The 208,388-nt window shown below is 46.9% G+C and overlaps 5 protein-coding genes across 12 annotated transcripts; all 5 read right to left on the bottom strand.

The window, feature by feature from the left end:
* Positions 1-2,897: 2,897 nt before the first annotated feature.
* Positions 2,898-13,698, bottom strand: LOC116951931 (cysteinyl leukotriene receptor 1-like). Its single transcript, XM_032970799.2, has 2 exons — positions 13,201-13,698; positions 2,898-8,055 (listed from the first exon to the last, which is right to left on the bottom strand). The coding sequence occupies exon 2, from the start codon at positions 8,002-8,004 to the stop codon at positions 6,832-6,834; it is 1,173 nt and encodes a 390-aa protein (XP_032826690.1). The 5' UTR covers positions 8,005-8,055; positions 13,201-13,698; the 3' UTR covers positions 2,898-6,831.
* Positions 13,699-13,808: 110 nt separating this feature from the next.
* On the bottom strand, positions 13,809-19,031 carry LOC116951986 (cysteinyl leukotriene receptor 1-like). Its single transcript, XM_076073999.1, has one exon. It carries the CDS (start codon positions 18,211-18,213, stop codon positions 16,951-16,953), a length of 1,263 nt encoding a protein of 420 aa, XP_075930114.1. The 5' UTR covers positions 18,214-19,031; the 3' UTR covers positions 13,809-16,950.
* A 5,764-nt stretch (positions 19,032-24,795) lies between these two features.
* ACP5 (acid phosphatase 5, tartrate resistant) lies at positions 24,796-41,499 on the bottom strand. Of its 2 annotated transcripts, none has more exons than XM_032970616.2 (7): positions 41,022-41,499; positions 36,076-36,196; positions 31,901-32,106; positions 30,578-30,702; positions 29,095-29,292; positions 28,003-28,150; positions 24,796-26,581 (listed from the first exon to the last, which is right to left on the bottom strand). In XM_032970616.2, exons 2-7 carry the CDS (start codon positions 36,173-36,175, stop codon positions 26,336-26,338), a joined length of 1,023 nt encoding a protein of 340 aa, XP_032826507.1. In that variant the 5' UTR covers positions 36,176-36,196; positions 41,022-41,499; the 3' UTR covers positions 24,796-26,335. The 2 variants fall into 2 exon arrangements, with proteins under 2 accessions (XP_032826507.1, XP_032826509.1); XM_032970618.2 differs by lacking the exon at positions 41,022-41,499 and adding an exon at positions 40,871-41,015.
* Positions 41,500-46,210: 4,711 nt separating this feature from the next.
* Positions 46,211-64,965, bottom strand: GPX4 (glutathione peroxidase 4). Of its 4 annotated transcripts, none has more exons than XM_032970630.2 (7): positions 64,861-64,965; positions 54,311-54,405; positions 51,415-51,562; positions 50,064-50,215; positions 48,679-48,703; positions 48,206-48,265; positions 46,211-47,248 (listed from the first exon to the last, which is right to left on the bottom strand). In XM_032970630.2, the coding sequence occupies exons 1-7, from the start codon at positions 64,861-64,863 to the stop codon at positions 47,216-47,218; spliced, it is 516 nt and encodes a 171-aa protein (XP_032826521.1). In that variant the 5' UTR covers positions 64,864-64,965; the 3' UTR covers positions 46,211-47,215. The 4 variants fall into 4 exon arrangements, with proteins under 4 accessions (XP_032826521.1, XP_032826518.1, XP_032826517.1 ...); XM_032970627.1 differs by lacking the exon at positions 64,861-64,965 and adding an exon at positions 61,955-62,041; XM_032970626.1 differs by lacking the exon at positions 64,861-64,965 and adding an exon at positions 60,225-60,266.
* A 1,358-nt stretch (positions 64,966-66,323) lies between these two features.
* On the bottom strand, positions 66,324-150,950 carry ABCA7 (ATP binding cassette subfamily A member 7). Of its 4 annotated transcripts, none has more exons than XM_032970622.2 (51): positions 150,664-150,950; positions 122,520-122,663; positions 118,059-118,152; positions 117,709-117,850; positions 116,824-116,957; positions 115,624-115,745; positions 114,684-114,878; positions 113,546-113,635; positions 112,339-112,564; positions 111,500-111,639; positions 110,370-110,486; positions 109,951-110,154; positions 109,571-109,776; positions 108,890-109,066; positions 107,669-107,891; positions 106,590-106,811; positions 105,937-106,141; positions 105,000-105,110; positions 103,860-104,040; positions 102,706-102,837; positions 101,551-101,690; positions 100,066-100,203; positions 99,346-99,602; positions 97,434-97,506; positions 96,365-96,567; positions 95,343-95,391; positions 94,639-94,752; positions 93,411-93,440; positions 91,479-91,630; positions 90,659-90,783; positions 89,274-89,372; positions 88,470-88,659; positions 86,733-86,827; positions 85,980-86,012; positions 85,410-85,512; positions 83,932-84,006; positions 83,161-83,330; positions 81,912-82,089; positions 81,065-81,180; positions 80,033-80,180; positions 78,840-78,963; positions 77,721-77,850; positions 77,478-77,598; positions 76,626-76,688; positions 75,387-75,493; positions 73,997-74,138; positions 73,687-73,821; positions 71,932-72,035; positions 71,483-71,575; positions 70,544-70,787; positions 66,324-69,779 (listed from the first exon to the last, which is right to left on the bottom strand). In XM_032970622.2, the coding sequence occupies exons 2-51, from the start codon at positions 122,583-122,585 to the stop codon at positions 69,708-69,710; spliced, it is 6,810 nt and encodes a 2,269-aa protein (XP_032826513.1). In that variant the 5' UTR covers positions 122,586-122,663; positions 150,664-150,950; the 3' UTR covers positions 66,324-69,707. The 4 variants fall into 4 exon arrangements, with proteins under 4 accessions (XP_032826513.1, XP_032826514.1, XP_032826515.1 ...); XM_032970623.2 differs by having other exon boundaries at positions 91,479-91,627; XM_032970624.2 differs by lacking the exon at positions 93,411-93,440.
* Positions 150,951-208,388: the final 57,438 nt, after the last annotated feature.

Here is a 208,388-nt window from a genome sequence, read left to right as displayed (position 1 = left end):
CCACACCAGTTACTCGTTTGAGGCCGAGTCGACATAGGGGAGGCCCAGGACCGGTTAAAATAATCGTCACCGGGTTCGTATCGCAGCGCGCTAACCACTACACCACCGCTCCCCCCACACACACACGCGTCCATAGCTACACACACACGCGCTTGCTGCAGACACACACACAACTTCCAGGGTGCGTACGGCAGTAAACGACTCAAATAATAAAGCAATGCTGCGCGAAGAACGTCTTAGACCTGCAACACATTAGTATGGCACTTTACTCGCGGAGGGTTGGGGGGGATGCGTGACATCAGCAGGCACACTACGTGACGCTTCCGCATGCGGGTGACATGACAGAGTATGACGTCACAGCTCACTTGCCGTGCAAAATATATCTATTATTGCGCCTCCCCCCCCACCCCAAAAGTATATTTTTTATAATGTTTGCATCGTGTACAAAAGTATATTTTTATAATGTTTGCATCGTGTACAGTCTAGAAAGTACTCACATGGCAAATTTCAAGTTTGTTGCATGTCGGGAAGTACGCTAAACATTTTGAACAGACCCACATTCACAAATTTCCTTTTTATATATATAGATGACAGCAATGGCAGCAATACTTGTTCAGAATCAAGAATAAGTTTATTTCCCGAATAAGTCCTATTGAGCTGAGAATATTTCTGTTCAAGGGTGACTCGGGCCGCAGACACCATCAAAGCATTGCACAATTACAGATTTATAAAACAAACTTAACAACCGCATAATTTTGTAAAATTACATTCACACTTAAAAAAACCGGAGTGATTTTAATCGTGTGTTTAAATGAGGACAGAGATGGAATAATTTAGATGCCAAGAGACGAAACGAGGTGGTTACAAAACTACATTAAATGCCGATTTAAAGCTTTCGTGACTGCAAGGATTCATCTTCTTTGGTTCTTTCGGTAAAGTCACGTAGAATGAGAATAAAATAATAAAATAACACAATTAAATTATCACGGCCGCTTGCGTTGTGGCCGAAACGTCGTGAAAATTTTATTGTGTTATTTTATTATTTTATTCTCATTCTACGTGACTGTACCGAAAGAACCAAAGAAGATACATTAAATGCTTTGGATCCAAATTGTGTGTGGTATCTGGGAACTATAAATAGACAATAAGACCCGCGTCGATGATTTTTAGGAACAAGGTTTCTGCATTGGCGAGTTCTGCATTCACGAGCGTTTAAAATAATGTAACCCTCACGGATAGAGAGAGTTTACTGCATTTAGATAATTCCCTAAACATTAAGAGGAAATCTAATTTATGGAAATTGTTTTCCTTCAACAACTTAAGGGGCCGTCCATAAATGACGTCACGCGATTTTGGACGATTTTTGACCCCCCCCCCCTTCGTCACACGGCGTCACAAAAAGTCAGACCCCCCCAAATATGACGTCACAAAGCCCTGCCCTCCCCCCCCACCAAAAAAAACATGCTTCAAATCGCTTTAAACTATTGTCATTGTAGTGCGTATTTATTGTGGCGCTGCACTCTGGTGTTGTAGGAGAAAACATTAAAAAGTCTTATTAAGTATAGGAATAGGTTTTACCCTTTTAACTGGCACAAAAACTGACACCTTTATTCAAGGCATCATGTTTGCAAAAACCACAACACAAGCAGTCAGAATGCTGTTTGCAAAAACCACAACACAGTCAGAATGCAAACAAAAAAGACAACTCTGATAATATGCACTGTCCTTGAATTTGATTGGTCCACACCCGAGACAGCTTTTCTTAGAGCCTAGTCTCCATTGGTGTTGGACCAGAAGACGCCAAAAGGCGTACAACTCAAAAACAGCGCACCATCAGAGTATTGAGGGCTCGGGGTGAGCATTTACATTATGAGACCTCCTTTGCCAGAAACAAGATATAGGAATAGGTTTTACCCTTTTAACTGGCACAAAAACTGACACCTTTATTCAAGGCATCATGTTTGCAAAAACCACAACACAAGCAGTCAGAATGCTGTTTGCAAAAACCACAACACAAGCAGTCAGAATGCAAACAAAAAAGACAACCCTGATAATATGCACTGTCCTTGAATTTGATTGGTCCACACCCGAGACAGCTTTTCTTAGAGCCTAGTCTCCATTGGTGTTGGACCAGAAGACGCCAAAAGGCGTACAACACTGTTCTGGTCCAACACCAATGGAGACTAGGCTCTAAGAAAAGCTGTCTCGGGTGTGGACCAATCAAATTCAAGGACAGTGCATATTATCAGGGTTGTCTTTTTTGTTTGCATTCTGACTGCTTGTGTTGTGGTTTTTGCAAACAGCATTCTGACTGCTTGTGTTGTGGTTTTTGCAAACATGATGCCTTGAATAAAGGTGTCAGTTTTTGTGCCAGTTAAAAGGGTAAAACCTATTCCTATATCTTGTTTCTGGCAAAGGAGGTCTCATAATGTAAATGCTCACCCCGAGCCCTCAATACTCTGATGGTGCGCTGTTTTTGAGTTGTACGCCTTTTGGCGTCTTCTGGTCCAACACCAATGGAGACTAGGCTCTAAGAAAAGCTGTCTCGGGTGTGGACCAATCAAATTCAAGGACAGTGCATATTATCAGAGTTGTCTTTTTTGTTTGCATTCTGACTGCTTGTGTTGTGGTTTTTGCAAACAGCATTCTGACTGCTTGTGTTGTGGTTTTTGCAAACATGATGCCTTGAATAAAGGTGTCAGTTTTTGTGCCAGTTAAAAGGGTAAAACCTATTCCTATATCTTGTTTCTGGCAAAGGAGGTCTCATAATGTAAAGTCTTATTAAATTAAGTAGAACGTATTCTTGGTTCGTTCGGTAAAGTCACGTAGAAGGGAAACAATAAAATAATAAAAATATAAAACAATAAAATTCCCACGACGTTTCGACTGATTGCTTGTGTTGCAGTCGAAACGTCGTGAGAATTTTGTTTTATATTTTTATTATTTTATTGTTTCCCTTCTACGTGACTTTACCAAAATAACCAAGAATATGAATCCCTGCAGTCACGAAAGCTTTAAATCAAAATTTAAGTAGAACGTGTTGTCTATATTTATGTAAAGTTGCGCATTTTGATGTGACGTCACATTTCTCAACCCCCCCCCCCTCGTCACACATCGTCACAAATGTCTGCCCCCCCCTAGGTGCGTGACGTCATTTATGGACGGCCCCTAAGATATTGGACAGACTTTATAGGCTTTGGCAAAAAAAAGATCAAATATTACCCCCGCCTCAATTTTCAGTCCCGAATTTACATTATTTTAGGTTTTTTTCTTTGTTTAGAAGTATAGCCTGGAATATCAATGTGCCAAATTTCAGTTTTATAGCCTTCTAATACAAGTAAAAATCCTATCAGTCAGTCACAACCGTTTATATGAGACCGGATTGGATATTATTAGATACTAGCTTTTTTCCCGTCCAAGGACGGGTGTATATTGCAGTAAATCTGAAATATTCAATAGAAAAATTGTTCAGCTCATGATTATTAATGAGTGGGGGGGGGGGGTTTGCACCATGTGGAGTGACGTCACCCGCTAATGGTTATTGGGGAGGAGTGCGGCATGTGGAGTGACGTCACCCCCTCAAGGTTATTGTGGAGGGGTGCGGCATGTAGAGTGACGTCACCCGCTCATGATTATTAAAGAGGGGAGGGGTGTGGAGTGCGCGACCTTTTTGAGCGTTCGTGTAAATTTCCACGCGTGCATGAATATTAATGAAGGGGGAGGGGGCTCTTTTGCAGTGACGTCACGTACGGATGTTGCAGTGTGCTACAGTAGATTTATTTTTTACCGTCACTTTCTGCCAAGAAACGTCATATCTGAAGCGACTTTGCGTAATAAATTATTTAATTCAGCTCGACCTTCTGCGTTAGTGTGAAAACCCACCCATCATTAATATTAATGAGAGGGGTGGGCTTCATGTGGAGTGACGTCTCGCGGGGGGGGGGGGCTCATGTGGGGTGACGTCCGCTGGGGGCCTTATGTGGAGTGACGTCACGCTGGGAGCCTCATGTGGAGTGCCGTCACGCGCGGGACACATTCTTGGCTCAGCAGTAATGTTCAATGTGCAAGTTTATTTATGGAAACATTTTAATTTGTGTGTTTACGTGTACACATCTTAATTTATTAAATCATGTGTTTACCTTGTCCCACCAATCTTGCCACTTAGGCGCTCCATGTACCGCCCGCTGCTCTTGAGGCCATTGACCCTCAATGTCTCATTTGCCTCCTTTCCCCTGCACCCTCTCTCTATACTTGGCTACCCACCCCTCACTTATATAACCCCCTGGTAATCGCAGCTCTTTTGCCTATTTCAGAAACTGTTTTTTTGCTGTCATTGTTCCCACCTGATGACGGACGCTTGTGTTGCATCCGAAACGTCGTGATTTATTGACATTTATTTGTTTTTTTTATTTTTCACCTACGTGACTTTACCGAAAGAACCAAAGAGGAACAACTGAATGAGCCATGTTCAGAAACTGACCCATGACCCGAGAGTATAAGTTAGTTAATCCTCTTGATCCCCGATGGGATACGAGGTCGCAATGAGTTTCCACTTCTTCCTGTCCTTGCCAACTTGTTTGAGCCTCGCCCCAAGAGAGGTTAATCGCTGCTACCAGCTCGTCCTTCACGGTATTGAATCTCTTCATTCCTCAGAGTATGAACGGTAAAGTCTTTTTTTTTCCCCCATCAGCATTTATTGAATAATTTCAAACAATAAAATAGTCACCACAAATATGCGGGACAAGCATCCCAGTCAATATGGAACGTTGGGCCAACATTGGTCCAATGGTTTCAACTCCGTGCCAGCCTTGGCGCAAGGTTGCATGTTTGCTGGGATTCACTTCAAGAAGGTAAAGCAGTAACCTGGTTTACGTCGAGGGTGCGTTCCTGAAAGGTGCAACAGCGAATATCGAAACGACGTAAATCAAGGCGATTTCTAGGGTAGGTGGAGGGGAAGGCTGAGAGGTGATAGAAACGTCGGACGATGCTGCCAATGATGTGTGGTTTGAGGCTATGCAAATCTGGTAGTGGTATTAATCAAGTTACGACATGTTTACGAAACGACATAAAAAGGAGACGACGTACATCCGGGGTTATTAATGTATTTCTTAACAAAACATCCATCGGAATATTAATTCGATTTTAGGGACTTTAGTATAGACAGTGATGCAAAAACAAATGCATTACCTCTGTTAATGACATAACTGACAATTATGTATGTGCACTAATGGCTTAAGGCAGCATGTTATAATGTATTAAATGTACAATATTTTCAATCAAAAGCAAGAAAAAAACTTTTGACAGGAACAGGATGGAATGCCTTTGGAAAACTCAAGAACGAAAAACAGTGTACCGACGTTCCCAGCGAAGAACATGTCCAGTAGTCGTATACGTACTGTATCAGCTATGACATGGATCACAACTATTTACACTGAAAAAATATATATTGTACTCTACTGTAAAAGTGTGTGATGAAACATTTTGAAATTATTGCTGAGAATATTTGAATTCACACATTATGGTAGAATGGAAATGCTTGAATTATCACCGTTCTAGAGCGCAGAACACCGATTGGCAATCGGCACAAAATGTGTAAAAGTTCCGCAACCGGCAGGCTTGTCATCGTTGTTGTCCGCACGAGAAAGAGAAGTGGAAAAGTTGTGGGTGGCTTAGCACCCACGCGGTTTCGCAAGGGAAACTGAATTGACACACGCAAAAGAGGACCTACAGTCTTATTGCAATCAAGAGGTTACCACAAATACTAGCGCAAAAGAGGCACGTAAGACAGAAGAGGGGAAGAACTTGGTCCAAATTGAATGACACAACGGACAGAACTGGGGCAATGCGATGGACGACAACGGCAGCAAAGGTGGCTGAAAACAGCGACAGAAGTGGATGGAATCCACATCAAACAGCACGCGCGAAAATGCACCTGATGATAACGACTGTAAAGGGCAGTGTTCTTCACTCATTTTCTGAGAGGGGGGGGGGGGTGGTGCACTTTCGCAGTTACAACATCAGGGTGAGGGCTGCCACACCGACTGCAAGCGGTGTGTTGTTGGGGGGACCGCACGTTAGGGGCCCCACTAAAGGCCACCAGGGGCCACCAGTGGGCCGTGGGCCTTGCAATGAAGAACATGGCTGGACTTTGTATGATGGCAACTTGCAATGGAGCACACTGGTATAGGCAGAATCACAAGACAGTATCATAATATTGAAAAACGTTCGCTGTATACATGGAACGTTGGACAAACGCTGGGCCATCGTTGGTTCAGCGGGTTCAACCACATGGCAAAGTTGGCCCAGCGTTGCATGTTTACTAGGTTGCTGTATTGCAGCCATTCGTATGCCATTTGCCATCATACAAAATCCAGCCATGGCCTAGCTATCGTCTGCATTTCAGTGTAATGCATGTTAAAGAGCCACCCGAGCATTGAGATTAGACGCACATAGCAACAGCGTGGGGAGGCCATAATCCAACAGTGCTTTGAAATATGACTGCACATTATTATTTTAGTTTCAGTGATGGTGAAGGAAAAGTTGATTGAGCAAGGTATTGCAGGAATGTAGACGCGACAGTGTTGAAATTACATGGTGGTTGGGAAAAATAGGGGCCAAGATGACTCAAAGGAGACAGCAGAGAAGGTACATGAACAAGGAGTGTTGTCAACCACATTTGTAAGCAGATACAATTGAGATATGGGCATATGGATCCCATGCGTATGGTGCTGTGAGACAAAACTAAAAGATTTTAGACACGAATGAACATTCTTCGGATTGGGCCCTCACGATTGTATCCTAATAATGCATCTTGCGTTGCAGGCAGTTCCTTCAAACATCCTCGGATGTCTTGATATCCATGGATTCTACGGTCACAAAATCCTGTGCAGAGACGTCTGGCATGGTTGCTGTAACATATTTTTGCGGCGGAGGCAGAATAACACTGTTGCAGAACTGGCTATTGAGATATACAGCAGGGTTGTGTTGCAAATGCTCGCGTTTGCTTTTTACTTGGAAGATGGGGACATACACCACGCGGCAGAGGAAACTACGAAAATGCTTGCTGCAGAAGAAGTAAATGACGGGATCGAAGCAGCCATTGGCCGTCGCCATGCAGACTGTCGCGACCACAGTCGGCTGCAAGGCTCTATACTTCTCACAGGCCACTGCGTCGGGAAGCTCGGCCTGCAGTCCAGCATACAAAGAGATGGAACGCACGACGTGATATGGCAGGAACAGAGCCACGAAGAGAAACACCACGGTAATGCTGAGGGCCCAGATCCTTCTCTGGGTCCTCCACATCCTTCGTTGGGCACCACCGGTTCCCCTGCCCTGCATCAAATGCTTGAGCAGCGCTGCGTAGCAGAAAACAATGACGACCAGCGGGACGACGAAGCCAATCGCGAAGGAAACGTTGTTCATGATCCCTCTGTTGGCGGTCTCTCTCGCGGGCTCTAAGCAGCGCACACGGCCGTCGGACTCGTAGGTGCCCGTGAGCACAATGGGAAGGCTGCACAGCGCAGTGAAGGCCCATATGGAGACGCACACCACCCTGGTCCATTTGCCATGGCCTCTCCACTGCTGCATGGGGCGCGCCACAGCCAGGTAGCGGTTGACGCTGATGGCCGTCAGAAAGAAGATGCTGCCGTAGAGGTTCACGTAGAAGGTGTAAATCGTGAGCCGACAAAGGGCGTCGCCGAACGGCCAGTCGCTATTCCGCGAATAGTAGACGATTTGGAGCGGCAGCGTGAGGATGTAGAGGAGGTCGGCGCAAGCCAGGTTGATGCAGTAGCTCCTGGAGGAGTTGTTTTTCTTGTAGTGGCGGGTGAACACGTAGAGGGCGAGCGAGTGTGCGGGCAGCCCCAAAACGGCGATGACGGTGTACACCGCCGTATAGACGTCGTGTTTGAAGGAGTCGTGCAGCTGGCACAGGCTGGGTGGCACGGAGCTAATCGGCTCGTAGTGAAGGGTGGGCGCAGTTGTGTCAGCGGTTTGCAGATCCATTTCACAACGCGGATGGATTTGGAGTCTCGTGTGGCGGCGGTCTTTGCAATTCTCTCAGTATGGAAAGAAAGAAAACGAACAGAAAACTATTACCAAAATTTTGGTCATTCATTGCATTATTCTTGCGCGATTTGAACGTCACGTTTATAATGCTTAAAGACATTCTATAATGCTGTCTGTTCTCCTATAATACGAGAGTTGCATTTCTGAAGAACACCGCGTTATAGAAAATTCCAACTAGTAATTAGTATATAATAACACGTGAGATTGATAGCATCCAGCAGCATCCCGCCTTGTTGTGATGCTACGCCGATGCAGCCGTATAACCGCTTATTCCTACTCGTGCGACGTAGTTCTGTTTAAGAGTGTGCTCCTAATCTCAGCTGGTTACCTGTATAAAAGACACCTGGGAGCCAGAGATGTTTCTGATTGAGAGGTGGTCAAATACTTATTTCCCTCATTAAAATGCAAATCAATTTATAACATTTTTGACGTGCTTTTTTCTGGCTTTTGTTGTTGTTATCCTGTCTCTCATTGTTCAAATAAACCTACCATTAAAATTATAGACTGATCATTTCTTTGTCAGTGGGCAAACGTACAAAATCAGCAGGGGATCAAATACTCTTTTCCCTCACTGTATATCCAAATCGCGTTCTGTAAACTATTAGAGAACAGACTGCATAAGAGTGGACTGCAACCGCATATCTTGCACCCTCAGAACTGCAATACAAAGAATACGTTACAATAAAATGCGGTATTTCCACGGTTTAAAACGCTGTTGAAACAAAACGGAAACCTCAAATGGGCACGCATGTGGAACGTAAGAACTTGCATTGGTGATGGTGCAATAGACCAGGCCAACACACTTACAACTGTTGTCATTAAACTACGGCTTAGAACGCGGGGACGCTTCTTCGGGAACTTAATTGAAGACGCTCCCAGCCTGTAAAGCGAAAACGTAGACATCATACCGAAACATCATCCTTCATAGCAACCCTTCACAGAAGCACCTCCGATTAGCACGGTTGGCTATGTACGATGCGAAAGAAGTTCTACATACATACGTACATACACAGATGCACGACGGTTTGGCTTGCTGATGAAGTGAGGTGTTGTTCGGCCTGACATGCCGTGCACATTCATTCAAAGGGTGCACTAGTGGCACATTGGTTTGCACCCTCCATTATGAGCCCAGGAGTAAGAGTATATAAGTAAATTTTTCCCATTTGAAACGGAATTTGTTTTCCCTTAGGAGCCAATACTAGGGACAGTAGGTTTCCCCTCGTAAAGTTTGTACCCCTTTAGTTTTTGTAACAAGAGTTGATGAGCAATGTATATATCCACGCATTTTGAAGACCACGTTCCAAAATTATTTGCGACACATTTGGTCCATTTGCATTCAGTGAAGTTTTACCTTCTCATTCATCTGTTTAGTCATCACTTTGTCCTAATTAACACAGCGTTTTGTTTACCCTAACCATAACCGGTATATTTTTTTCGATAGGGGCACACACATAGCGCTTCACCCAATATTCACCTACACCACAACCCGATCTTAATTCCCGCCCCTGGCTTAACATGAGTGGGGAGCAGAGGCGGCTTGTGACATTGCTACTAGATGGGGCTGTTGTGAGTGACCTCTGAAAATATTGTGTTCTAATGAAGAAAAACCTTGTCATGCATTTATAAACAATACGAAATAAAACAACAAAGCAAGCAAATGCTGTCCCCAATAACCCTCAAGGCCACACTCCACAATCCCTTTGACACTGCCTCCTAGAGCGTGTAGGCCATGACCTGCTCTATTTGCACTGTGCAACCTCCTCGCGTTGTGACATCGTCTCATTACAGCCATGGGTCACCGCCCAGAATGTGTCTCAAACGGCGTGGCTACAACGTGAAGCTGCTAATCGCAATGAATTAAGGGAAATCTCTCACTCGGACGCCTTCACAGCCGCCCCGATACCTCCCCGAGACACAAATAAGACTGTGGTGTTGCAGCGGTGTCTGATACGAACAACTTAAAAATGGTATCTTCATGACAAAACTGGAGAAAAGTACTTTTATTAGGCAAATAATTTATAATTCCCAGCTGCTTGTTGGGTCGGCGCCCCAACGCCAGAAACAAAATTCATTGAGAAATTAAGCCCCGAGTGTGATAAAACACATTCCTGCGGAGGGAGCTGGTAGGAACGTTGGGTTGCTCGGTCAATGGCCAGGGTCAACGGCGGCACCACGTGGTGTGTTCCGCAAATATCCTTAACTGTGAGGGCGGGCACAAGCCGGCGTGAGTAGGTTAAACGTTGAGTTTTATAAGGGAACCACGGGGTGACCAGCCCCTCCCCACCCAGCCCCACCCCTCCCACCCCCCATCCAGCCCCTCCCTCCCCACCCAGCCACTCCCCACCCAGCCACTCCCCACCCTCCCCACCCAGCCCCTCCCCACCCAGCCCCTCCCCACCCTCCCCTCTCCACCCAGCCCCACCCCTCCCATATTTGGATGCACCACGGACGGACACAATAATCCCCTGTGGGCTGGTGGTGTAACCAGGAGGTTCCTACCAGTAAAAACAAATCCCATGACTAACATGTCATGGGAGAGCCTTCATCTAGCAGTTGATTGACAAAGGGCTGTAAGTTATATTTTCAAACTACTACAATATATTATTGGTTCTTTCAGTAAAGTCACGTAGAAGGGAAAAAGGGGAAAAAAACAAAGCTTTAAATCGAAACTACTACAATTTCATACTCCGGTGGTCAAGCCAGACAACCGCGTCAGTAGTAGCAGAGTAGTGTATCGCTTTTATGTCTCCTTTGTATTTGTGGATCGGGCATTGCATCGCTCCATGCTGTATGGTCTGTTCTGGATGACCACAGTCGCACACTGGAGAGTTTTTAATTTTCCTTTTGCGTATCAGGTTTCCGCATCTTTCATGGTTTGTGCAGTGGATGCGGTTTAGGGTGGACTGTGAGCTTCGTACAACACCGATACATTGGGATTAAGCAGATGACTACACACATATAAGCTACACGTTGATGTTATTGCAATGTGAATTACTCTATCCCAATGTTGCAATACGTACGTTTTTAAAACAACGCATGAGGATTATACTATGTATTATCACAGTGGTTCAACTGTGTGCTTAAATGAAGTGTACCAAAAAAGCATCCACCCATTGCTCTGCGATACTTACATTTGTATTAGCTTCCTTATTGCAGACAATTTGGGTGTATTCTTTCAGGATGCGTGTATATCATTGTCGTATTTTGGTCAAATGCAAAAATCATTCACTGCCTTGAAATATTCTTTGGGTCTTTCGGTAAAATGTCACTCAATTCCTTCTTACGTAACCCCCTCCACTTCCCCAGAAATACAGAATAGCCTTTAAGATCGATTGATATTTTGTATTTAGTCTGTCAAATAATTTACAAACCAACCGATTGCAGTGCTGTAAGTGTGCTAAAGTCACTTCCTTACTCACCAAAGGCACTATGATCACACCAGTCCTCTATATAATGATTTTTACATCTCTCACATTGTCTCAACAAATCATTAATGACCTTACCAGTCCTTAGTTTGTGCTTACATCTGACATTGTGTCTCCATGGAGCGGTGGCGCAGTGGTTATCACACTGCTCTGTAAACCCGGTGACCTGAGATGAATTCCCGGTCACAGCTAACATCAGCGGCACGTGATATCTGAACTGGTCCTGGGCTCCGTCACCTTCCCCCGCCCGGCACTGACCAGCGTGGTGAAGTATGGTTAAATAGCCCATATGACTGAGAGGGCCTTCAGAGGCATTCATCCAGTAGTGGATTGACAAAGGTCTGTACGAACTGTAATATCCTTTCGGCACGTCTTTATGCATGTATGTTGAACTTCTTTCGCACCGTACGTAGCCAACCGTGGTAATCAAATGTGCAATTTCATCACGCACTGACTTGTAAATACCTCCACAGCATGAGGCTACCTGTTAATACTTTGCTTTATAGTTTGATGCGACGCGAGTTGAACGCTGTATTTGTCCACATGAGTGTGGAACACTGCGTTGCTATAATCATGCCGTAGCGTGCAATGCTTCAGCAGAACGCTCACGCACAAGTGCAGCCCTTTCGTCGAAGCACTGCTGGGTGATAAAGCCCCCAACAACGTACATCATGGACAGGTATATGACCGCACTTCAGAGCACAGGTTAGTGTGGATTTGCACTGCCCTCTGTTACCCACAACGTAGCCTCGCAGCAGCAGCAGCCTATAGCAACCTGTTGCGCACAGTGGTCACCTATGTAAGCACTATCCAGACTCACAACCTTGCCTAGATTCTGAGAGCGAATGAGATCTGTCACATCATGGGGGATTTATTGGTAGGGTCAGGGTTAGGCGTGTGCAGTAGTATGCTGGATGTAATTTACTATTCGAACTCCACCGTAGGCTATATTCAGCTCCAGGATTGGATATCATCAGGGTTGCCGATTCCTTATCATGGGAAATTGCCAAACGAACCTCAAAGAGTTACGAGACCAGAGGTCGGCAACCTTCTGCTCCAGAGCCGCATGTGGCTCTTTAAGCACTGCTTCGTCACATTATTTATTAAGGACCACCGTCTCGTATTCTCCACATGCATTGATATATTGATTTTTTTTTGCTACAAAGATAGACCTTGTACAGCCATCAAAAACCATCATCAGACAATGTACCGAGTATGACTGTGTGAACCGATACAGGTTCCTCAATACACACATGGAATCGCTTCTAAATACACGCTTGGCATCCTGTCCTCAGCTCGGCTGCACCTCCGATAAGCACGGTTGGCTACGTACGGTGGAAAGAAGTTCAACATACGTACATCTTGAAAGCCTGCGGAGGCGTTGACAGTATTTTGTCGCTGAAACCCCCTCCCAAATTTTTGTTTCTATATATCTAGCGCAGGGGTCTGCAACCATAAATAACAAAAATAACAAGAGACATTTTTTTTTACAAATTCGCAACACCCCCCCCCCCCCAAGAGCGGCATGCGGCTTCAGAGTTGCAGGTTGCCAGCCCCTGGGCTAGCGCGACGAAACGCGAGATTGGCCACAACCCGGCAGCGTGGTGCATCTTACTGTTGGTGTGAAGCGGAGAGCCCTATCGTCATGAATCAGCCCAGCAAAGTCGATCGTTTATTCTATGCACAGCACAATGAGAGCAGTGCTTACCTTGGTCTCTCACGGGAAAATCATTCTTCGCAGCCTGTAGGTAAGAGGTTAATTGTGAATTTGTTTCTCAGACAGATCAAAAAGCAACTCTTGCTCAGCTCAGCGCGAAGTGAAAGTGGAAAATTCGTCGTTTCTGCATTTTCCACCCAGATCGACCTCCACACGTTTCCTTCCCACTATTAATCAGTCCCAAGTATGCGTGGCACCATGTCCTTTTTGGCTTAACGCAAGCGGTTCGTTTGCAACGTCCACTAGTTTTTATTTATATTATGGTATTATTTAAAAATCCCAAATGACATTCCGAATCTGTCACCATGAAGGCCGTCTTCTTCGTCGTGTTATGAGAAAAAAAGCCAATCTCCTTACAACACTCCCACAACGAGAAGCACAGCATACGGTGCGAAAGAAGTTCAACGTCATACATACATACATAGCAAATCCTCAAGACACGGTGGCCTACACAGTCTGCATATCATGGGCTTTGGTGCAACGAATGAATTGCCCACCCCCCCCAACTCAACCCCGTACAATTTCTCCCCTCTTCGTAGCACGGGGCCAGGCCCCCGCATCCCATGCCCCCCCCACCCCCCCAGTGCAGTTACACCGCCTGCACACTCGACACTTAACTCCGCTGTCAAGATACAGCTCAGTACTTCAATCGGCTTTTTGTATTTAGCGTTGGGACAATAAACCCTTGCACCCTTATAAGGAGCAATTCTCACACGTCATGCTAAAACCAATGGTTTTTAGTTAGTCCTCTGGACAAACAAAAGCCGAATGAGGTTAAAAGTTAAATGCGCATTGGAAGAGAAAGAAATAGGAACACGTGGATTAGAGAACACACACCCAGGTTAAATACTTAATTCAAACTTAACAAAATAAAGTGGGCTCCTGCAGGACACATTCCCAGAAGGGATGCTAGCCGACAGACGAGACTGCTGATGGAATGGCAACCGAGGAACGGTATACGACCACCAAGGAGACGGAGCGATGAAATCGGCTCATCTGCCGGTGCCACGTGGATCGGTTCATCGCAGAACAACTGAGAGGTGGCAACGGCTTTGGTAAGCTTTCATCCAGCAGGGGATTGATCATGGCCTATAATGATAATGGTGACCGGTCTAAGCTCATAAATTATTTTCAATCTAGATTGAAAACTAATTTCTTTAGAATTGCGTTTCGTGTTTAGTTTGTTGTCCTTCCCCCGCACCTCCGGTTGGCTACGTATGGTGCGAAAAAGTTCAACATACATACAATACATAGTACGATTCGCTACACTTGAGAAGCCAATTGAATCACAGGTCTGAATCGTGGATTCAAACCCAGGCACTCAATGATATCAGCACTGTGCTCTGGCACAAACATTAAACATGCGAATCATCCTAGCCCCTACACACGGACTGCTAGACCACAAGACTGTTACTTTATTCCGAGACTTCACTTCTACATTCCTGTGGTGTCTCCCGCAACAAACCTTTCCCTTCACCAGTATTCAAGCTAAAATAATCATTTACGGTCCTGCGTCAATCCACAGACCATAATTCGGCACGCTGGTCAGCGTGAGTTGGTGAAGGGCTGAGGGGGCCCAGGACCAGTTCAGATTTCACTCGCCACTGATGTACTACCCTTTGCCGGGAATGGAATGCAAAGTTGCCGGGTTCGTAAGCCGCATTGCGATGACCACTGTGCCACTGCTCCCACCCTCCATTCAAACTTGCGCATTATAAACACGAGCGTTATTCGCTGGCTACGCGGAGAATCGACGCCCCCTTTGATTACCACCGTGAGAGTATACAATATAAGAATATTAAAATACATGTGTGCGTGATACGTCATTTAATGTGCGGACTCGTGTTGATGGGCAACGTTGCTGGACACAGCGAATCTCGAATTCCTCCATCTTTCCTTGGCGTCATCGTCCAGTGCTCTCACGTAACACACAATAAGATGTAATTACATTCCGGCGCCATGGGAGACACTAACTTAAAACAAAAATGTATATATGTAAATGTAGATTTTTTTGTTGCACTTTTATTTCATCCCGATTGCGCTATTGGTATCGTGCCATAAGACGACATGAACCGTTCGGATCTGTAGCACAACCAGCGCAACCCGTGGTGTTGGAGAACGGCCCATGGGTGCGGATATCTCAGAACTACTTCTGAGATTCCTTTAAATGACCTGGTCCACACAGTGCACACTCGCGGCGAGAGACTGGACTCCTAAGAGTTGCGCGATAACAAGTTAACAAGTGTTCGGACTTACGTACAGTCGAGAGCGGTGCTTTCCCACATGCTCTGCAATGAGGGGTAATGCCTGTTGCGTGACAGTGAAATATTATTGGCAAGATGTTAACTACTTTGTCTGGTATACAGGAGGTCGTGGGTTCGATCCCGACGCCTAAAAATTAGAGTTTGCATGTTCTCCCCGTGGTCGTGTGGATTATTCTCCGGGTCCTCCGGTTTTTCCCTCCACATTTATAAACAAGCATTTAGAGTATTTGGCCACTGTCCATTTCCACACGATAAGCCACCTCGTTGGCCTATTATTTGTGGCCAGGTCGCTTCTGAAACAGAGCTACATAGCTCAGTGGGCTATTTTATCTGGTAAAATAAAAAAGTTTAGTTTAGTTTCAGTTTAGATATTCTTGGAGCTGGAATAGAGCCAAATTACTCGCAGACCGGGCTGACACTGTCAACTAACCACACTTCAGAACCCGGCTTAATCACAAGCAGCTGCCTGGATCCGAAATCCAGGATCTCAGCGGTGTCAGCCCGTCACACTGACCTGAGCCACCTGGCCACCTCGGAAGACACTTGATAGTGCTATTTAATTTATTATTAGGATAATTAGCGTTCATCAAGCACCTTTCACAACGTCTCCAGGCGTCGGGCAGGAAAAAGACAATGATAGTAAAGGAACTTGGTGGCGAAACAAGACCCGGGGAGTAACAGTGCCGGTTAGAGGAAAGCTGTTTTTAAAAATGTCTTCTTAGTGAGGGATTTAAAGACATCGACGCTGTCTAAGATCCAGATCACCAACGGTAGGAAGCTCCACAATTGGGTGGCCACCAAGAGGGTTTTCCATATCCTGGGCAGAGGGGGGGGGTGCTGGGGGGCACCAAAGTAAAATCCCGATCACCCCAAGAATGCAGCTGTGATCGATGTGTACATTAAAGGGCACCACCTTGAAGGGGAATTGATAATTGTTGACCCCACGTGTCACGTGTGCCTTGTCTCGACAGACACCCAGTAGTGTTTACATTCCGAAACAGGGCATTACAGTTATGGGTTTTTCACCGGACGGTATATTTTGGCATTCGTTACTTGCAACATTTTTCCAGCTGAGTGGATCCGCGACAACGATGCATAACAGGTGTTATAGGCTGTTCAGCCACATGGTGGGAAGTACAGAAAGATCCGTTGTGCTGTACTCCTGCACTGCCCTGCCTAATGCTCCTCACTTTGACCAACCCGCAATGAGCGGCGTGCCAAAGTGTGCTGAAATCAACCCACACGGGCGTGCATGGCTTCCGGAGGCCCTCATCCAGCAGTGGATTGACAACAAGGTGACGGGGATCCTCACTGACTGTACGCGTACATTCACATAGGCATAGGAGGATAGGAATGTTCCATTGGAGGCACTTTGGAAAGTTGTTGAACTTGTCTCGGTAACAATGGTTTGTTTGGTCTATCGGTACACAATTACTTAGGCGGGGGGGGGGGGGGGGCTCACTGTCTGCAGACAGCATCATTTTGTCTGCCAGTCCTCAAGCACATCCAAGGAGACCTCCTCGACGTCCCTCGGCCTCGTGGTTGCAGGCTCCTGCACGGACGCCTCGGTCTCCGTATCTTCGACGGGGGCCTTCGCGGAGGTGTCCGTCGAGACAGCGGCAAACATCCGTCGCGGCGGCGGGCGCCTGTCGAGGCAATGCGCTGCCTGGCGCTGCGAGGCCTGGCGCCGCCGCTGCCTCCACCGCCATGGGAAGGGGTCAGGCATCAGGCGGAAGAGGAAGCTGCGGAAGTGCTTGCTGCAGAAGAAGTAGACGACGGGGTCGAAGCAGCCATTGGCGGTCGCCATGCACACCGTGGCCACCACGAACGGCTTCAGCTCGGCGATCTGCTCGCAAGCGACCCGGCTGCCCCGCGACGCCCGCAGCTCGGCGAACAGGTAGGTGGTGCGCACGATGTGGTACGGCAGGAAGAGCACCAGGAAGAGCAGGACGACCGTGAGGCTGAGGGCCCACACCCTGCGGCTGGACCTCCATGCGCCTGCTCGGGCGCCGCCGCGCACCGCCGGCCTCGCGGCGAGCACGCGGACGACGGTGACGTAGCAGAAGACGATGACGGCGAAGGGCGCGACGAAGCCGACCAGCGTCGCCGCCGAGCCTATGACGAACTTGTGGACGGCACCGCTCTCATGGTCCCAGCAGCGCACGCGGCCGCCCTCCTCCGCGTGGGTGCCCGTGATCATGACAGGGAGGCTGCACAGCGCCGTGAAGGCCCATATGGCCACGCACGTCCGCTTGGCCCGCCCGCCTCGGCCGCCCCAGTGCTGCACGGGCCGCGCCACCGACATGTAGCGGCTGACGCTGATGGCCGTCAGGAAAAAGATGCTGCAGTGGACGTTGACGCAGAAGGTGTAGACGCTCAGGCGGCAGAGCGCGTCGCCGAAGGGCCAGTCGCCGTCGCGCAGGTAGTACGCGATCTGCAGCGGCAACGTTAGGATGTAGAGCAGGTCGGAGCACGCCAGGTTGGTGCAGTAGCGCACAGCGGCGCCCCTGCTCCGGATGCGGCGAGTGAACGCGTAGAGGGCGACGGTGTTGCCCGGCAGGCCGAGCGCCACGATGAGGCTGTAGAGCGCCGCGTAGACGGGGTAGGTGTACGAGTCGTCGGTGCGGCACCGCGAGCGGTTGAGCAGCGATGGTGGTGGCGTCGTCGTGGTTCCGTTGAGGTCGACAGCGGTGGCCCCGCCAGATGAAGGTTCCATCGCTTGCAGAAGGTGCTGGCGCATCGACAGCCGGTTTCACCGTCCCCCCACCACCCAACCACAGGTGTTGCGGTTCTGCTCGCGAGGGCGTCTGGGAGTGGCATGAACATTTATTATTTATGGATTTTCAGAATGTAAAAGTTGGATTTATATAGCGTCTGAATGCAAGCAGCCTGTCGTAAAAATCTAAATTGTAACCAAAATATACCGGTAAATATTAGTTGGAGCATGGTGGTAAGTGTACTGCGCTTTGTGGCCTGAGAGCGAATTCTGACCACGGCTAACATCAGTGGCGAGTGATGTTTGAGTTTAGGACTAACGTGCCCACCGCTCTGAGCAACCCATACTGACCACATGGTGTAGTCAGGTGCAGTCAACACAAGCACCGAGATTGACATAGCATGGGGGAGGCCTTCATCTAGCAGTGGATTGAAAAACGGCTTTAGATTATAATTAACAAAGAATTATATAATAATATTATACACTAATATTTTAATACAATTAATGTCTTATTGTAGTATATACTGCCACTGTTAACGATCAAATGGAGTGTTAGTGTGGTGGCTCACAGCTGCAACCAAGCACTTTTGTGACACCAGTCGGTGAGTTTCGCAAAAACTCCCAAACCCGTTTGGGCTATGCCGTGGCCTGGAAATGGCAGTACAGCAAATAGGTTGAGCACCCATCCCCGTGGACCTTCTGGGTTGATGTCCTCTCGAATGCAGCGAGGTTTTCTCTGGCTCCGCTCTGCTTTAAACCCACACCAAAATCACTCGTGACACAATGTCCGGGCGCAAAGCCCGCTTGAAAAATTCACGAGCCTCACCGAGGCTTTTCCGAATCGTTAAGCCACAGAATTATAATTAACACGTAGGCTTTCGCGACCAATATTCATACTCTTTGGTTCTTTCGGTAAAGTCACGTAGGTATCAAATAAAATAAATACAGTTTTTTTTTTACCACGACGTTGCGGGCGCAACACAAGCGTCCGTCATCAGGTGGGAGAACCACAGCAAGCAGCAACTGGGTTAGATCGCGTAAATATAAAGTGTCATAACCCTCCACCACCCGACACAACCAATTAGTAAGGGATTTGTCAGTAAACAAAAGGCCAATTAGTGACTACTTCAGCCCACCGGTGTGTTGGAGCGTAAATTGTGAATGTTGTGGATTTACTCTCCAACACACCGGTGGGCTGAAGTAGTAACTAATTGGCGTTTTGTTTACATGACAAATTCTTTACTAATTGGCTGTGTCGGGTGGTGGAGGGTTACGACACATTTATACTTACACAATCTAACCCAAAAACCTTTATTATGAATAATTACAATCATTGTTGTTTCCCTAAACAGCCTAAAAAGGAAAGTGTGGTGGTATATGCAAGCAAACCAGTGTGCCAAGGTGTAGTTAGTGAATCAATGACACATTAGCAACGTTTATAAGATATATCTTAACAACACAATACACAACCATACTTTTTCTTGTCACGAAAACATATTTAATAGAATTGCTCCATTACCACTTTCTACAAGTTTTTTTTTTTACGCAAAATTATCAGCTTATTTTTTCTATGGTTTAAGTTTAATAAACAAAATCTAATGTAATGTACTTACCCTGGGCGTTTTACCTTGACGAAGAGATCGAAGGAGGATGAAAGTTTGGCACTCTCTGAACCCCAACGACCTTTTCTGCCACGTCCGGCTCGAGCTTTCCAATAGAGAGATTTGTTTAATCGCTGCCAAGTGGCCCTGCGCAACGCAACCTACGCAGGGTGTACGTGGAAACAACTGGGAGATTCGGGACAGCCGACACAAAGCAAACAGCAGTGATGTAAACCTTCACCTGACCTACGGCAAACTCACGACCCCCAACTCCGGAGTTGAGACAGCCGACACAAAGCAACAGCAGTGATGTAAACCTTCACCTGACCTACGGCAACCTCACGACCCCCAACTCCGGAGTTGAGACAGCCGACACAAAGCAACAGCAGTGATGTAAACCTTCACCTGACCTACAGCAAACCCTCAGGAACAACTCCAAACGACCGAGGGTCTAGAAAGCCAGAGAAGGAGCCGTCTGCCTACCCCTGCCTGGCTGGCTGGCCTGGCTAGCGAGCTCGCTAGCTCCTCTCGCTCCACAGCACGCAATCGCCTTCTAAACGGTGTCATTTGGCTTTAGGTTTTAAAAGTGGTTGGGCAGGGGAGGGGGGTAGCGGGGAGAGAGGAGGGGGGGGGGCAGAGCAATGTTCCACTGCTCTCACAATAAATCATTCGGCGTCGTACGTCTGCGACGTGAAGATTTTTCTTCTTTTCTCCATCTCGCATCTGATTTTTTTTGAGGCTGGGATGGGGCTGCTGGAAAGGTGTCCGGGATGTCCGGCGCACGTCACGCGACGCCGCTCGCCATAAACACCTCGGGCTGCATCACAATTGTCAACGGCGCACTCTGCGTGCCCATAAACATTTATTTCTTCATCGTCCGATCAGCATAAACCTCGAATTATTTATAAGCTCCGGGCAAAAAAAATGCTGCTCCCTGAAGTGTGTTTAGCTTTGTTTTTTTAAAGCGCCAGGACATATAAGGGTTTGTATGTATAAAAGAGGCTATTGGGTTTTACAGTGTGCAACGCTAAAAGTTTAGTTTGACAGAATGTTCACGGTTGGGATAAATCGGGACCCGCTCGCGAGCACTGGGTAAGCTGCATACCCAGCCACGATAATTTATTTCACTTTACATTGCTGTTGTTTCCAAAAAAACACGACTAAGAAACTTAAAAAGACAAAGGGCCCTCTCTCGACAAGTATTCACGTGAATTGTCTGCAGATTAAGATGAATTTAGTCTCCACAATGTGTTATTTATAAACTCCTGGCAAATCGTCAGCGGCATGTTGGACCGAGATGGACGGTTTGCAACAAGTTGGTTGCCGACCTACCGGTGTGTGTGTGTGGCTGTGTGTTTGTGTGTGTGGCTGTGTGTTTGTGTGTAACATCTATTTTGAACACGTAGTTCGTGAAGCCTTCAATAGCTGTACCGGGGGAATCTCCATATGGTACAGATATATTGGGAGGCTGATCGATGCCTGGGTGCGGTCAAGGGATGGCTCCCTATTGCTCAACCACGTTATGTATGCTGATGATTTGGTAATAGCTGCTCATTCAGAGGAGTTGGAGACGCTGCTGCTGAGACTGGAGCGTGCCACTAAGAGGTGGGGCCTTACCATCAGCCCCACCAAAACTAAGCACCTGCCTTGGTATTTTGTACCATCGGACACTCCACCCCCACAACTCCCAATCGGTGATGGGGCAGTTGTGGAGCGAGTGGAGAGTTTCCCATACCTGGGCAGTGTGCTTATGACCGGCTCCAGTTTAAGAGCAGAGGTCTCACTCCGAATCAGTCGAGCGGCAATATCTTTTCATCGGTTGCGTAACGCTGTGTGGAAGCTACCTGGTCTGTCGCTCCGCACAAAGCTTCAGGTCTTCTCGGCCACGGTCATTCCCTCCCTTCTCTACGCTTGTGAAACGTGGACCCCCCTAATAAAACATCTTCGCCGGTTAGAAACATTTAGGCTGGCCTGCCTACGATCCATCCTGGGTTTAACCAGACTGGATTGTGTGAGGAGCTCACAAATCCTTGAAAGATCTGGGCAAAGTCCCATCGGTGAGCTCCTCCGGCGGGCAAGGCTGCGATGGTTGGGTCATGTAGCCTGCATGCCCAGCCACCGCATGCTGAAACAGCTTTTGTTCGGCCGGATCGAGGGGGCTAAACGGGCGCAGCACGGGCTAGAGAAGAGATGGAGTGATGTGGTACAGGAGGACGTGGAGCTGAGTGGACTTGCCGATGACTGGTACCAGCGGTGTCAAGATCGGCCTCTGTGGAGGAGGCTCGTGAAGGACGTTACTGGGCAGTTGGAGGTAGTCGCCCTCCAACAATAACGGAGGGCGGAGGAGCGACGCTCACAACAACGAGCGGAGCGCCGGGTGGCTAAAGCACAGCAGGTTGGCACAGTAGGGGGCACAGGTGGTGCATCAGCCAGTCATCTCAGTCAGCCGACCCGTGGCACCTGGGTCTGCCCCGTGACCTCCTGCCAGCGGGCGTTCGACACTTCACGTGGCTTCAAGGTGCACATGGCCTGGCACAAGCGTCGTGGTGACGTCACCGCCACTTAGTGGCGAATGGCGGTTGTTGTTGTGTGTGTGGCTGTGTGTGTGGCTGTGTGTGTGGCTGTGTTTGTGTGTGTGGCTGTGTGTTTGGCTCGGGGAGCGGTAGTGTTGTGGTTAACGCTACGCTGCAAACCTGGCGACCCGGGTTCGATGCCCGCTCACGGCCAACACCCAGTGACGACTATCTGAACCGGTCCTGGGCCTCCCCGAGATCGCCACTAGGGAGACAAAGGCGACCAGGCGTAGTGCTGGCCACCCACCCCCTCGTGGTGTGCCGGCCTTCATCAGTGCTCGCTAACAGCACTTGCCCCAACAGTCTGTTAAGGCTATACGGGGGATCTCTGTCTTTATCTGTGCTGCGTGCGACATCCGTCTATGTTTAACTACATGCAAAATACTCAAGGAAATTGCAGACCATCTCAAAGCAGGAATTTTTCCTATAAATGGCTCGAGACTCCGAGGCTTAAGGCGAAGGAATTGAATTACAGTCGGTCGCATATCTGTCCGTCATATACAGGAGTATTTGCCATGACCAGTTAACCACACGTACCCATTAAAGACGGCGTGATATGGCGTTGCGAGGAGTGCGTTTGCATCTTGTTTGCCGAGGTTTCAATATGATGGGGCAGCCTTGGTAAATACTGCAGCTGTATTAACCGTAAAAGTACATGCCATCTGGTTCGCAGCAGACATTAAAGAGATCCCGTGCCACGGTTCAATTTTGACGGAGTGTATTTGGAGGAAAAAAACTCACAAATTACTTACACAGCAATCGTCACCACCTGTTGCAAAAAATTATCAGAACCTTCTTAAAAACAGTCTTGAGACTCATGGAGGCTTTTCCTTGGCTAAATTATAATCATAAAATAACAACACCCAGTGCAGTATGTGCGTGGTTAAACGGTTATATGTTTTATAGCCGTTCACAAATCTTACACATACAGTAATGTATTCTTAACCTTGCCTATATTGACATCCAGTCCAGCATTCCCCCACGGCTAAAGCGGGTTGTGCTTGGTGTCCTATAAGCGCGTCGGTGCACTTATTTTATAGATTGTCACATATCCGACCGTTTCACATATTCATCATTACCTCTGACTCCCAATGAATTAAAGGTGCAACAGAGCTCATTGCCCATAGCACAGCGGCAAGTGGGCATCTTCACACTGCAACGACTATGAACGTAACATACGAATAAGGTCGCACTCATTGCACACTGCACGACACAGATAAACCACAATACCTTGCCGATTTATTCAAGGAGCATAAATCATCACGCAGTCCGGTTTAATCCGGTCACTCACAGCGGCTTTTGGCGAGCCATTGAACAAAGACGATCACTGCATCGTGTGCTTTCAGGTGCACTTCTGCGATCGTCTGGAACGCTCTTCCTTCCGCTATTAGGAAGCCAGTGGAGCCAGGCAATTTGAAATTTAGATTGAAAGCTCATTCCTTTCTAAATGCTTTGTTTTGTGTGTTGTCCTTTCCCCACACTTCTGATTAGTACGATTGGGTTCCATATGGTTCAAAAGTTCATACATAACGGAAGGGTTAAATCGATTGTTTTTAACCCGCCAGGTACACTTGCGCTGTACCACCAGCATTGTGAAGTGAATGGAGAAACTGCCGTGTAGAATTCTCACCGACAGCGCTGCATCGTGACGTGGAATAAACACAAACAGGATTTTGCCAAACCAAGCAGGACCGTTAACTTCTTGAAAAGGGTCTTGAATAACTCCAAGGTTTTCCCTGGGTGAAAAAATGTATAGCCATAAATATTCGTTGCTCATGCAGACTTGTCAGAAGGTATATTAGGGCCTACTCTTGCAGGATGGCCAGGGTGTCTTGTAACAGGTGGGATAACCCACACTGTAAAAACCTATTAAAATTTTTTTTAACCAGGTAAGGCCCCACTGAGCTCTATAGCTAATTTTCAGAAGCGATCTGGCCACAAATGATCGCTCAACAAAAGTGACTTATCATGTGAAAACGTACAGCAGCCAAATACTCAAAATGCATGTTTCTCAATGTGGAGGGGGAAAACCCAGAGGAACCGGAAAAAAATCCACACAACCACGGGCAGAACATGACAACTCCAAATATATAGGCGTCAGGGTCGGGATGAAAACTACGACCTCCTGTCTACCAGGTGAGGTAGTTAACATCACCACCGTGGCACCCCCATCATACCCTCACTCGACCCAACCCATAATACCATGACCGGCTGCTGATGGACTACTGTGCGCATTTACACTGCCAGGTGGAAGGTGGACAGGCGGGTGGAAAAAAAAAACCTTGTACCATCTTTTCAATTAGCTGTGACGGGAGATTGAGCCGGTGAACCTCTGAATTACAAATTCAGTGCGCCAACCATTGCACTGCAGCATTATCACTGGGTTATGTTTCACAAATACATGAATAAAAACGAACAGCCACACTTTAGGCAACTATTACACTGATTTATTCAATTAAAATGGCTTCGAGTGTGTAAACAGACTTTCTTTCAAAGTTATAATGGCAATCAAAATTATTTGGACATAACTAAATAGGACTAAGAATCAATCAAAATTACTTTCGACTGTTTAAAGAACAATTTAAAAACTATACTAAATAAAAAATGTAATGTTTATTTATTCACTTAAAATTATTGCCGTTTTAAAACATTTCCATAACCACACATTCTATACATTCTGGAGAAAAAAACAATATTTTGCATTGATTAATAAAAACAACCACTAAAGTAATCATCCATTTGTTTGTATTGCATCTGGAATTATTGAGATGCAAGTACAGAAAAATTACTATCTACCAAATACATCATAAAAAGTGTATATGGTCCTCAAAGAAACACGGTATGTTGTTTTACATTCACAAAGTATTGCTGCTTGTGCTAGTGTTCAACAAAAACAGGCTATATAAAGTAATCGTCAGTAAAAAAATCATCAAGTTTTTAGGATCAAAAAATTAAGGCAAATCTGAAAAACACACAATCAGGCCTTTGGCGTAAAAACCACCACACGTCCATACATTCACGGGCACAATGTTAAGATGAGCCTGATAAGAAAAATACCACAAGGCCTCATCCACTCTTGCTTAGCACCACCGAGTTATTACTGCATAAAAAACAAGACATAGTCATGTGTTCGTAGAAAGGAAATGTGTACCATTATTTCCTGCCAAATAGTTAACTCTTTTTCTTCCGGTATGAAAATTTAAAAAGATTTGTCCAATGTTAACTTATTTTTATGCTGGTAGCTCCCTCTAGTGGAGGCCAAGGCGCCCACAGTGGCACTAAAAAGTTGAAGGGCCACATCTTTACCTTCTGACAGCTCTTTCTGCCAACACGTAAATCAATCAATCCTCAAACGTTACTAGGCAGTCGCATGACACGCTCGTTAATCCTCTGCATTATCCTCATCGCCCCTAAAAAACGACTAAACTCAAGAAGCCATAAAGCCATGCAAATTTTAACAAATTTCCATGCAAAAAAACCCCCCGCAATTCTTCACAAGGGCATTTCTATCTTTGCCGTGCCCGAGACAACCCTCTGTTTATACCTCTTTTCCACTGTACATCAGAGCTACACCGAGTCCATGCAAAGCCAAAGCAGCTCAGGACATCTGAAAATGTTTTTCCACCACAGAACCAGAGCCGTACTGCTTGATGTCACAAACAATGAAAGCGTCATTATCTCTGCCTCTGGCCCTACATGACCTTAGGCCAGATTCGGACGTTTTTGTGAAGTCAGCATAAGGTTTTGATTCAGGTTCGGCACGGCTTCGTTTAAACGGTGGAAAAAAAATTGGCTCCTGAACCATGCGGAGCCATTTCAACACGGCCTGCCATGGCTCGGTCGTAGTGGAAACGAGGTATATAAAAACAGGGTCGACGGCCACGTCCAGGTGAGGTAGAAAAACGGCAAACGGTGGAAATCCACCAATCCTGAGAGAGGGCCATGCTGGAAAATGCCCACACGCCCCCCAATTTAAAATTGTTTGCGCTTGGGCAAGGTCGTGCGGTACAGAGACTTTCCCATGCTCTCGATGTATGTAAGGGTCATGGCATCCTTCGTCACCTCCACGTGGACGAAGCCTCCAAGGGACTCAAAGTCAGAGAAGTGGAAGCGCAGGGAGCCCTCGGGCACCGCATCCTTGTGCTGCTGCGACTCGTCGATGAAATTGCCGGCACCGCTCAAGACGTAGCCGATGGGGGAGTCGGTCTCCTGGAGGTACTGCACGTGGAGGGCAGGGGGGGTTAAAAGGTTAAGGTGAAGCCCTGGAACTGCTTGCTAATGGCCACTACGGGATGAAGGGCCTCTGCAGAACCCACCCCCTTCCCCCCCACCAGATTGCATTTGGCCTACTCTTCCATGCTGGCCAGATGTCTTATAAAAAGTCGGAGGTACCCCACACACACACACAATTATACTGCTAGGTGGACAGAGGTGGGAGGATTTAAGAAAAGTTTCCCTTGGTTTAACTGTTGGAAGTTTGAACCAGCGGCCCAAGGATTACGTATCCAGTGAGCTAAGCCTTACACACCATGGCAGCATCACAACAAAACGCGAACACCAATAGCCAGATGTGGCCACCGCTTCGTATCTTGCAGCACATGTGCCATATAGGAGACTTGTCACCCCCCCCCCCAAATAATTTCGTACTTTGCAATTGAGTCTAACTGATGACTCAAATAGTCATATAGCCCAGCTTTAAAGTTGATTGTTGCGATCTCAACAAAACATTTCTAATAATGTAACATGCATAGCATTCGCTCGTTCGACGAGAGAAAACTCGGGAGGCATGGGGAACCACAGACGAGTGGGAAGGCAGCAGCCACGCGGTTATCCGGCACAAACAACCGCTCAAGACATCAGCAATGGATTCAGGTTTTAGACAAGTACAGATAATTCATGTCGGACACTCGCAAAGAGCACGCACAGTACCATTACCGCAGTGTAGCGGCGGCACACACATGTACTTGGAAAGTTGGGGTTAGTGGATCATGCAGCCATTAAGTGCGACAGCAACCCGCAAGGTGATATGGATAGTAGCATACCAGAACAGCAAGCAGGTTGTCGACCTCGGTTTAATCTATTCATCAAGGGATGTACCATGTTATAATACTTATTTACCCAGGTAAACCACACAGTGCAAGGTTTTTTCAGGATCCTGAATTAGAGGAGTTATATGAAGGTGTTATCAGCCAGTTAATGAGTGTTCATACATGGAGGAAATCAGGGCACCAGGAGAAAACCAACGCGAGGGAATAACTCGATCCCATAGGGCCTCCGATTAGCACGGATGATATTAGCCCAGTGCTGCAAGCACCTCCTCCTGGCAAGCCAGGGTACGGCACCTCCCCGACGCCCTCGGGAAGGGAGTTTCGCAGCATCTGTTCAGCTACCCACCAACCCTCGCTGCTGCCTCCACAGCGTTGAATTATTAATTAAGGACATGTGCAGATTAGCCACCACTGCCCGGGATCAAATCACGAAGCCGCCCCCCCCTGCCCGCAGCATGCGGATCGGGTCCACATATCATAAGGGTATATACACCGATGCCTACGATGGCCTCAGCACGTTGGTCGTTGGTACTGTGCGGCTCAACGCAAAGCACATGCAACGTGCAGTACGGTGGTGCCCGTATGGCCCACCTGCAGGTTGTGGTCGTGCCCACAGAAGTAAGCGGTAGCCTGGTATTTCTGCAGCAGCGGGTGGAGATGCTTGACCAGACAGCGGGTGGGACCGTGCTCAGCCACCGACCACACGGGGAAGTGCCCTGCGACCACCACAAACTCCGACCTGGGCGGCAAAAACATCATCCCCCACCATGGGACTTTTAACATTGCAAATGAAACCAGAGCTCGGAAACAAAAATCGTGCACACGTATGGATTACGCAGTGCTTTCCCGCCAGACGTTTGGGTTGGGTAGCCGTAAGAACAAAAAGCATTTGCATTTTTTGCACTGGAAGGTTTCACTACATTTCGAGCAACCTCTTTGCTCAATATGATTACAAAGAGGGTACATTCCTACTATCAACAACTTTACACCCAAGTTTCGTTCATAATGGATGTTTACAAGAGTTAGTGCCCCCCCCCACCCTTCTTAAAGATGCAGTCTTTGGCCAGAACTTCATTGTTGCAACTGTGACCTCGCATTAGTTGGGCAAGGTGGCGCAACTTGTAATTTACCACAGAAGAGGCAAGACATACGTTGTGAAGTCTCAAGAATTATCACCTTCGAGACTCATGGTTTTAAATAATGTTGCGTGTCTCTGCCGTGCTACGGATTCCCACATTTTGTTTACCTTGTTGTAAATAATGCAGTTGGCCCTATGTATTGCAGCGTCTCACCGTGGCTGCTGCTGCCAATGGTTCATGTCTCATGCAAGGGGTCAGCTACACAAGTTTTGTCTTTACGACACAGCCTTTCTACGTAGAAAAACACATGGAAAATGTACAACTCCAAGGTGATTATTATATTTCTCTAATTTAATGGTGTTCACCAAGTGCTGTGCATTAGCCTAGTGCTGCTCCGCAAACTCATTTAGCAACAGCCCCCACTTTAATCAAAAGGTAGGCTCCCCCGTCGCTGCTTGACGGTTATGTCTGCTTCATGCTCTTGATTTTCCCTCAGATCACTGGGTTCCCCTCATAGTGCAATGCGCCAACAATGATGCCACCGCCACACACACACACACACAGACGGGCCGTGGCGTGCAGTTCTATCTAAGCAGCCACTCACTTGGCCGCCTTGAGTTTCTCCTTGAGCCATTGCAACTGCTTGTTGGAAAGCTCGAGGTCTTCGGGACCCTCAGGCTGCCCGTGCCCAAAGTCATCGGTGTTCCCGCACATCGTGATCGTGTCGATCATGAGCAGGGTGAGGCTCGCATTGGAGCCTGGAATGGGCAGCACCACGTCGTAGTAGAAGTCCGGGAAGTGCCTGTGCGACAATGATGACAGTTCAGGGTTTTTTGTGCACTGTGCACAGAATTGCAGTCGTTCAGAATCCCAAAGGAGGGCAACTCTTAGACTTCTTCTTTGGTTCTTTCGGTAAAGTCAGGTAGATGAAGGCTACTTGTGTTGTGGCCGAAACGTCGTGAGAATTTTATTGTCTTATTTTATTTTATTCTCATTCTACGTGACTTTACCGAAAGAACCAAAGAAGATGAATCCTTGCAGTCATGAAAGCTTTAAATCGAAACTCTTAGACTGTGAAACCTCGTCTCAAAAAGGGTACATTAAAAAAACATCAAGGGGGTGGGGGGCGGTATGACAAGAAAAATTTAAACAAGCTTCATAACAAACGTTCAACGCCAAGAATAATTAAGTACTACTGCTTTTGTCTCATCGTGCATTCTGCATTCAGCTCTCCCCCGTTCTTCGCGTCTCTCCCCCTAGCCAATGCTACGGGGCTAGGGGAGAGACACGAAGAACGTTTGAGCGTCGATTTGTGTGGGAAGTAGCTACGGTGGTGAAGCGGCTTTTACTGCCCACGTGTTTCACATTTTAAAAACACCGACTTGAACAACTGAAAATTCCCCTAAGGCACGTGTACCAATTCTCTTAGGTCACATCCACTGTTACCACATCGTCACCACAATCTTCCATCTCCCCCTCGATCTCCCTCTTCCCCCTTTTTCTGCCCTGCACCAGCAGCATCTCCATAGTCCTTCTTAATCCTTTCTGAGACGACTGCACGTTTCAGGACAAGTCCCGTTCACCGCCGAATCTCGGAATGTGTAAAGCCGTTCAGCATGAATTTTATTTTACAGGAGGCATAGTGCTGTTTTAACACCTTGTACTCACCGCAAAGAACTGTAGTGACATGACCGCACTATGAAAGCTGGTGCCAAACCATGCCACAGGCCCTCCCACATGGCTTTGTGCGAGCCTTGGTAACGATAAAATAATTTATTTACTTCTGGTTCTGTTACGCTGATGTACACATTCTTCAGAATGGTAAAGGGGTTGACTTCATCTTCTTGTCCAGCCTCCATCTTTATTCCTCCTCCTCCACCCTCTCTCTCTCTCTAAAGATATTCCCAATGTCCACCTTATCGTTCTCAACTCCCTTCTTTCAAGGGCCCTCTCTTTTCTCTCAAGGCTACATAAATAAAGAGACTGTAGACAAGTGGGAGATACAGGACTGAGTTCTGCTTAAAAGGTGCTCGGCAACAACCCAAGGATTTGTAAACGTGCCTAAGGGACTTGGGGAGCTGCATTACCAGCGAGAGGAGCGATGAGAGTAGGCGATCTGCGCCGACACGTTGCCTTTGTGGTCGTGGTTGCCAGCGATGACGTACCAAGGAATGTGCAACTCTGGCGCAGAGTACACGGACTCAAAGGTTTCCTGGAGGTTGGAAAGTTTTTTTTATGTTAACACCACCGCACCGTCACGATTTATTTGCTGGTGGAAAAAGTTGTTTATCCTGTTTGGGACAAAAATGGACAAATCTGCCTACAATGGAAGCACTAAATTATGGCGGCGAGGCACTTTTTTTACAATGCAATTTTAGGAGAAATTGTTGTCGAAAAAGGCCACATGCATCGTGTTTCCTAGGAGAGCCACTATTGCAATTTGGTATGGCAATGGTCAAAGCAAATTTAACTATAACTAGACTACCCAAGAAGCAACCAATCGGAAGATTTTAACTTTCACCCTTCCAGATATCATCCACCATGCCCCGACTCAACCACCACATTCTCCCCCCAATGAATCCCATACAACCTCGGGTGGGGGGATAGGCAGCAAACAGATTTGGTCCAGATTAGGGCAACTACATATTTATAGCGGGAAAATGGGCCATAAACCATTGCCGGTGATTGTAGCGATAACTGCTATAAGATTATTTTAGCGCTTCACGGTTGCCACACTGTGATGGAGCCATCATTAAAATGGAGACAGTAAAAAGGTTAAGATGCAGCCCTGCAATTTCTTGAGCAAGCAAATGCTGGCAGAAGGGCCTTCATTAGAGGTAGGTCTAGACAGCCCCTATACAGGGTATTTGGCCTAATCTTCCACACTGCAAAAATGTCTTGGAAAAGGTGAGAGTACCCACACTTCACCCCACCACAGATACATGACCTGCCGATCGACTCAGGTGTACCCGTTCATTTACACTGCTGTGTGAACAGGGATGAAGGGGGGTTTAAGAATCTTGCCAAATATTTTAACTGCTTTATCTGTAGCTCGAATTGAACCTGCAGCCAGCGTGCTATACCCATTACACCATGGCAGCACCCCTAACTAGACAGTAAAAGATGGGAAAAAAAATTATGCATTCCCCGAATGGAAAAAGCATTAAAAAATGACTACTTTTCGGGGAATGCACAGCACTAGAAGAGCCATATCCCAAAAACTTTGCCGATTAGATACTTTTTACTTTGAAGGTATTGTTGACAAAAAAGTGTGACACGTTGGAGTGCTATTTCTACTTGCACAGCACTGCCAACGAACACAGTTTCATCACACAAGTAGTTTTATTCTCGAATGCAATCGCAGATCCGAGTCGTGACTCGGCGAATCGTTAGGCACCCGAAGCACTCGCCGAAAAGCGTGGATCATCGACGCTGCGGACGCCGTTGAAGTAGAAGTTGTCTCCGAGCGCCAGCACGAAGTCGGCGCCCATGGTCTGGGCCGCGCGGGTCATCCCCTTCGCCGTGGCCACCTCCAGTGGCGTGACGTAGGGCGGCAGCGGAAGGCCGCCCCAATCCCCAACGGCGATGAAACGCAGCGCCGGCTTAAGCTGATCTCCTGCCGAAGATTGCACACGTTCCGTACAAGTTAGCCCACTACTTCATCGCTGCCATCATCACTGCTTCGGAATAAAGACTGACATTGTCCCCCGCACCTCCGATTAGCACAGTTGGCTGCATATGGTGCGAAAGAAGTTCATACATACATTATAGGGTACTTAAATGCCCCGGCATCTCAAAAGCACATTGCATCACATCTAAAACACTCCAATAACCTGTTGCAATCCAGCAAAGGGGACACCCAGTGGCAGCTGTCCCTGTGCGGCACAAGGCATACACAGCACCAGCCTGCAAATGGCCATGAGTCTGCTTGTAAGAGGCAGTGTTGCCACGTCGCTTCCCAATTAAGTCACTGAAGTAACTTATCAAAATGTGGGTAATTCAATTTTAGGAATATTTTCCAACTTGCTCTCCTTTTTAAAAATGCTTTTTAACGCTTTTCACCTAAGGAAGAAAGCGTTTATACGTTAGCTCTATCAGTCGGTCCACCTGTAACAGGGAAGCACGCTAACTCTCATAAAGATGATGCAAAAATGAACCAAATTGTAGTGTAAAGCGGTGTTGTTGTTTGGGACTCACCCGATTGAAAGCCGGCCACATTCATAAAAGGGTTTGCCAAAACTTGAAGAGACAAACCGGAGAGAAAAAATAATAACTATTTGCAATCCTAACACTATTTATCCAGGGAATACCCATTGAGTCTCAAGGACCTGCTTTGGCAGAGAGCCAATTCATTGTTAATGCAGAGGGAATGTCAAGAGATAATTTAACTCTATGAAAGGATAACTCTAAAATGTCTACATAAGTCACCAACCTGTTTACTGCCATCCAGATTTGTGTTTATCACAATGTGCAATTCGTAAACTCCTGGTCTCCTAAGCACACATTTACAGCTGTGTTCCTCCAAAAATATCAGAAGTCTCTTTTAGACAGACATTCACGTATAAATGTAATCTATAACTCAGAACCTTTTGTTTGGGCAGAATTGAAAGCCTGGACTGGATTCAGCTGTCGGAATCTATCGATAATAAATTTCAGATGCTGTGTGTAATGTACCAGTCTTTCAAAGACAACACATTTTGCGAGATGTTTACAGGGCAAGTGTAAACACCGACGCAGGACGTGCACATGATCTTAAACCAAGAATATATATAATACAAGAATATATACACCACTATCTACACCAAAAGCCTTAGCTTCTGTATGACGTATAAGATTAACATCACATTATAAAATGGGTCCGTTACGGCAAAAGCAAATGTTGGCAGCAGTAACGCAGCAAGAAGGAAATTTACGCCAGAAAATATGGAGAGTCTATGACCTCAGCACCTGGAATGTACTCAATCTCAGAGTCAAGCATGTTTGCACCTGGAAAGTGCTTTGGTGGGCGACCACCAATGCAAAAATCAAGGCGGTCGGGGCTACATGCTGGGCAGAGGGCATTGCAGCAAAACAAACACATTGTGGTATTGGACTTCTCTGCTCCCATGTCTATGCATGCCGCCTTCACCGACCCACACTGCCCAGTGGTGGAGTTATGGTCAAAGTACCATGACTCATCCAGCAGTGGATTGGGCCAGAATTGTGTACACGTGGATAGGTTTCGGGCTCAGGAGACTGTGGGATAAATAGGTTCGGCATTTGTAAAGGTTAGCTTGCATTCAAAATGCAAAATCAGCACGAAAGGGATTTGCAATATAAAGACCGCTTAATCATACAAAAAACACGTAAAATGTGGGTCTCACTGGTTGCGAATGTGGTTTCGTTTTGTGATTGCGTAAAAACGCCTCCGACTGCATAAACAAGCGTGTGGATATAATGTATGGAAACAATGGAGCCGAGACCTGCACTCACAAACACTTAATCTTGTGTGTATATACAGCATAGTAACAGGCAGAATATATTGTTATACACAATCGTAATTAACGGGTCGTGCCTTGTTATTTGCAATGTATTCAGTGATAAGTTAGTGCTTTGGGAAGTGACCTATCTTCTGGGTGGAGGAGCTTGAAAATAGAAAATCAATTTCTGAATCAGTCTGTCATTAGCAAGGCAAAAAGCACACTTTTTTTATCAACAGGCATTCTCTTTGTGAATGCTATCAGTAGTGTTTTCAGAGAGTTTCCACACCACTGACAGTTTATTACAACAGCTACATCGATTACAATGGGGGGGGGGGGGGTGATCGTGCAGTAGTTGGCGCATTGCACAATGTGCCCTCTTATTTCAAACGAAGGCCACCCTATTTATTTTAAAGGTCATATGGAAGCCGAGGACTGTTAAAAACAAGATGGTAATAGCAAGCCAATGGCTGTATTGCCCACCTCCAGTCTTTTATTGCTCATCTCCCGTCGCTTTTATACCACTGCCCCATTTGGTATTGTTATCACTTCTCTGCATATGTAAAGTGCTTTGAGATCCAGTCGCATTAAAGTGCTTGTAACACAAATATAAATAATTTATGTCCTTGTCTCACCTTCGAGACGAAAGTACGCCTTACAGCACAGTTTCAAAGTTAATGCATGCATTTGCAAAGTCTGTTTGCATGTTTTACCACACGTGATTGTAGTTAATGTAGACTTAATGCCTTGTAATGCGTCTATAGGTAGTCCTCTGCTTACGATGGAGATGTCTTACGACGACCCCATCGCAAGTCAAAAATATCGTAAGATGGCCTAGCCGATCCAGGAGTCTTAAAGAATGGTGATAATTTAGCAAAACAGAGCAATTTACAGTACCGTACTGTATACACGATATACTGTATGTATTTATTAATTACAATACTGTATTGCACAGTAAAATGTAAAGTAAAAAAACAAGGTAAATTCTTAGCCTACCTATATGAACTGCAATTTAATAGAAAGTTTTTTTTTAATGTTACAATTTTGTCGTATCGCTATCGCCATCGTAAGGTCAAGATATCGTAAGTCGAACCACCGTAACTCGGGGACTATCAGTATTTGGTATTTGAACATCTTTACACCTGTATTCTTGCCAGAAAAGATAAAGCCTATTCTTTATGTTCATCATCATTTTGATACTGTCAAAACGGGTATCATTGTTAATAATTTACTCATCTCGCCTGAGACCAAATACACCGGAATGGACCCCATCTTGGTCAGATCTCCGGGGCCAAGCCGGTTGAAGCCTGAATCTAGCTTGGATGAGTCACTGGCATTTATACAATCGGTGTTGACTGCTCCAAGACTACATTGTCAGCAGTGGGACTTACCTAGAAAAAAAATGGTTTATAGGTTTAGAGATCAAGTGCAGCCAAAACACTGTCCTGGACTATGCTCCCGATCCAAGACACCCACCTTCACCAACCTGCACTGACCAGCATGGTGAAGTATGGTCACACAATCGTGGTTGACAGTGTGCCGTTGTTGAAACAAACAATGCTATGAGTACCTTAATTCTGGGTATTGTTTTCTCGATCTTAATTTTCTTACAATTTTTTGTATTTTAGAGAGCCAACTTATGTTACAAGAATGTGTTTTTACATGTATTTAATATTGATACATGTGCACAGTATGTCTTACATATATTTCCTGTACAGTGGTTGTCTGCTCAGATTATGTTTTTAATGTCATATTTTGACAAATTATTATTGCCAACCATTACAGGTTTTGGGGGTTAGATCGCTTAAATATGTGTCCTTATGTTGTAACTTTGCTCTCCAACACACCGGTGTGCTGTACTAGTACCGAATTGGCATGTTCTGTTTACGTGACAAACATTACTAATAGTAATAGTCTGTGTCGGGCGGTGGCGGGTTTAACGACAAATTTTTATATTCATGCGATCTAACCCAAAAAATCCTGATTATGGATATTGGACGCGAAAGTCTACGTGTTTAACTGATTGTCAAGTTGGCGAGCCAGATACCACTTACAAAAAACGTACTATTAATTTCTCAACCGGTAAAAAAACACAATGAAAACAAATTAAATGGGGAGGGGCTCACCTGGCTTGAGGCCCCCTGGGTATGAGAAGACGCCACCACATGCCACCAACGTCAGCAAAGTCACGAGGGTGAACATGTCTGCTATGCGTAGGCCACCCATTATGCAGGAATCTGGCAAGGGCTTGAGGTCAGGAGCAAGGGTTAGGGGTCATTAAAAAGGAGAGGGAGAAAAACAGCGACCATGTGAAAAGCAACACCATTACAGAGCCTGTCCCGATGTGTTGTCGGGTTGTAGCTCATGTAGTTAGCCATCATGTGCATGTATAATTTAATTGGCACCGTATGTATCCAACTGTGCTAATTGAAGGTCACTCCACGTGCTGGATAAGTGCTTCTTCGGGAGATGGATTTATTCTTAAGAGTTTTTTTTTTAAATATCCAATTGAATTCAGTTCCTAACGAAGCTCCTGGAATAGAGTGAAGCGGACAATAAACACTGGACCACAGCAAATCCGCGAAAAACTACACGTAGCTGTACGGATCCATGAGGCAGCTGGAATTACCAAGCCCAAGCCATTGTTTCAAACAGCAGGGGATAACCATAGCTTTTAATTTTAATGCAGATTTAGGTTTGTTTACAATCCCGCTGACAAACTAAAACAGAATACTGTATATACAGTAAGATAAAACGATACTACACCCAAGAACTTAGATTAATTCACCCGATTAAAGGTGTGATGTTGTTGTCTGATTGTGTTACTCTACATTGTTTTAAAGCAATAAGCTTGGATTCTTCTTTGTTATTTTGACCATCTGTTCTGATGTTTGTTTACAACAGTCTTCACAATGCTAGATTACAAAACAAAAAGGCCTACGAAATTTACCACAGCTTACCAAGTGGCCCTAAACTGTAGTTTTGGGAAATATTGCCCAATACCGTACCTAGGATATATTTTTTATTAATTAAAGGACATCAGCTCAAACGGACCTTCCATTTTGCTAGTGGACTTCTATGCCATGGTCTATTATTGTTTAGATACAAGTCCTTTGTCACTCCTGGAAGAATGGCAGGAGTGACCATAGTTTCACCACGCTCGTCAAAGTGGGTTGAAGGGCCTAAGCCATATTTCCTTGCATAAAACGAATAATCTATTAGAATTCCATCTTGTTGGGTTTGTTACAAGTTTATTACACGAAAAAAAGGCACCAATTTTTCGATACATTACCATCACTGGACTGTAATGTTTCTTTTGAGATACCTTATACTTAAATGGCTACTCAAAAAATTGCCCTTCCATAAAGTATGTTTACCACACCACGCACAGCACTTATTATCACGTGCCCAGCAGCTTGGCAGACGTTAAACGAATACATTGGCCTGTCATAATCACAAAGCTACCATCATGAACGTTCGGCGACACTTGGGGACTTCCCCATTTAATACGGTTCGTGTACCACGGAGAGAAGCTTAACGCTGTTACTCTCTGGTTCTTTCGGTAAAGTCACGTATATCCTCACCTGTTGCAAACCGAAAAGTCGTGTTTTCTTTTGTTATTTTTTTCTATCTACGGGACTTTACCGAAAGAATCGAAGAGTATGGATTCCTGCAGTCACGAAAGCTTCAAATCGAGACATAACGGTGTCGTTATATCTTTGTAAACAAAAGGTGATCTTGGACTGGAGCTTGGGCACCGTTTTCCTGCCATGTGTATGGCAGTGTACCGCTGTGGTTGGGTCACATCAATGTGATGCAGTACACGGTGTTACACGTGCATGCTGAACTTCTTTCGCACCATACGCAGCCAACTGTGCTAATCGGTAGGTGCGGGGGAAGGTCAAACTAAAACGCATTTCTAAAATCGTTTTTCAATCTATATGATTTAAGAGCGCATAGCTCCAACGGCTTCCGAAAATCAGAAGAGCGTTCCAGACGGCCGCAAAAGCGGCGAATCGCTCACCTTGCAACCAACCTCCACATTGTTTCATGAGTCCACGACCCAAGGTGGACTCGTTACATATCTGGACCACGAAACACGTGGCGCTTTGGGGGGGGGGGGCCTTCATCCATTAGATTGGACAAACTGTAAACTCTTCTTACAAGATCATCTTCGTCATCGCAGTCTTCAAGGAGTTTATTTTGAATGGGTTTGTAACAAAATGGAGGTCTCCTATAACAGAACAAAAGCCCCAATTGTCACACAAAGGTTCAACTGGAATGGACCTTAGGAGTTGTTGGTCCGGTGTGTTAATACGATCCAACTCGCATTAAAACTAGATTCGACGCTTTCGTTACTGCAGTAATTATTATTTGGTTCTTTGGGTAAAGTCTCGTAGAAAGAAAATAATAATGGAATACGACGTTTCGATTGCAACACAAGCAACCATCATCAGGTACAAATTAATGAGAAAACACACTTGGTAAACTTGGAAAAATAATGCAATACAACACAGAGATTCGGCCAACATAAGTCAACACTCCACCTTGTTGATTACGTTCTTCCAAAGATTGCTAAATTTGAGAGAGACAATACACAGACACGGAGACACAGACAGAGAGAGAGACTCACACAGAGACAAACAGAGGCCTTTGTGTATGTCTCTGTGTGAGTCTCTCTCTGTCTGTGTCTCCGTGTCTATGTTGTCTCTCAAATGTAGCAATCTTTGGAAGAACGTAATCAACCAGGTGGGGTGTTGACTGTTGTGTTAGCCGACTCTCTGTGTTGTATTTCATTTTATTTACAAGTTCACTAGGTTTGTTTTCTCATTCATTTGTACCTCATGATGGTTGCTGGTGTTGCAAGCGAAACGTCGTATTCTATTATTTTATTTATTTCTACGTGACTTCACCGAAAGAATCAAAGACTAATCACATTCGTCAAACAACTGCCTTTAGGGAAAAAAAATGACTATAATTAGGCGACCCAAATGGACCTTCTTCATGAGCACACCGTGTGCAATGAAAGAGGGTCATTGCCCAAACCGTCAACTACTACTCTATATACTTTTCGCTTTAAAAAAACGAGTTGTTAAATTGCTTGTTTGTTGGAAGTTTGCGTTTGTTATCAGTGCACCACTGCCAAAACCGAGTACCACCACCAAATAATCCGTGTGTTCGCAGTTTTATTAAGGCCTCGCATGAAGTCCACGTGCATCAAGTCATCACATTTGTACCGATAATCTACCAGCATCGTAGCTAATAAAGTGGTCCATAAGCAGCCCTTTGTAAATGCGAGGTTGTTGGTGGCTCAGCTGATTGGAGAGTATATAGAGTTTATTGATAACATTGAGGTAGCTTATATTTAGTTTGTTTATTGGTTTACTATATGGTATTCATTATATAGTGTAGTGTATACCCAGTTGCTTTGTGATTAATAGCTCAGCTTATTGAAGAATATATTAAGTACATTTATTATATTGATGTAATATAGACTTAGTTTTTTTCACATCGGTTTACTTTAAGATAGTTGGGTAGTTGGAGGCCTTTAGCGTCCATACACTAAATGCCTCTGTTGATATGTAAACTTTGACTTTAACATAGCTATTTCTGTCACAAGCCAATCCCTCGGCTATTTCAATGCTAAATTCTCCTGCTTTGATATGTAAACTCCTTTGTCAAGGCTCTTCACAACTCTCACCCAGCTTAAAAGTCGCTACGAATCTTAACAGCGTTCATTCAAGCTCTGTCGTCCCGACAGTTCTGTTCAAGGCTACTTGTGTTGTGGCCGAAACGTCGTGAGAATTTTATTGTCTTATTGTTATTTTATTCTCATTCTACGTGACTTTACCGAAAGAACCAAAGAAGATGTTTGACCATACTTCACCACGCTGGTCAGTGTCAGAACACGAATTGCTGTGTTCACAATGTAACTCTTCCGAAACCGTACTTACAAGGGCGTTTAAATAAAGGAATACAATACTAAATATAGTATATGTACAATTAACTTCATATTTTAAAGAACACATGCTTATAGTGTTGAAAGTAATTAACAGCGCTTTGTCAATCCACTGCTGGATGAGGAAGGCTCCCCAAAGCCGTAGTGTGTCACGTTTGACCATACTTCACCACGCTGGTCAAATGGGGAATAATCAATAACGCAGTGCGCTAACCACTGCGCCACCGCTCCCAATGTTTAAAATAAGCAGCATTTATCCACTTTAGCTCTAAAACACAAGTCGCTTGTGAATAATTACTCGCTGTTACACAATGTAATGTTAGGCGACCATGGTTGAAGTCTTAACGGACTACAACACATAGATTCGAAGCTTTCGTGACTGCAAGGATTCATATTCTTTGGTTTTATTTGGGTAAAGTCAAAGAATATTGACTACAACACGCTTGATAGTGTCGGCTCCATAAAGTGTAGTACTGTATAAAAGACAGTGGGGGTGACGAGGTAAAAAAAACCTAATCAACGCGTTACGTACAAAAGTACACACCTACGTAAGTTGTCCACTTTCATACAAGTCACAAAACTACGCGGTTGGCTACGTTTCATTGTTGTATTCGTGCACACATTCTCCAAGTATTCGTGCAACCTTTGCCAACAATGTGTAGCCTACGAAAACTAAAACACACGGGGGGTTAGCGGCGAGGTCACACAAACACAGCCCAGTGATGTATCGGAATCGTTAGAGCGTGGATCTTACCGCAGAGTTTAGGGTTTAACGTAAACAAAAGCGTGGGCAAATCGTGCACAACGTTTCGCAAACTAATCCACTTTCGTTTCTTTAACGTTGCAACCACCGCTGCCAAAATTGGCCGCACAATGAACCACGGAAGGGCGATCAGGGCTCGAAACCCGCAAGCACCCACACAACACACACGCAGAACGAGCCATGATATATATAAACACACCTTGTCTGATGATGCACGCTAACGGGCCAGTGGCCGAAACGTCGCCTCCACGTACGAGCTCCTAACAACAAGGGTGGCGATGACTCGAGGCAAGTTGCCGTGGTGTTTGATCACCGATGGCCGTTGTCAGTGGTGTAACGAAACGTTTTACCTTGGCACGGAACTCGATTGGAGAATTCAAGCTTCAATTTTGTGGGTCTTCCTCCTACTAAAGTCAGACGAGAATAGCCCCAACGCAAACCACCACTGCCAACAACAACAACCACAACTACCAAACACCACCAACAAGAAAAGCCTTGGCCCACAGGTTGTCCTTCAAATTCCTCGACACCAACAACCCTCGTGGCGATCACAAACCGTGCCCGCCCGCCCGGATTATAACAAAAAAAAACAACCACGCGCACAATGTCGCCTCCTTCCCTCTCTCCCTCCCCCTCTTTACGGTACGGTTCAACACTTCCGTGAACACAATCGACGTGAAGACCGCAACTTCACTATAACCGTCGAGTCGTCGGCAGGAGGCGCAATTCCGAGCTCTTGCTCATCGTGAGAACGATCGGCGTTCTTCTCGGGGCGGTCCCGTGCGCTCTTTGTCCGTGGTGCAGCGCGCACGTGCAAGTGGTGCCCTCTTGCCGGCCACGTGCGTCTGTGATTGATGCGGAGAGACTGGTGCGGCGTTTTAAATTCCAAGTGAAGGCCACTGACGGTCAGAGATTGGAACTCGGGCCATAGTTTGGCCATGTTTTTGTTTATTGTAGTACGGAGTTAGACTGATGGCCTTAATCTAAGTTTTCTTGTTGTTGTTGTTTGACTTGCATCCCACTGGGACTTTTGCACACAGCGTTGGTGTGCGGTGCTATTTCAGGAATATTTTGATGTTTTTTTCCTGGAATTTCTGTTTGCACAGTCACACAAAGTCACTTTAAGATGTTTTCTTGTTCATGTTTTTGTTTTTTTGTTTGTTGCGGTTGCACCCGATTCAAGAGCCGAATGGCTCACAGGGCTATACCAAATAAATAAAAACTATGAAACTAAACTATGAACGATTTGGGGGAAATATCTAATTGCGAATTTTCTGACATATTGCGATTTGATTTGCGATGACATTTTTAAAGTCAAGCTTCAGTTCAATATTCACTGTGTAATAGATCTAAAACACGTGATGGAGCATTACCACGTGATACCATCAAAATATGAACTGCTCTATATATTCTAATGCAAGGATGATAACTTAAAATATGCTAATTGCTTCCGACATGTATTTGTTAAAATGTTTGAATTGAAATAGAACAATCAAACATAGAACAATGGTTAAGTCAAATAAAGAAAATTGTAGTACAAAATAAAACAATTCCAATAGTAAAGTAATAGGACTTTTCAAATCGCAAAAAATCGCAGCCTTTGGGATTTGCTAATCGCATTGTTTCAAATTGCGATTTGAAATCGATTAATCGTTCAGTCCGGTGTGCACGTACACACCGGGCCATGCCCAGAGCTGTGTGCAGAATATTAAATAGATCCATTAAAATATAATTAAATGTATCCATAATATAGTTGTTTTGGGTTAGATCGCGTAAATATATAAATGTTGTGTCGTTAAAACCCGCCACCACCCGACACAGCCAACGCGTAAGGGTTGTCACGTTAACAGAACGTGCCCATTCGTCGCTAGTACAGCACACCGGTTGTCACCTGATGAAGCTAGTTGTAATTACTGGCGGAACGTCGTACTCAGATTGTAAATGTTGTGGCTTTGCTCACCAACACACCGGTTAGTGCTGTACTAGTGACGAATTGGCCACGTTCTGTTTACGTGACAACCCTTACTAGTTGGCTGTGTCAAGTGGTGGCGGGTTTTAACGACACATTTATATATGTATACGCGATCTAACCCAATAAATCTCTATTATGGATGATATTGGTCGCGAAAGCCTACGTATTAAACTGATCATCAAATGTAACTGTTACATTCATATTACTTGAATGTGAATGGACTGACAGGGGACTCGGTAATGTTAATTGACTATTGATTGAGTTATTGGTAGCGGTGGAGATGTTCACAAGCAACACCATGATATTCAAGTTGATTTAATGTTTCAATATATAAAATATTTGTTTCATTGGGTCTAGAAAATTCACACTGGTGCTCGATGCCATCAACAGGAGGGACTGAGATTGGAACTTTACCACTGGTTATTATTGCACTCTCACAGCAACCAACACGTCCACATCTCTGGTCAACCTGGTGGTGTCAGTAAGGCATTTGTTTCACGTTGTGTATTCCTGTGTTGTGTCGACGAAAAATGCCCACAGCCTCTGCCTTGCCCCCGAAAAGCTTTTGCGCACTTCCCCATGACGGATTTCCCCATGAGTTCATAATCGCGGCCCTAAATGTCAAAAGCGAAATATTGAGGCATACATTACTTGCCTGTTATGAAATGTCCTTCACTTTTTGGGGCAAGTAACCCGTAGGCCACATCCCGTATCTCTGTGAGAACGCTTTCATACTGATCGATAAATGTGGTGTATTTACACCACTACCAAGTCCATTAATTAGTATTGACTTGACATGAAAGACATTCGTTTTGGTAGGGATTTATTTCAGGGTTTACGTGCATTCCCCCCGATTGAGTGAAGAATTCTAACACGTTAGTATGCAGTAAAATGAGGTCAAAGGAGAAATGGTTCTGTGCAGATTAATTATGAGTGTGAGACAAATAAGATATATTCTCTCGCAGAAAGTTGTAGACGTCGTACTCCCTCTATTATTTTCATTCATTCACTTTTCTCTCAAAACATGCAGGCTTTTGTCTGTTGTTCTATCTACCTTGTGTCATCCTCATAAATGAAGTTTGATGCCCATGACAGATGCTTTCCATCGTTTGCGATGTTCAGTGCGTCTCGAGGAGTTCCGTGAAGCTTCTAAAATTGTCCCACATCAATTGTTTTCCTTCGTGTTCGTTTCTACGTTTCTCAAAAATCTGGTATCGTGTTTTGTTTAATCCCCATAATCAGGATTTATGGCGTAATGAAATAGGCTACAGATAAAGTGGGTTTCTATCGTGTCCGTCCAGTGAGGTTGTGTACATGCTTGACGTTTTTTTAATTCAAAAGGAATGTGCCTTCGGGCTTGTTATCTCATCAATATGGAAGCACACAGTGTGGCAAAGGTGGGATTGACTGAGACACGCGACTGCAGCGTGATCAGCGGAATGCCAGCAGACACGTGTCTTGCCTCTGACCCAAATCACCCGGAATGTGCCGAGATGGAGGACTGACACTCGTCTACCCCGTAGTGTGACCTTGTTGAAAATAGTGGCCTATATAAAACTCATGGGGAGTGGTATACAGTACACAAAAATAAAGTGTAAACAAATCTTCAACCGATATCTTTTTGGGTTAGATCGCGTAAATTGCAATGTTGCTAAACCCGCCACAGCCAAATAGTACGTCACGTAAACAAAATATGCCAATTCGTTACTAGTTCAGTAAACCGACAATATTTACAATTCAAGTACTGGAGGTGGGTTTACTCTCTAACACACGAGTGAATTAGTAACGAAATGACATGTTTTGTTCACGTGACAAACCTTACTAATTGGCTGTCGGGTGGTGGCGGGATTTAACGGCACGTTTATATATTTACGCGATCCAACCCAAAAAACCGTATATTATGGATATTGGTCGCGAAAGACTACGTGTTAAACAAACCTTCAACAAAAGTTAAAATATGAAAAGAATGATTAACAATCCCACCTGCTTTTGTATATCATGCATTCACCTGGAGTTATGCCTCTTCTGTGTATGGATAAAGGCCTCAATGCCCATCACTTAATTGTCACTGGTGTTAAATACTGCACCAAAATAGGTCGACTTGAATATAAGTTTCGAAGGGTGGCCGAGCCTTTAACATGGGACTCGGCCACTTCCAGTGCATACCAGCTGATCTGGGCATGACGTTGCAAGATAAGCAGTGGCTAGGAGATGGCAGTACAGCCATGGTTCTCGGGCCACATGGAGTTACTTGGTTTGTGTGCGAAGTGCTAACCCTTATATGCGTGGGTTTCTCCTAAACGTCCCAACGCAGAGCCCTCCTGAAAGTCTCAATTGTTGTGTTTCTAAATCACTTTTTTCCCCATTCTAAGAGCCGTCTATTGAAGAAGCACGATTTGGCCAGGTGCGGTTCAACATACATGCGTACAAAATAATGCGTAATTTAAAAAAAACATGTATTTCACACGCGAAAAGAACGTACACGTAGTCCCTTCGTCAATCAACGGCTGGATGACACCATCTTGGAGGTCGTGGGTGTCATTTGACCATACTTCACCACGCTGGCCAATGCAGGTGGATGAAGGCGATTGCGTGGATGTGGGCTCATTACGGATGTTTTGGCCATCAGAAGGATAAGTGTATGCCATCCAATTTGTGGAAGCTCTTAGGACTCGGCAATAAATTAGTTAAGAGCAGCCATGATGTGCAGTTATCCAGCTCCGTAGCCCTGGTAGACATGGGGGGCTCGCAATTGGAAGGTTAGAGTTCAAATCCCATAATCCCTCCTGGGTCAATAAAATATGAACCACTTTGTTTGAAGTTGGCAACGTTCCCTCCACCCCCCATTCAGACATTCCTCCCATAGCTACGTGAAATTGCAATCACGGCTTCGGGGCCGCCAGTGGAAAGTATTTGCACCCAACAATTTGCTTGCCAAGAGTGGTTGCACGATGGAGACTCGCCGCCTACCACCGTAATATTGAGTTTCTACCACGAGTGGGCCTCCCCACAGTGTGGGGCATACACTTGGCCATACAGTACTTGAACATGCTGGCAAGTGTGGTATGAAGGCAGGTAGCAAACTATAATACACTGGATACGCCTTGGATACTGCACCAAGGTTTTCACACAGTAGTTGCTCCCATTGAACACTATCCAGACTCGACCTTGCTTAGCTTCATAGATCTGACAATGTTAAGTGCCTTCCGAATGATTTGGTTTGATTGGCGATTTAAATTTTTTTTTTACAAACACTGCCGATGCATGTGCTCAACGCTGTGGAAAGCAAGTATCCTGCGTGCCAGCCAGCAACTTTTTTCTAATGCAGTACGATATATAGTATACGACACTCCACACTGTTTAGTGCAGGTTTTCCAAGGCAGAGCACATGAGTATAATACAAAGATGGATTTTACTGCATTGGCCTGTTTCCCACGATGTTGCTCTTGCAAGCTAGATGCTTATGGATGGACACTCATGAAGACAATCAATGTCCAAGCTCTAACAAGATGGAATGCGTTCCTGGTGATATGGTCAGAGGAAACACAAATGACATTGCAACAGAAATGGCCACACTTTTTTCTGATTTTTATTGGTTCTAGCAAACAATTGTTTAAGACTTGTGTGATTTATTACGGTACAGTGAAATTTACAACAAAAAAATGGTACAAGGACCACAGGGCACTGTGGGATCCCAAAGCACGTGACAAAATCCCTGCCAATAGTGTGGTGGAAAAAGCAAACTATTAAAACCGCATACAATGTCTGTCTTAATGACTGATACAACCGCGATCTTGAAAAATCACACAACCTTGGGATAGATAGAAACACCATGTGCAAGTTACTATTTAGCATGAACATCTGTTTTGTCGAATTGAACAAACATGCATAAACATGCATTTTTAATTAAGTTTTATGAAATAACACGCACATTTAAGTAGCCATTTTAAAGTAAAAAAAGCAACTGTACAACCAATAATTTACTCTATTCAAGTTGAAATGATTTGGCAATATGAAGTCACTTGTAATTTCATGGTGTGCACTGGTATCTAACATCGTTAAGGAAACTTAATTGTCGCAACATCTGCGCAAGATAACGCTAAACTACACATGGCAGCCGCTAATAACGGAAGCCCAAAGCTTGTTGAAATCCAATAGTTACCTATTTTACAAAGGGTTTCCTTATTGCCTGCAAATTACAAGAAGCCAATTATCCATCGAGTTTCAAAGAGAGCATAGCAGTTCAATCCTACCATCAGCACAGACAAGCATATCAAAAGCTGAAACAATTTTTTTTGTAAAGAAAGCAACAGAGCCGGTTTTTTGCCGGCCTTCGCGTGACAATGACCACACGCGCTCTGCCGTCGCCCCTGCTGGATCGAGCGGTCTGCACGCCGCTCTCTTTCAGGGCAGCCCTCCCAGGATTCCTGGTTTGTGGGGCCACCCTTCATTGGCTCCAAGCACGTGGGCGAGGCTGGCGAACGAGCAGCCAAAAGTCAAGACGAAGAAGTTTATGCCGGGCTTGGGTAGGAATGTCGGAGGGGAGAATCTGGCAAGGCCTAAAAGAAAAGCCTACAAAATGGGCAGGAAGTCCTTCTCAATCCCCTGCAATACAAGAAGTTTGTGTAGGAACATGCATTAAAATAATGAACCATTTTACACATTCAGCACAGGCACACCTCAACTCAACAATGGTGGCTTCCTTTGTAAGTAGGGGGCTTGTGTTTGTGAATGTTCCATGCAAGCAGGGAGGGCCTTAGTAGCCTCAGTAATTAACATCTCACTACTCATCTAATGAGCAATTGTGGCAGGGGCGTTGTTACACGAGATGAAACATGGCATCTGCCACCTCGTGGAAAAACCTGGAAATATGAGCCCTGGGAGCCACCCGAGACCTAGCGGTGGGCCAACTGGCGTCTCCAGAGCCGCATGTGGCTCAATCGAAGGGGACATAACGTAGAACGTACTATCACAGTAGCAAAGAATAGTTAATGTCTTCTATGCTGTGCGAAAACTGTCAACACATATACTTGGCTGTGCATAACTCATGGTTACTTCTTGGCTTTTGGTCTACCACAGGTTGGCCACCCCTGCGCTAGGCAATGTGTTTTTTTTACCGATATTGCCGACACGTGACAGAAACATTACAACTCTCCTTACGGAAACAACCCTATGGAACCACTAAAGTAAGCAACGAGAAATCAACATTTGTAGCTCCTTTTTAATAACATTTGAATAGCAGTGTAACATATAAGCAAAATTAGATCTTTACTTTGTATATAAAAAAAACTATCAAGAAGCATAACAAATATTATTCGCACTAAACTAAGGAGAGACTAAAAAAAATCTATAAAATAAATGAAAAAAATGAAATCACGTTTCAGAGGAAACACAAACTTCCGTCTTCAGGTGGAAACCGTCACAGCAAAATTGCTTTATCAAGTTTTTTTTTCATTTATTTTATTGATTTTTTACCTACGTGACTTTACCGAAAAAACCCAAAGAGTATGAATCCTTGCAGTCACGAAAACTTCAAATCTAGAATTAAGGAGAGACGCTTACCACGGGATCATCCACTGGGCTGTATCGCTTGACCACCTGTCCCTGCTTATTGATGAGAAACTGGAAGACACGCACACGATACAGAATTTAGCAGTTTATCATCATGGACACCGTTCAACGTACATACAAGCTCAATGTGAACCAATATATTAAAAGTGAATTGATGATTAATCTCTTTTACCAGGAATTGACATTTATTTTTTGAGGACGAATGGAGATGGGGGGAAAAGGCCACCGAACACACGGAACGTAAAATATAAGCCCCAACAACCTCCAATTAATAAACGAGGGTGGTCAAAACATTTTGACAAGCAGAGTTTACAACTCGCACAAATACAGGGTTTGTAAATGCCCATCCGCAGAAAGGGTTGTTTCCAACCTCGCATAACCTTACAACAATACCTTCCATGAATATCAGCAATGTGTCACGCTATATTAGAAATATATGTCAACAAGTATGACCGACAACATACCTTTGTAAAGTTCCACTTGATTGCACTGAGAAGGAATGAAAATCAAATGTAAACTTCATTGTTTACAGAAATAATTACATTACAATGGGCCCTGAGAAATAATTATGGCTATAATCTTAGCAACATTTTTCTCCACCACTGCATAAAGACCACCAATGATCTCAATTAACAACTGTTAAGTTAATGTAAACATTTAAAAATCGTATAGAAACATAGTACACACAGCGCCACCTACTGTCAGTATCGCTGTAATGAATCGCAAAAACAATACAATGTTTTTTGCACAAGCGCAAACTGCTAAGAATTTGGAGAGGGCTACGTTAACAGAAAATCACTCCCGTGTTTTTAAAGCCGGTTTAGGCGCATTGCAGGTGGTTTCTCATCTGTAGGAGCGAAACATTTGGCAGCTACATCATTTCAGAGGCAGATGGGCTGAGTAAATAAAGACTTATGAGAAGGACATTATACAGATTTTAGGAGCAATACCAAGTATGTGTTCAGGATCCTGCATCAAGTTATTACGTTCCATACTCGGTAAAGCATATTGTGGACATGATTGCAGGTATGTACCAATGATTCTGTATCAGCTGACAACATTTAAAATCATGTTTCAAGTCTATTTGTTTAACCAGGTGAGAATCCAGGAGAGACCAGGAGTATAATTTGCAAGAGTGACCTGGGGAATTAGTCTGCCAGCAGAGGCGGTGATTACTATGCAATCCCAAATGAGTAATGTGACAATTGTCAAATTTGTACCCCTGTTTCCCACACACACAAATGTCCTACTTTTGCGAATTACATCAGGCGATTCTTTAGTGTCTCACGCGAAGCGCGTATTATAATTACACCCGCAGTATTAAAAACTAAACTATTTTTATTTTACCAGGTAAGGCCCACTTGGCTATATAACTGTTTCAGAAGCGATTTGGCCACAAATACATCGCTCAAAGTGGCTTATCACGTGTAAATTAATAGCAGCCAAATTCTCGAAACACACGTTGATTCTAAAATGTGGAGGGAAAAACTGGAGGACCTGGATAAAGATCCACACGACCACGGCAAGAGCATGCAAACTCCAAATATACAGCAGGCATCAGGGTCGGGATCGAACCAACGACCTCCTGTATACCAGGTGAGGTAGTTAACATCTTGCCACTGTGGTAACCAGTGTGGTTACTCTATTTGAACTCTGAACCTCTGCAACGAGTGGCGAAATGCACCACCCCTGAACACGCGATACTGCCCATGTAATTTGTCCGGTGGCATTTTTAGAAGATCCACCGAGTGAGTGACTTTTCACGGTTTGCTCATCAACATTTCCGCTTTAAAAAAGCCGTTGGCAACGTTGCAGACAAGCGAGTGAAAGAGCAGCAAGCGAGACGCACTTGTACAGGGTGCCCCGGCCGTTGGGCTGGCTCTTCATCCACTTCCACAGTGGGTGCGCGCTGTCAGAGTTGACGTCGATTTTGGAGAACATGTCGAACTTCACATTGTACTGCTGCACAAACTCCTTTATCTCCGCGTCCGTGCCCGGTTCCTGGTGTCCGTCACGTACACAGAAAGACCTGAAACAAGCCCCCACCCCACCTGTGCAAGAGGAGTGCTCTGGCCTCCGACGTCGAGAACAAGGGTTGGCAACCAAAATAACAAGAAAAGCAGGTTTTTTTAATCGGTCAAAAAACTAAATATTTCAAGAGTCGCAATGCACTGCGGTGGTGAAGTCGAGCCACAGGTTGCCAACCCCTGGTCTATAAAAACAAACGTGTGCATAACAGGCCACACTGCTGATGAGATAAAAAAATACGACTCCAGCCCAGAATTTGCCTGCTTAACTAAATGAGAAGACATTGGCACGTAAGTGCCATGTGTACACGTACAGCCAGTTATCAATCCACTGCTGGATGAGGGCCTCCCCCACACCATGCACGTTGGTGGGAATTGTTTGACCATACTTCACCATGCTGGTCATTGCGGCTTAACATGGATGTTGGAAGCATTGTACAGTACAAAATTGGGAAATTATGGCACTGCCTTCTCCTGTCCATGACGTAGAAATCAGGACGGCAGCGCGTGCAGATCAGTGTCTGCAGCTTTAACAGCCCCATGAGCCACCAGTCGTCATACAGCCACTGTTGGTAGTTCCACCCAATTGAGTGTTTTGACTTGTGACAAAACAAGGGTGGCTTCCACCAGTCGTGGTTTTCCCAGGATTGTTATCCCCATTTTAAAGTAGCTGACGTTCTGGAAAATCAGCAAGTCTTCCCGTAGCCAACTGATTGGCATGGTTGGCTACGTAGGGTGTGAAATAAGTTAAACATACATGCATTAAAAAAGATCCCGTTAAGTCTCAGTTGACCAACCATACACCACTCAAGAACATACATTTATATGCAGTTAACCCCCTCCTTCCAGTACTGCGAGATTCTTCTTGCAATGATACAAAGCCGAGCGGAGGCCACGGCTTGGGCTAGCAATGGAGCTACTATTCTTTAAAATATATATATATATATTTTACCAGGTAAGGCTCACAGAACTAGAAAAAGCACTTTTTCAAAAGGGAGCTGGCCACAAATGATAGCTCAAGGAAGTGGCTTATCATATGGAAACGTACAGCAGCCAAACTCTGAACGCATGTTGGTTCTAAATATGGAGGGAAAACCAGAGGACCCATGCAAATATACAGGCATCTAGGTCAGGATCGAACTCACGACCTCCTGTATACTGGCATACCCCTACCTGCTTGCCAAACTGGTTGCAGGGGAAGGCGAGGATGCAGAGGCCGTGGCTCTCAGCGTACTGCTTGTGCAGAGCAGCGAGCTGATTGTAGTTCACGGCAGTCTTCCCTCATTTCGACGCCACGTTCACCACGATGCAAACGTGGTCTCTGCAAGTGGGGTGGGGGGGGCAGGTGGTAAAAGTAGGTAAAGGAGCAGGTCCTGCAATTTACTTGTTCCCACCATTGCTAGAGGAAAGGCCTTTTTCACTTACAATTTGATTAGGTTGAGGGGGTAATTTGGTCTGCTCTTCCACGCTGGTCAAATGTATTAGGACGTGTGTACCCACACTTTACTCCACCACACATAAACCTGCCAAATCGACTGACATGGTGTACCCATTGGCACTGCTGGGGTGGTCAGAGGCACGAAGGAATTAAGAAGCGTGTCCCATTGTTTAAACTGCCATGGCCAGGCATCGGATTAAACCGGCAAACTCTGGATTGCAAGTCTAGTGCGCCAACCGTTACACCATGGGGAGGCAATGGGAAATAAAAAAATAAATTTGGAACGATAAGATATTTTTCATTCATTCCAAGGGTAATCAAACAAGACTAGGACATAAAACGGACTGGTCGCTGCAAAATTTGGGGCTGTCCATAAACAATTGCCAAATTAACAAATCACTTGAAATCATGACCAATCAACAGATCTCAAGAGGCCAAAATAGGAATAAGCATAGACAGCGCTTGGACGGGCAGCTATGTTGTGGGCAGCTGCAGCAAAATCTGCTCGTGGAATGTACATTATATATTCCCACCTGCTTCAACCAACCCACCCAGTCAAACAACCCCGACAAACTACACGGAGGCCTTAACTCTATAAGCGGATTATAAAATGGCTCTGTACAGGAAATTAAAAACTTCAACAACACTGCCTTAAAAAGAAAAAACAATTACATAAATTGGCAAGGTTTCAGGGCATGGTAGTTCATGACACATTAAGGGCTATTGCCTAAAACGTGGTCGATTATATTTTATAAAGGCTGTTGTTGACGAGTGTCGTGTTTCGTTACTTGTGCCCCACTGGCAACGTGGCATCAAATAATTTGTACACACGCATACAAACAAAGTGTTGGGGGCAACTGCTGTTAGTGAGCAACTATAAAGGCCAACACAGCATGCGAGCAGATGGTGTGGCCAACGCCACAGCTGGCCACATTTGTCTCTCCTTTGCACGCATTTAAGACTCCAAAACAGGTTCAGACACCACCTGCCACTGAAGTCACGCATCGCTGGGAATGGAATCCAGGTCGCCGAGATAGTACACCAGTACCCGAACAAAAGACAGTTTCCCTTAAAGCCCGAATAGACTGTTAGAGCACCTATGAAGGCCAGCAGGTTGTGGCCAGGACCGTGCCTGGCCACCTTTGTCTCATCAGTGTACAAATCTACTCCAGACCTGGAGTCTATTAGAATAACAATCACGGCAGTATTGTCAATTGAACTTACAATGACAATGCGATTATACAAATTACAATTGTAATGGTCTCAGGTCTGGTACACACTGCATCAGTTACTTTATTTAAGCCCGAGTCAAATCCGACAAGGCTGAGGAACAGTTAAGATTATGTTGCCACTGATGTTAGCCGTGGGCCGGGAGTTTAAATCATGGTGCTGGATTTACAGATCACGAGCACAAACCAATGTTTCACGCAGCAGAGGAAGCGCGCACACGCGAGCCACGAAACCAACACACACATATACACCCACAAAGACAAAGATCTTCTGTATAGCCTTAACAGACTGTTGGGTCAAGTGCCGTTAGCGAGCACCTACGAAGGCCAGCACGGCACACAAGGGGGTGGGTGGCCAGCACTAAGCCCGGCCGCCTGCCTCTTCCCAGTGGTGATGTTTACACATTGCATCAGGTACCTCTGAGGCCGAGTCCACCTAGGGGAGGCCCAAGACGGTTCAGATAATAGTCACTGGTGTTGGCCGTGAGCGGGAATCGAACTCAGGCTGTAGGGTTCGTAGCGCAGTGCGCTAACCGCTACACTATCGCTCCCCACGTACACCCACACGAGTCCCAGTTACACATGGTTAACCACCGAAATATGCGTGCACTTCCTTCTTGTGGTTTGTGCTGCTGTTGTTTCTATAGAGAGTACTCATGACAGATACCGAATGAGCACAGGGTGTGCCGTTTGCCTGTAACTGTGTCATGACTCAAAGATGACGAGGGTGACTGCAATTCAACTATGGGGGTTATTTACAGGATAAAGTCTTACAACTGATAATAAAGTCTTGACTTAAAGCTTTCGTGACTGCAGGAATTCATTTTATTTGAATCTATCTACGTGACTTTACTGAAAGACCCAAAGAATGATAGTGGTCAGGTGACTGCGTTCCTGAAAAAAAAAAGGCTACATGTTTAAAATCAATAATGCAAGTCAGCAACTCATGTGACCTTCAGCTATTATTCAATCAAAATTGCCATGGCATTTGTAGGCAAGACCAGACTTAGCCCTCTGCCAGTGTGAGAACATAAACAAATAATTGTGCTGATGAACAGACGATGTAACGCTTTCAAACATGCACGTCTTCGGAAGTATTTAAATAGCGACACCTCCGATTAGCAGTTGGCTACGTACGGTGCGAAAGTAGTTCAACATTTATAAATGGACGCCGATGGGTAGTGTCAGGGCAAAACGCATTTGAAAATAATTATTCCGACTCTTCCAAATGTTTGGCACGCCACTGATCAATGAAGCCCTGTATCAATTAAAATATGTTTTAATTGCAGAAAATGCCCAACAGCAACAAACTGCATGCTCACATGTCATCAACATTGGATTGTCTGAGAATTATTGTGAACGCTGTTTACTGATTGTGTAAAGTATTAAAAAAAGCCCGCACTTGTATTTTTCTAATGACACTTCATTTCCGTCGATGTCCTTCGCCGAGAACTCGTACATGCTCTTCGCATCTTTCCAAGTATCCGCAGATTCGGCCTGAGTGGGGAGACGTAAAAAACAAAAAGGGGGAGGAAGCACAGGGGGAAAAAATCAATAAAGCGTTCCTGTTACAAAAACTGTAAATGCAATTCTCAGCATGCTCCCCCTTCAGCCATTACATTTCCACACCACGGCTACATTTGTCACTGCTGAAGATCACAGAATGCATTACAAACACATTGCTAAGAAGGAGTTTGATGCCAAATGCTCCTCTTTGGCACAACACCTGAGGTGAATGAACCCAGAAAAAAAGGGGCTTGGGAGACAGGGACCGAAGGAGATGGGTAATTAACCCATGTCCCGGCGAGGGAGACTTTCAGGCAGGTGGTGGTGGGGGAAGGTGGACGTACGACGACTGCACTTATGGTTTTACAATTTGAGAGCGACCCCCAGCACCCCCCTCACCCCCTGACTCTTGTTTCCCTTGCGGGCCTGAGACTACCTTCCGTAAGTTGAATGTACCCCCCCCCCCCCCCACCATCTTCCTCACCACCCCTTCCCCCCCCCCCCAGGTAAAAGCATATTGGCTCCCGGATGCGAATCCTTTGTGTGAAAGAGGTGTTAGATGTATAACCTCCTTCCTAAACCCTGGTTACATTCCCCCCCCCCCCCCCCGTCTTGTATAAAGTGGTCACGTCTGATCAGAGGGCCCACGAGTTTATCCCTGTCTGGTTCTTCCATCACCTAAAGCGTTGTTACTGGGCCTATGTTTGTGTTGTTTCATAAAATCCTAATATAAAAACCCACATTTCAAAGCGACGTACATCCAAATTGGTTGGCTTTCCCCATCGTGAGCCATGGTCATTCGATTGCTGGATGAAGGCCTCCTTAAGCCACTGCTATCTTTCACAATGCTGTGACGACGCATGGTTTAAATCTTTTAATAAGGCGCGGTAGTAATTTCTTCACCACATTTATTTATTTATTTAATACCCATTTACCCTTTTGCTCAACCTCCTCGCAAGTGAATTAAGGGCAGTGTCAATTTCACGTCACCGAGTCATGCGACAGTCTTGTAAGAAAAAACTCCCACGGTTAACACTTAAAATAAATATCCACCAACTATTAAAATGAACCAATATTTCTGCAAACAAGAAAGCATCACTCTACATTTAAATACCTATGAGAAAAATCACGCATTACCAAATCATCTGGCATGCAACCACTTTCGGCATCCAAGCGCTGTTGAGCCTGGAGAGTGCTTGAATAGGTGACCAGCGTGAGTAAAGCGGGTTGTTATTGGCTGCTGGAGCTATATTGTGGACAGTGGAGCAAAATTCTTCTTGCATCTGTAGTGTTGACAAAGTAGGCAGAGACTTCTCTTTGTAGGCAACACCGTTAATTTACTCCAACGACAGAGAACGTCCCTAACACAGAGAGGTAACGGCCTCTCCCACCCGATAGCCTAGAGGATGATACGTCCTCACTCTTAGTGTGCCCTCACACTCTACGCCGCTATCGGGAATTCCTCCATCTAAGGGACCTAGGGGAGGCTATGGTCACCCGACCATGCCCGGGTAACGGGTGCCGCCACTGGGCCGTTCGGACCTGGCATTGACAAGGGCAAGGGCACGGAAGTTCCAGGGCACTATCTAGAGGTCTTCGAGTCTTGAGGTGAGTGCGGACTGACTCATGCTGGGAGAGCTGCTGCCCTTTATATCCTTCCTCTCCCAAGCGTCCTCTCGAGAGGGTCTGGGTCCGACCGTTGGCCCCCCAGCCCCCTCCCTCAGTGGGCTCTGGCCCTCTCACCCCTGGTTAACGGTTATTGTAGTCGTGGGTCGTACAACTGTCACTCAACAGCCCCCTACACACTGAGGGCGCCACTAGAGGTGAGTGTACGTGACCCATACAATACTGGTACGCAGGTAAGTACACATGTTGCGCGTAATAATGCCGCTACATCTTGCTGGCCGCCTTCACCAACATGCACAGACCAGTGTGGTGAAGTATGGTCTAATGGACCCCACGACACAGAGGCCCACTCATGCAGCTGTATATGTACTGTACATTGGATTTCTCTTTTAAAATCAAAACAGTGCTCCTCTTAAAAACACACAACATGTATGTGTCATTACTAAACTATTACTTCACCATGACCAATGTAGTAATGCGGTATTCACGAAGTGGCTTGTTTTTAAAAAAGGCACTCAAAAGGCTTAACTGAGCAGCAATGAACCGATGCACAGTGCACTGCAGTGTTGCACAAAACACCCGTGGTGGCGGAACAAATGGGGGGGGGGGGGGGGGGGCTTTACTCCACACGAACCTTTGGAACAGATAACACCATCAAAAACCTCCACGAATGACGATACAAATTTATTGCCATTATATAAACGGCAAAGGACAAAGAGGACTCGGAAGAACCACGATTCGTCCAGAACCTAACGGATGATTGCCCACCAAAGCTCCGCACAAATGCCAAAATTAAAACGATGGCACATTTTATTTAATTTGTATTGTACCGAGGGCGAACAGACCCTCGCCAGCCACTCACTATCGCACACGTCAGACGCGCCTGACACCAAACACGAGACACCCAACACTCACACATCACATGTCTTCCCATGTTCCATTTTGCTTGTAAGAATCTCGTTTACTCAATTATGTCAACTGCAACATTCTGTAAAATTTTAATCAACTGAACATTAGATACTCAAAGTATTTAGTACGATTATAATGCTTTAGCATAAAAATGAGACAAATCTATTAATACAACTGTAATATGCCCACAAATGAAAATCCAACTTTGGTACAAGAATAATAGATTTACACTTTGGCGTATCAAGATGGGCTACTAGGCTAGGGGTGGGGAAACTGTGGGAGGTTAGGTTGTGGCTACTATCACTCTGAAGCTCGGGGCACATCGAATTCTCAAGTCATTAACAGACCCTACCTGTGAATCTTATCCTGCGCAGCAATGGCAAGTCATTGGCTACAAAGTCTGCCAGAAAAAAACACACATGCTAGCAGGATGGCAATGATTGTGCAAGGTTTTCGCCGTTGCCAAAGTTCATTGCAAAACATCACCATGGCCCTGGAGTTAATTTGCAAGCCAAAAAGCAATTTCAAGTAATTTAAAGAATACCACACTAGCAGATGAACGCGTCGAATAAGTATTTATATACGGTCATTATTGTCAGCTATGATCAAGCCATTGCTGGACGAAGGACTCCTCTCCCCTCCACCCACCACCACCACTCATGAACATTTGATACATTCGGTATTTAATAAAGAAAAGCAGCCCCTTCATCGAAACAAAACGCGTACATTTCTTATATTTTTGTATTTCCGTTTGCGCCGCAATGTAGTGTAACACAGCGGTCTCATGGTCACTGCAATCCAAAAATCCATCACAGACCCACACACGAGATTTCATCACTCCACCTCTTTGTGGTGGATGTCCTCTCGCATAAGATACACATGGTACATGGGACGGGCCTATCGACACCGAAAGGCACAACTCAAAGGGCATTTATCAAGGACCCACCCCACATGTTCTCAAAACATAAATCTCCCCGTTTCTCAAGGAGGGCTACTTGCAAAAAATATCCCGCCCCCCCCCCCCCCCATCGACAGATGATCATCGATTATCTGGCTTCCAACATTATCTGGCTTCCAACATTATCCGGTGGTCGCAAAACGATCTGGCGAAACCGCTCCAAAGCCTGAAACCAGTCCGGCGATCGGCACTGTGCGACAAAAAAGTAGTTATGCTTGATTCGGTGTTAAAAAATTATATTTAGTACATTAAATACTACACAATAAAAAATACTGAAGGTATATTCGTCACCCCAAGCAGTCTTGGAGATTGGAGTGTTAAGTATAGTACGGTAAATACAGTAACTGTTTAAAGTAGGATATTTATTTTTGCCCATTTGTGTATTTTTTATGTCAACTTCACATAGTAAAACACATTTTAAACATAAAAAAGTACAACACCTAAAAACATGTCATGTAAGAATGTGCAAAATAAGCTACTTTAAATGATTAGTGATTATCTGGCGTTTTTTGGAAATCCGATGCCCCCATCCCTACCAAAGCCACTAGATAATCGATCTTTTGTCATAAAACGGCAGTTAATTATGAATATGGCGAGTACTGTACTTTAAAAAAGGTAATTTCAGAAATGTAAACTGAAGTGCTGCTTACCAACATGCAGCACAAATTGTAAAAAAATAACCATTTTAACGCTGGAGCGACAAAAACAATTCATTTGTGTCCAATTCACGTCACCGGGTTCCACACTCGGTGTGCGGGGTGTGTGAACAATTATCCTGAGCATTCCTGAGAGAAAGAAACTGTTTGGCAAGTTAACAGATGACCGATTTGCACATCCAGGCTCAATCTTGCCACACATTATTAAATCTACTTGGTTAAGGACAGACAACTGCCGATTACTTTTTTTTTTAAACAATAAATTGGGTCATGGCTGTAAACAGTGAAATGTAATGCTTGAAAATATGTGCAACGTGTCCTGCTTTGGCCTGGCAAAGAGCGGCCATGCACACATGAATGCAGTAAGCTGATTAAAGGGCAATTTGCAAGGGAATTGATTTTGGAAAGAGCACAAAGCACCATACAATATAAATTGCTTCAGCACACCAAACACCACTCTGAAGCAAACTGCTATGAAGGAGTATATTTCTGCAGCAAGGGAGCGTTTGAATTTATGGACCATTTTCAGCCACCCTTGAAATGAGGACTAGGATACCGTCGAAAGATCTGTGGAGTCCGCTAAATTGTATTGCCGGACTGATGGCCATTTTTGTCAGCTGTGCACCAAATGGCACACTCCAGAAGCACCTCACGTGGCAGGTTACTCGAGTTGAGGAAAATGGTTCCGTTCAGATTGCCAATAATATTCAGTTGATAAACAAGCGCGAGCACCGTGCGGAACGAAAAGTTGGCCGTCTCGCCAAAGAGCATGCGGCACATCCAAAATAACGTCGGGCTGCAATATTATTCAGTCCTTTGTCAATCCACTTTTAGATGAACGCCTACCCATGCTGTGGCAGTAATGGGTTGTTTGACCATACATCACCACGTTGGTAAGTTTGAGTTCATCAAGGCAGGAGGGTAGCGTAGAAGTATATTCCAAGAACAGATTTTGATGCAACTGGCCTCTGCTGCCCACGACATACCTCCACAGGCATCTATGACAAACCGTAGTGCCTGGTGGTTGCCCATCCAAGCACGATCCAGGCTCAACACTGCTTCTCTTCCGAGATCTGGTGACATTGCGTCTGTCTAGGCGATTTGATCAGGACCAGTTCAGACACTCACCATCGATGTTACCCGTGCCCAGGAATCAAACTCATCAGGTCTCTAGGTTTATAGCGCAATGCACAAATCACCATCCTGCCACCTCACCATAATAAAAAAATCACACACTTTACTTCATAAACAAGAAACCAAATTATTTAAAAAGTATAATTATACAAACCCATTGGGAACACCAAAGACTATCAAGGATTATCACGTCATGTAACATCTTAAGCACCTTCATTCAACAAGTGTGAGAAATGGCCCATCAGTTATTTATAGTTTTAAATGCTAAAACAAATACACTGAAGACACTGATAATCCACGAAAGAGAATAATCATATATTAATGCTACCTTATTCTTTGGTTATTTCGGTAAAGTCACGTAGGTATCAAATCAATCACAACATTTCGGGCACAACACAAGCGTCCGTCATCAGGTAGGAAAGCATGGCCTGCTGACAGTCACGATAGCTTCAAATCAAGATTTAATGCTACCTTGGTTGCAAATGTTAACATGTGGTTTAATTAAATAGAATATTTTTCTTCCTCACCTGGGTAGACATGCTGCAAGTTGACATGTTGCCGGAATACATTCTAACGGGGCTACAACAGATGGCAACCCCATCAAACAACGTTACCCCCTTTTTTCCCCCCCGCTGGCCCATCAGGGCCACGTCAGCACGGGGCCCTCAGTTACAGCGCCCTCACAGTTACGGGTGGATTTCCCCACCTGTTGGCAGAGCAGAGCCAGAATAAAATCGTGAAAAGGCTAGCTGTCACACATTTGAATATTGCTCGGGGCCAAGCAGAGAGGGAGAAATGCGGTTAATAATTTCTGCCGTGCTGTTGCATCAGTCCTACACTGGAACATGTGCAATGCTGAGGTCACACGACATTAACGTGGTGTGACTAAGAGGCACGGCTCTGAGGGCTATGTGGTGGAAAAAAAACCTACAGGGAACCTCAAGTGTGGCTTTGTTGTGCATGGAAACGGGGTATCCCAGGCGCCAACCAATCAGTAATGGATAAAGAATCGCTGGTGTTGACACTAAATGGAAGTCGCCGTTGCATGATACATCATTATCGCAGTGTTTATAATAAAGGTTTTTGGGTTAGATTGCGTTATTGATAAATGTGTCGTAACCCTCCACCACCCGACACGGCCAATCAGCAAAAAAGTGTCACGTTGACAAAAGACAAATAGTTCACTACTTTAGCCCACCGGTGTGTTGAAGAGTGAATCCACAACATTTACAGTTTGAGTACAACGTTTCGCTGGTAATTACATCCAGCATCATCGGGCAATTCGCCAGAATGGTAAAGCCCTCGCTTGCTCCCAGTCTTAAATAGAGTAGCAGGGTGACGTCATCACTTAACTCATTTCAGGTGCAGTGATTTGAGTCGGAGGGGGGTCTTGTAATTATATAATCGATTGGTAATCAGTCAATGGTTATGATTAGTAATGAGTTGTACATTAGTAATTAGTTGTAATGTGTGTTATTGTGATTATATGCTACGTTAGTAATCCGTTAATTAGTATGTTTCCCCTATAAGGAATTGTAATATGTATTATTTAATAATACGCTTCCAAGCCTGTAGCTGTCAGAGCGATTAAAGTTATTTCTATTCCTCTCAATTTCAATGGATTCTCTAATTAGTCTTTGCAAGTAATAATTAGTTTTACACAACACTTCAACGTTATCAAAATCAATTGAGTGTCCTTGTTGACAAGCATGTTCTGCCACTGCCAACAGTTGTGTTTGAGAAAATTTAATTTCTTTGATGTTCTTTTAGTCTTATGCTGATGTTACGTCCTGTCTGTCCAATATAGCATCTGCCACAAACAATTAATCCGATATACACCTTCTGTTGATAATTTAGGTAATGCGTCTTTAGTGCAAGATACTAGTTTTGAATTTTGTGTACTGTACCAAATCTTAATGTAATGTTTTGCAAAACACGGGCTAATTTGTCAGTTACTCCTGAGCTATATGGAATTTTAATTGTTTTAACAATTTGGTCGCTTTCAGCAGTATTGCTTTGCGATCGTGATTTGGCATTCAGTGCTCTGTTAATTTGAAACCTTTATTATGAATAATATTGGTCGCGAAAGCCTACGTGTTAAACTTATTATCGGAGTGGTTAATATTTAAAAGACTACAAACACTGCATTACTGTTTAACTTTACTCCCATTGTAACATTTATCATGAAATCATCATTTTCAACCAGGCCGCACATAGAATAAATAAAATTGTTTTACAATGGCTAACAAAAACGCACACATATGAGCCACTCGCTTCTCGGTCCTGCACAGGAGCAGATCTGGATGCTCCACGTTTGTGGTGTGGTCATTCTTGAGTTGTCTGGGGGTGCGTTTTCCCCTCTGGCTGCTGCTGCAATTGTCACCAAGATTGCCCATTAAGCCATCACTCCTTCCATAACGTAACCACTTGCACTTTTCTCGACAGGGAATGCACTACTATCATGTTTTTGTACCGTTTGGTTGTAACGTTCTTACCCGGCCCTATTGGACATCTGTGACAAGAGAGCTTTAATCGCTCATCGGATTCCTCCAGTATAAATATTTCGGTTCTGATGCAGGCGTTTTTCCTATTCTATCTGTGTATTTCCCAAGCATGCACCACCTTACCATGCTTCTATGCATTCTTTTCGGATTTTCTTTATCAAGTGGTTCACGTTTCTGATAAAATGGCAAAGCGAATAAATGGCACAACAACTGAACGTTTCTTTAGGCACGTTGTTACGTTGCTTTGCGTTTCTTGCGAAAGATCCAATTTCCAAAAGCACTTTCCATCCATCATGCTCGCCACTTGCATCCGCATATCACTTTGACCCCGATCCACCTTCACCAATTTCCCTTGGTTCAATATTTTTTTCTGCGTTTGCGAAATGTGCTCCTTTAAGAACGCCCTCAAAAGTGCGTCAAGTAACACGCTTTACAATACATAGATATTTAACATAAACTCGAAAAACAATTAATCAAATTGTGCTTTTTTCACACGGAAGTTGAACTTTTCAAATGTAGCAACTAGTAAAGCAACTGATAGAAAGACATGACGGCGTGAGTTATATGACCATTATATTGCACCACGCAGGCCTGGTAAAGACGGAGGTGGTTTGAAGAGCTTTGAGCATGGAGACTGCATTAACCGATATTGCTTCACTGCAATGTAGCTCTGGAGCAGCCTATAACACCTGTTATGCGTGTTGGTTGCCCATCCCCAAGCAATTTTGCGGGGCTCAACTCCTGCTCAACTTCCGAGACATCTGCGAATACGAGTGGACGTCGTCTATGGGGAAGTAGAGCTTTGTAGCTCATCGGATTCCTCCAGTATACATGCGGATTCTGCGATTGTGGGCACATTCCGGGCGATAGTAACACGGGGTTTCAGAAGGTTCATAATGCGATTAAACTTTGAAGCAGTTCACGTCATTAATAAGCGGTGGAACGGTTCGCGCACCGTGCCTCGTGAGCGTGCTGCACGATCAATGAATGAGCTCGACTCCAGGCTGCGGCTACCAGCGACACGGCTAACAGCGACACGGCTACCAGCGACACGGCTAACTTGGGCAGGCATTCGTCATCCAGCAGGGACTTGTTTTTATTTGTTGCAGCACGACAAGGGCTACTGCGGTACTGAAATCGCCGCAACCACACGTCTAGCATTTAAATGACGAGCTAAACATTTTAAATGATTAAACTCGGTAAACGATCTCAAGTCGCCGTAGGGTGGAAGCTCTCTCCGCGATGTCAAATTGTCACGGAGAGCCGCAGGCTTGCCGACTTAGTACTGTACATGTTGTAACGGTAGTAACAACAGTGGTAGCCTGTCTGAGTGTGCACCGTCAGCACCACCACCATCATCATCATCACCACCATCATCATCATCACCAGCATCATCATCATCACCAGCATCATCATCATCACCAGCATCATCATCATCACCAGCATCACCATCATCATCATCACCAGCATCATCATCATCATCATCACCATCATCATCATCAGCATCATCATCATCATCACCAGCATCACCATCATCATCACCAGCATCATCACTAGCATCATCATCATCACCAGCATCATCATCATCACCAGCATCATCATCATCACCAGCATCATCATCATCACCAGCATCATCATCATCAGCATCATCATCATCATCACCAGCATCATCATCATCACCAGCATCATCATCATCACCAGCATCATCATCATCACCAGCATCATCATCATCATCACCAACATCATCATCATCATCACCAGCATCATCATCATCATCACCAGCATCATCATCATCATCACCAGCATCATCATCATCATCACCAGCATCATCATCATCATCACCAGCATCATCATCATCATCACCAGCATCATCATCATCACCAGCATCATCATCATCATCACCAGCATCATCATCATCATCACCAGCATCATCATCATCACCAGCATCATCATCATCACCAGCATCATCATCATCACCAGCATCATCATCATCACCAGCATCATCATCATCAGCATCATCATCATCACCAGCATCATCATCATCACCAGCATCATCATCATCACCAGCATCATCATCATCACCAGCATCATCATCATCACCAGCATCATCATCATCACCAGCATCATCATCATCACCAGCATCATCATCATCACCAGCATCATCATCATCACCAGCATCATCATCACCACCACCACCACCATCATCACCACCATCATCATCACCACCACCGGCATCATCATCATCACCACCGGCATCATCATCACCACCGGCATCATCATCATCACCGGCATCATCATCATCACCGGCATCATCATCATCACCAGCATCATCATCATCACCAGCATCATCATCACCAGCATCATCATCACCAGCATCATCATCATCATCACCATCACCATCATCATCACCAGCATCATCATCATCACCAGCATCATCATCATCACCAGCATCATCATCATCACCAGCATCATCACCAGCATCATCATCATCACCAGCATCATCATCATCATCACCAGCATCATCATCACCAGCATCATCACCAGCATCATCATCATCATCACCAGCATCATCATCATCACCAGCATCATCATCATCATCATCACCAGCATCATCATCATCACCAGCATCATCATCACCACCACCACCAACATTACTCACCATAATGAAAAAGAACGACCGCAGGCCGCAGGCCGCGCGACTTCTCCTTTTATACTCTCACGTCCTGACCACGCCCACAGCCACGCCCACAGAGAGGGGGGCGGGGCGACTGCTGCAGTCAACACAATAGGGTAGCCTCACGTTTTTCCACGAGTACGTGTGGTTTAACGCAGACTCGGATGCCTTGCGAAAGGAACGTCTTAACACAACGCCTGTTTTATTGCCAGAAAGGGTAAAACCTTATTTTTTTTAGTTCCATCATTTTGATAGTACTGTTAAAAAGGCCCCATAAACTAAACGGATTATTGGGGGCAAGTGCTGTTTTAGTGTGTAAAACCTATAAAAGGCCGGCACGGCATACACCGGGCCAACTTTGTCTCCCAAGTGGTGATAGTTTACACACACACACGTGTATTGTACTCATTTGAGTCTGAATCGACCTGGGGGATGCCCAGGACTGGGTTCAGATAATCCGTCACTGGTGGCCACAAGCTGGACTCGAACTCGGGTGGCCGGGTTCGTAGCGGAGTGGCAGTGCTCTTGGTACAATAGCCACGTTTCATGTTTCTGTACATTAATTGTACAATTATCAGCACGGGTATAAAAGTGTGCCCGAGCAGACTAATGCTACGGGCAATTTATTATTTAACGTTGATTTGTTTGTGAGAGTGTTTCGATTTCTCGCGTGACTTGTTTTTGGTCTGACCTTTATTTGCGGCATTGCAGTTTGCGCTGTTTGCTTTTGAGAGTTTGGTGAGCAAGTCCAAACCTTGCAACAGAGACTCATCTTGGACTCTTGTTCTCCCCTGGTTAACTAATGTTAGCTTGAAAGGCTGACCATAGCCTCTATGGATGAATTTCTATAATGTGGGGATGTCTTCATCCAGCATTGGATTGGAAGAGGGCTGAAATAATCTAATTTATTAGAGTATTACTTTTGGCAACATTGGCATAACATTCATCCCTTTATAGTGCAGCAGAATATATTTATGTATGTTTTAAATTATTGAAGAGGGTACGTTTACAATCCTGTTACTTTGGAAAAAAAAAGTGTCGTACTGTATATTTTTCCAGAATAAAAGCTAAAATAAACTCAACACATCCTTCAAAGGAAATACTGTATGTGTATAATAGATAAAACGTGTCGGGCAGGCGCGTTTCATTAAAGCACATGAATAGAGGCCAGAGAGTGGATGTCATGAGTTGTACACTCCACGACTTGTTTAAATCGTCCGGCATTCTGATCATTAAATGTTGAAAACTCTTTCTGATGGCCCACCAATTTCTAAATGGACACCTGAACACAGTGGTTATCTAATATCTATTGAGTAACATGCAAACTCTTCAATAATTTAAAACATACTGCGAAATAAAATACTAAAGCAGGCAGGTCTTCGGGAATTGCAGTCACGTGAAATAGAAACAAATCTGGGAATATTGATAATAAAAACACCGACAACCCATTACATTTAACAAAAACACCAAATTTTATTCACATTACAGTAATTCTACAGTACACAGGAATTAAGAAAAAAAAGAAATCACAAGTCGATAATTACCAAATTGTCACTCGAATAAACTAACATGTTAATTGAAAGCGAAAAGTTAAACATGAGAAATCACCACTCAAAGTGGTTGTCAGTTGTATGTTTTATAAGTGGCGAAAATGACAGTGCAAATGAAAATGACAATATTGACCAATCAATGTACCTGATGGCAAGCCGCTAATACAGTGTGTGTAAAACCGTCACAATACTTCCAAAGCCAACCTCTGGATAACAACTGTGTAAGTCTTATTTCTGTGGCATGAAAACACAGGATAGAATGGTAAACATTGCCATAAATGGCCATCTCTCGCTGTGTATGCATATGCATAGCAGGGTTACAATAGACACCTTGGAAGTTGGGAGTTCCCTAACACGCATGGGTGCTGTGTGCTGACTGTATGACTGTGTGCTGACTCTTAATGTGTGCTGACTCTTAAATGTGTGTGTGCTGACTGTTAATGTGTGTGTGCTGACTTAATGTGTGCGTGCTGACTGTACGAGTGCCGAGTGTGGCGTAACTGTGCTGTTCAGTGCGAGTATGTATACTGTGATGACTGTGTGAATGTGTGTGTTGATCGTGTGTGTGTGAGCGCACTGATCAGTGGCGAACATTTTAGTGGGTGTCTCTTAGCCATATCTAAATAAAGATGAATTTGTCCTGACACCCATGAAACCCAAAATAGCTGTGACCCAGCGTATAGCCAAGTCACTCTCGGTTCGACAGCAGCAATGTGGTTTAACAGTTCCACAGGCTTCATCAGAAGTTGAACCCAAATTTCGTCCAGGATTCAAGTCGATTCAAGTCCTCTGCGCATTAGTGGCTGGTGACTGCAATATGCCATCATATAAAATTGGAGGTTATGAAGGCAATAATTAGTGTAATTATCTTTGCGCAATGGGGTTTGCTTCTTGTTAATTGTATTAATATTGCTCCAACAGAGCAAATATACATAAAAGTGTGAACATTTGAAGAAGGGTGTTCTTTCATTAAGATTTCTAAATTGAATGAGCTGAAATTCGGATGATGTGTGCATTTTCACAAACAAAAATCATCTATGTAACAGGATGACATAACCACGTTGCTGAAATGTAACATATAATACGCTCGGGGGGTGGAGAGGTGAACACAGTGACTGCACTGTGCTATGAATCCGATGACCTGGCCACGATCAGCATCGGTGACAAATGGGATATCCGGACCAGTCCATGGGAACTTCACCAACACGCAGTGGACCAGCATGGTGAGGTATGATCAAACAACCCCTGTGACCGACAGCGTTGGGAGACCTTCATCCTGCACTGGATTGTGTAATGGCCGTACGTTATATGGGACAGATGTTATAAAATGTATAGTATAAGTGCCTTAGACCTGCTGGGACATTTCAGATTCCCTTAATGACTACAGTTTTGAAATTTCAACCACAGGATCTTTGTAAAACAACCTTCAACACTTTCCGGTGGATTTAGAAAATTATAAAGCCTTACATGCATAGGATTCTCTTAACATGTTCCAATGAAATAATTTGACGCAAATACAGCAGCGGGTCCCCGTGATGTTCTTCATCGACGAGTTTATAACTGGTGCATAATTTTTATTTTTTTCTGAATGGCAATCTTTGGAAGTACTTTCTTATCGTTTAGGTTGCATGTAATGGTTAGACTCGTAAAGCTCGTTGCAATTGAGTTAACTTTACAAAACACTCCAGGCATTGTGGCATAAACAATTTGGCCAAACTAGAGAGTGTACTATATTTGAGTGCAGGATGCGTACAAAATCAGTACGTGCATACACCCACATTTATATAAATCAGAACAATTATTTCCTGATTCACCAATCGTAAAAATCCTTAAGAATTGTTAACACAGCGATAAATAATGTTCGGCACTGATAGTGCGCACAGGTATGAAATAATATTCATACGCTTGCTTTCTTGGTTTCGGTTATTTAAAATTAAAACACAGCCAAAAACGTTAAGAGCATACAATTTTCAATTTACCAAAGCACCAAAAAAACCACAGCACAATGAATTTGTTTGTTTAAACAAAAAAACTCCTAACCATGTGAAAAAATTGTCTTTGCATTGATTTTTTTTTCAACGAGCAAAGCAATGCCACAGATAATAAAAAAACAAAAAGGATGCCTCGCACTTGAGTATGTTGCGGAGTTTCCAGTTGTTCGTGATATCCGTCATTTAAAGAATCGTTTTGGGGGTGAATACCAAACAAAAAAAGCCTTCTCAATGACCGTACAACAAATCAAAGAGTTTCTGCAAACATTAAACCAAAATGAAAATGGAAATGTATTAAACGTAGACGTTGCTGTTCTTTCAACGTAGCATCGACAGTGTTTGCTCGGGGTGGAGAGTGTTTTAAAAACAAAAACACTTTGGGTATTTTTTTTATTACAAAGAAGTCCTGATTTCAGTTTTGATCAGATGTCCACATATGACATCATGATTTGCAACCTTGAAGCAGACCAGCTACTGCGTACGTTGCAGGGTGCCCTATTGTGTAAAAAATAAACTAATTCAGGATTTTTCAAGTAAACACCCCCTTAGCGAGACCTCGATCAAGCCGACAACGGGCAATCCACAAAGGAAGCCTCTTGGTTTTGTTTTCGATCTCTTACAGGAAGAACAACGGGAGCCTCGGTCCATAATCACGAGTTGACATCTGCAGTTTTATCAATGGTCCCCAAATTGTGCACAGTAAAATACCAACATGCCCATCACCTTCGAAAGCGTTTAGCAAAATACCTGGAACGACGGACAAATTAAAATAAACCCAACTTTGGGGGTGGTGTCCAACAAAAAGCAAAATGGCGTTTCACACTTTGGTGCCAATACTGAAGCACAGTAATAGTAAGTTAAATGTTGGGGTATTTTTTTACGTATAAAATTTATAATGATAATAATCAAATTGTGTTGTTAAATATGTAATGGAAAAAAAGCCCTCACAATGTATTATTGTGGAAGGCGTAAAGATGCAAGACCCCAGGCATGCGACTATGCTATCCTTTTAAACAACGTGCGTCGCAAACTCGTCAAAAAGTCTTTCTAAAAACTAACAATGTGGCTTTCAAGAAAATCGCGTTAATATACGATGCGTGAACAAGTGCAAACCTACTCTTTTTTTGGAAAATACGTTGCATTAATTGCACAGTTACTCTCAACATACATTGCATTGATTCTGCAGGTTACCAGTTTTTTTTTTAATATATAAACTTTTTTTTTTCAAATTTTTTTCATCTTCATCCAAGACTGAAATTTGAGTTGGCAGTCTCTTTCCACGCGGCGCCGCTCAGACAACGCTCGTCTGGATGATGCTGCTGTGATCCTCGTCACTTTGGTGCTTCGCAAAATTGATGAACACCTGTGACAAACGACAAGCAGCAAGGCAGGGGTCAGGGAACAAAGCCACCAAATTTCTGGCGGGTTCAACCAGAACTCCCCCCCCCACTCTGTAATCCCCCGTCCACATTTACATAACCATAAAGATCCCGCGTATAGCCTTTAACAGACTGTTGGGGCTAGTGGTGTCAGCGAGCAGCAGCTATAAATGTGGGTGGCCAGCACCAAGTTCGGCTGCCTTCATCCCCCCCAGTGCTGATGTTTACACACCGCACACAAGGTACGAGTTGATCTACTCAGGTAGTCTCCACCCGACGCCTGATGGCGAGTCATATCTGAACCGGCTCTGGTTCATCCTCCCCTCACCAGGCAGCACCGATCAGTGCAGCGAAGTATGGTCAAACAATCCCCGTGTACAACATGGTGAGGGGGAGGCCTACATCCAGCTGTGGATTGACAGGGAGCTGAAAGTTCTCGTTTATTATTAGGTCGGGAGGGGATGAGAGAAGTTGGAGGGGGGGAGTAGAGTACAGCAATGGATGCTGCTGCACATCCCCCTCTCTACTGCCCACAATGCCTAACCACTCCTGCTTGGTGGTCACCCATCAAAGCGCTGTCCAGGTTCAATCTCTGCTTGGCTTCCAAAGATCTGAATGCGATTGGGCACATTGCGGGTGATCTGCCCGTAACTTCGCTCAACTGCACCAACCCCGCGTATGGACTCTCCGGGCCCCAACAACCCGGGTGGGCCACCAAACTTAACGTCGCGCCAGCAGACGTCCTGACCTGGTCGAGCGTGGTCTGGGAGACGGAGTAGTCCTCGACGTTGAGCTCCTCCTTGCGCAGCGCCAGCAGGTTGAAGATCTTGGCGAGCGAGGACTCGGCGGAGGGCAGCTGGTACTGCAGCATGTTGTGGTGGCGCTCCTTGAGGAGGCTGCCGGGGAACGCCGAGCCGATGAACTCCTCGACGGGCGGCAGCACCGGCGGGGAGCCGGCCACGCGCAGCGTCACCGTGTAGCCGTCGCCAAACCTGCAGCGGCAACACCACCACCACCACCGCCACCGCGTGACGTTATCAGGGAAGCCAGACGGTGCTGTGAGTGTGTGGTGTTAGCCACCCATTCCCTCGTGTACCGTGCCGGCTTTCATAGGTGCTGCTCGCTAACAGCACTTGCCCCAACAGTCTGTTAAGGCTATATGGGGGATCCATGTCTTTGTGTGTGCGTGTGTGTGAGTCTGCGCGGTGCGGTGGCATGGCGGTAAGTGCGCTCATGGCCAACATGAGTTCGATTCCTGCTCATGGCCAAAACCGGTGACGAATATCTCAACTGGTCCTGGGCCACCCCTAGGTCGACTCTGCCTCAAATGAGTACCTGGTGCACTGTATAAACATCGTCACTTAGAAGACAAAGGCGGCCGGGCGTGGGGCTGGCCACCCACCGCCTTGTGTGCTGTGCCGGCCTTCATAGGTGTATACTAACAGCACCAACAATCTATGAAGGTTATATGGGGGGCCTTTGTGGCCACATGTTGTGTCACGGTGTACCCGTTGTCAAACCTGCAGCGTCACCTCCACCGCCGAGTGCCGTTACCAGGGAAACGGTACTGTGAGTGTTGGTGTGTGTCTTTATCACCGCCGTGGTGACGTCACTACTACTTAGTGGTGAACGGAGGTTGTTGTTGTGTGCGTGTCTCAGCGTGTTGTCACTTGCAGCGCCCACTCACTTGTTCTTGAGATGCTGCACGCTGCCCAGGCATTGGAATCTTCCGTTCACCATGATGGACATGCGCGTGCATAGCGCCTCACACTCCTCCATGCTGCACACGGGCACATGGGTGAGCGAATGGGTGAGCGGGTGGGTGGGTGAGTGAGTGGAAGGGCCATTGGCTGAGTGATTGAATGGGTGAGTAGTTGGGTAAGTGAATGAGTGGGGGGGGGGGGTGGTTGGGTGAGTCAGTGGGTGGTTGTGTGATTAAGTGAATGGGTGGTTGGGTGAGTGATTGAATGGGTGGTTGGGTGAGTGACTGAGTGTGTGAGGAGTGGGTGAGTGGGTAGTTGCCTGAGTTTGTGAGTGAGTGAGTGGTTGGTTGAGTGAACGAGTGGGTGAGTAAGTGAGTGGCTGAGTGAGCGAGTCAACGAGCGGGTATTCACATGCGACATGAGCAGGCTGTACCTGTGCGAGGTGAGCAGCACGCACCGCCCCTCCTTGATGATACTGAGGATGCAGTCCCACAGGAAACGCCGTGCCTTCGGGTCCATCCCGGTGGTCGGCTCGTCCTGCACAGACAGAGCAGCTTACAGTCACCCTCTATTAAACTGAACTATTATTTTTTATTGTACTAGGTAAAAGTCCACTGAGGTACATGGCTCTTTTTCAGAACAGAACTGGCTACCACAAATGATAGCTCAACAAAGTGGCTTATCGTGTGTAATGTATAGCAGCCAAATACTCAAAATGCATGTTTCTCTAATTTGGAGGGAAAAACCGGAGAACCCGGAGAAAGATCCAGGCGACCACGAGGAGACCATGCAAACTCCAAATATACAGGCATCAGGGTCGGGATCGATCCCATGACCTCCTGCATACCAAGCGAGGTAGTTAACATCTAGCCACCGTGGCACCCTGTTGTCTTCATCCAGGCTAAAGTCAGGGGTCAGAGAGATCACTAATACATTTTAAAAGTCACGACCTGGGCTTGGCTTGATTTTTTACCGATTAATTAATTTGTCGGCTCACCGGTAGACTGGAGTGGGCGGTATGTGACTATTGCCCCACAGGTGCACTGGATGTGGTGTCAGTTTAACACGTTAGCTTTCACGAGCATTGAACTGCCCAAGTAATTAAAACAAGTGTGGGAGTAACTGATAAACTAGTCAGATGTTTGGAAAAACAATACATCCGAGTTGGATTTGGCATGGTACATAAAATACAGAAGTTAATATCTGGTACAAAAGATGTATTACCGAAGCTATCAACAGCAGGTGTGTACAGGATTAACTGCACGTATGGCGTTATATTGGGCAAACAGGACGAATTATCAGCACGAGACTAAAATAACATCAGATAAATATTAAATACTCCCAAAACAACTGTCAGCAGTAACAGAACACGCGTGCCAAAAAGGACACTCAATTGATTTGATAATGTTGAAGTTCTGTGCAAAACTAGCTACTACTAATTAGATAATCTATCGAAATTGAAAGAAATACAAATAATTGTAACTGTATGGATAGCGACCGCCTTAGTGTCCTCTGCGCCGCTTGTAACTGGCACCCCCCCTCCCATACTAAATCGTATCCTCCACCTCCCCCGCTAAACCCGCAATCCCGCCCTCTCTCTTTTCTTTCGTTAATAAAAAAGGAAAGAGTCGCTCGTTAGTGGCAAACAGTGTGCGTAATGGATGGGGTGGAAACCTACACGATGTGCGGAGACGTGTTCCGTAAAAAGCGACGTTGACGACGTTTTGAAAAGCTAAAAGTGACGTCGTTTTCCGTCGCGTTTCCACCGCCACCGCTGACTGTCGCGAAAGCCTACGTTGTTAAACTGTAAATGTTGTGGCTTGGCTCTCCAACACACCGGTGTGCTGTACTAGTGATGAATTGGCCACGTTCTGTTTACGTGACAACCCTTACTAGTTGGCTGTGTCGGGTGGTGGCGGGTTTTAAGGACACATTTATATATTTACGCGATCTAACCCAAGAAACCTCTATTATGGATGTGGTGTGCTAGGATCGGAAATATTTTCCATGTCGCTGACCCGGACAGACCCGGCTGAAATAAAGCCTTAAGAGTGGCCAAGCGGCTCAGGGGGAGCGGTGTGAATATTGAGTGGTGATCATGACAACGAGGATTATGATGATAAATGGCCGTTAAGGTGGGATGTGGGGGGTAGGAGGGGTGGGAGGGGGCATGGGGGTTGACGCTGACCAGGAAAACGATGGGAGGACACCCCACGAGGGCGATGGCTGTCGACAGCTTCCGCTTGTTCCCTCCGCTGTAGTTTCCGGCCGCGCGATCCGCGTACTTGGTCAAACCGAGCTTGCGGATGCCCCACGCTGCCACCTGATTGGGGTTAGCAAAAAACAAACAAAAAACATTCAATCACCTGAAAGAGGGCAGCACTGCCCAGAGTGGCACTGCAAGGGGGTGGCGCTGAAAGGGGGTGGCACTACCCAGAGTGGCATGGAATGGGGGCGGCACTGTAGGGAAACACCGAGGGTCGCCGCTCGGTACCTACCCTGGACACCTCCTTCTCGGGGACCCCGCGCAGGCGTGCGTAGAACTCCAGGTGCTCCCGTCCCGTGATGAGGTCGTTGATGGCGTCGAACTGCGGACAGTAGCCCATGTTCTGGTGCACCTCCCGCTTGTGGGTCAGGATGCTGGCACACGAAAGAAAACAAGCGGACGATCAGAGGAGACAGTGGGAATTTCGTGGTGGTCGTTCATTAAGAAATACGCCTGACATTCACATCTTGGAAGCTAAGCAGCATTGAGCCTGGAAAATGCTTGGAGGGGTGGCCACCGTGCCTACCAGGTGGCCTAAGTTGTGGGGCTAAGCTGTGGGCAGCATGGGTCAGTGCTGCGGAATGCACGGTTGTACCAAACACCAAGTCCTCGCTTCACGCGTCACGGCATTTGCACGACAGTGCATTTTCGCCATAACCCGGTTAATCCATTAGGGCACACTTTTTGCACAACACGGAACGCACGGTTTTTGAGCGGTTGATGACGAACTACTTTCTTGAGCTATGCGGCTTAGCGATACAGTTTGCGGAATGATACAGTACCGTGTATATTTCGATTTAAAGCTTTCATGACTGCAATGATTCATCTTCTTTGGTTCTTTCGGTAAAGTCACGTAGAATGATAATAAAATAATAAATTGATAAAATAAAATAACACAATAATATTCTCACGACGTTTCGGCCACAACACAAGCGGCCTTCATCAGGTGAAGGGGGCGAGACTGTCTCCTACCAGACAGTCTCGCCCCCTTCACCTGATGAAGGCCGCTTGTGTTGTGGCCGAAACGTCGTGAGAATATTATTGTGTTATTTTATTTTATCAATTTATTATTTTATTATCATTCTACGTGACTTTACCGAAAGAACCAAAGAAGAAGTACCGTGTATGTATGTATGCATGTACATTGAACTTCTTTTTCACCGTACGTAGCCAATCGTGCTAATCGGAGGTGCGGGGAAGGACAACAATCTAAACACAGCACGCGGTGGCGTATCCTCATTTTAAATCTTTGTCCCACCATGGAATGACTGCGGGCTAGTTTTACTGTGCAAATGTGATTCAGTAAGCAGTAATTCCTCGCTTAATGCGTTTTTTGATTAAACGCGGCACTTTCCAGGAATGCGTCTACTACAGCATTAAACGAGGGGTTTACTGTACTTCTATGTGCCCACGCCAGTGTTCCCTGCCTTCACCAACCCTTACAACCTGCAAGGCCCTCATCCATCAGTGGATTGGCAAAAGGGGCTTTACAGGTACCCATGTAACATGCCCATTGACCGCTGTGATGTATTAATGCATGTTGAACTTCTTTCGCACCGTACGTAGCCAACCGTGCTCAACGGAGGTGCGTAATGGAGTTCTCCGAAATTGGCTCGTCTCACCTGTATCGGTTAAGAAGTGCGTCCCCGCTTGTGATGTCCGTGTCTCCTGTCAACATCTTGAATGTCGTGGTTTTTCCAGCCCCATTCACTCCCAGCAGGCCAAAACACTGCAAAAAAATCAAACACCGTTTCTCTTTGCTCTTCTGCCAGATGGCAGAGGTCTCTCTCACTCGAACTCTCTCCATCCTCCTGTCTCATCCTTAACTTATTCATTTCACCGCATGGACTACTTTCCTAAAAGTCATTAAGCAGAACCTCTCTCTCTCTTGGCCTCTTTCCCAGCAGCCTTCACTCCCAGAACTTCCTTCATCGACCTCTCTCACTTCTTGACGAGCCCTCTTGACTGGTCTGAATCGTTCTAATGACAGACTTCTCTCCTTCTGAACCTGCTCTAGAATTTATCTTCCTCTCCATCCAACTGAGTGTCTCCATTCGACCCCAAGGACAAAGACCCCCATAGAGCCTTAAAATTATTATAGGGCAAGTAATGTTAGCGAGCAGCACCTATGAAGACCATCACGGCACACGAGGGGATGGGTGGCCAGCACCACGCCCGGCCGCCAGTGTCTCCTCAGTGGTGATATTTTTACACACCGCACCGGGTACTCATTCGAGGCTGAGTCGACCTAGGGGAGGCTCAGGACCGGTTCAGATAATCGTCATGGGTGTCGACCGTGAGCGCGAATCGAACCTGGATCACCGAGTTCATAGCGCAGTGTGCTAAACTGTTACACTACCGCTCCCCATTCGACCCCACACACACTCATACATGTCAAGGCTTGCCCTGAATATGGTACGGAATGTCCAACCAGGTTGAGAGTTGTTCCAATTTTTTAGATTTTTTACAGATGCCTGTTGTGACCGAGCATCAATGCAGCAACTAATCCGATGCTTTAATTGGTTCCACCCTGCTGTAGAAGGCAGGAAGTGGGAAACGTTCTTCCCCTATTGACAGTCAAATAGATATTTCAAATACCCTCAGCCGGTCACCACTCAACAGCCGTACCTCAGTCACGTCTGTCACTGCAAGAGGTGCTAACAGTTAGAGAAGTGGTACCCCGATTAGTGTGGCTGAGATGACTGCAAAAAGATAAATAATCACTTGCAGGCTGTTTCATAGTGTTAAGCCTCGTTTTGGCTGCAGGGCCATATGGCATAAATCTGTGGGCAGCATCTGGAACCACGGTCCATAGGAACCCCCGGGCCTGGTACGAGGATTTAAACGAAACCCTCTCTCACCTCTCCCGGAGGAATCCCAACGCAGATGCGATCCACCGCTGGCTTCTTTTTGCCATTGTAAACCTGCGGCGAGAAAACAAAAGTCGGCATGAGCCAATCGGGTCACGCCAGTTCGCGTGCCAGGCACCGGCAGGTCACTCCGGGCATTTACGGGCAGCGGGAGCTGCACAGCACCTCCCAATGTGCTATTGTCGGGTTGTACCAATGTGCTGTTGTCAGGTTGTGCCGTGTGCTGTTGTCAGGTTGTGCCGTGTGCTGTTGTCGGGTTGTGCCGTGTGCTGTTGTCAGGTTGTGCCGTGTGCTGTTGTCAGGTTGTGCCGTGTGCTGTTGTCAGGTTGTGCCGTGTGCTGCTGTCAGGTTGTGCCGTGTGCTGTTGTCGGGTTGTACCGTGTGCTGTTGTCAGGTTGTGCCGTGTGCTGTTGTCGGGTTGTACCGTGTGCTGTTGTCAGGTTGTGCCGTGTGCTGTTGTCAGGTTGTGCCGTGTGCTGTTGTCAGGTTGTGCCGTGTGCTGTTGTCGGGTGTGTGCCGTGTGCTGTTGTCAGGTTGTGCCATGTGCTGTTGTGGTTGTGTGGATTTCTCCGGGTCACTCTGGTTTTTCCTTCCACATTTAGAATCAGCATCTACGCGTTGAGAGTATTTGGCTGCTATAAATTTCCTACGATAAGCCAATTCGTTGAGCCATCATTTGTGGACACGTCGCTTCCTAAAAAGAGATTCGTAGCTCACGGGCCTTACCTGGTAAGGTTTAAAGTTTAATAGTTTAGTTTACAGTTTTGCAGCACAACCATAAAGAAAGCATCCGACAGCCATACGGCACAACCCTTAAAAGCGTGCGTCACACCCAGCACGCACCTTGGTGAGGTTTCTGATGACAAGCGTATCGCTCCCTCCCTCGTCGTTGGTTAACCGCGTCCTCTCGCGTGCCACATCCTCGTCCTCCTCGGAAACTGGCTGCAGCTTCCCGCGGTGCGACCTGCGAGAGAGTCGGGGTCCGTTCGCCCGTCCGTCAATCGGTCGTTCGGTCGATCGGTAAAGCGACATTGCGTGGGGTGCCTCATTTTTTGTGTGGGCCGGGGCTGCGGTGCAGCAACTCACCGGGGCTTCCAGAAAAAGCGGTACTGCACCAGCAGGTTGATCATAAAGAAGCCCATGCCCTCCACGGCCATGGCAAATAAGTTCTTGCCGACCATGTCCCAGCTGAACGGGTCCACAAAGCGATTCTCTCCTGCGGAGATGCGCGGGGGCGACAGCGTGCAAGAAACTGTCAAGGATTTGCAAATGCCTCGGCAAATTCGGAGCGCCTTGCGTCGTCACATCCCATCTCAACAATCGCAATGCCAAGCTGCAGTTTTCACCTAGGAGACCCCCTGATGGCAGCTGTGCCCAAAGCGGCACACCGCACCACCGATTAGCAAAGTTGGCTACGTACAGTGTGAAAGAAGTTCAACATACATATGTACAAGGTGAATGCTGCACCGACCCGCGAGTGGCTATTAGTCTGCCGGTGAACCAGTCCCAGGCCTCCCCTAGCCTCAAACGAGTAATTGGTGCTTTGTGTAAACACTTAGGTAGGCAAAGGTGGCCAGGCGTGATGTTGGCCACCCACCCCCTTGTGTGCCGTGCCAGCCTTCATAGGTGCTCGCTGACAGCACTTTCCCCAACAGTATTTTAAAGGCTATGCAGGGGAACGTTGCCCTTTGTTGGGACAAAGTGCACCCTGTGTTTTCTGAATGTCCTGTGGTGTTCACTGACAAAGAAACTAAGTAAATGGGTGACATTTGACCACCGAGTTGGGGAGTTGCTTCTATTTTACCAGGCAAGAGCCCACGGATGAGACAGGACTTTTATGGCAGTGAGGATGACGATGAATAAGGTGAAACTAAATGGTAAAGACCCTGCTGCTCACGCACAGGGAATGACTCCACCCACCACCTTCTGAATTAGCTACATTTGCGAACAGCAATTTTGTTTTCTTGTTTCCACTTGTTAATTTTTTGTCCCAATTATGCTCCGATTGTCCTAACAGCATTATGCGACGGGCCGAAGACATTTCCGTTTAAAACTCTGCGGCAAGCCGTCCATAACCCTCTGACACAGAATGGCCAGAAGATTACGTTGCAGTAATAGGCCTGAAGTCACTTCAATAGCCTTCTTCTTTACCCACGCAAGGGCCACACCTAATTTTCACGTTTTCGTTTTCAACAACCGACTTACCGAATCGCTGAAATGCGTCCGACATGGCCTGGTTCTTCACCATGTCCATGAGGCCACGGCCAAGGCAGAAGTGCGGGAAGATGAGGAAGATCTGCTTGAGAATGGAGTTGATCCTCTTGAGGTTCTGTTGCAACAGGGGAAGTTGAGACAACTATGTCAGGCCGGTCAAGCTCACATCGAATGAATAAACGGGAGAGAAAGATCGGACTTTGCAAAATCATTGACGGTAGAATTTAATACGCGATTTATCCGAGAAAACACACGAAAGGAACTTGGAGTTGACGGGCGGTTCAAATAACTTGGAGCTTAGAAGGGAAAGATTTAAAAGGAAAAAGGAGAAATTTAATGTGATTAACAATCATTGACAATGTGGCGTTAGATTCCTAAAATCTGTAACTATTAAAGTGTTTTAATTGAATAGTGCCTGGTTGTAACTTAAATTGTAGGCTCAAGGTACTGAACAATAGCGGGACAGACATGTGAAGGATTGTACATTGTAAGGGACCTCAGCATGGGTTTTTTTCTGATGAAAGGAAGGCAAAGTATGTGGCTTATGATTGTGATTAATATTACTGATCTGTCTGTTGATGAAAAGTTCGTATGGCCAATCAAGAGCAACTATTAGAGATGCATTTCTAAGTTGTAGAGCCAATCAATTGCTTTGTCTTTGAGAGTTGGTGAATTACAGATTCACCGCTTTCACATTTATATTTGGGGAAGTGCGAAGTTACGGTGAAGGTTTGGTGTTCGTAACCACAGTCGCTGCCAGGAGAGTCTTTCGTCTTTCAATTGTGCAATAGGTGTCAGCATCTGTCTGTACATTGTGTTTACATGACCACATTCAAAAATACTAATGTTATAAAAATTTATATTTTATATAAGTTTGCTGTATGTTGAACTTCTTTTGCACCGTACATAGCCAATCGTGCTAATTGGAGGTGCGGGGGAAGGACAACAAACTAAACACAAAAAGCAGTTCGAAAAAAAATAATTTTCAATAGAGATTTAAAAGTGCACAGCTTCAGTGACCGTACAATGCCAACCAGTGACCATACAATGACAACTGTGCAATGTCACGTTCACCGCCTCATAACGCACCAGTGGAATACAAACAAAATGGAGGACAAAGACGATAGCCTACAATGGCGACCGGCTTACGCCGTTCACGTTCTCCATCTTTTACAGGGACTCGCCTGGTCATCTTCGAAGAGCTCGAGGATGAAGGTGGCGATGCTGCCATTGATGCCGATGAAGAGGTTGATGCAGGTGAGCACCACGTACGCCGTGCTGGGCACGCGGAAGATGAACGACGCTGGGTACATGAGCGGGGTGATCGACCACCTGTAGCGAACGAGGGGGGGAGGGGGAAACACGGACGAAGCGCCGCACGGTCAGCCTAACCGCAGCCTCGGCAACCCAGCAGGGCATCGTCAGCCCAGGTTTCGCCTACCAAACCCAACCTAGGCAAGGTAAGTCCAGGTTGGGCCAAGCAAGCCCAAGTTAGGCTCAGTGATGCAAGGTTTAAAGCTAGTCAACCCAGGTTAGCAGCTAAGTCAGCTCATTAGGCATAGTCAACCAATTTAGTGCCATTCTAAATAATTAAAAACACTAAACTTTTTTTATTTTATAACTCGGGGTAAGCAGCTACAACATAGGACCTTTCTTGCTAGTATCAAAGTATACGAATAGGTTTTACCCTATTTGCCAATAAAACAGTTTGTGTTAAGATGTTCAAACACCAAACAGAAACGTTTTGCAAGGAATGATGTCTGCATTAACCATACATGTGGTGAACATGCAAACAAAAACATGTCCTTGTCCTGTACGTCACAAAATGCTCACCAAAAGTGATTCACAAAACCTTGCTGATCTTGTCAAGGAACATAAACCATGATCACGTGAACTCCGGTCATCCTCACAGCAGCGGCTTTTGGCTAACCATCGAAAAAAAGATGGTCACAGCATCGCGCGCTTTCAGGTGCGCTTTTGCGGCCGTTTGGAACACTCTTCCGTCCGATATTAGGAAGCCGCTGATGCTATGCAATTATAAATCTAGATTGAAAAACAATTTATTCAGAACTGCTTTTTGCGTTTGGTTTGTTATCCTCCCACACCTCCGATTAGTGCGGTTGGCTAGGTACGGTGCGAAAGAAGTTCAACAAGCATACAGTACATACGAGTTGTATTGGGTAAGTGACGGGGCGGGACTCAAGGAGGACACGCACCCATAGAGCAGCAGCAGGGTGATGAGCACGGGCAGGTTGGCAGCGGACGTGTACGACTGTTGCTGGAAGCACAGGAATATCAGCACCACGAGCGTCGCCGGCACTGTGTAGTTCAGCTACGGAGAGGGAGAGACACCCGACAGATCAATCGATTGGTTGATTTTAATCTTTGTTGTTTTTTACGCAGATAAGAAACATTCAGCCGTAAGCTGTCAAACACCTTGAGTGAAGGCGCTCTATAAATATATACATACAAGGGTGACCCCCGCGGAGGATCTTGTTGAAAACATTTTAAAGTTACAGCAGCGAATAAATCATAACGTTGCACACAATGAGCAGTGGAAACAATCGAGGGAGCCAATAACATTCGAGTCTTGCACCATTGTAGTAACAATGACAGCAGGGAACACGGAAATATTACAGCAACTTGCGCGTGGTTTGCTAACCGCACATGCAAGAGAAGTTCCACTTATGAGTACCCCCTCTTTGACTGGAATAAACTTCCCCTATACATTGAGCAGTGCCCGTCCTTAACTTCCTTCCATTCCTCTCAAATCCTCACCTCTTCTCTATTGCCCATTCCCTTCCTCTTCCCTCCCCCTCGCCCCTCCACTCCTTCCCGTCCCTCCCCTATCCTTTCGTGATCCCCTAAGCACCCCTCTATCGCTGTCATGCTTTCCTCGATCCTTGTAGCACGCCCCTGCCATCTAAATCATTTAATTTTGTGTCACCGTTTTGCCACCTATGTTAAAGCGCCTTGAGTGAAGGTGCTCTATAAATGTGAAAAAAGTAGATTAGACAGGATTATGAGTGCCCCCCCCCCCAACTCCCCCCACCCCCCACTCACCATATCCCAGGCGAAGTTGGAGATCCAGTAGATGGTCGGGTTCACTCCGCTCACGAACTGCAGGTGCTTGGCCTTGCTCACTCGCTCCTGGATGAGGAAGAGCACGAAGCTCGCCGGCACGAAGGACATGGCGAAGATCACGCAGATGGATACCAGCACGTCCACCGATGTCGTCAGCCTGGAGGCAGGTAAAGAGGCGGCGCACGTACAGGCAATGCTGTGAGCTCCAGGGGACTGTTCAGACGGAACAGCTCTTGAGTCAGGTGGCTCAGGGCGGGATAATGCTGTTTTTAAGTACCAGACATTCACCTCTGCGATCCTGGATTCGAATCCGTGTTTTATGTATGTTGTTGGAAGGACAACAAACTAAACACAAAAAGCAGTTCTAAAGAAATGAGTTTTTAATCTACATTTAAACGTGTACAGCTCCAGTGGCTTCCTAATATCGGAAGGAAGAGCGTTCCAGACGGCCGCGGAAGCGCGTCTTAAAGGGCGCGATGCAATGACTGTCTTTGTTCAATGGTTATTTAAAAGCTGCTGCTGCGAGAATTACCAGAGTCTGCGTGATGGTTTACACTCCTTGACAAGACCGTTCTTGTGCCATTCACCTTTTGGCATTGTGCTCTGGTCTAATACCAGTGGTGAGACAAGACCAGAAAGGAGTCTCTGGTGCAGGCCAATCAGTTTTAAGGATAATGCATACATTATCAAAGCATGCTTATTTGCACGTTTTTCCACAAGTGTGTGTGGTTAATTTAGACTTGATGCCTTGTAATGGATGTCTATTTAGTGGTTTAAAATCTTAACTAACACCTGTATTATTTCCTTTTCTATGTTCTCAAGTGTTAGTGAGTTGATGAGTTCCGGCTGGTTACCAATGACCTACAACCCCCCCCCCCCCCACAATATTTCCATTTGGTTGATCACTTAACTTAGCTTATTCCGGTGGGGGGGGGGGGGGCAGGTCGGAGGAAGGAGGTGGAGCAGCATGAGACGGATGCAGGAAGGGAGGTGTACGCAGTCCATAATCAGTATAACGAGCAGGTCAGTGTCGTTGACATATATTCCTTCCATTTTGCTCGTTTCGCTCACAGGTCCCCCGGCCCAACAAGCCAGCTTATGAAGTGCCATCGCTGCATTCGTTGGCCGCTCGCCCCTCCCACACCTCCCCCCCACCGCCCCCCTCCCACTACCGCTCCCCCAACCCCGCTGCACAAAAAGCGTAATTTACAGCGACGGAGCTACGTACAGCATGACCTCCGACAGCTGCTCCTTGGTGAGGTTCAGCGGGTGGTTGTAGGCCGTGATGCCGTAGTCTGAGGGGTCGGTGCCCGCTGGCAGGCTCGAGCGCAGCACCGCGTTGTTGGCCATGTTCATGAAGGCCACGATGGCGTGCCAGCCCTTGTTGTTGAACCAAACCTGAGCGATCGCACGAACACGGTGCAAACAACAGGAGGTAAATACTTTTTTTTACTGCCACACACAATGTAGGGGGTCAGTGTAATTGGCGGAATTCTTTGCGAGGTGACATTATGTACCATAAGTGACAAACTGTACACGTGACTCTGTTTCCCCTCGGACTTGAGTGATTGAGATTTTTATTATAATATAAGAAATGCAGATGATATTAAGAATGACTAAACTGACATTTGGTCTTTTGGTTCCAAGGTTGTGAAACGGACACATTATTAATTAACCCACAAAAATAAGCAATTTGAGACTAACTTAAACGCTTATTATTGTCCAACATGGTACGAATAACTCAAATGGAATGGATCAAAAAAGCAGAGCAGTCTCAAGTAGTATGGCTTCCGATTTATTTTATTCTCATTTGTTGTGTATATTGGCTACACTTCTTGTTTTTGCTGTGGTCTGCATTCATTCGTTGCTGAGGAATAAAACCAAACTGGCCATGATCAAGAGGAGCTCAGCGACATCTTGTTTTCATTTTAAAATGGCCGCCATCAAATCCAGGTCTGCCGTTTGAGACTACGTTGGACCGTATCCATGGTGAACTGACCTTGATAGTTTCCTTTGGCCCAAGGAAGGACACCATGTCTTTGACGCCACTGTACAGTACATCAACAGCCTTGTTCTGAAAACATTAACAACATAGCACACATTTTGTTAAAAAAAAAAGACAAAGATACCCCATATAGCCTGTAACAGACTGTTGGGGCAAGTGCTGTTAGCAAGACACCTATGAAGGCCGGCACGGCACGCGAGGGGGTGGGTGGCCAGCACCACGCTCAGCCGTCTTTGTCTCCCTAGTGGTGATATTTACACACCACACGAGGTACTCATTTGAGGCTGAGGGAATCGAACTCGGGTCGCCGGCTTCGTAGCGCAGCATGCTAACTGCTGCTCATAAACAAATACATATGTACGCATGCAAAAATACATGTGCCAATGACGCAACCACCTGAAACATGCCCCATCCCATCAGGTCTCTAATAAGGTTAAAGTCTGGAGAGTGTCTAGATCAGGGGTGGGGAACGTCCGGCCCGCGGGCCGTATAAGGCCCAGGAAATCATTTGATCTGGCCCTGCCAAGGCAACCGCAGGCGGGACTCGAAATTCAATAAATCTAGGAGCATCATCAATACCAGCTAACATCACACGCCTCACCAAAGAGAAGCAGTTCCAGCCATCACATTAGGGGTGAGTTAATTAAATGTTTGACCAAATATAACAGGCTAATTTTTAAGTTGATAATTTTGCGTGGCCCGCGAATGATGTTATAAATATCCAAATGGCCTATGGCAGAAAAAAGGTTCCCCACCCCTGTTTTAAATGAATGACTGTCAATGTGTAAAAGCGGGATTTATAGGCTGCAAACGGCTACGTTGTGGTGACGTGCGGTAAAATGAACCCACGCAACCCGGTCATGGTGTGGCGGAGGCTCTCATCCTGCAGCGTATTGACGACTGGGCTGTACGTGCCACAGTGGTGAGACGTTAACTACCTCGCCTGGTATACAGGAGGTTGTGGGTTCGATCCCAACCATGATGCCTGTATATTTGGAGGTGGCATGTTCTCCCCGTGCTCATGTGTATTTTTCTGTGGGTCCTCCGACTATTTACACCACATTTAGAAACGTGCCTTTAGAGTATTTGGCTGCAATATATTTCCACATGATAAGCCACTTCGGTGAGCACTCATTTGTCGCCAGGTCGCTTCTGAAAAAGAGCTATATGGGCTCAGTGGACCTTACCTGGTAAAATAATATATATTTTTTATAGTTTAGTTTTATATATGAACTGTATCTATAACCAGGCGACAAGAAATTGAGACAGAGGCCTCTTGTGCAAAGACAATGTGCAAGTATGTATTTGTCTATTGCCATTATTTGCCTTTACCAGGAGGGGTGACTCAGAATGTAAATCTATGATAGTTGACTTGCAATCGTGGTTGATGTCACCGTGATTTTATTTCCTATCATGCCTACCCACTAACGCCAGACCTGAATAAAATGTCTTCTTATGATTATTATTATTACCTCAATGTGGAAGACCCTCTTGACATTCGTGAAGACGATGTCCATGTCTTTGGGGGAGGCAGAATGTGATAATTTCTTCTTGCCAACAGACAGGCCCCCATATCTGAGAGGAAAAAAAATGCAAAATATAAAACAGACTAAACAATAAACATGAAGTGTGAACACAGAAATGCCAAATCATAAACCTATGAAATAGTGATTTAGTACAGTAAAATCTTGGATTGCGAGTAACTTGGTCTGCGAGTGTTTTGCAAGACGAGAAAACATTTTAAATCAATATTAATTTGATAAACGAGGTCTTGCAATACGAGTAGTACGTATACACTTTGTCTGCCGAGCATCACGTGATCGCAACTGATGTACGAGTGCTTTGATATACGAGTGCTTTGGATTACAAACACGTTTCCGGAACGAATTATGCTCGCAATCCAAGGTTTTACTGTATATCATTTCATAATTTTTTTTGTACTTTATTATTTCATAGTGGTCATTTCAAAAATAATATTCGTACATATATCAGTGCACATTTAATTGTTTTAGGTTTGTGTGAGCAGGCATTATGTAACATACCTGATTTCATTCACCCAGTACTTGTGCTTCAGACTGTAAATGTGCATAAAAATATATATTTTTATAGATATAGATAAAAGTAAATAAACATTTGTTGTATCTAAAGTACAAGTCACAAATAACATATTCCTAAAATGGGATGCTGACTGGAATGTTAGGCTGTTTCCTCACTGTTTGAACATGTGGGAGGAAATTTAAATACCCGGACACAGCCCAGGAATGTGAGGGTACACACACATATATATTAAAATATTCTATCCAGAAATCTGTTCGCTTTGCTGCTATCTACTGTTCACCTCTTAACAAAATGTAACCTGAAACAAAACATGAATGTGGATGAATGATAATAATAATGATGATCCTTAGACCATTGCCATCCCATTGCGAGGCTTCTTCTGTGATGAGATGTTGAATTAAAACCGAGAATTCTGGTGAACAAAAAAAAAAGTTTCGTCCGGTCCACCGTGGACGTTCAAAGATCCCGGTGACGGTATTTGAGAAAGAGTCGGCCATATGTGTCGTTCTCACGGTCCAAATACATACATGATATACATTTTAGAAAAATCACTTACAAATGACTAAATTGGTAAATAACGCGATAATATTGCCCTCTGATGACACACTATACCCACCTGTGAAACGTAGTGCCTTTGTGATAGTCTCGTGCTATAGCAATGGCGTTAATACCAAATGTACTAACTATTATAATTATTAGAATGAGGACTGAGTACAGAGGACACAAACGTGTGGCACCTCTTGCGGATGGCCTGTGGGTAGGTCTTGACGAGGTAGTCGGAGATGTTTCGCCCAGACAAGTCCTCCAGGGTGTCCGTGGTGTTCTGCACTCTCTGCAGCAAACAAGGTGGAGGTTGAACAACAACACAACAACAGCAGACAACAGCACGACAAGAGACAGGTGAAGTGTTTCAGACGCAACAACACGGCTGGGATTTGTACGATGTCCATTGATGTAGCCGCATCTCAAGACCAAAACGAATGAAGTGGTCATGTTAAACACGCGAGATGGGGCTTTGATTGCCATGCAAATGCCTTTAGGCAGGCGTGGTTCATCCACTAGGGGCGTTGGGGCGTCGCACCACCAAGCAGCTGGAGATGAAAAATAATTTATCTGTAAAAAATACTTTTCTATAAATTGTTTGATTGTATTTACATTTACTTTAATATAATGATTATTTTAACGTGAATTGTCTAATGAATATAACATTGTAAGTTGTTCACATTAGAAACCGTTGCAACACAGTCTCATTTGTCCCTCGTGGAGATCTCTGGTTGGCTGTGAAGGCGTCCGAGTGAGAGATTTCCCTTCATTCATTGTGATTAGCTTTGCATTTTAGCCACACCGTTTGAGACCCATTCTGGGTGGTGAAAAAGGCGCCCATGGCTGTAATTACGATGTCACAACGCGAGGTTGCACTGTGCAAATATAGCAGGTCACGGCCTACACGGTGTAGAAGGCAGTGTCAAAGGGTATAAGAATATGTTTTACCCTTTCTGGCACTAAAACAGGTGTTAAGATGTTAAAACACCAAACTGAAACCTTTTGTAAGGAATTATGGCAAGGGAGGTCCCATGAAGTGTCAAAGGGGTTGTGGAGTGTGGACTTGAGGGTCATGGGGCCAGCATTTGCTTGCTTTGTTGTTTTGTTTCGTATTGTTTATAAATGCCGACCGTTGGTCGATGAGACAGTCATATCACTTTCACGGGAAGGCCAATAGCATGACAAGGTTTTTCTTCATTAGAACACCATATTTTCAGGGGTCACTCACAACAGCCCCACCTAGTGGAAATGTCACGAACCGCCACTGCTTTTAGGCATCGGCGCAACCGATTTTCTGAACGTTTTGAAACAGGTCCCTGCAGGGTGGGCTGGTAGGAACACTGGAATTTTGTCATGTCTCTGCGCTGTCTATTGCTGATTTTACACCCAACAGCACGAGATTTCACTTCGTTAAAGTATTGCAAGGGGACGGACGGACGGACACATTAATCTATTGCAGGCTGGTACACTCAGTTTACAACTTCGTTCCTACCAGTAAAAATGTAACTATAAAGCACCTCCACAGAGGTAAATCTATATTTACAATTCAACGAAGTGGTTCATCATGTGGAAATGTATAGCGGCTAAATACTCTAAACGCGTGATGTTGATTCTAAATGTGGGGGGAAAAACCGGAGGATTCCTGAGAAAAATCCACACGACGACGGGCAGAGACAGAGACAGGAAAACTCCAAATATATAAAAGAAGTCAGGGGTCAGGATCAAACCCACACACTTCTGTATACCAGGCGAGGTGGTTAACATCTCACCATCGTGGCGCCCCAATTCAACACAAGTGGCTAATCATCCTAATTCAGAACCTGTTTATCACCTTTATGCTTCTGGAATAATTTCAACACGTGCTCCACACGGCCAATGCAGGGGTCGGGATCAAACCCAAGACCTCCCGCGTACAGGGTGCGGTTAGGTACCTGCATGGGGGGCGGTCCCCCAGCCCCTTCAGGGCAGTCGGGCAGGATGACTCGGCGCCCCTCTCCGCTGCATCGGCACTCCGGCGATGGATCCTCCATGCTCCAGTTCCGCGACTGCATGGTCCGGGCCATCGCCGGAGACATCGGTGGCTGGACCCACTCGGACTTTGTCTCCACGCAGGCGGCGTCCCTACGGTGCACACAACACACGTGAAGTTGGAACACCGTTGACATGTCGGCTGGTGGAGGAGCAACCCGGTTCCCGCCTCATTGTTTAGGTAGCTGGTTAGGCTGGTTGACGACCCGGCACTCGCCGATTCGCTCCAGTTCACTCGCCTATCGTCAGCCTCACTTTTACAAAAGCGCATTTCAGCCAGAAGTCACAAGGCACTATACAAAACACACACATACACACAAGTTCACACCAATAAAATCCAACCCCAAAACTTACACGAATTAGCAAAAGCCCTCATAAGTGAGTTGCGTCTCAAGGCACAATTTGAATGAAGCAAGCGAGGAGTCAACGGAGCGAACATCCAGTGGAAGCCTGAGGCCTACACGAGAAACGACCCGTTCGCCCATCATCATTACAGATACGTAACCTCGGCACACACAACAGGCCACACTGCAAAAGCATCATTGAGGGTCTTGTAGGGTGAGGAGGAAATTCTTGACCGCGCCTCGAAACCGGACCGGCAGCCAATGGAGGAGACGCCAGCACAGGTTGTCGTACATTCAGCAACAGGCGTGTGAGTGAGAATTCTCCACCGGCAAAAATAAACGGAGGTTCGACATGCGACTCACGGGATGGATTCTCCGTTCATGCAGCGCGTGCCGAAGCCCGGTTTGTTGAGCAGCGCGTCGTACAGGGAGTTCGTTTTCACGTTCTCAGGAGCGTCATTACTGCAACGTCACGCACGCACAAAGCCCCGTGGGGGCGATTAACACACTGAGCACTCGGGCCACCATGCGACACGTGGCCTTGAGAAGCTCAGACTGACGCAAACTCCGTGAACCCGTTGTCATTTCGTTTTTATTCAGCCGATATCCCAAAGTGAGCACAAGGCCACCACTAGCCAAGCACGATCGCTGAACCCGTGCCGCCCTTGGATATTGTCAGTCCACCACGCTTTCTGACAATTTGCAACCTTGTACTCTCTACTTTTTGGACATTACTGTCTCATAAAAATTTGTATTTCTTCTTTATTGAAAGTTAAAAAAGCATGCAAATATCTGCTGCAACTACAAGTTACGATGATGAAGAATTAGATCAAATGTACGATGAAATTACCCAATCACTAAAGAAAGAATATAATGCAACACAACATTATGATTAGTGACTTTCATTCAAAAGGTTGGTAACAGGTCCAGAGATGAGAATACAATTGGATTGAGAGAGGTGATAGTGATGAACAACGATAAAATATAATTTTAAACCCCCCCCCCCCCCACCGAAGAACAATTTTCACAAAATCTAATCAAATAATGAGCGCATTTGGAAATTGTTCCATTGTTATCGCGCACGGCTCTAACAGAGGTGCTACGTTTCCCAGACGAGTCACATTTGCAGGAGTTTCACAGTCATGGGGATTTTCCAAAACACATTATGTTTAACACGCAGGCTTTCGCGACCAATATTATCCATAATAGAGATTTTTTTGGGTTAGATCGCATAAATATACGTGTCGTTAAACCCGCCAACACCCGACACAGCCAATTAGTAATGTTTATCACGTTAACAAAACATGCCAATTAGTGACTAGTTCAGCACACCGGTGTGTTTGAGAGTAAACCCACAACATGTACAATTCAAATATGACGTTTTGCCGGAATTTACAACGAGTCTCATCAGGTGACAGTCAGAGTTGTGGATAAATCCTCCTCCTGTTTTGGTCTTAAATAGAGGGATACATGTGATGGCGTCACTTTCCAAGCAATCTTCAAGTAGGAAAAACTTGGATCGTGATGCGGGCATGCATGATCTAACTCATTTTTGGGATTTTTTATGCTTGCTGCTAAGCAGGCAGTGGCATGGTATTCATGGTTGTTAGACCACAGCGTTATTAACCAGGGGGCTAGGCCGCTGGGCTCGAAAAGCGAACCGCTTACAACCAGCGGCGAATGCTTAATTCACTCGGCCACGACTGCTGGCCGACCTCTGTAGACGCTGATAGGAGGGCAAGGCCTACCTCAGGAACGTGTACTGCTCTCCGTACATCCAGGGCTGCAGCTGAAGCATTGGGTACTTTCCGAACGGAGGGATGATGAGGCTGAAGACCAGTGCCAAGCAAACGAACACAGCCGGCAAGATGATCTGAAAAAGAAATTGAGAACGCAGAACCAATCACCCGTCAAGCCTACACACCAAGTCAGAGTGCATCTCCCTGCTCCACCGAGTGCGATGTGGTGTTCACCTCAATCAGGGGACCGTAGTATTACAAGTCAGTGGTGCAAATTCCACATTCCTATCGCAGACGCTGGACTCTTCATACAAATACTAATGTTGACCTTACACAAAGTGGTCCTTCAAATAATGGCAAAAGCAAACGTGCAGCCCTGTAGTTTAACCTAAACTATTATTTATTTTACCAGGTAAGGCCAACTGAGCTACATAGCCATTTTTTAGAAGTGACCTGGCCACAAATGATAGCTCAATGAAGTGGCTTATCATGTGGGAATTTATAGCAGCCAAATACTCCAAACGCATGTTTCCAAATGTGGTGGGAAAAACCGAACGACCCGGAGAAAAATCCACGCAACCACGGGGAGAGACAACATGCACGACCTCCTGTATTACCACACAAGGTAATTAACATCTCGCCACCTGTGTATTAGTTGCTTGCTCACTGCTAGTGGAAGGGTGTCCACTCGTGCGAACTCTGGAAGGAGAGGGCCTTACCCCAATGGTCGAAGATTGCCAGGGGATGAAGAAAAATAAGATGGTGATAGCCCCCTGAGGCAAAAGTGTATTTTGCAGGGGAGACCTGGGCCTGGAATCTGAGGCCTTACCTGGGCCACGAATCCCTTGCGGCTGCGACGGGCATGGTGGAAGCGCTTGATGAAGAGGGCCTTGAACTGCAGCAGGATGAGCTGTACGCCGCTGATTTGCTGCGTGCCCTTCCCATCGAGCTCATTCAACTTCTCCAGCTCTCCCAGCTCTGCTGGGGCGGAAGGGAGGGCGGGAAAAAAATATTATGAAAAACCAAAACAATTTCGATTTAAAGCTTTCGTGACTGCAATGATTCATCTTCTTTGGTTCTTTCGGTAAAGTCACGTAGAATGATAATAGAATGATAATAAAATGATAATAAAATAATATTATTGTGTTATTTTATTTTATCAATTTATTATTTTATTATCATTCTACGTGACTTTACCGAAAGAACCAAAGAAGATAAACCAAAACAAGCAAAAGCAAAGCTCTCCTGCTATTACTGCTTTCTAAAATAATACGGCCACAATTTTGACTCAAGTGTGGTGACGCCGCGTGACATGCAAGGCATAACGGGAAGAGCGAATGGAAACACAATCGTGCCCCTTGCCTGTTTAGAATTCACCTTTTTTGCAAGTACTATAATTCTTACAAATGCAACCTGCATGTACAGGTTGTAAATACGTATATTTACTGTTTCTGGCACTCAACTTAACACCGTTCGTTAATTGAGAGACACGTATTAAATGTACGAGTCAAGCCAATGCTTGTGTCAAGGGCTTTTTAAATATAAGGGAGATGATAAAATATTTATTCCGAAATATAACCAATAAAACATCGACTTTACGTCGGTTGCCAACTGCCAACGGTGGATGTGGGGGTGGTGACGGTAAAAGAGCCGTAGCACTGTCAAATGTCAGAGAAATGAATGGGCTCCCAGCAAAATTCGGGTTTGTCAACACTCAATGTCATTCAATTGCATTGGCGTGCAGGAGTCGACTGACTCGTGTATTTAAGCAGCTCTTCATCAAGTATAGATTCAAACCAGCAAGAGGGTGACGCGGGATTTTTTTTCAAATGATTAATTTTCAAATGGAGTAGCAATTTCCAGCCGAGACAATTCATGAACTCGTGGAGATTAATTATATCCCCACAGGTCATTTTTAAATCATTGCCATTCATCATTTTGTAAAGCACATCAGGCGTCACAACGAGGGTTGCTGCGCTATCATCTTTGCGATAGGATTTAAAAATTGACGATATGACGATCATCACGCTATCAATTTCCCCAAACTTGGTTATTTATATTTCCAATTTTTATACTTTTTTTAGTACTTAGCTTTACATACATGAGCCTGACGTAAGCGGTTGTAATAATTGCACTCAGTTACACTTAAAATGCATCGGTGCTGTCATTTATACTAAAATCAACAGAATAATTTCAATGAACTACAAAAATAATAGTTAATGTCCGCTGCGAAGCAGGTAGCACATGGTATTTATGGTTAATACACCACCGCTGAAGGTTATAAAATCGCCATGCCCTCAATCACTCCGGAAATATATATATATTTTGAAAGCATTAATTGAACGTATAACAGCCATACATTCAATGCAATACAACGTTTAAGGAAGGTTAAATCGGCTAAAAATAATCACGCTGTAAGGATCGTTGCAAAAACAGACGATACAAATGACCGTGGCTCTCATATCGTACGATATATATACGTCGTGTAAACATGTTTGCAGCAACCCCCGCTACAACACAACCCAGCACACAACAACAGCGTGCAACAAAAGTATTCGAAACGACTGCACCCGAGACATAGCCCATTTATAGATTTCAGCCAATGAATGGTATTGTAGAAATTCGTGGATATTTTAAACTAAAATATTTAATTTAAAAAACACACAACACATTTTTTTCAAATCAAAGTCAGCGCTAGGCCAAGAAGAGGTAATTCCAAAGATTACGATGACAGGAGGCATTAAGAATGAACTCGATATACCTTTCTTCCACAGCTCTGGGATTCTGTATCCTTTAGGCATGCATGTGTTTAAACAAAGGGACAGTAGTTGGAGCGCACAGCACACCATAACGTTAATTGCACACACACACAATGTGGACACACAGCAATGTGGACAGCAAAGTGCACACACAACGTACACTCACACAACGCGCACACACACAATGTGCACGCACGCTACGTACACACACACAATCTGCACACGCAGCAACGTGCACACACACAACGTACATACATACACACACACAGAACGTACACGCAACTTGCACACACATCCACAACATACACACACACAACGTACATACACACACACAGAACATACACACATACACGCAACTTGCACACACATACACAACGTACACACACAACGTACACACACAACGTGCAAACACACAACGTGCACACACAGCAATGTGCATAAACAGCAACATGCACACACACACAACGTACACACACACAACGTGCACACACAACGTACACACACACACACACAACGTACACACACACAACGTACACACACAACCACAACGTAACAGCTCAGCGTTATCAGTCAAAAGCTATATATAAGTGGACATCCACCATGGTGTCACCCAGATTAAATGTTGAATTATTATTAGACAGTCGTTTGAACTGCATAGTTGAGATTTTATTTCCGTTTCACCGCACGTTCCAGCGCATTATTGTGTGTTTAGTTTGTTGTCCTTTCCCATAAGCATAGTTGGCTATGTACGGTGTGAAAGAAGTTGAAAATATATACAAACATACATTAAAGATTCCCCCAATAGTTGGATATCTAATAAAAAAAACTATATAAACATTTTTTTACTTTACCAGGTAAGGCGCACCAAGCTATGTAGCTCTTTTTCAGAAGCGACCTGGCCACAAATGATAGCTCAATGAAATGGCTTATCATCAACACTCCATATCAATACCACGTCTCCTACGTAGTACACCTCGGGGCGCCCTGCGGCAGGGAAACCCCCTGGCTGGCAGCTGTCCCTGTGTGCCACAAGGCAGAACGTGGCACCGATGAGCGAGCGAGCACTGGGTAAAAGTGTTACCGGGGAGAGCCCCGCGTCTCCACGTGGCTTCCCCAAATTGACGAAAATCGCGAGCAGTTTTTATTTGGACAAAGACGGCGGAGAATTGATTCTCTCGCCTAAACCCGAGAGGCTTTTGTGAGCCAACAGGCGAGGGGCGTGTAAAGCACCTTGAAACACGTTCCTCTCGGCCAGTTCCATGTCCACTTCGGGCTCGGCGTGGGTCGTCAGATGACACCCGGAGAAGCGTATCCTCCTGCGTCTCTTCCTCGGAATCTCCCCATCTGAAGTGAAACCACGACACAAACATAACCATCATAAATGCTTTACAGCAGGTGTTTTAAATGTTTAAACACCAAATTAGACATCCGTTGCAAGGCATTGAGTCAGCATTACTTTTGTCAAAACACGCAAACAAAATACGCTTTGATTATGTATTATGATTCGACTACACCAAAGACAGCCTCCTTTTTCCAATTAGATTGAAAATAAATTTCTCTAGAACTGATTATCGTGTTTAGTTTGTTGGCCTTCCCCCGCACGTCCAATGAGCACGGTTGGCTGCATACGGTGCGAAAGAATTTCAACATACATACATACATTGTCTCACCGGTGCTATAAACTAAAAGGATGCCAACGAGACGAACAGCACAAGGACGATCCAAACGCCAAAGCATTGATAGCTCGGGTTAAGCAGTTTTATCTATGGGACCCTTATTTTCAATACAATCTTTTGATAGAGTACTGCCAAGAAGGGTCCCACAGATAACGACCTTAACCCCAGCTCGGTCGAAAGGCGGAGGTCACGCGTGCTCGTTGCTGGACTGCTCTGGAATATCCGCGAAAGGCGCAGCAAGGCTTTGTTGCGACTCACTGTTTGCGTGACTGTTGGCGGCAGGCTCCTCGGCTACTTTCAGGAAGATCTGCAAGATTGGGAAAGACACAAAGGGTCGTGGGTGAGTAACGCACCACTTGAACACGCGCATGCTCGTGTGGTACGCGAGGCGAGGTGGCAGACGGGAGCGCAAGCGGTGCGGTGCATCTGTAAGGTTGATCATTCTCCTTTGCTGACCCCCAATGTCTGATATTCCCTTCCCCCGCCATCCGTACTGCCGACTCCCTGCCCCTGTTCAAGTTCAGATTGTAAGACATTCCTCCCCTCCTCTGCCTGTGACTGACCGCCTCTTCCTCGCTTTCTATTAAATAAATATGCCCACTGTTTCTCAAGAGTGTCTTGAGATAGTCGAATTTGTACAACATGACAGCGTGGCGTTGGGGAGACACCGTACCTGCAGATGACCAGCTCCGCCAGCTTCTCGCACGTGTGCGTGTCTGTATATATTCCACGTGGGGCACAGCTGGTGCATCATTCAGTACAACCCATGGGACCTGGGTTTGTCCCATGACCTCCTGCCAGCAGCGAGCCTTCGACACTTCATGTGGAGTCAAAGTGCACTTGGACTGGCACAGGCGCCGTGGTGACGTCACCGTCACTTTGTGGCAAATGGCGAGTATTGCTTTCGGTCTGTATGTGTGTGACTGTACGTGCGTGGGGGGCGGTAGTCTAGCGGCTAGCACGGTGTGCTATGAACCCAGTAACCCAAGTTCGATTCCTACTCAAGGCCAACACCAGTGACGACTATCTGGACCGGTCTTGGGCCTCTACTAGGTCGACTCAGTCTCAAATGAGTACCTGGTGTGGTGTGTAAACATCACCACTGGGGAAACAAAGGCAGCCAGGCATGGTGTTGGCCACCCACCCCCTCGTGTGCCGTGCCGGTCTTCAATAGGCACTAGCTAACAGCACTTGCTCCAGCAGTCTGTTCAGGCTACACGGGGGATCTTTGTCTTTGTACGTGCGTGTGTCTGTAAGTGCATGCGTGCGCCCGTTCCAACCTCCTCGAGCGTGGTGTCCGAGACGCCGTAGCTCGAGACGCCGAGCTCCGCCAGCTTCTCGTCGAGCTCCTTGAACAGCAGCGCGAAGGTGCCGTCCTTGGCGCCGTGGGAGGGGAGCAAGTAGGTCAGCTCCTGTCCAAAGTTCTCGATGAGCCGGGCGTCCGGCACGTGCTGCTGCAGCAGCCGCGTCACCGAGCTCACGTCTGCACACCGCACGGCACCACCACCATCGCCACCGGAGATCAAAGTCGCGTCGCTTAAAGGGAAGCAGTGCCACTGAAAACGCGAGTTTGTCCGCTAACTATTAAAGCGTGATATTCATTCTCATCGAAAAGCAGTTTTTAAACTTGTGATTGGCAGTGTGGAGCACGTGTGTTGAAATTGTTCTACAAGCACAAAGGTGATAAACGGGTTCTGAATTTGGGTGATTGGCCACTTGTACTCCATTGGAATTAAAAAGGGCAATGCCAGAGTTGATGATGGTGGTGATATGAAGTTGCAGATGCTGGGTAGAATGTTGCATCAAAGGACTCTGAGAGATGCCAATGGCAAGGGGAGGCCTTTACCCAAAAGTGGATTGATCATGGCTGATGATAATTATGATATGATAGTTAATGACAAAATGTGAATTGAAGTTACTGTAATTGTAAAAAAAACAAAGCAACTGGATGCGCATCGGCCTGCATTCGTGAATGGCGTTGAACGTTTAGACAGCGCGCCTCTGGGTGGAACGTACAATGACAACTACACCATTAGTCTCATTTGTCTCTACGCACCACAGTCATCATAGTTATGATCATCAGCCATGATCATCAGCCATGCTCTATCCACCGCTGGGAGCTGTGGCAATCCATTACAGACAAGCGATGCTACAATTGTTTGTTGTGCCACCTTACAAAGAGAGGAGGTTCGAAGTGTCGAGTCAGGATGTGAAGGGCTGTGCAGTGGACGGGGGATCTGACGGTCCCAGGAGAGGAATTCATGGTCAGGAGAGGAATTCATGATCAGGAGAGGGAACGCAGACCCCCCACAAGTGGGGCTAATTCAAGAAGGATGGCTCTGTACTAACCTGCGATCGAGTCGGGGTTAGATTCATCGCTTCCGAATCCTTCGTCCGAGCTGCTCGCTGAGTGGCGGTCATCCTGCGTCGAGTGGAGATTGGCAAACGTGGCAATGAAAATGATGAAAGGGAACGGAGCGAGCCCCGTTAAGAAAGTGCAGCAATATCTCTCATGGCTTCATCACGTCTATTGCTCATACGACACAAGAGCACAATGCATTTAACCATTACAGAAACGGTATCATGCAGACGTGAAGGGCGTTCTCAATCTACTGATGGATCATGGCCACCCCACGCCATGCGGATCGTGGGTGTTACTCGACCGTGTCTCCCCGCGCTGGTCAGTGCGGGTTGGTAAAGGCGGGGGGAGCATGGAAGTAGGGAGCCTTCAAGTATGGTACAACAATAAACTATACTGCATTGCCCACCGAGTAGCACCGCAGGCTGCACAAAAGCCTGATGTGCATGGTTGGTCACCTATCCGAGAGCTGTAACAAGGAGAAAAACCCTGCTTCGCTTCCGTAACCTGATGGAAGCATCGGGCCCATTCCGGGTGATTTGGTCACAGGTAGGAACATCTAATTATAATAAAAGAAAAAATATAAAGGGAAAACATTCCAACACAGGTTCGCATAGCTAAAAATTGATTCGGATTGGAGTTGTTATGGATTAGTGGGCGATTTAGAGATTCGCACTTGTGCGTTAAAAGTATAAACGTATTTTTTTTAAAGTAGAGTTCAAACTAAAGTAAATTTTGCATGTGATGCGTGCAGCACAAAGGCCATGCAAGGCGTGGTTAATAATATTAATAGCGCCGCATACAAAAGTCAGATGTGGCTTGCTTGGCTAATGGGACTCATAACGGCTAAGTCTGAGTGCAGAGACAGCCCCACTGAGGTGCTCAGTTCAAATCCTGCCGGCTGCACACACACAGAGGCAGTGTACGGAAATTCAAAGTTCTCTTTTTTAATTTTCTGTCTCCCTAATGCAACAACGACTGTTACGCAAAATTAAGTTGACCCCCAGAGAGATCGAGAGCAGAGCCTGACCTTTGACTAGAGTTTTAACTCGGAGCACAATCTGGTCTTAATTGCTGGTATGCTTATAGACAAATATGTGTTGGTTTACTCAGTAACAGATGAATGCAAAACGTAATTTAATCTCGAACATCATGCCAGGAGATGAAGCATCCCATCAGAAGTCTGGCAGAGCAGTGAAATCATCTGCGTTTGAAAATATCCCCTGGAAGTAGTTATGACAGAACTACTTTAAATTATCTCTGGTCCACATAGTAGAGGGAAGCTCTAATCATAAAACTTACTAATGCATTATCTTAAAACTTAACAATCCTAAAAACAAAACCCACACCAATACTATCTCATTGCTCTAGCTAGCGTTTGGCACCTTCAAGGGCAGGCCCTCGCCAAAGAGGTGGAAACTCCACATTCCCGGGACGTGAACCAACCGGCGGCACTCGAATTAGATAACAATAAAAAAGAAACTCCGTTTTGCAAAGGGCCTTTCCAATTACTAATCTCGAAGCACTGTATAACAGATGTAAATAAATCTTGTAAAAATAAAACACTGACACCAGTAAAAACCCAAACACAATACAGTACAAAAAACGACTCAAAATATAAAATAAAAACACAGACAACTGACTATCGGTGGAATCCGGGGAAGCGACTGCTATAAAAACGTATTCAAAACCTCCAGCAAAATTGTGCCCATCGCGCCCGCGACCCCTTACCACTCTTGTCCCGGCAGCGCGAGCGAAGTGCCAAAAGCGGCGGCGGCTGACGGCAGCGGAGAGAGAGGGAGGTGGCGTTGGGGAGGAGGGGGTGGGGTGGGGGCGGCAGGCGGCAGTGGAAACCGCGTGTCACGGTGCGCGTACATAGGGGGCCTGCCTGCCGTGCCACACCTGCATGAGCAGGCTGCGCGTGCGCTCCGTGAAGCTGCTGTCAGCCTCGAAGCGCGCCAGCCCGGCCAGGCAGCTCGAGTTGCTCCCGCCGCTGCCGCTGCGCTTCACCATGGTGAGGTAGTAGCCGGCGCCGAAGGCGTTCTTCAGGAAGAGCGACGAGCCGCAGCAGCGCAGGCGGCCGTGGGAGATGATGGCGATGCGGTCGCCCAGGAGGTCCGCCTCGTCCATGTGGTGCGTGGACAGGATGATGGTGCGGCCTGCGCGTGGGCAGGGGGCGGAGGGGAGCACGGCGGTGGTGGGGGGGGGGCATAGGGGGAGCATTGACGGGGGGGGAGGGGGGGGACACGGGAGAGACGTGGAAAGATATCAAGACAATGGGGAGATGTGGGACAGACGTGGGGGAGACGTGGGGGAGAAACAGGGGGGACATGGGGGAGACACGTGGGAGACATGGGGTAGACGTGGGGTAGACGTGGGGGAGACACGGGGGAGACATGGTGTATGCAGGTAGAATATGAGACGAGAGGAAGAACTCAGGGGGGACATGGTGGAGATGCAGAGGGATTCCAAATGCCGTGGCAGGGATGGTGCTGGCCACCCACTCCCTCGTGTGCCGTGCCAGGCTTCATAGGTGCTCGCTAACAGCACTTGCCCAACAGCCCGTTCAAGGCTATAGGGGGGATCTTTGTCTGTGGTGTGCGTGGAGCGGGAGCGCCGTACCGTGCCGGTACTTGAGCAGGAGGTTCCAGATGCCGCGGCGGGCGTAGGGGTCGACGCCGGCCGTGGGCTCGTCCAGGAACACGACCTTGGAGCCGCCCACGAACGCGATGCCGATGGACAGCTTCCTCTGCATGCCGCCTACCGGTGGGCAAAGGAGCTCCGTGAACACCCGCGTCTCACACCGCGCTGACACGGTCGAAGGATCTCGACACCGCGATCTCAGTGGGGCGAGCGATGTTGCGATCGCGGGAAGGGCCTCCCCAGCCGGAGGGAACCCCGGAGAGCTCGTTCCCCACGGTACACGGGCAAGCGGGTCTCTACTCACACGGCAACCACTGTGAACTTAGCCTACGAATAAATGATAAAGAGTCTCGCACTCATTGCACACAGAGTGCTTGACACAAATGAGCCGCAATACCTCGCTGATCTCGTCAAGGAGCATGAACCATCACGCGGCAGCGGCTTTTGGCCGGCCATCGAACAAAGACGGTCACCGCACCACGTGCTTTTAGGTCCACTTCTGCGTCCGTCTGGAACACTCTTCCTTCTAATATTAGCAAACCATTAGAGTTATGCAATTTTAAATCTAGATTGAAAACTAATTTCTTTAGAACTGCTTGTTGTGTTTAGTTTGTTGTCCTTCCCCCATACCTCCGTTTAGCACGATTGGCTATGTACGGTGTGAAAGAAGGTCAACATACATACAGTGTGTTTGGCCTACTCTTCCGTCCTGACCAGACGACTTGGAACAGGGAGTTAACCACAGTTTACTCCACCACACACGTGACCTACCAATCGACTGTGTTATAGCCATTCATAATTCTGGGTGGACAGGAGGGGATGTTTAAGAAACATGCATCATCGTCATCGTTTAAATATGCAGTGCAATGTGAAGCCAATGTGAGGTGACATTCATCTCTATTGGTGGAAATTCCACATTGAACACGGCACTCATTCCATCAACGCTGGAGGGGCGACGGCCTAAGTTTGTGACGAGGAATTTCAAACGAACGTGAATCAAGCGCTCTGACTACGGTGCCATCCCAGAAGACGTTACAATGAAGATTATCGAACCATTAAAGCCTCACTCAAGAGTAGGCTCTGAATTGGGGATGTTTTTCACGATGAGCCTTCTTGCCCGTGAGACGAAACCTGAGTGGCGTGAGACAGCCTAAAGCCACGACCACTCGAACATTCTCTCCCCCGAGGTGTGTTCAGGGTCATGCCACGGCGCGACGTCCGACGTTTCGCTCCACGCGCCGGGAGCCTCTCCGGGAACCGAAAACGTCAGGGAACGTCGTGCGAAGAACAGCACGACCCAAAAAAATCACATTGGCGCAGTAACACAACCCCTGAAAACCCGTACGGACGGGTCAGTGGCCCCCTGCATTGTCACGTCCATCCGCTATAGGCCCATTGGTCAGCCCAGCAGGCTGGGAGTTTCACAGGGACGTCGTGTGACCTCTGCGCTGTGCGTCTGTTTACCTGAGAGGCTCTTGGAGATGTCGCTTCTCTTGTGGGCAAGGTCCACGTCCTGGATCATCTGCTCGATCTCCTGCTTCGCTTCCTGCTCGGAGCGACCCTTCAGCCGGGCATAAAACCAGATGTGCTCCTCCACCGTCAATCTGTCGGCGGAGAGAGGAGCGGCAAGCACCGCTCGAGTGAATCAAATCCGTAAAACGATAAATAAGATACCATTAAAGAAATTGCACTCTCGATTGTGCTACTGGTGGAGCTATGCACTTTTAAATCCAGATTGAAAACTCATTTCTTTAGAACTGCTTTTTGTGTTGTCCTTCCCCCGCACCTCCGATGAGCACGGCTGGCTACGTACGGTGCGAAAGAAGTTCAAGATACCTACGTACATGCACCACGAGGACAAGAATCTGCTGGGAAATCTTTCAGAGCAGAGAGAATGACCCGCGGTAGTGGAAAATGTGCAGCTGCTTCTGGGATACCTCTACATGACCTCCGATCCACAGAACAGAGAGCAGCAGCACTTCCCCTACCCACCCTGCTATGTCAAATGTGTAATTCTTAGAGTTGGTCATTAAACTAAACTATTTTTTATTTTACCAGGTAAGGGCCACTGAGCTTTTTCAGAAGCCAAGGACTCTGTACATGTGATGTTGATTCTAAATGTGGAGGGAAAAACCAAAGGACTCGGAGAAAAATCCTCGCGACCATGGGGAGAGAGATATATGCAAACTCCAAATATACAGGTTTCAGGATTGGGGTCGAACCTACGACCTCCTGTATACCAGGCGAAGTAGTTAACATCTAACCACTTTAACACGTAGGCTTTCGCGACCAATATTATTCATAATAAAGGTTTTTGGGTTAGATCTCGTTATTTATAAATGTGTCGTAACTCTCCACCACCCGACATGTGTCACGTTGACAAAAGACAATTAGTTCACTACTTTAGCCCACCGGTGTGTTGAAGAGTGAATCCTTTATAACATCATGCTACAGGCCCCGCACTAGCTTCATCCGGCACTGCCGTGAGCAGCCTATAAATCCCGTGTTTACGCATTGATGGTCATTCATCAGAACACTCTCCAGGCTTTAATCTTCTTAGCTTCCCAGACCTGACGGGACCGGGCATGTTCCGGTGAAACGAATGGGGCGTGAACTCACCGGTCAAAGAGCACGTTGTACTGGGGGCACACGCCCAGGTTCTTGCGGATTTTATCGATGTCCGTCCGGATATCTCTTCCGAGGATGTACGCCGTGCCGGCCGTTGGAGGGAACAGCCCGGTCAGGATCGACCTGACGACAGCACGGACAAAATACAGACACGCGTGGGCATTTTGTTAGTCCACTGCTGGATGAGGGCCTCCTCCCCAGCGGCGTGCGTGCGGGTTGTGTGGGTCGTTCGACCGGACTTGACTGCCGATAATTATCAACGTGGTTTTGAGAAGGCAGGTAGCCAAGTGCGGTACAACAACGGATTTTGCCGCACTGTCCTCTGCTGCCCACAACGTAGCCCGGCAGCAGCAGCAAAAGCAGCAACAGCAGTAGCCAATAGCAACTTGGCATGCAAGTTGCTATTGGCTACTGGTGTAGCCAATAGCAACTTGGTCGCCCACTCAAGCACTATCCAGGCTTAAACACAGCTTAGCTTCCGAGATCTGATGAGACTGGGCTTATGCTGGGTGATATGGCTACAGCTCGGCTTGCTTGAGTGAAAATGTACTTGTACAAGCTGATAAACATTTACTCCATCCGTGAGAAAGAATAAGGTTAGTACTACTGTGCAGTTTTATCCAACCTATTGATTTTTCAAACACGTTTCAACTGAACAAATGGAACTTTATCCAACGTAAAAAGCGGATGTGGTTTACCTCTCCGCTCATTTTCCGAGCCCTCACACATTTGTCAGCGCCCTCCCACAGCTTTGCGGTCCTGGACAACTGCCCTAAAATAATTTAAACCATAAACATTTTTTTTTATTTACCAGGTAAGGCCCACTAATCTACATAGCTCTTTTTCAGAAGTTACCTAGCCACAAAGAATAGCTCAACAATGTGGTTTATCACGTGGAAATGTATAGCAGGAGCCAAATACTCTAAACGCATGTTTTAAAATGAGGAAGGAAAAAACGGAGGACCCGGAGAAAAATGAACGCGACCACTTTGAGTGACAGACACGCAAACTCCAAATATACAGCAGGCATCAGGGGTTGGGATCAAACCCACGACCTCTCCTGTACACCAGGCGAGGTAGTTAACATCCTGCTACCGCGGCAGGGAGTGGTCGTGGAGGGGTGGGGGGAGGGTGGCATGACGTACATGGTGGTGGTCTTGCCGGCCCCGTTGTGTCCCAGGAAGGAGGTGATCTGGCCCTGGTAGAAGTTGAGGCTCAGGCCGTCGACGGCGAGCTTCTTGCCCGCATTGTAGATCTTCACCAGGCCCTGGATGGAGACGCCCACGGGCAGGTCGCCCGGCTCGTCCTCCACGTAAATGTTGTCCGCTGCAGGGTGAATAAAACAGGGGGCAGTCAACGGCGGGGGTCGCTTACGATGGTTGCTGCCACTCCTTACGCTGTTCCCAATGTCGGAGGCTCCGCCGATCATCCCTGCTGGCTGCATGTACTGCATGTATGTTGAACTTCTTTCGCACTGTATGTAGCCAACCCGTGCTAATCGGAAGTCATCGAAAAGGAATCGGAAGAAAAACTTCTGATGTACACGTACGTGATCGGAGTGGGAAAGGGTTAAGGCTTTCCCACCTCTCTTCTGCCTGTGACTGTCTTCTCTAATCTGTATTGTCTCACATATAAAAGTCGGTTTCTTTGCAAAAATAAAAAAAATGTTTTGTCCATCAGCCTTGCGGGCCTTTCTGGTGCGATGTTTCATATCAGCATTCGTTCACGCAGGCCAGTTTCAACATTATACATCTTAGAATGTTGAAACAACAGATGCTTAAAAATGTATTATAAATGTGACGCGTCTCATGGTAAAATTGCCGTGTGAGTAAAATGCCAATGTGTTGTTGTACACCTTCCTCCACCCGACATAGCCAAATAAATAATGCTGTCACTTGAGGAACAAACGAGGCCAATTTATATCTGCTTCAGTTCGCACGCCAGTAATGCTGGAGAGCGATCCACAGTGTTTATCAATTCCGTATCATTGGTCGCAAAAGGCTACTCGTTAGGCATCTGTATATATGTATGTTGAACTTCTTTCGCACCGTCGTACGTAGCCAACTTCTTTCGCACCGTACGTAGCCAACCGTGCTAATCGGAGGTGCCGGAGGAAGGAAAATCTATCGAATAAAACAGACTGAAGCGCACTCAAGACTGACGGACGGAAGCACAGGAACACGAGTGAATACCGCGACGAGACAGACCGGCCGGAGAGAAGACAAGACGGACGCGTCAACGAGCGAGCGGACGTGAGACGGAAGCATGCACGGCCACGATCGTACCCTGCGGTTGTTTCTGAGCGATCGTCTCGTACAGCTCCTTCTCCATGGTGTCGCCGCGCCAGTAGGCACGGGTGCAGGGGAAGTACCACGGCTTGGGGACTCCGTACTGGCCTGAGAATGTGCCAGGGGGAAACACAGACACTTTATACCGAGCAAGACCAAACAACCGTTCACGACAACGGTAGCGGCGGTGGCGGCAGCAGCAACAGCAGCAATGGCATCAGTACCAGATAGACTAAAAACTAATCATATTTTTTTTTATTTTACCAGGTAAAACCCACTGAGCTATGTAGCTCTTTTTCAGAAGCGACCTGACCACAAATGATAGCTCAACAAAGTGGCTTATAGTGTGGAAATTTAGAGCAGCCGAAAACTCTAAACGCACGTTTCTAAATGTAGAGTAAAAAAATCGGACGACCCGGAGAAAAGTCCATGCGACCAAACCCACGACCTCCCACATACCAGGCAAGGTAGTTAACATTTCGCCACCGTGGCGTCCACTGATGCTCAGCTGTGACTCTCCATCGGGCTTTCAGGAGTTTTCCATCAACTGACGCCCCTCTCTTTCCCCCAGATGTTTCCCTCACACATATTATAATCCATGACAGTTGCAGAAAATGTATAAAATCTGTAAAAAAATTGACGTTGAAAATTTTTTTCACGGGAAAATGGCCTTTGGCGAGGTGATGGACGTGTCAGGAACCAATCAACTGGAAAAACGTGATGAGCCACTCGCATATACATGAGATGCGATTGGATGCTCCGCCGGAAGACACGACGCAGAAACTTTGCATCATGGCATAACGCCGGGAGCAAGATCGGGAAAACGCTGATCGGGGGGGAATAAAAAACTGAACGACGTGTTTTTTTTTCTTTACAAAATTAAAATGTGGCAGGGTGAGACAGGCTCCACTAGGCAAGGGCAGGCCCCCCGTACCGGGGAACACGTTCTCGATGTAGACTGTGAGGAGGCCGTAGACAAAGGCGTCAAACAGCATCATGAATATGGAGGAGATGAAGGTGTAGTCTTCGCCCTCCACGGGGCTGGAGAAGACGTTCTCCCACTGCATGCCGACGCCCTGCTCCTCGTAGAGGGAGAAGAACTCCGAGCCGAAGCTAAAGGCCACCGTGGAGAAGATGCTCTGTCGAAGACAACAACACCATCGCTTTTTACCGTGCTTTCATCGTACGTGGCCTCCCGCTGCCGCTCCAAAGGAGAAGCCACTCACACAAACGAGGCACTCGCACATTCCTCCGGTAAAACAAAGAAAATCATTAGTCGCAAAATGACTCAATTGAGATTGCAGCAAATCGTCACCCCGCCCACCACTGCAAAAACTTGGCAGGACCCTCCTGAAAAAAAGTCACGAGACTCAGATAGAGCTTCCCTAGGTAAACGATCAACATTTTAAACAATACACATCAAGGTCCGTTAGATTGATGCAGACCCGTGGGAGAAGACGTGTGGGAGGTTATTTTCGGCCTACTCTTCCGCGGCTGGCCGGACGGCATGGAAGAGGTGGGGGTGGGGGGACCGAACCCGCACGTTACGCCCGAGGCACGCCGCGGGTTGCAGACACGGGCACCTACCGTGGAGATCTTGACGGAGTAGGTGATCTGATTCTGCCAAGCGACGCACAGCACGTAGGGCAGGTAGAAAGAGAAGTAGACGATGCCACCCGTGGCGGCTGCCAGGTTGGCACGCGAGAAGAACGTGCTGATGAGGAAGCACTGCATGACCGTGGCGATGGCGAACACGCACAGGTAGAGGTACACGATAGTCGGGTCGCTGTAGTACAGGATGTTCCCCAACTGCTCGCGCACATAAAGACAAAGATCCCCCGTGTAGTCTTTCAAGACTGTTCGGGAAAGTGTTGTTAGCGAGTAGCACCTATGAAGGCTGGTGGCACGGCACACGAGCCAGCACCATGCCCGGCAATGTTCACTACACAACGCACCAGGGTACTCATTTGAGGTGAGCTAGGAGAGGTTCAGGACCGGTCACTAGTGTTGTCCGTGAGCTGGAGTCGAACTCTGGTTTTCTGGGCTAGTAGCGCAGTGCACTAACCGTGCGCGCGCACACACACACCCACACAAATGTGTACACGTGCATCGGCGGGCTACACGAGCGGGATGTGTGGATTAGCAAACTGTGGTTGTGTAATCCATAATTATGCAATCCATGACTGCGTAAATCATGACCATGTAAACTATGACTGTGTATTCTTGGTTCTTTCGGTAAAGTCATGTAGAAGGGAAACAATAAAATAATAAAAATATAAAACAATAAAATTCTCACGTTTCGACTGCAACACAAGCAATCATCATCAGGTGTGAAAACCACAGCAAGAAAATTTGAAAAAAGTGGCGGTTTTTTTAACGTTACAAGACTGTTCTACTTCTCTTTCTCCCTGCAGTCATGAAAGCTTTAAATCAAAATTTATGACTGTGTAATCAATGCTGCAGAGAACTGGGTGAGCAGGTGGGCAGGTGGGCCGGTGGGCAGGTGGACAGGTGGGCAAGTGGGCAGGTGGGCAGGTGGGTAAGTGGGCAGGTGGGCAAGTGGGCAGGTCGGCAGGTGGGGATGTGGGCAGGTTTAGGAAAGGGGCGGTGGGGGGGCATTTACTGGTCAAAGGGGCGGCACGGACGCACGCGCGACGACCCCTGACCTTGAGCAGCACGGTGAGCAGCATGGCGCTGATGAGCAGCGGGATGAGGATGCTGATGAACCAGCTGAGCCACAGCATGCTGGTGCTGAGGCCCATGATGCGCATCGTCTCCTTGAGCCGCGCCTCCTTCTCGTGCACAACCTCCTTCAGGATCATGGCCACTGAGTACATCCACGCCAGCGTGAGGAACATGGGCAGCGAGCGGTTCATGATGCGCAGGAAGCTGTCGGAGTGAAGCCGCGACGAGTAAGGTGGGGAGTGGGTGGGGGGAGAGACAGCGTTGGAAAGAGAGAAGTCAGTCGTTAGAACTGCTTTTTGTGTTTCTTTTTTTATCCTTCACCCACACCTCCAATTAGCACGGTTGGCTACGTAGGTTGCGAAAGAAGTTCAATATTTATTCACACAAAACATCAATAATCCTAAAAAAGCTCCCAGCGTGTGCGCCAGAAACGTCAGACAACCAGGTCTGACAAATACTCCTGCGTAGATAATGAATAGACAATAGGCTTTATCCTTTCCGGCAAGAATAGAGGTGTTGAGATGTTCAAACGCCAAATAGACATCTGCATTAACCACACATGCTTGTAGTAAAACATGCAGACAAACGTGCTTTGATCATAATAGTGTTGTGCATTGTCCTTTGGACCTGATTGGCCTACACAAGAGCTGCAGCCTCCTTCATGGCTTCGTCTCAGAGAACACCAAAAGTCGAAGAGCACTAATATTCAATGATACAATCGTCACAGAGCGCTCCACACGTAAACGTAATGTTACAGAATTTTAATTTGACATACACGAAATGGTAAAAAGTGTATACACTAGTTACAAAATAATATTTAACCTTATTTTTAAAACCGTGACACCTTCCTAATATCAGATTGGGCGTTGACGGTGTACTCCACTTGAACACAATGTCGACCAGCATGCTGCACCATGAACACCTCAAACACTATATCATGGGACCTTTTTGCGAGTATCCAAGTATGATTCCTTACAAAAGGTATCTATTTGGCGTTTGAACATCTGTTTTAACACCTGTTTTATTGCCTAAGAGGATAAAGCCTATTCTTATTTTTCATAGCTCACATGTGTTCAACGACGCATCGATGAATCGAATAAAAAAATGCATTCTTATGCTCTCACTGCGTGCGGAGCTTTGTGCGTGCGCGGCACAACGCGGGGTGCGCACTACAACGCGGGAAGCACGGAGACGCGGCTTACATGTCGTCCACATAGCAGGGGTATGGCATCTGCTGCACGTAGACGCCCACGGAGAGGCTCCCGTTGGTCTGGGCACGGATAATCCCCTGCTCCACGGAGTCCTGGAGGTACGCGAAACCGCCCCAGATGTAGCGGAGGTCGTCGAAGGGGTCGGCTCTGGGACCCGGGTCCCAGTACCTGCTCATCGTCACCCAAGCACGCACCCATAGGAAAGGTCATGACAGAGATCAGCGTGTTTGGCATATTGCTTGGAGTTGGGCAAACATCCCAAATGCAGCATCCTGCTAAGTTTAGGGGATTTGGCCACTGTAAATTTCCACTTGATAAGCGACTTTGTTGACCTATCATTTGTGGCCAGGTCGCTTCTGAAAAAAAATCTATGTAGCTTCATAGACCTTACCTGGTAAAATAAGAATAGCTTCTTAATAGTTTGGACAAAATCATGATACGCGCGGATGATGCAACGCTTTCCACAACGTGTTTGTCTTTGGAAATGTTTCATTAGCACCATGGGAGAATGCGTACTTGCACACATCAGTACGTTACAAGGGTATTATTTGTATTGTATAAAGTCACTTACAAGGGAATTATTTGCATCGTATAAAGTCAGTTACGAGCCGTATATCATATCCGCGCACCCCGCCGTCATAGCCTTGCGTCCGCCTGCTGCTCGCTCCTGACCTGTCCTTGATCTTGTTGGTCCGTTGCACGCTGTCGATGTCCATGCGGATCTTGTACCGGACGTGCGCGGGCAACTCCTCGGAGTTGGGGTCCAGGTCCATGAAGACGATCCCGGCCCAGAACTCGTTCTCATCCAGCAGCTCCAGTGCTCGTGACACCAGCTGCTCCTCGTCCGGCTGCCCCTCGAACTTGTCCAGGTTCATGCACTGCCAAGGGGGGAAGCAGGAGAGGCGATGAGGTGAGGAGACGGAGGCATGCGAGTGGGGCCAAAACTGCCTGGTGTTCGGCGCTCAGCTTGGTTGCCGTAGTGCCCGCGTGTGCCAAGATGGTGCCCGCCGTGAGCCAAGATGGCGCCCGCCCTGAACCAAGATGGCACCCACCTCGAGGAACTGGGTGGCGGTCTCCAGCACGGCGTCGGTGTCGTTGAGGAGGACCTGCCAGTTCTGCTGGAGGAGGTGCGTGGCGATTCCCGAAATGCCGCCGACCTGCGCGCTGAGGAAGGAGAGGAGGCTGTCGACGCTCCAGCCCGTGCCGTTGAGAGCGGCGTCCAGCACGGAGGCCACCTCCGGGGTCCGCAGCAGGTCCTGCGCTCACAGACGAGGAGAGGATGAGGGAAGGGGAGGAGGAGATGAGGGGACGAGACGGGAAGGAGACACGGAGATAAAATTACATTTGTTATATTACTGTACATAATTTGAGGAGGCCTTCATTCAGCAGTAGATTGATCATGGCTGATGATGGTTATGATGATGATACTGCTGTAGTGATTATGATTATTATTGTTGTTGCTGTAACTCACCTTCAAGCCGTTTATCTCCTGGCTGTTCTGCATGAACTCCCAGAGTTGAGGCTTTACCGCCCGCCAGGCCTCGAACACATTTCCCAGCATACCCATCTTCACAAACGTGTCATTGGCCTGACAATACAACGCAACGCAAACTGTGTAAAAAACAACACTTTTGTACTGTAGTAAAAAATATGCTATTTCTAACAGGTATAAGAGAGCAGGAATAAAACAATAACAGATATTAGTCAAGGTTAAATAATAGATCCAGGCTAGATTTGACAACATTGATTGCCACAATCTAAGTTGGGCCTATTTTGAGGAAAATCGGAGATAAAAGAACAAAGAGATGTGGTAAAGATCTAAAATTAAAGACAACTTCAATTATCCGAAGCAACGAGGGTGATTCAAGGCAGAAGACAGTGAAAGTCGTTCAAAGAGCAGTTCAAAACAACTGAGTTTTCAATGTAGATGATTTAAAAGTGCATAGTTGGTTATTGCTTTTGGTTAATAAAGCCGTTACCATTGCTGACAGACCATCTTGACTGGGACCATTTCTTACCGTACAGTTGGAAAGGTAACCGGGGCTCTAATGTGGCGAGATGTTAACTACCTCGCTTGGTACGCAGGAGGTTGTGGATTCGATCCCGACCCTGACGCCTGCATATTTGGAGTTTGCATGTTCTTTCCATGGTCACGTGGATTATTCTCTGGGTCCTCCAGTTTTTCCCTCCACATTTAGAATCGATATGCATTTAAAGTTTTTGGCTGATATAAATTCCCACGTTATAAGCCAATATGTTCGAGCTATCATTTGTGAAAGCCAGGTCGCTTTTGAAAAAAAAATCTATACAGCTCAGTGTGTCTTACCTGGTTAAATAAGAATAGTTTGAATAGTTTAGTTTTATATACGAACTGTATCTATAACCAGGCGACAACCAATCGAGACAGATAACTCATGTGCAAAGACGATATACAAGTATGTATTTGTTTGTCTCTTGCCATTATCTGGCTTTGCCAGGAGGGGTGGCGGCAAATGTATATCTATGATAATTGACTTGCAATCGCAGTTGATGCCACCATAGGTCATAGTTTAGTTGAAGAAAAACAGATAGCGGTTCTCGAGTGAAATCGATGAATCGCACCTCTCGCACGATGCGCTGCACCGCGGGCGTGTTGGGAGAGAAGAGGATCTTTCCCATGAACAGTGGCTTGACAGTGTTCCACATGAAGCGCGTGGCCAGGTTCGATTCCATCCTCTGGATCATGTTGTTGCAATACGCAGCTGTTGAGGACAAGGGCGTCACATACGGGAAGAGTTGCTTAGTTAAGTTAGTTTACTTTGTTAGGTTTTTGAGTCAGCTGGCCAGGATTGGGCAAAACTTTGCCAACTTTTGACCCAATCAAATGGAGGGCACAGACCACGTGTTGCTAACCTGACATAAAAACTAACAATCACATATTTGCATCGCCGATTGTATCAAGCGGACATTTGGGGGGCGGCATTTTCCCCCGAGAGCAATAGGGCCCAACCATTCTGATCACGGCTGGTCTCATCAGGTTTCAGAAGCTAAGGTAGGGTTGGGCCTGGTTAGTGCTTGGATGGGTTTCTCGGTCTCATCTCACCGATGTAAAGGCCGTGAGATGCCTGGAGATGGCAGAACACCTGTGGGCACAGCCCGTGGTTAGATTTGGTACCCTCACTGGATTGCGTCTGTCTGTGGATTTAATTCCTCTATCCCCCTCCGCACGCAGTACGCAGGGTGGATTTTATCCAGATATACTCTGGTTTTCTCCCACATGAATCCAAACACTCATGCACGAATATTGGCCCAAACATCCAACAGAGCTTTGAATCTCATCTCGGCCTATCGTGACAATCCACCGAACCGCTGGGATGTACACTTATTAGACGCCTAACGATGATGATGATGATGATAATCGTGACAACGTCGACGGCGAATGGTGACTACGTCCGACTCACTTGTGGAGTTGTCATAGACGTAGGCCTTCTCTTCGGACATGTTGCTGCTCAGGAAGGATTTGAAGTTGTTCTCCTCGTACGGGTTCATGGAGCGGATGGTGATGAGGCCCTCCTCGGGGTAGCCGCACACAAGCCGCGACACCGAGCGGAAGCCGCGCATCAGCCCCATCGTGCTGTTGGGGGCCAACGAACCTCCGTCCGAGTCGTCCTGAAGCTCCTCAAAGGTCTGCGCGAAAAACCGCCCACACAGAGAGAATAGGCGTCACTGCGCGCTCGCACGATGCAATGCTGCATATCCCACCGCCCCCGTATCCGCCCTGACCGACCGACCACCGTCACCCCACGCACCTAATCAATTAACTCCAAATACAGCAGGCGTCAGGGTCGGGATCGAACCAATGGCCTCCTGTGGCGCCCCAGTTACCTTGCCAACTGTCCACTAAGAAATAGTCCTGGTCAAGGTGGTCTGGCAACAATGGTAACGGCTTTATTAACGAAAAGCAAGAACAATCATCATCTCGATTGAATCATCTCGATTGAAAACTCATTTTTCTTAGAACTTCGCATGTTATCCTTCCCCGCACCACCGTTTAGCACAGTTGGCTACGTTTAGTGTGAAAGAGGTTCAATATACACAAGTACATATGATTGGTAAACACGAACATTGTGCCCACCTGTTTCACGAATTTATTTTTTGTTTACTTTTAAGTGAAAGCAAGTTTTGCCCACTCTATCACAGTTTTAGCATCACACTGTTCTAAAATGTACCCAAAGAGCTGAGTTAACAAATTTCTGATGTCGTATTTGGAGTCGGGGCCCTTCTGTATGTCCAGACTCAAAAATGGATAGGCCAAAGTTAAGGTGTTTCAAACTGAAAGATTTCCAACCACTTTTCAAGGCCAAAAATGTCAAAATTGTATTTTAAGCACTGGCCTGACTATATTTGCCCCAAATGTTAATTTCCTTGCCCTTCCAGAAACCTCATTGCAATTCACATCAATCGCTCATTCACAATCGCCTATACATCTCAGGTGTGTCTCCTTCCCTCTAGAATATCCTTAGAATTTACGACAGCCAAATCACTCGCTCATTCCTCCCCTCACTCAGCCACTCACTGACGACGGGCCACGGGCACAGCATTAGAGTTGTTGAAACAAAACCAGGGGATAGGCGGTGCTGTGGTGGCGTGCGGAAATTTTCTTTGCACCTCTTTCATGAGCCTGGTGACCGTTTGGAGGTTTCCCACCATTGTCCCCACCACGTCCAAGGTTTTGGGATCCACGCCAGGCATCATCACCTGAATGACAAAAGCGCCGCTGGTCAAGAGCCGTGCAATCGAAAAACAAAACGAGACGGTGTCAAACTGGCGCGATGAGTCGGGGCTGAGGGAACAAATGTAACCGAGCGGTGACAACAACAGCGTCCGGAATATCGTTCGGAGTTCACGCACGCATCGCTTTCGGTTAAAGCAAGCGCCGATTTTGCAACAAACGCAGATGCACATGGCACGAGATTTAATTACATCTGCTGGGCGGGCACACATCTGTTCTGCGAAATGTGGATTTATTGACTCTCTGTGCCATTTTATTATTTATCCCAGGGATGTTAGACAAGACTTTGCTTCTAAACTCACAAGAATATTAATAATGCCCGTAACCTTCAAAAACCTTGAGTCTCAAGGCTAATTCCTTAACGATGAGTGCTTTGTGTTCGTAGCAGATGCGGATACGTCATGCACAAATTTAAAATTAAAAACACTCCAGCGTGTGACCATAGTCATCCAGAACAGACTCTACAACGTATAGTGACACAATGACCAATCCACAAACATGAAGGAGACATCACGGCGATTACACTCCGCTTGCTCCTGGTGCGGTTGTCTGTGGCTTGACCACCTCAATGTGACATTGTAGTTGTTGCTCTGCGTCTATATCAGCAGCCGTACGGAAGAAAGAAGAAGAGTGCTTTGTGTGTGTGAGGAGTGCCCAGAGAAAGCACTACCAGACAAAGGCATTGCACAAACAATCCCTGCATGGCATTTCCAGACTAATGGGAGGCTGTTAGCGAGCACCTATTAAGGCCCGCACGGCACACGAGGGAGTGCTGTGACCGCCGCCGCGGGGCTCTGGTGCGATCTGATGAGGGCGTCCACCGTGGCGAACGCAACCGGAGAACTAAAAGCCTTCTGGCTCGGACCGTGTCAAGACGCTTGTCGGCCACATCACCGGGAAAACAAAAATTCCACCGCCGTTCTCGCAACGTCACGATTGCCGGAACCGTCCGGCTCCGACCCCCGCAATCACGTAGAGGCCCCCCCCCCCCCGACCCCACCCCCCCAACCTCACCTGCATGAGCTTGGAGCGGTCAAGCCTGGCGACGAAGGCGGTGAGCAAGCCCCGCGTCTGCATGTCGGTCAGGTTGCACAGCTGGCGCTGGGCTTCGGGCTGCACAGCCGGGTGGGGGAGCACCAGTGCGTGGCTCAGCAGCTCCGGGTCGCACACGCCCGCTCGCATCCCCGCCGCCGTCAGGTTGGCCAGCACCTGGTGCGCGCGAGGCGGGGGGGGGGGGGGGGGGGGGGGGGGGGGGGCGCACATCACAATGACAAAGGTCCCCCAGTATAGCCTCCGGCAGACTGTGTGAATTTACGTGGATTTTGGTCTGACAGTAGGGGGGGGGGGGGGGGGCGATGTTGCTTCATGGATTCCCAATTGAGTAATATTTGAAATACTACATGGCGAAAGATGTTGACCATCGCACCCGCACACACGACCTTCTATGCTCACAATTACGTCACGGGATCTGTAACGTCCACCGTGAAGCAGATGGCGCGTATCTCACGGTTAAAGTAAAACTATCAACGACACTACGTTTTATTTTAACCAGATAAGGCCTACTGAGCTATATTATATATTTTTTCAGAAGCGGCCTGGCCTCAAATGATAGCTCAACGAATTGGCTGATCATGTGGAAATGTATAGCAGCCAAATACTCTAAACGCACGTTGATTCTAAATGTGAAGGAGAAAAACCAGAGGACTCAGGGAAAAAATCCACATGACCATGGGGAGAGAGAGACATGCAAACTACAAACATACAGCAGGCGTCAGAGTCTGGATCAAACCCATGACCTCCTGTATACCAGGTGAGGCAGTTAACATCTCGGCACAGTGGCGCCCGGTTAATACGCCCGGCGATATCAACCAGGCGGCAAAGCTCCCAGCACAGCTAGCTCACGAAGAGGGGCATCCCAGTAAAAGCAGGGACGGACGGCGACCCGAGGCCTCACCTGGCCCGGATGAATGTGAGCCTCCAGCAGCTGTGCAATGACAGGCTCCGAGAAGAGGTTTTCTTGCCGAGCGAAGAAGGAGAGGCCCTCCTCGTCCGTCAGCATGTCCCGCACTCGCACCACTGACGCGCGGAACGAGAGGAGGGGTTTCCGGGGATCGATGAGCAGACAGGGGGATGGACAGGGGAGGATTGGCATCATTGACGAGACGGGTCGACAAACGAACGGTTTTTACAGACCGATGGACGTGTTGCAATGGAATGGTGGACGGGCAAGGTGGTCATATAGATAGAGAAGATAGCTTGACAGACAGATCGACTCAGCGACAGAGGGATAGGCAGAAATATAAACGAAAGGATGGACGGATAGACAGATGGAAAGATGTAAGGATGTGGGATAACAAAGTAGCCAGACATACAGACAGACAGACATAGATAGGCATGCATACATGGCATTGACACTAATAATGTGTGCCCAGTATTATACTTAATGCCAGATAGCTCAACTAACAATGTAGAAGTTTGTGAGTTTAAATCACTGTGAGGGGTCGTTGACACAACCCATTAACCACATTAGTTCCTCTCTGGGCAAGACAGCTCCTGCCATAGGGATGTGAAATGTGACTTTGGCCAGCAATCCCGATGAGCTCTTCTTTGATTTGTTTATTTTATTAACTACTGATCTTTGTTCATGCGATTCGTTGCGCGCGGTTGCAATTTACTTTTCTCAAGTCGGTGGTAGCCGCCGAGGTCGTGACACATTCCCGTTGCTGTAACCATTCCCCTTCTATCTAGATTTGAAGTTTTCGTGATTGCAGGGATCCATATATATTTGATATCTACGTGACTTTACCGAAAGAACCAAAGAGTACGTTCCCCTTCTGTTGTAATGTGCCACCGATGTCCTTCCCCGCACCTCCAATTGGCACGGTTGGATACGTACGGCATGAAAGAAGTTCAACGTATGTACATATACGATGCCTGCTTCATTGAGGGTGATATTGTCATGTAAAATAATGGCTGATTGATTTACTGACGAGGGCCGGGTAGACTCTTGCATATTTGTTATTTCCCGAATTTTTATTCTCGAACCTTAATCCTCACCCGCTGCCGTCTGATACGAAACACCCTCGTAACGGCAAAAGCCAGTACGGCGCTCCCATCCTCACACAATCCACCAACCCCGGGCCACGCATCCCACCTGGCAATATTCGACGGACGTCGCGGTCCTTGATGAGGCTGAGCAGCCGCTCGTAGCCACGCAGCTCCTCCACGCTGCCCTTCTGCGTCAGGTTCACGAAGCCCTCTTGCAGCTCCTCAAAGAGACGGGAGAGCCTGTGGCGGCGGCGGCAGGGGAGAAGCAGAAGAGACGGCCAGGTCAAACGGGCCCAGTTGTTAAGATGGTCACGGTGCGTGGCCGGCGATGGGCCTGGGCAAGAGAGGCTCACACCGCTGCTGTGGCAAAAATAAAATGCATGGAATACTTTCCAGGGCTTGAAGACTGGGGCCTTGTAATGACCGGGTCCCCCCTAATGTAACGAATGTTTAACTACGTGACGGCGTTCAGAGGAGTCTCGCATGTTCACTGGGCTCGTTTTCATTCGTCATCCAACCCACGTGTCTACACTACGTCTGGACTGTGGCCAAGGCACTGCAACAGGTGGTATTGAGGTCCTCGCAATGATGATGATGTTAGACAGGGCCAGCCCCACAGCATGGAGTCGGTGGACTACGGGGGGCTGAGTCCCACCAGCTCGCTGGCACGATGGACAAAATTAAAAAACTGAGTATAATTTGCTTATTTACACAGGGGGCGAGCGCTTACAGCAGAACGCACGACAAGACGAAACCCGGACCGTATCGTGTTCTCATTCCTGTTTGGCGTTACACATTTGTTTACGGTTTCTTCAATGCTGTCCGTGTTGTGCCTCCCCTGCGGTATTTTGTATCGTCCCCTCCTAACCACCCCCCACCCCACCCCCTTCTTGAAATGCGGCCCAGACTGCGGGGTTGCGGAGCGTATGTTGGGCATGCGAGTGGTGGCGGCGGCGGAGAGAGGGAGGGACGGACGGACGGACGGACGCACAGCGAGTTTTCGAAGTTGGAGACGGTGCCAGGAGCCTCCCCGGGGGTCGCGTGCCGGAAGCACGGGTTGTTCATGTTGCACACGAGGCTCTGCAGCCAGGGAACCAGCCCCGCCGATGGCATCGCCTTGTTTGGGAAATGGCCTGCACGCGCGCGGGAGGAGGGGAACGGCAGAGAAGATCAGAACGCGTTCTGCGGCTCGCGCTGCGAAGGTTTTTTTTATTTTGCCGCGGTCGCGCTGCCGCGCGGCTCGGTCAGCGGCGCGGCGCAACGTCCGACCTTGCGCTCCACGCGCCGGGGGAGCTTCTTGAGGATGCAGGTTTAAATTCGTGCTGGGTGCAGGAGACTCACATTCGTGCTGCTCGTGGGGAGGGTACGACGACCGCACGGAGATCAGGATGAAGAAGATCATCAGTGGCCACAACACCTCCATTAAGAGCCGCAGCTGCGCAAGAAATGACATCACCATAAATTTACAATTAGAACGTTTTCACTTTCCCAATTTGTGCAGAGTTCGTCCCAGTTCCGCTCTCATCTCATTAAACTTATGGAAGCCCTGCGTTACCCTTTCCCATTCCGATGTCTAAATAGGTGTGTGTATGTCGTCAGAATGGAATCGGAAGAAAATCTAAAATAAACAACTTCATCCGTGATTCTGCAGGTCGGAAGATGTAACGAGTGCTCCCACAACGTCATGCTGGGAGGGCGTGGCACCGTTTGGCGCCAGCTATCATAGAGTGCGGTCTTGTCGCTAAAGTTCTCTTCGGTGAGTACAATGTATTTTAAAAGAGAACGGCCCTACGCCTCTCCAAATAAAATTAACACCAATCCACTTGCGCGTTCCACGATTCAGTGGTGAACGGGACTCCCTACCCAGTGACTCGAAGACATCATTGGAACGGTAAAGGATTAATCACGTGTATACCATGATAACCAGGGCTTCCGGTTGTTGGGATGAGGATAAAGATACAAAAGAATCGTGTCATGGGGGAAAGCAGTGTCACCAGTGGTTTGTGCACTGTGCTATATCCACTCGCTGGATGAAGACCTCCCCCATGCTGTGTCAGCCCTAAGGGTTGTTTGACCGTGCTTTACCACTGATGTTAGCCGTGGCAGGTAATCAAACTCAGGTGGCTGGGTCTATGGTGCAGTGCCCTAGCCACTAGACCACCACTCCACCCAAAAATATTGCAGAGTGAATGCTAATTGTATTGCATAAGCAATGAATAAAATCATAAACTTGAATTCAACTGGTGACTTCTGGATTGCAAGTTCAGTGTGCTGACCTTTGCACCCACGGCAGTGTAAGTGGATAAGCCACGTACGTGGTGGAGTAAAGTGTGGGTACTTTCACCTACTCCAACACGTCTGGCTGGCGTGGAAGAGTAGGAAAAAATTCCCTCCAAAGAGGCTCTCTAGAACTCCTCCTCCTGGAGGCCCTTCCGCCAATGGTGGCGTGAGCCAGCCATCGCAGGGTTGCGCCTTGACCTTTCGCCTAACCAGAGATTTGCTCAATGTAGAAAAAGTATGACCTTCCTGGCAAACTCTGGGCAGTGAAGCTAACAAACAAAGGGTGACGGTCGTGACACAGCGTAATATAATTTCTATGCACTGTGTGACCCGCGCACCACCCCCAGAGATTAACCAGTGTGTGTAAATCTCTTCGTCCGCTGAGTGAACCAGCAGCGGCAGCAGACGACAACAACAACACAGATATCCCTAGCGTGGCGATGCCGCTTACTCCCCCATGTTTACACCGAATTCAATTACCTAGCGCAGTGGTGCGAGCGAGGGCACCAGGGCACGGGGAGCACCGTGGGCACAGCGGCCACAATCTAAACTAAAACTTCAAAACGATTTTTTTTATATCACCACCAGAAAAAGCCCAATGAGCTCTACAGCTCCAAGCGACCTGGCTGTCACAAATGATAGCTCAACAAAGCGGCTTCTCATCATGTGGAAATTTATCGCAGCCAAATACTCTAAACCCACGTTGTTTCTAAATGTGGAGGGAAGAACCGGAGTGACACCGGAGAAAAATCCAGGGTTTTGTGCTGTACTGGCCTGGTCGAGCGTGGCGGGTGGGGAGGCCTTCATCCAGCAGCAGACTGACAAATGGGGCTACACGTGACGTGCGTGCGCCAGCCCCCACAAACGCGTGCGCCGCGCGGGGCGACTTCATACGACTCAAGCACCCGGAGTGCACCCCATCTCGCAAGCTCAGCAGCTTCGAGCCTGGTTTGTACTCGGCCGGGAGACTGCGTTCTGCAATGTCACTAATTGTACGCCGCTGTAGCCTCCTTCTTTATTTAATTTTGTCCGCCAAGATCCTCCGCGGGCGATTCTTATAAAACTGCTCACGGCTGAATGTTTCGAACCCGCGTAAATGAGGATGCTGGGCGTTGCAGGGCATTGGTGCCTTCACACTCGTCTGTGGTTGCTCAGCGATTGCAAAATGCTATTTGTATGAACGACAAGGACGACGATATAAAAAAATTGTCAAACTTTAACCAGGCTGTGGTGGCTATGCACGTGGCCTGTAATCCAGCACCGTGGAGGCAGCAGCAGCGAGGGTTGATGGATCACCGCACAACGCGGTAGGCGTTGAGGAGGTGGGTGCCATACCCTGGCTCGCTATGAGCAGGCAGTACGGCAAGTCCTCCTTCACGTGAAGCACGTGGGTTTTCTCTAGGTGCTCCGGTTTCCTCACACATGAATAATGGAATTGGCCAAACATCCCAAAGCAGAGCTCCTCTGAAAAAAGTCAGTGAGGCTTTGACGGGGCATTAGTACTGTTATTAATTCCGGCGTGATGTCCTGCCTGTCTGACTTTTCTGGGAAAATAGGAATGGCACAGAGAGCAAACATATCGAAATAGCGTGCAAACACGTGCGCAATGTATGTAATTAAAGCCTGCGCCATGTGCGTCTGTTTATGTAACAAAATCAACGCCAGATTTAACCAAGGCAACGTGCGTGAACTCTAAGCGGTATCTGGATGCACTAGACCAGGGGTTGGCAACCTGCGGCTCCAGAGCCACATGCGGTGGCTCTTTAAAGACGGCTTCGTGACTCGTTATTTATAAGGGACCACCGCCGCGTATTCACATTGCACTGTGGCTCTGAAATAGTGAGTTTATCTACCGAATTAGAAAAAAATGGCTCATCTTGTTATTTTGGCTACCGACTTGAGCTGAACGATTAATCGATTTCAAATCGAAATCGCAATTTGAAACAATGCGATTAGCAAATCGCAAAGGCTGCGAATTTTTGTGATTTGAAAAGTCCTATGACTTTCTTTTTGGAATTGTTTTATTTTTTATTATTATAACTTTATTTATTTAACTTAACAATTGTTCTATGTTTGATTGCTCTATTTCAATGAAAACATTTTAACAAATACATGTCGGAAGCAATTCATATATTTTAAGTTCTCATCCTTGCATTCGAATATATAGAGCGGTTCATATTTTGATGGCATCACGTGGCAATGCTCCATCACGTGTTTTAAATCTATTACACAGTGAATATTGAACTGAAGCTTGACTTAAAAAATTTAATCGCAAATCAAATTGCAATATCTGTCAGAAAAATCGCAATTAGATATTTTCTCCAAATCGATCAGCCCTATTACCGACCCCTGGACTAGACGGGCACGGGGTGGAGCGGTAGGTGGTGCAGTGGTTAGTGTACTACCCCATGAACCTGGCGAGCCGAGTTTGATTAGAGGCCACGGCTAAACAGAACCGGACCTTGGCGCCCCCTGCTTGAACCTGCACTGACCAGCATGGTGAAGTATGGTCAATCAAGCCCCAGGATTGACACGGCATTGAAAAAAGGGCCGAGTATTATTTTTACGATTGGAGACGTTGCGTTAATGGGTCAGCACACTGGCCTCGCAATCCAGAAGTCGCCAGTTTGATTCCATCACCTGGCGTGCCAGTTGAAATAATGGTGCAAGTTTCTTAAATCCCCAGGCTTACATCCACCCCGCAGCACAAATGTACGCCCCATAGCTAGTCGATTAGCAGGTGACGTGTGATGGGGTAAAGTGTGGGTACTCCCACCTCATCCAAGACGTCTGGCCCAGTGTGGAAGAGTAGGCCAAACATCCTCTCTAGAGCTGCCTCGAGCAATGGCGTGAGCAAGCACATGCAGGGCTGCACCTTTGCCTTTTATTAGTATTTATTTTGATAATAGAATTATTACAGACGGGCACATATTCCAAAAGCAAACCCAGGCTGGATCTCTTTAGGGCTCTGAAACTGGATCCTGGAGTCATGGCTGCTGTTGTTTGTGACTTTGTTTGGCCTGTGTGACGGGAAGTCTGGCACACAGGCTTTCATTGTGGGAGCGCCGGTTGCAGTCCCACGGATGTGCTCTCAGTTTTAATCGCAGCGGCCGCTCTCTCCCGACTCCAGGTTCCTCGTGTCCCATCTCCAGCGCCGGTTTTGAGATCTGCCGATCTTTCTCCACTGACGGCAAGGCAGCGGCGGATCATTTTACGCACTGCGATTGGGGCACGGAACTCACGATCGGAAGAGGCTGCGCGTTGAAATTACGGTCAAGTGTCTGACCCGGCCAATCATCATCCATCTGGGGTAAGTGTATTTGGTACCACTTTGTGGGAAATCAACAGCGGCGGTCGTAAATAATAGACTGATTCTTGCCATACAAGTAATACTAAGAATGCACAGCCCGTTGCCAATCCGCTGCTGGATGACAACTTCCCCACGGCAGCAGACACGCGGAAGCGATCGGCCGTGTCGCCGCCCCCGTTCGCATGCTTGCGTGCGTACAAACGCCCTCGTACCTTCTGTCGCCGGAGGAGGGTGAAGTTCTTCCACAGGAGCAGGTAGAGTTGTGTCCAGAACCCCATGGCTGCTCGTGGGGAGTGGACGCGCGGAGAAGACTCCGCACTCTCTCGGAGAGACTCGCTACGGACGCTGTGAACGCACTACACGGGAATGGGGGAGGAGTGTAAGGGGGGGGGGAAGAGGAGGAGACACAACATGCAGCGTAAGCGAGAATATTTTACAAACAAAAGCGTCGGTGTCCAGAGGCAACTTCACTTCGTAGGTTATCGCGGTCGCCTCGCGCATCGAAGAGCTGTACAGCGGCACATGACCGGGAGGGAATAAACAACAGCAGCAGCAACAGCAGCAACAGCAGCAGCAGTTGGCGAGTTTCACGTCTCTGTGCAGCTGTGCTCACCACAGAGGGCAACGCAGCCTGGCTGGAGTCGGCGGAACCGGGCACCGTTTGGCACGAACGCGGCGCCTGCCGTCGGGTTTCCGCTTACCGCGGACACACGGCGACTGCACTCGATCCGACGCCCCTCCCTTACATGGCCCAACTTAGTCGCCGGAATCCGACACACGGAGCGTGCCAAACGCTACCGGAATCTTTATTTACCCAGCTGCAATGTTTGGTTTATAAAAGCAGTGCCCGGTGGCTCGAGTCAACACGAAGACAAAATAAAGATCGGAAACATTTCGCGCGGCGCATTCCGGGCATGATTATGCGAAGGTCGCTTACTCGAGTATAAATGAAATCGCACAAACGCGCCAGGGAGCCGTTCAACTTGGCTTGGGGTCACTGAGGAGGTGCGTGCAGATCCAGCACATAACCAAGAGAGGTCCAGTGAGCACACAGAGAGAGAGAAAGAGATAGCCGCGACCGCTCGTGCCTGCAATGGCAACATCATGCCCACTAACGAACCCCCCTCTCCCCACCTACTATTAACCACGGCTGCGTACAGACAGCCTGAACGTTCAGACGCGTGCAGCTGACCGGACTTGGCCAGCACCTCAGAATCAGAAATCTTTAGACTGGAAGAATCCGATGAGCTATGAAGCTCTTTTCACAGATGTCCAGTTAGGGGGCACGGGGTCAGAAAGTTACAACAATAAATACAAAAACACGACAAGGTATACAAAGTATAGGAAAGCTAAGAAACTCACTAAATTATCATTATTAAAGCAAATAAGTACGAACTGCATAAGTAAATGAATTCCTGCCGATTTTAACAACACCTTTTGATGGGATTGAAGCCAGCGCATGGCGAGACTGCAGTGGTTCTTGACCATGGGTGCCCTTTCTGGGCGTGCGAGACATGGCCAGATTTACTTTGTTTCATCAAACCATATGTATTTATTAACATTTTTTTTTTACAATTGTGAACCAAAGGGGTGCAAGGCTACAGTAAAGGTGCTGAGAACAATTGGGCTCGAGAATGCGCAGCTAGGGGGCGGTACGTCACACACACGGGCAAGGAGTGTTCCAGCAGCGCGGGGTCATGGCCAAATGAAACGACACACGACCAAGGCAAGAGTCAGCGGGAAATTCACAGGCATCGTTCGAGCTTTCAGTTAAATCATTTCTACGGAAGAGGTTTTCGCAATTGTGTCCCAGAGCTGTTATAATAATATGCATGCTAATATTATAATAACAACGATTTCAGTTGTATATCTCGTCATTCATGCTGTACAAAAATTACTGTATATGCATAATCACATCAAGGGCTAATCCGTATTTATAGCAGTTATTAAGTAAATGAATAGGATTAAAATAAATATGTATTTTTTTTTATAAATAACCTATGCCTAGAATGTCCTGACTGGCTGCTGGCTGGGCTCCTCTCCACCCCAACATTAACTCCACCGTGAGTGGCTGCGGGCAGTTGCCACAGAGACTAGCTGGTGAAGATCTCACAACACGTGGAGCTAAAACCTCCAGCCATCGCGGCCGAAGCGAACAGCGCGCCAGCCCCGACAGGAATTACGCACACAGAGCGCAGACTTGAGCTGGCATGAGAAACAACAGTCAGCCGTCATCCAACAGCTATTCAAAGCGGTGTGGCGTAGTTTCATTTCCATTGTCCACGGTCAACGGTCAACGCGGCGTTTGATTCCTCCCCGGCGCCTTACCAAGGCACCCGGTTGACAGAGTAAAAGCACGAACGGTAAAATACTTCTACGAAGGTTTTTTTGTTGTTCGCGGTTGTGCCCGTACGGCTTTCCGGTGCGTTTTCGGGTCATACTGCGCTTTGTTCGGCTCGAGATCCGACGTTTTGATCCACGTAAGTGATATTTCGATTAAGTGCAATACGTTTAGGTTGCTTATATGTCCAGGACAGCCACACCGAGTCGTGGCACTCGTTTTGAGGAGGGTACTGCTGCTGCTGCTTCTGCTGCTTCTGCTGTTACGCTGGGTTTTTATTTGAAGACTTCCTTTTCCAGGCAATTAATGATGAGTTGTTTCTCATACGTGTTGGGAGAAGACCAGGTGCTACCGGAGAAATGTAATGGATGGCGGTTAGTCCACACTTGCTGTACTACCTTCTCCTGGTGAGCCAGTGGCACGGCTCCTCCTCGACACCCACCCACGGGAAGAGAGTTTCACAACATTCGTGCGGTGATCCACCAACCCACGCTGCTGCCTCCACTGTGCTGGATTACAAGCCGCGTGCAGCAGAACCACCACTGCCCAGCTGGGACCTCGTTTTGAACTTCTTCGGGAATTCCTCACGAAGCTCCCAGCATGTGGGACAACCCAAAAACACACACATCGGACGGCTTTCAAATGTTTATGTGCTCACACGGGCAGTCGTGCCGCGGTTGAAGGAAGGACGTCGAGTGGATGCGTGCACAGTTTGTTCCATTTCACTTGGTGGGTGTGTTTTTCTGACCCCTGTGATAAAAAGTGTTTAAAATTTACCACGCTTCTATGGCGCAACACAACGTATGATTTGCGTGGCGGTTTTATGTTTTATTGCTAGAGGCTGAACAAAAACGGTTGAGGCTAGCAAATCAGAAGACATCAAACGTCCTCGATAAAACTGAAGCAAGACAAAAATCAAATCATCCCCGAGTCGCAAGAAGTCCACGAGATGACGAGGAACATCGATCCGATTAGCGAAATGAGCTCGCGCGACCAATTTGACGAACGGAAAGGGAGCGGCGATGCGCGAAGCCATCGGCCACCAAACCCCGATCAGCTCCGGGAGCCTGACCCTCCGAGTCAACGGTCACGAGTCTCCCGTTCCACGCACGCCGCTTGCGTGTCAAGCTGGACGGCGTTAAAAACACACACACACGCCGCGGTCGGCCACGCGGATTGGAAGCGCCGGTTTCCGTCAAAATGTGACGCCCCGGCGGCGTACAACGAGCATGTTATAGCGTCGAACAAAAATGTTAGTTTCGTGATTGCAAAGCTTGCACTCTCTTCCCCATTACACCGCCCATGAGTCAGTGGTGGACAATCCACGTTGTGGCGGTGGCGGTGAAGAAGGCAAGTCGCTTGGGACGGCAACCGCAGTTGAATGTTCCACAAAGTGGTACCTGTTTTAATCGACTCCAGATGGATGATGGGTAGCGTTGATCTCCAACCAGTATTCTTGGTGGCGGTGGCGGTGAAGGCAAGTTGCTTGGGACGGCAACCGCAGTTGAATGTTCCACAAAGTGGTACCTGTTTTAATCGACTCCAGATGGATGATGGGTAGCGTTGATCTCCAACCAGTATTCTTGAGATAAACAATTTAACTTATGTATATATAGCAGAAACTAACAGATCACTATTCTATAGCTTAATTATTACTACTCATGTTTAGAACCCTTTGTCAATGCACTGCATGATAAAGGCCTTCCCACGCAGTGTCAGTGATGGTGGAAGCTCAAACATGTGTTTTTTTTCTTTCAAATAAGTGACTTTATAGGAACTACAGGACAGTCATTCGAGTTTTTTTTTACCATACTTCGCCAAGCCTTGGAATTAGTGCAGATTTGTGAAAGGGGGTGAACAGGACAAACTACAAATTCACTCTTTACATGTAAGCCGCAGGCAGGAATCAAGCTCAGGTTTCCAGATTCATAGTGCAGTGCGCTAACCACGTCGCCACCGCTCCACTTCATCATTTCATAATTGGCCACGTGTCATTATTTATCCAGAAATTGCACCCACTCCCCATTCACTCCCGATTTCCGCAAAACTACGATTCGACTGCCGATATCAACTTGAAAGGCGGTTTGATCAGCGGGACACCGGGATGCAAACTTTTCTTTCGTAAAATATTTAACAGCGATCAGGGGGTGGGGGGGGGTATGGGCAGTCCAGAAAGGATGACGAATTGAGGTTTTGGAAAGATTATTGAACCCCATCCAAAGGGTGGCGCGCCCTCAACGCGTGTGCACGCTCGGTCCCTGGCACGCGCTCTGTCCGGGTCTGGGGGAGTCATCATCAGCCATCATGTGCCGATGATGGCTTTCCGGTAAAAAAGAAAAAAATCACCCGACAGCAAAAAAGCTTTCAGACGCGCTTCTGCGGCCGTCTGGAACTCTCTACCTTCCGATATTAGAAAACCACTGGAGCTATGCACTTTTAAATCTAGATGGGAAAACTCATTTCTTTAGAACTGCTCTTCGCATTAAATTTCTTGTCCTTCCCCCCACACCTCCGATTAGCTATGTACGGTGGCGAAAGAAGTTCAGCACACACACGTGTACCGTACATACATTTCAGAACAAACCTACAGAGTTCTTGAGTCAAGTTTGAGTGACTCCATGACCTGATCAGGTGGACACTCCTTTGGTGGACGTTCCACGTTCCCACTGCAACCAAACGCCCAGTTGCCTTCTCGCCAATAAGCGCACGCTTGCCGCTTGGAATTCCGATGTGCGCTAACGGTTAGGAACGTAGGCGCTCAGAGAGACAAAGGCGACTGGGCCGCGGTGTTGGCGACACCATACCCATGCCATGCCAGCCTTAACATGCGCTCGCTCGCTCACTCACCGCACTCGCCACAGACAGTCTTCGCCGGTTACATGGCGAGACCTTTGCGTTTCGGTCACGCGCCAGGTCAGCGCAAAACACGCCCGTGACCGTGCCTTCACATGCCCGTCCTCACTATCGCGTGCCTGTGGTCACAACGCCAGGGGCCTAGAGGAAGACGGTTCTGTCAATATCCTACGGAGACCGCTGTACACACGTCTGCGCATGCAGCCCTTTTGTCAATCCCACTGCTGGATGATGGCCTCCCCACGCCGTGCGGGTCAGTGCCGGCGGCTTAGTGGAGACGGAGAAGCGTGGACGGACGTAGGAGCACAATGTCAGCACAGTGGGGATCGTTTTGCTCTACTGCCCCTCTGCTTCCCATTTTATAACCGCAGCCCTGCTATAAGGAACGTGAAATTTTCACTCTTGACTCAGGACAACAAACAAAGATAAAGATCACCAGTATAGCCTAAACAGACTGTCGAGGCAAGTGCTGTTAGCGAGCACCCTATGAAGGCCGGCACACCACACGAGGGGGTGGGTGGCCAGCACCACGCCCGGCCGCCTTTGTCTCTTTAGTAGCGATGTTTTACACACCGCACTAGATACTCATTTGAGTCGACCTAGGGAAACCCCAAGACCGGCTCAGATAATCGTCACTGGTGTTGGCCGTGAGCGAGAATCGAACTCGGGTCGCCGGGTTCGTAGCACAGGACCATAAGGTCTCCACTACTACTCGCCACAAACACTGGCAAACACCCATAGGTGGCGTAGAGATACTTTGTAGAGATACGCTTGTCCTGATTACGCAACAGGATAAAGGCTGAGTCTGACCTACTTCAGTGATCTTAGATACGGTATGGTAGTAGTTCCATTTCTTAATTACAATGCAATTGTGGACACTCCTTGGTGTAATGGTTATCACACTGGACTTGCAATCTAGGGGTCGCTGGTTCGATTCAATTGATACTGCTGTCGACCCAGCAGTATCAAAAGGTACACCACGGTTAGTCGATCGGCAGGTCGCGTGCGGTGAGACAAAGTGTGGGCACTGTATTTCCATCTCTTCCAAGAGCAGGGCCAAAAACACCCTCCAGGGCTGCCTCCAATAGAGAGGGCCCCCTTTGATTGGCACTGTGATGTGAGCGAGCAAATTCGTTTCTCTTTTTACAGCGGATTTACACAATGTGGTCACGTCCTTTAACCGGGCGAAACGCGACGACGAGGCCACGCAATCCGGAGAGCGTGAACCACACGGCGGGGCCTCCGTGTTTCTGCGCGACAAGTCGCCGCTCTCTGCAGGAAGTGAGAAAAACGCACGGTCAAACCAGCCCGTTTGGCTGTGTCAGGTGGTGGAGTGCATACAGCTCTAGCTGACATCACACCCACCCGCACGGTCCAAACCGGTAAAGGAAACCGATTTTGAATTGCGACGTCGGACGCGAAAGCCCCACGTGTGGCTCCCGTCTCAGCTCGCTTTGGTCAATAACTCGCTGAACCGTCCAGTGAAACGAAGCCCGGTACGTATTACGGATTTGTGAAAGTTTTACTTTGCCTAAAATTGATTGAACTGTCCTCGCGGTGGCGCGTTTGATAACTTTATAAAGTCTAGCTCGCGACATCTCGTGACCTTTTGAGGTTCTTTTGGCGGAGACTTTCCACTTTGGAAGTTGGTAGCAACCGCACACAAACATCAAGACGAAGTACCAACCTTGCGCCCGACGAGCTCCGTTTTTTTTCTCCCGCTCAAAGTCCCTGCCACAGTCCCATGTGGAATTGTTCCACCGCTCGGCTCCGGGACTGGGGCATGAGGAGGAGAGCCCCTTCCCCCAATCTACCCACCGTGCCACCCACCTGGACAGAAAAGGGGTCTCTCTACTGCCGTGGTCGAATTGCGTTCCGCCCTATACTATCGTGAAAAGGAAAACGGGAAGGGGTTATCGGGCAAAACGTTGCGCACTCGGAGGTGGGGAGGGGACAAAACGTTCCTGTTTTTTGCTTTCCGAACTGCGCCACTGGTTTAGTTTGTGGGACGCCACCCGACTATCGGAAGAGGAACAGCTTTCCCCCATGCCGCTGTTTTCCCACGTTTCGCAAAAAAAATCCCGCTCAGTTCCGTGCCAACCCCTTACTTCTCCGATACGGCCATTCCCGCCATTCCCGATACGATGGCCCTCACTTATTTGCAGAGCGCGCGGGGACGGAGGGCGCTGGATGAGTGCGTGAGAACCCAGTTCAACTTCGGCCAAGGAAGATGCAAATGCGCATATCTGTCAACCCCTCATCAGGGCCAACATTATTACAGGCCAATTCCGACCTCATTGGTCACCCCGTGCCCTCTTAGGGGCCGTCCATAAATGACGTCACGCACCTGGGGGGGTGGGGTCAGACATTTGTGACGATGTGTGACGAGGGGGGGGGGGTTTGAGAAATGTGACGTCACATCAAAATGCGCAACTTTAAATAAATATAGACAACACGTTCTACTTAATTAAATAGACTGTTTAACAAATATTTTCTCCTACAACATCAGAGTGCAGCGCCAAATTAAATACGCACTACAATGACAATAATTGAAATCGATTTGAAGCATGTTTTATATTTTTTGGGGGGGGGGGGCAGAGCTTTGTGACGTCATATTTGAGGGGGGGTCTGACTTTTTGTGACGCCGTGTGACGAGGAGGGGGGGTGGTCAAAAATCCTCCAAAATCGCGTGACGTCATTTATGGACGGCAACCTTATAAATCTCAACGTTCATCCGACAAAGTCCCATCACAAGGGCGAAACACACAAACAAATAGACAAAAACATTTGCCCGCATCGAAACGGCTGTACGCCGCGTGGACCTTACAACTCAATTTCCCTGCACAAGGACCCCGGTACGCCGTGTGGGTTGACACGGTGTGAACGCACAAGGGGGAGAGAGAGAGAGAGAAAACAAACCCCGCAAAAAATCCCAAAGCTGAACGAACTTGCGATACCAGTACGGTGAGAATTAAGCTAAATCGTACGGCTTGGGTTTGTTTCGTCTTTGCTCGTACAAAGCCCTGGGTCGGCTATTACCGCCACGACCTGAAGTAACACAGCGGTCTGACCGATGGTAACCCCCCCCCCGTTCCACCCGCCACAGCGTTCGTCTTGCCCCGGTGCTGTGCGGCATGGAGACAGCCGGCCAATGGCGGGCCAGCCGGAGTGAGAGCAAAGCCGTCCAATGGAAGTGCTGCCCGGGTGCCCGTTCACTTGGGGCAGGGGAGGCTTCCGCTTCGCTTCAACAAAGCTCCTCCTGTGCACCCCCCCCCCCTTGTCCCCCCCCCCCACTTCCACCAACAATGGAACAGCTGCTCGTCAGCAGGAACTGAGCGCACTTGAGCACAGCAAAAAAACCCCCCACAGGGTGATCCATTTATGGATACCCCACTAATATATGTCGGAATCGGTGAGAATATTTATTGATACAATACTGGGAGGAGGAATCCGATGAGCTATAAAGCTCTTTTTTCCCCCACAGATGTCCAGTAGGGGCCCGTCAGAACGTCGCATCAAGACAAATAAATACATTTCAAAGCCATACAGATCTCTCTCTCTCGGTTTAAATGATTCGCGCACTGCACCTCCGATAAAGTGGTTGGCCGGTTCGATTCGATCTCCCGGAACGGCAGTTTAACCAATCGCGCGAGTTTGTTCAATCTCGCCCAGCGGGGTTCCATTGGCAGGTCGCGTGAGGTGGGGTAAAGTGTGGGGGAACTCTGACCTCTTCCGAGACGTCTGGTCAGGGTGGAAGAGCAGGCCAAATACAGTCGAGAGGGCCTCTCCAGAGCAAACTCGAGTGGAGGCTCTTCTGCCAGCAGCGCCGTGGAGTGAGCAATTGTATCGCCGCGCCTTTTCCTTCGCATGTCTCCCACCAATCTCTAAGCCCTTGTTAAAGATTTTACCGCTCACATTGACGCACTTTGTCCAATGTCCTCAGTGTAATTTGCGTTAAGACGTACAATGATGCCGAAGCCGAGGTCTTAAGGAATAAGAGGGCCTTCATACATACGTGGAGTATCTTTCAAGGGATCATCCAGCATCACAAACAAGCAAATGCGTTCCACGCAATGGAGAGGCAGACTTTGTCATGGCGTGCAAGGATAACGATCCCCCCGTGCAATCTACAAAGCCTGTTGGGGAAAATGCTCTTGGCGAGCACCTTATCACGAAGCCGAGCAGCGGCTCACGAATGTGTGGTGTGGTCAGCATTATGCCCATCGCTGATGTATCATTACACACCACGCCATCAGGTACTCATTTAAGACCGAGTTCACCTTGGGGAGGCCAAGGACCTGTTTTGAATTTAGTCGCCACTGATGTTCGCATTGTGGCCGAGAATCTAACTGAGGTCAGCGGGGTCACGGTGCGATGCTAACCACTGCGCCACCGCTTTACCCACGGTGGCCCTCTTAGTCCGCCGTCTGAGACCGGAGCGCACGCGAAGTACACGCAGAGTGAACCACGATTGCACATCCAGACACTCGAGTACTGCACAAACAAGTGGCTCTCAATCGAGGATGCTGTGAAGACGACGCACGCAGTGGTTGTGACAAAACGTCGAGGGCCAAGTGGAACGCCACGTGATCAAATCTCCGGCGTGGGGGAAGCGGTCATATGACTCAGCCCATCATCCCTCCGGAGTTGGTCAAATTCGGGCCACTTTTGCGGGAAGGCAAAAGAGTAGTTGTGGCCGATGCTAAATCTGCTTCTGCAATAGGACTGTGGAATTGTTTATTATCACTCGTTTCAGCCCGTCCATGCCCCCTCCCGGCCCCGCATAATGAAGGTAATTATTGTCCAGTGCTGGTTTCGCTTTGTGGGGAAAAAGTTAGAAAACGTAAACTTTTTCAAAAGTAAAAAAAACAACCATCAGCATCTATACACTTACTTCGCCTGCACACTCGCGTACAAACTATAAACAGATGCCCCTTCTGGACATCTGTGAAAAAGAGCTTCATAGCTCATCGGATATCTCCCGGCTAAATGAAGATTCTGATTCTGAGAAAAGGCAGAAGTACAAAAAGTGTTGTTTTATTGCAATACCACTAACGAAACTGTTGCGTGTATAAGCAGCCACATCCTTAACTGGACTCCTGTACGCAGTACCAAGGATGTAATACTGCTACTGGATGTACGCTCTGAGTTACGTTCCATCTACGTCGCCACATTGATGTTGTGGTTGGCAGGGTACTGGACTTGCAAGCCAGATATTTCCGGTTCGACTCCATCTCCTGGCGCGGCAGTTGAAACACCTATACATATAAATGGGCACGCCACGGTCTATGGGTGGGTCGCGTGCGGTGGGATAAAGTGTGGGTACTCCCATCTCTTTCGTAGACACGAGGACAGCATGGAAGAGTGGGCCAAGTAACCTCCTTGAGGTGGGGCCCTCTCAGAGCTCCCTCGAGCAGACGAGTCTGTCCCTTCTGCCAACGGTGGTGGCGGCAAGAAATTGCAGGGCTGCAACCTTTACCGTTGTTCATTCTCACCAGACCATGAAAACAAAAAACACCCAACACGTGGCAAGGTCTCATAACAAGTGATGGCTTGATTGTTGGGCAGTGGTTTGCTTCTTACTTTCTGGGCAAGCCACCCCAATTAATAATAATCCGTGGGCTTTTGCTGTGGGTTATTTTTTTTTACATTTAATTTTGTGTGAATAAACGTGGGTGTGTGCCCACGTTTGTTAAACCTCAGAATGCAAGCAGGGGATAGAGATCGCAGATCGGATGAGTCAACCACCATGCATAAACACGTGACAACGTGGGCTACGCGGAGTGCAGTGTAACAATACCCATTGTTGTACAAAACTTCTATATCTCGGAGATGCACCTCCGATTAGCACGGTCGGCTACGTGCGGTGCGAAAGAAGTGAAAAATACATACATCTCCACATCTATGTGACCTGCCGCCACCTACACAACTCACACAATGACCAGTGATCAAATAGCTCCCCGGAACTCGCACAGCATGCTCTCAACCAGCAGTGGATTGACAAAGGCCTGCACATGTTCCACCACCGTAGAACAGCTTCTGAGACACATGGAGTTACAGTGCCACACCCTGTTTTTGCGATTTTATGTTTTATTTGGTTTACGGTACTGGTATCTTAACACTTCAGTACCGTAGGTTGCTGTTTCCTTTAATGAACATAAACCAACCACCTCCACCCCACATTAATCAAGCAGGAAAAAAACTCCCCTTAACACAGTTTATCATCCAAAACGTCAGAAAAGATGGCGAGTTCCCATTACATGAGCAGACCCCATTGTACTGCTGCTCGCTCTCGTCACAACGCTTCCTTATTTCAGCCAGCGATTCCCTTTAACCGGCAGCCAGCCGACTGTGCTATATTGCCAGGACTACCGTCAAAAACTTCTGAGAAAAGCCGAGTTCCTTTTTACATTTCGCTGGGTCGAACTCTGACCACCTCTTTGTTCAGTCCCAACGATTCAACTACGGCCACCCTTGCAGGAGCAACCACCAGGATGGCACAAAAGAAGGTTGCCCCTGGCCCCAAAACCTTTAGATGGCTCTTTGTATTCCATAGACTCTTTTTGAGATGCTTCATCAGTGTAAAATAATTAAATTATTCTGCATCACCCCCGCATTGAATTGTTTTTCTCATCTAGCAGCGCCAACTAACGACGATCCGCTTTGAATATCGAGTATCAGAGAAGCAACCGCAACGCCTTATCTTATATTTAGAGTACAGATTGTTTAGAAGCTGGGTGTTTAACATCTCGGTAGCGAGATGTTAACTATTTCGTCTGGTATGCAGGAGGTCGTGGGTTTGACCTCGACCCCTGTACATTTGGAGTTTGAATGTCTCTCTCTCCCCGTGGTCGCGTGCACTTTTCTCCGGGTCGTCCGGTTTTTCCCTCCACATTTAGAATCAACATCGCGCGTTCAAAGCATTTGGCTGCTCTACATTTCCACGTGATAAGCCACTCCGTTGAGATATCATGTGATACACAGGTCGCTTCTGAAACAAGAGCTGCAGTATATAGCTCAGTGGGCCTTACCTGGTAAAAAGTAATATTTAAAAAAAACACTTTTTAATGAAATGTACCGTACTAGCAATGGAAGAACTCCACGACTCCAGGAAGTGGCCCCGAAGCTTGCCATAACGTAAGGAGGCCGTGGTGATTTACAGCCAACGTCAGTTGAGCATGGACAATTAGAGCCAAGCCGAAACATAACATATAAAAAAGAATGTTTTAAAATATATATTTGTAATGATAGAATATAGTATTGTCATCAGTATGACATACGTATATCAAGTTTGCAGTCGATACCACATTGGCAAGTGGGTAAAAATTAAGTTACAAGATTTGGGGATACAACGACAACAACAACAACAGACAGTGATTCATATTCTTAGTTTTTTCGGTAAAGTCACGTTGAAGAGAAACAACAAAATAACAAAATATATATAAAACAATAAAAAATTCTCACGACGTTTCGACCATAACTCAAACGGTCATCATCACCAAACGGTCATCATCACCTGATGACCGTTCATCATCACCTGATGATGACCGTTTGAGTTATGGTCGAAACGTCGTGAGAATTTTTTATTGTTTTATATATATTTTGTTATTTTGTTGTTTCTCTTCAACGTGACTTTACCGAAAAAACTAAGAATATGAATTACTGCAGTCACGAAAGCTTTAAATCAAAACAGACAGTGAGTTAAATAAAAGCGTGTAAAATAAAACGTTGCTTGGTTTTAGTTTTTTTTTGCGAACGTGTGAGCCGTGCCCGGCGCAATACGCGCAGTGATGTCGCTATGGCTCACTGGGTGACGAACTCAGGCACCGCAAATCCCCATTTCAGTGTTTAAACCCCGAGCGAGATGCCAGGAAGAGAGAGAAACCCCACGCAAGGGATGTCGTAGACGTGCGGTGGTGAGGTCATAAAAAAAACACAAAGACGAAAACGGAGATGTGGGTGGGAAGAGAAATATTACAGTAACTACCTGCTTTCTGTTAATCATCTATACGTGTATTGGTTAGGGGTTGCTTTTGGGTGGACGTTTTGGTTTTCACGAATCCGGAGCAAACCTGTGCCACTTTGGAGTAGCCATCGAACAAAGTTGGTAACCGCATCGCAGGCTTTCCCATGTGCTCTTCTGCAGGCGTCTGGAACGAGTTTCCTTCCGATATTTGGAAGTCACTGGAGCTATATGCACTTGTAAATTATCCGGATTGACAAACTCATTAATTTAGAACTGCTTTGTGTTTTGAGTTTGTCCTTGTGCTGCACCTCCGATTAGCGTGGTTGGAAGCGTACTGTGCAAAATAAATTCAACAGACATACGTAGGGGGCCTGTGATTTTTTGATTTTCTGGTGCATCTTGCGGTGCTGTGTGTATGTGTGCGTCCATAAACACAGGAGCGGTGGTGAAGCGGTTTGCGCGCCGCACTTCGAACCCTGCGACCAGAGTTCAATTCCGGCTCACGGCCACCAACACTGGTGACGATTATCTTTAACCGGTCCTGGGGCCTCCCCCTAGGTCGCCTCAGCCTCAAATAACGAGTACGTGGTGCGACGTGTAAACAGCATCGCCACTGGGCAGACTTATTTTTTGTTATTTTACCAGGTAATGCCCACTGAAATATGTAGCTAATTTTCAGAAGCGACCTGGCGATCACACGTGACAGCTCAACGAAGTGGCTTATCATTTGGAAAGGCTACATGGGGGATCTTTGTCTTTGTGTCTGAGTATGTGAGAGTGGTGGCGCGGCAGTTAGCGCGCTCACGGCCTACCAACACCAGTGACGAATAACTGAACCGGTCCCGGGCCACCCCAAGGTCGACTCAGCCTCAAATGAGTACCTGGTGCGGTGTTTAAACAACATCACTCGGGAGACAAAGGCGGCCGGGCGTGGCTGCTGACCACCCACCCCATCGTGTGCCGTGCTCCCCTTCATAGGTACTACTCGCTGACACCACTTGCCCCAGCAGTCTGCCAAGGCTACCCCGGGGGGGGTGGGGATCTTTGTCTTTGTCTCGTTTTTAGTATGGACAAAAACAAGTCTGAGATTGGACGACTCCACTTTGCTCTGTGAGGCGTGGGGGTGGTGTTGTGAAGAGGCACGTGCTTGTGCGCACTGACCTTTCCCCTACTTATTCTGCCATCCCCCTCGCTTTGACGGCGTGTGCCGGTGCCTGCCGAGCCTTGCTCGGAGTCAGCTGCGAGCCCTCCTCTCCCCGCATGGCAACAGCCGTCTCGGACGACTCCAGCCTCGCACAGACACCCCCACCGCCTTCGGAGGAGGTTGCTACTCGATAACAGCACTTGCCCCAGTCTGTTTACAGGCTAGACGGGGGATCTTTGTCTTTGTGGCAAATATTCTTGCTGGCGCCAGCTGGTGACGCAACGCAAGTGAGAAAGCCACGTGTTCCAAAATCCAGTGACATTATTTGACAAAGTACGTCTGCTAAACCGGTCAAAAAGCTAACATTAAGAGCAGAGTGCAAGGCAATGCGACTACATTGAAGCAGGGTTACAAACAAAATGCATGACCCTCGGGGGAGCGTGATGTCCCCGTAATGAGCGACACACGTTGGCACGAACACATTGTAATATTTTGTAAGTGTCTTTGATATTGGAATGTTACGGACATTGCGTTTTACACGTGCTCATTTTTATTCGTTTGGTTAGTTTTTTTTAAAAACTATATAATGGTGTCCTGAATGGCAAGATGGCGCCGATGATGGCAGCCTCGGCCGGTTGGTGCGCCCTGTTTTGTCCAGTTTTGTCTTGTTTTGTCTTGAGAGGGGCTTGCTGTTCAACACACTCGTGCTGGTGAGAGAGGCCTGCTTTTCATCACACCCGTGCTGGTGAGAGAGGCCTGCTGTTTTGGGGCCTGCTGTTCATCACACCCGTGCTGGTGAGAGAGGCCTGCTGTTCAGTACACCCGTGTTGAGGGGCCTGCTGTTCAGCACACCCTTGCTGGTGAGAGAGGCCTGCTGTTCAACACACCCGTGCTGGTGAGAGGGGCCTGCTTTTCAGCACACCCTTGCTGGTGAGAGAGGCCTGCTGTTCAACACACCCGTGCTGGTGAGAGGGGCCTGCTTTTCAGCACACCCGTGCTGGTGAGAGAGGCCTGCTGTTCAACACACCCGTGCTGGTGAGAGGGGCCTGCTTTTCAGCACACCCGTGCTGGTGAGAGGGGCCTGCTGTTCAGCACACCCGTGCTGGTGAGAGAGGCCTGCTGTTCAGCTCACACGTGTTGAGGGGCCTGCTGTTCAGCACACCCGTGCTGGTGAGAGGGGCCTGCTGTTCATCACATCCGTGCTGGTGAGAGGGGCCTGCTGTTGAGGGGCCTACTGTTCAGCACACCCGTGTTGGTGAGAGAGGCCTGCTGTTCAGCACACCCGTGTTGAGGGGCCTACTGTTCAGCACACCCGTGCTGGTGAGAGGGGCCTGCTGTTCAACAGACCCGTGCTGGTGAGAGGGGCCTACTGTTCAGCACACCCGTGCTGGTGAGAGGGGCCTGCTGTTCAACACACCCGTGCTGGTGAGAGGGGCCTGCTGTTCAACACACCCGTGCTGGTGAGAGGGGCCTGCTGTTCAACACACCCGTGCTGGTGAGAGGGGCCTGCTGTTCATCACACCCGTGCTGGTGAGAGAGGCCTACTATTCATCACACCCGTGCTGGTGTGAGGGGCGTGCTGTTCATCACCCCCGTGTTGGTGAGAGGGGCCTGCTGTTCACTCCCATGCTGGTGAGAGAGGCCTACTGTTCATCACACCTGTGTTGGTGAGAGGGGCCTGCTGTTCACCACTCCCATGCTGGTGAGAGGGGCCTACTGTTCAACACACCAGTGCTGGTGAGAGAGTCCTGCTGTTCATCACACCAGTGCTGGTGAGAGAGGCCTGCTGTTCAGCACACCCGTGCTGGTGCGAAGATGGCGCTGATGATGGTAGCCTCAGCCGGTCGGTGCGCCCTGTTTTGTCTTGTTTTGTCTGTCAATTCAGTGTTTTGCCAAGATTTTCGGAGTTCTCTAACAAGAGACGAACTTTTAAATATCAGGGAAACAACTCCTGTGGATTTAATTCCTACTTTTCTGCTTCCAGCGGCAGAATTAGTAGGCATTCTAGTCAATGCCGCGCTAGGCTTTGCTCAAGCGACGAAACGCCGCCCAAGGGGTAAACGGTCGGGGGCTCTAGTACGGCTACGCAGACGCGGGATCCGAACAGTGCTTCCGAGCTTTTTCCTCTCCAACGTACGTTCACTGTGCAACAAAATGGATGAACTTCAGCTACTGATGGTAAAAAACAAAGACTTTCTTTCAGCTTCTGCATTGTGCTTCACGGAAACATGGCTGTGTGATTTGATTCCGGACACTTCGCTACAACTAGCAGGATTCCATCTTGTAAGATCGGATCGTGACATAGCACTCTCCGGCAAGACGAAAGGCGGTGGTATTTGTTTTTACATTAACAGTGGCTGGTGTGTAGATGTCACAGTGATTCTGCAACATTGTTCTCCACTCCTTGAATCAATTTTTATAACCTGTAAACCGTTTTACTCGCCTCGCGAGTTCGCGTCGCTCATTTTGGTCGGAGTTTATTTGCCGCCTTGTCCTCAGGTTAAAGAGGCCCAACGCATGCTCGCCGATCAGATTCTGAGTGTGGAGCGAGCAAATCCAGATTCGTTGGTTATCGTACTTGGCGACTTTAACAAAGGTAATCTCAGCCACGAACTCCCCAAATACATACAATTCATTAAATGCCCAACCAGAGAAGGGAACACTCTGGATCACTGTTACACTACAGTCAGTAGAGCCTACCACGCCGTCCCCCGAGCAGCACTAGGACACTCTGACCATGCCATGGTCCACCTGATTCCTGCATACAGGCAGAAACTAAAACTCTGTAAACCTGCTGTGAGGACATCTAAACAGTGGACCAGTGAGGCTGTGGAAGATTTGCGGGCGTGCTTAGACTGTACTGACTGGGATATGTTCACGACTGCTACCAATAGTCTGGATGAACTCACAGAGGCTGTGACGTCCTACATCAGCTTCTGTGAGGACTGCTGTATCCCAACACGTACCAGGGTGAACTTTAACAACAATAAGCCCTGGTTCTCAGCAAAGCTCAGAAGGTTGAGGTTGGAGAAGGAGGAAGCGTTTAGGAGTGGAGATAGAGACAGATTCAAGGAGTCGAAGAACAGGTTTAGCAAAGCGGTGAGAGAGGCTAAACGACTGTACTCAGAGAGACTAAAACACCAGTTCTCTACAAACGACGCTGCTTCTGTCTGGAGAGGGCTCAGGCAGATCACCAACTACAAACCCAGAGCCCACCACACCACTAACGACTCCCGCCTAGCCAACGACCTGAACGAGTTCTACTGTAGATTTGAAAGACAATTGGACTGTCCTGAACCACCCCTTCCAACCCAAGAGGCCCCATCCCCCACCAATACTACAGAGACGACTATCTCCTTTCAGGAGGGAGAAGTTAATAGACTTTTCAAGAGGCAGAATCCACGCAAAGCAGCCGGGCCGGACTCTGTCTCTCCAGCCACCCTCAGGCACTGTGCTGACCAGCTGTCTCCGGTGTTCACCAACATCTTTAACACCTCCCTGGAGACATGCCATGTACCAGCCTGTCTCAAGTCCTCCACCATCATCCCTGTGCCCAAAAAGCTAAGGCCAACAGGACTAAATGATTACAGACCGGTCGCCCTTACATCTGTGGTAATGAAGTCTTTTGAGCGCCTGGTCCTGGCACACCTCAAAGCCATCACAGACCCTCTCCTGGACCCCCTTCAGTTTGCCTACAGAGCCAACAGGTCTGTGGACGATGCAGTTAACATGGCCCTCCACTTCACCCTACAGCATCTGGACGCCCCAGCATCCTACGCCAGGATCCTGTTTGTGGACTTCAGCTCTGCCTTCAACACCATCATCCCTGCCCTGCTTCAGGACAAGCTCTTCCAGCTGAACGTGCCATACACCACCTGTAAATGGATCACAGACTTCCTGTCTGACAGGAAGCAGTGCGTTAAGCTGGGAACACAAGTCTCTGGCTCCAGGTCCATCAGCACCGGAACTCCTCAGGGCTGCGTCCTTTCCCCTCTGCTCTTCTCCCTGTATACCAACAGCTGCACCTCCAATCATCTGTCCGTCAAACTATTGAAGTTTGCGGATGACACCACCCTCATTGGGCTGATCTCTGGTGGGGATGAGTCTGACTATAGGTGGGAAGCTGACAATCTGGTGACCTGGTGTAGCCAGAACAACTTAGAGCTAAATGCTCTAAAGACAGTTGAGATGGTTGTGGACTTCAGGAAGAATACAGCACCACTCACCCCCATCACCCTGTTAGACTCCCCAGTAAAAATTGTAGAGTCCTTCCGCTTCCTGGGCACTATTCTCTCCCGGGACCTCAAGTGGGAATTGAACATCAGCTCCCTCACCAAGAAAGCTCAACAGAGGATGTACTTTCTACGGCAGCTGAAGAAATTCAACCTGCCAAAGACAATGATGGTGCAATTCTATACAGCGATCATTGAATCCATCCTCACCTCCTCCATAACCGTCTGGTACGCTGCTGCCACTGCCAAGGACAAGAGCAGACTGCAGCGTATCATCCACACTGCTGAGAAGGTGATTGCCTGCAATCTACCAACCCTCGAGGACCTGCACACGACAAGGTCCATGAGGCGAGCGAGGAAGATTATGGCCGATTTCTCCCACCCTGGACACTCTCTGTTTCAGCTACTCCCCTCCGGCAGAAGGCTTCGGTCCATCAGGACCAAAACCTCACGCCATAAAAACAGTTTCTTCCCATCTGCTGCTGGCCTGTTAAACAAGGCCAAGGGCTAACACTGTTTTTAACATTTGATCTACATAACGACACCTTGCCGATATTAACTATGTTACCCTATTTGTATTTTTTATTTTTAAATTATATCTTAAAGCTATTTTATATTCGATATGTATTTAATTTTATATACTTCAGCCCCTTGGTGTTAGACTTTTAACCCTTATTATAGTAAGACTTGTTTAAAACTTATTTAAGATTTTAGATTCCTATATGTTGAATGTATGCACCATCCTGCCAAAGTAAATTCCGTGTCGGTGTGAACTTACATGGCGAATAAAACCCTTTCTGATTCTGATTCTGAAGGGATTGAGAGGGGTCGAAATGGCACAGCGATCTTGGCGCATCGTGCTCTCTGAAACCATGCGACCCGAGGTTGATTCTGGGCCACGGCTAATATCAGTGGTGAAGCGACACCTTAACCGCTCTTGGGCAACCCACCCCAATCTTTCACCAGCCGACACTGACCTGTACGGTGAAGTATCATTAAATAATCCCCATGATTAGCACGGCGTGGCGAGGCATTCATCCAGCAGTGCATTGAATGAGGGACGTGAATTATTATTAGTATGAAGTACATTTATCCTATGAAAGTGTCTAACCCATTGCAGCATCCATATGAACCAACCATTGACCGAGTTAGAATGCCTTTTTTCTAAATCACGTGTACAATGTCGCTGATGGACTATCCACCACCCGTGTGTCATTTGCTCCATTGTGTCCAGCATTCACTTACCTAGCAAAGGTACTGTGTATCTTTCAGAGATAGTTTCAAAACTTGTTTTTGTGGCCAAATCAGCAGTTAGAGGGTATGGTCCAAAAATACTGGAACTTAAAATTTAATCCATTGAGTGTCCGTCGCTAAATGTTTGTGTGAATATTTAAAGAACCATAAAAGCAATACAATTATTCTGCTCGTCCCAAAATCCATTACGTCTGCCACGAATACAATTCATCATTCACATGGGGTTAGCTTCAACGTGTGGCGTCAGTGACTTTATAGTACTGGTAATTATTTGAAATATTGTACCGTATATATTGTACACGCTATACTGTACTACGCTGTATACATATATCTTGCGTGCACCGTGCAACTTTACAATGATTTATGCCTGTATGTATGTTGAACTTCTTTCGCGCCGTACATAGCCAACCATGCTAATTGTAGGTGCGGATGAGCGTGTCTGGCTACGCATTGATACCAAGGTGCAAAACTGCCACTAACGATAATATTTAAAATATATAATTGTATTTGAATTGTTTAGCACTTGTGGTTTATAAAAACGCTTGTTCGGGTATGATCGGTTTGCCCTATAAAGTGAGCATGGGATCTAAATGTACGCAGCGAATTCATTCATTATCCAATCGAAGGCAATTCACTTGGTTTAAAGGACTAATCCCAACGACTGCTTTCAGTACGGCCGGTTCAACGTGCAACATTATGTTTGCGTGTTGTACTGCATGTTCCTCGGCAGTGGTAGCGTAACGGTCAGCGCGCCCTGCTATGAACCTGGCGACCCGAGTTCGATACCCGCTCATGGCCAAGACCAGTGACAATTATCTGAACCGGTCCTGGGCCTCCCTAGGTCGGCTCTGCCTCATATTAGTACCTGGTGCGGTGTGTAAACATCACTACTCGGGAAACAAAGGCGGATGTTGTGCTGGCCACCCACCCCCTCTTGTACAATTCCGGCCTTCAGAGGTGCTCACTAACAGCACTTGCCACAAAAGTCTGTGAAGGCTACACGGGGGATATTTGCCTTTGTTCAGCACGGTGTCTGACCTTTCGCTCCATGTGTTGTTCGGAATGTCCGAAACGTCGAACATCATTCCAAACAACACGTCAGAGAGCTATAGAGAGCTATACACAGCACAAGCGCAAAAACCTACCTTGTAACTTTCAAAAGTAGTTTTCATTGCAAATGACAAAATACAAACATTGCCAGATGACCTTCCTGATGGCGATCACAGAAGACACTGCATTGTTTGTGGTTAATCTCACACTTTTGCAATATGAACAGTGTTACTTAAAAAGCTAATTAGAATGCTTCCAAACTGATTAGCGTGTAGTAGTAGACAGGGCACAGCTGCTATGCCATCCCATGACCGCTTTCTTGGAAAGCCAAGCTACAGTATCGCATTTGCACATTTCAGAAAACACACAATGTACGATTTCATGGGATGCATCAATAAAAGCTGAAAAACAACTGCGGTTGTGTAACGAGCGTACAAAGTAGACCTATGTTCTGTCTCCATACATGGTTTAGTCCATCTTCCTATTGGCTTTCCAGATCAACGTATTTACTCAAGCAAGAGAGGACTGGTTTTGACTATTCTGGGTATCATCAGCAGTCAGGCCTGTTAAATAAATAGTGATCGACGATCAGATGCTATTGGCAAGAGTACTCAATATAAATTATTGGACACTGTACAATTGAAAGAGTAATATCCAGAACCCAAACTCATAATGGTTATACGAGGCATTTGTGATTCATCAACTGCCTGTTAGTGGTTCTCTAAACCAGTGGAATTGTAGACGGTTGCGGGAAAGCCCAAGACAAGCTTCACCTTCAACACTACTGGACTGGAAATTGTTGAAGGTCAATGGGTGCCAAAGTTGCAAGTTCAATTCCAATTCAGGGTCAACTGAGCCAAATGTCCCCCTCTACAGTTTCTTGAAACTAGTAACATGGTTGTTCACCGAACATCGCATCCGCCACCCCTGCCATAGCAATGTGGAATTTCCAATCCGGGCTCAGGTCCGCCAAAGGAGGCGAGCACCGCGTCATCGTCGCGTGAGCAGAGAGAGGCTATTTACTTACTTCGCATCGCTTCGAAACAGGGGTTGTCGTGTGGGTTGTGTGAGATTGAAATGTACAAAAAATAAGGACGGTCCAAAATTAATGCAGGCCTCAAGTCAAAGGGTGTTGACTTCGCAGCTGAGAAAGGTGCTGCCAAGTATTGTAAATTACATAGAACAATTTCCATGGGACCAACAACTGTGGTACAGTATTAAAACAGTCACGTCACACTCATAACACTGCAGCAGAGTCCCAATTGTGCTGGATACGGCAAAATTTACAAATGTGATTAGTAACTTTTAACATTACCTGTAAGTCCATTGTTAAATTTTAATGTGCAATTTAATTAACTGACTGTGTGTATTGTCTGAGTGTGATCAGGGACTGTTGTTGTTTTGCTGCCTTGCCCCAAGCTTGCATTCAGGTCGTGACAAATCGGCAGAAATGTATGTACTTGTGCAATTTGTACTTCTAGAGTTGGCTTTATATTTACTTATAGTTACTTACCTTTTCTCTATTTCGCACTCGTCGTGTTTGTGTTTGTTGATGTGACTTGCTGATCCCATGCCCCTATTGGACATCTTTTAAAAAAAAGAGCTTCATAGCTCATCGGATTCCTCCTACAGTCTAAATAAAAAATGTTGGTTCTAAAGGGGGGCGGGGCACGAAACTGCCAATGTCAAAAAACTTTAGGCAAAATATTACATGCGAAACATAGTTTGTTGAACTTCTTTCGCACCGTACGTAGCCAACCGTGCAAATCAGAGGTGCGATATTCTTTGCTTTTGTCTGTTGAGCATTCTGCCCTTGTTCCAGACTCCCTCTTGTAGAAGCGTAGTAGGAGGAAGGGCTGTGACACCAATCTCTTGTTGACTGAGAATGTAGAAGCCTTCAGAAGGGAGGGGGGGGGCCTAAACCACCGGCAGCCCCCCTCCCGTCCCTGACCCACCACTCCTTTCCCTGAAATTACAGGCCTGAACAGGGTGACCATCAACATACTGACGATACACCATCTCAAAAGGTCAAGATTTAATAACAACGAAAAATGGTGATGACAATTCACGTGATCTGTTGCTTTGGAAGTACAGGAATCTTATTGGCAACAAACCACCTCGGCTAAATTGGACCCGTGGGCAGAATGACGTGTCATCACCTGTGCCTAGAAAACAATACTCGGGTTTTTCGGGAAATTCATACGCCCCCGCAAGAGAGCCCCTTGGGGCGATGTTGGTATCAACACACACGCACTCACCTAAAACCTCAGAAGCTAGCGCGGGACATAGTTAAAAGATAACAAGCATTATTACCTGCGGCCGTTATCATTACGAGTTTATTGCAGCACTTACTTAAGTGCTACAGTAGTCGGCTGGTTTATGGTAAAGAAAAAGGGACATGCGGTGGCTGTGACCTCACGACCTGCACTCCTGTGTCGAGAGCCACGCAGATACGTCGATTAAATTGATTATTCGACTAAAACATTTGGACTTGCTCTGTTTGTCTTTGATTACGCGAGAAACTTACAAGCCATGGCCAGCATGACGTTATTGATGGTGCCGCCCCTACTGGACATCTGGGAAAAAAAGAGCTTTATAGCTCATCGGATTCCTCCAGTATAAATAAATAGTCACCCAGAATCGCCCATCAACTCCCAATGAGCGTGGCACGTGCGTGGACACAAGCGAGACGTTTTTTTCCCAACACAACTATTTTTCGTGCTGTCCGATTTAATTCCAGTAAAAATCGAGCTGATAATTGGGAGAGTAATCGATTCTTTAATTAATCGGATACCCCCAGGTTCCACTAACTCCTTCTGTCATTGTGATCAGGATCATAGGCCAGCAACTGATTGACAGTAAGTGCCTCCTCGACCATCTCAACGAACGGACGACCGAGCAGCGACGACTCCTCACGAAGCACAACTCAACGTTGAACGAGTCGAATTCAGAGCTCAAATGAGTTTTCGAGTGGTGCTCATCTCTGTTGGCAGCCCTGAGCCAAAATGTAGAAATTCCGCCACACTCACGCACGGCAGGAACTGTCTCTGCAAAGGCAAACGCCAACGACATAAAATAAACGTGCATTTTTTCTGGGTGAAGGGAGTATTCTTTTTTTATGTATTACAGAATGTTATCTGGGAATCAGAATATTTATTTATACTGGAGGAATCAAGATGAGCTGTTTCGCTCTTTTTCACAAATGTCTAGGAGGGGCACGGGGTCAGAACGTTGCAACAACAAACAAAACAAAAATCACGGTAGGAGTCCAAAGTACAGGAGAGGAAAACAAATCACTAAACAAAACGAATTACCTGCGTAGGATCGGGGATGCTGCCGTGATTATACTGGACTTGCAATCCAGAAAACATCGGTTCAATCTCCGGGCGCGGCAGTTGAAAGAACGGGTGCGGCTATTTCGGTTTTTTTTCTCCGCCTTTGTCCACCCAGCAGAATAAAATGGCGCACGCCAGAGTTAGTCGTGTCGGTGGGTTCTGTGCGGTGGGCCAAAGTGTGGGTAACTCCCACCTCGAACACGTTTGGGCCAGGCGGGGCTCTCTTATTTGAATGCCCTTCTGCCAGCAGTGGTGTGAGCAACTAATCGCAGGGTTTTTTTAACCTGTTTCTTTTACGATCGTGAGAGATGGGAGTGGCAGGGGGGGAAGAGGCGATTTCTTCAGCAGTGGATTGACCGTGGATAATCAAATGAAGATCTAACGAGGATCAGCTCTCTGCATTAAATAAAATGTCATTAAAAACTGAAAGCCACAAGTCAATTTGTCCAAAGCGCCGCTGCGTAGGTATATACCTATATATTTAAACAGATGTAACCGCACTGTTTATCCACAACAAAAATATTTCAGACAGGAGTGATCTGGTAAAAACCACTCTCCTCCTTTGCCGATAGCAAGAAATGCTAAATAACCATGCCCTCTGCACTCGCTTTCTCTCTCTGAAGACCCCTATCTCAACATTTATATTATTTATATCTAGAAGAACACCAACTGGCACTTATCTAAAATTACTTCTGGTCAGCTTTAAAGAAGCTCAAACGTATAGAGAGAGAACATGGTGGCATTTGGAATGTTTATATTGAGAGTAGACGGAATACATTTTTTGTACACATTGTATAAATATGCAGTTGCCTATCCCAGTAGTAATGTTGTTTAATTCTTCATTATTAACAAAAACATTTTGGCCTTAAAATTATAGAGGTTGATATAAATTAAACAAATGAAGCAGTGGTGTTGTTATATTGCCCTGATAACGCGGTTATAGAATTACTGTGCATACATAACACAGTGTCACAAGTACTGATGCATCCATTCATCATAATCGGCCATGATCAATCCACTGGTGGGTAGGCGGACCGCTTTTAAGATAAAATGTAATGGTCGGGGTTACATTGGGATTACTTTCTATATGGTAGATGCCCCGGAATAATATGTAATCGGATACGGATTACTTTCAAGATTGCTTGTAACGTGCGTGGTTGCTTTGGGATTTACTGTTAATAAGTGAATCCTTTGGGGAGAAGGGCTTTACACTACTTTGACGTGTGGCTTCACAGAAGCGAGGACTTCTACTGCTTCATAGAAGCGAGCACTTCTACTGCTCTATAGGAGCCCAGCACTTCTACTGCTCTATAGCCCAGCACTTCTACTGCTCCATAGGAGCTCAGCACTTCTACTGCTCCATAGGAGCTCAGCACTTCTACTGCTCTATAGCCCAGCACTTCTACTGCTCCATAGGAGCTCAGCACTTCTACTGCTTCACAGCAGCCCAGCACTTCTACTGCTCCATAGGAGCCCAGCACTTCTACTGCTTCATAGGAGCTCAGCACTTCTACTGCTCTATAAGAGCCCAGCACTTCTACTGCTTCATAGGAGCCCAGCACTTCTACTGCTTCACAGGAGCCCAGCACTTCTACTGCTTCATAGGAGCCCAGCACTTCTACTGCTTCACAGCAGCCCAGCACTTCTACTGCTTCATAGGAGCTCAGCACTTCTACTGCTTCATAGGAGCCCAGCACTTCTACTGCTTCACAGCAGCCCAGCACTTCTACTGCTTCATAGGAGCCCAGCACTTCTACTGCTTCACAGCAGCCCAGCACTTCTACTGCTTCATAGGAGCCCAGCACTTCTACTGCTTCACAGCAGCCCAGCACTTCTACTGCTTCATAGGAGCCCAGCACTTCTGCTGCTCCATAGGAGCCCAGCACTTCTACTGCTTCACAGGAGCCCAGCACTTCTACTGCTTCACAGCAGCCCAGCACTTCTACTGCTTCACAGCAGCCCAGCACTTCTACTGCTTCATAGGAGCCCAGCACTTCTACTGCTCTATAGCCCAGCACTTCTACTGCTTCACAGGAGCCCAGCACTTCTACTGCTTCACAGGAGCCTAGCACTTCTACTGCTTCATAGGAGCCCAGCACTTCTACTGCTTCACAGGAGCCCAGCACTTCTACTGCTCCATAGGAGCCCAGCACTTCTACTGCTTCATAGGAGCCCAGCACTTCTACTGCTTCATAGCCGCAATAACAGCGCAGCGCCGTGTGACCGACAGTAACCCCTCGCCTTGGCCGACAGTAACCTCCCTCCATCAACCCACAAGCACGGCATTGACAGCGCCACCTCGTGGCCACACAACGCAAACTACAACAACAACGCTGAGCAATAACAAAGAGAAAGAACCCCCGTATAGCCTTAAGATACTGTCGGGGCAAGTGCTGTTAGCGAGCACCTATGAAGGCCGGCACGGCACACGACGAGCGGGTGGGTGGCCAGCGCCACGCTCGGCCGCCTTTGTCTCCCCAGTGGCGATGTTTACACATCGCACCAGGTACTCATTTGAGGCTGAGTCGACCTAGGGGGGAGGCTCAGGACCGGCTCAGATAGCCGCTATCAACTGGTGTTGACCGTGAGCCGGAGTCGAACTGAGATGGCCGGGTTCGTAGCGCGCTAACCATTGCGCCACCGCTCGTACACACGCAGTTCTTAAATAAATAAAAAAGAGGCATCAGTGACATTCACCAGAAATTATCTCGCGGCTATCACCCAATCTCCGTGTTGTAATAATCTTCGCAAGAAGTAAAATTGGTGTAGATATTGTACCGCGCCATAGTGTGCTGTATTTATCCTTCCCCTGTTTACTGCTGCCCAGCGTTGGGACAACTGCAGATTATAAATGTGCTCTCGTCTGCTTAAAAGTAGGACAACCCGTGGTAGCGTGTACACTGTTTAATGCACCATGGAAATGGTTACCGATCGTTAATATGATCTTGTGCATACATTATTATAACTTTAGCAAGAACAAAATCTGCAATTCAATTTTAAGAGGCGTGTTGATGTTTTTCATGACGTAACCGAATGATCTAAGCAATGCCATCATGCACTGTAGCCCGCTGAGGATGGCTAGTGACTGACGATGTTTACCAAGAAATGTCATGTCAATTAAGCCGGGGGGTGGTGTAAAGGCATGATGGTGGTGTTGGTGAAGATGTTCTACATCATCATCATCATCGTTAAACTGAGACCACCTTCAAATTGACTTTTTTGTGATCCAGGATCTGTAGCAACAATAATCGTGCCATAGATTCTCCCAGGGGCGAGATAACACGATAACACGATAACAACGTACAACACGATAACACGTACAACACGATAACACGTACAATACGATAACAACGTACAACACGATAACACGCACAACGCTGCCAACGCTCACAAAAGTCACACTCCTCAACAATTTAACGGGCTAATTAGTAAGAGACGAGTTAACGTTCCAACAATTTGGCCCTTCGCGATATTAATATGAACATCCCGTGAACGAGTTACATCTCGTCAACAAGCGACAGTAGAAGAACCCGAGGTGTTAGAATATTAACGATGCCAAGAACCAACTTGTACCACCAACTCGTGGTTGCATTTGGGACCCAGAAATTAATACTGCGTGATGCGTGGGCTGTACACAACACAGTGGGACGTAACGTGTTCAACACTTTCACTTTAAAGTGCTTGACGATTGCTCAATGATTTATTTTCCCTGCCCGAGGAATTATAATGTGCAATACACTGTACTGCGTTGAAGCTACAGTCCTTAAAACGCAGTTAACAAGGCAACGCATCAATTATAATTGTAATGCAATGTTTACCAAACACAGCACCTTTTTATTTTTAGAAATAGCGTCACGGGTTTATTCTGCGCTTTTCCGAAATTAACTCAATTCTGTAAACGGGTTGTCAGCTAGGCTTCTCAAGGAACAACTTTTACAACCATAACACGATAATAACTACGCATACACAACACACATCCGTGAATCATACTGCAGCACGACTGTTAGCGTGACATCATCATCATCTCTAAAATAACCATCATCTCGATAACCCCAATAATCATCATCATCATCATAACCATCATCCACCACCACAATGACGTGAGAAACCCGGCGACAACTTCACTAATAACCAACATCATCACAAAAGTGTCAGCAAAGCGGCGACTTCGCGCATCTCACCGTGCTGTGAGACTTGACTTCCAGACGTGGAGCAGAGATGTGAAACGGAACGATCCTCGCCGCTGCTGCTGCTGCTGTTGTTGTTGCTCCGGATGAGGAGGATGAGGAGCAGGCAGCAGCGCTTGGCTGTGCGTGGGCTTTCTGTGCGTGCCTGAGTGAGTGCGTGTCAAACCGAGACTCTGTGTGTGTGTGTGTGATGCGTACACGCGCGCACACATGCGCTCCCTGCTTGGCCGCTGGCAGGAAATGACGGCTTTGAACCGCGAGCTACAATCCCACCACCCGAGCACAAAAACTCATCCCTCCCCCCCCCACCTACGACTTTTCTTCCCCCCAAAAATTGCGCGCACAAAAATGCACCCTCCACCCCGCAGCACGGCCACCGCAACGTCCCCGACGCTGGGCTTATGCTCCGTGCTTGCAACCGTGCCGGGCGCGGTTGGATTTCGACTGCTCTCGTGGCGGCAGTGGGATGCACAAATCGGACGCACATTGTGCAAGCCCTCGTAGCGTCGTGGGGGCTTGGAGTGGAGGGTGGGGGGGAATGAGCCCCCTGCTCCCTGCTGAAGACTCCGCCCCCCCCCCCCCCCAGTTCTAAATCCTTAAAGTAACAAAAAAAACACTGGTACAGTAGAATGGACAAAATACCAAAAAAACACGCATACAGTAAAATACCTCGGTTTACGTGGGGGATGCGTTCCTGGAAATGTGCGACGAATATCGGAAGGACGTTAATAAAAGCGATTTTTTTTTCTTCCAAATCACCAAAATGACCGCACGTAAATAAAACACTGTGCGGTAAAGTTTATTCCTTGACGCTCCGACTCAAAGCAATTCGTGTACAGGGGAGTTGGAGGCGAAGGCTGAGAGGCGACGCAATTCGGGTAGCAGCGGTGTTAATAATAGTGACGGCGTATTTGCGAAACGACGCACAATGGGGGAGAATTGAATTTACTGCATTGAAATTAAGCGATTGGCCACGCAACCTCTGATTGTGCGCACACAGGGGAAGAGAGCTGGAGCAGAAAGCAGGGCGGACGCGCAGATCGCATCATCGTTTTTCATTCCGTCGAGCGTTCAACATTTGTTTGACGTTTGAACATTGACCGCCGTGTCGCCACACCGCTTCTTCGTACGCCGTCCTCCCAACCTCCTCTAAACAAGAAGACGCCACGGGGGGGGGCAAAGGACAGCCCCATCCCATGAGACACAGACATTGGCAAGAACTACGTACTTCAAACTAAATTTCGATTTAAAGCTTTCGTGACTGCAAGGATTAATTTTCTTTGGTTCTTTCGGTAAAGTCCCCGTAGAATGAGAATAAAATAATAAATTGATAAAATAAAATAACACAATAAAATTCTCTGGACACAATAAAATTCTCTGGACAGCGCTGGACAGCGCTGTCCTCCAGACAGTCTCGTCCCTTCACCTGATGAAGGCCGCTTGTGTTGTGGCCGAAACGTCGGGAGAATTTTATTGTGTTATTTTATTTTATCAATTTATTATTTTATTCTCATTCTACGTGACTTTACCGAAAGAACCAAAGAAGGTACTTCAAACTAGTTTAGACATGAACATTCCACTGCTGGGCATAAGATTTCGCCAGCATCTGATTCCACTCTTTACAGTCTCTTCTTGCCACCTCCATCCAGTCCCCCCCCACCCCAGCAACATCCCACAGTCTGATTCAAATCGGGGTTTCAGTCAACCGTGCGTTAACCGGATTGTCAAGTGCAGGTAATGATCTAAGTCCAGTCAGTAATGACTGGTCATAAAAACCCAATATATAATACAAATGGTTGTGGCTGAATTCCATTAGTGAGAATTTGGGGAATAATTATCAGAGTAGAGTGTGTGAGAGAAGAGGGTCCCCCTCTACTATATAAATGATAAACATGTCACTTGATAGATACTTTCTTTCTCTCCACAATCCCTGTGAAGAATCTCTGCTGCAGCCGTTCTCTGAGACGTGCGGTGCACTGGTCTGCTAGAATCATCGCATCGCCCGCGTGTGCCTTGGACAAGCTTACAATCAGCGGGCGATAGAGATAGCGCCTTCAGCAGCGGCATGAGCAGCAGTAGCAGCGAGGATGCCAAGTGTGTGGATGAACGCTCTTCCCCAGAACATTCGCGCCTCTCAGTCTCGAGTCTTATTATTATGTGCCGTGTTAAGAAATGTTCGTATTGCTAACATAAACGTCTGTGTAGATGTCGTGCCTTTTATTTAGTTTTTCAGTTTTATTTCTAAAGGGGTTCATCTGATAATGGCTCCAGCGTTATTTAAGGGTTTGTTATGGATTGGGTTATTTTATGTAAGGCACTATAGTCCTTGTGTAAATAGTGCCGTATAAAATTGAGTTTTAGTTATTTAGATTTTTAACTTGATTCTTCAACTCATGACACGATGTCAAGTACACAATTTGAATAAATTGCAAAAAAGACGAAATAAAAGCCACGAAATTCTCGCCATAACGGTAAAAAATATACATCAAACCACGTGTTTGATAAACTGTTAAAGCAACGTATGATTGACGTAACAATCATCTTATCTGTGGTAAAATGCTAAACAGACGCAAGTTAAAGAGAGTAACATGCTACTTTGATGCACGTTTATATAACTTTAAAGATTAAGCAACATTCAGCCAGATGCATTCGATCCATATTAAGTTGGCATCTGCTGTGGACAAATATGTCAAACTGGACTAATCTACTACTTGCCCGAATTATTATAAATTTTGAATACGCAACAAATTTGAAAAATTGTTGGCGAGACCACTATTTCTGGCGATATCAAAAAGAAAGGCAGCCAAACTGGCAGAAGTACCTGCGATACGGCTGTATTCCCATCAACCAAATTACAAACTTTTATTTTATTTTACTAGGTAATGCCCACTGAGCTCTTATTCAGAAGCGACCTGGCCACAAATGATAGCGCAACGAAGTGGCTTACCACGTGGAAATGTAAAGCAGCTAAATACTCTGAATGTATGTTGATTCTAAAATGTGGAGGGAAAAAAAACGGAGGATCCTTAAAAAAATAAATCCACGCGACCACGGGGAGAACATAGCGGTGAAATTCTGGGTTCCTGGCAACACGTGGATTAGGCCATAGATTTCGATTTCAAGCTTTCGTGACTGCAGGGATTCATCTTCGTGGTTCTTTCGATAAAGTCACGTAGAAGGGAAATAATAAAATAATAAAAATACAACATTATAAAATAAAATTCTCACGACGTTTCGGCCACAACACAAGTAGCCTTCCTCAGGTGAAGAAACAGAATTGTCGGAAAGACATTTGAGCGCTGTCTTTCCGACAGTTCTGTTTCTTCTCCTGAAGAAGGCTACTTGTGTTGTGGCCAAAACGTCGTGAGAATTATGTTTTATTATGTTAAATTTTCATTATTTTATTATTTCCCTTCTACGTGACTTTACCGAAAGAACCAAGAAGATAGGCCATAGATGTTTCAGTTTGATTCGAGTTTGGACGGTGGGGTAACATAAAAGAGTTTTAAAAAATATCTTGTGATCACCCAGTGCGATACGATGCTCCGTGAAGGCACGTGCAGGGATGAACAATCATTATCGACTGGATGACAAACATAAAAACCGACCGTGTGCCATCCTCCGCGAGGATTGAATGTCTCGAGCTTGCATCAGCTGTTTGATTTGACCGTAAGAGATAGCCTCCTGGCAAGCTTAGAGAGCACCGCTGCATGCACACACGTTGTGGGTAGTTTTTTTGGCTGACTCAATGAGTCCAGGGTACAGCGCCGACTGATATGAAATCCTGCCACGTTGAATTCAACAAGACCGGCACTGCTTTCTCCACCGTCTCTCTCATCCGCCTGTTTTATGCTCCATGCTGTAAAACAATATACGCCTTAGATTTATCTAAGCAATCAAATTCTGCGATTACTTTTACAACTCACCACATCATATTCTTTTTTCATATTCGGGTATTCATTTGTTGGTTCATGGCATAGGTGGTTAAGTTCAGGATAAGAATTTGCTGAATTGCTGGAGCTGTCGGTATTGCAAAAAAAGTTCTCCCCATTAAAATACGTTTTCCAGAAACGCGAACCTCCGATAAGCCACATTGGAGTCTAAACGTATTAATATACAATACCGTAATGTGTTTCAAATGTGCAGTGCTGCTCCAATGACAAACTACTATAGTGTGCAAGGAACTGCTGTAGTTGTACGGTGGTTCACGCATGGAGACTTGAATTAAATTCGAGCCATGATGAACACACCAGTGGCGAGCTCTGGGTCCACCGTGAGACTAGTCCTCGACATATAGGCTGAATTGTGGACATTTTCTCAGGGTCTCATCCGTCACCTTTGGCTTGTGGTTTTTTGTCTCGGTCCTAGGGCTAGGGGTCGGCAACTGAAATAACAAGGCGAGAGATTTTTTTTCGAATTAGTACGAGAAACTCAATATTTCAAGAGCCGCAATGCCACGTGAATACGAGACAGTGGCTCCTAATAAATAACATAACGAAGTAGCAGTCCTTAAAAAGTCGCATGCGGCTCCAGAGCCGCAGGTTGCCGACCCCTGGCTTAGATAATCCAGCCTTGACTGGCCTAGACACTGACCTCTAGATGATCCAGCCTTCACTGGCCTAGACACTGACCTCAGCTTAGACGATCCAGCCTTAACTGGCCTAGACACTGACCTCAGCTTAGACGGTCCAGCCTTGACTGGCCTAGACACTGACCTCAGCTTAGACGATCAAGCCTTGACTGGCCTAGACACTGACCTCAGCATAGACGATCCAGCCTTGACTGGCCTTAACTGACCTCAGCTAAGACGATCCAGCCTTGACTGGCCTTCACACTGGCCTCTACTTAGACGATCCAGCCTTGACTGGCCTAGACACTGACTTCAGCTTAGACGATCTAGCCTTGACTGGCCTTGACTGACCTCAGCTAAGACGATCCAGCCTTGACTGGCCTTCACACTGGCCTCTAATTAGACGATCCAGCCTTGACTGGCCTAGACACTGACCTCAGCTTAAACGATCCAGCCTTGACTGGCCGAGACACTGACCTCAGCTTAGACGATCCAGCCTTGACTGGCCTAGACATTGACCTCAGCTTAGACGAGCCAGAATTCACTGGCCTAGACATTGACCTCAGCTTAGACGATCCAGCCTTCACTGGCCTAGACACTAACCTCAGCTTAAACGATCCAGCCTTGACTGACCTAGACACTGACCTCAGCTTAGACGACCCAGCCTTGACTGGCCTTGACACTGACCTCAGCTTAGACGATCCAGCCTTGACTGGCCTAGACACTGACCTCAGCTTAGACGATCCAGCCTTGGCTGGCCGTGACACTGGCCTCAGCTTAGACGATCCAGCCTTGACTGGCCTAGACATTGACCTCAGCTTAGACGAGCCAGAATTCACTGCCCTAGACATTGACCTCAGCTTAGACGATCCAGCTGTGACTGGCCGAGACACTGACCTCAGCTTAGACAATCGAGCTGTGACTGGCCGAGACACTGACCTCAGCTTAGACGATCCAGCCTTGACTGGCCTAGACACTGACCTCAGCTTAGACGATCCAGCCTTCACTGGCCTAGATATTGACCTCAGCTTAGACGATCCAGCCTTCACTGGAAAAGATATTGACCTCAGCTTAGATGATCCAGTCTTGACTGGCATAGACTCTGACCTCAGCTTGACGATCCAGCCTTGACCGGCCTTCATATTGGCCACTACTTAGACGATCCAAACTTGATTGGCCTTTACACTGGCCTCTACTTAGATGATCTAGCCTTTACTGGCCTTCAGACTGGCCTCTTCTTAAACGATCCAACCATGACTGGCCTTCAATGGCCTCTACTTAGACGATCTAGACGATCCAACCTTGACTGGCCTTCACACTGGCCTCAGCTTAGACGATCCAGCCTTGACTGGCCTTCACACTGGCCTCTACTTAGACGATCCAGCCTTGATTGGCCTTCACACTGGACTCTACTTAGACGATCCAGCCTTAACTGGCCTTCACATTGGCCTCAGCTTAGATGATCCAGCCTTGACTGGCTTTCACACTGGCCTCTCCTTAGACGATCCAACCTTAACTGGCTTTCACACTGGCCTCTCCTTAGACGATCCAGCCTTGACTGGCCTTCACACTGGCCTCTACTCAGAAGATCCAGCCTTGACTGGCCTTCATACTGGCCTTTACTTAGACAATCCAGCCTTGACTGGCCTTCACACTGGCCTCTACTTACACAATCCAGCCTTGACTGGCCTTCACACTGGTCTTAGCTTAGGTGATCCAGCCTTGACTGGCCTTCATACTGGCCTCTACTTACGCGATCCAGCTTTCACTGGCCTAGACATTGACCTCAGCTTAGACGATCTAGCCTTGTCTGGCCTTTACACTGGCCTCAGCTTAGAGACTCCAGCCTTGAGTGACCTTCACACTGGCCTCTACTTAGACGATCTAGCCTTTACTGGCCCTCAGACTGGCCTCTTCTTAAACGATCCAACCATGACTGGCCTTCAATGGCCTCAGCTTAGACGATCCAGCCTTGAGTGCCCTTCACACTGGCCTCAGCTTAGACGATCCAGCCTTGACTAGCCTTCATACTGGCCTCAGCTTAGACGATCCAGCCTTGACTGGCCTTCATACTGGCCTCTACTTAGACGATCCATCCTTGACTGGCCTTCACACTGGTCTTAGCTTAGACGATCCAGCCTTGACTGTCCTTCACACTGGCCTCTACTTACGCGATCCAGCCTTCACTGGCCTAGATATTGACCTCAGCTTAGACGATCCAGCCTTGCCTGGCCTTCACACTGGCCTCAGCTTAGACAATCCATCTTTGACTGGCCTTCAGACTGGCCTCAGCTTAGTTGATCCAGCCATGACTGGCCTTCACACTCTCCTCTACTTGGACGATCCAGCCTTGACTGGCCTTCAGACTGGCCTCAGCTTAGACGATCCAGCCTTGACTGGCCTTCACACTGGCCTCTACTTAGACGATCCAACCTTGACTGGCCTTTACACTGGCCTCTACTTAGACGATCTAGCCGTATCTAGCCTTCAGACTGGCCTCTTCTTAGACGATCCAGCCTTGACTGGCCTTCACACTGGCCTCTACTCAGAAGATCCAGCCTTGACTGGTCTTCACACTGGCCTCTACTTACACAATCCAGCCTTGACTGGCCTTCACACTGGTCTTAGCTTAGGCGATCCAGCCTTGACTGGCCTTCATACTTTCCTCTACTTACGCGATCCAGCTTTCACTGGTCTAGATATTGATCTCAGCTTAGACGATCCAGCCTTGCCTGGCCTTTACACTGGCCTCTAATTAGACGATCCAGCCTTGACTGGCCTTCACACTGGCCTCTAATTAGACGATCCACACTGGACTGGACTTCACATTGGCCTCTGCTTAGACCATCCAGCCTTGACTGGCCTTCACACTGGCCTCAGCTTAGACGATCCAGCCTTGACTAGCCTTCACACTGGCCTCAGCTTAGACGATATAGCCTTGACTGGCCTTTATACTGGCCTCTACTTACACAATCCAGCCTTGACTGGCCTTCACACTCTCCTCTACTTAGACGATCCAGCCTTGACTGGCCTTCACATTGGCCTCAGCTTAGACGATCCAGCCTTGACTGGCCTTCACACTGGCCTCTAATTAGACGATCCAGACTTGAGTGGCATTCAAACTGGCCTCTACTTACGCGATCCAGCCTTCACTGGCCTAGATATTGACCTCAGCTTAAACGATCCAGCCTTGCCTGGCCTTCACACTGGCCTCAGCTTAGTTGATCCAGCCTTGACTGGCCTTCACCCTCTCCTCTACTTAGACGATCCAGCCTTGATTGGCCTTCATACTGGCCTCTACTTGGACGATCCAGCCTTGACTGGCCTTCAGACTGGCCTCAGCTTAGACGATCCAGCCTTGACTGGCCTTCACACTGGCCTCTACTTAGACGATACAACCTTGACTGGCCTTTACACTGGCCTCTACTTAGACGATCTAGCCGTATCTGGCCTTCAGACTGGCCTCTTCTTAAACGATTCAACCTTGACTGGCCTTCACACTGGCCTCAGCTTAGACGATCCAGCCTTGATTGGCCTTCACACTGGCCTCTACTTAGACGATCCAGCCTTGATTGGCCTTCACACTGGTCTTAGCTTAGACGATCCAGCTTTGACTGGCCTTCATACTGGCCTCTACTCACGCAATCCAGCCTTCACTGGCCTAGATATTGACCTCAGCTTAGACGATCCAGCCTTCTCTGGCCTAGACATTGACCTCAGCTTAGACGATCCAGCCTTGACTGGCCTTCACACTGGACTCTACTTAGACGATCCAGCCTTGACTGGCCTAGACACTGACCTCAGCTTAGACGATCCAGCCTTGACTGGCCTTCACATTGGCCTCAGCTTAGACGATCCAGCCTTGACTGGCTTTCAAAATGGCCTCTCCTTAGACGATCCAACCTTGACTGGCTTTCACACTGGCCTCTCCTTACACGATCCAACCTTGATTGGCCTTCACACTGGCCTCTACTCAGAAGATCCAGCCTTGACTGGCCTTCATACTGGCCTTTACTTAGACAATCCAGCCTTGACTGGCCTTCACACTGGCCTCTACTTACACAATCCAGCCTTGACTGGCCTTCACACTGGTCTTAGCTTAGGCGATCCAGCCTTGACTGGCCTTCATACTGGCCTCTACTTACGCGATCCAGCTTTCACTGGCCTAGACATTGACCTCAGCTTAGACGATCTAGCCTTGCCTGGCCTTTACACTGGCCTCAGCTTAGTTGATCCAGCCTTGAGTGACCTTCACACTCTCCTCTACTTGGACGATCCAGCCTTGACTGGCCTTCAGACTGGCCTCAGCTTAGACGATCCAGCCTTGACTGGCCTTCACACTGGCCTCTACTCAGACGATCCAACCTTGACTGGCCTTTACACTGGCCTCCACTTAGACGATCTAGCCGTATCTGGCCTTCAGACTGGCCTCTTCTTAGACGATCAAACATTGACTGGCCTTCACACTGGCCTCTACTTAGACGATCCAGCCTTGACTGGCCGTCACACTGGCCTCTACTCAGAAGATCCAGCCTTGACTGGCCTTCACACTGGCCTCTACTTACACAATCCAGCCTTGACTGGCCTTCACACTGGTCTTAGCTTAGACAATCCAGCCTTGCCTGGCCTTTACACTGGCCTCTAATTAGACGATCCAGCCTTGACTGGCCTTCACACTGGCCTTTAATTAGACGATCCACACAGGACTGGCCTTCACACTGGCCTCAGCTTAGACGATCCAGCCTTGACTAGCCTTCACACTGGCCTCAGCTTAGACGATCCAGCCTTGACTGGCCTTCATACTGGCCTCTACTTACACAATCCAGCCTTGACTGGCCTTCACATTGGCCTCAGCTTAGACGATCCAACTTTGACTGGCCTTCACAGTGGCCTCTAATTAGATTGTTCCCGACTTGAGTGGCCTTCAAGCTGGCCTCTAATTAGACGATCCAACCTTGACTGGCCTTTACACTGGCCTCTACTTAGACGATCTAGCCTTTACTGGCCTTCAGACTGGCCTCTTCTTAAACGATCCAACTTTGACTCTCCTTCAATGGCCTCAGCTTAGACGATCCAGACTGGACTGACCTTCACACTGGCCTCAGCTTAGACGATCCAGCCTTGACTGGCCTTCACACTGGCCTCTAATTAGACGATCCAGCCTTGACTGGCCTTCACACTGGCCTCTAATTAGACGATCCACACTGGACTAGACTTCACATTGGCCTCTGCTTAGACCATCCAGCCTTGACTGGCCTTCACACTCTCCTCTACTTAGACGATCCAGCCTTGACTGGCCTTCACATTGGCCTCAGCTTAGACGATCCAGCCTTGACTGGCCTTCACACTGGCCTCTACTCAGACGATCCAACCTTGACTGGCCTTTACACTGGCCTCCACTTAGACGATCTAGCCGTATCTGGCCTTCAGACTGGCCTCTTCTTAGACGATCAAACATTGACTGGCCTTCACACTGGCCTCTACTTAGACGATCCAGCCTTGACTGGCCGTCACACTGGCCTCTACTCAGAAGATCCAGCCTTGACTGGCCTTCACACTGGCCTCTACTTACACAATCCAGCCTTGACTGGCCTTCACACTGGTCTTAGCTTAGACAATCCAGCCTTGCCTGGCCTTTACACTGGCCTCTAATTAGACGATCCAGCCTTGACTGGCCTTCACACTGGCCTTTAATTAGACGATCCACACAGGACTGGCCTTCACACTGGCCTCAGCTTAGACGATCCAGCCTTGACTAGCCTTCACACTGGCCTCAGCTTAGACGATCCAGCCTTGACTGGCCTTCATACTGGCCTCTACTTACACAATCCAGCCTTGACTGGCCTTCACATTGGCCTCAGCTTAGACGATCCAACTTTGACTGGCCTTCACAGTGGCCTCTAATTAGATTGTTCCCGACTTGAGTGGCCTTCAAGCTGGCCTCTAATTAGACGATCCAACCTTGACTGGCCTTTACACTGGCCTCTACTTAGACGATCTAGCCTTTACTGGCCTTCAGACTGGCCTCTTCTTAAACGATCCAACTTTGACTCTCCTTCAATGGCCTCAGCTTAGACGATCCAGACTGGACTGACCTTCACACTGGCCTCAGCTTAGACGATCCAGCCTTGACTGGCCTTCACACTGGCCTCTAATTAGACGATCCAGCCTTGACTGGCCTTCACACTGGCCTCTAATTAGACGATCCACACTGGACTAGACTTCACATTGGCCTCTGCTTAGACCATCCAGCCTTGACTGGCCTTCACACTCTCCTCTACTTAGACGATCCAGCCTTGACTGGCCTTCACATTGGCCTCAGCTTAGACGATCCAGCCTTGACTGGCTTTCACACTCTTGTCTACTTAGGCGATCCAGCCTTGATTGGCCTTCATACTGGCCTCTACTTAGACGATCCAGTCTTGATTGGCCATCACACTGGCCTCAGCTTAGACGATCCAACCTTGACTGGCCTTCACAGTGGCCTCTAATTAGATTGTTCCCGACTTAAGTGGCCTTCAAGCTGGCCTCTAATTAGACGATCCAACCTTGACTGGCCTTTACACTGGCCTCTACTTAGACGATCTAGCCTTTACTGGCCTTCAGACTGGCCTCTTCTTAAACGATCCAACTTTGACTCTCCTTCAATGGCCTCAGCTTAGACGATCCAGACTGGACTGACCTTCACACTGGCCTCAGCTTAGACGATCCAGCCTTGACTGGCCTTCACACTGGTCTTAGCTTAGACGATCCAGCCTTGCCTGGCCTTTACACTGGCCTCTAATTAGACGATCCAGCCTTGACTGGCCTTCACACTGGCCTTTAATTAGACGATCCACACAGGACTGGACTTCACATTGGCCTCTGCTTAGACCATCCAGCCTTGACTGGCCTTCACACTGGCCTCAGCTTAGACGATCCAGCCTTGACTGGCCTTCATACTGGCCTCTACTTACACAATCCAGCCTTGACTGGCCTTCACACTCTCCTCTACTAAGACGATCCAGCCTTGACTGGCCTTCACATTGGCCTCAGCTTAGACGATCCAACCTTGACTGGCCTTCACAGTGGCCTCTAATTAGATTGTTCCCGACTTGAGTGGCCTTCAAGCTGACCTCTAATTAGACGATCCAACCTTGACTGGCCTTTACACTGGCCTCTACTTAGACGATCTAGCCTTTACTGGCCTTCAGACTGGCCTCTTCTTAAACGATCCAACTTTGACTCTCCTTCAATGGCCTCAGCTTAGACGATCCAGACTGGACTGACCTTCACACTGGCCTCAGCTTAGACGATCCAGCCTTGACTGGCCTTCACACTGGCCTCTAATTAGACGATCCAGCCTTGACTGGCCTTCACACTGGCCTCTAATTAGACGATCCACACTGGACTAGACTTCACATTGGCCTCTGCTTAGACCATCCAGCCTTGACTGGCCTTCATACTGGCCTCAGCTTAGACGATCCAGCCTTGACTAGTCTTCACACTGGCCTCAGCTTAGACGATCCAGCCTTGACTGGCCTTCATACTGGCCTCTACTTACACAATCCAGCCTTGACTGGCCTTCACACTCTCCTCTACTTAGACGATCCAGCCTTGACTGGCCTTCACATTGGCCTCAGCTTAGACGATCCAGCCTTGACTGGCCTTCACACTCTTCTCTACTTAGGCGATCCAGCCTTGATTGGCCTTCATACTGGCCTCTACTTAGACGATCCAGTCTTGATTGGCCTTCACACTGGCCTCAGCTTAGACGATCCAGCCTTGACTGGCCTTTACTTAGACGATCCAGCCTTGACTGGCCTTCACACTGGCCTCAGTTTAGATGATCCAGCCTTGATTGGCCTTCATCCTGGCCTCTACTTACACAATCCAGCCTTGACTGGCCTTCACACTGGCCTCAGCTTTCACGATCCAGCCTTGACTGGCCTTCACACTGGCCTCAGTTTAGATGATCCAGCCTTGATTGGCCTTCATCCTGGCCTCTACTTACACAATCCAGCCTTGACTGGCCTTCACACTGGCCTCAGCTTACACGATCCAGCCTTGACTGGCCTTCACACTGGCCTCTGCTTAGACGATCCAGCCTTTACATTGACCTCAGCTTAGACGATCCAGCCTTGACTGTCCTAGACACTGACCTCAGCTTTCACGATCCAGCCTTGACTAGCCTAGACACTGACCTCTGCTTAGACGATCCAACCTTGACACTGGACTCAGCTTCGACGATCCAGCCTTGACTGTTCTTTGACACTGGCCTCGACCTGCAAAGCTCCTGGCCTTGGCACCGTGGGTAAAACGACCTTAAACCAATCCACACTGATAAATGTGGTGAAATATGGTCAAACAACTCCCATAATCGCCCGGCGTGTGCTAAGACCTTTATCCAGCAGTGGTTTCGCAAAGAGCCGGAAATTGTAAAACTAAAATCCTAGAATTCAAATCTGTGGTGATTTGTGAGGCTAGTGACAAGTACATAATTATTCATCATTTGTTATCCCCAATGATTTGTAAAATATGCATAGCAATAACTGTAAAGGAAGAGACAGTTGCAGTGGGGCAAAGTGAATCTCTACATTTCCTCTACATGTCCGGCTGGTGTTGAAAATTATCTTGAGTGCCTCTCATAAAAGTGAGGGATGACCACTTGGTGTACCTTGGGTTCGGCAATCAAAATAACAAGAAGTGCCATTTTTTTCGAATTCGTACAAGAAACTCAATATTTATAGAGTCGCAATGCCACGTGAATACGAGACGGTGGCCCTCAATAAATAACGGTCACGAACCCGTCCTTAAAGAGCCGCATGCGGCTCCGGAACCGCAGGTTTGCGACCCCTGGTCGCAATGCTTTTGCCGCGGAGTTTCCCAAACGCCAGTTCTCGCGGCCCACCACACTACGCTACATGCGGCCAATGATTGTTAAACGCATCCCACGTGTCTGGCCCCATCATCTCGCGAGATCTTTCAAGCTTTTGAAGGAGCTGCGCCAGTCACCAATGCACAAGAGAGTCCAGTGGTCATGATGTGGCTGTTCTGGCTCTGGTTATAATGTGGTTGTAGTTATAACGGTTTTGGTTATGTTGTGGCTTTAGTCGTGGCTGTAAAACAGTTGCGCAGATGTTTCGAAGAATTATACACCTCCGATTAGCACGGTTGGCTATAGTGAGGGAAAAAAAGTATTGATCCCCTACTGATTTTGTACGTTTGCCCACTGACAACGAAATGATCAGTCTATAATTTTAATGGGAGGTTTATTTGAACAGTGAGAGACAGAATAACACAAAAATCCAGAAAACGCATATCAAAAATGTTATAAATTTATTTGCATTTTAATGAGGGAAGTAAGTATTTGACCCCTCTGCAAAACATGACTTAGTACTTGGTGGCAAAACCCTTGTTGGCAATCACAGAGGTCAGACGTTTCTTGTAGTTGGCCACCAGGTTTGCACACATCTCTCGTTGCTCATGCATCGCCGGCACTTCGCGAGACACACATCGTTAGTAGCGTTGGGGTTGGTACATGTCCGACGCCAAGCTCAAGTACAGATTTTCGCTGGCTTGATTCGTTATGCTCAGACTCAGCTGAGCTCTCTGAGTCCCAACGCCGGAAATTGAGATCATTGAGATCATTCCTAATTTAATTTGACTTAGGCCACACCAATTTGCTCAGTCACCGCATTGAAACGGGGGACGCGGCCCCCATACGCCAAAATCCATGTAGAATGAGTCCTGCCGAAAAGGAGCAGGTCAGGCTGGCCGTTGATGATATGTTGGCAGCCGATGTTATCTCTCCATCTAACAGTCCATGGGGTGCGCCAATTTTTCTTGTCAAAAAGCACGACGGAAGCCTCCGCTTTTGCGTTGATTTTCGCAAATTGAATAAAATCACAATTGCAGATGCGTACCCACTACCACGGATAGACGACTCCTTTGACGCCTTGGCCGGCACTCAATTTTTTTCAACATTGGACCTGCTATCCGGATTTTGGCAGTTACCTCTTGACGAGACGTTTCGACCCAAAACGGTGTTTCGCATGCCACAAGTTCTCTACCAATTTAATCGGTTACCCATGGGACTCCACTCCGCACCAGCAACATTCCAGAGACTCATGGAACTCGTTCTGGCCGGTCTTCAATGGGACTCTTGTCTAATATATTTGGACGATGTCATTGTTTTTAGTCACACCTTCGATGAGCACCTCGAACGGCTGCGAGCTGTATTCGAAAAAATGAGGAATGCTAACTTAAAGTTTAAACCACAGAAGTGCCATCTTATGCAGAAATCCGTCAGATACCTTGGCCACATTGTTAGCGAGTCTGGCATTGCTACAGATCCTGAAAAGATGAAGTGCGTGAGGACATGGGCCACACCTACGTTGGTGGGGGAAGTGCGTAGTTTCATCAGATTCGCGTCGTATTACAGGCGCTTCGTTGCAAACTTTGCCACAATTGCCAAACCACTCCACGCCTTAACAGCAAAAAGTGTTAAATTTCATTGGGACGAGGCTCAGGAATCTTCTTTTCAAACCCTTCGAAATGCTCTGGCCAATGCTCCGACACTCAGTTACCCCGATTTTAACAAGCAATTTATCTTGGACACCGACGCCAGTGATACAGCTATTGGCGCTGTTCTATCTCAAATCGTTGATGGCGTGGAAAGGGTCATTGCGTACGGTAGTAGAGTTCTCTCACCGACAAAACAACACTACTGCGTCACGCGCCGCGAACTGCTTGCGATTGTTTACTTTGTTCGTATCGACCTTACCTGGTATGGCAGGGAATTTCGGGTTCGATCGGATCACGCGGCGTTACAGTACGCCTTGCGAGTGGACCAACCATCTGGCCAATTGTCCAGATGGTTGGAGATACTTCAGGATTTCACGTTTAGCATGGAATACAGGAAAGGGACCCAGCACTCAAATGGTGATGCTTTGTCGCGGTTACCACAGTGCTTGCCCTGCACTTGCCTATCCGGCTCAGGTCGCTGCAAGCAGCCCTCTTGCCAGTCGACCACACCACTGGCGGCTGCGGCGGGAGCACAAACGCCCATGCAACAGGAGGATGAGGGTACTAAGCCATGCGACTCTGTGGACATCGCCGAGTGGGGGCGTCTCCAGATGGAGGACACGTCGCTGCTTCGACTGCGCCAGCGTGCTGTAAACTCCCAAGGGGCTGCGGGATTGGGTCGTTCAGCCAGAACAGTTATGCAGGACGGGCTCCTATTTTTCCGGGACTACACTCTAAACAAGCAGGTAATCATCGTCCCCAGAATTCTGCCAGGTAAACTGGTGTGTCGTTCATGAGCAATTGGCTCACCTGGGAGTACACAAGACGCTGGACACCATTCAAAGGGACGTTTTATGGCCAGGTATGGCTGATGACGTGGCAAACATACTCAGGGGCTGTGTCCAGTGTGCACGAAGGAATCATCCCACTACACCTTGTCGGCCGCCACTACAGTCCATCAAAGGGTCTCGCGTTAATGAGTTGTTAGCACTTCTTTGGTTCTTTCGGTAAAGTCACGTAGAATGAGAATAAAATAGTAAAATAACACAATAAAATTCTCACGATGTTTCGGCCACAACGCAAGCGGCCGTCTTCAGGTGAAAGGTACAGAACTGCTTCAAAGCTTCAAAGCTCTGTCGTCCCGACAGTTCTGTACCTTTCACCTGAAGACAGCCGCTTGCGTTGTGGCCGAAACGTCGTGAGAATTTTATTGTGTTATTTTATTATTTTATTCTCATTCTACGTGACTTTACCGAAAGAACCAAAGAAGATGAATCCTTGCAGTCACGAAAGCTTCAAATCGAAATTGTTAGCACTTGACGTGCTGGGGCCATTCCCAACTACTGCCCGGGGAAATAGATAATTATTGGTTGGGATTGAGTACCTCACACGGTGGCCTGTGGCCTGGCCTCTCCCCAACCAATCTGCACAGGTTATTACGGACGCGTTCGTAAATGGTTACGTCATGGACAAGTGTGCGCCCGAAAAGTTATTGACTGACCAAGGGAACATTTTTTGCTCCAAACTGCTCAAAGAGGCCTGCGCTCTGCTGTGTACCCACAAAATTCGTACCTCACCATACCACCCACAAACAGACCGTATGGTCGAACGACTAAACAGGACACTCACGGCTATGCTTAGCCATCATGTCAACGATTCTCAATTGGATTGGGATTTGCGTATCGCTGGGGTTCTAGCAGCATACCGCATGGCTCCCCATGCCTCGACCGGATTCTCTCCCTTCTACCTCATGTACGGACGGGAGAGCAGTCCCCCAATTGATGCACAGCTGGGTCTGACTAGCTCTAAACATGTGCCAAAATTTGACGAATCCTTACGTTACAACATAGACAGGCTCACAGAGGCTCGAGAAGCATCCCGGGTCAAGTCAAACGCTAAACAAAGGGCCAACAAACGACTTACGGGTCTTCATACCTCCATCCACAAATAGGTGACAGGAGACACTGGGTGGCTCCATTGCCCCCAGAAAAACAACAGGTTCTTCGTCTAAGTTGGCCCAACCATGGAAGGGGCCGGTCGAGGTAGTGCGTGTCGTTCGGCCTCAATGTATACAGATCCGCTGGGGACGACGTTCCTGGTATATTCACCCATTGCGTCTGAAACCGTTCGTGCACCCGCGCACTCCTCACACATGCACACTTAGCTCTGGCCGTGGTTGCGATGTGCCCGACAAGTCTCTGCCTCCGGCTGCACCTGACATGACGGGCCCAGCCACAAGGACAAGATCAAAGACCCTGCGATTTCGTTGACACACCGCTGACTCTCTCTGTCTCCCCCCCCCCCCCACACAGCGTGCCAATCGACACCACACAAACATGTTGTTCATTGATTCATTTATTTATTAAAACGTTGTATTTTACATTGTATTTGTAGGTTAGGGCATTTAATGTTCAAAGGCAGCATTTTTATTTTTTATTTTGTGTATGTTTGTCACTGTTACCTTGTTATTGAGATTTGTTACAGCCGAGACAGCTGTGTGCTACGAGCGGAGGGGTGATGTAGCGGCATTGTTATGCGCAACATGTATACTTACCTGCATAGCAGTACTGTATGAGTCACGACTACAATAACTGTTGACCAGGGGTGAGAGGGCCAGAGCCCACTGAGGGAGAGGGCTGAGGGGGCCAACGGTCGGACCCAGACCCTCTCGAGAGGACGGTTGGGAGAGAAGATGATATAAAGGGCAGCAGCTCTCCCAGCATGAGTCAGTCCGCACTCACCTCAAGACTCGAAGACATCTAGATAGTGCCCTGGGACTTCCGTGCCCTTGCCCTTGTCAGTGCCAGGTCCGAACGGCCCAGTGGCGGTACCCGTTAAGCAGAGTATAGTGTGAGGAGGGCACACTAAGAGTGAGGACGTATCATCCTCTAGGCTATCGGGTGGGAGAGGCCGTTACCTCTCTGTGTTAGGGACGTTCTCTGACGTTAGAGTAAATAGTGTTGCCTACAAAGAGAAGTCTCTGCCTCCTTTGTCAACACTACAAATGTATGCTGAACTTATTTCACACCGTACGTAGCCAACTGTACTAATCAGAGTCGCGGGGAAGGACCACAAACTAAACGCAAAGAAAATCTGTTCTGAAAAAATGGGGAGGCCTTCATCCAGCAATGGATCGACAATGGCTGATGGTGTGATGATGATTCATGATGAGCAAGTCACTGACTCGAGCACAGTTGGAAAGTCGCAATAATGTCTCATGCACCAGTTAGTGGATAACTGGGAGGCTGCATGGGATCTCCTGATTGGAAAACCTGAAACGGAGCTTGGTGCTAAACTGACCTGGAGCCACGGAACGTACCGGATATCAAGTGTAACAAGTTACATTTTTATTTAAAGCTTTCGTGACTGCAGGGATTCATATTCTTGGTTCTTTCGGTAAAGTATTTTTATTATTTTATTGTTTCCCTTCTACGTGACTTTACCGAAAGAACCAAGAATATGTAACAAGTTATTTAGTTAATCCTCTTCCCTCCATATCTTCCTGTCCTTAGCAACATGTTGAGCCTCGCCTCAAGAGAGGTTAATGGATGCTGACACCTCGGTCCTTCACGGTGTAATATATCTGCGACTTTTTCTCTTCAGGTTTTCAGCTCCGTTTAGCACACCTGAATTATACAACCTTGTCCTGTACTCAGAGTCCAGATTGTGTCTAGGTAAGGAAATTTAAAGCATTCCAGTAAACGATTACAAAATAAAAAGTTCAGAACAAAGTGTTGAGAGTGCTTTTGGACATTTGAACACGATAATGATAAAAATCCCCATGCAGCCTAAAGGGGATTTTTAAATATATTTATAATCAGTGCATATTAAGTGCAATGACGTATGGATGAGAAACATGAACATTGATAATGAAAATAGAACAAGGGATGAAAAGTATGCTGTTTTACAGTTTGTCCTTGCAACACCAACTTTTGATAAAAGTCACCTTAAGATTCAAAACTTTGCAGCCTTCTGTTGTAAGGTCTTAATAACAAATCCGTTATTCATTTAATGAGTCGTCACAATTGACGATGTCATCAGCGAATCTAAAATCGCTACTAGCTCCTCCATGTCATGTTTCTGACTGAAGTTTTTCCAACCCATTTCATAAAATACTATCTTTTGCTGCATGTACAGTGAGGGAAAAAAGTATTTGAATCCCTTCTAATTTTGTACGTTTGCCCACTGACGAAGAAATGATCAGTCTATAATTTTAATGGTAGGTTTATTTGAACAATGAGAGACAGAATAACAACAAGAAAATCCAGAAAAACGCATGTCAAAAATGTTATAAATTGATTTGCATTTTAATGAGTGAAAGAAGTATTTGACCCCCTCTCAATCAGAAAGATTTCTGGCTCCCAGGTGTCTTTTATACAGGTAACGAGCTGAGATTAGGAGCACACTCTTAAAGGGAGTGTTCCTAATCTCAGCTTGTTACTGGAAAAAGACACCTGTCCACAGAAGCAATCAATCAATCAGATTCCAAACTCTCCACCATGGCCAAGACCAAAGAGCTCTCCAAGGATGTCAGGGACAAGATTGTAGACCTACACAAGGCTGGAATGGGCTACAAGACCATTGCCAAGCAGCTTGGTAAGAAGGTGACAACAGTTGGTGCGATTATTAACAAATAGAAGAAACACAAAAGAACTGTCAATCTCCCTTGGCCTGGGGCTCCATGCAAGATCTCACCTCGTGGAGTTGCAATGATCATGAGAACGGTGAGGAATCAGCCCAGAACTACACGGGAGGATCTTGTCAATGATCTCGAGGTAGCTGGGACCATAGTCACCAAGAAAACAATTGGTAACACACTACGCCGTGAAGGGCTGAAATCCTGCAGCGCCCGCAAGGTCCCCCTGCTCAAGAAAGCACATATACATGCCCGTCTGACGTTTGCCAATGAATATCTGAATGATTCAGAGGACAACTGGGTGAAAGTGTTGTGGTGAGATGAGACCAAAATGGACCTCTTTGGCATCAACTCAACTCGCCGTGTTTGGAGGAGGAGGAATGCTGCCTATGACCCCAAGAACACCATCCCCACCGTCAAACATGGAGGTGAAAACATTATGCTTTGGGTGTGTTTTTCTGCTAAGGGGACAGGACAACTTCACCGCATCAAAGGGACGATGGACGGGGCCATGTACCGTCAAATCTTGGGTGAGAACCGCCTTCCCTCAGCCAGAGCATTGAAAATGGGTCGTGGATGGGTATTCCAGCATGACAATGACCCAAAACACACAGCCAAGGCAACAAGGGAGTGGCTCAAGAAGAAGCACATTAAGGTCCTGGAGTGGCCTAGCCAGTCTCCAGACCTTAATCCCATAGAAAATCTGTGGAGGGAGCTGAAGGTTCGAGTTGCCAAACGTCAGCCTCGAAACCTTAATGACTTGGAGAAGATCTGCAACGAGGAGTGGGACAAAATCCCTCCTGAGATGTGTGCAAACCTGGTGGCCAACTACAAGAAACGTCTGACCTCTGTGATTGCCAGCAAGGGTTTTGCCACCAAGTACCAAGTCATGTTTTGCAGAGGTGTCAAATACTTATTTCCCTCATTAAAATGCAAATTCATTTATAACATTTTTGACATGCGTTTTTCTGGATTTTGTTGTTGTTATTCTGTCTCTCACTGTTCAAAGAAACCTACCATTAAAATTATAGACTGATCATTTCTTTGTCAGTGGGCAAACGTAAAAAAACAGCAGGGGATCAAATACTTTTTTCCCTCACTGTATCCTTGGTGAAAGTGCATAACATTGCAAATGTGATTTGTGCAATACATTTGAGGGACTGTGTCTTGTCTTGGGGGCCGTCCATAAATGACGTCACGCGATTTTGGACGATTTTTTGACCCCCCCCCCTATTCACACGGCGTCACAATAAGTCAGACCCCCCCCCTCAAATATTACATCACAAAGCTCTGCCCCCCCCCCAAATAAAACATGCTTCAAATTGCTTTCAACTATTGTCATTGTATTGCGTATTTAATGTGGGGTTGCACTCTGATGTTATAGGAGAAAACATTTATTAAAAAGTCTATTTAATTAAGTAGAACGTGTTGTCTATATTTATTTAAAGTTGCGCATTTTTACGTGACGTCAAATTTCTCACCCCCCCCCCCCTCGTCACACATCGTCACAAATGTCTGACCCCCCCCCTCCCTAGGTGCGTGACGTCATTTATGGACGGCCCCTTGATGTGGTCTGGGACTGTTGTTATTTGTATTTTGTGTTGCCGAATCGGCAGGAATGCGTGTACTCGCGTGCCATTTGTACTTCCATGCTTTAATTATACACTATGTAACACGAATTTCTCTCCCTGGGTAGTAAGTGTTATTTTTTTAATTGCTTATGCCTAAAAATTATTGAAAATGTCTATTATTCCCCACAAACTTTGCTTTTGTGACCAGGACTTTACGTGAAGGAATGACACAAATGCACACCACGTTTTCTCATTGAAAATAGGTAAATTTCAAAACATCACTGTCCTGGTCACAAAAGCAAAGTTTGTGGGGCATAATAGAGATTTTCTGTACTTTTGAGGCATAAGCAATTAGAAAATAACACTTACTACCCAGGGACAATCTTTTTGTTACACAGTGTTATCATTCTTGATTTGAAGCTTTCGTGACTGCAGGAATCCATACTCTTTGGTTCTTTCGGTAAAGTCCACGTAGGTATAAAATAAAATATACCTACGTGACTTTACCGAAAGCACCAAAGAGTATCTATTCTTATTCTTTCATACTTTCACACTGGCAAAAAGGTCCCATTTTGTAGCTGCTCACGCCGAGCTATAAATACCCTGATAGTGGCATTGCCCTTGTTCGCTTTTTGGCGCTGTTCTCTGGTCTGACACTGGTGAAACTACAGGCCAGGGGTCCCCAACCCCCTCGATTTAAAGCTTTCGTGACTGCAGGGATTCATCTTCTTGGTTCTTTCGGTAAAGTCACGTAGAAGGGAACCGGGCCGCACAGCAGCAGCAGCAGGAGGTGAGCGGTGGGTGAGCGAGAGAAGCTCCATCATCATCATCTGTATTGATAGATGAAGCTTCATTATCATCTGTATTGATGAAGCTTCATCATCTGTACCGAAAGAGCTAAGAATATGAATTACTGCAGTCACGAAAGCTTTAAATCAAAATTTAAATCTCTGATAATTTCGTGTGAGCCCACTGCATCAAAATAATGATCAGCAATGGCAGAGGTATTGGTCCTACCGTGTTTCAGATCTGCCTTGTGTTCATGAATACGGTCCGAGACATCGTTTCGTTTCTCCAATTTAACTGCTGCCGCAGCCACAACTCAGTTTGTAGACACCCGGGTATTGCATATCAGGAATCACATCCTTCATAGATGGGATCAAATCACGGATTTTGTGTGCTGTGTTGAAACGAACCTCCCCATGGGTAGACAACCATCTGAGGATCCCACCAATACCATCACTTTGCCATACATAGCAGGAGTTACCAAATTTTTTTCAAAAATCTTAAACAAACACAAGATCCAGGTTCGTTGATAGAGTAGAAGCTGTATATGGGCACATCGTGTTTCCGCAAAACTCTCATACAAGCTATACGATCTTGCATAGCTCTGGTGGAGGAAGTCGAAAGGAAAGTACTGATATAAGCACACTACATGGCCTTTCTCCCAAGGGGTGTGCTTATATACATCTTCTATTGCACATATAATTATAGTGCATACTGTGTCTACATCTGATTGAAGAAGAAACCAGATCCACACATTAAAAAGTTAGACCTTAACAAGGTCGAAATCAATCTGAGTAATAGCCCAATCTCCGATGGTCTAAAGTCGGTTTTGGTTAAAGGATTGAACTTTGCAGTCACCCCAAACACATACCAGTTGATGACATTATTGCTCAGGTCAATGTAGCCCTTAAGGGTTTGGGACACATCGGTGCAGATATGACAAGATCTGAAATCGCTGCAACCCTCAAAAGCGCTAAGATACCATTCAGCAACATCAGTAAGGAGGAGCGCTTTGAGCTTTCTCAATTAAAAAAGAGGGAAGATATCGCCATCCTCTCAGCCGACAAGGGTAATGCCACGTTCATCATGGACAAAAACGTGTACAATATAAAATTCAGGACCTATTTAATGATGGTAACTACACAAAGATTAATAGAGATCCTACCAACTGCCTCGTTACAAAAACGAACAACATTATCACTGATTCGGCTTCATTAATTGAACAGACCAAAAGGTTTTCCCTAAAACCTCCTGCTGCTAGACCACCCAGACTATATGGCTTACCAAAAATCTATAAAGAAGGTACACCCCTTCGTCCCATCACCTCCACCATTGGCTCACCCACCTACAAGCTGGCCCGATATCTGTCTGAGACCTTGCAGCCATTCACTGGTAAGATCACCTCTTCTGTTCTTAACTCAGCTCACCTGGTAGCGTTAATTAAAGACATCTTACTGTCCCCAGGTGATATGCTTGTTAGTTTCGATGTAGTTTCTCTGTTCACCAAGGTTCCTGTGCCCGATACCATTGCAATAATTTAAGTTTTGGTCCAACAAGGACTGAATGCTGATGTACCAGCCCTGGTGAGACACTGCTTCACCAATACATACTTCACTTGGAATGGAACATTCTAACAAACTGAGGGCACTCCAATGGGTTATCCATTATCTCCGGTTGTGGCCAACATTTTCATGGAAAAATTTGAGATGGACGCCATCCAGGCATCCACTCTATGCTCGTCCTTTTGGAAGAGCTACGTGGATGACACGTTTGTCATCTGGCCACATGGCCGACCGGTTCTGAAATAATTTCTCAACCACATCAATTCCATTCACCCAGCAATCAAATTCACCATGGAGGTAGAAAAGGATGGCATGCTACCCTTATTGGATGTTTTAATCAAAAGGAGACCAGATGGCTCAATGAGCCACTCTGTCTACAGGAAAGTAACCCATTCTGACACCTAACTAAAACCTGATTCCCACCAACATCTATCCCAGAAGAATTCCCTCATCATAACGCTAGACCATAGAGCTCAATGTATCTCCGACTATGAACACCTGACCAGTGAACTCAAACACGTACACCGGGCTCTCAAGGTGAATGGATACTCTGACTACACAATCCACAAAGCCATCAACCCAACCGTGAGGAAGGAGCCATCTGAAGGTCCAATCAAAACTGTCACATAAACAAAAAGATTTCCAAAATCTTGAACAAACACAAGATCCAGGTCTGATTTAACACAATACAAAAAAATTAATGACCTGATCCCATCTGTGAAGGACAATCAGAATCATAAAGGGTTTTATTCGCAATGAAAGTTCGCATAGACAAGGAATTTACTTTGGCAGGAAGGTGCATACATTCAACATATAGGAATCTTAAATCTTAAATAAATGGTATACAAGTCTCACTATACTAAAGATACAAAGTGTAAAAAACACTAAGGGGCTAAAGTATGTACAATTTTGAATAAATATTGAATATAAAGTAGCTATAAGATACAATCTAAAAATACCAAATACAAATAGGGTAACATAGTGCAAATATGGCAAGGTGTCATTTTGTAGATAAAATGTTAAAATCAGTGTAAGCCCTTGGTCTTGTTGAAGATGCCAGCAGCGGCTGGGAAGAAACTGTTTTTGTGGCGTGAGATTTTGGTCCTGATGGACTGCAGCCTTCTGCCGAAGGGGAGTAGCTGGAACAGAGAGTGTCCAGGGTGGGTGGAATCGGCCACAATCTTCCTCGCTCGCCTCATGGTCCTCGAGGTGTACAGGTCCTCGAGGGTTGGTAGATTGCAGGCAATCACCTTCTCAGCAGTGTGGATGATACGCTGCAGTCTGCTCTTGTCCTTCGCAGTGGCAGCAGCGTACCAGACGGTTATGGAGGAGGTGAGGATGGATTCAATGATTGCTGTATAAAAATGCACCATCATTGTCTTTGGCAGGTTGAATTTCTTCAGCTGCCATAGGAAGTACATCCTCTGTTGAGCTCTCTTGGTGAGGGAGCTGATGTTCAGTTCCCACTTGAGGTCCCGGGAGAGAATAGTGCCCAGGAAGCGGAAGGACTCCACAGTTTTGACTGGGGAGTCGCACAGGGTGATGGGGGTGAGTGGGGCTGTATTCTTACTGAAGTCCACAACCATCTCAACTGTCTTTAGAGCATTTAGCTCTAAGTTGTTTTGGCTACACCAGGTCACCAGGTTGTCAGCTTCCCACCTATAGTCAGACTCATCCCCACCAGAGATCAGCCCAATGAGGGTGGTGTCGTCCGCAAACTTCAACAGTTTGACGGACAGATGATTGGAGGTGCAGCTGTTGGTCTACAGGGAGAAGAGCAGTGGGGAAAGGACGCAGCCCTGAGGAGTTCCGGTGCTGATGGACCTGGAGTCAGAGACTTGTGTTCCCAGCTTAACGCACTGCTTCCTGTCAGACAGGAAGTCTGTGATCCACCTGCAGGTGGAGTCGGGCATGTTCAGCTGGAAGAGCTTGTCCTGAAGCAGGGCAGAGATGATGGTGTTGAAGGCAGAGCTGAAGTCCACAAACAGGATCCTGGCGTAGGATGCTGGGGAGTCCAGATGCTGTAGGGTGAAGTGGAGGGCCATGTTAACTGCGTCGTCCACAGACCTGTTGGCTCTGTAGGCAAACTGAAGGGGGTCCAGGAGAGGGTCTGTGATGGCTTTGAGGTGTTCCAGGACCAATCGCTCAAAATACTTCATTACCACAGAGGTAAGGGCGACCGGTCTATAATCATTTAGTCCTGTTGGCCTTAGCTTTTTGGGTACAGGGATGATGGTGGATGACTTGAGACAGGCTGGTACATGGCATGTCTCCAGGGAGGTGTTAAAGATGTTGGTGAACACCGGAGACAGCTGGTCAGCGCAGTGCCTGAGGGTGGCTGGAGAGACAGAGTCCGGCCCAGCTGCTTTGCGTGGGTTCTGCCTCTTGAAAAGTCTATTAACTTCTCCCTCCTGAAAGGAGAGAGTCGTCTCTGTAGTAGGAGTGGGAGATGGGGCCTCTTAGATGGGAAGGGGTAGTTCAAGACAGTCCAATTGTCTTTCAAATCTGCAGTAGAACTCGTTAAGGTCGTTGGCCAGGCGGGAGTCGTTAGTGGTGTGGGGGGCTCTGGGCTTGTAGTTGGTGATCTGCCTGAGCCCTCTCCAGACAGAAGCAGAGTCGTTAGCAGAGAACTGGTGTTTTAGTCTCTCTGAGTACAGTCGTTTAGCCTCTCTCACCGCCTTGCTAAACCTGTTCTTCGACTCATTAAATCTGTCTCTATCCCCACTCCTAAACGCTTCCTCCTTCTCCAACCTCAACCTTCTGAGCTTTGCTGAGAACCAGGGCTTGTTGTTGAAGTTCACCCTGGTACGTGTTGGAATACAGCAGTCCTCACAGAAGCTGATGTATGACGTCACAGCCTCTGTGAGTTCATCCAGACTATTGGTAGCAGTCTTGAACATATCCCAGTCAGTACAGTCCAAGCACGCCTGCAAATCCTCAACAGCCTCACTGGTCCACTGTTTAGATGTCCTCACAGCAGGTTTACAGAGCTTTAGTTTCTGCCTGTATGCAGGAATCAGGTGGACCATGGCATGGTCAGAGTGTCCCAGTGCTGCTCGGGGGATGGCGTGGTAGGCTCTATTGGCTGTAGTGTAGCAGTGATCCAGAGTGTTTCCTTCTCTGGTAGGGCATTTAATGAATTGTATGTATTTGGGGAGTTCGTGGCTGAGATTATCTTTGTTAAAGTCGCCAAGTACGATAACCAACGAATCTGGATTTGCTCGCTCCACACTCAGAATCTGGTTGGCGAGCATGCGTTGGGCCTCTTTAACCTGAGGACCCGGTGGCAACTAAACTCCGACCAAAATGAGCGATGCGAACTCGCGAGGCGAGTATAAAGGATTACAGTTTTAAAAAAAATGATTCAAGGAGCGGAGAACAATGTTGCAGAATCACTGTGACATCTACACACCAGCCACTGTTAATGTAAAAACAAATACCACCGCCTTTCGTCTTGCCGGAGAGTGCTATGTCACGATCCGATCTTACACGATGGAATCCTGCCAGTTGTAGCGCAGTGTCCGGAATCAAATCACACAGCCATGTCTCCGTGAAGCACAAAACAGATGATGAAAGAAAGTCTCTGTTTTTCACCATCAGTAGCTGAAGTTCGTCAATTTTATTGCACAGTGAACGTACGTTGGAGAGGAAAAATCTCGGAAGCACTGTTCAGATCCCGCGTCTGCGTAGCCGTACTAGAGCCCCCGACCGTTTACCCCTTGGGCGGCGTTTCGCTGCTTGAGCAAAGCCTAGCGCGGCTTTGACTAGAATGCCCACTAATTCTGCCGCTGGAAGCAGAAAAGTGACATGCAATATCCCGGTGTCTACAAACTAAGATGTATTTGCGGCATGAGTTACATTGGGAAAACTAAGCGACATGACTCGGACCGTGTTCGTGAACACAAGGCAGATCTGAAACACGGCAGGACCAATACTTCTGCCGTAGCTGACCATATCTGTAATGCGGCTGGCTCACATGAAATTTATTTACCTAAAACGATGGTACTTTGCAAGTCGACTGGCTTTCAACAAAGATTCGTTCACGAAGCCATCCATATATACAAACACAAACACAATTTCAACCGAGATGACGGTTTTAAACTCAGGAATCACTTTGGGCCATGATTTGAATTTGTGTTTCCTTGTCAACCTCTACCGTTAGCAGCATGCATGGGCATAGCGAGGTGCAATCCCCCCTCCCATCTCTACCCCTCTCCCCCCTATCTCTGCCCCACCCCCTCTCTCTCCCCCTGTGTCTCTCGCAGCCCTTTCCCCCACCCACTCACTCTGGGGCCCTTATAAGCAGCTGCATTTGGAAGCTTGCCCCCTCTTTTCTCTCCACCTGAAGAAGACCGCTTGTGTTGCGATCGAAACGTCGTGGGTTTTTTGCTTTTAACTTTGATTTTTGTTTTCTATCTACGTGACTTTACCGAAATAACCAAGAATATGCATACTGTAATTTAGCCCTGTTGCTAAATATCAGCGGATGTTTTAAAGTCAATGATTCAAGAGTTTTCTGGATTAACCGACCACAGATATTAGTAGATTAATAACCAGCTGGCAAATGGTCACTTCATGGTCAGACATGCATGTACAGTCATTTGTACTGTATACATATTAACATTTAACAAAGTTAATCAGGTCAACACACTTGCCAACTTATGCTGATCACTATTAAACGTTCACGATAGTGTTGACAGATGCAGCAAAGACACATGCAAGATGTTTAATTAAGAACATGGTGTGTATGTTGTATGTTGAGTTTCTTTCGCACCGTACTTAGCCAACCGTGCTAATCGGAGATGCGGGAAGCTAATCGGAGATCCGCTAAGCCTCCGATAATAGGAGGTTTTCCACATTGTGCTAAACCCAGCCAACTTGAGTTCGATTCCCAGCCATGGCTAACATCGGAATAGAGGGAGCGGTGGCAGAGAATAGCACGACCTTGTACGCCATCCGTGCGGATTGTGGCACCACGGCTCTCTGTGAAGGGGATGGCAACGACATGGCTGCTGATGACGATGACACTGGTGGTGATTATGAAGGCAGCATCTCAAAGACAATGTTGGTTGCTCTGTCTAGTTTGGCAAGGCTGCATTCCATAATTTACATATTATAAGTGCACCTATACTGAGCACTCGGTCTATCGAAACTGATTGTTCCCTCCCCCGTGTAACCATCACACGAGAGGTTACCACAACAACAACCTCACCCATCACTCATCCAATTGCTCACTTATTCAATCACCTGCTCACTCACCACTCTGCAGGTCACAACAGCACACTCAACCACGCACTCACTCACACACTCACCAAACCGCTCACTCACTCATTCACCAACACACCTACCCACTCACCTACCCACTAAATCACCTACTCATTCAACCACTCACCACACTGCAGGTCAAAACACTTCTGTGTCTGCTTTTTTCCTCACTCTGCTCCACTTTGGAATTCGCGGCGGCGAGATGTTAACTGCCTCGCCTGGTATGCAGGAGGTCGTGGGTTCAATCCCGACCCTGATGGCTCTATATTTGGAGTTTGCATGTCTCTTTCTCCGTGGGCATGTGGATTTTTCTCCGGGTCCTCCGATTTTTCCTTCCACATTTGGAATCAACATCACGCGTCTAGAGTATTTGGCTGTTATAAATTTCCACTTGATAAGCCACTTCGTTGAGCTATAATTTGTAATAGCCAGGTCGCTTCTGAGAAAGAGCGACATGGCTTAGTGGGGCCTTACCTGGTAAAACAAAAAAATAGTCGTCAAATTCCCCTTCCATCGTCCCAGTTCGAAAGTTCTTATCGCCATAAACCTCGCCCGATTCAAGCAACAATAACTCATCTATTTCACCTTTCGTAGTGCTCCGTGTTGTTTGTCACGTTGTGCCCTGTGAGGCAGCTACCGTGATTTAAATGAAATAAATCAGTGACGAAATTGTAAAAAAATTAAAATATTTATGATTGTACTGAAGACCAAGCAGCGGGTTGCAGAGTATTTCTTCATCATATTTCGAAGGTGACATTCAACGTCTGCAATTCCTTTTGTGGCTTGCCTGGACATGCACAGCCTTAAAGCCACTCTAAACAAATTCACAGGTCACGGAGTGTAGCTAGCTAGCTTTCACAACTGCGTGTGTGGAAGCCGAGCGATTGCAATATTCGTAAATAAACTGTTTGCTGATTTGCATGCAAAGTAGCCATGAAATCCTGACCACACAAGCTAGCTGGCAATAAACAGGAATGTAAGAAACTTGGCTTTTTTTTTCTCACCTGCCAGGTGATCAAACAGATGACCTCTGGAATGCGATACTGTATAAAAGTCAAAGGAAAATAACGTTTGTCTTTTTTTTTTAAATGGACATGTGCACACCTAACCTTTCATAAGCAACAATTATGCGCGGTATTTGTACACAAGAGCGCGACATGTTTTTTTTTTGTGGGGGGGGGGGGAGAGGTCAACTTGACCTGAATCGGTTGGAAATACGGACGCGCTTTCAGTGACATTTATGCATTCGGCCAGACGTACAAAGGAATTCTCTCAGGAGTTAGACCACTTGTCTCCCAGTTGCAGTCTTAAGCACGCCGATGTGTTTTCTCCACCGCCCTCTCCATCCACTCCCTCTGTAAATGCCTCACCCACGCCTCTGTTGAATTTAAAACGAGGCCCACCCATCCTCGAGATGCGGCCCCGCGTTCGAGTCGAAAGTACCGATCGCTTGTTGCTAGCGGACGTGTGCGCGCGTGCAAAAAACGCGGCTCTGCGGTTTAGCACGTGGCCCGCGCGCGATGAACCCGGATAAAACCTGAGCTCGATTTGTGGCTTCGGTGAACATCGGCGGCCGTTTGGGAATCTTAATGCTTAGAGCAAATGGAACCGTGTTTTTAGGTGTGTGTGTGTACACGTTATGTAAATATTAAAGTTTAAGCATTTTGGTGTGTATCCAGTCGTGGGTAGAATGGTGGTGCAGTGGCTAGCACACGAAATCCAGTGACCTGAGTTGGATTGCGGGCCACGGCTAACGTCAGCGGTGAGCGATAGCGGTGGAACCGGAGCTGGGTCCCTCGTCAACAGTACGGTTACCACCTCCGAGGCACAAAAACCGGAACATATGTAAAGAAGAAGAGAGAGCTCCATATAACTGACAAAAACTTGAACAGGTGGCAACCCTACTTCATCAAACCCTCAATTGATTAGTGTGGGGAAGGAATGATCACACAACGCCCATGACTGACTACGAGTTGAGAGGCCTTTATCCAGCAGTGGATTGACAAAGGGTTGTACGTTGTAATAAAATAATACCACGTGACACTATCTTACATTGGTTCATGGCCACCAACTGAGGTGAGCACTACCACTTGTGCAATTGAGCAGAGGCACTCTGACCTATTACCTTTGTTTATGTTTAACAGAGGAGAACTCCTCTTATCCTCAGCCCTATTACCCGCAAGTTCTATGAACCGCAGGGACTATTGGATCTGTGAAAACTCAAACTAATTTTCTGCGGTCCTCTTTTTCCTATTGTTGGATTTTATCTATAACTTTTCTTCCTCGGATAAGTGGAGTAAGTTTGCGGTTAACGGGATCCACGATATTGATCTCCTGGGTCGTGTGCAGAACGGTCGCCCCGGATCACAGCAGACTCAAGGCATCCAATCTACCAGTGTACAGCTGCTGTCAGTAAACTCAAGGCACATAAGCTGTTGCCACTTAATTTAATTCACATAGCTGATGTGAGTATAGCCAATTCGAGTCATGTAGCTGCTGCCAGTATACTCAGATTCCGTAATGGTTTTACCCTCTCCTTGGAACCTCTCAGCACGACCGTGGAGAGCATGCAACTCCGACTGTGGAACACACGACTGCAAGCAACTTCCGCGGCTGCGAAGATGATGAGACCGCGAGACTCTTCAGTCAGCGTCTGAAGAGCTACGTGCAAATCTGGCGATGCCAGAATCACCTCTGAATAGGGGACGGCTGATGCGCAGTGAACCTCGAGAGGTGAGGCCATCTGGACCAGGCCCAAAATACGAACTAAGTCTGCGGACAAGAGCCATAGGCATCATCTTCCCTCGTGCCGTCTGTTCGAGGAGCTGTTCCCAGCTGATGATTTAAGCACCCAATACTGACGGTGGTGTGTGGGCCTGTGCCCACGAATTGTCACAATTGATCTGACGATGTTGATATATGATGGATACGAAAATAATTACGTGCACGGAGTATAAGAGGAGATTACTCACGTATTGCATTGAATACCACACTTGGCAACTGTATACTCCTGGAGTGTTCCCAGGCCTGGCGGAAATTGGCGGAAGCCACAACATCTTTCCGTGAACAAAGTGTCAACTCATTGATCACAAAGTGAATTTGGTTACTCAATAGTTAACGGTCGGAGTATATTGTGTGCGGTTTTGGGCCATGTAATAGCAGCTACCGTGGCTGCGTAAACAAATGTGCCGCCTGTCTGCAGGTTTTAATGGATGCTGAACGTTACGTAAACATAATGCTTGGCAGGAGTCAATGTCATTACAGATTCACATGGAAGTGGTGGCGTCATTTCCAGAAATAGTCCTCGGGTTACTCAGGAAATTATACTGTAGTATTTCGCTTCGACATACTTCCATTTGCCTAAAAGAAGGGATGGCGTTTAAAAAAAATCCAATCACTTTTTATTGAAAGCACAAACCACTCTATTTCACACGTACGTCACAATGTAGGCACAAGGTTGCATCAATGGCAGGTTAATTTGACCAACATGATGAAGTATGGCGAAATAAACCCCACGAACTCAAGCAGCAGTGGATTAGCAACAGGGGCCGTACTGTAAATGGATACAGTGTTGGGCTCTGAGATTATTTAAGTGCAGCAAGAGGTTGATTTTTCCCATTATTGGTTCTGTCACTGGAGCAACAACCTCAAAACGCTGGAAACAATTGCGCTGTATTTGTCTATGTTCCCATGAATGCCGCTGGACGGGTAGGTGATGGGCATGGCTCGGTGATGTCATCGCATAATTAGCCGCATTAAACTGGGCATGCACAAGTGCATGCACAATATACGTTGATTACCATATGAATAACCCAACCGGAAATGGATAACCATTGTAATTTCGCACACGAAGGGCTCACAAAGTGATGTCATCACATCTATCCCTCTATGAAAGGAACGAAACAGGAGGATTTCTCCCCAAATCTGGCTTCCACCTGATGATGCCGGTTGTAATTCCTGGCGAAACGTCGTACTCTGATTGTAAATGTTGTGGATTTGCTCTCCAACACACTGGTGTTGCTGTACTAGTAACGAATTGGCATGTTCTGTTTACGAGATAAACCTTACTAATTGACTGTCGGGTGGTGGCGGGTTTAACGACACATTTATATTTACGCGATCTAACCCAAAAAAAAACCTGTATTATGGATGATATTGGTCGCAAAAGCCTACGTGTTAAGCTGGGCATGCCTTGTATGAGGGGTTTCCACCATGTAGGGAGGCTGCCATTAAACAGAAACCACAAAAACCTAGTCGATTATAATTTTTGGTAATTTTATGAACTTGATCTATTCAGTTAAAGCTCTGTAGCACAATAAAGCTAATTAAAAGTAATGACAGGGTTTCTTCACTGTCGTTGAGAGTAAAGAAAAATGTTTACGGTTTGGTAGGCTGGTCTTCTTCACTAAATACCGTATCACGGTTTGCACTGGGAGAATCTTAAATATAAATTAATGGAGAGATTTGGTGAAGTTGGGTGCTGTGCAGATGATGACTCACATAACAAAAAAAATGTACAGCTCTTTGTCAATCCACTCCTGGATGAAGGCCTTCCGACAGTGTGCAGGTCATAATGTCTGTTTGACCATACTTTTCCATGCTGTTCAGTGTGGGTTTGATGAAGTTGGGTTGCCACCTGTCAATTACATGGAGTTCTCCGTTCTTCTTTCGATGATATGTCCCAGTTTTTGTTGAACCTCAGAGGTGGTAACCTACTGTTAAGGAGGGACCCAGATCTTGTTCCGCTATCTCTCACCGCTGATGTGAGCCATGGCCCGTAATGATCAAACTCAGGTCACTGAGTTTCGTAGCGCAGTGTGCTAACCACAGTACCACCATTCTACCCACGACTGGATGAATACCAACTGCTTAAACTTTATATTTACACAACGTGTAAAACAAAATATATTTCAGATATCACTCGTCACTCATTTTAGCCCTGACCTGGAATAACATTTTGGTGGCTGGGTTTGTAATGCAGTGCACTAGCCCCTGCGTCCAATGCTCCAATTTCAAAGAGGCGTTTATGAAATGAAATTCCTGAGGACTAATTTCAGTGAGTTTACCACTTCCTGTCATCATCAAATCTGGCGTCATCTATCACCCAACCCCCTCACATCCTCTCCAGTATATTCAAGACTCTCTTGCTGTAAGGCTCTATCGTTTCATGAATAATGCCGGTCAGCCAAAATGTGTATATATGTCTTTCATCTAAGTGATGTAAACAAAAACACTCCCTGTTTGTATTTTTAAATATTTAAGCTGTATACATTCACTAAAGCAGACATCTTATACCTCAGTGTGAAAAATAAGAATAGGTTTTACCCTTTCTGGCGACAAAACAGGAGGTGTTAAGAAGTTCAAACACCAAATCGATACCCTTTGCAAGGAATCAAGTCTGCATTAACCACACGTACTCGTAGTTAACATGCAATCAAACTCTGATAAGATATGCATTTTATTTGGTTCTTTCGGTAAAGTCACGTAGAATGAGAATAAAATAATAAAATAAAATAAGACAATAAATTTCTCACGACGTATCGGCCACAACACAAGTAGCCTTCTTCAGGTGAAAGAACAGAACTGTCGGGACGACAGAGCTTAAATGAACGCTGTTAAGATTCGTAGCGTCTTTTAAGCTCGTTGAGAGGCGTGGAGAGCCTTGACAAAGGAGTTTACCTATCAAAGCAGAAGAATTTAGCATTGAAATAGCTGAGGCATTAGCTTGTGACAGAAATAGCTATGTTAAAGTCAAAGTTTACATATCAACAGAGGCATTTAGTATATGTACGCTAAAGGCCTCCAACTACCAACTATCATAAAGTAAACCGATGTGAAAAAAAACTAAATATATATTACATCAATGTAATAAATGTACTTAATATATTCTTCAATAAGCTGAGCTATTAATCACAAAGCAACTGGGTATACACTACACTATATAATGAATACCATATAGTAAAGCAATAAAAAAAAAAATATATAAGCTCCCTCAATGTTATCAATAAACTCTATACACTCTCCAATCAGCTGAGCCACAAACAATAAGTCGTTATATATCAATGCCATATGGCGAAAAATGGTGGTTTTTTCCCTTCCCCTCAACGCCAGGACCACGGACAGCGACGTTCAGGCGGACGAGTCAATCCATGCTCGGAACGGAGGAGGGGGGAGAGGGAAACAACTACAATGCGCTGTTATACTCATGTTATAAACCATACCATTAACCGTGGTGTGAGAGATATTAAGAGGCAATGCCAGCGAAAGAGCTGCGGTCTGACAGTCACCGTAAAATACAATTAATTAAGAACCGAAATGGTTTAATCTTTCCAATGGTTACTAAGCCAGAATCCATCTTCTCAGTTGAAATTGTCTCTGTGCTTGTATATGTGGATGGCCTCATGAACGAATCTCTCATGGTAGCCAGTTGGCTTGCAAAGAACCTCCGTCTTGGAGAAGTCAATGTCATGTGAACCCACTGAATTATAACAGTGATCTGCCACGGCAGAAGAATTCGTCATACCGTGTTTCAAGTCTGCTTTATGTTCGCGGATGCGGTCCGAGATATGTCGTTTGGTTTCTCCAATGTAGCTGCTACCACAGAGGTACTTTAGTTTGTAAACGCCCGGGTACTGTATGTCTGGAACAGCATCTTTTACAGATGGAACCAGATCACGGATTTTATGTCCTGTGTTGAATTGGACCTGGATCTTGTGTTTACTCAGGATTTTGGAGATCTTTTTAGTTACCCCTGCAATGTAGGGTAAGGTGATGGTTTTGAGTGGCTCCTCAACAGGATCCTTCTTCATGACTGGAGTGATGGCTTTGTGGATTGTGTAGTCGGAGTAACCATTAGCCCTGAGAGCCTGGTGTACGTGCTTGAGTTCAATGGCAATGTGTTCCTGGTCGGAAATGCATTGGGCTCTATGGCATAGAGTCTTGATGAGAGAGTTTTTCTGGGATGGATGGTGGTGGGAATCCGGTTTCAAGTAAGCATCTGTATGGGTAGCTTTTCTGTAGACAGAGTGGCTCATTGAACCATCAGGTCTCTTTTTAATTAAGACATCCAAAAAGGGTAGCTTGCCATATTTTTCGACCTCCATGGTAAATCTGATGGATGGGGGCATGGAATTGATGTGGTCGAGAAATTGGTCTAGAGCAGGCTGGCCATGTGGCCAGATGACAAAAGTGTCATCCACGTACCTCTTCCATAAGTATGGGCGTAGAGTGGCAGTCTGGATGGCGTCAGTTTCAATTTTTTCCATGAATACGTTGGCTACAACCGGAGACAGGGGGGAGCCCATTGGGGTGCCTTCAGTCTGTTTGTAGAAAGTTCCATTCCAGGTGAAGTATGTGTTGGTTAAGCAATGTCTCACCAAGGGGGGTACATCAGTATGCAGTCCTTGATGAACCAAGTCTTCAATGATTGCGATGGTGTCAGGTACCGGAACTTTGGTGAATAAGGACACCACATCAAAACTGACAAGCAGGTCGTCTGGGGACAGGGAAATGCCTTTGATTGTCGATACCAGGTGAGTAGAATTTAGTACCGCAGAGGTGGTTTTTCCAGTGAAAGGTCGCAGTATATCAGCCAGAAAACGTGCCAGTTTATAGGTGAGGGAGTTGATAGTAGAGACGATGGGAAGAAGGGGTGTATCTTCTTTGTGTATCTTTGGGAGGCCATTTAATGTTGGTGGTCTGGCAGCAGAGGGTTTCAACGAGAACTGTTTGGTCTGATCAATTAATGCTGTTGAATCAGAGATAATTTCGTACGTTTTGGTAACCAGGCTGTTGGTGGGATCTCTTTTTATTTTTGTATAGTTGCCATCGTTGAGTAGTTCTTGAATTTTGCTGTTATATTCTGTTTTGTCCATGATGACAGTGGCATTGCCCTTGTCGGCTGATAGGACGACAATATCATCTCTCTTTTTTAATTCTTCTGCCATAGCAGATCACTGTTATAATTCAGTGGGTTCACATGACATTGACTTCTCCAAGACGGAGGTTCTTTGCAAGCCAACTGGCTACCATGAGAGATTCGTTCATGAGGCCATCCACATATACAAGCACAGAGACAATTTCAACCGAGAAGATGGATTCTGGCTTAGTAACCATTGGAAAGATGTTTTAAATCATTTCGGTTCTTAATTAATTGTATTTTACGGTGACCGTTAGACCGCAGCTCTTTCGCTGGCATTGCCTCTTAATACCTCTCTCACCACGGTTAATGGTGTGGTTTATAACATGGAGTATAACAGCGCAGCGCATTGTAGTTGTTTCCCTCTCCCCCCTCCTCCGTTCCGAGCATGGATTGACTCGTCCGCCTGAACGTCGCTGTCTGTGGTGCTGGCATTGAGGGGAAGGGAAAACCCCACCATTTTTCGCCATATGGCATTGATATATAACGACTTATTGTTTGTGGCTCAGCTGATTGGAGAGTATATAGAGTTTATTGATAACATTGAGGGAGCTTATATTTTGTTTTTTTATTGCTTTACTATATGGTATTCATTATATAGTGTAGTGTATACCCAGTTGCTTTGTGATTAATAGCTCAGCTTATTGAAGAATATATTAAGTACATTTATTATATTGATGTAATATAAATTTAGTTTTTTTTTCACATCGGTTTACTTTATGATAGTTGGTAGTTGGAGGCCTTTAGCGTCCATACACTAAATGCCTCTGTTGATATGTAAACTTTGACTTTAACACTGCTATTTCTGTCACAAGCTAATCCCTCAGCTATTTAAATGCTAAAATCTCCTGCTTTGATAGGTAAACTCCTTTGTCAAGGCTCTCCACGCCTCTCATCGAGCTTAAAAGACGCTATGAATCTTAACAGCGTTCATTCAAGCTCTGTCGTCCCGACAGTTCTGTCTTTCACCTGAAGAAAGCTACTTGTGTTGTGGCCGAAACGTCGTGAGAATTTTATTGTCTTATTTTATTATTTTATTCTCATTCTACGTGACTTTACCGAAAGAACCAAAGAAAATGAATCATTGCAGTCACGAAAGCTTTAAATCTAAAGATATGCATTGTCTTTGAAACTGATTGGCCTCCATCAGAGACAGCCTTCTTTATGGCCTAGTCTCACCACGTGTTAGACCAGAGGATGCCAAAAGGCGAACTGTACATGAACAATAAACTCTCAGAGCATTTGTAGCTCGAGGTGAGCAGCTCTATCATCTTAACACCTGTTTTAGTGCCAGAAAGGGTAAAACCTATTCTTATTTTTCATACTTTGTAGTGGGTTCACTTGAGAGACACACTAATTTAGGAGGCAAAACGTTTATTCTATGACCACAACGGGATAACTACATAACCAGTAACCACCACGGGGTAACTATATAAATGGGTCAGGTCAGTCGGCACACTGCCTGACCCACGATGCCGAGCACGAAGAGCGGAGATCGAGAAGACGCAGCACGGCGGGTTCCATTCCAGCAGACAGCCCCGATGGGACCCCGGGACCTCCCTTTTATGCCCCCCAGCATGGCCTGGCTCCGCCCTCGGCCATGCCCCCTTCTGGAACTCACCAGAAGATTCTGGGCCATACACCACGTGTCCCTTCTGTCACCTTTGGCCCACATCCTTACCCTGTCCTGTCACGTGCCCTTGCCAGCCAACTGGGCTGCTACGTCCTCAGATCCCCTCCTCTGCCAGCCACTAGAACCATGCTCCCCTAGAGACCCTTTCCATGACATAGCGTACCCTGCTGGCAGAGAGGGCTACTATACTCCCAGTTCCCCTCTCTATCAGTAACTGGCGCTAGGCGCCGTCGTGTCACTACACTTTGATATTGGAAAAAAGGTCCCATCTTAACCTCATTGTTTTATTTCAGGCCCATTGTCAATGCACTGCTAGATGAATGAATCCCCATGACGCGTCAGTCAATGGGGGGTTTTGTTTGACCTTACTTCACCACTCTGGTCAGTGCTGGGCGACTGAAGTGATGTGCCTACTAGGATAGGTTCGGATATCACCCGCCACTGATGTTCGCCGTGGCCAGAAATCAAATGCTGGTTGCCTGGTTCACAGTGCTGCGAGCTAACCAATACATCACTACTCCCACCGCCTCGACACGTTAAGATAGTAAGGTGTCGGAAAGACATGGACACAACACGAAGGGTAAGGACATGAACGCTGCCAGACCACACACTTATTAAGAGCATAGAATATATCGGAGGGCGTGGCAAAGTGAGGGCATATCGCGACCAATACTAATATAAACAACCCGCAATGACCAGTGTGGTGAAGCAGTGGATTGAACAAAGTTCGTGCCGTAATTTTAAATTAACCCCACTGATAAACTTCCATGCACAACAGATGATGCCCTTGGAAAACTGTAATGCGACTCCGGTTGCCACCTGTACGTGTTCTCCCCGGATCGTCCTCTCATTGTTGAGGCCGCTGCTGTCCTTGGAAATCAGATGGAAGCCTTCCTGGGACGTAAAAAGTTCTTATTGGTTGAGTAACAACACACCTTTTAATCGAGTTGAAGTATTTGCAGGTAGCGATGGGGATAACTACCATGCCATATCGCAACAGTGTCATGCGGTACACCGCAAGAGGGGTCTTGCGGCAAAGAGGTCTTGCGGCAAGAGGGGTCTTGCGGCAAAGGGGGTCTTGCGGTATTGCGAGACATTTGTTGTTCACCAAGAATAGTCGCTGGGTATTTTTTTTTGCCAGCTCAAGAGGTGGCAACCTCAACTGTGATCCAGACAACACCGAGGGGGCTTTTTTTTCTTTCGGTTGACCTCTAACCTCGCGGCGAAAAATGGATGTTGTTCGGGCTTGCTTGTTGACGCGTGCGGCACGCCAACACGACACACCGCATACAGCGTCTCCCCAGGGAACCGTGCGTGGGAATGTGTCTGGATTTTAAGCCGGGCACCAGCTGACTCAAGCACTTTGTGTGCGTGTTTTGTTGTTATTTATTTAATCAGTTACTGCTTTCAACGTGAATCCTGGTGGGAGAAGTTCGAAAATAGGCGTATATACACGCGCCAATTAATTTGCTAGCATGATTATATTTGTCGAATGCAGGGCGCGAAAGGGTGGAACGGTGGCGCCATGGTATCGGTTACCACCTGAGTTCAACTCCCAGCCACGGCTAATGTTAGTGACGTTGTGATATCTGAAGCAGCCCTGTGCATCCCTCCACGATGCACTGACCAGCAGGGATGGTGAAGTATGGTCAACTAATGCCCATGATGGACACGGCGTAGGGATATCTTCAGCCGTGGATGGATCATGGCTGATAATGATGATGATTGAGCAGTGCTACTGTGATGAACGCACCTGCGCTGTAATGCCAGTCACATAAGTTCGACTCCTGTATATGCACTCCATTTTGTACATTATTGCAATTGGCGTCGGAACCAGCAATGGTCCTGCCCTCATGTAGCATACAGTCGAGTGTGAGTTACAAAACTGCAGTAACCATTAGGGAACGGGATACAAAAGAATGTAGGCACGTGTTGGTGCTCCCGAATTCATTTGTTCGTGCACTGTACTCGACCTAATGTGTGCTCAACAACGGCACCTTCATCAAAACAACCAGACTGAAAGGAGATTTTCGTCTTTGTATGGATTCTGTAAATGAGTTTGAATGGTCACATGGTATATGAGAGTACATATCCAGTACAGTACATATACCCAGCATGCACTGCTCTAGAACTGCTATTTATGTTTAGTTTGTTCTCCCCTCCCGCACCTCCGATTAGGACGGTTGGCTGCGTACGGCGCGAAAGAAGTTCAACATACAAACACAAAGGCTCACACGGAGATCCATAGACTCACACAAAGACCCATAGACTCACACGGAGATCCATAGACTCACACAAAGACCCATAGACTCACACAGAGATCCATAGACTCACACAAAGCCCCATAGCCTCACATAGAGATCCATAGACTCACACAAAGACCCATAGACTCACACAGAGATCCATAGACTCACACAAAGCCCCATAGACTCACACAGAGATCAATTTATTTAGAACTGCTTTTTGTGTTTAGTTTGTTTCGCACGGGTGGCTACAAACGGTGCGAGTCAAGGATGTCTGAAGGATTCAGGTATACAATACTGGGGGCGGGGGAAGGTTAACATTTATATTTACAACCCCCGTAAACCCAAGGCATCTACGGCATTATGGGCTCTCAAGACACAGCTACTCCACCTCGCCATAATGCAGTTTTCAAGCGTTGCGTAATCCCCATCGAATCAATACACAGAGGCAACACGAGTAACAATCACGCGCGGTGCTTTTGGCATCATTGCACGCGCCTCTTAAACACGCTCCTATTGAATTTCACTGTTCCTCCGCCTTCACTACCTGCCCTTATGCACCACAGCAAGCGAGCCATCCAGCTCCCTACTTTCATGACCTCAGATACATCGCTGTAGTTTGGCTGTTGGAGCCGTTGGCATTGACATTGGGGTCTTAAGTATCCTAAAGGTGGTATGTGCCCTGAGCAAGATATTTCAGGGGTGCACCTTTACCTTTCATACACCTCCGATTATCCCCACACCTCCGATTAGCACGGTTTAACTATTTAAACTATATTTTGTATTTTACCAGGTAAGGCCCACTGAGCTCTATACAGTAGACTCCATTATCCGTGTGGTGTTTATCCGATTTGCGGAATAACCTTGCACCTGAGATTATGACATAAATTAATAACTCGTGGATTTTCCATTAAGGTCAAATTCATTTTCTTAAAAAATCTATACATTGTTATTCTTTTAAATGTTTATTACAAGTCACGTGCTTAAACCGACTAAATATGTACTCCGGTTAATCCGAAATCCACGTGATCGCCCCTACAGTACAGTAGTTGCATATCTTTACAATAGTGGGCAGAGTTTGATTGATGTTGATTGGCGTGGCTCTGCTGTCCACTTAGTGGGCAGTCTTATGCACGGGGAGCAGGAAATTGTTATCACTGAGCATGCGCATCGATCGATCGTTAGTTTTTGGCATGTAGATCAGTGGAAAATGTATATTTTGGGATTATTTGCGATTTTGAATTATCCACGGTCGTCCTCCCCATCATTAGTGTGGATAATCCAGTCTACTGTGGCTCTTTTTCAGAAGCGACCGGCTGTCACAAATGATATCTCAACGAAGTGGCTTATCATCACGTGGACATGTATAGTAGCCAAATACTCTAAATGCACGTTGATTCTAAATGTGGAGGGCAAAACCGGAGGACCCGGATAAAAATCCACGCGACTACGGGGAGCGAGACATGCAGACATCAGGATCGGGATCAAACCCACGACCTCCTGGATACTTAGCGAGGAAGTTAGCATCGCCACCGTGGTGCCCACGGTTGCCTACATACGGTGCGAAAGAAGTTCAACGTAATACGCCTGAGGACGACCGCTTGTGTTGCGATCGAAACGTCGTGATACATTATTTTTTTATTTTGTTTCATTTTTCTACCTACGTGACTTTACCGAAAGAACCAAAGAGTATACTGACAGCGATTTTAATGTTTGCATGTCATAGTTCGAGGTCCCGAGCTTCCATCTCAAACAAAGTTTACATTTCTAGAAAATGTGTGGATGATGGGGATACACTATCTGTGTACATAATTGATCATCCTACCGAATATATATAAGTACATTATTTGACGATGCTGCATTGGTACTGGTGCATAAATAAACGGATGTGTTTCATGGAACAGAAATTATGTAAGTGCTCTGAATGAGGGCTATTGTCTAAAACGTCACCTATTCTACATTTCCTTTTAAGGCTATGGTATTATTGACGAATGTTTTGAGGTTTTCAAATATCGAAGTGGCTCTCTGTGGGAGACTCTTAAGATAAGTAAGCCAGCATACTGACCAGGAGAAGCAATCCGTGCATAACATTACAAGTTGTTATTTCATGTGTCTCTCTTATCTTTACATGGTCTAATACTCAACGAAATACAGCAGGCATTACCTGCTATGAGCAGAAACATGTACATTGCCAAAGTCACGGTGGCGAGATGTAAACTACCTCGCTTAGTATGCAGGTCATGGGTTCAATTCCGACCCTGACGCCTGCTGTATATTTGGAGTTTGCGGTGTCTCTCTTTACCTGTGGTCGGTTTTCCCTTCCACATTTAGAAACATGCGTTTAGAGTATTTGGCTGCTATTCATTTCCAGACGATAAGCCACCCGTTGAGCTGTCATTTGTGATTGACGTCACTTCTGAAAAAAATAGCTGTATACAGCTCAGTGGGCCTTACCTGGTAAAATTAAAGTTTTTTTTATGGAATGCTTAAAAGTGAAACATAAGCATTTAAATAAGCGCACTTTTGGAATTAGACTGAGATACAACAATATGAACATATGGATCAGTGGGACATGCACAAGGTAGCAAGATGATATTGACCGTTGAGCAAAATGTCCATGTGCTTCGGCAGTACGCGTCGCGAGAAGGAGCAATTATCATTGGTCCAGAATACAGACGGAGTGGCAGCCAAAGGAGAGAAGCCACACGAGAGGACATCCATCTTGCACATGGACCGATTGAAATCAGCTTGTGTGCCGGAGCTCAACTGATTGTTGCATCACGAGCTTGAGATGGTTTGGATTTTATGCGAAGTTAATGGGCACAAACACTAAACCGCATCCACTGCACAAATCGTGGCAGATGCGAATGCGTAATGCACAAATGGAAAATAAGATTAAAATAAACTCTCCAGTGTTCGGAGACTGTGGTCACCCATTACAGCACCTCGGAACGTACAACGACTCAATTCCCGATTCACACATCTGAAGGAGGCATCATCACAGTGATGCACTCTGCTGCTCCTGACGCAGTCATCTGGCTCGACCGCCTCACGGTAAATCAATCGCCGTTGCTCTACATCACCAGCCAAATGACGATTAAGAGATGTTCATGGCTTGGACAGCCCTTCTTTCAGCGGTAAATAGATTGTCTGATGAATGTTTATCCAACTTTTTGCCTTGTTACATTCAATTACAATACAAGCATTATACAGTATTTAAAAGTAAACAATCAATATTTGCACATAATCTTTGTATAATAATATTTTAAGGCCTTTGTCAATCCACTTAGGATCAAGGCCTCCCCACGCCATGTAGGCCCGCACCTCCGATTAGCACGATTGGCTCCGTACGGTGCGAAAGAAGTTCAACATACGTCCATACATACAGGCCATGGAGATTGTTTAACCTTACTTCACCACACTGATAATTGCGGGTTGATAATGGGGAAGCCCAGGACTGGATCAGATATTACTTGCCACTCACTCGACACCACTCTGATATCACTCGGTGGGTCGACGGGTTCACGGTGCAGTGTGCTAACCACTGGCCCACCGCTTCCCCAAACAATATTCTGTACAAACCCATACCTGTCAACTCATACAGTTTACCCGTACGTATTCTTGTACAGGGAAATTGAGTTTCAGGTCCATATGGCATACAGCTGTTTTTTTGTGTTTCTCCATTGTGATGGGACTTTGTAGGATGAACGTTGAGATTTTTAGGGCACGGGGTGACCAATAAGGTCTGAATTGGTATGTAATAAGGTCAGCACTGATAAGGAATTTACAAGTATGCAAACCACACTAAATTTAAAACACTGCAAAATAGTAATTTGGAGTAGTGAGGTGCTGGATGGAAAGCCGCGATGTTATTCTTGTTTAGAGGTTTAAAAAATTCCGACGCTGGCTAATCTTTGATTTAAAAAAACACCGTTTTTTTTGGAGATAATTAATTAAATGGCTTGTGAGACATTTGGCTCTCTAAAGTGTATATGGGGGCAGCTGTTGAGAATACACAGCGCATACTGTGTCTTCCCTGTGTTACGTTTATCAATGCTAGTTTGGTACAGTTTTAATGACGCCAAGGTAGATGTATGTATGCTGCCCTGGTATCATCCATGGCCATCACACATTGCACTTGCAATCTAGAGGTTCACGGGTTCCATTCGATCCCCTGCCGTGGCAGTTGAAAGAATGGGAGCGCATTTCTGAATTCCCTCCGCTCTGTCCAGAGCCACGAGTATAGATGTGTACACCAGTGTCAGTCAATGGCAGACCGTGTGTGGTGGGGTAAAGTGTGAGTACTTCCCCTCCCCCTTTCAAGACATCTGGCCGGCGTGGAAGAGCAGGCCAAATACATCGTGGGAGTGGCCCTCTAGCGCTCCCTCAAGTGGAGGCCCTAGTTTGGGACGTTCAGTGAGAGGTGCTATATTTTCTGTAATGAGCATCACACCGGACTTGGTGTTTACTATTTTCTTTTATTGTACCAGGTAAGGCCCATCACAAATGATAGCTCATCACCACGTGGACATATATAGCAGCCACATACTCTAAATGAATGTTGATCCTAAATGCGGAGGGAAAAACCAGAGGACCCCGAAAAAAGTGCACGCAACCATGGAGAGAGAGAGAGATAGTGACACGCAAACTCCAAATAGAGGCGTCAGAGTCGGGATCAAACCCACGACCTCCTGCATTCCATGCGACTTGCAATCCAGAGGTCACTGGTTTGATCTGCTGGCGAGAACGATGGACAGGTTTCTGAAATTCCATCCCCACCCCTGCTACCGCATCATGTCAGTAAGTAGCAGTGGCAGAGCAAGTTGGGGTGGTAGTTGTAGGGCTGCTTCGTTGTTTCTCGCGTGCATTTCGTGAGCAAACAGCAGCTTCGCGCAAATACCATTCCGAGCACTGACTCTGATTACACAACCCCATTCCAACACAATGTTTCGTCAGTTTAACACGTCGGCTTTCGCGACCAATAGCATCCATAAATCTGGCTGTCCGCCTGATGATGCGAGTTGTAATTACTGGCGAAACGTCGGACTCAGATTGTAAATGTTGTGGATTTGTTCTCCAACACACCGTTGTGCTGTACTAGTGTAGTGACATACGACGTCACTACTGTCTGGACTGTTGTTTTGTGTTGTTGTTAATTCCCCTCTTTCCCTTTTCTTTCCCCCCTCTCGGAATGTGTACATATTTTATACGCGGTATTTATTATCGGTCGCCAGTTATTTATTGATGTTGCTTGTTGGGAGGCACACCTTTCAATTTTTTTCACAGTTGCGTTACAGCCAGGACGGCTGTGTTACACGGGGGGGGGGGGGGGGGGGTGATGTAGTGACATACGACGTCACTACTGTGTCGGGACTGTACGAGCGTAGGGACATATGACGTCACTACTGTGTTGGCTCGGTATGGGGGCTGTAGGCGGGTGTCACGGGGCTTGTGTCAGGCCGTGACACTCTGCGTGAACCCAACAGGACACGTGACCTGTTAAAGGGGGGCTAGGGAGGCCCGGACCTTCTCGAAGGATCGAGAAGGGGGGCGTGGCCTGGGGCGGAGCCGGCTACGCCGCAGCGGTTATAAGCGGGGCGTGAACAGAGAGAGGGGCTGTTCAACCCCGGGATGAAGACGCCATCAACAGTCTTGGAAGTCTCCGACCTTCGTCTGTGACCAGGCAGCCCATCACCGGCGCTGGTCACGCTGTGTAGTATTCCCAGAGTGTTAGTGATGTTCCAGTTGGTTGTTATGCATTAATAGTCTTGCCTCCAAGTTGAGTGTGCGCCTCAAATGGAACCCATTACACGAGTGTAGAATTCTAAACTCGAGACACTATTTGGAGGTACTCTCTCTCTCTATTTCCGGCCTTCACAGACTTCGGGGGTAACTCCATACTGGGACGGGACAGCCAGCATGCTGCCAGACCCACGGCTTGCAGAGTGGAGAAGATCGCGGCGGCGACGACCGCACGACCAGTTTCGTTCCCCAACGCAGCAGCCTCGACTGAGTCGGAGCTCGCCTTTTATACTGAACAGCGTGGCCAGGCCCCGCCGTTTCCCCCCCCCCCCGCACACCTCTGGATCCCCCAGATTGTTCCGTGCCTTGCCCACAAGTGCAACTTGTAGAACGGGCTGTTACCCCTAACTTTATTGTCTACTAACCTTCCAGCGGCACGCGTCCATTGACTCATTCTACGTCACTACACTGGTAACGAATTGGCATGTTCTGGTTACGTGACAAACCTTACTAATTGGCTGGTTTAACGACACATTTGTATTTTTTGCAATCTAACCCATAAGGCCTATTATTGAAAATGTTTCGTACACCGCACGGCACAGTGCTGCGTTAAAGGACCATTTCAAAAGGTATACAAGGACTACTTCCCACGTCATTTGGCAAAGTAAGCCGAGCCCGCAACCGACACAGAACGGATGTATCATGAGCAATTTAAAATTATAACCGGGAAAAATATTTTTACGTGGTATGGTATACATAACATCATGGATTTGTGTCCAAAAACGCTCACGTGATGGCAATTATGGTGGCACGCCTCTGGACTACTCTTCACTACTCGTGCGCCTAGCGCTATCGTGACTTTATTATTTTGAAAGCCAACAAAACAACCCCTGTTGTTGAGCCCGAGTGGACACGTTTCTTGTCTGTCTGTGGTGGTGGCAGTCGTTCTGGTCACGAGACCCCTCTGACTGTTGCGCAAGACAGGCACGTGTGCACGCGTGCGTTGTGTGCGTGTGTTCCAAGTGCCGATTCCACCATTTCCTTTTATGTGTGCGGTGACGAGTTCTGGAGCCATTTCGTGTCGATGGGTGTTTTTTGTACTGTACTTGGATTTTCAAGCTCACCCTAGTTCCCCTTTCAAGATGAGACCTGTGATTTTTTTTCTTTTTCACATTTTTCATGTGCACAGGCCTCTGTCGCATTATAGGCAGCACTTCTGCGGGGTAAACGCAAGTCACAAGTTCTGGAAAATCTGCGTTGTTTGAGATGGGCTGAAATACTTTAAATGTCTTCCTCTGATGTTGAGGCAGCAAAGACAGACACCCGAGTAGAAGCGCAGAACCTAAACTCAGCTATTTTATAATTTTACAAGATAAGGCCCACTGAGCTATATACCTTTTCTCAGAAGCGACCTGGCCACAAAATGACAGCTCAATGAATGCTTATCATGTGGAAATGTATAGCAGCCAAACACTCTCAACGCAAATGAACCCGCGACTTCCTGCACACCAGGCGAGGTAGTTAACATCTCGCCACTGTGGCGCCGCTCGAGCAAGTCATGTTGCGTGTCCGATTCGCTGTGGACCGCGGTTATGTAAAAAGGTCGGATCTGTGAACATCTGTAGGAAATTACAGTTTCATCGTGCACAAATGCTGCACTGTGTATGGGCACTCAATTTGTTAAGGCGGATATGTGACGGTCGGATATGCGACACTGTCCTGTACTGTGAAAATGCAGCAATGTACTGTTCTACTTCAGTAAACAATACAGTACCCTAAATATATACATGTTGAACTTATTTCGCACCGTATGTAGCCAACCGTGCTAATCGTAGGTGCGAATGTTCATATTCAAAAACATTTCAGATTTAATTAATAGCCCATACCCCAACGCCTTCTTTATTAAATTCCTCAATGATTTCATGTGAATGTCTATGTCATCAGCAAAGCTCACACGGTAAATATCCTCCCTATTTTGTTCACGCCTCTTACCTATCCGGTCTAACATACAGTGAGGGAAAAAAAGTATTTGAGCCCCTGCTGATTTTGTACGTTTGCCCACTGACAAAGAAATGATCAGTCTATGATTTTAATGGTAGGTTTATTTGAACAGTGAGAGACAGAATGACAACAAAATCCAGAAAAACGCATGTCAAAAATTGTATAAATTGATTTGCATTTTAATGAGGGAAATAAGTATTTGACCCCTCTGCAAAACATGACTTAGTACTTGGTGGCAAAACCCTTGTTGGCAATCACAGAGGTCAGACGTTTCTTGTAGTTGGCCACCAGGTTTGCACACATCTCAGAAGGGATTTTGTCCCACTCCTCTTTGCAGATCTTCTCCAAGTCATTAAGGTTTCGAGGCTGACGTTTGGCAACTCGAACCTTCAGCTCCCTCCACAGATTTTATATGGGATTAAGGTCTGGAGACTGGCTAGGCCACTCCAGGACCTTAATGTGCTTCTTCTTGAGCCACTCCTTTGTTACCTTGGCCGTGTGTTTTGGGTCATTGTCATACTGGAATACCCATCCACGACCCATTTTCAATGCCCTGGCTGAGGGAAGGAGGTTCTCACCCAATATTTGACGGTACATGGCCCCGTCCATCGTCCCTTTAATGCGGTGAAGTTGTCCTGTCCCCTGAGCAGAAAAACACCCCCAAAGCATAATTTTTCCACCTCCATGTATGACGGTGGGGATGGTGTTCTTGGGGTCATAGGCAGCATTCCTCCTCCTCCAAACACGGCGAGTTGAGTTGATGCCAAAGAGCTCCATTTTGGTCTCATCTGACCGCAACACTTTCATCCAGTTGTCCTCTGAATCATTCAGATGTTCATTCGCAAACTTCAGACGGGCATGTATGTGCTTTCTTGAGCAGGGGGACCTTGCGGGGGCTGCAGAATTTCAGTCCTTCACGGCGTAGTGTGTTACCAATTGTTTTCTTGGTGACTATGGTCCCAGCTACCTTGAGATCATTGACAAGATCCTCCTCTGTAGTTCTGGGCTGATTCCTCACCGTTCTCATGATCATTGCAACTCCACGAGGTGAGATCTTGCATGGAGCCCCAGGCCGAGGGAGATTGACAGTTATTTTGTGTTTCTTCCATTTGCAAATAATCGCACCAACTGTTGTCACCTTCTCACCAAGCTGCTTGGCAATGGTCTTGTAGCCCATTCCAGCCTTGTGTAGGTCTACAATCTTGTCCCTGACATCCTTGGAGAGCTCTTTTGTCTTGGCCATGGTGGAGAGTTTGGAATCTGATTGAATGATTGCTTGTGTGGACAGGTGTCTTTTATACAGGTAACAAGCTGAGATTAGGAGCACTCCCTTTAAGAGTGCGCTCCTAATTTCAGCTCGTTACCTGTATAAAGACACCTGGGAGCCAGAATTTTTTCTGATTGAGAGGGGGTCAAATACTTATTTCCCTCATTAAAATGCAAATCAATTTATAAAATTTTTGATATGCGTTTTTCTGGATTTTGTTGTTGTTATTCTGTCTCTCACTGTTCAAATAAACCTACCATTAAAATTATAGACTGATCATTTCTTTGTCAGTGGGCCAACGTACAAAATCAGCAGGGGATCAAATACTTTTTTCCCTCACTGTAGACATGAGCAAAAAACCACAATGTCACGGACGAGTTCACGAAAACAACCGAAGATAACTCTTCAGAGGGCAAGGCAGGCAAGAGCATCGTACACGCTTGAGAGCGTAGTTCATTTAAGTGACGAAACGCCTGAAGGGAAGCTCACTTGTGGATGAAAACGACAACTCCACATTGAGATGGCAAAAACTCGATAGAGTCTGTTCTCCTGTAATGCTGCGTGTTGTTTTCATAACGATAATTGGATATAACGCGATGAATGTATGAGGGAACACTTTTTTATATATATAACGTGGATGCCAATTTGATATAACGTGATCGAGTGAACTGAACTACGTCGCGCGAGTAAGGATAAGTCGTTGTACGGCCGCCCAGGCATAGCATCACACAAGGCATTGGGATGCTGCTGGATGCTTCTAGAAAGGGGCGGAGCCAGGATTTCAGGCCGGGGTGACATTCAACAAATTTTAATTTCAAGAATGATTAGAGAGTCAGGCTGTTGAACTAGACGCCATCGGTTGGCGAAACACTCGGACAATGCAGGTGCACGGAGTCCGCCAGACCGAGTGCCGTACACTTACACGCAGAATGTCACCCCTGTCACACCCCTGCGCCGCCCCTGCTTCTAGATGCTACTCATGCACCTCAGTCGTTGTTCAGCCTGCTTACGCATCTTACATGTTATCGCGGACTGTGCTTTACCCTATATTATATTGTTCATTATAACGCAATTTTTCCATAACGCGTTGTTCTTCAGGAACGCAAATACGGCGTTAAAGGAGAACATACTCTTTGGTTCTTTCGGTAAAGTCACGTAGGTAGAAAAATAAGAGGTCACGACGTTTCGATCGTAACACAAGCAATCGTCGTCAAATGGGACAACCAGAGCAAGAACAAACTGCTGAAGTAGGCGAGAGATCTGCCGTGGCACGAGGTTATATAGTAGGCCTCGGCAGTAGGGGGGGAGAGAGAAGGGGGGGGGGAGGAGGCGGGGCAGATCGGAGAGAGATGCACAGAGAGAGAGAGAAAGACACACAGAGTCGGAATTAACAGCTGACCTGCCCCCCCCCCCCTTCTCTCTACCCCCCTGCAGCCGACCTCTCCAGTGCTGCCGCGGTGGTCCACATTACTCCAGTGACCCGGGTGCTACCGCAGGGTCCACTTTCTGCCCCGCCTCCTCACCTCCTTCTCTCTCCCCCCCTACTGCTGAGGCCTACTATATAAACTCGTGCCACGGCAGATCTCTCGCCTACTTCAGCAGTTTTTTCTTGCTGTGATTGTCCCACCTGATGACGATTGCTTGCGTTGCGATCGAAACGTCGTGATCTATATATTTTTGTACCTACGTGACTTTACCGAAATAACCAAAGAGTATGGATTCCTGCAGTCACGAAAGCTTCAAATCAAGATTAAAGAAGAACATATTGTAGTTGTGTTGGAAATCAAGGCCAATCCTGGGAGTTGTGGGAGCAAGGCTAAAGGACAGTTGCTGGGTGAGATAAATAATTGAAGTCGGAGACAAAACGTATTGCAGATCTAGAATGACAAAAAAACCTTAAATACACCCCCCCCAAGGGCTATAACGAATAGAACGCAACGTGATTGGACTTTGGATGAACCTGTTCATGCCATATGTGGAATGTTCGCTCCTGGCTCCGGGCTCCCAGTAAACTTGCGCACTGGCTGACGACTCTTTGAGCACTGATTGGGAAACTGATTGTTGCATTGTTTGCAGTCACGGGCATCCACCCTTCGGAGGTTGTTGGTGATGAAATCGGCTCGTGCGCTGGTGCTGAGATGGATTGTCGCATTGCGAGACCGCGTGAGAGAGGTGGTGACCGGCTTTGGAGAAACCTTAAGGCTGAGTCGTGGAAAATATCATGGTTGCTAATGATAATGGCAATAAAAATGGTGTTGGCACATAAAGTTCAAAAGTAGCAATAGACCTTAGCAGTGGCGCTTGCTGGATATTATCAAACCACCACAACACCCTGGTTGGCGGTGTGGCACTTATTGGCAGAATTAGGGTTGATGGATTTCTAAGGGATGGGAGTAGTTGGCATTGTCACGTGTCCCGGTTTTCTCAGGATCGTCCTCTTGTGGAGGTAGCTGCCATCCTGCGATATCTGTAGGTAGGACATTAAATGTCTCTGTAACGCCATGAACACACGGTGTACTTACCTGCACTAGCGGACATATGTCAGTAGGGGGTGATATGTGGGCCACCGAGGTTCCGCAGACTCCAAGAGGGGGGCTGGGGGAATATTCTAGGATCCCCTGGAACACTCTGGAAGGGAGGCGTAGCCAGGGGCGGAGAGACCCTGGAGGTGTATAAAAGCCGGACCCCTGAACGGGTTCGGCAGTCGTCCTCAAGGCGAAGACAAAAGACTGGGTTTCGAGTAGGACCCTGGGTACCCCCAGACCCGACGTCCTTGTAAGGGCCGGGACTTAGTGGGACAGTGGTCTGACCCTGGGTACCCCCAGACCCGACGTCCTTGTAAGGGCCGGGATTTAGTGGGACAGTGGTCGGACCCTGGGTACCCCCAGACCCAACGTCCTTGTAAGGGCCGGGACTTAGTGCAACAGTGGTCAGACCCTGGGTACCCCCAGATCCGACGTCCTTGTAAGGGCCGGGACTGAGTGGGCCAGTGGCCAGGACCCGAGGACCTTGGCTGGGTCGAGTCAGGATAGCCTCCCCTAGGGCCCCTAGCCGGAGGGCTGAGTGTAGAGTGGGTCCCAGTGTGAGGAGGCACGTTAGCCCGGAGGCAATACCTCCCCAGGTAGCAGGTGTAAGGGGCCGTTGCCCTTCATAGTAGGGACCTTGCGTTGAGTTTATTTGTTAAGTAAACTGTTGCCTCAAGTTCCGGCTCTCCCTCCTCGTCTTTGGGCTCACTACATCTCTATTTTTGTCAAGTTTCACACCAACGCACCAAATAAATACAAATCACACACTGTACGCGTGGTAATGTGGGTACAGTCCTTCGTCTCCGGATAAGTTTCGGTTGTCTTGTATCTCAGAGGTGGTAACCCTAGCACGAGCCTGGAGTAGGCGGATTACTCGAGGCTGGGTGTAATGTATACCCATCTTCTCGCCGGGAGTCGGTATGCGTGTACTATGCCGATGTTCATTCCCCGTGTGTTTGTGAGTGGCCTCAAGGTGCACATAGCCTGGCACAAAGCGTCGTGGTGACGTCACCGCCACTTCGTGGCGAATGGCGGTTGTTGTTTGTCACAAAAGCGGTGACGCGGGGGAGTATGAGGTGAGCCTGCATTCTGTGTCCACGTGAAACCAAACTGCACGTGTGGGTCGTAAATAATGAAATAAATGCGCCCATGAAACTAGGTGAAAAGTTACCCTGTATGTCATGTGCGTTGCATGCTGTTAAACAAAATCCTTTTTTTTAAGCGGGTGATAAACCCTTGGGCTCTGGTCACTGGGGGGTTGTTGAGGATGAAGTCTGGTTGACACCGAGTGGTTGTTATAATATGGCATCTCTCGGCTTGCCACGTTGGTTTTATTTTTGGAGGGGATATATTCGTATGTTTGAGTCTGGGGAATGCTCCAAGTTGCAAGAAGTGCTGTTGCGCAACAACAAAGGTTTTGAATCGGTAAACACCGAAGAGCCCGAGGTCAATGCCGGATGAAGCTAGTGCAGGGCCTGTAGCATGATGTTATAAAGGGGCCCTAAATAAAAAAAACACATACATATTAAAACACAAATGTTCAACTAGCACAGTGAAGTAATTATCTTTTTTCATTTGCCATACAGCCAGTTAATACGACAAATCGCTAACCTTAAACACCCAGACGTTCATAAAAGTTTAAGGCAGTATAATACTATAGTAATAGAGCAAGTGCAGAATCACTGAATCGGAATTGATAGCTTGAAAGCATTTAGCGCGGGGCCCTTGAAAGTGCGGGGCCCTTGAAAGTGCGGGGCCCGTAGCTACTACATATGTAGCTACTTTTGCTACTAGGATAATCCGGCACTGCCCGAGGTGCATAATATAAATGTGAAACAATAAAATAATAAAAATATAAAACAATACAATTCTCACGACGTTTCGACTGCAACACAAGCAATCATCATCATCAGGTGTGAAACCCACAGCAAGAAAATTTGAAAAAAACGTCACTTTTTTCAAATTTTCTTGCTGTAAAAAAACCGCCACTTTTTTTCTAATTTTCTTGCTGTGGTTTTCACACCTGATGATGATTGTTTGTGTTGCAGTCGAAACGTCGTCAGAATTGTATTGTTTTATATTTTTATTATTTTACTGTTTCCCTTCAACGTGACTTTACCGAAAGAACCAAGAATATGAATCCCTGCAGTCACGAAAGATTTAAATAAAAATAAAATAAAAAAGATTGTGAGTTAAAGGCGCAGCCTTGCAATTTCTCGCTCGCACCGCTGCTGGTGGCAGTAGGGACGACTCCACTGGCGGAGGGCTCACGAGAAACTCTCAAGAGGATATTTTCGACGACGGTATTCTCCCAACCCAGCCAGACGTCTTGGACGAGGTGGAAGTGCAAACACTTTACCCCAACACACGCGCCGCCTGCCCATCGACTGAGCGCAGTGCACGCAGGGATTCATTTCTCACTCGATCATTTCCCGGAATGCCGCTAGGCTGGGCTTGGCGTAAAGATGATTGGTGTAAGGCACTACCACTAGAGTGCAAGGAACAACGATCCATAATAATCCTAGTATTATCCAAAATAACATTCGGTGACCCTAAACTCTATCCACGCATGATTTTTGTTGATGTTGCACATTACCATGCCACATCACCGCAGAAGCAAGCATGAGGACAAGATAAGACGGCATGAACGTAGCGTGCCAAAGTAACCCGTGGAATGTCGATTTTGCACTGTTCATCACTACGTGTACCCCCCCCCCCCCCCCCATTTAAGGAACCTTGGTCGATATTGGAACTGCCACGATGGGAAGATAAGACCCAGCCACCACTGGATTACAAATTGGGCAACTTTCTTTGTGCGTGTTGTGGACATAATTCAACCCCTGTGGTGTGAAAATGGATACGGTCCGCACGGCAGATATATCACATTATGCCATTTATTGGAAACTACAAGTTTGGACACGTGCTGGCTGAAAGGTCACGGAATGACAGCTGTGCCAAACTATACCGAGATATGAATGTCTCATCGTGAGTGCTAAACTGAAATCAAGAGAGTTGCAGCCTTACAGTACCTGTGTTTTTTGCGGCCAATTAAATCTATATCCTCGGGGCCGGAGTGCTATCACAGTGGTCAACAAGAACAGTGCGCTAAGACCCCAAGGACCTGAGTTCTCATTCAGTTCCTGGCCACGGCTGACATCAGTGGCGAGTAGTCGGTAAGTGAACCGACTGTGACTCACCATACCTCACCAGTGTGGTGAAGTATGTTCACCCCCCGCCACCCATCCATGAATGACAGTATATAATAATGAACAAAGGTCTGCACATGTATAAGTCATGTATGAACATTTTACACTAAAATACCCTCTCCTCATTGACATCAAAGATTTGATTTCCCTCAATAAATGACTAACACTGGAAGTCTTTCAAAATACCGTGTTTGTGATCTCATTACTGTATGTGCATCTTCAGACCGTTTACGTCCCAACATTGGGCAAATTGCTGTCATGACTTTCCGTTTACTGGCCGACGGAGGATTACGGCCAAATTATTTGACAAATATGCCCTCATTTCTAAAAAGCCAAGAAGAGGGCACGCACATTTACAGAGCCTGCACGCTGCTGTGTAAATCTGCAGCTTGCCGTTTGCCAGCGACGCATCACAGCCACAAAACACCGGGCACCAATCCACGAGACGCGTGCGTTGCCTCCGTTGAAGAGAGAGAGACGATAACCCAGATGGCGATGGACGCTTGTGTGTGCGCCCGAAACGTCGTGATTTATTTTATTTTCCACCAACGTGACTTTACCGAAAGAACCAAAGAGTATGTATTCCTTGCAGTCACGAAAGCTTCAAATCAAGATTAATAACCCAGATGGTTAAGGTCACAGTGTGATCAGGCACGAGCCTAAATCATTCCTCCTTAAGGCTTCGTCACGCAATGTACAGTGCTCCGCTCGCAGCTTTGCCCGATGGTAACCTACAAAACAATGAACGCGAATAACCCCTCTCGACTTGAGCCGCACCAAACCACTCCGCCCAAACGCAGCAAATCCTTGCACGCAACTGGCGGCTGCTGCTGCTGCTGCGTTTAATCTAAAGTGTATGTGTTGCCGTGCGGTGGCGTCAAGAAGGTGAATGATGATGAGGAGGAGGTAGGAAGAGAGAGAGGGGGGGGCGGTGCCCACCGTACGTAGCCAACCGATGAGCATGGCCGGGGGGCTACGTACGGTGCGAAAGAAGTCCAACGTACCGAAAGGCTGCCCGAAGCCCATCACTCAATTATTAATACCTCTCGTTCTATCTTCGTCGTTGCAAAGAACATTTTTTTGACCTGATAACTAGGAATTAAGAAGGGGAGCTTAAGCCTTAAGAGGGGTGGTGGGGGGGGGGGTCTCGCCCCCTCCAGCTCCACCAGACCCTATGAGGACACTTCCCCTCCCGCTGTCACGAAAGTCAAATGGCCCAGTCCCGTATATTGTAACCCAACGTTGTACTATTTTAATAAATTACGACGCGCAATTTTATTTATTTTGCGACGGACAAGAGATTCAGACAAACAAAATAAAGGAATCGGCAGACTCTGGTCACCGGGTTCGTAGCGCGCACTTGAGCGAACCACAACAACCACCGCTCTCTGCCCCAGACACGTGGCTCACGTGATCACCAACATTTAAATGGCATTTGCTACCGATATATTGTCATAGTCAGATTTGTAAACCTTCGACTGCATTTCCTGTATATGCAAAATTACGTGAAAATGTACCGGATTAGGCAATTAATATCTGCTTGTAATCACCCCCCCCCCCACAGTTAAACCGCCGATTAGCACGGTTGGCTACGCACAGCGCGAAAGAAGTTCATACATACAAACCTTGTCAGGCAGGCATGGCTGGCATGCTGTATCCCCTACGGGGGTATGGGGCCATGCATTTAGTAGGCAGGCAAACATCTGTCAAAACTTGACCTCCCCCCCCTCCCTGTACGCACGGACTTTTTACAGCCCCCCCCCCCCCGCGTATGTACGCTTGACGCCCCCCCCCGAATCCTATAGAACGGCCGATATTTAATCCACGCAGAAACGATAAAGGATTAATAATATTAACGTGTTTAAGCAAACAGATAGTCCACCGCCGGCTGCATTAAAGGATTAAGTTTGCATACCTTGGCCACTTATTTTGCTGAGCTTTTCAGTTTTCATGTATTTGGTATAGCCCTGTGAGCCATTCGGCTCTTTAATCGGGTGCAACCACAACAAACAAAAACATGAACAAGAAAACATCTTAAAGTGACTATGTGACTGTGTTAACAGAAAATCCAGGAAAAAACAGCAAAATATTCCTGAAAAAGCACCGTACACCAACGCTGTGTACAAAAATCCCAGTGGGATGCAAGTCAAACAACAACAACCACAAGACAACTTAGATTAAGGCCATCAGTTTAACTCCGTACTACAACAAACAAACATGGCCAAACCAAAAAACGTATTCGACATCACCAAAATAAAGCCAATAAAGCAATGTAACAATGATCATGG

This window comes from Petromyzon marinus, chromosome 44 (genome assembly GCF_048934315.1).
Source record: "Petromyzon marinus isolate PM22_M1 ecotype Great Lakes invasive population chromosome 44, UKy_Petmar_22M1.pri1.0, whole genome shotgun sequence".
Taxonomy (NCBI): domain Eukaryota; kingdom Metazoa; phylum Chordata; class Hyperoartia; order Petromyzontiformes; family Petromyzontidae; genus Petromyzon; species Petromyzon marinus.
The sequence above is the reverse complement of the archived record's forward strand: the minus strand, read 5'-3'. Positions and strand labels throughout refer to the sequence as shown.

Coding starts and splice junctions, on each gene's coding strand:
- LOC116951986 (XM_076073999.1), bottom strand. CDS start 18,213: ATGCGCCAGCACCTTCTGCAAGCGATGGAACCTTCATCTGGCGGGGCC.
- LOC116951931 (XM_032970799.2), bottom strand. CDS start 8,004: ATGGATCTGCAAACCGCTGACACAACTGCGCCCACCCTTCACTACGAG.
- ACP5 (XM_032970616.2), bottom strand. CDS start 36,175: ATGGGTGGCCTACGCATAGCAGACATGTTCACCCTCGTGACTTTGCTG. Junction 32,107..36,075: donor CCCAGGGGGCCTCAAGCCAG/GTGAGCCCCTCC, acceptor AATCTTCGGCAG/GAGATCAGCTTAAGCCGGCG. Junction 29,293..30,577: donor TCTCATCGCTCCTCTCGCTG/GTAATGCAGCTC, acceptor ATTGTCGCACAG/GCACTTCCCGGACTTCTACT.
- ABCA7 (XM_032970622.2), bottom strand. CDS start 122,585: ATGGGGTTCTGGACACAACTCTACCTGCTCCTGTGGAAGAACTTCACC. Junction 114,879..115,623: donor CTCACATTCATCCGGGCCAG/GTGAGGCCTCGG, acceptor CGCGCGCACCAG/GTGCTGGCCAACCTGACGGC. Junction 100,204..101,550: donor CATCTCCAAGAGCCTCTCAG/GTAAACAGACGC, acceptor GCCCACCGGTAG/GCGGCATGCAGAGGAAGCTG.